At 40.3% G+C, this 288,358-nt stretch overlaps 4 protein-coding genes and 2 long non-coding RNA genes across 10 annotated transcripts; 5 read left to right on the plus strand and 1 right to left on the minus strand.

Moving 5' to 3' along the window:
- Positions 1-2,209: 2,209 nt before the first annotated feature.
- Positions 2,210-227,199, minus strand: ctnnd2b (catenin (cadherin-associated protein), delta 2b). 5 transcript variants are annotated; one of them, XM_040044969.1, is made up of 26 exons: positions 226,884-227,199; positions 206,741-206,872; positions 178,308-178,444; positions 138,250-138,362; positions 102,454-102,488; positions 101,047-101,163; positions 93,846-93,997; positions 93,459-93,632; positions 91,876-92,021; positions 86,410-86,660; positions 85,737-85,868; positions 82,814-83,057; positions 78,046-78,102; positions 60,441-60,573; positions 55,159-55,372; positions 36,004-36,190; positions 30,329-30,446; positions 26,818-27,000; positions 22,559-22,732; positions 21,103-21,253; positions 16,917-17,178; positions 14,254-14,347; positions 13,999-14,125; positions 8,907-9,035; positions 7,159-7,235; positions 2,210-4,906 (listed from the first exon to the last, which is right to left on the minus strand). In XM_040044969.1, exons 3-26 carry the CDS (start codon positions 178,437-178,439, stop codon positions 4,643-4,645), a joined length of 3,666 nt encoding a protein of 1,221 aa, XP_039900903.1. In that variant the 5' UTR covers positions 178,440-178,444; positions 206,741-206,872; positions 226,884-227,199; the 3' UTR covers positions 2,210-4,642. The 5 variants fall into 5 exon arrangements, with proteins under 5 accessions (XP_039900903.1, XP_039900902.1, XP_039900906.1 ...); XM_040044968.1 differs by lacking the exon at positions 206,741-206,872 and having other exon boundaries at positions 226,884-227,198; XM_040044972.1 differs by lacking the exons at positions 206,741-206,872; positions 226,884-227,199 and adding an exon at positions 181,348-181,708 and having other exon boundaries at positions 14,254-14,338; positions 86,416-86,660.
- LOC120741873 (zinc finger CCHC domain-containing protein 12-like) lies at positions 162,346-165,964 on the plus strand. The gene is made up of 2 exons (XM_040044973.1): positions 162,346-162,588; positions 162,979-165,964. Exon 2 carries the CDS (start codon positions 163,750-163,752, stop codon positions 165,508-165,510), a length of 1,761 nt encoding a protein of 586 aa, XP_039900907.1. The 5' UTR covers positions 162,346-162,588; positions 162,979-163,749; the 3' UTR covers positions 165,511-165,964.
- Positions 169,899-171,429, plus strand: LOC120741874. Its single transcript, XR_005697705.1, has 2 exons — positions 169,899-170,368; positions 170,759-171,429. It is a non-coding gene; the product is annotated as an uncharacterized LOC120741874 (long non-coding RNA).
- Positions 202,901-203,575, plus strand: LOC120741875. Its single transcript, XR_005697706.1, has 2 exons — positions 202,901-203,084; positions 203,468-203,575. It is a non-coding gene; the product is annotated as an uncharacterized LOC120741875 (long non-coding RNA).
- Positions 227,200-244,769: 17,570 nt separating the features above from the next.
- On the plus strand, positions 244,770-259,275 carry lyn (LYN proto-oncogene, Src family tyrosine kinase). Its single transcript, XM_040044906.1, has 13 exons — positions 244,770-244,966; positions 248,582-248,718; positions 249,149-249,191; positions 249,946-250,051; positions 251,345-251,443; positions 251,562-251,665; positions 251,799-251,948; positions 252,615-252,767; positions 254,648-254,830; positions 254,972-255,048; positions 255,353-255,506; positions 257,174-257,305; positions 258,149-259,275. Exons 2-13 carry the CDS (start codon positions 248,587-248,589, stop codon positions 258,349-258,351), a joined length of 1,536 nt encoding a protein of 511 aa, XP_039900840.1. The 5' UTR covers positions 244,770-244,966; positions 248,582-248,586; the 3' UTR covers positions 258,352-259,275.
- Positions 259,276-259,580: 305 nt separating this feature from the next.
- urod (uroporphyrinogen decarboxylase) lies at positions 259,581-275,850 on the plus strand. The gene is made up of 10 exons (XM_040044907.1): positions 259,581-259,783; positions 260,808-260,920; positions 261,175-261,254; positions 261,427-261,489; positions 267,152-267,349; positions 267,425-267,586; positions 272,393-272,527; positions 272,982-273,082; positions 273,392-273,458; positions 274,972-275,850. The coding sequence occupies exons 1-10, from the start codon at positions 259,758-259,760 to the stop codon at positions 275,134-275,136; spliced, it is 1,110 nt and encodes a 369-aa protein (XP_039900841.1). The 5' UTR covers positions 259,581-259,757; the 3' UTR covers positions 275,137-275,850.
- Positions 275,851-288,358: the final 12,508 nt, after the last annotated feature.

Consider the following 288,358-nt stretch of genomic DNA (forward strand, 5'->3'; position numbering starts at 1 on the left):
TGCAGTGGGCTGAGGGACCACTGAATGACTTGTATTCTATTGTTAGTTTCACATAAGAATGCTTTCTGGCAACTAACCATGAGTGTGCACTGTCCCAGGACCAGGAAATATGTAAAAATAGTCCTTCCTTGGAGCTTAATGTGGTTGAAAGAGTTTGAGCATGGGACAAGAGTCTAAGTTAGGATCTTTTCATAAGTGGAGAACAAAAACAAACTATGAAGGACACAAATATTATATGTGAATGCACATAAGCATTTATGTGCAATAACTTTTGTATACTTGTGTAATCCTTGTTAAATGTTAAAGCTCCTGCTCTTTGTGGCATTATTTAAGGGGGAATGTATCCACAGAGTGACACATTTCACTTTGACTCACACATTTCTTGTGAGACTCATGCCTGTTCTCTCTCTTTTTTAAATTTGAGCCAATCACACATCTGCTTTCCTAACTGCTTATTCACAGTGAGCTGGGGCCTATCCCAGCTGACACAGGGTGACAGGTGGGGTACACACTGGTCAGGTCACCAGTCAAACCACAGCTCGAGGCAGACAAACACACTCTCAAATCAATAAGTATGGCCAATTTAGAATCACCAGTTAATTGAACACGCACGTCCTTGGGAGGAGGCTGGACCCACACAGGAACAGATGCGTTGGAGAACTCTCAGTATAAGGGATAGGAGACAAGGGATAAAAATGCCATACAGTCCTGCAAAGTAGGACATCTGGTTGACTTAGCAACTATAGAAATGTGTTTCCTGTGATGTGAACAATGTCTGACTCTAGCAAACACATTTCCGTCCTGTACTAAAAGAAGGGTGGGTAAAACTCCCTGGAAAGTGGGATGCCAAACAATAAAACCTAAGCTGTTCTGCAGACACAGCACACTGGAAAAAACACAGAATACCTTTTTTCCACTGATGTGGTGCCACAGCTGCTGCTGGTGATGGTACATTGCCAGCTCTGTCAGAGTGCCTCATGCAATCAAGCCTACATTTCAACAGGTTGGAGAGTATGTGGTAAAAAGTTAGGATAATTGTGATGGCCAAACCCATGGCCACACTCTAAAGTCGGTAACTTTTGTATTTTCATTCTTCATTTGAACATAGTAATACATTTTAGTTGCCAATAACTTTATTGATTGGTTTGGATACATTTGTTCTATTTGTAAGCGCGCACATTTAGTTTACTTATGTATTCATACTACTTAATTTCTTTGCTTTCTGACTAACTTTTGTCTTTTTATTTCTTACCTGCCATCATCCCTGGGAGTTGCTGGAAAAAAGATGGTAGCCAGGGTTTGAAACCATTAAATACAAAGGAAGATAATTGGACCACACCACCACTTCCTGCTGAAGGGGGGAATGTGTGTTTTCTTTACTTTAAAAACAAAGTATTTGTATTTAATTAAATATTTGAGTTTAGGGTTTAATGGGGTTTTTGATTTTCTTCTTTAGTGTTTAGTTTATTAACAAACCAGATTGTACCGCATCGTTTGTGATTTATGATTGTGTTTTGTTTGTTACCCCTCATGTGTCACAATGGTCTGATCAGCCATTATATATACCCTTGTATGTCATTTCATGTTTAGGTCAATTATGTATGTTTGGGCAGTCATTTGGTTTGTTAAGGTTGCAGTCGTTGCCTGAGTTCAGGTTTGTTTCTTTGACCTCTTTTATGAGCTCAACATTTATTAGTCTTGTAAATATAATTTTTGGGGGTTAAATAAATGGAAACTATATTTTTCTAATAATTCCTGGGCTCCTCCTGTTTTTCAACTCGGTCCATCACAATAATATAATGAGTAAGACAAACATGGGAGAATAGCATAGCGTGCTATTGGATCACTGTGGTATTGTGTCACTTCCTGTTCTTGTTTTTCTGCAGGTTAATCTGTGCAGCTCATTCAATTACAAGCCTTTATCTCGACCAGTCGTGGCAGATGGCCGCCCCTCCCTGAGCCTGGTTCTGCTGGAGGCTTCTTCCTGTTAAAAGGGTTTTTTTCCTTCCCACTGCCACCGAGTGCTTGTTCACAGGGGGGTCATCTAATAGCTGGCTTTTTCTCTTTATATCACAGTCTTTACCTGCAATATGAATAAAACTGAATAGAATTGGAGAAAAGAGTCCTCAATTTTGCACCAGGAGTACTACTTCAGTCGTAAACAGCTTTGTTTTTGACACCAGAACAAACAAACTCTCAGAATCAGAGGTTCTTTGATGGTTCGTTTATATTTTTTGGAGCAGTTGCAGTCTGTTTGAGGCAATAGAAAGATTCACAATTTCTCTTTTTAAAACACGTTTGGTCTAGCAAAAAAAAGGTCACCGACGTTATATCTCCATACAGGTCTCATAGTAAGTTTTCTCTGCCTAAGGAACACAAGGACATACATAACGTTGTCAGTTTCCAGATGCTTACTAACAAAAATACAGCACGTCTGCTTTCCATCCAGTGTGTGTTTGTGGTGGTGGGGCTGCTGCATTACGAGTGGCTTTATCAAGCATTGGAAGATGACCTCTAGGACTTCTAAACAGCAGTGAGTAGGGAGAACCAGGGTCTGGTGTCACCTTTTGCAATTTAGCCTTCTTCACTTACAGAAAAAAACAGAAGAAAGAAAAGAAAAAAGATATTTCAGTTTGACAACAAAATGAGCATGCATTGACGGGTGCATGTTTTGGTATCTGAGACCAAATCATCTAAAAAGCAGAGGTGCACTGGTGACACACTCCAGTGCATCAGTGCAGCACGATGGGTGGAGTCTGAAAACATCTTGTGCACAGACAGAATACAGACGTGTCGGAAATACTTCTCACGGATGTAGCACCTTTGCTAGACTGCCTCAGTGACGACGTGGATCCCTGGGCCCTGGTCTACTCTACTCCACATAGCAACAACATTACTACACAAAGTCGACAATTTTAGTGTGCTGACCAGAAAATTAACTGTGAACAAAATTCCTACATGTAGCTGTTTTTTTTAAATTTTTTTTTTAAACAAGTCTTTTTTCCATAATGTTGCTGCTATAAGTGACATCCACATCTGCACATAAAAAGTATATATTTATATTTATATAATATATATCCGTACTCTATTAACAGTTGTTGTCTACCATGAAGTTAGAATTGCCAACCATCTCTCAGAAAAGTTTTTTCTTTTTTTGTACTTCAAACATGAATTAATTTACAACACAGAAATCAACTAATTTTGTACAGCTCTGGAGGAAGTGAGGCTCCACAGTCCCTCCGCGAGTTTCCTTTTTCTCTTCTTCTTCTTTTTTTTTTTCTTGTTACGTTTTTACTCGGGAGTTTCGGTGCAGTTCGACGGTTTTCATCCCAGTAAAACACAGTTTAGAAAAACCAAAGCATTTACAAAGTGGCATCGTTAGAATGGTGAGGATGTTCAGCTGAAAACCTTCAGCTCAACTTGGACCCTTGAATGCACCGTCAACACTCCCCTTTCAGCTGAGGGGAAGTATCCCTCGTTTGGCACGGTTATATACACGATGAACACAGGTCACTCAAAGGAGGGGGGTAAAAGCAGGGGAATGGTGTGGAGAAGATGTAATGCTAGCCTAAAAAAGCCCAAAAAACAACCTTTCTTTAGCAGTTCTGGCAGCTGTACTAACTGTAGGGCAGTGGAAAGGAGCACCGTGACCTTGCAATTCATATCCAGTGTTTCACATTAGCAACATCCATGATATGAGTTCTGAAAGTCTGTGTGTGTTTGGGTAAGGGGGCGTACTTGGTGAGGAGGTGAGTCGGAACCAGTGGCAAAAGGCCTGACATGACACAGAAAATAGTGCAATGTACAGTACGCAATGCATCTCCGTAAATGTACAGTGTACATCAAATACTATACAATCAGAATTAAAAAAGTAGAAACACAAAAAAAAGTGTTACAAATGACCAAAAGTCTTTCTTGCCCAGAGAATACGTCACGCTGAAGCCACAGACAGAAAGAAAAGTTTTGTGTGACAGACGTCCTATGTGTCCTACAGTTCTTGTGCTTCACTTTACTAAAACCCATGGATGCTATACCACATATTTACAGATTCCTCTTGGGGTATCTCTGACTCGCTGCAAAACATCTCATCCTCAAGTCCACCAATCCACGTTTATCTTTCATCGTCCTTCTTCATCGCAAAACCGTTTGCCAACTTTTGCTCTCCCACTTCCCTTTCATGTCCCGACTCTCTTCTCTCTCTCCGGGTTAGTCTCCGATTGACATTCTGTATCCAGAGGCCTACAAGAAGCGGGCGCTCTTTCTGTCTGGTGAACCTTCTCTACCACTTGTTGATCACAAACGAAACACAGAAAGAAAATGTGTCGGTCAGTTTGGTTGGTGGTGTGCATGCACATGCTTGGCCACTCCTCCATTTGCTTCTGGTCCTCTCCTTCCTCTCAGAGATGTCCCTGAAAGGAGTGAAATGTCTATCAAGCTTTCTGCCCGCGTCTCCTTTCATGCGCTCCATCCTCCCCCTTCATCATCCTGCTATCTATGATGCTACTCAGGAACTACAGGGGAGGATGGGGAGGGAGGAAGGGAACCTGTCCTTTCATCTTCTTTCACTCCACCTTTAAGCCACCCCCCCTTCACTTCCGGGTTTTCTTTTATCCGTACTCTCCTCCTCCTCCCTCATCTCCCCTTACACCCAGGAATCTGGTGAGGCTGGGTAGTGGCTGGTCTCGTAGTTGAGCTCGCTGTAGGGCCGTGAGGCTGAGTAGAAGTCTACATAGTTGCCGGTGGACTTGAGGCCCTGCAGGTGCATGTTAAGGTCACCCTGCGGGGGACGCCCTCCAGCATGAACCTGGTTCTCGTAGCAGGCCTGATCCTCGTAGTTGCTGCTGTCAGGTGGAGGAGGATTTTGGAAAGGGGGGTAGGGTTCTGATGGCAAGCCTTGAGAAGATACCTAGAAAGAAGGAGAGCACAATCATTACAAATGACCACTCATGATTGGTCCAAGTCACCAAGTGAGAGTGAGGGGAGTACTGGGAACCATGAGGTTTCTCATGTGACACTGCACATTGCTATAGAGTCGTCCACCATATTGGATGTGATACAATACAAAGCCTCCAAGCGATTGCTTTGGTTGCTAGCAGATGTCTACTACAAACTACTAGATGAGTAGCAGTAAAATCTGAAAAGGTGTGACACAAACAGGAAATGGAGATGTTCACCTTCAAGTTAAAAGCTGTGCCTTAGGGCTCACATTTCAAAAATTGGAACTTTAACTTTGAAGGCAAATTTCCAATTTGTGTTGCACTTTTTACAGTTTCACTCCAGCTCAGAGAGCAGCTGGCCAGTATTTATACACAAGTCCATCACTTCTATTCAAACTACCACCGCAACAATATGCTTGTGACCAAACCAACCACGAGGAGCTTTTTTTCCATAGCAACAGGTAGTTGACAGATGGTCATGCATCCGTCTTTAAGCGTTTGATTGGGACCCTGTTCACTTGATTCTACGTAGTCACTATTATTGTCAATGCCATGTCCAAATAAGGTAGCATCACATGGTTAGTGGTCACATGTCTGCAAAACCTCAATAAAACTGGGTTCTGACATTCCTTCATCAAAGTGGGTGATGGGTAGCGATTAGCTTTTACCGGCAACACCATCCAACCAAAGACTAGACTGTGAGAATAACTGGAATTCACGGGTGTATTGCCATAGTGCTTAAACAGCATTCTTTATAGGTTTACAGTGACCTTTTAGGACTTCATAGTGTCTTTATAGCATCACTATTAAAGGCTTTACGATTCAGTTTCACTGTGATATTTCCTATTCACCTAGAACTATACAGCAGATCTTCCTCTTAAAGGTGAGATGAGTCATAAAGAATTGAATAAAGCTGGCAGCGCAGCATGGAAATATTAATGCTTTCTAGTCTATCAGATGCTGAGTGTTGTGGGTTTTCAAACGTTTCCTCAGTGAACTCGGGGCATCTTAAACTATTGAGTTCAAATATCTAACCACTAACTGTCTTTGGTGTTTTTATTTTTTCCTCTCTCTTTACACTTTACTCTTTACATCTTATTTTTATTCACACCTGCTTCTTGTAGTGTTAGTAATTCATTTCATGAAGGAAGGAACCTTCTGAGTTTATAGTGGACATGTATAATGGCTAATTTACACTATGAAGCCCAAAAAATGGTAAAAATGGTAAATGGCCTGTATTTGTATAGCGCTTTACTAGTCCCTAAGGACCCCAAAGCGCTTCACACTACATTCAGTCATCCACCCATTCACGCACACATTCACACACTGGTGATGGCAAGCTACATTGTAGCCACAGCCACCCTGGGGCGCACTGACAGAGGGGAGGCTGCCGGACACTGGCGCCACCGGGCCCTCTGACCACCACCAGTAGGCAACGGGTGAAGTGTCTTGCCCAAGGACACAACGACCGAGACTGTCCAAGCCGGGCTCAAACCGGCAACCTTCCGATTACAAGGCGAACTCCCAACTCTTGAGCCACGATCGCCCCTGTAAAAATGACATAGATTTACCGCTGTGCCATCTTGTGCCAGTACAGAACGGGATTTCACTGGGTAGGGTGGTTGGTTGGTGATAAGAGATAGCATAAACAAATGTAAGTCTAAATAGTAACAATAACTCAGTGGAAAAAAAGTCCTCCACACTGTCTTCATTCATAAAAGCCTTACATTATTTTTCAGTTTCAGTGCAGCTGGCCAAACAACGAGAAACAACAGCAACAAACACTTACTGCTAAAGAGACAGAGTGACAATGGACGGTATATCCTTGCTTTTTCAACATAAAACTCATTTTTGCAGATAGGGGCAGTTCAAAGTGACCCCCTTATATTGCTTTTTAGTTTCAGTGCCCTTGTTTTCCACTGAGTTATCAATTGTGTCACTAGTTTGCTAACATAAACTAATGTAAGTCTATTAGCCGCAACCAGCCAACCAACCCAGTGATGATTACGCTAAACATGTTTTAAAAACGTTAAGCCGCACAGTGTTAAACCTATGTTAGTTTTTGAGAGCAGGGCTCCATGATGTAAATTAGCCTTTATATGTGCAGCGTTTTATGTCCCCTTTAATGCTGGTGTGTCAGCTAGAGGTAACAAGTCACCTTTAGCATGTACATGAAACCTGATTATGGAATGTGTTTCCTAAAGAAAGGGACTTGTCATACCTGATTATACTTCAGGTCATCAGTTGGGGACACATACGCTCCTCTGTGTAGTGTTGAAGACCCACCGGAGATTTGACCTGCAGACACAGTGAGGATGAGTTCATGCTCTAAATCGTTTACTCAGTTTTTATAATTAAAGTAATCAAATGGGAGTAGGCTGTCAGTGGTATCAGCTGGACACCTGCTGCATTAACATTAATGAAGAGGATGATGAATGGTGATTAAGGAGAGCTTGGATTTTTTTGTTTCCCATGTAACAACTGCTCTTGGTGTGAACTCTCTCCAAGGATAGACCGCATACAACAATGAAACCCTCGCTAAAACCCAGGATGTTGACAACAAGATTAAAGCTCTGTGCTGATGGTGATGTTGGAAGAAAAACGCTGTTGATAATGAAAAGTTCCTTATAAGATATGATGGTGCAACAGCCAATGGGAAGACTGGTGTTAGAGGCCAGAGGCCAGAATTGACTTAGCTCAATGGACCAGAGAGAAAACACAGACACAGCTTTCAGGTGTGCAAAGTGAGCAGACAGCAGAGGTCAGTGGTCTCAGATGCTAGTTGGGTAGTCATAAAAAGATTCATTGATAAGTGGCTGCTCATGTGAGTCTGCAGCGTCTCTAGGTTTCTCAGTCAAAGCCACCCTTCACCTGACACATCCAATTTCAAAGCACTAACATAGCACAGGTAGAAATACTAGCTTGAGGACTCATAAAGGGACTTCACTGACCAGTTGGTCATGTCACTGTGGCTACATCCATCTTTTATATACAGCCTATGCATATAATCAGGGGTGCACATAAGTGTGCACCCGCAGGTGTGCATTCGCTGTCAAAATAAAAGACGCACACCAGATAAGAAGTTGCAATGCGCGTTTGCGTACATATTAAAGGCAGTGTTTTTGTCCACTAGAGTGGGATTTTCACGGCATATTCTGCACCACATCTCTGTGCGTTCATCATTTGTTTGAAGCCAGCTCACCTCCTGCAATCACTTTTCTGAGAATACGTGCTTCTTTTGTGGTTCGGACTCCTTCTGACATTTCTTTGGAGGTGGAGGAACACCAAAGTAATTGCTTAAAGGAGCTTCTTTGACATCTTTAAGAGTTCTAAACAAATGTCTGTCCTCCTCCAGAAAATCTTATGTACGCAAACGCGCGTTGCAACTTCTTATCTGGTGTGCGTCTTTTATTTTGACAGCGAATGCACACCTGCGGACCACTTATGTGCATCCCTGCATATAAGAAGGTTTATGGTTGGAGTGGCTTAAAATGGAAAGATTTAGTCAAATTTATTGGTGTCTGTTTTTCCAGACAATTTTTATAGAGAAATTTGAAGCTGCTTCTAGCAGTCTGTTAGCTAACCAGCTAACTAACTAACCAGCATCTCTAAGACTCTCACACTAACTAGCTACATCTTGATTAAATGTATTTTGAGTCACCTGTGATGTTTTTGCACAATGTCAGCTTTAACACAATAACAACAACCTACTGAACAAAAAAGACATAACAAGTGTGATGTAATAAGCACTGACAGGTGGATTTATCTTTGGGCAAAGCTAAACTACAAAAATGAAAGTGGTTTTAATCTTTTCACTGCCATGATCTCTCTCGGGATAAAAATAAATAGTTTCCCATGAAACGATTCCTTTCATATCTTCATATCACGCTCCTTTATACTAAAACCATCACCTCTGCTGGAAACAGCTTTATGTGTGTTTGTGACAAATGTGCAGTTTGGAATTCCTACCCGCCATGGCGTCTTTCCGGGATGTGTGCTCGCCCTTGCTGCTATGGTAACTGGCATTGCCAGTTGACTCGTAGTCTGCCTTTCTCTCCTTCAATGCCATCATCTCCCTGGGGGACGCAGGAGCACTCGCTACATACACACACACACACACGTATGTTTAACATTAGATCAGTCAACACATTATCAATACAGATCAGGAAGAAACTACAAAAGGGAGGACAAGTGTTTGCAACACAGTCGAATCCTTTCAGAGCAACGTGGACTTGTTCAACACTCTGAGCTCTTGCATTTACCTGCCAATGAAAGCAGAGAAGTCTGTGGCTTCACTGTATGCATTACTTGCTCTAACCATCACTCTGGAATGAGTTAAAAACAGGGGTACTGGGAGCAGCTTTGACTGTGGCTCTGTGGGTTTGGACCATTTTCCACAAATCTTTAGCTTTTTGACCAGGCTGTGATTCAAAGAGGTAAATACTGAGTCATCCCTCCTCCCTATGTCGGCTTTAGTCTATCCTCTCTTTTCTTCTTCTTATCCTCTTGCTGCCTGACTGCAAGCCCCTCCTATATATTCTCACCATTTTAGACTCCCACTGGCTTATTAAGTTCTCTTGTTGTTGGTGACCTGAAAACCTTTTTGTACCCAACAGGCATCCTGGAAGTATCAGAAGAAATATAAACACCCACAGTCCGAAAAAAGAGAAGGGGATGATGGGATCAGTGACGGTGACAATAAGTTGGATCTGGTAAGCCATGTCGGCAATTGATTTGGTGCCATATGGTTTGCTCTGATCTACAAATCACATACAGCAGCCTCTCACATAGAAGCTGCTGGTTATGACTAGGGCGGGGTATCGTCACTGATTTCTAGAATCGATTCAATTCCGATTCACAAGGTCCCGAATCGATTCAATCCACGATTCGATTTAATTCGATTCGATTCGATTTGAATCTGGGAAATTTTGACAGTCAGAAATATTATAATTCAGATCAGTACATTTACATATTTTTGTATCTATTAAAAGGAAGCTGACACACGCAAGACTTTATCAAAGGTGTGAGCATCACAGCAGAGGCCTTTGTGTCAAAGTAGCTGAAGATAAAACACAGAAAAACATGAAGGTGATTTTCCTGGCCTGGGATTTTATAAAAATAATCTGCAGTACATCAAAAACGAAAGAAAACCATTAATCAACACATGAACATTACCTCTGAAGTTACAGGGGTTTTATTAGAGACACGGCTAAGCGTTTTGCATTTTGCTTAATTTTAAAAAGTTTAAATTTGTTCAATATTGAACGGCAGAAATTAGGTTTACTTTTCGGAAGTAAGTAAAAGGGAAAAAAAAACGTCGGCCGACAGCCTGTAAGCAACGGTAGACTTGTGCGTAACAAGCAAGCGAATAATGCAGAAAAGAGAGAGAGAGAGAGAGCTGTGCATGAAGTGTGATTTTTATCCTGAAAAGTCAGCAAAAGTCAGAGGGAATTCATGACGATGTTTATGTGAAGCGTAGTTTGGATCTTCTTTTGCTGCTGGTTCGGTCAATATTGTTTGGAGAGAGATAAAACTAACAGCCATATGATCAGCGCAAAAAAGGCGTAAACACACAGCGCGGACCCGCGGATCAGAATCAGCGAGCTGTCGGCTTTCAGCCCCAACCGTCAGCTGAGAAAGGCGACATCTCACTGATTCTGATCCGCGGGTCCGCCCTGTGTGTTTACGTCTTTCTGCAGAAGCCGTGTACCTGCTCTCATTTACTGTCTTAGCTGTTTGGTGGTTGTTGAAATTTTGTGATCTTTCACCTGAGATTCTGGCATTTCGGGCAAAATAAATTAATATTAAAAAATCGATTCAGGATTTTAATGAATCGATTTTACGTTATCCAAGCCAGAATCGATTTTAATCGATAAATCGATTATAAAAACCCACCCCTAGTTATGACGCCTGTTTGTGTTACTGTGCCTGTTTCTTTGCCTGTTATAATCCATTTAGTATTGATCTAGATGCTCATTACTGCTCTATTGGCACAACAAATCTGTTAGGTTTTGTATTGTTGATTGTCATTTATGCTTAGAAATATTTAACCATATATGCTTAGAGGTTTATAATCAATTGTGTCGTGACAGGATGTGTGATCTTTAGCAGGCTGCAAAGAGGTCGTACCTTGTTTTATTGTTTTACGGTAGGATTAACGTAGCTATGTCAGTTTTAGTCTAAGTGCTTTTTTACATATAGATGAACTGTTGGATTTTCCAGACCAGCAGGTTAAGGGAAGTCGTTTATGGGGCCACACTCTGACCCCCCACACACACACAAAGGCAAGGTACTCTTTGTGTGTATGTATACGTCGTATGTTAATGAACCTATGCATATTCATGTAACCTTAATAAAAGAGCAGTGTTACGGGGGAGCGGACGAGAGCAACTGGGGTCAAGCGAAGGAACGGCGTTTGTCCGGTTCTCTCCCGTGCACGAGAAACATGAAGAACTTTGCCTACTTCGTGTCTTGCTTGCTGTGTAATTATATTGTCTTCAACGTTCCAGCGAATAGGTTCAAGCTACAAACCTATCAAAATCCATTGTAATATCAGCATCTAAACACCCAATCATCGACTTTTATTGAAATGCATTTATTCCTATGGTTTTAAATACAAAGGAACTATTTCCTTTATGTGCATTTGAAAATGAAGAGTGAAATTAAAGAAAGGCTCAGTGGACAATCTGTGACTGCCTGCAAAATTTTACAAATGTGAAATGAGTCTTTATCATACTTATTTCTATTTTGCCGGTTTGTCAGCTGAAAGGCTCATAAATCCAGCCCTGGCTATTGTTTTTAAACGTAGATGGCTAATACGTGAAAAATGTTCAAATGCTCTTGCATGAAGTTGTTTGAAATTATTTTTGAATTATGCATTAGCTCACAGTTGGCAGCTGTAGCTGCCTGGCTCTGTGAATGACAATAGGACTATATTCTATATATTACAGGGTGGATTTCTATGAAACTTGGCAGTCAAGGTCATCATATAAACCTCACTGACTTTGTGATCACGGTCTCCATCAGCAGGTTCCCACTTTTGGCTTTCTGGGAAATCTTGCGAGACCTGATTGCCATTAAATTGGGCATTATATAAGAAACTTCTTAAAGGGTACATATTATCTTCATTTCCCCTCCTGTAAGAAACCTGTATTGTTCATTTAAGCTCATTAAATGCTAAAATATCATCTCATTTTTCATTTAAAATGTTTTGTCCCTGGCTGTGAGTAAAGGCTGTGCCCAAATTAGACTTGAAGGCAATATACTAATTGTGCATTTCTTGTGAACTGCTTTCACAGTTTTACATAAAAAAGTAATAAGGTGGTTTTAAATCAGCCAATACAAAATATATTTCCCGTTGAAAACAAAAACTCACAGTATCTCTAAACTTTAATTTATTTCTTGACATAATAAGATTTTTAAGCCACTGTCTGCCCAGCTCTGTTAATGGCATCCAGAATATTAATACAATGGGAAAATGACCCATGGGTACATCTGTGGTGGGAGGGGAAGTACTAAGTTTGAAAGTCCAACATGTCCAGTCCACTAGGACTAACTCACATCTACACAGTGGATGATAATTGAAACAACTGGTTAAAGGAGATTAAACAGATTTTATAACTGAACACCAATTTAAATGAGATCTTAATGACTGACTTTGTGATGCCTTTCTCCTCCATAAACAGCTTCACACATTTGGCTTTCTGTCAAATCTTGTGACACTGTTTCTATTAATTCCCATTAAATCGCTGGTGCAGACATTTAAAGACTATATGAGCAATTTAACGCTAAAAGCGCAACATAAATACATTGGGTGTTATTTTAAAATCATAATCACTGGAAATGGAGGAATTGAGGTTGCAGACGTGACATTGAGAGCTGTGAATATTGGCTGTGGTGATGATTCCTGCTGACCTACAGTTCCTTTAATTGCTCTTTGAGGCTGGCTCCAAATGATAGTTAATCCTCATAGACTGCCACATTATAGATGATATAAACATGTTTACAGCCAGATATGAAAAACTGCTTTAGTCATAGCAAATTTCACGCTTAATCTATAGGAAGGGTATTTTTTACTAATTGTACTATAAGCTTTAAAGCTGTGTATGAAGCATGTGGCCACTTTGGCAGGTTGAGTCTGATGCAGGCAGCTGCAGCTCAGCTTCACCTGCACTAATTAAAGCCATTAAACAGGATCTCCCAACAAGTGTTTTTGGTGTGCTGCCTTTTATAGTAACAGCTAGTCCACGAAGACTGTGCTCCAGTTGTGGAAAGTGACATTTTTGTACTTTATTTGTATGATGTGTGTGTCTGAGCGATGCATGTATATTATAACCAAACCTCCCAGCACTAATTATGCAACATTGGCCATAAAAAAGGAAAAAAAGAGCTAAGAGTGTTTTTGACTCCACTACTAAACACATCACTAATATATTCTCAAACACATCCACACTTCTGTGCACTTTAGGCACTTCTTGGATGAGATGAATTTAGTATCTTGTGAAAGGACACTTTGACAGCTGCCCCAGACAATCTATGCAAGCAGCAAACGGGCTTCACATGTTTTCAACCGCAATTCCACCACCCACGTAATTGCTGTCGCATTAATGTGAAAGCTAAGGCAGCACATGCACAGTGAGGAGATGCAAATGCATGTTATTAAGAGCATTATAATTTCTCAGTAAACAATTGATAGCTTAGATAAATAAGTAAATATGAGGCACTCCCATTTTACATTGTCACGGGATGAACTGTATCGATGAATGCTCTTCAAGGGTTGTGTGTCTTACACAACGTGATCACTGTCAAAGTGTCTCCATCAGCCCAGAAACACGGAGGCCTTGGAGATGCTCATTATTATTAGTCAAACCTTAACTTAACACAAGGGCGGGAAACTTTTTTAGTGCAAGGATTTTCCTTGACAGCGGAGTAATTTACCAGTGGTCACTGTAGTGTGAAGGTTGAAGCACAGTTGAGATAAATCGGAGCGCTGCTTGTTTGTACTGTACTGGTGGAAAGAGTGATGAATGGGAAGATGGGAGATGGGGATGTGTAGGCTCACCTGATCGATTGTTGGGCGAGGTCCGCACAGGAGAGATGGAGGGCGTACGAGAGGAAGAATAAGGTCGCTGTCTGTCTCTCTCTATCGTGGAGGAGGAGCCAACAAAATGGTACTGGGAATAGCCGTCCTGCGGGAGACCAAAGTGAAAGCAAATGAGGAGGAGAAGATTTGAGGCAGTGTTTAGTTACCTTGCAATGGTTTTACATGTAATTGCACAGATTCTGGATTTATATACCCAGAGTACAGAGGCTTTACCTTTTTATAGAGGCTGCGCAGGTCTCTGTATTGCCACATGCTGTTCAAGACTTGAGATGCAGCTTTCACCACTTTGGGACTATGTCTGGGAATTCAGCAGAGAGGAAAACAAAAAAACACAACGTAAAGCTCGACCGTCCTCTGCTCTGTTTGGGTAGACGCCGTTTTATAAAAACACCACAGTTCAGAATAAAAAAGAAAAAGACACAAAATGGAGACACTAAACGTGCATGTAAATCAGCATCTCATGCAGCCTTCGAGGAAAACGTCTTCTTCATCTTCTCTGATGTGCCACTTAAATGTTCGTAGGACAAATTGCATAATTGTTTTTCTGATTGATTTATTAGCCAATATTTCATTCTGTTTCCCCCAAGTGACTAATGACTGTGGGTTTAATTGGCTCATATGGCATTATCAGTGCGTAGGAAATGAAACTTTATTTCTTTGAGACATTTTGATAATGTTGTTGTTTTGGATTCTCAGATTGCAGGCTGTGTAATTTCAGCAACGCAAATAGGGAACACTGGAAAAATGTTCTTTGAGGAACAACACAACTGAACTGGTACCTGTAATTCTATCTAAATGTGAGTCTAATAATAAACACACTACTAATTCGTTTTAGCCTGTTATCTATCATGGAGAATTGAATGCCATGTTAGGATATAGACATAGACAAAACAGAAAAAGCACACAGCAGGTGCAACATTTTTTCTACATGACAAAAATTAGAAATGTATACGATATGCAGTTAGAACAAAAGTGAGCTAAAATTACAGCTGAAGTTATGCTACATCATATTATCTATATCCATATTCACTCGCTTTTATCTGTAATCTTTGTCTGCACTTTAGTCATTCCTCAGTGCCAAAATCTAATCATAACACAGCTGAGCTGCTGCTAAAACCAACTTAGCAGATGTCAGTAACTGTCATCTAGGAATTTTAACTTGGAGAACTCCCACTCTTTGAACTTCTGGTTTCCTAGGGACCGCTTTTAAATCATATATCTAATTGCATTAGGGATGTGCCTAACTATTTCACTAGATGTTTAAGCACTGCTTCCTCTCTTAGCTGGCAACAACTGATAAAAATAAGTCCCAAAAGGTTCTGTTCATCTGGATGTAGCGTTTTCAGTGGGAGAAACGTTCCGTCACTCATTCAAGTGACTTCTTCAGTCTCAGCTGACTGCAGGTTTCCCCAATCTTATAAACAGTACATTTTCACAATGACTGAAACTAAAAACCACTGAATGAACAATGGGCTGGGAGGTCAGTCTCTTGATCATTAATATGAAAATTCTGTACCATTCACAGAGTTGGGGAATGGCTGCAATCACAGCATTGTGAGATGGCGAAAGACGTACCGAAATGCAGATAAGTGATTAATGTTTCTCCCACTGAAAACGCTACGTCCACATGAACAAAATCAACCTTTTGGGATTTGCTTACCTGGATGATTAAGCATGCATCAAGACAGATAAAAATAAGATTTAATTCATTGCTGATTTTAAGATATTATGCAACCAATAGCCACTACGCACAGCTTCAGCCTTAGAAAATGAGACAAGAACATCAACGAGCAAATTCTTAAAAAAGCTTGTTGCACTTTTTCAAGTTTTGCTAACGCTTGACTATTTGTTAGCGAGTATTTGTAGACAGTAAGACAAAAAGCAGACACACAGACCAGCAGACTTCTTTAGTATTTTGAAAGAGAAAATGAAGAGCTGTATACTATTCTGCAACACAGTCTGCACAGGCCAGTGGCATGGAATGAAGGTTGCTAATGCTAACAAATCTAACAATAGCTATAATGCAAACAATGGGGCGATCGTGGCTCAAGAGTTAGGAGTTCGCCTTGTAATTGGACTGTCAGTGCGCCCCAGGGTGGCTGTGGCTACAATGTAGCTTGCCATCACCAGTGTGTGAATGGGTGGATGACTGGATATGTAAAGCGCTTTGGGGTCCTTAGGGACTATTAAAAGCGCTATATAAATACCATTTTACCATTTACCAAATCTGTGTAAATGCAATGAATGAATACCTTTAAATTAAATAATTTGTATTGCTTTAGTGCACAGTACTGTAATATAACAAACAAAAGCCTCACATAGAGCAAAGTAGTTACTACAGCACAAGCTGCAAGCACTGTAAGATGTGGACGGTAAATATGTTTCGTTGTAGCAAGTTAAACAAGTTAAAATTATACTCCTTGCTCTGCGCCTCTGTGTTCTCTCTCTTTATAGACTGTCCAATAAAAACAATGTAGGTGTGTGGGTAAACAGACTATGCAGGGAGCGCACAGGGTACAGACTGGCCAAACTTTAGCTGGATCTTATTTTCTGTTGCTTTGACTGGTGACTCACAGCACTAAGAAAAACAATCACACAGCCTCTGTAAACCTTCTCTCCTGTCTCAGCTCTGAGCCCCTTCACACCAATACACATCTATATTCCTACTCCTTTCTTATCCTTTTGATCAGTCCACCTGTTCGCATCTTGTGATTTAAAATGTGATCAGCGTATAAAAAACTATAAGACGATACAAAGTGTTGGTGCTTCCTCACAACCTTGACTAGTTAGATCATTTCTACCGTTTTTATCGTCACCTCCGCATCCTTTTAGTTTACCCCCTCATCAACATGGCATCGTCTTCCCATTCGGCTTACTTGTCTCCCTTGCTGCGGGCGATGCCAATGAGCTTCTCGATGCCGCCAGCGTCCCTCAGGGCTTTGGTGTTCTCCATGTTCTTGGTGATGACCTCATGCAGCGCGCAGCAGATAGCCGTGATGGTGTCATCCGACATGGTCTTCCCCACCAGCCCGCTGTTGCTGTTGGTGCCACCCCCTCCGCCTCCTCCCCCACCACTGCTGTTGTTGTTGTTGCTGCCTCCAGGCAAACGGTGCACCAGGTCCCTCATGGCATATTTACCTTTGGTGGGTAAGAGTGACAGGGAGAGTTCGGGTGAGGTGAATAATATATGAAGAAGATACAAAAAAATGTAGGAATGGGAGCGAAACAAACATTTTGTGGAGCTTCTGTGTGGAGTTTGTGTGTTCTTTGTGTGCTTGTGTGGATTTTCTCCAGGTACTCTGACTTCCTCCCACAGTCCAAAAACCTGCATTTTAGGTTAACTGATGATTCTACACTGTCTTTCTCTGTTAGCCCATTATTAGCTGAGATGAGCTCCAGTTCCCCAACAATAGGTGTTATGGATGGGTTGACTTAGGGAGTAATTAAAAATAAACTGACTTATGCCAGGCCTTGAATTGATCAAAACTTTACTTTTTATATGCAAGTTTGTAACCAAATAGTTAGCCAGTTACTGCCAGCCAGCCCTCTTCCTGCTAAAACTGGGTTTAAATCCTGCACTTAGTCAGAAGCAGGTATGGGGCCAGCTCTGTCCAGCTTCTAACAATGCAACGAACTTACAATATTGTTGTGTTGACTTTACAAAGTAAAGACTTTCACACAGGAGGGACAGAAAGCCTATAACTTATTAAGAGGATTCAATTCAATTTGTTGAAGTTGCACAGCTCCTTCACCTTAACCAATTCCTCCACAAGATCAACAATCCTGATGCTCTGCACTAAACTAATGTTGAAACTGCTTTCTTTGCTTTGCTTACATCAGAGCTGCTTTTATTTTTGCTATCAAGGTAGAATGCTCAAAGTTTTTGTCTCGACTGTACAAGTCTAACAATTTTCTTATTTCATTGTTTCTGAAATCACCTGTACCTGCTGCATATTAAAAAAAAATCAGCAAGACGATGCCTACTCCTAGGCAAAATACCTGCTTTGAGTGCATTCACATGAAGACACAAAGGTGTAACCAATGTAAAGGCCATTCTAAAGACTGGTTTTAATAAAGCAGTTAATATTAGGTTTGGTAAAGAAAACCAGACCCTGGTCCAGCATGCACATTACACAAGTTTGATGTGGAAAAGGGAAACAGTAGAAGACATTTGCATCTAAAAAATAAATGTAGTATTAATATGTATTCTGTTCTTCTAACATATTCATCAAACATTACGTGGGAACCTTCAGAATCCCAAACTTGCAGCAAAGACAGTTTTATTATATTCTACTAAATTTACCCAGTAGAACAATTACCAAAATGTGTTGAACTTTAATCATATGCATTATAAGCTAACAGTAGACTTAAATCTAGTGTAATTTCACATTACTTTCACTGTAATTTCTACTATAGTACAGCATATATTGTGGAAACAGCTGTAAGTCAGTTAAAAAAGCACAGGAAAAGAAAAAAGTCACAAATATCAAGATATTTTTCTTCCCTTGTTTCGTTTTTTAAAGAAAGAAGCTTCTGAAAGCTGGAGCTCACTACCACTGAGGTAAAATTGCAGCCTGGCAGGCCTGCTGTCAGACACTGATGGAAACATGACCACGTGATCTCACACAGACTGACTACATTTCCCATGACACCTGAGCACTGCTGTCAGGAAATCTTGTCCGCTCTGCTCTCTGGTCTCCATTCTGATTGGGTCATCACCCTGGGGTGGCGGCGGTGGTAATGGTGGTGGTGCTGGGGGTGTAGTTGCACGTCATGACTCACTGACAGTTTGCATGCAGACTACATGTGTTTTACTGCTGCTGTACATAATATATAAGAAGAAACTGTTACTAATTTACAATAAAACTTTACTATTTCTACGTCGTAGCAGGAGCGTTGAGGGACGGCCATGTGACCAGCAAGAATAAGCAAAACCTAACTGGACAAATTTTTGGAGCATGAGCAAAGGAAGAACTCTTTACATTTTTATCCACATCCAGATCAATTTCTTCAATACAGCAAAGCAAGTGATGATGCAGTGCTGCTCTAGGTGACTGCAGGGATACTAGCTACTTCTATGACTGCTGCAGAGAAATGATCTGAAGCATGATGTGCTGGAAGACATGGATAACTGTGAGCACAAAGCACTACTACTATTTTAAAATACACATTTAGTTTTAAGTGATAATTAAGTGAAAGCAATACAATGGCTCAGGTCAGATTTTTCTAACTGTTCCTATTTTACAAATCAAAAAATCAATTATCTCCAGATAATCGAAGCAATCGACAAATAAACTGGTATAACCAATTACTGAAGTTAAGGGTAGATAAGAACCACATAAACATACTGATTTAGCTACTGCCACAAAATTGCAGTACTGGAAAGATTCATCAGTCATTTTCACTGCTCAAATTATTGTTAAGAAAAAACGCTGAGATCAACAGAGAAAATACGAAAAAGGAGTTTCCTATGGTCACAGAATCATTTTAATTATATTTAATTGTTTTGGTTTTTTTTATTTTATGGCTCCATCAGCTGTGGCGACACCTTAGGAAACAAGGCTGCACCTGGAGGTACTGCAGGTATTGCAACTAAATATCACAGCTAGACAGAAACTCCCCAGAACACGGATGCTTTTCTGTTCTCCAATTTGACCAGGTAGAAAAAGACTAACACGAAAGACATGTCCTGTGTATTTATTTATTATACTTTATTTATTTTTAATTAATTCCTTTAATTCATTTTGGAGGGATAATCTTCAATAATCCAAACAGTGAAAAGAGAAGAAGAAAGAAGAAAATACTAGAGTAGAAATATCACTGAACATCTAAAAACAGATCATTAAACCGCAGCAATTCAACAAGGCCAGCTACAAACTTTAAAGTAAAACTAGACAAAGAAAAGAACAGCTGTGAGCCAATGCACAGGGCACAGAAAACAAATCACAATAAAATTAAACCCCCAACAGTTCACTGGTCCCCGGTGATTCAACACCGTAACTACGCCTGTGTCAGTGACTCACTAACTCAGTTTGTTTATTGTGCGAAGTGATTCTCTCATTGCGTGTGAGAAGAGCACCTGCAGAAGCAGAAGAGTGAATATTGTTAGTGCTAGTTATTGTACTCACCGCGCTCAGCTGTAAAATGCGTGGATAAGCTGATGCTGCAGTAAAGTGATAAGCTGTCATGAACTGTGTAACTGTACTGGCACTGGATTGGTTTAACATTCTGATGTGCGTGTCTCTGATTTTTTTTTAATTATCATGATTGATACCGCTATAATTACAAAGATATAAACACACTGGGAAGTGAACGTCTGCGTTAGTTGGCTCAGAGCAAACCTTTCACTGCAGATGCTATTAATATCTGCTGCTGACAGCTCTGAGGCCTCAGCTACACATGTGTTTACATGATAAACTGCATTAGAAGCACATCACACAACATGGCTGAGGGGAAAGCAATGTGTCCTATCACAATATACCTGCATGCCCCATGGCAGCACGGCAGAAAAGTTAACATTACAGCCTGCACACGGACGCTTGCATTCACACAGAGAAACATCACATCGACCATCGGACGCTCAGCATCAGGGAATAAGTGGAAGGAAACATGTGGTGGTTGCTATGGGGACCAGTAGAAAAGCAGAGTTATTATAGACATCACCTAGTCTCAAAGGGAACACGTAGCAGTAAACGATCAGTCCAAGAAACACTACCTTCTGCTTACAAAGTAGAAACAAATTTAAAGACCGATGATGCACTATGTAATATTTTTGCAACTTTTATAGATGCTAAACATGACATTTAAACATGTCTGCAAAAACCAATATCATAAGGATGTACTGAAGCAGGGGAGTAATTCTCTCAGTGCGTGAAGATAACTAGTCTACAGAGAAATTTATTTTTAATTACTCCCTAATATCCAGAAAAAGACCATAAAGATGTTATTCTTCTCCACTGTCAGAGTGTGTTTTTGCTCTCGAAGGTTTGTTTACCCCGTCATCTTTTTCAGACTGTGTAGATTTGTTTGTATGGACAGGTGGGGGCGAGTGTGGCTACTCACCAATTAGCTCCTTGTTCCTGATGTCCAGAGCCATGTTTCTCAGGGCTGTAGCCACAGCACAAACGACCCTATCATTGTCTATCCTCAGTAACTCCACCAGGATAGGGAGTCCTTTCTCTTTGCGCACTGCAGCTCGGATATAGACGGACCACTGGGCAGGACAGGGAGAGGTGGACAGAGATGTCAGAAGACATTCATTTGTATCATTTTTGCCAAATCCATTTTCATTTTGTCGGAACCACAAATTGCCATATTTGGATAAAAGTGCCAAGCTATCCGCTAATGCTAACAAGCTTGGTTAGCTTGCTGTATTCATAAACTGTACACATGTTCTGCACAGACACACATACAGCTAATTAGTGCTAAGAAACAAACTGATAAACAACCTGATAAGTTATATAAAAATTACCCATGAATTAAGGCTGCACCTTTCAATGACTTGCTTTTGAAACTCTTAGATGTCCATTGCAGGAACTGCATTTTTTTTAGGCTTCTGTTTCGTTGAGGTTGCTGCTTTGCCCTCATCCGTACCGCACAAAGAGAAAACAGGTAAATACGTCAACAGTGGAAGTCACAGTGTTCCCTTTCGCAAGGTGTAAACGACTTCGTTCTGTTGATGCCAAGAGGTTACATCCTGTTTTCTTTCGTCGTCCTCTCTAAGCAACTGATGGTATAACTGTGCCCTTTGACACGCTAGCAGAAGTGATGTGGGCAGTAACAAAATGTGAAAGCACATGATCAAGACACAGACACAAGCGTAAACTGGGGATGTGTCTGTGAAGGAGATGACGGGTCTGACTCTTTGCCATCAAGGCATGTTATACAACGCAAGGTTTTTAGAAGAAACACCTCTCCTGCCATGTGCTCTGTAAACCAGAGGATCACCAGATCATTAGGAGTCATCCTCTGGAAAGCTTTCATTGCACAGTTATAGGACCAAAGTATTGGTCAGATTGGCACATACAGTATAGAAAACATTCTTAATTCCCGGACAAGGTCCTCAGTACTCAGTACTGATTTTTCGGATAGAAGGCGCACAAGCATGGGGACAGCATATTTAAACCCAGGATTAGTGAGGCAACAGGTGCTGCACCATCATGCTGCTCATCAACGGTGTAATTAACAGCAAATTATACATTACAAATGCTCTTAACTTTGAATTAGTGCTTTAAAAGGCAATTTTCTTTCTTTTGCATTTATTTTTACCAAATGCTGATTTCAGACACAATGTACTGAAACTACTTGTTGCTCTCAGGTAAGAGGAAATCTTAAAGGGCTAGTTAAATGATAACATCATTCTTCATCACAAAATCAAAAGAATATCTGAAGTGGTTAAGCTTTTTATATTATTATATTATTACTTTCAGAGTGTTTTTGGCACCTACTGGAACTTGGAGAGCATCTTGCAGATGCCATTTAGTATCTGAATGATTCAGCCACTGCACTGCATTCTTACCTTCCAGCTGCCAGCAGCTAGATTCTGCAGAGCCCCAGCTGCTCCCTCCAGGGTGTCTGGGTTGGAGCACTCAGACAGCAGTGTGAGGTAGGGCTTAACGATGGTGGGGTGCCATAACATCTGGATGCCTTTCGGGGGCTCCGCCAAGTCTGGAAATGGGCCGACGCCGTCCCACTGCGGAAGATGACACATAATTCAGAAAAGAAAAGCATTCAGAATTCTGTGTGAGGTGAGGTTTGACAGTGGTGGAGTGCCAGCACGGTCTCCTCAGGCAATAACGGGAGAGAAGGACAAGATTCACTGTCACAAGCAACTTATGACCACTGGCAATTTTTTTTCCCACTCTCATCGGTGACTGAAATCTCACATCTACTCCTGCTTGGATGATGTTTTTTTTTTTTTTTTAAAACACACAGATACTGTATATCAATAATAAATGTGAAAAATCTTTCAGATGCAGGAGAGCTCACAGTAACGCTGCATTTCATTTTAAAACGATTAAATAATGCATAATTGCAGAATAAACACCACACCGCTGTCCTGCCCATAATTAATCGAGTATCCCGTGTTATAAATGCAGCTGCAGCTTGGGCTCATGAATGCCTGAATACCAGCTGTTTCAGTCTATCTCAGGCATGCAAGAAATACACATCCCATTGTCACTCACATGCTAACTTATAGTTAGCACGGAAGCTCTTCAGTACAAGTGAAGACACAATGTTAGTCAAAGTAAGCTGAGCGGCCACTACAAAAAGGCAGCAAACCTAATCAGACATTTAAATCAACACCACCTAGCTAAACATGGATATTTTAAAGAAGCTAACAAATTTAAGCGGCTTAAGCTAAAGCTAGCTAGAGCTCAGAGCCAGACAAACGGGCTTAGCAACAGTTATAGTTATAGTTATGTTGGTAATTGCTTAATATTTTTGTTTTTCATAACAAAGAATACAATTCTCCCATTCTCTTTGCATTTGTTATAGTCTGTGTTATAATGCTAACACATGGCACTGAAAATTTGGTCATTTTTCTTCCCGTATTTCTCTTTCCCCGTCTTCCATCGCTTCCTTTTGTCATTTCTAGCATCTCCTTATTCCTGTCTCTTCTCTAATTACCCAACAGTTGATAGAGTTTTTTTCCCTCTCCAACAAGCTCCCCAATCGCTCCTTCATGGTAATCATCCACAGCTGCACTGGAGTGGAGAAACACACATGGAGGGGAGAGAGAGGCCTGATATATTATTGTTTGGAGAGGTTATGATTTGTCTCTTTACGATCTGATCTCAGGGTTACTTTTAAAATCCTTCATCTCCCTGGTTCTGCCTGGTTTGCATGCGAGTTTGCATACGGTTAGCTCAACAAATCGAAGTTAAAGGCCATGGCTCATTGCTACCATTTATAAAAATCTCCTCTCTCTCTTTCTGCCTTTCCTAGAAATGACAGAGAGAAAAAATAGGAGCACGCAGGGCTAATGAGCAATTCACCCACCGGAAGTGCCAGAATTTCAATCCCTGCAGCTTCACTAGAAGTGGTAAAAGACATCTTCCACTCAACCAGAATGTGATGCTGATTGCTTATTAGCATGACAAGAGGTTAGAGCCTTCTCCAAGGCAGCCGTTTGGTTTGTGCCAACTAGAAGAGCTCTCACTTTTTAACTAAACAGAGGATGAAACAGATGGACAGAGCCTGGAAACTCAGAGACAAACCAGCATCTTTAAATCTGGAAACGGGTAGTAAAGACATAACGTCCTGATGCTGCTAATTAGCATGAGTCCCTACTTCACAGTGATACCTGTTCGTCTTAGAAAATCAAGAGCAATATTTTAACTGAGGGCAGCTGTTATAAATGTATGTTGGTGGTGAGTAATACCATTTTTATGAACTTTATTTCACTAGGAAATGTTACCCATAAAATGTAGTCTTTTCTGCGATAGGCCCAGGATACTGTTTTGCAACATCTTGTATCTTGGGACTTACATTTAACACAATGGTATTAAACACTAACCACTCTCCTATCTGTGCCAACACATTGTTACTTAGGTTTAATTAGTGTAGCATGGACCCCTGTCAGAGAATACCCACTGGTACAGCCCAAGCATTAAACAAACCATAAAAGAAATCCTCATAAAGGAAGGCTTTTATGAGGCCATTAAAATTCTATATGTGATATCTGTGTGGAATGAGCGGGGGAAGAACAACAGGCAGAGAAAGCGATAAAGTAACAGGAGGAAACCAAGACTGTAAGATAAACCAGTAATCAAAGTGCCAATTAAAAACACCAGGACAACACAAAGCTCACAGATACAAATGTGATTGTTCTATATTTCAATTATCAACAGATCAGATTTAATCCATTCACAAATAATTTGTTGTTTTTGTTTCACCAGTTCAACTTTAAAGTCCTTTTTGTCACATTTTTCTCTTTTTCTGTGTTTTCTGATCACTTAAACAGACCCTCTATTTAGAAAATCCAAATGTTGCCCCTAAACTGTTGCTCCTGGTAACCTAGCATTAGCATCATCACGTCAAACTGCACTCTATGTTGCAGGCGAATGAATTTGGAATCATCATAGTTTTTTATTGGTGAAATTAACACTACAAAAAAGCACAACACAGAAAACGTCTGACACTAAAGATAACAGCAACTTAAGCTAATGTAACTATCTAGCCATCTGTCACCTCTGCATGGTGGCTGCCATGCTCCATTTGTTGATGCTTCGTAGAGTTCACATGATGGGGACTCAAAGTCCTCTCCTCTGCAATGAGGCAGTAATTTGCATGCTTGACTTGGATTTTACAGTTACGTTCCAACACTTCCACTTAACTGAGATATAATAAATTGGGTAGTTTGTAATGAGAAACCTGTTTGCATGTGAACTAATGCGCTTCACCATTTGATTCTGGATGTCTGAACGGGGGCATCGGTTCTAGTGTCCCCAGTGCTTGGTTTGTGAAAATACTTATGCAGTTTACTTTATCTTCAATAAAAAAAGCACCTTCATCCATAGTTCATATATATATATATATATAAACTGAAAACACAAGCTGTAGATCAGCCACTATGACTTCAGATCCAAAAAAATGCTAGTCACTGGTATCTCAAGTCCCATTTTGAAGTCTTGATTTTAGCGTCTAAGGCCAGAATTACTAAACAGCACAGGTTCAGGGAGTTCATCTCAATATCAAGCACAAAAAATATGACTTTTTTGTAGTAAATACTGTCACAATTAGCAGTAATTAGCAGTACATTTTCCAAATGTAAATAAGTCATCATGTAAATATTCTCCCCCCCAAGAAAGAAACTCACAGAAATAAATATGCAACAGGGAAAACGTGCAAAAATCTTTAAGTTCCCACCTCTTACCTCTCTTCTCCCTGTAAATGCCAACAGTACTTTTTTTTTTTACAAAACCCAGTCTGCGCTGGTGGAATGCGTTAGTAAATCAAGCTGTTTGTTGGAGGTCAAAGGGACCACATTTAGACAAAAATGGTGGAATGCAAAAACTTTCTGCCAATTTATCTGGTTTTGAAAAGAAGCAGTCAAAGGGATCCCTCAAAAAATATTTCAAAGGGTTTTAATAGCTGTAAAATACAGTATAATGTAAATAATACATAAAATAAATAACGCATTAATCATATTAGCCATTGTGCAGACTTCACCAGGTTGATTTCACAGATCAAATGAGCAGCAGCAGAAACTTTTTAGCATAAGTCAACAGGTAACTGTCACCTTTGATTACTGCAGCTACTTCCTTCTTAACACACATGAAAGTTTCTAAAAGCACATGTAAATCTCCAATTTCTCTAGACAAAATTTGTGTCATTTGCATCAGTCATCTTCTTGCAGTTTGGAAGAGCTAAGGGTGCGGCTGGCTGAGTAGAGCACGTAAGAGGCAGGACACAGAAATATTCTCACATGGGTGCACTACGTACTTCAAAGCTTGAGTGTTTAATAATAAGGTTGCGATGCACCTTGGGAAAATGCCTTTTTGTTATAGACTAGCTTTTGGAGCCAGTCTTAAATGGTCACGTAAGGGACTGCAGTTATTTATTCAGAATTTTTAGCTCTCGTGGTCACTGCTCAGTGTGATACCTGTGTATGTTAGCATTATCCCCAGATTTGTCAGGTCACTCAGGTCTTTCCCTTTATCAGAATACTGTTCAGAGAAAACAGCCACCATGTATTTGTCACCACAGTCATAATCTACCAGATTGTTATATGACAATGAATGCTGACCAGTTTCTCCATTCTTCTGTTCTCACCTGGTCATGTCCCTTCTTTTTCTTCTTCTTCTTGCCCCAACATCCGGAACTCTCTGCGTCCTTCCCTCCAGTATCACATAACAAGCCGTCCAACTCTTCCGACCCCCCCTGCTGGCTATGAGAGGTCTCCGCAGCCAGACGGTACGACAAGTTCCTCAGGATGCACACACAGTTCTCTACAGTCTGATGGAGGGAGGTAATGAAAGAGACAGAGAGCAAAAGAGAAAGACACAGAGGTGACGGACAGAAAAATGGCCACCACTAAAACATCCCCAACCAAACTCTGGACCGGACTGTATACACAGCAAATAAACTCAGATAGACACACATGCAGCGCACATAATAAAAAGAGAGACACACACGCACGCTAATCCTATTGTTGTGAGTGTCTATGCAGTCAACAGTCACAGTCTTTGATCTTGTGAAGGATTTCTGCGGATTAAAAACTTCACATCTACTTGTGAAGGGCCTCCACTTGACGCACAAACTCACACACAAACACCCACACAGCTAGAAACACAAAAACACCATCAAACACACATGTATCTGTGGCACAGAAACATATACACATGGATGCAAATGTGCTCAAATAAAAGCGTGCTGAAAAACTCTCGCTAGAGATGTTTCTGTGTCACTGACCATCTGGATTGAGTAATACATGGTACACTCTAAAAAAAAGACTAGAAAACAAAGAAACAAAATGAAAGTTTATTTTTAAATCAAAAAGGCTTGAGATCGCTCCCTATTGCTGATGGTGAAATCCCCAAATTACACTAAATCGACAAAAATTTTCACTTAATTCAATTAAATTCTGGTGAATTCAGGCGTTCCAATTACTTTCATGGCCACAGATGTATAAAATCTGCACCGAAGCATGAAGACCAAAGACTCTACAAACATTTGTGAAAGATTGGGTCGCTCTCAGGAGCTCAATGACTTCCAGTGTGGTACACTGGAATGTGAAAGTGAAAGTCCTGAGTGTCCATATTACTCAGGACCTGTCATGGTCCTGGTCACATTAACACCCTGGTTAAGAAAGCCCGGCAGCGTCTCTTCTTCCTCAGAAGACTCAGGGACTTTCATCAGCCACTGAAGGTGCTTAAGAACTTTTACTCCTGCACCATCGAGAGCGTCCTGACGGGAAACATCTGGACCTGGCTTGGAAAACAACACCAAGCAGGACAGATGAGATCTGTAAAGAGTGGTGCGCTCGGCCAAACATATCATTTGATCAGAGCTTTCTGACCTGCTGTCCATCTGCACCAAGCAATGCAAGACCAAAGCCAGGAAGATCATGATGGACCTCTCCCATCCCAACAATGGACTCTTCTCACTTTTGAGGTCTAGGAAGCGCTTCCACTCCCTTAAGGCCAAAACACAGAGAATGGGGAGGAGCTTCTTCCCCCAGGCTATTCGGGTCCTGAACCAGGTGTAGGACTGCACGCACTCTGTTTATTTGCACACTTCTTATAATGTCTTTCATAAATTCTTATTTGCACATTTTACTTAGTTACTGCAAGTTAAAATCTGTAAATTTTGTAGTAATCTGTAAATCTGTAAATTTTACTGTGAATTCTTACTGTCATTTAATGGTCAGGCATTGCACAGCAATAAGCATTTCACCACGTCATACTGCATATGGTTGCTAGACTTGTAGTCAGACCGCCTAGACCAAGACCAAGACAATACCAAGACCAGAGGGTATCGAGACCAAGACAGACCGAGTCAAGACTAAGACAAAGTCGAGACGAGACCGAGACCAAAAAGTCTTTAAACTGCAGCCAGATTCTGCTTCGTTTACGAGTGCGATGCACTCGCACAGCCCTCCTCACCCGTTTCTACGGTCTCACAAGAACGAGGGATCCGAGACCAAGACAAAACCAAGACCAAAGTCCGTCGAGACCAAGACAAGACCAAGACCACGTAAAAGTGGTCTCGGGTCTCGAGACCACGACCAGTCTCGAGACATCCAACTCTAATGGTTGCGTGTGACAAATAAAATTTGAATGTGAATTTGATAGGATGCCACTAGTGCAACACATACCGTCGTGAAATTTCCTGCCTACTAAATATTCCACAGCCAATTGTTAATGGTATCATATTAAAGTGGAAGTAACCTTGTGGATGCTGAGGCACATAGTCGCCAACTTTCAGTTCAGAGTCAGTCACTACAACTTTCACATGGCCTTCACATTAACTCAACAACAGTGCGTAGAGAGTGCAGTATTGTTTTAAATTGTCAAATCATTTCCCCACATATTCACACTTATTGCTGAACGTCTTCCCATCTTCTTTTTGTTCCTTCTATATCCAATGAAGTGATTCATCTCTTGCCAATATATATATAATTAGTCCACACATTGAGCACTGTCATAGCTCAACTGACCTCAGCCATGATCCTGGCAGATCATCTCATCTAGACGCCAAATGACATTACCTCATTACTTAGCTTTCTATACATCCAATCGGCAAAATTCATGTAGGGTGCGTTATTTAAGCATCTTCAATTGATCACAGTTACAGAACATCTGCAAGCCGCTGTGCAACCCACCTCTACCTCTGCTCCTTATTTCATGCTGTATGTGACTTAATATCTGTTATTAATGCTTGCTGTGTTCTGTGTTGCATTTTACTGTTGCTGTCCAAAAACAGAACAGAGCCACACTGACAGATATGAATTACTGCAGACTGACATAACAGTCTTCCTCTCACTACACCTGACACTGAAAAGAATACACAAAAGATTTTTTAAAAACTTTTAAACTTCAGCTTTTCCAGTCATGGCTCAAAGTTTCCTGAATCCTGTTGTTGGCATTAAATTTAAAAAATGTTTTTTCACAACTATATTGAGTTAAATGTTTAAAAATAGTTCAAACTTCTTTGGACAGTGAGTTATGTTTATGTTATGTTTATGTCAATATTATCTTGGATTAGGGTAGGCACCAATTTTAACAGGTCTGAAACTGGTTCACAACAACTGAGGTCAGATCTTTGTACTGGTAAATGTTTTTTTTGGAGTATTTAAACAAATGAATGAATACAGAGATCAACTGGTTTGCAAATCATTAAATCTTACACGGTGTGTCAGCTTTTTGGAAACAGCTTGTGTGCTGTGAATGTAGCAACAAAAAAACTTTAACCTGTGCATTTTTTGCAGTGTATTTGTGGCCTGCAAGCTTTGAACATGATTGAGAGTGATTATGCATATACAGTGATCGCATACAGTCCGTGAGGGAAAAGATTAAACACATTTGCATTTTCCACATGCAGATTTATGCAAATCATAAATAGTACACATGTTTGGAAAGCAAAAGCACCACGTGCATTTGAGTTCTTGATGATACGTGTACAAACAAGAGGACACACACAAACACATTTGCAGGGCCCTTCCACATCATTCTCTTTTACTGTGTGCAGGTGTGTGTGTGTGTGTGTGTGTGAATGAACTAGAGGCTATGTGAGTTTGTATGCCTTGCAGATATTTGTGTTCATTTGTGTGTATGTGCATTACCTTGCTGTCAATCTCGCTGCTCCCCAGAGCGGTCTGGATGACATAGAGCAGAGCGTCAGTCAGACCCTCGCACTCCCTCATCCTCCTACGGGCTTCCTCACCTGCAGAGCTCACATTCCTGTAAAACAGACAAACAGAACAGCTTTTAGAAGATTCCACACACCAAATTGCCCATTAGTTTTTGTTTCCTCACAGGTTTTCTGAGTGCGAGCACATGTGCTTGTTGAAATGTATGGAAATGCTTGTCTGTGTGACAGAGAGGAGAGAGGCTGGATGTAATGTCCTTTAAATGTCAGGCTATTAGAGATGGCTAGGAAATGCTTGTGCCCTCAGTGTCAGTGAGAAATGGCACCAAGACAAAGCTCTGCATTTGATTTTTCTCAGAGAACAACAAATTAATTTAAAAAGGCATGGTGCTGTTTAGCTGCAAGACGACACCTCTAATTCATTTTGTCACACAAATAAACACCAAATGCAGAAATATGAATGGCAATTATGCATTTAATTAAGTTATGTAAACTCTGTTAACATCTGAATACTCCAATGCCTCTGAATTGGCTATTTATGATAGTGAAGGTTATTACAATGTGTGGTTAATGTGCAGATACAAAACTCAAAAATAGTGCACTATTAATGGCTTCACATATTTTACTACCGTTTTAAAATAAATGCTTTCAAAGTAGACAAAAAAAAAAACTTATCAGCCAATGGGCATCCAAAAATATGGAATTAAGATGATTATAATCAGGTATTACCAGTATGGCAATTTAAAAAGTTTTAGACTGTTTAACACACAATCATAGACTACCCTTTCCTTAGAAATTCAAGTGCTCTGTGTATCTTGACTTTTTCCTGGCCACAAAAATAGCATTTAGCTTAAAAGTAGCTATCAAGTCAATTCAGAGAAATTAAAACTGATGCTGGGGGCTTTCCAACGATGCACTGAGCATTTCTTTTGCACTGACCTCTTGTCAGTCTCAGTGTATTTAAACATCACTGTACATTTATTCATTAGTTATCATCAATCTCTGGCTCTCTTTCACATTGAGTCTTTTGCCCCGTCTCCCTCCCTGAGCCTAGGTCTGCCTCGATTTATTCCTGTTAAAAGGCAGTTTTTTGTTCCCACTGTCATCAAGTGCTTGTTCATAGGGGGTTGTCTGATTGTTGGGGTTTTCTCTCGTGTTATTGTTGGATTTTTACCTTACAATTTACAACTCTTACAACTGTTGTTTTATGCAGCACATGTAGCAGAGTAGCACCACAGCTGAACACAGTAAGTTGTGATTGTTGGAAAGTCAGTCAACAATATCTCCTGCCCTACTTTTGTGATGTAAATATAACTCTAACATACTGTGTGTAAACACATGTGTACATTAATAATTTTGGCCGATATAGACATACACCTCCTAAAAATAAATGTTGCTGGAAATCGATGTAACGGAAAAGGTGTTTCGCCTGCAGTGGGAGGATTAGAAGCCTCACATTTATCAACTCTTCTCAACAGTGAAATGAATAAGAGAGAAAAATGTAGAACATAAAACCCTCGATATTTAAACAAGCATATACAGTGCGGAAATTAGATATTATCCAGTCAGAACACAAAGAGAAACACTTGTACTGTTGGAGGCGTGGCTGAAGTATTTCTCTACCATAACCAGCATCAAAAAGCCTAACCAGTAAAAACAAAGGTGCATTCAGTAAGAAAAAAATATTTTATTGAGGGTTTATGGGAAGAAAAAAAAAAGACCTTAATGGAGTGTCACTGGACTTACAACGACAAAAACAAAACTCAACTGACAAAAATCACGAAGAAATGGTAGAACAGCAAAAGCTCTAACTGTTAGAGTTTCCAAACAGTGTATAAACTGAATGAGGTCCTGTACTGGTAAATGGTTAGATGTCTGATCCCAAGCTACTCGTCCTAAACAAAAAGGCAAAAGCCATTTTTATTCACTCCTAGGCTGTGTTTATAAAAGCTACCAGTTTTCAAAGCTTCATGGAATCACTCTGGATTTTTTTTAATAGCCAGTCATGTTTGTTTTAACACCCAAGTCTGTTGAGGTCGAGTAGTTCTGAATGTATTGGTGAGAGTTTGAGAGAGAGGCCTGACCTTAAATGTAATGCAAAAAAACCTCCAAACATGTAGCGGTGAAGTTACATGTTTAAGTAATGCAGCGGGCTGTTTAATTCTGACCCTCAGCGGAATGTCTCTCAGTTTTATTAAGTTATGAGAGCATTATATTTTCACTATACTGTCAAATAATTGCTTAAATATTTCAGGTTGTTGACAATCTGTGTGCTAGTCTGAATCTTTCTCTCTTTTTTTGTCTTGAGCCCAAACACACGGACACACTGACTAAAAGCACTGTGAGCCACACAGGGCACACGCCGATAAATGCCAAAGTAAAGAACACTTAAGAATATTTGTAAACCTCTTTATATACTTCTTTCTTGCAGACATTTGCCACATTTTGGCTACTACCTGCTAATAGATTCAGTTTAATTAACCACACTCAATTACAGATAATTAATCCCTCTGAAGCGTTCCCTTGCAAACCACTGCTACAGATTATCTCTCATTATGATCTTTCGGTGTGAAGAATCTAAATAAGGAGAGAATCACAATGCAGGACAAAGGTTACATGTCTATAAAGCAGGTTTTAAAACTGAGCACAATTGATTAACCCACAGCGTGCCGCTACAGCTGAGGGAAAATGTCCATCGACGAAAATGTCACTCTTTGAAGAGCCTATTTCTTTGTCTTTCTCTAATCTTTAATTCTCTAATCAAATGCAGGTTTATGAAGGATAAAAAACAAAGTCTCATTCGATATATTTATTTAGCTTTGCCCTTGTTTGTGTGCACATTTAGTTCTCTCTTTGACAGCCGGCAGGATGTATCTACAAGTACATGGAGCAATTTAATGTCCAAAACTGCATTATAATCCATCAGTAGTTCTCATTTTGCTCATTTAGGGACTACATAATGGACAATTTAGATTGTTGCTTTCAGATTTTAATGGCAAATGTTTTTTGTAACAAAGCAACAAAGCAAAAGAAAGTCCACAAAAAATCATTCTAAAGAAGGATTCTGCAAAAAGGCTATATCAAGTCAGTGATTATTACAGGCCTTCAATGTATTCTCTAACCCACACAGATCATTCGTTCTATGGACTGATGGTAGATCAGTTGAGAGCTAAAGAAAAGCCTGTTGCCTTATTATATAAGACTGCAAGAGTTGGTGCTGCATTTCTGTGTGTAGTTTCAGTGAGAAAGGTTCAAATGTCCCCTGATGAGAAGCATTTAAAAGAATCACATTCTTGCCTTCATTCACCCATATTGATACCAGATAGTGACGTAATTTGTCCCAGAAGCGTGGCAGAGGCATGTCTGCAAGTACAGTGAATAAATGGGCTAACTGTCTCTTCATTAGCTGCCATATTCAATGCACATAATTCACATTCAGCAGTCTGACAGCACAAGTTTTAGCTCTTCCCGTTAGCCGGTTCGACAGCATATGGCGTGAAGCAGCAAGTTAGCAGAGGGAGAAAATGTGCCTGTGTGAAAGTGAGAGACAGTGTGGCTGAGACGGCGTGAGACAGAAGAAGAAAGGCATAAAGGAGGGATAATATGATCGAGAGAGGAGAAACGGAGTAATAGGACGAGATGGAAATGGAGCGAGGGAGGAGAAAGTGACTAAAAGAGGGAGAGAGAGAAAATGAGAATGTGAGGCGGATAATGGGAGATGGAAGAGAGAGAGAGAGAGAGAGAGAGCAGGTGGCCGGCGATATACCAAACCCGCCATGAAATATTCAATCTTTAATCAGACTCCCAGCATTCCCTAACAAGGCGTGAGAAAGATGAATTAGCCCTTCGAGTTTAGGGAGCTGATCCACACAAAGCTATCTCCTGCAACACACTCACGCCAACTAGAATCAAAAAACACACACGCACCGCTGTATCAGATGTGTGCCTTCTCTCTCACACACACACACACACACACACACACACACACACACACACACACACACACACACACACACACACACACACACACACACACCAGCAGCTACAGAAGCCTCTGTAAGTAGCCAGTATGTGTAGCTTATTTTCACTGGGGGAGGATGAGGAGATATATCGCGGCTGAGATTAATGGCCCACACACCGAGTTAGGCAGAGGGACAAACAGACATGCGCGTGTCGACAGGAAGCAAGACATGGAAATACAGTCATGGCAGCGTTCCCACTCAGCTCCCGCTGCACCCTGTGCCACATCCTCGAGAGGAAATGTGTCGAAATAGCCCCCAGTCCAACTGTCAAAAAATTCAGTGAATGATGTGAGCTGCTGCATTATTAAAGCAAACTTATTTGTTCTGTTGTATAACGTGCTGTCAGTGTTCAGGGATATGGACAGATGCAGGGTCGATTCAACCAATAAGGTACGTACAGACTGTTTTAGGTGGACTTGTCATAATACTGCAAGCTATGTTTTCTGTTCGTATTTTGATGCAGAAGGCTGTGATGGATTCAAATGAATAGCACATCAAAAAATGTCTCGTAGACTGCTTACACGTCTGCATCAGAAAGATTTATGAGCTCAGAGTCAACCACAGAAATTTCATCATGAAGATTTTGTAATGCTGAAAGCCTCTCACTGATACAAAGATTATGAATCACTATTGTTTTGGATTGTGACCTCTGAAAATGCAAAACCGATCAAGTCTCCTCGTCCAGTTTCACATATGTGTTGTGTGAACCTCTCACATGGTTTCATTTAGGTCACTACTTAAGGCAGAAAGACATCAAATTATCCAATTTTGCACAAAAGTTGAGTATAAGAGAAAAACCTGGTGTTTTTGTACTCTTTCTTTCTTCCTTTGTAGCCTGACATTTGCCTGGAACCTGAAGAAGAAACTGGACGTGCTCCAGTGACGCTCTGTGGAATCATTTGTTTAGATTTGAGTCGCAAATTACATCACCAGCTGCTAATATATCCTTCTTTGTAGTCTGGTTGTACTCATCCCGGTGTTTTTGCCCCAAGTGGCAAAACCGGTTTGTTGTTTCCATCTTCTGCAGAAACAATTTTCTTGGATATTTTACAAAGTATTGTGTTTAGTTGGTGGTTGTTGACCCAAGGTTTCCCAGAAGAACATTACTCAAAGCATCACACTCTCTTGCTCTGCCAGCTTGCCTTCTTCCCATAATGCATCCTGGTGCCAGGTGTTGTTCAGGTAACAAATAGTGACATACTGTGTGTTATCAGAACCAGCTTTCACATTTTTTCATACGCAAAAGGTTTATTTTTAATCCAACGTGCTGGAGTAAAAGACCCAAAACAAAATGATAAAAGCACGTGTCACTACTGAACTGTAAGACTAGCACCACGTCTCCAGTGAGAAAAAGCAAAGCCACAGCAGCTCTGAAGCCAAACGATGACTCATCTTAAATGCAGCTAATTCTCTCAGTTCTCTCTGTGTATAGGGCGTTAAAAATAACACAACGTACAATTTAAAAATAACACTGTTTTAACTAACAGAGACTTTTTTAGATGTGGCCGGTAACAGTAGGACTGTGAACAGCACAACATCTTCAAAAAGAGACTTCTCCAGTTGTATGTTGGATTCTTGAAATGTGTGAATACTGTTTTTTTCCTAAGGAACAGGTAGAGACACCTACCGCAGACAGCCGGTGGCATTGCGGAGAACCTGGGAGGAGTGTAGGTGCAGTTTGCGGTCCTCTTGCGTGTGCGGGGAGGTGTCCCAGCCTGAGTGTGGGATGATCACAGCGTTGGTCAGAACGGCCAAAGCGTCCTGGATGATGGGCATCTTCAGGGCGTCACATGATGACAAGTTCCACAAAACACCTGAGGATGGCAAGGAGACGGAAGTTGAAAAACAAAGAAGAGTTCAGAGAAAAGAAAAGGAAAAGCAGGAAGGAGACAGAAAGAAAGGCAGACGCAGAAACATCTTCAGGCCAGAAACCACTAAAATATTTAGTAGGTTTTAGTGAGCTGCTTGATTCAGCAAACACTGCAACACAGACAGCTACTGGCTTTACAGCAATCTGAAGAGCCAGACACATGTTCTTAAAACTAGCATGACAGACATTTCCAGAGCTTGACATGTTACAGGAAGTAAAGCAGGTATGGATAATGAAATTAACAATGGCAGACGACGCCAGCGTTATTGTTCTATGCAGATGTCTGTGTATTCTCCATTGCATTGTAAGTATTCAGACGTGCCCTCAAAAACACTCCAAAATATCCTTCTGCCTTTCTGTCCTTTATGTAAATAAAAGCTTGCACAGAGCGAGTAAAACTGTGGCCTTATAGGCAGACGTAACTAGATTTAACCGATGATGCATACACCCATTCATGGGGCCAAGAGCATTACTGAGCTGTTTGAGTATAAATTTAGGATCTGGGCTTTGTGGTCATTAGTTATTATTGAAGATGTTGGAGGGACATGTTAGACTGCACTTATTAGTGTTCTAGTCCTTCAGCAGACACTTGTAGAATGAACGCCACGCTGTAGTGAAGCTGCTCTGGTATCACTCAAACGCTGTCAGGAAGCTACCACTGTGTTTTGTACTACCCAAAACATGTACATGTACTGTTTTGTACTGCCATGGATCAAATAAAGAAACAGACAAACAATTACTAGTGCAGAGATATCCATAACTATCCAACTATTAAGAGTTTTTACTTCCACAGGAGTAAAGTCTGCTACGCTAATGCCTTATAACTAACCTTAAAGTTTAGAGTTTCAAGTCACCGGTGGGCTGCTGTAATTAATGATGTACTAAAGGCAGTAAATCACTTAGACAAAATTCCACTGCACATTTCTCCTGTTCTTAATCCTCACCTGAATTGAACATACAGTGACCAACCAACCAAGAAACTGGAGTAACTTTCCTCTATCCTACCACTTAAGGTCCACTTCTCTAGCCAGTTGCCACACACACACATATAGTTCGCTGACTCGAGTGACTCACCCACAGAGACACACAAACACATACAGTGCACATATCAGGCTGAACCTATCAAGAAAAGGACAAAGAGGGTAAGAGGCAAATCACCATATTTCGACATTGAGCACTCCGATTTCTTGAGAGGTTTCACATATGTATAAGCGCACACTCGTGCACGCAAATTGTGATAACCTTGAAGTACTACAACGTCGTAATTCTTGTTGACCTTCATCTTACAAATTGCCTGCGCTCTAATCTATGTATTCCTGTAATTATATGTTAAAGCATTTGAGAGTGTCCACCCATAGTCATATCTGCACTTATCTAGCACTCTCTTTTATGGTAGTAATTATAGCCGTAGTAGTGGTAAAGCATCCTATCCTCAGATCTGTGTGGGAGTGTGTGCTTGGAATAAGGCGTCCTCTCTTCGGAGCTGTGTTGTTCACTCACGGCTGAGCAGCAACTCTGTAATTACAGCTTCTGTTATCTGTCTTTGTGAGTTTGTATGAATTTGTTCTCGTGTGCGTTTGTGTGCACGTCTTTGAGTGCCATCTAAGCCCCTTGACAAATCAGTCTTAACCCTGTCTGCTGTTTGGACCCTGTGTGTTTAAGACGGTGCAGTCCCGCTTTGTGGTCAGAAGGAGTTTCTAAATGATTAGCTTCTGGTTCTATGACAGCAATTAGCTGGGAGTGCCATGTTAGCAAAACAGACTAGTTGCCACTTCATTTTTTCTCCTGCTCAACAGGCCAAAGGCGGCATGCTGTTTCTTGTTTTCTTCAGTAACCTTGGCATTTAATATAATAATTGCAGCTGACTTTTGCATCTGTGAGTCAGCGAATTTTGGTGTCTTTAACTCTTTAAAGGTGCCATTTGCTAAGCGTACAGATTTTGCTGAATATTAGCTTAGCAATAGCAATACTGGCTACAGTAAAAAACTACATCTCATTAATTCTACTAAAAAATGCTTTCTTAACACTTCTCATCTTGTTAGCTAACAAAATACGCTGTTATATCAAAGGACAGCCTAACTAGGGTTTTGTTCAGAGATAATAAATGATAAACTCTGACTTTAGTACCTTAATATCTTTAGAGTAATCATCTCAAAGTATAACACCTCATTAATCATTATTTTCGGAGCAGACAGCTTTATCAAGCAATGTTCACAGTTAGTGCCTGCTTTTAACATATGACCTGCTAAATGGGATAGTAAGGGACAGTAGACAGCAGTAGTCCAGGAGGAGGGAAGCAAAAACAGCTGGCAACTGCAAAGGCTGAGTGAGTTGCATGTGGACAATAAGGAAGTAGAAAAGGACTTGTATCAGTGGGCTAGGCAGAGAGACTGAGCTAGAAAGGATGTGCAGCAGGTTAGGGTTATCAAGGGCAGGAATGGAAGTGTGCTAACAGGTGAGGAGAGTGTGTTAAGAAGATTGAAGGAGCAGGAGGTGCTCATGAGTGTAGAAAATTAGAGCGTGGAGAACAGATGTGAATCATGATGTCACAGACATATGACGTGCAGAGGATTAGCAAGAAGGAAGTGAAAAGAATGAGGGGTGGATAGGCAGTTGATCCAGATGCCATACATGAGGAGGTTTGGAGATTTCTATGGGAGAGGGCTGTTGAGTTTTACACCAGTTTGCTTATCAATTTGAGAATGAGGCCTGAGGAAGAAGTTTTCTAGTACTCGTTTTCAAGAACAAGAAGCAGAGCTGTAGCAGCTACAGAGAGACAAAATTCACGAGCCATACCATGAAGATATGAGAAAGAGCATTTATGTGAAAATGGAGCAGTTGTTCCATTTTCACATAAATGGCCTCCTTGACTCCTGACTCAAACCAGCGTTCCCCCCTAACCAGGATGTCTATAGTCTCATCACTGAAAGAGTGGCCATTGTGGAGTCTTGGCCTGATGAGGTAGCTCTTCTGCACTGAGCAATCTGCTTAACCAGGTTGTTTGGTTTCCCCGATGTATAATTCACAGCACTCCTCCTGTAGTGCCCAACTGTGTACAGTATATTACTCTGTGCCAGGGGAAGTGATCCTTGGGGTGGACTAGTTTTTTGGCGTAAAATGCCTTGGGGGTTGAAAGCCAAAGAGACACAGTGTTTCAAGAAAATGTAACTCATTTGTTCTCATAATTCTGACACATAAGGCATCATCAAAATCTTTCATTTAGACATACTGTATGAATGAACAACAGTGATCTGTAGTGAGGAGATGAAAGAGAGCCTGGAGAAGTGGAGGTATGCACTAGAGAGAAGAGGAACAAAAGTCAGTTGAAGCAAGACAGAATACATTTGTTTGTGAGAGGGAGACAAGTGAAAGGGTGGGAAAGTGAACATGGTAGAGACGGTGACAGTAGATGAGTTTAAATACCTGGATTCACCAGTCCAAAGCAACAGACAGTGCACAAGAGAGGTGGAGTGTCAGGAATGATTTATGAAAAGGAGCAAGAGTGAAAGGGAAGCTTTACAGGAGAGACCTTCTATAATGTATACTTGGAGATGGCAGCATGAAAAAAAGAGACAAGGCCAAACTGGAGATGGCCAAGTTGAAGATGTTAAGATTTTCATTGGGAGTGACCAGGATCAACTAGAATAGAAATGTATATATTTCAGATGGAGAACTAGGGTTGAGTGGTTTGAAGACAATGTTAGAAAGGTAATAGCTAGATGGTTTGGACATGTGCAGAGGAGAAATACTGGATATATTGGACAAAGGATGCTGAATATGGAGCTTGCATGCAGGCAGGAGAAAAAGAGACTACAAAGAGGATTAATGGGTGTAGTGAAGGAGGTAATGCAGAAGGCTGGTGGGACAGAAGAGGATGCTAGAGATCAGGTGTGATGAAGACAGATGATCTGCTATGGCGACCCCTAAAGGGAGCAGCTAAAAGAAGAAGAAGAATCAGCTAGGCACAAAGGTCTCGGATGTAATTTAAGTAAACAACACAATGCACCGATTATTTCTCTCTAGGACAGTAATGTTAAGTAGTAGTTGTTTTTTTTTAATGACACTAAAACTACAAGCAGTTTATATAAGGATAGTTTTGGTTATGTAGATTTTCAAAATTTCTGATGAAACCTTAATATGTTTTTTTTTAAATTCCACTTGTTGCTAGCAGCATCACTTTGAAGAATCAATGTCTTTATATCTCTGGATTCTCATACACACCTTATGAGACAGATATTTGTTACATTGTGACATTTGGGCCACACATACACCCACAGCATTCACACAATACTTGCCACAACCCATGTTAAGCATGCTACATGACTTCTGGGCAAGATGAGGCCCACACAACACTTGGCAGTGTGGTGACAGAGTTTTGCCAAAAGGCCCAAATGTGTCTGATATTTGGGCAAAGTAGCTCCTACATGCATGTTTATTTAAAAAATGATGGAAAGTCAAGAGGATTGCAAGAGCTTGTAATTTGCAATTAATCCATGCATGCATGCCTAAATTGTTACTAAAATCTTTTAAAGTGTTAGATGTTGTCTATCCCAGTAGCATTTCCTAATCTGTGAACAACACAGAGGCTGCTTATTGTGATGAAAATAGCAAATTAGCTCTACATTCTGCAAAATCTAAAAATAATGCATTTAATGTCCTGTGGCTAAACTGTTGGAGCACAGTGTGTAATTTCCCATTGTTATAGATCACACATTAGTTATAGCCTGTAACTTGATGTCATTTTTCATATTTCAAAATTTGATCATATAAATATCTATTTTCATCTCTTTTAACTTAGTGGTGTCTAAACAACTCTGACAGATCTGCTCTTCAGTATTAAATTTGGTCTGACGGATTTAACATGTCTGTAACTTGCAGTGTTCTAATGAAAAACAGTGACTCTCCCACAATGTGAATTTCCATTTTCAATGCATGCTAAATGAGTGGATAAGTAAGAAATAAACACATATTGCACATGTCAAAAATGCAATGAATGATGTCATGCTGCAGCTGCAAGACAAAGATGACTTTTCCCCATCCTGAGTAAAGTCAGCTGTTTGCCAGCATTGCTACTCGCTGTGCAGGGTATGACATCATCTCCCTGAGGTGAAAGGCAGTGGGATTTTATCTTTAAACACACGCTCTCTCTCACACACACGCGCGCAGTCTTGTGCACACATAATATTGCCTCGACGTACACTGGCTCATGTTATTGCTTGCTTACACACATGGATTCAGGCATGCACAAACACTTGCATCCAAGCTCTTAAAGACATGGGCGCACACGCGCGCACACACACACACACACACACACACACACACACACACACACACAGTCATGAGTGTGTGACAGATGAAGGAGGTTAATTGCCTCAGCCTTACATCATGAGTGGCAGCAGGAGGTTGTTATGTGGAGGGAGGGGAAATGAATATGTTGGCTATGTCTCTTTGTCTGTGAAGCCATTTCCCATCTTTCATTTGCAGCGTACTTTCATCCCACTGTCATATTTCTCTCTTCTGCAACAGGTTCCTTTGTCCCCCACTTGATCTTGCTCTCGTTTCATTTTTTATTCCTCAAGTCTCCCAGTGTATTTCAGTAAGTGCTTGCTTTTTGACACATCCTTGTTGTGGACCACTTTGAATCTGAGACTTCAGAGATTGCCATTCTGTTTGTGTGTCTACCTTTCCACAGGCATGAAGGTTAGGCTAGTCATCAGACTACAACTATATTAAAATACATCTGATTAGGACTGTAATTCTCCGACGTGAACCTTAACACTGCCGCAGCACAGCAAGAAGATTGTGGGTTCAAATCTGTTGATCGTCTGAGGCTGAATTTGTTTATTAAGATTCTCCTTTCACTTTTCAACCAAAGTTTGATGCAAAAATGTTTTTTCTAGACATCGTTTAACAGTCTGAGAAGACAGCTTGTCACTTTTCCTTTTAAACCAAATCTCAATGTTGGTCAGCCAACAAAGTCATCTTTTGGATGTCTATTCAACAACTATTATCAACTATTATCGAAGCCACATTTGAAGCTACTAGTACTTGAATGTTCACCCGTTTAAGAAAAAACTGCACACTCTACATCAGTGCAGTCAATTATCAGCTTTAGTTATTGTTTCCTTACGCACAAAAAGGGAGAAAAAAATAAAAGAGCACACTCCTATTACACAACATTTCATACTCTCAAGCATATGGTTAAACCATCCTGCCCACTGAGCAGTACGGTATATGCTCTATATCTGTTGAAATGCATCACTGCACCTAAACTCATTTATGAGAAAAGTCAAGTGAACACTGTGCAAAAAAAATACATAAACCAGCAAAGATGTTTGTTCTGTCTCACAGGGAAGCTCACCTCTGCTAATGTGCTTTTCTAGCTTTTTCATTTACTATAGGCCTACAATTGCTATAAGTTCCAACAAGAAATCCCCTTCAGGAGCTGCTTGCATTCAAGTTACGTACATAACATCTCTAGGGAGCCCACGCTAGTGGTATGACCTTGAGAACAGCAGGGGGGGTTTTATAGTAAGAGAGACCACCCTCCTCTGACAAACTGTGTACACCACCTGCCTTCTGAGTGGCTCCGCAGTCCTTTGAACAACTGAGGATAAATCAGTTGTCACCTTTACTAATTGCTGAAATTGTGCAGTAGAAACACAATGTAGATTACAGCTAAGGCAGCCCTGAAGATCACTGGCGACACGCTGAGCCAGCCGTCTTGCAGCTGAAAGTGACCAGGCTCACATTTTTATCCCTTACATCAGCGGTCCCCAACCCCCGGGCCTCGGACCGGTACCGGTCCGTGAGTCGTTTGGTACCGGGCCACGAGAGTTGAGGCTCAGGTGTGAAATGTATGGTTTTCAGGGTTTTTATCGGTTTTCAGCGTTATTTTGTTATCGTTTTTATCGTTACCTCGGTTTTCCTGGGTCTTTTCACGTGTGTTATGAATAAATCTTCTTTTTTCGGTACCGGTACTAGTTTTATTTTGTTGTATTTATCCGCGACACCTTAAAGGCCGGTCTGTGAAAATATTGTCGAGCATAAACTGGTCCATGGCGCAAAAAAGGTTGGGGACTGCTGCCTTACATGACACAGAAAGGAGATTTCTTAAAGCGGGGTCAACGGCAGCACAAAGATGCATCGTATGGATTTGACTCGAAAGAACAGCCTACGTGCAGCTTTTATACCGATCTTGACTGAATAAATTCACTGAATAAAAAGGTTATGAAATATATGTTAGATTGTGCTGATATCAGCAGACTTAATTACAATGGCTAGTTCACTGACTTTTTTGACTTTATATCAGTATTAGGGGTGTCATGATAACCTTGTATTGATGATATTTAAAGGTGAAATAGCAACACTGTGTGAATAATATGGTAACAACTGTGTAATACAGACTCAGTGTGATTGCATTTCTACTCAATTTGTCCAAAAAGGCTACACACAATCAATAAAGTTACGGTTGAATTCAACAGATTGCGATGATTATTCAAGCACTACAATCATGAAAATCTGATATTGTGGTTGAGTTTTAATCTGTTTGGCTTTATATTATTTTAACACCTTTCTTCAGGCGTCATATGTCATATCCTAAAGTTTTTAGAATAGGAGGAGAGCTGATGTTACCATGTTTGTCAGCGTTGCACTCTGCAGCTACTGATACTGGCACATAATCAGAGCAGCGCTTTGTTGGCCCAGAAGTGACACATTTATAACCTCAAATTAAAATCATAGGTGTCAGCTTTACTCTGTTGTCATAATGATTACTGTTTAATCACTTGGTCTACACTGGCCTATAGCTGTGTGCATTAATGAGCCTCAAAGTGAGTAATTATATTTACACAGTTTGGGTCCTTTAATGACTTTGTCACTGATCACTGGAAACACTGTGGGGAAGCATTTTATATAGTTTATGTCAAGGTCAACCAGAGTGCTTCTGCAATATGGCAGAAAGAAAGTAGGAAAGGAAGAAGACTTGTGGTAATATCCCATTCTTCATGAGATTCAATCTGGTTTTAATGAATGGACTTATTATTTACCTGTAATTATGAAAGAGGCTTGATATTTTCTTAACAGAGCAACTGCATTAAAAATCCTTTCAAATGGACTGAAAAGATAATGAGCACCGTAGAACTCAATGGAACAAAACTGCTGCATGTTTACATAATTAACTGTGGATGTGCGGCATGCACAAAAACATATTTTTGCATTATTTCCACTGATTTCAAGTCTTGTGCAGCTTTATGTTAATCTTTTTATATATTTTCATGCATTGGCCTATCAGGCGTCCTTAACTATTACATTCTGTTAATAATCAAGAATTGTTCTTTTAGTCCTCCCTTTTTTCATATGAGCCCCTCACTCTATCAAGCTGATGTCCTCTTTGCTCTGCTAAAGCTTGATGAGCACCATTGCTGGACTGCATCTAGACTGTGGAGCGTTCCCATCAGTACGACTCTGACAGCTTCCATATCTGCTTCTAACCAGCGTGAACAGTCTGGACCTGTCGCTTGCAGTGGTGTTTTCTCCCATGACTGACTAAAAAAAAAAAGTTGTATTGTAATGACAAGTGGAACCACAGCTACTGACAGAACGCAAATCTGTGAAGGGAATAAAGAAGTTAAAGAAAGCGCAGCAAGCTGTGAGTCAGAGGGGGCCGATGTCATGTTGTTAGCACTCCTCTGTAGCTCAGATTAGCTAATCATTTTCACCAACATATTCACAGCAGCAATAAATGGACCTCGTGTAGAATTAAAATGACTAAAACATAGACAGGTAAAGCTTGGGGTTAATAAAAAAACTGTTCGGTTTTCTCAACTGAATCCACCATGAGCTCCTAGTTCTTCCTGCTTCTCTGTGACTCTTCATATATCCTTTACACCACATGTGTCAAAGTCAAGGCCCGCGGGCCACATCCGGCCCGGCGTACATTTATATCCGGCCTGCGAGATCATTTTATATAGATGTATTATTATTGTTATGCATGGCCCAGCGATATGAGGCGCTAATAATATACAAACTACAGATCCCATAATGCAGTGCTGCATCCTCCTTGCTGAACACTAGGCTAACTGGGAACATTCCCTCGTCAATCGAGAAGCTCTTTGGGGGTGGCGTCAATCAGGTCAAACTTCTGTTATTGCGAAGCTAGCCGCTCACAATGGCGAAGAGAAAAGTTGATTCTGAAAGCAGAACCTTTCAGCGCCAGTGGGTGACTGACAGTGTTGGGAAGGTTATTTTTAAAATGTATTCCATTACAGATTACAGAATACATGCCCCAAAATGTATTCTGTAATGTATTCCGTTACGTTACTCAATGACAGTAACGTATTCTGAATACTTTGGATTACTTAATATATTATCATGCTTTGTACAACTACGCGAATGTACTATTGCTGTGTGATGTCGGCTCGTAGCTGAAAAATAGCTTTACTTTGTTGTGTGAGTCAACTTTTCTTGCAAGAGACAGAGAGAGGCGTTGAAAGGCTGCTCCAACGGAACTTCTTGTTTCGGAGGAAAACACGAACACAGTGTACAGTCGAGTCCTTACAACTGGGCTCGTCAGGCACTCTTCTTGGCTGCAGTGGTTATTATTATATTTACATGCTTCCAGCTCCCGTTTTTGCTCGATGACAGCTCAGACTTTTCCACTATCCTTTTTCTCCCTCCTATTGCTCACAGACACATAACGGGTATGGCAGTCCATTCTCAATGCAACACGGACTACACTGCCCATGAGGCTACATTCTTTAGAGCTATGCCTATAGCATTCTGCCTGGTAGCTTAGCACAACAACAACAACAACAAAAAGGCGCTCTCTCTCACCCAGGAAACACACAGTCGCAGAGAGAGAGAGAGCGTCGCCCTGTAACCATGGCAACCGTAACGCTGCCACCTGGAACAACAGAACATAGCTGTCAAACAAAACCCAAACAGTCCTGACCCACCACAATATGAACCAGGAAAGTACCGCAGTGTAATCCATTTATTTCAACAAAGTAACTGTATTCTAAATACCACCTTTTTAAACGGTACCTGTAACGGAATACAGTTACTCATATTTTGTATTTTAAATACGTGACGGCGGTACATGTATTCCATTACTCCCCAACACTGGTGACTGAATATATGTTTACAGACATTGCTGGTAAACCCTTGTGTCTTATCAGTGGAGCTAATGTGGCTGTAATTAAGGAATTTAATTTAAGACGGCACTACCAGACAAAACGTCAGGATAAGCTGAAAAACCTAAATGCAGAGCAGAAACTACAGAAAGTAGAAGCCTAAAGAAGAATCTGACATTTCAGCAGACTTTTTTCACCAGAGCAAAAATCACAAAGTGAAGCTGTTGTGAAAGCAAGTTTTATTGTAGCAGAGGAGACAGCCAAATCAGCCCTGGCACTCAGAAGAGCTGCATGATGAAGGTGTGCGACGTCTTGTGTCCAGACAAAACGCAGATTTGGGCAAATGTGAGCCTGAGGAGAAATACGATTGCTGATCGGGTTTGTGAGATGGCCACTGATTTAAGAACACAGTTGTGTGAAAGAAGCAAAAACTTTATTGCATACTCTCTTGCTGTGGATGAAAGTATAGACATGATGGACATTGCACAGCTGGCCATCTTCATCTGTGTAGAGGAAATATTGAACATTAAATCAATGCACGGGACAACTACAGGAAAAGACATTTTTTAAAACGTATGTCAAAGTGTAACCGACATGAAACTGCCCTGGGACAAACTTGTTGGACTTACAACAGATGAAGCGCCGGTGTTGTGCGGTGAAAAAAGTGAACTAGTCAGCAGGATGTGAGTAAAGATGCAGGAGGAGAACTGTACCGGTGAGTTAACAGCATATCACTGCATCATACACCAGGAAACGCTGTGTGGTAAAGTCCTAAAAATGGAGCATGTAATGATCACCGTAACGCAAACCATAAATTTTATCTGAGCTAAAAGTTTAAATCACCGTCAATTTCAGTCTTTTATGCGGGAAATAGATTCAGAGTTTGCCGACATTCCTTATCATACAGAGGTCCGTTGGCTGAGTTGGGATAAAAATTCTCAATAGAGTTTTTGAGCTCAGCAATGAAATCTGTCAGTTCATGGACATGGCATGTATGATGCGGTGATGGTATTTCAAGTGAAGCTGTCACAAATGCACCAGTGCAACTTGTCTCACTTTCTCTGTTGCCAAGTAATGTTGAACCAAGTCAGCGGACTTTGCTGATTTGCACCTGTGCAGATTCAGATGGAGCTGCAGTGTAATGATCAGTGTTGGTCAAGTTACTTGAAAAAAGTAATCAGTAACTAATTACTGATTACTTCCACAAAAAGTAATCCCGTTACTTTACTGATTACTTATTTTCAAAAGTAATTAATTACTTAGTTACTTTTTAAAAACACGATTTACAACCTGAAGAGGTGACAAAGCAATAGATCTTTCAGCCCAATTCTACTTTTTCTGCATAATCCATCATACAAAATGTAATCAAATGGAAAAGTCTCTTTTTTTTAACTTGTTTTATCAGTTTTAATCTTTTAACTTTATGCATCAAGCAAAAATTTAATTATATGCAACATTCTCTGACTTGAATAAATTAGTTTAACATTTAAACCTATTTTCTGCACATTCCAGCACATAAAATAAAATAGTTTTTGTGTTTACACTCACTCTTTCAAATAGATGCAAGTAAAACACAGCAGAAAATAAATAAATTCAACGACTCAGCGGTCCTGTTGCTCTATTTTCACCTGTAAAGCAGGACTGGGGGTAGGCGGAGGTTTACCCTGGTGCAGGTGTGCCGCGGTCAGTTGAAGAATCCGCGAGTTTCTCTGTGAGTTTCCCATTACGTCATAGCGCACTCGGTGCTTGCTTGGAAGTTTAGGGGTTTTTTTCGCTGTAAAAAGAAGTTAAGTTCCCAAGCACGATGGACGCTAATGTTTTTGTCACTTTTTATGGAATCAAACTCAAAGTAAGGTCAGTACTTCCACGCTTTAAACGCTGCACGCTCATACTCTCTCCCACAATCGATATGTGATCCATTGTTGATCTGCACACAGCTGTTGTCACTAACGGCGCACTCGCTTACGTCACTGTCATGAGACATTCTTGCAAAAAAATCATGGTTTTAGTAACGCAGTAACGCAGCGTTTCTACGGGAAAGTAACGGTAATCTAATTACCGATTTTGCAATAGTAATCCCTTACTTTACTCGTTACTTGAAAAAAGTAATCAGATTACAGTAACGCGTTACTGCCCATCTCTGGTAATGATACACTCAAGGGAAAGTACGACACTGAATGGCCCGCACAGTTTATTAGTTCCATTCCTGAAGCAATGCCCAGCTCCGTCTACATGCGGCTCCAACCTTGTGTATGCTTTCATTTATTTTTTCTGGGGTTTTTGGCAGCATGTTCATATTTCTAACTTGCATAATTTTGACAGGATATAGTTTTATTAAGAGCAAAATATTTAAAGTTAAAGTTTATTTTTTTTAATTTATTTAATCTGGAATAATATTCCTGTCTGTTTTTATTCATATTTATGTTTAAAAAATTTTTTTTTAGTGTGTTCAATAAATGTTTATCTTGTTTGGCCCGCAACCTAAAGTGTGCCTTGAGTTTTGGCCCCCTGTGCAATTGAATTTGACACCCCTGCTTTACACTATTTTGATAATTCTTCATAAATCTAACATTTGTATTCCATCCGTCAATATGTCCAACCATCCATCTTCTGCTGCTTGTCTGGATCCAGGGGCAGCAGTCTTTCCCTTTCAGCAAACCCAGAGTCCAACTATTGCCCGTCTCGCCTGGGTGCCCAGGGTCAGCTCCGGGCAAATTTAACGTACTGGAAACAGAATGGAGCACAACCTCACCTACTTCTGAGGTGCACAGAGAACAACAATAACATGAAGAACTAAAGATGTTGAACACACAATTATGCATCAGCAGTAATGCTGATATTTGGTGTTTTCAATCTGCTTTATTCCCCCCATATAACCTTTATTAGTTCTAAAGACAGAAGGTAAAAAAAAGGACCGTAGTTACTGAACTGAAAGAGACTGAAGAGCACAGAGCAACAAGCCTGCTTGTCACTTTTTGTGCCATGAAGCAAGCTGCACACGTGAATGAATGTGTGTGCTTGTGAACCAGCCCTTTGTGCATGTTTGCGTGTCTGTGCGAGTCTGTAGCTACCAAGGCAGGCAGCTTGACTTCCCACTGTGATCCTGATTCAAAAAGCTCACCAGAGAGCAAGCAAGAGCCAGAGAGGGCAGGCAATATAGAAAAAGATGGAAAAAAAAGGGAGATGGAGAAAGGCAAAGAGGACAGGAGAGAGACAGGAGAAAAGAGAGAGACCAATTACAAGAATCTGAGCGCAGAGGGATAAGAGAGGGAGTGAGAGAGGCTGGCAAACAGGGAGGGAGAGAGAGTTATTTCCTCTGGGTCTTTGAGAGACAGAAGAGAGGAGAGCATGGTCTGTCTACGTCCGGTCGGTCGTTCAGCTGATTAATTTGTGACAGGAGGGATTTCTGTGCTTCGTGCCTTGAATTGCTTCTCTAATTTATATGGTAATCTTCTTTAAGACTCTAGCAGCATACAAAACCCTTTTATTTCCATCTCTGCTAAGCCTAAAACCTTTTCTAGACTCACTACACACATATGCATATTCAGAAATGCACACGCGGGTCAAACTCAACACCATGTGGCTGTATGTTGGAGCTGACATGCTTCTTGGTTTAACTTTCCTAATAAGACTTTTCCATTACTATTCAGAACTGTGGGATATCAGCCCATATACTTCTTAAACTGTTTGTCTCTCACCAATATCTCACATCAGCCTGATGTGTGAAGTGCTGCTGTAAATAATTTGGAAAGTGGGCAAAGGCTCTGTGCAGCTTTTGTGTGAGGAGACACTTTGCTTTTGGACAGTTTGCAGAGAGGGAAAACAAGTTTTCACAGTTACAGGTAAGCTGGACTGAAACCTCTCCTAATGTCTCCAAGAATTTGTTAGCTGCTTGGAATACTGTCATGAAATGGTGTTAGACATCCTCGATAAAATAAGAATGCTGTTAAAAACCTGATTTCAGATTTGTGAAACAGAAAAAAAGGACTTTACTGTATTCCCCCAAATCTAGGTCGAGCCTAAATATCCCACGTAATTGTACCAAATGAAAAATCTACTTGGCACTGTATCATCAAAGTAATCGGCTGAGATTCGTCCACAGACTGTGGCTTCTCTTGGTGCTATCAACAATCAGACAGGACAATAAATACATTGTGGAAAAGAGCCAGAGATTAATCATGACTAATGAGTAGATGCAGAGCAGTAAGAGTGAAGAAGAAACAGCGCATGGGAAGTCCCCAGCAGCCTAGGCTTACTGCAGCATAACTAATGCCTCTTTTCCACTAGTACCTACTCGGCTCAGCTTGACTCAACGATACTCAGTTTGTGGGTAAGGTCCTTATAGCAAGGTGGCCTGAAAGCCCTGTGATGTCATTTGTATGCAATACATTCTTCTTTTGGAATCAAAATGCAGGGTCTTAAATAATCAGGCCCCATCCTATCTTAATGACCTTGTAGTACCATATCACCCCATTAGAGCACTTCACTCTCGCACTGCAGGCTTACTTGTTGTTCCTAGAGTATTTAAAAGTAGAATGGGAGGCAGAGCCTTCAGTTTTCAGGCCCCTCTTCTGTGGAACCAGCTTCCAGTTTGGATTCAGGAGACAGACACTATCTCTACTTTCAAGATTAGGCTTAAAACTTTCCTTTTTGCTAAAGCATATAGTTAGGGCTGGACCAGGTGACCCTGAATCCTCCCTTAGTTATGCTGCAATAGGTGTAGACTGCTGGGGGATTCCCATGATGCATTGAGTATTTCTTCTTCAGTCACCTTTCTCACTCAACATGTGTTAATAGACCTCTCTGCATTGAATCACACTTGTTATTAATCTCGGTCTCTCTTCCACAGCATGTCTTTATCCTGTTTCCTTCTTTCATCCCAACCGGTCGCAGCAGATGGCCCCGCCCCTCCCTGAGCCTGGTTCTGCCAGAGGTTTCTTCCTGTTAAAAGGGAGTTTTTCCTTCCCACTGTTGCCAAAGTGCTTGCTCATAGGGGGTCATATGATTGTTGGGTTTTTCTCTGAATTGAAACACTCTTGTTTGTGAACAACAATTCTGTGAATTGAATAGATATGGATTAGACTTCAGTTTCACACTCTTCCTGTTAATCTAGTCCAAATTTGGCATGGCTAAGTAATGGTTTCATGTGGTCTAGTACTAGATTAGACAATTACAGGAATCAGACGACAATGAAACAACCCACTTTCGCTGCCAAAATAGCTTTGAACCCATCAGGGCATAGATACATGGGAATGTCCTCTGATGTCTGGTTCTTTTGGGTCCTCTGGGTCGGAGGACAGTGCAACCATGCATTCTATATATGCTCGACCAGAATGGGCTATGTAAGCTTATCAACACCTTGTTTGTCATGTTCCTCAAGTCAATGCCTAGCATTTTTTCCATGTGCGAGTGGCACTGTCCTGCTGAGGGGAGGCCACTGCCAGTGGGAAGGGAACAAAGTTTGTTTAGGTCAGTACCGACCCATCAGTGGCAAAGATCAACCCAAGGATTCCCAGAGAATTAGATCTTTGTTACTATTTGGTTCATTTGTTAGTGGTATTAATGTCGTCACTGATTTGCTTACACGTCCTCACAGGCTGACTACGGCAATAAAAGGCATAAATCATAGGACAAATATCCATCTCTTTGCAGCTCCATAGCAAAGATGTTTTCATGAGTACTGGTGCTGGTAAGAGAAATCTATATTTCTCATTTGGCTCATGGACTGGAAACACCCCGCCCCACCCCTGGGAGTTTCTGGCTGTAGATCAGTTTGAAAATTAAGTAACATTCCTCTTCTGGCTCCATCATCTCTCCATCCCTCTCGAGAGGTAAGAGTGTGTGGCCGTCCATGTAAACTCTAATCAGAAAAGAGATTGCCAGGATACAGTAAATGCTGTAAAAAAGAGGCGTTGCTGGTAATCCTTTAATCTATCCGAGTTTACAAATGCTGACCTCCACGTGGATTATAGAACCTCAAATTAGTCCACCCTGAACACAATTTCTATGGAGATATTTGTGTTTACTCACAGAGGATACAATCATGCTGTGGATACAAGTGCAGTACAGACCTTTGCACAGAAATTCAGTTTGACAAGTCAACAGCACTTGATGAGTACGGGGAAGTAGGCAGGCAGTAAACAGTTGTCTCCTCTGTGTGAGTGTGTGTGTGCCTCTGTATTTGTGCTAAAGTGTAAATGGAAACATGCATAATGCGGCATGTTTTGTGTCTTGGACTGCTCTCTGTAAATATAGTCATATCTGTATTGTCCATGTGAAAGAAAATAACGTGTGTGAGGACTATATAGGGACTATAGTACGAAGGAGTACCCACAGGTAGAAAATCTAAGACTTTTTCTTGAATCACAGTTTTATAGTATTTGGTATATTAGCAACAGGACCTTTATGTCCTGTATGGGCACCCTGACTTCTCTGCAGCTATGCAATGATGCACTGTGTATTCTGACACCTTTCTAAGAGAACCAGCATTCCCTCTTTCAGTAATTTGAGCTTAAGTAGCTCATCTGTTGGATCGGACCACACAGGCCAGCCTTCGCTCAACATGTGAATCAGTGAGCCTTAGCTGCCATGACTCTGTTGATTCAATTTCAAGCCCTTTCCTCAGGCTGAAATGTCCAACAAGCCTAGTGCCAGTTGAGGTTCACATAATGTTCTACAAAAAAAGCCTCATTTGTCCAGGAGAAGGATACACATCTGGTTAGTTCCCAGGAATTATGGTGAGTATTCACTAATGATGGCAACTTCTTTTTTTTTTTTTTTTTTTTTTTTTTTGTGTCCCGTTTGGATCTATAGCCATCAGAATTGTTGTCTTAAGGCCAAGAAAGATGCCAAGCGGATTTATTTTACCAAGTGGATCGTCATGGCCTTGCCATATTGGTCCATTTGATTGACCTTTATTATAATTATGAATTTATTTTATTTTCAGTTGCTACAAACGGGACAGACATGACTGGAGGATAGGACAGGGAGAAAGAATGAAAGAAAGAGAGGGAGAGAAAGAAAACCAAATGGGAGAAGAGACGGTGAGAAGGGGGGGAAGAAAGAAAAAAAAAAAAAAAAAAAAGAACAAAACTCCTGGGTCACCTGTATGGAGAAAAAAAACAGAAGAGAAAGCAAACAACAAAGAGCAACATAATAAAAAAAAAAAAACGGCACCATCACAATAAACTAGCTAGCAGTAGATATCAGTAGATACTAAATAATAAACGATATTGTGCAGCACGCAAGATAGACAGCGCACAATGTGCTTTGAGGCAGCAGCCAAGAAAGCTGTAGTCCGCGTCTGTGAATACCCGTGTGTACACCTGTGTGCATACCTGTGTGGATCAGCATGCTTGCATTCCAAAGGTTTCTCCATGTAACGATCTGCTAGGGAGTGTGGGGAGCCACAGCCCCGTCCTCCAGGGCATGAAGCAGGTATGGAGGAGATCAAAACTCCAGACATCCAGAGGCCCCCAGAACACAAGAGACCAAGGAAGACCAACAGAGGGGCAGCTGCGCCACTGTCCCAGTAAGAGCTGAGGAGAGTCCCAGATGAGGGCTCACTCAGCAGCCGCGGAGCAGAAGCCAGGGGGAGTTGCAGTGACGCGCCCGTGAGCTCCGCCGGCAGCCAGCTGTGCCTGAGTGACTGAGCCCCAGGCCGAGAGGCCGGGGGCACCCCACCTCTGAAGTGGCCCGAGCGAGCCCCAGGCTCCAGGCCCCGATAAGCGGCCGCCAAGGAGTGAGCCGGTGTGTACCCGGACGCCCACCCCCAGACACAAAGAACCACCAACGCACCGACACCTGAGGGAGTCCGCCACTGGCAGGGGAAGTGGTGGTGGGTGGAGATAGGCTTCCAAACCTTGGAGGGCCTGAGATGTCCCCAGAGAGGTGGCGTCTGATACCCAACCTGACATATAGACACAGACATACAGGCACACACAGACACAAACATCCATTCCCACCCTCATGCTCTCATATGCACTTACTCCACACTCAACCAACATGGAGACAGACATAAAGAGACGCTGTACACACGGTCACACTCCCCAAGCGTACTCTACGAACCGGGTCTAGGTACCCTTGCCCCTGGAGGGGGGAACTGCACCCAGACCCAGGTGGTGTTACCCTTTTCCCTGCGGTGGGGAGAGGCAGACCGCCCCGACTCCGCAGCAGCAGGGAGGCCCCACACTCCAGACCACAGTCGGACGGCCAACTCCTCCTCCTAGCCCCCCCGCTCCAGCAGGCCGCAGAGAACGGGGGTGAGAGAAGACTCCAAACCTCCCTCCACCCGCTCATTGTAGTGTTGATGCATGTGTGTTCTAAGGTGCAATTAAAACCCAGGAGGGCATTCCACGGCATTCCATGATGGCAACTTCAAAATACACTATACGGACAAGTACTGGGCCACTTATAGATTACACCAACAGGAACTGCTCAGCCATTGTAGCACATGTAATGAAGCAGCCAGTTTTTAATCTAAAAGAGGTTTTGGAGCGATCTCGCTCTGTAATTTGTAACTATTGTCTGGCTTGGTATCTAAGTTGCTATGGTATGGAAGATCTAGGAGGGAAGAGAATTCACAAATTGACCTGTACTCGATTGTATGGTGCGACCACTTTAATGACCCATTCATTCATAAATGTTTTAAAAGGCAGGCTGCATGGCTAGGTGCTTGATTTTATACAACGTGACAATGAGACTGAAAACACCAGGATTCAAAGATAAAGAGGCGTGGTCCAAAACTTTTGTTTAGATAGCGTATGTGCATGTGTGTTACCTGTGAGCAGCTCTCGGATCTCCACGTCTGTGGTCTTCCGGAGCAGTCGCACTAGAGCGGGTATGCCTCCGCAGTTCTTCAGGGCGATCTTGTTGTCGTCGTTGGCTTTGCCATACACCAGGTTCCTCAGGGCTCCGCAGGCGCTGCGGTGCACGTCAGTCATCCTGTGGTCCAACAAGTCTACCAGCAGCTGGATTCCACCCTGCCGCCGAATCTGAGACCAGAGAGGAGGGACAGATATAAGGTGTGGATTATAATAAAACGAGGGGTGTTTTTATTTAGCCTGAAAGACATTGGAGCATCGTTTACCCCAATCTCCTCACAAAATGTTAACAGGTGAATTGTACTTTTTACCTTGTTAGTACTAAAATAAACAAACAGGCTATGCTGGTGCTCCTCTCACTGATGCGAGATTTATTGAAATGCCAGCCACTGCACTTTCTGTCCTATCAGCCCTCCCTGCTTTCCTCTGTCTAGACAAAGAGAAAATGTAGGGCAGACTGGCTCCTCTCCATAAAAACAAAAGCAGTGGAAGAGATTGTGCAGAGATATGGTAGGTGTGCTTGTCTAACATGACTTTTGTACCGCAGCATTAAGCCTTATTGCACAGATGTGTTTGAAAATGCCAGAGCCGATACTGGCTGTTTACAAAATCAGTCACTACATATTCCCTGTAACCTGGGGTGGTTAGGATAATATAAAGAACTTAATATTGTGTCAAAAAAACTGCAATTACAAGTGCATTTTAATAAACCAACACATAACCCCAAATAATACAACCAGCAGCAAAGTGATTGTAGATTTACCTATTTTTCTTTTAGATAGAGGGAACAAAAGTATGGAGATCTTTCTTACCAAGGGTGACGTGTAACTTGTTTTTTTTTAAGTTATTCAATTTTGTTTCGTTTTACAGTCATGCTGTGCAAACATTCAAACAACAAAAACTTAAAATGAAAGGCGCTAAGAGTATTTGGTAAGAGTACGTGGTTATTATTGTTAGCAACAAAACAGAACAGTTGTGGAATTGAAGTAAACATACGTATTAGTATGTATTACTCTACTTTCAAGGACCCTTTGAGACAAGACCAAAGATGAGATGTTTGGTCATAATGCAAAGCGCCACATTTGTCTAAAAACAAACACACAAACACAGAATATCAGCACAAATACCTCATCCCAACTATCAAACACGGTGGTGGAGGGGTGATGATTTGGGATTGATTTGCAGCTGCAGGACCTGGGCACGTACCAGTCACTGAGGCAACTATGAACTACTCTGTATACCAAAGTACTCCAGAGTCAAATATAGGCCAACTCTGACAGCTAAACTGGGTCTGTCAAGGTTCTGGGTCATTTGACATGGTATTTGTGGTTTTTGGGCTTTCAGGTTTTGTTTATTTAAATAATCTATTCGACTCATGGTTTGATTCATGTATTTTCAGTGTATTTAGTCTAATTCATAGATGCTTTAGAGTCTATTTCCTTCATCAGGGTTCCCATCCTCTTGTGTCGACCTCATTCACGTGTGTGTTTTCCCTGTCTAGTTATCTCACTTCCTGCTTTATTTTGATAGCTGTGCTTTGCTTTTGCTCTGTGATTTAGTTCAGCTGTCTTTATGTTTCCAATACTTTATAGTTTTCAGTTCCTTTTTGGACTTTTTGTTTCATCCCTTTTTTGTGGATTATCTGCCAACAGCCTTAATAAATGGTTCTCTTTTTGTTAATTCCTTCCTGCATTCTGAGTCTGAGTGTTTGGATCCACATTCTACAACTCGTGATGGGATCATGCATCAGGACAAAAGAATCTCAGTGTGGAAAAAGCCTGGACCTCAACTTGATTGAACTGCTGGGACCTTAAGAGAGCTGTGCATAAACAGATGTTCATAAATCGTAAGGAACTGAAACGATCTCGTACAGAAGAATGGGACGCAATTACTCAGCAATAATGTGAGAGACTGAGAAAGTCATGCAGAAAATGACTGCTAAACATGGTCCTGCAGGGTATTGAATCATGGGGTTCAGAAAGTCCTGTGAAAACTTTCCTTTTCACATGACTGAATGCACTGAAGTACTTGGTTACGTTAAGACCCTATAATGTTTTGGTAAGGTTTAGGAAAAAAACAAAAAAACCATCCAAACCACCCTGTGATTAAAGGACAGAGTGCTACAATAATTCTGCAAGTTGAAAAATGATGCTTAAAGGGCTTTTATTTCAAGGGGTCTCCCAGAAGTGTTACAATCAAGTGACAGATCAAACTTAATACTGTCTAGACTCGTTTCACGCACAAACACAAAACACATCTTATGCGTAATTTGGGGAATGCCAACAGCTCTGGAATAACAGCAGTATTTGACACCTTGAGAATGGGAACGGGCTGAGATCTCTCTGTCTATTATTTCACCAGTCAGGCATCTTTCTCAAGGACAAAAACAGCTTGGCCCCTGGGTTGTAGTTTTGGCAGTCCTGCGCTACATACTACCATACTTCATCAGTCATCTTACACACCCTCGTCTCTCCCTCACTCTATTTTTTAATGCCTGTTGGCTCATTGCTGTTTGAAGAACTTTGTTTGCCCTCGAATCCATTTCCTCCATGGGGATTAATAAAGTGAACAAAGCTGAACTGAGTTGACATTGAGGAGACAGATGAAACTGTTTTCTGCAAGACACTGAGCAGTGATGGCTCCAAAGGACAGGAGGAGCAAGTGTAAGCACGCAGTTATAAGCAAAACTGGGTTAAGTGCTCGTAATGAGGAGTTAATGCCATCTGATGAGCAGTGTGGCGGAGCTCCTGCAGGTGCGCACGACTGGGGCAGAGTTTATTGTGAACAAAGGCATGTCTTCAATCTTCATTTCTTGATGTAATGCATTACACTCAGCAACACCTTCACATATTGCAGTGCAGACACATACTTCATACTGCAGTTCTCTTCATTACTTGCCGCAACAAAGAGAACTAAATAATGCCGAGAAAAGCATAAAAGATTCCTATGAAGAAACTGGGCAGATTCACCGCCTTCCAGCTCAGCATCTGATTTCTCACAATGTGTGATGCTAATCAGGTGTTCTTTATCCTGAATGAAGAACACTGAGAGAAAGCCTTCTTCATCAATTCCAATTAGGGACTAAATAAGTTAACAAATTAACCAGATTTTTCAATGTGTAGATTTTTGTGCTTAAGCTTCATAAAACATTTATCATATAAAGTTATTTATTATGTGGCATGATTATGATCTGCACATTGGTCTCTGGTACTACATAGCTCCTCTCCTCCCTCTATGAAAACACACTAGCTAACTCATTCATATTAAAAAGCAAAAGAGGACTAAGGAGGAAGAAAACAGCAGCTGTAATTCTCATCTTCAGGAGGAGTTCAGCTAAAATTAACCCCCTGCTTGCTTTATCTTTGTTCTTGTGTTAGAGAGCAATGGCACCTGGTACAGTACATACAAATTACATAAGACTTTATTTTTTTACTCTTGGTTGAACTCACAAGCGCCAACATTACATTAGTGAACTCAACAAAGGCATCTATTTGCATGCAGGAAACATGAATACAAAAAAACACTGTGCGGGATGCGAGGACAGCCAGACCAGCCCTAAAGCATGATGGGCTTTCAGTTAATTAGATCAATTAGCAAACAGCTGTGGTGGAAAACAGCATCAATAGACATAAATCTGTTACAACAGCAAAACCTCTGTCTAAATACTGGGTAGGGCCCCCTTGTGCTGCAAACACAGCCATCTGGGGGTGTTCTGTGTTATCTTGCTCCACTTTGGACTCTTTGTCATGTTCCTCAAGTCGCTCCTAAGCATCCGCAAACAACGGCGACGGATCCTTTGGGTTTCCGAGCATCAGACCTATTCGGAATGAATGCTTTGATCGTTAGCATTTACTTTGTTTAGTGTTTTAATCTTCTGGTGTAACGGACAAAGAATATAGGGTGGCCCTGAGAGGTCAAACACACTGCGACTTAAGAAAACACCAGCAAACAGAAAAAAAGCTGGAAAATTACACAGAACAACTCTCACAGCAGGAGTGTTTTTGGGGGAAACAGCAGCGTGAGGGAATAGCCGTGGAAGTGACTGAAGGCAAAACACGGGAAAGACCGCATTGATTCACGCTTAAAAGAAGCAGAAGATTCTTCTGTGCTGGGAGGGAGAAAAAGATGCAGATAATGTATGTTTTGATTTAATATTAACCGTGCACTCTTACCTCATCACTTCCCAAGCTGGTTGCAGTGTGTTTGATCTTTCAGGGCCACCGTAAGAATAGTCAAAAACGATATATATTTGGCTTTAAAGACTCAAAACTTAGTTTTCTCTCATGGTGACCCATGATCAAAGATGATGGTGCTTGGGTGCATTTAGAACAACTCATTTACAGACAATCAGGACAAATCAGAGACTTGGGTTTGTCTTAAAAAAACTCTAGTGAAAAGCAGGCGTACTTATCTGCTACTTTGCCGTTTTGTTTTGTTTTGATGCATTCTGCATTCATTTGTTATTTCTGGGTTGCTTTTAACTGCTTTATTGATTATCCAGTTTTCACAATTTTATCTAAAATTAGTCACTTCTTATTTTAATTTTTTTTGCATACATTGTTGCAATATATAGTTGATTTTCTTTACTGTGTTCTTTTTAAAATGTTATGTTGCTGTAGATTGTTTTCAGAAAAAAGCACTTTGTGGAGGTGCCATGTAAATAAAGACTGCTGTTTGTTCCAAAATGTCAATATGTGTAATTTAAGTAAGGCCCGCTGGCAAGATAACTGATGCGCTGCAATGCTAGAATGACCACAGGCAGTCTGCTTCAGGAACATTATTGGTGAATCCACACAGAAAGCACCGTGGAGAAGTTGCAGTATTATTTCACCATTTGTCTGTTCCATAAGTATGAAAAACATTTTTAATGCGAGCACACACACACACACACACACACACACACACACACGCAGAGTCATAGAGCACCTAGCTCTGAAATCGTACTTGTGGCACAGAAAGCACTGACGAAAAAATGTTCAGCAAACCACAGAACATTACTCAAACTCTACCTTAATGTTCATCTGCACCAGAGGAAGCCCCGGGAAAGAATTTCAGTGGGTGTTCTGATTAAACTTACAGAGTTAAAGCATGCATGTGTGTGTGTAAGCAACATTATGTTGTAGCGCTATGACATCAATTAAATTAAATAATTTAATTTATGTCAATTAAATATGACACATTTAATTTCTCCGTGTGTGAGAATCTTGTGTCTGTGCAGGTTTCCCTCAGTGATTGATACCTCAGATTTGATCTTGTTGTCTCCAAAGCAGAGGTGCTGGAGGTAAGCAGCAGCATTGGATTGAACTGATGGGAACTGATGTTGCAACATCTGGATCACCTCTGGCAGCTCTGGATCCCTCCAGCCAAACTCCCTACAGAGCGACACACAGAGAGAGAGAAAATATAGTATGCTTTGATGAATGCAGAGATAGAGATGTGTGTGCGGAGCTGAACCTGTTAGCCTGCCTCCCTACTGTGACCCTGATTTAAAATGCTTACCGGAGAAGGAAGAAAGAAAGACAGAGAGACAGAAAGAGAAGCATAATAAGTTGGAATAAATCAAAAGAGAAAAAAAAAAAGGGGGGGGGGACGACGACACATTAAATAAACAGAGATTTCTGTTCTGTTTCAGTGATCTACAATAACTGTTTATTTAGGGTGAAATTATTCAGCACAATATTAAAAAAGATGCACGTCACCAGGTGACTGTTTCCAAGTGACAGTTCACTAAAGGCCTGCCAATTTAGGTTTGGGACATAAGCACAGGCTGAATGATTTGACCTTTACCACAACAAGTAAGGAACCTAAATGTCATACATAAATTAAATGCTTACCTCGGTTATGCAAATTAGTAAATATGAGATCATTAGTGTGTGAATGTAAAATGTAAACTATGTTTAAAGGTAAAATAGAGCACTGGTAAAAGGTGTTCTATTATTTTTGTCAACATATTCTTCACTTTTCCACACATGACTGTGACTTACAGAGTATTCTGTAGCGTCACAGTCAGACATGTAGGCCTCCTTTGTGGAACACGTGAAAAATCAAATGCTAAAAAAAACAAAGAACAAACCTCTACTGAGAACTGTGGAAGCCATCTGCAGTTTCAGGCATCTCCAGGTTTGTGGAATTATCTGATAAATAATTATTCCTTTGAGGCACAGCCCATCCAACAAATCTGTATGGTTTATGGATGCAGCTTGCTAATCAAGCTTGCTAGCATTAGCTAATGATTAAACACTCATCTAAATATCAGAACTGGCTCAAAAGAACCAAATAAAACGGTTATATGGCTGTTAATATCAGCATGCTGATAACCAAAACAAAAATTATTCCTGGCGTTTTTATTGATGTTTAGAATTGTACTGTGTAGAAAACACAACTAAAAATGAAGGTCTCATTCTTTTCTTATCAGAGCCGGATCAATAGAGGATTTTAAGACCTATATTGGAATTTCTTGATTTGAAAATCTCATATTTAAATATATTGGCCGATATTTTTAACATCACAACAGGCTCTATTCTAATATTTCTTATGTGTAGTTGTTTTTTTACTCATTCACGCTCTGGCCAAGTCAGCTTGGATCAGCTGGTTGTTGAGTTTATTACGTTCCAAGCACGTGCGTCACAAACTATATAACATCAACAGTCAGAACATGGTAAAAGGCTGTTCCTCTCCGATAAGGAAAGAAGTGCTTTTAAGAAAAAAGATATGAAATGAAAAAGAATATACAGCTTGATTTAATAGTTCTAGGTTGCTTTTTTGAAAACATAACCCTATCAAATAAGCCCAAGGACTTGCAGGCTGCGTTGCGTGCATGCATACATTTTTAATGTGACTTGCTGTCGTTTTCAGACAAAGAAGTCATTTTTTTTAACTCAATGCTTTAATTTGGCTGTAAAGAAATGTCTACGGTTTCTCCCTCCTCTAGAATCCAGGCCCTCACTAACAGCGAAGGCCGGGCACTGTTAGTTGTCTATAAAATCCATCTCAGTGAATGGAGTTGGCAAACTCACTGCAGTGAATGTGGTGCATTTTCTGGCTGCCCATTGTGCTAGATCAATATACATTTTATCCTGTGGACTCCAAAAGCACTGCTAAGGTCTAATGAACACAGTCAAACATTTAGAGATATGTCATAAAGCAAACACAGGGATACAAAAACCGCAGCCTAACAAATGCAAGATGTTACATTTAAGAACTTGTGCAAAACGCACCGTCTTTGCTTCTAAAGTAACCTGACGTTCTTCCTTTCATTTTGTGCATCTTCTCTGGGTATAACAAAGAGAAGCAAGTTAAGTCATAAATCAAAAACACATGAACTTCGAAACTTTCCAGTTTTTTTTATAGAATGTAAAACAGAAATTCCCAAAGAGCGTCCATTCGGTGTATTGTGGTACAATCCACTATGGCTTCTATTGTGCAATGAGAATACTGAGCAGCTACTGAGCCACTATAAAAGCTTCTTCCTTCTGTGGTGATAAGTCCTTACTTTAATTTCCCCCAGCTACCCTGGCTTTAGCGTCCAACCAGAGGTCTACTAGTGCTCTTGCCTAAAAGGCGTGCTTAAGGCATATACACACAGACAAACACACACACACACACACACACACACACACACACACACACACACACACACACACACACACACACACAGAAACACAATAAGCTCACTAACCCTACACATACATGTGAGGGGTGCCGGCACGAAAGTAGAAACACAGATTAACGTGAGAAAGATGTGATGTGAAAGAATAAAGCCGCGGCGAGGGAATCAGAGGACTGGATGGATTGTGGAGAGGGAGGCGTGGTTTATCGATGTAGGCCAACAAAAGCATCGCAGTTCCTTGACAGCAGCGGTTTCTTGGGACCAACTAAGGCAGGCGCCGGCTCTTTGTTTGGTGCAAACTTTTAGTCCCACAGCGGGATTTAATATTCTTGGGATTTGGGAGGAGGAGCCGATGCTTCCCGGATACTAATTTCTACCATCATCTTTCGCCATATGCTCTGCTGTGTTTGATAGAGTCCACCTGCTGTTTCTTCTTTTAAACCTGCACCTTTCTACTCTTTGATTTGAAGCTTTCTGACAGTCATGAGAAGTTTAAGGCTGCATGCAGACCTATTTCTCTTTGATGTATCTCTTTCTTGATGCTGCAACAACCCGCTGAGATAATTTCAGTTCTGGCTAATCTAATGTAAACATTTGCGCACAAACACTTGCAGGTTTACACACACATGCACTTATCGCCGGGTGCCGTGGGGTCAGCGTGCAGCTTAGGGCAGCATTAGTCAAGACACACAATGCAGTGCACAACTAATGCCGGCAAACGAACACACACGCATACACGCTCATTGACTTGCATGCACGCCCAACCATCAAAGGCAGTGCAGAAGAGCCAGGATTAGAAAGCTTTTGTCTCGAAGTTTCATAATGACCCAATGGGATAAACTCAGTGTTTGAAAAATGGGGAAAATGGAGAGAGAATCATTTCAAAGGTTATTTGTTTCCCTGCGCTCTTTAAATTCCAACAGTTTTCTCTCTTTCGTTTAAATCGATTGTGTGAATGGCTTTCTGTTTCTTTTATGGCTTCCCTCCACAAGAAGAATCCTGCTGTTACTAACATACGGTAGCAATAGATACGATTAAAGATTACATAACCTTGAGTAGGTTAACTGGCTGATAAGAAGCTCCTGTCATGTGTGTATGTTTATGTTTTTATGAGGTGGTGGGACGTCTGCACATATAAAGCTTCTAGAATAATCAGTAAAGATCGCTTCTTACATCAGACAGATTAGTTATGTAAACTGATGAAATGGCAAAAAACAATAACATAACTGCAATTGTCTGTGAAGGTTCTCAGTCATCCAGGTCATCGTAGTCAACTGCAATTGATTACAGAGACGATAAGAGAGCTGAGATTTAACTATAGAAGTACATTTACTGTAAATGTGCTGCACTATAGTTCTGTTTTACAGGACAACAATGTTATATTTACACTGATCAGACATAATATGATGATCACTGACAGGTGAAGTGAATAACACTGATTATCTCTTCATCTTGGTTAGTTTGAAATATTAGGAAGCAAGTGAACATTTTGAACATTCCCAAGGAACCAAATTGTGAAGGCAAGATGACTGGGTCGAAAGCTGCAGCTCTTGTGGGGTGATCTATCAGAAACCAAAGAAGGAACAGTGGTGAACCAGTGACATGGTCATGCATGGACAAGGATTACTGATGCACGAAGGCTGACCCGCGTAGTCCGATCCACCAGACGAGCTGCTGAAGCTCAAAATGCTGAAAACTTGAACGCTAATTCTGATAGAAAGGTGTCAGAATACACAAGACTTAAAGGATCTGTTGCTAACATCTTGGTGCAGATACCACAACACATCTACTGTCCACGCCTCGATGGGTCAGGGTGGTCAAAATGTTATGCCTGATCGGTGTACTTTAAAACTATAGTTCCTAGATGATAACCCTTAGACTCGGTCCTCTTGGTTTACTTGGTTTTTGATTCTTTTGTTAATTCTTAGATTTTTTTTCAAATTTTGCTGAAGTTTCTCTTCCACGTGACTGTTGCGTTTCTCCACTCTGTAACCAACTCGTGTTTGTGAATGTATTCTTGGTCCTTCTTTGAGTTACTCCCAGTTTGATTTGGAAGTTTAGTGCTTTATGTGGCTCTGTGTTTTTATTCCACTCTGTTGTTTTCCCTCCCCTCGCTAGTACCTGTCTGACTTTACCTGTTCCTTCCTTCCTAGTTTGTATTTAGTCTGTGGCCTTTTCTCATTTTCCTCCTCGTCTCCTTTGTCATCCTGTCTGTGACCTGGAAATCCATCACAAAATGTCTCAATTTCTAAAATAAATCTGGAGGAGAGAAGGTAGAGGAGTCTTTCAGGAGGAGCTATAATCAAGGATGGGCAAGTGTTGTTAAATCCAGCGTACCCAAGACTAGGGGAACGCAGCTAAAATATGAAACCATCCTTGTTATTCATATGTTTTTTCAGTTTTTTAAGATCATCAGATTTTCTGCCCTTCACTGTTTCTCTGTGTGCAATTTAAAAAGGGGATAACACCTTGTCACATTGTTATACAACAAAACTATCTATGATGCAGTTGTGTCAGATGTCATGTTTAACACTTTAAAATAATGGCTCAATGTCCCATTTGGCATCTTTTGCATTCTAAACGATATTTAGTCCAATAAAAAAATATATTTCCATGAGATAATCTGATGGGATCCTCTGATGCGATCGGATTAATAGAAAGTGGTGAATGTCTAAATAGAAGACAAGTTTTGAAAGTATGTCCCATGACTGTATACTGAATGTGTGTATGTATCCATTTTTCCTGCTCAACATTGAGGACAAAATGTTCCCTTGTTATCACAGTGTTATTCACTTCACCTGTCAGTGTCATAATGTCAAAACAAATTGTGGCAAAAGAAATTAGCATATAGCTGTTCCTATTCGCGGTGCACCTGTGGATGTATGAGCAGCTATCACTGAATTATTTGTAAACTTAAAAACATCTTCTTCCTCCGGCAAGTTCTGGATTTATAAGGAAAATCCTTTTCATGTAATATCTAACAGGATTTATAGGCTATTATCCTTCATTGAAATATGAGATAATAATGTCCTAACAAAATTACCGCTAAGCTAAATCTAAAAGTATGAGCATGCTTTGCCACTGTGTGAGCTGACTCAGTTGTGACACCAGAATCGGGTGCACTTTGTGATGGTAACTGCAAGAGTTGGGTGTTTTAATTGCCTCCAGGTGCTAACTTCCTGACATGCACCCAAATACATTCAGTGCTTTTCTCGATGTAGAGCAAAAAAGGTTATCCACTCAGCTCATACATTTTAACCATTTTAGTGACAACGAGAGCCGTGGATACCATAATAAGCTACACAAGAGGTCCGTCGGCACTGATGTTTGAAGGACTTAACATGTGCACCGGTGAAACAATTTCACTTATATTACTCCATCAAAACACATAGATGTTGCTTGCACATCAGTGGACGAACAATAAGCATTACCTGAAGGTAAAGTGGCACTCTACCACAATAACTCTAAATAGATTTTTTATCATGCTGTGATCTCTTAAATCCACGGTCTTCTTTTAAGTTTGTATCTTACATTATCTCCCTTTCTAAAATCCAGGTAGCAAGAATAGGCATGCCACTACTGACACACACAAATGTGACACAATAAACACTTATCCCTTAAACAAGGGGACAAGGTTCAGTGGGTGTAAGCCTGCAGGCTCAGAAAATGTGACACACACACACACACACACACACACACACACACACACACACACACACACACAGAAAGAAGACACAACTGTGTGAATACATTTTGACATAACAGGAATTGGCCAGAAATGTACATAAATACATCATAAAAAGAAAGGAATACACACACACACACACACACACCAGAGTCTAGAATAAGGCCAGAGAGACAAAAGTGGTGCATCCATCACAGCAGATCAAACTCAACCCAAGGCTAGAGGCGCGATGCTCTGCGGAGTTGTGCACACATACAGTGAAAAACAGCTGTACAATAAATATTCATCTTTGTTTCTCTAGTATAAAACTTTTACGAGACTTAAGTGACTCTTAGTATCATTTAGTATGAGTTCACAAGCAATGTAAGGGACACTTGATCTGGACTTATTTATTAGTATTATGTTGCAAGAGAAAAATGCAAGGAGCCACTGATAATAAACTATAGTGTGAGACACACGAGATGTATAGAAACACAAACATGCATTTATTCTATATGGGACTACAAGACAATCTCCCTAAGTGCAAACTGAAGCCATTGTGAAAGAACTACAATTCATTGGAGGCTTGCTGAGTCAGTCCTCTGAGACAAAATGAGCAAAAATAAATAATAAATGACAGAAAAAGAGCTAATATTTCCTTTTATAACAATGACACCAAGCAGCAGCCTCCAGGACTAAATAAATGTTATTCCTCAAATGACCACCTGAGGCTAAATCTAAAAGCCAGTCAATTCCCATAGACTCCCATGTAAAGAAAGCCCGACTTAACAGCATTAACAAGCATGTTCAAAATTTCTAAATATAGCTTTGGCCTAAATAGATAGTTTGTATCTTCATAAATCCTTCATCTGGATAATGGCAAAAGCTTAAAGTTAAGGGTGTGGTTACTCTGACTGACTCTTGTGCTGAAACAGGGAGCTGTAATTGGTGGCCATCTGCTAGGACTCACTTTCAGTAATTCAAGTCCCTGAACTAGCTTAAAGCACCTTAAAGGGACTGTTGTTGTGATTTGGAGTTATATAAATACAACTGAACTGAACTGGAGCTATCCTCAGTGTTTCAGCTGTTGGAGCCCTTTGGATCATTTTAATTACAATTATCTGACAAATTCTGTGATTTGCTATTTGCTACAATATGTCCAGTTCGTGCTTCAGTTTTGGTATTTTATTAGTCTGTAACTTAGGACTAATTAGCAGACATCCATGTCAAGTTGATGGATGCTTGCTTAAGCTTGCTAGTGTTAGCTGATAATGATAATTTAGCACTCCTCCTTGCTAGTCAAATGTGGGAACTCTAGCACAAATAATAATAATAATCCGGTTGTTCAGTCTGACGTCACTAGCCGTGTCTGGACCTAAACTCCGCTGCAGGTCCATATATCAAACGATCACTATTGCATTACTGAGAGTTGAAAAACTGTCTAAAGGCTTTCATCTTTAATAAAATGATCAGCGTTCTGCTCTACCAGGTGTAACAATTGAGTTTAACATCCAGGCATCCATGAAAACGGAATTTATGACATTTAATGGAGTTAGAAGTTAGCAGGGAGTTAGCTCGCTAGCTTCTATCTAAATACAATATAGCATGTCCTGACTGCGGGGTTTTGGAAACAAATTAAAACGTACAGCTCTGTTATCACTTCCAACATAAATGAAGACAGAAAACTAAACAGCAGTGACGTTTGTAGGGTTACTGAAGTTGGGCTAGCTGGTATATTAAAATGATGTGCTACGTGACCGCTAGCGACACAGCTATGTTAGCATAATATAAACAAGCTAACTTTTTTTCCACTCGATAAAAGTTAACGTGAGTGTTCTCGGTGGTCAGGAACAAATGTAATCGCATGGCAGGATGCTGTAAAAGGACCAAACTTCAGCCAGGAGAACAACTGAGATAATCCATCCACAGTACGAGGTTAGTCATTCATATACTGCTGCATGGGCTGGGCTGTAGTTACATCCTAAGGTTTTAAAAACTGAGCTTAAATAAATGATTTGCGGTAATAAAAGCCGAGGGAGGTCAACAGGGATCACTGACTGTTTTAGGAGCTTTTTGAGATTAAATAGAAGAAAATACATAACATTAAACATGTTAACAACACAAAAGCTATATTAAACGCAGACTACTTTAGGCCCGGAAGTAGGATTCGTCACATCATCACTTAACAATCGGATAATAATAATAATAATAATAATAATAATAATAATAATAATAATAATAATAATAATAACAACAACAACAACAACAACAACAATATTAATAATAAAGAAACATGTTTTTGGCCAAAATCCTAAGGCTAAAGCTTCAAAATGTGGAATGCAAAGTGATGTCACACTGCCACTTTCCATCTTTTATTTACAGTCTATACAGTAGCATGGGGTTTTATACAGCATCTTTTTAAACTGTATTAAAGTTTTAAGTTATGATTCAACTCTCTAAACTGAACACTATGTCTGACAGATAAAAGGGTTTACTGTGTGATTCACTGTATCAACAGCCATCCAAGAATTCTGAGCAGCAGTTTTATGAACGAAATTCAAGTTTGTTTGTTTTTTCCGATTGCTTAGCACTAATTAGTAGGAATGCATCTATGCAAGGCTCAAAAATGGGCATTTATAAACCACTGGATGATGTCCCTTTTATAAATAGTCTATGTACTGTATGGGGCATGGGTGTCCCGTACAACATAAAGATGATAAAAGATGTCATTAAATGTGCGCCGAAAGAAGCCGACACTAAAATACTCTACCTACAGTTGCAGAAAAACTCGAGTCAGGCCCGTCTCCTGTGGGAGGGTTTTCTGCCCCAGAAAGCTGTACTATTATGGTTCATTCATTCACTAACTTTAGCCCAGAGCTGTACAAGTTTTTACTCCCTCTCGCTTTCATTCTGTGTGTGTTTCTTCCGAAAAGAGAACACAAGAGAATATGGTGCTCCCAGTCCCAAACACTGTGTGACAACATCACAGCGGGGTGAGCAAATACTACTGAGCCATCTGTGAACTTCAGGCAAAAGTGTTCATGCAGGGAATGTTTGCACTGTTTTAATGTTAGAGTTAAGAAAAGAATATAGAACATATTTGGAGACGAATGCTTTTGTGGAAGACACGAAATTCTGCCAGAACTGAAAAGTGAACTGAGTGACGTGAGTTTAAAAGTAGGCTCTTATAAATATGTGGAATTCTGCCTTAGCTTTTACCGATTCTCAAGTATATCAATAATAAAGATAGGTAATGAAAGCACTATGCACTGTAATTCAAAAATTTTATTGAATAATGAAGAAGCAAAAGAAAGACTCCTGATTGTCTGGAGCTCTTCCTACAAGGACAGATTTGACCCAGCAGATTCCACAAATCCAAAGATTTGTCTAAAAACTAGTAGTATACACAGTATATATTGTGAAAATTCATCTTATGCACATATGTAGATACATCTGTGTAAATGGACCTGCGCCTGCATCTGTGCACATGTGCCTGACTCCCGAGAGCCTAACATTTCATTTGGCGACTCAGTGGACTGGGACAAAGTACCGTCGAACCATCAATCCCCTCTTTGTTCCTAACCATCCAGGTGGGCTATCTTGAATCAGCACTTGCGTAGGTATGTGTGCGAGTGTGTGTGGCTCTGTGCGTGATCATGTCACCCACAGCCAAAACATTTACACCACAATACGAGATGTCAGGCTGCAGGCAACCCAACAATTAAACTCGGTAAATAAATAAGCTATCTATGAATTATGTATTCAGATAGCGGGGCGAGGCGCTGTGATGTGAGGGCTGCAGGCAGATGATGCTCCCTGCCATATCGGGCTGAAAGGATTTCCTGTGAGTCAGGATTTTTGAGGAATAGAGTGATTTGAAAGCAGAGAGTGAACTATGTGATTTGTGTCGGTATGTTTGTGTGTGCACTCCTACTGAGGATTGTCAGTGGGGGAAATGGAGATTCGTCTGATGACTCAACCCCCGAAAGACAAACAGAAATACAGGCAGACACGGAGCGACAGGTAGAAACCTGCAGAGTAAACTGATAGAAAAGGAAGAAAGGAGGAAAAGAAGAAAGAGAATTTGAAACACACTGACAACGGCGCTGATTCACTGCATTAACTTTTCAGCAGGGCATCGCACAACTTCAGGCGGCTGATTAACAGCAAAACATTACAGTGTATTTATAGAAAAAGGGAATTCAGCAGCGCAAGCTCCAGTGTTGTACTGGTTAGCACCAGAGAAAAAAACCCAGAAACACATGCGGAGCTGCCCACATCAAATTCAGCTGATGGGTGTAGCTCTTTGTATAGTAAATGATCAAGAATGTTTAAACACAGCAAACCGGGATGATGTTTGTCTCTTTAAAACATTTAATGTCATCTGTTCTTTATGAAAGAGCAAACAATGAAGATGGAATCATGTCTCACACTACTGCGGTGTGGTAAAAAGAGCCTAGCATTAAATGCTCTATAAAAGTTATCATTTGTTCTGTTAAAACCATAAACTGTATATAATAAATGGTGTCATTGTCTACTACATGACACCGATTGGTCATTTAATGCAGCGGTCCCCAACCGCCGGGCCTCGGACCGGTATCGGTCCGTGAGTCGTTTGGTACCGGGCCGTAAGAGTTGAGGCTCAGGTGTGAAATGTATGGTTTTCAGGGTTTTTATCGGCTTTCAGCGTTATTTTGTTATCGTTAACTCGGTTTTCCTGGGTCTTTTCACGTGTGTTATGAATAAATCTTCATTTTTTCGGTACCGGTACTAGTTTTATTTTGTTGTATTTATCCACGACACCTTAAAGGCCGATCTGTGAAAATATCGTCGGGCATTAACCGGTCCGTGGCGCAAAAAGGGTTGGGGACCGCTGATTTAATGGCGTCATGACAGCGACTCCTTCACAAAAAAACAAACCTTGGTGTTTTGAAGACAGGCGTGGATCTGACTGTGGAACCAATTTAAAAAGGCAATGGCAAAATCCTATGACCCCAAAAGTTGTTGATCCTCACCGACGTGCTTTTACCCCAAGGGCCATCTCCAGGGTTCTGGCCCCAGTGACCCCTAGGACGAGGTATGGTTTTTCCTCTATAATGGTACTGTGAATTGCATTTGGTCTAAGACTTTGGTGAGAGGCTGTGAGCAGGAATGGATATACTTGTATCCCCCAGGTTTGCCTTTGGATAAGGAAACAGATCCTGAGGGTCTTGACTGTTGACTGTGCTTACTTGCCAAATGACAGTTCAGAGTGCTCAGATTTCCTGGCAGCTTTGCTTTCCTGAGTTGGGTGCCTGAAATTGAGCCATTTGGTTATCCCATTGTCCTACTGGGGGACTTTAATATGCACAATGATAGCCTGACCTGGAGGAGTCTGATTGTGAGAAATGACCCGCCTCACCTGAGCCCAAATTCTGTTTTGTTGTTGGATTTCTGTGCTAACCACTGTTTGCCCATAAGAAACACCGTGTTCAAACGTAAGGATGTTTATAAGGGGGCTCACGCCATCACTGGGGATAAGGTCACTAATGTAGTTAACCCTCTAAAGCCTAACCTTTAAGACAGGTGTTTTGCAGAGTTTGTTTTTTTTCAACATCTGTCACTCCGGAACCTCCTGAACCATTTGCTTAATTGAAAAAATTCCAACATTTCCTGAAAGCAGCGACTCTGCGTTTTTCAGTGATATTAGGGTCATTACAATAATCACACAGCAGTCCTGCTGGTTGGTTGAGAGAAGACAGAGTGAGTGAGTGTTATGGAGCTCTACAGAAAACAGACATTTTATTACATTTGGGTTCTTTTAAACTTTTAAAAGTTTGACCTAAAAGTGGCAGGACCATTTGTGCTAACATTGGTTTTAACGGTTTAAACTCCTGCAACAATGTGTGGAAATCAGTAACTGTGGCTTTGGACAGGGTGGTGTTTCCCCCATTAAGAAGATGGAATGGAGAGAGTGTTCCAGTGTGTTTAGGTGGATCACACTTCTCAGCCTCCACAGGAAGGTCCATGCAGTTAGTTGGACATTGAATTCTACAGAAACAATGCATTTTTTCATCCTCGCTGTGGAATACTGGATCGGCTCCTCATCCTTTTGAGGATATTTGAGCGTGTGTGGGAGTTTGACCAACCAGTTTAAATGTGGTCTGTGGATTTTGGTCATGGTCCTCAGTCGACGAGTGCCTACTCTGGGTTGGGAACAAGTTACTGCACCAAGTATCTTGGGGGTTTGTTCATGAGTGAGGGAAGAGTGGAGCAGGAGACTTACAGATGGACTGGTGCAGCTTCAGCAGTGATGTAGACACTGCACCAGTCTGTACAGACTCCTACAGGCTCCTGTGACCTAGATAAGTGGCAGAAACTGGATCGATGAGTGGAAAAAGACAACAGACACAAGAGCTGCTACAAGAGAGATGTGTACTCTGGAGTAAAATGAAAGTGAGAGAAGACAGTGGTGCTGCAAGAATTCAAATCTAGTGATTTGACTCAGTGTGCTCTCAGTGCTCCTGTTTATTTCTAACATGACAGCTCCACATTAGAGCTCTCACACTTTAAACTGCATGCACAAAACATTAAAGATTGCTCAGTGTGTTCAGCTCTGACTCTGTCCCCTAGCCTAAAAAAATGAGGTGTGGAAATTGTTTTAGTTTGTCACCAGATAAAAGTGCAACTAATTTTACTGACTGAATAGGTATTCTTGATCATACATGTGCTACAAATGTAACTGATTAGTTTTCTCATCTCATTCCAGACCAAGTTATGTGTTGAGCATAAGTTATGGGGATCTACTCTTGCAACAGAAAAAGCACCTTTGTGACATCGATAATTCTGATTTTAAGGCCAACATACCTCACTAACCCCTTTATCTCACTTTGTGGTAGACTACCACTCAGGACAGTACCATGGTAACCAAAACACTGCAATAGTTAGAGGAGACATTTATGTCTATATGATGCATCCATAGAGTTTGGATTCATCTTGACAATCTGGTCTAAAAAGTTATCGGTCCACTCTAAATCCAGATATGGAAACATCTAGCTTCAAACAAGAAAAACATGCCGAAGGCCAAAACAATAACATCAAGGCTATGTCTATCCTTTATATATCATTTATGGTTGAGAAGAAATCTATTGTATTTGATGAATGAGTTTTTTTGTGGCACAAACCCACTTACACATTAAAGCAGTTGCAAGTTAAATCTATGTGTGCTTGTTTATGTCTGGGTGACATCTTTGTAGTTTCAGTATAGGAAAAAAGTTAGAAGTTGAATTGATGGGAAGGAGAACAGAAACTGAGGCAGGGAGAAAATTTGAGAAAAAGTGTGTGTGTGTGTGTGTGTGTGTGTGTGTGTGTGTGTGTGTGTGTGTGTGTGTGTGTGTAAGTTTGGGTTACAAAGATACTGTTGGTGTGCGTGAGGGTGTGATAGCATGGCTGACTGACTGGCCTATTGAAGCTGGACGAGATGAACGAAAGGTCAGGAGATGTCAGGCAAAGCTGAGAAGCACACATACAAACACACAGAGTCCATCTTATCCATGTAACTGAGTATGGATCAGAGATTCTCAGTGTGCAGGAGAGCATGAAATAAAATCAGGCACTTTTAGGATCGGGTCAGATCCTGTCTCTTACAAATCTGTCTTCGTGTTAGCATGAATGTTTCCATAAATTACCAGAAGCCTAAGGGAGGAAGTGCGTTGGAGTACATAAGATGCTGTCTCTACAGTAACATGTCTTGATTTGCCAGATTACGCTGGCGAACGGCTTGAAAAATCAGGTAAATGAAATTTGTTTGAATCTTTTAGAGTATTAAGATAGTTTAATGAGCGTTTCCTCATTTATGTCACTACAGATAGCATCAGTGCAACAAATTATTTGATCTCTTTTTCATTTTCATGTAAATTCTATTTTCATGCCTTCAAAAATCAAATAGTTTTCATTACTGAAGCTGATTTTGTAGAAGACGAGAAGGAAAGTATTAACTCTGAAAATTATGATGAAAAATCTTAATGATGACTTTATATGGTCAGGCGAAAAGGAAACTTTTGACTGGAGTCTATCCAGTATGTGAAAACTAATTACACCACATGAGTCAGTCATTTGTAGGACCATCTTTAGTGCCAATAATTTGAAATCAGTGTTTTCTATCTGATTTTATTTGTCTCTCTAACCTTAACACTGTAGAAGAGGATTGTGGGTATTTGTTTATGGACAATATTTCAATCAGGTTGTGATATAGATTTTGACTGGACCATTGCAACACCTTGATTAGCTGCTGTATTTTGGATCATTGTCCTGTTGGTCTAATGGACCACTGCAAGGTCATCACGTCCTGTGGCTGCAAAACAAGCCAAATTCTTACCCCTCCACCACTGTGCTGTTTGTGTTTGAGGAGTTTGTGTTGATATGGTGCTTGGTGTTGGCCAAACATGCAACACCAAGCACCATATGAACAAATTTGACCAATTTGGTCTTGTCTGCCCAAAGGACATGTTCTGTTCCAGAAGTTGTGTGTTCAGGTGCAAATAAGCCTGCCTGATGTGTTTTTATAAGAGCAGAGGCTTTCTTTGGCAGCTGTAACATTACATCACTAACTACCAATTATTCAATTTAATTCAGTTATATTTACAACAACAGTTGCCTCAAGGCCATTTGGATTGTAAGGTAAAGACCCTACTGTTAAGAATACAGTTAATATTTGTTCCTTAATGATAACTGAATGGACTACAGTGCCACACACCAACACAATTCTTCATCCTAATGAGGACACACAAGATCTTTGTTTTAATTTTTAATTCTGAAAACAAAGCAGACAAAATAAATTAAAACCAGCCCTAAAAGACTTCAAAGTGATAAGACTAAACATCTACAGGTAGAAATGATGCTTCAAAGCTACGAGCCTGACCGCTCATCACTGCCTTTGTTACTAGTTAGGCTCTGGCTGCTGGGCTGGGGTTCAGCATACTGTCAGCGTTAACATCACTCTCGGCTCTTTGCTAGCTTTGTGTTAGCATGCTGTCTGTGTATGCAGAGAGTTAAAAATTCTGTTAGCAGTATGATACAGTTATCCAGTTTGCACTTTACCATCGTGCTCTTGTCCTTTTGTACTTCAAAAACATTTTCCATACCTTCAACCCTCAAAAGTTGTAAACTGCCCTTTCCTTCTCCCAGCATATAAACTCATATCTGCTGATTGTAGTGTAGCTGACGTGTGCAGGAAGAAAAGGGCACGTTTATTTTTTTCTTTTTATACTCTATTATTATTATTATTATTATGTTCCTACTATGACTGCTGGATGTTTGCCTACCAGCTAGAAAGAAAGAAAGATTCAAGATCTTTTATTTCTCAAGATCTTCTATTGGTCACGTGCATAGTTATACAAGTATAACATGCAGTGGCATACAGTTGTCACAAACTGTGGTAAATGGATTCGTGTTTATGACAGTTTCAGTTTCAGTTTTAATGTTTGAAAACCTGAGGCTTCCAAAGTCTCAAACCAAAGAATTGACATTTAATTTAACATTTAACCTTTTTCAAAATTAATAGTTATACATTGCTGTGAAAAAGTAATTGCTCCCTAAACCTAATTACCAGCTGTGCCACGCTTGGCAACATGAACTGCAATCAAGTGATCAATAACTGTCAATAAGTCTTTCACATCACTGTGGAAGAATTTTGATCCACTCTTCCTTGCAGAATTGTTTTATTTCAGCCATCCTGGATGGTTTTTGAGCATTTTGAGCATTTGCCAAATCTCTTTCTCATTCTTGAATCATGAACACTGTGGCGAGTCAGGCCTGCAGTTCGATAGATGTTGTTCTGGGTTCTTTTGTAACCTCCTGGAGGAAGGAATGTGCTCTTTAAGGTATTTTTGGTAGGATGGCCACTGCTGGAAACGGAGTCTTCTCCCTTGTGGATAATGGCTCTTACTGGAGTCCCAAACATCTGGAGATTCTTATGATTGTGGGATGATGCTGTTTTTTTTTAAGATCTTTACTACTTTACGTTGACAGTTTTTATTTAAATGATTTCTTGATTTAACAGGTCTGGCAGTTATTAGACCTAGAAGTGGCTAATAAATTAAACTCAACTTTCCAAAAAAGTTTGGTTAATTACAATTCATTCATAATTTAAGGGGATATATTTTTTTACGCTGCAAACATACAAGTGTGACAAATATGCAACTTTTCACAGCACAGTATACACATTATAAACTGCTCCAACTTTTGAGTTCAGCTTAGAGTGAGATTTGTGTCGGGTTCACTTCGTATCCTGTTCAAAACACAATATTTCTGCTACATTGTATGCATTTAAATTAGAAACCTTAATTTTTTGCTTATGTGCAGCCAGTGATGTTTACTGATCCAGTCTTTTCTGTTTTCACTGACAGAAGCCTATGGACTCATGTTCTCAATTCCATTGGTTCATTAATTCACTGGGCTCATTTCATTTTGACATGATTCAACATAACACAATAAAACTACTAATCTGTTGATTCATCTCCTCAAACATATACAGTAAATAAAGTCTAGTCTAGTTCAGTGAGCTTAGCTTGTGAATTTGAATCCTTTATAAGGGATTTTCCAAGAGCAGCATTAAATTCTTGTATTGGTTTGGACAATAACACCCTGACTGGCACTGATAAGAAAATCACTGGCATTTCACATTCTGAAGAGTGAGCTAATGTTGTCTGTGTCAGTACTGTTAGTTGATTTTACATATCTGGTTAGTAGTTTATGAAATATGTTCTTAAGTGAAACATAGTGGCACATTATTAAATGGATCGACAGCCCTCTTTAAAAGGAGACATGTGAAAAAACAAAAGTGCTTGGACAACTCATAAAACCACACAGGCTAGCAGGGATATTTATAAGCACTTGTTGGAAATTGAATATTTTTGGCTTTTGGCTTCACTGAGTTCAAGATTAATGGTGGTGCTTCAGTAATTTTCAGGAATAAAGGAAAACTCATGTATTCAGGAAAACAGATCTGTTTGCATTCCAGAGATGAAAAGATCAGCACCATTAAAACAAAATACAAAAACAGGTGCGAAAATGAAAACCGGGCAAGCCACGTGAATACACTTGACACAAAGTCAGTTCAGAGATGATTCAGACAGACAATGGAGACAAATGAACGGCCAAATAAACTAACAGATAGATAAACTCATGAAGGTATGGATGGAGACATGAAAAGCCAATGGAGAGAATGAGGAATGTTGACAATGTAAAAGAGGCTCTGATAGCCAAATACCTACAAATTGCACGCAAAGCAATCGATATTTGGTTAGCGATATCATTTTCTTGTCTTTCTTTGCTCATGTTATGTGATGACGTGATTAAATCCTGATCTGCTCTCCAATTTAGAACCCAAGTAACACTAAGAATAAAAGCGATTCCTGCTTAACGCAGTGCTAAATGGGTGACAATGCATATATGAAATGTTGTCATGCTGCCATTAACATTAACATCTGTTTCTGATAGTGGTGCCATATAGAGAGGATGGAAAGATTCAGTGAATGAGACAAAGGTAAGATAGACAGAATGTACAATAGTATAAATAAATAGTTGGATTACTTTGTCATTCTTTGCTCGGCTTGATTTTGATTCCACACAAGGAATTCGGGGTCGTACCTATCGAGGGGGGACAGGCAGAGAGAAACAAGAGAGAGGTATATGTCGACTGTCTGGTAACAAATTATTCAATACCTGTTATAATAGCGATAATTAATAGTAATCAATAGAAATCAAAATTGTAGCCAGTAGACTCATCTTTCTCTCTTAACATTTTGTTATCAGGATGTGGGCAGGGTGGAGAACATGCACTTGGAGCAGATGGTTGGGAAATGGCGAGTATGTCAGATAAAGAGAGGGTCTCCGGACAAAAGAAACAAGGTAAGCCCTTGTTGCTTTCAGAAATTTAGCTATTGGTGGTTGCATAAATACCATATAGCTTAAGGGTTTAAATAATTTTTAGGTCAACTTAGCTGTTGAATGATGGCAGATTCATTAAAGCTAAGCAGGACTGGTTACACAGTAGCTAACGAGTGAGAAAATGACAAGCATTCCGGAGCCTGTTCCGTGTAAGCTGGGTTTATTTAGTTAGATTTAAATGAGACGTTAAACATATGCTTTGTATTTTGGGTAACTATGTCAGCTTATGGAAGTGCTACATATTTTACTTTTGAAGGCTACTGCTCATGAAAATCAGAAATACAGTTAGAATATTTCCAACGATTAATCCAAAAAAAAACGATTTACAATACAGAAATGTCAAACTTCTTAAAAGCATCTTTATTTCTTTAGTCAATACTTGGTTTTGGCTCCTTTCCCATGAATTACTTTATCAGTGTGGCGTAGCATGGATGTAAGCTTGTGGCACTGCTGAGGGACTGTTGAAGCTCAGGTTGCTTTGGCAGTGGCCTTCTGCTCATCTGTAGCATCTCCATAAAGCTTGTCAACAGATGAAAGAACAAAGTGCTCCGAAATCTCCTGGTAGATGGCTATGTTGACTTTGGACTTGATAAAACACAGTGGACCAACCCAACCGTAGCACCGGCAGATGACATGGCATCCCAGATGATCACAGACTGCCGAAACTTCACACTGGACTTCAAACACCACTCTTTCTCCAGACTCTAGGACCTCAACAGATCTAGAATCCAGTTCTTTTTCTGCATAGCTCTGGTAGCTTGCAGATGTCTTTCCATGTTGCCTCTTGATGCGCTGAAACCTGTTGAATTGACTCCTTGTGAAGTTCTTCAAATTTCTTGAATCTTTGAAGCTCTTTTCTTGACAATCCTCTTATAGCTGCAGGCATCTCTGCTGATTGTGCATTGTGCAGCTAGTCCTAACACACTTTCCACTCCCAGTCAGCTTTCCATTAATACACTTCAATACAGCACTCTGAACAGCCAGCCTTTTCAGCAATGACCTTCTGCAGTGTACCCTCCAAGTCGAGGTTGTCGATCATTAGAACAACTGTTAAGTCAGCAGTTTCCCCGGTGAACGTAATTGTCTTTACTGAAGTAGAACGAGACATACACAGTATTTATACTGTTTGAATTATGTACTCAGCTCAAAGTAGTCTTAGAATTTGAGGTACTGAATTTCTGGTTTTCATGAGCTATAACCTTCAGTGCTGGAACTTTAAAGACAAAGGGTTTACCAGTCAAAGTTTGGACACACCTTCTCATTTAATGTTTGTTTTGTTGTTGTTTTTTTACATTTTCATAACTATTTACAACATCCTCACTGAAAGCATCAAAACTATGAATGAACATATATGGATTTATGTAGTAAACAAAAAAGTGTGAAAGTTTAAAACATGTTTTATATTTTAGATTCTTCAAATTAGCCACCCTTTGCTTTGATTACTGCTCTGCACACTCTTGGCCTTCTCTTGATGCAGCACTCCATCACTTTCCTTATTGGTCAAACAGCCCTTACACAACCTGTTGAAGAAACAATGGTCCAACTAAATGCAAAAAGGATGGGATGGCATGTTCCTGCAGGATGCTGTGTTAACCATGCTGGCTCAGTGTGCCCTCAATTTTGAATAAATCCCCAAAAGTGTCACCAGCAAAAAATCCCCACACCATCACAACTCCTCCTGCATCACCTCCTGCATCACTGCTTCACAGTGGGAACCATGCATGTAGAAACTGTCCGTTCACCTTTTCTGCATCGCACAAAGACACAGCGGGCGGAACCAAAGATCAGACCAAAGCACAGATTTCCACTGGTCTAACTGTCCATTCCTTGTTTTTCTTGGCCCAAACAAATCTCTTCTGCTTGCTGCTTTTCCTTAGTAGTGTTCTCTTAGCAACTATTTGACCATAAAGGCCTGATTCGCGCAGTCTCCTCTGAACAGTTGATGTAGAGATGTGTCTGCTACTGGAACTCTGTGCTGCATTTATCTCGGTTCTAATCCTAGGTGATGCCAACTTGTGATTTTTGAAGCTGATGACTTGGATGAATTTATCCTCAGAAGCAGAAGCAACTCTTGGCCGGTCTTTCTTGTGCATGGTCCTCATGTGAGCCAGTTTCGTCATAGTGCTTGATGGTTTTTGCAACTGAACTTGGACACACTGAAAATTTTAGCAATTTTCCAGACTGACTGACCTTCAGTTCTTAATGTAATGATGGACTGTCGTTTCTCTTTACTTAGCTGACAAGGCATTGAAAACCATTTCAGGTGACTACATCTTGAAGCTCAATGACAGAAGGGCAAGGGTTTGCAGTGCAACGCAAAGGGTGGCTACTTTTAAGAATCTACAATATAAGACAGTTTTTTTTATCAATTTTTTCTTTGCTACATAATTCCATATATCTTGGTTCATATGTTTGATGTCATCAGTTATGGATCTACAATACAGAAAGTAGTAAAAATAAAGAAAAACCATTAATTGAGAAGGTGTGCCCAAACTTTTGAATGGTACTAAATGTATATATACATACATTTACACAGTATTTTAAAGTTTACCTTTTTGAAATAAATAACAAAATAATTTTTTTTCACAATATTTTTGAGACATCAGTAGATGCATAAACTCTGTGTTCGCAAAACATGTAGGAACAATCCAGCATGTATGACTGTAGCGTGTGTGCACTTATAGGCTGTGCTGACCAATGGACCAATCTCCCAGAACCTGGACAGGTTAAATGAATAAGTCTGCTTCTACTCAATATTTCCCTCACTGCCAATGAATCCCACACAAAAGGCAAAAAGCAGAAAACCTATGCTCTGGTATATCTTCTTTTTGGCCACAATGAGATTTTTTTTCTGTTTGATAGGGTGTTCTCCAAGACCTATTAAAAACCTCGGACCTATTGTCCTTCATGACTTAGGGTCTGTATTGGGCACTATCCTTCAGTGTTCTAAATACTTCTGCACGTATTAATAGAAAATACTGCTTACTAGAAGCTACAGTCCCTAGCTGCTTCAAGAAAAATAGTGGGCCTCAATTTGTTTTATCTTCAAAGATCTGAAAGTCTTTATTGTGTTCAGCTGCTGAGCGTGTCAAAGAAAATGTAGAGAAGTCAGACGGTACAAACAAAGAGTTTGAGCCTTTTTGAATGGGATTTTTTGAGAGTAAGAAAGATGTAGCATAACACCGGACCCTCCCTTTAACAAGCTACTCGTATGACTTTAGATGCCGCTTACATCGGCATGTCGTGTGCATGTCGTGAGCGTAAAGCAAAATGCCATGCATCAAAAGTCCGCCCTTTAAATGTAGCAGTGCAGATGTGTTGAAGGTACACAACGATGATGCCAGAGCTAAAGAGTGACCAAACAAATGACGTGAGTGCAATGTGCACACAGAAATAAACACTTGGATAATGGGTGAATGTAAGAGCAATGACGACAACAACAGCAAAGAGAGCTAATGAAACAAAAGATAGTTTTGAGTTTCTAAATTTCACAATAAGCAATTCAAGAGAAAGTGAGCTCCTGATTAGAGAAATCAAATTTGTGGAAAAATAAACATATCCGCTGCCTGTACCTGAACTAACATATCCCAAACAGACAGTTCAGCTTTAATTAGGCTACTTCTATTTCTGACAGCTAGTCTGTGCAGCCATTACAAAGAAGAGGCTAAAAAATAAAAGAGAAATCCAAGACAGTATTGGAATAGTATTTCAAACTTCATTTTAACTAGGACAAAAGAGTGATAAAAACAGCTATTACACTGTCTCTTTATGTCTCTCTAACTCTTTTTTTTTTAATGTGTCACTCTCTCTCTCTCAGACATCCACACTCATACAGAGATATCTCCTGGTCTAGAAGACGACTTCATGCAGACTTTCCGCATTAACTTTGTCTACCTGCTGCACAGAACGTGACTGATTGCCACTGACAGAGAGCCACTCCACTCCTAACAGCAACAGCAAACTCTTAAATTGGACCTAGAGGTGTGCACAGGCATTGGTACAACAGTGTGAACACGCCCCAACACCAGGCAAACTAGAGAGGACAGTGAAAGATGCGGCGTGATGTGTGCCTCATACTAAAGCCCAGATTCAGCCAGTCTTTTTCTGCACTCCACTGTCAAATCCTGACAGTCAATTATGTGCTGATGTGCTGCAAACTGTGGGTGTCGCCATGTCGCACTTCCAGCTCTGACACCACGTTTGCGGTTTTCAATCAAACTCTTTTCTTCATTAAAAAAAGCTCAATGTTGCTCAGGTTAATGATACTATTGATATTTCCTTTAATAATTCATGTTTCACTTGGTGAATCTGGCCCTCAGTAAGTTTAGTGAAAAGTGGAAAGGGAGCAGAACAAAGGGTCTCATTAATAAGCCAGAGCTGATTCGAAGTGAAAATGGCCGTCTTTTCTCACCTTGGGTCCTTCTGGATGCTGTCCACTGATGGGGATCGGCCCAGCGCCGCCTCAGGGGGGAGGGCGGGGCCTGACTTGCTGTAAGGCGACTCGGTCGACGGACAGAACTGCAGAGTGCGGTACGGATTGGCGTAGTCGGCCGCCCCGCCTCCCGTGGCAAAGCTGCCTCTCTGGAAGGTGGCGGTGGCGCTCTGGCTTCCCGTTCGCTGTAAGGGGATTGGGTCGACACCGGGGGAGGGTGGGGCTAAAGTGGAAAGAGGAGTGTAGGGACAGAGCAGATAATTGAGGACCTCTTGGTACAACTGGTTCACCACTGGGATTTGATGTAGACGAGGAGGGCAAGGAGCAGGGGATCGCAACCAAACATGAGCACCAACACAAGGATGTACAAACACACATACGCACACAAGACCAGCACCAATGGAAGAAAGTGACACAGAAAAATAAGTGGAAAGAAAAGAATAAAAAAAGCAAAAGTCATTAAAAAAATAAAGAAAACAAACAGAAATAATGAAGCAGATAAGAAAATCGGAAACACACGTGAAACATGCATGCACCAGACCTCCCTCCTTCACTTTAAAGCATAGCCAGATTGCACCAGTCATTAGATAACTATTCTGTCACCATGTCCTGCAGTGCACTCACCCACCAACCACAGCAATATTGGCCACCAGGTGATAAACGGTCCCCTTTTAGAGATCTACAAAGTCTGTGTGGCTTAGAAGGAAAAGGGTGGTTGCATCCTGTTGGAAACTCAATATTTTACACTTCTTTGTTAAGATTTAGGCACTCAAAATTTACTATGGACACGGTACTGAAATTAGCTCCTAATGTTTAAGAAAGCCTATATTCATAAGGCTAATCTGCTTGTTGAAAATGATTAGTTGCACAGCAGCAAGAAAACTATAAATGCACACATATTAGATTCTTAGCTTTCTTTGTCTTTTGTTTAAAAAATATGTTAGTTTTACAATTTTTAGCTTTAGAAGTGCTGGTATAGGAGTTTGTTAGCTTTGGGGAGATCCAAGCTAGCTGTTTTCCAATGCGTCAAGAACAGCTTTGAGCTAATTTGAAGCTAATTTGATGCTTGCTGTAGCTTCATATTTATTGTATGGAAGGCAGAGTGGCAAGAAAGACAGTTTGGCTGTTCATACTATTGAATACATTTGCAGTTTGTCAGACTAGCTCTAATAAATTCTCCATAGCGAGGGTCTGTAGCCTCAGGGCTGTTGCACACTTTGTGCAAAAACATCAAAACACTTTAACGCAGACCAGCGAAGGCCATTTGCCATGTTTTACACACACACATGAATTATCTTCTCGTTAAACAGCAGTTTGGGAACCATTTGGGCATGACAGTCTTGAGCCTGCCCTGAGGGAGGTGTGCTGGGTCATTTCTTTGTGTGCGTGTGTGCGCAACTTGATAACTACAGGGACCTTGTCAAGCCCTGAGGAAATTCACCTGTGATGTGAAATTTCCAAGTCTGCTCATCATATTGATGCTCTTTGAATTGACCTTGAAACATAGTCAGGCTTCAACAGAAGAAAAAAAACAGGTATCTGAAAAACAGTGTGGCGTTTGGCTGCTGTCGGGACTCTCATTCATACGCGCGCAGCTGGAGATGATGACCGAGCTATTTCGATGCATCAAAGCAGTTTATGCGTGTGTACGGGGAGCCAGCGTGACAGAAGTGACCTCGGATCTTTTAATTAGCAGAGTGAAACTATATTTTGGAAGGAAACTGACAGTAATTTTTCCTCTTTTTGCTGTGCACATCTCTTTATGGAAACGTTCACAGTTGAGACGACCGAACTGGCAGCACAGTATCAACAACATTTTAGGACATGGTTGATTTGCTTTGATTTCAAAGCACCCAAGCTAACGCCCATGGGATTAATTGAGATTAATTTTCAGCCTTGAAACTAATTAGTTAACAGACTGTGACTGAGAGACAAATTGCCATTGAGACCCCAATTGGATTTGCCTACCTGATCTGGGAAAAAAGCGCTGCACGATCAGATGGAACCAGGAAATCTCTTATGTACATCAGCCTTTAATATAACAGCACACCATTACAAAACACCTGCCTTCTGAGAGGCACCAGGCTGTGCCTTTTTCCTGCTCTCTTTGTGAGGATTTTACAGACCTGTTCCTTTATAAAAGATATTTTCTCTCATAGTTACTCACTGATTTTTAAATCTAGATGATTCCCTGGGTGATTTACACACTGCAGTTATTTATGGTCATGGACTTGTTTGAAGACGTTTTGGTGGCCGTCTTCGCAGCCACGGTATAATCAAGCCCAAGTGTTACTGCAGGTTCAAATAAGTCATTTACTAATTGCCGGTTGTTACTACAGGCTAAAAGAAACGAAGTCTCAGCTCACAGTGGGTGCTGCAGTTATTCAGCACTACAATTACTCCAAGTTAGAACAATTGGAAGAGACGCACAGCTGAAATCAAAGCATCACAAGCAGAGTGTTATTCTTCTATTCTGGGTCAATCTTGCACTAAATGCTAGATCCTACATTTCCCACAATTCATCTCTTCCATATTCTTTACCTGACTGCTACTGTACATGTTTGTAACACACACTTCCCATTCACTATATATGTAACCAATGCAATGTATTCTGGTAGTGTCACCTTTTGAGAGGTTAGGCCCTCTTTAGTTGGACCTATTTTATAACACAGTGTGTTGTAAGTGAACCACTATGTTGGTTTTCTTTTGAACTGATTGTCCACATAAGGGTTTCGTCCAGTCAGTGTTTGCACTCCTGCCAGTCATCTCTTATCCCTGTCTAGTGGCTTGCTCATCAAAATTGGGGTAGATGCGTCACATGAAAACTCTGAAGCATCTCCCCCATCTTCTACAGGCACACTCCAAACACTGAACCGTCGTATTTCCCTTCTCCAGATCTCACCTTGTCCTCTAATGTTAGGTTTGGTGTAGACTCTGTCTTCATAGATGGGGTCGATGTGGTGTTCAGGGGACTGCAGGGGTCGCAGTTCGGAGCCCAGGTGACTGTGCTGGCTACTGTAGGAACCTCTGGACCCTGGAGAACGCAAGGCGGTGGAAGTGACAGATGGATGCATGTGTAGATTTATAAAAATATTCTCGTGGGATAACACTGAATGACAAATTCGACTACAAATGAAAATAAATGATGAAATGCATTAATAGATATGCTTTCATGTACTGGACTGCTTCTGCTCTAGTCATAAATAAAAAAATAGCCATTTACCCATTAGCCTGAAAGCAAAAGAATACACAATAAATTAGGGATACTGTATGCTGGGGAAATGTTTAAAAAAAACAAATAAAGCAAACTTTATTTTGAATTTGAGGGTCTTATCTCATTTATTATAAAGAACATCTAATACATTTGAAATAAAATCTTGACAAACTTTAGTCATTTGTTAACATTTGTTTACAAAGCTACAGGGGGAAAAAGGCCACAAATGTAGAAAATGTTTCTACTCTGTAGAAAATGTTTCTACATGTTCAGGAAAAAAGTAGAAAATGAATGACTTGACAAGACTCAATGGCATTTGACAGAAACACACATAGAAAAGTAATCATAAAGGTGTCTTGACCTCTACCTGCCAGGCTACCAGGCCTTTGCAGGGTTGCGTTAGCGTACAGCTCGTGGGAAATCTTGTAGGTATCTGCTCCGATGTGATGCAGCATGCGCTTGGTGGGCGACAGGGTGGCATAGCTCCCCACCGCAGAGCTAAGCTGGTGTATGGGTGACGAGGAGTGATTTCCCCCTGGAGAGGCTACCATGGGGAGCGGTGAGGACGAGCCGCCAGCACCTGATGCTACCATGTTGATGGGGGATGAGGTGCTGAGAGAGGAGGAGACACGGAAACTGTTGGACTTTTTGCGTGAACATATTGTGTTTTGTCTAGAATGAAATTTACATTCGCAAACATAATAGAAATGAAAGAGAGCAAACATCAACCTAGATTAAGAGACAAAGATGAATAGCACAGTGTAAAACACAGATGCATCGATAACGGTGCAGCAGACATGCATATCCGAGTTCTAATCTCACACAGAGTTTTGTGTACCCATCTAGTGTTGCGCCAAACAGAAGCATTCAGGCCTTTTTCAGACCTCACCTAAATAGTGAAACTTCACCAAACAGTAGTCAACAAAAAACAGAAAAAGAAGAATAAAATCTGGCAATCAAAGTGTCTGTAACTACAGCTACAGAGATCCATCATCCATGTATTTCCTTAATTGTTTCTCTACCATCTTAGGTGAGAGGTGTGGTGCACACTAGGCCGGTCGCCATCTGAGGGCTGACACAGACAGACAGGCACCCACTCACACTCACACCAATTTAGAATCACCAGTTAAACTAACGAGCATGTCTTTGGAAATGGACTGAAAAGGGTCAAATACAGCTCACTGGACAGTTTTTCAAAAATGTGTCCTGATCTAGTCTGAAACTAGATAAGGACACGTTATTAACCTTTTTTACTGCTATTCCTGGTGTGGTGACGTCAGTGTTAGCCTAAACTACACAGCAGTTGAAAGTCAGGCTGTCGATGATCTTTTTTTTTTCTTCTCAAGTTCTTTAAAGGAAAAAGTAGGCAATTGGGTTTAAAGGTAAATGCATTTAAAGGGAGGTTTTTCTTCATGGTTTTACCCACATCAAACTGCGCTTTATTTCACACCTCTGCTTTAATCCTTAAAGTCATGTTTATTTGTTCAGTAGCTGCCAAAACTAATCTTTTCTGAATATTAAACAAGCACTATGAGTCCCTTGTGTATTAAATAGTATTCACTTAATTATATTAGTGGATACTTGTATCAATTATTGGAAAATCAATGAGTAAATGAATACTCTGTTCCCTTTAATCACATTTTATTTACCTTCAAATGGAGGTGAAATTTGATTTTAGCTTTTTTAATCATCAGTATTTTCTACTGTTCTACATTTGCATCACACATATCATATTGCTAATCCATGGTTATTGGCATATAATATACTATTCTAATAAGGGATTTGCTGTATACATTTCCCCCAAATGTATCATATTTTTTGGAAAGCATCTCTACTTGAATTTAAAATAAAATTCTGTGGGTTTGAACAACATTTGGCTCCACAGCATGAGCTTGTAAAGACTGGCCCACCAACAGTCTGCTACTTCATTAGGGGAGTTTTACTTTTAAATCTTTACTTTTCAGTAAAGATTTCCTGATCACGCGTGGAGTGCTGAACCCTTCAATCGATCCGTCGAACGTTAAAGACAGGATGATGTAGCACCTTTATTTGTTTCCATTATAGAAAACATTCTATGCAAATCGTGACATTCCTGGATAAAAATAAAAAAGTCTGATATTAAACTTTTTCTTGTTGCCAAACTAACACGACTTAAAAACGATTCAGATGTGAAACAGAGGAGAGGTCTCGTGTGTTTTTTAAACCTGAAATGTGAAGTCGTTGTTTAGTCAATGTCATACGGATAACTAACGATTAAGAGCTCTTGCACGCCTCTGGAAGCCTTAGCTGTGGTGCATCATTTTCTGGCACCTTCCCACAATGCACTGCAGTGATTTAAATAATTTTCCATCTCCCCACTGTTTTTTTTAATAGCAGTCAGTGAAAACTGGTTATCTGCAACAATTTTTCCTCACCAACAGCCACAGACATGCTCTCTACTTTTAAGGTTAGACTCAAAACTTCCCATTTTGATAAGGTTATAGTCAGGCCCGGATCAGGTGACCCCGAAGCATCCGTTAATTATGCTGCTATGTGATTCCCTGTGACACACTGAGCATTCTCTCGCTCACCTTTTTTCGTTCCCCGGGTGTTTATATACTACTGCTGCATGTCATTACATTTTGTCTTCTTTCTCCAATAGTGTATGTTCTGTCCTGTCTCTGGTGCTCTCTTCTTTTGGCTGTTCAAATGGAGTTTTTCCTTCCATTGCTCAAAGTGTTTGCTCATAGGGGATTGTCTGTTGGGGTTTTCTCCATAGCATCTTTACCTTACAGTATTAACAGTGTTGGTAGTAATGGAATACATGTAGTAATGGAATACATGTACCGCCTTTACGTATTTAAAATACAAAATATGAGTAACTGTATTCCATTACAGTTACCGTTTAAAAAGGTGATATTCAGAATACAGTTACTGTGTTGAAATAAATGGATTACACGGCGGTCTTTTCTTATTTCATATGTTAGGTTATGCCCTCTTTATTTTTGGTAATTCCACGCCGGTGGAAACCCAAACAAAACACGCAGTAAGAGGCTCTAATGTCTGTGTCTCAATCTCACAGCCCATGTCACCCGTACTTGACGTGAAGAAATATTTTTAAAAATTATTATTCAAAAAAATTATTTAATATCAAGGCAGAGTGTTAGTGTTTTATATACGCGTGGAATAATTTTCTATGCAAGATCGCAACAAAAAGTGCAGCCGTACCTAATGTCCACCCTACTGTTACTCATTTTAAGATTTAAAACTCTAGTTGGTATGGCGAGTATTCTTCAGTAATGGTAATAAATCACACAGCAATAGTACATTCATGTAGTTGTAAAAAGCATGATAATATATTAAGTAATCCAAAGTATTCAGAATACGTTACTGTCATTGAGTAACGTAACGGAATACGTTTCAAATACATTTTGGGGCATGTAATCTATAATCTGTAGTGGGATACATTTAAAAAGTAACCTTCCCAACACTGAGTATAAAACGCAAATGTTGTTGTGATTTGGCACCATATAAAAAAAAAACCCCAACAAACTTGAATTGAACTGAACTGTTTATGATTTTACTCCAGCGTGTACATGGCTGCTAATTCAGCCCTTTTCCCATTGCAGCAGGCCACCTAGAACTCGATTTTCCAGTGCAAGTCAGAGCACAGACATGCAAATTCACATATTCTAAATGTCCCTTGCATAAAGGCAGAACTGTACAGCAGAGAGAGCCCTTGCTGCGTGCTTGGCTCGGTCAAACACCTTTCGTGACAAGGAATTAATAAAGCCTACCAACAGTACACAGAGTATTCTGTCATCTGTGTGTCACCATTCTCAGTCCAAGCTGTACAGAGGAAATGCCTTAACCTGCTGTGATCATCTACAGTAAGATCATTTACAATTTGGTAAATTAACAGCAGTGAGCATGTTTGTACCCATTTGTACCTCTGTTGTAGCTTTTGTCAGTTGCTGTGGCAGGATATGGGAATCTGTTAATGTTCATCTTGGTGCCGGTACATTACCTCTGATGATGCACGGTGCAGTGAAAAAGTATCTGCCCCATGATTTCTTAGATTTTTTGCATATTTATCACATTTACTTGTTTCAGGTCATAACACAATTTTTAACATTAGACAGAAATAACTCGAGTAAATACAAAAAACTGTTTTTTTTAATTGATTTAACCTATTCAGGGGTAAAAAAAACTATCCAGTTCTAAATGACCCTGTGTGGAAAACTGACTGTCCCTCCTTGTTAAATTAAAACATTTTCTGGAAATCTGAGTTCAGCTTCACTGGCCACACTCAGGTCTGATAACTGCTGGACCTGTTAAATCAAGAAATGACTTAAAAAGAAAGTGAAGTAGGCTAAAAGATCTCAAAAAGCAACACATCATCCCACAATCTTAAAGAAGCAGCTGAAAAACAAAGTTAATTGACATCTGTCACCTTGTAAAGAGTTACAAAATTCTTCAGCAAACCACAGTGAGAGCCATTACCTACAAATGAAGAACACTTGAAACATTGGTGAACCTTCCCAGGTCTACCAAAATTACTCCAAGAGCATATTGATGACTCATCCAGGAGGTCACCCCAGGCCCGGAACAACATCTATAGAACCACAGGCCTCAGTTAAGGTTCATGATTCAACAGAAATGGCATCCATGGAAGAGTTCCAAGGAGCAAGAACACAAAGGCTCATTCCACATTTGCCAAAAAACTTTGTGATGAGTTTCAAGACTTTTGGGAAAATATTCTGTTGACTAACAAGACAAAAGGTTTGAGTCCTGTTACATCGGCTGTAAAACTAACGCAGCATTTCGTAAAAACAGCATCATACCAACAGTCAAACATGGTGGAGGTAGCTACAAAACCTGGACGACTTACTGTAACAAAATAAGTAACAAATACTGTATAACACTTAAAGTGTACAGGGCCTATTTTGTGACCATGGGATAGGCCAAGCCTATTGAGTTTCTCTGTGCCCCTCCACTTTGGGATTTTACTTCTCAGGTAGGTCCCCAAGATGCCCCCACAGCATAAACTGGTAAGTTAGTAAGTAAAGTAAGCCACGGGGCGATCGTTGCTCAAGAGTTGGCAGTTTGTCTTGTAATCAGAAGGTTGCCAGTTCGAGCCCCTCTGGTGGTCAGAGGGCCCGGTGGCGCCAGTGTCCGGCAGCCTCGCCTCTGTCAGTGCGCCCCAGGGGACCCGTGGCTACAATGTGGCTTGCCATCACCAGTGTGTGAATAGGTGGATGCGCTTTGGGGTCCTTAGGGACTAAGTAAAGCGTTATAGAAATCCAGGCCATTTACCATTTAAAATTTTATTTACATAGCACCTTTCTAGACAAAAGGTCACAAAGTGCTTCACACAGAGATAACAAGGTATAAAACAAAAACAGACAAAAAGTTGAGGAAATGCAATACTAAAATGATGTGTTTTTAGTTGTTTTTAAAATAGACTACTGAGTCCACAGATCTTTAGCTCAATGGGAGAGGGAGAGAGTTCCACAGTCTGGGGGCCACAGTGGCAAAAGCTCCGTCTTCCTTAGTTCTCAGCCTTGTATGCTGTATAACAGGTAGGCCCTGATCACGTGACCTCAGGGACCTGCTAGGGACATAGGGCTATAGAAGTTCAGTGATGCAGGCTGGTGCTTGTCCATGAAGAGCTCTGAATGTCAGAACCAGAATCTTAAAATGGACTCTGAATTCAATGGGGAGCCAATGGAGCTGTATTAGCAATGGTGCCACATGTGAGTACTTCGAGGATTTGGTCAGAAGCCTTCGGTTAGTAAAGATATATTCTTCAAATCGATGTATAATTTGTGTATAGAGTCAGACCAACCTGTAGGATTTGGCGAGTCGGCTGGGTGATTGCTTGGGTGAGGACACTCTCTGTAGCGTGGCGTAGCTGGGCATGTCAGCAGAGGCTGATCCCAGCCGCTGCAGCTTGGTAGGAGATCCCACCGCCTGCAGAGGGGAGCTTACGCGCTGCAATGCAAGATTTGTAATTCATTAATTGGGAATGTCACTCACATTAAATATTCATCCTCTCTTCTTATTCCTATCATTACTTCCATAGAGATGAACAACTCCCCCCCCGGAGCTGGAAAACCAGAGAGCAGAAACTCTAATCCGTGATAACATCCTGATGAAGAGCTCTGGGTTATCAGACCAAAGACCATGAAGTCACGACTGTAAACTTTTACAACCAAATGAACTTGAAATGCAGCCGTGAGCAACGGGCGGCCAAATGAAGTTCCCTCAGAATTGAATTGGTTGAACAAATATTTCCAATGCCTTTCAGGCACAGAGCTAAAGGGACAATTTAAAACACTGTTAATTTGGATGAGCGTGGTCAAGTTGTGATACACCGGAAAAGTGAAGGTAAATCAGTTTAAATGTTCAACGGAGTTACAATAAAGAATTATGAAAAATGAACTAATGAGTGAACAGTAGTGTAAATCGCCACCTGTTACAGCACGTGTTAGTGTAAGTTTGATGTTTTTTGGTTTTTCCCTGTGGCAGCCAACAACCAGAAGGCTGCACACTTTCTAATAATCACTGTTAAATGAATAAAAAAATCAGAATCATGGGTAATAAATCCTAAAGTTAATTAAATTGTTATTTGACTGTTTCCAAAGCAATGAAACGATATTGATAACCTCTAACTATAGTGATGATAGCATATGTATGTATTAATGTCTTTATGCACACATTCTCTTCCTTAATGGGAATCTGAACAAAGCTTTGCATGAACATCGTCACACAAGCAGTGATCATGTAACTGCGAATGCAATGTTACGTTCTCACGTGTCACGTTTAACGTAATGACTTTATAGTTACCAAAATTACAGAAATAAAGTCAACTAAACGGGACTTTGTAGTAACAGTTCCTGCAAGAATAACGATAATGTATATAAAAGAAAGAGCGGGCTCAGTTTGGATACCTTTGCAACAGACACTGACACCATCCAGTGAATATGTAAGACACATTCTGCTTCACAGGTTTTTCTCCACAAACATGTTGAGCAACATAAGGTCGAATGTTGAATTTGTTCAGTGGTTCTGAGATTTTAACATTTGTTAACAAAAGCTTTTTCTGTCTCTCTTTTGTGGGTTTGTCAGCGGGATGTGTGAAAAATAGACACGTAATTTGGCAGAGATTTGGTGGCCTTTGCCACAACGATTACCCGAACAATGCTTGCTGACTCTGTGTTGAAAACGTGTGAAAATACTACAGCTTGTATCTTTTGAGATCAATGGAAGCAGCTTGAATTTGACTTCAGTATTAGTGCATTAGAAATTATCCAATCGCTACATGAAGCCCTTCAATACACTTTGGTTGCAGTGTGCACAGGAGCAGTGGAGAACGCATCAGTCACACAACAACTGAAGCATCATAGTAATACCTTTAGGGATATGTACCTGTGCAGGCAAAGTGGCACACGAGTAATACATGGATGGTCCAGCAGGTGCAGGTCCGCCCTCTGTGGACATGTGGAAAGCGCTGCCAAAGGCCTGCTGGGCAAATGAGTCTCTCTGGGACTGTGAAGGAGAGTCTGTGCCTGCTAACTGGGCAGCTGCACGGCTGGATGTCACCTGAAGATGGGTGGAGGGAAGAAACATAAGACAGATGAGGGGAAGAAGGGGTCACACAGAGAGGGAGAAAGGAAGGGGGAGACAGATGTGAATGAAGATGTAAGAGGACAAGAAAGGAGGGTGAAGAAGAGCGCACAGGTTAGGAGGACACGGGACAGGAGACACGAAGAAGACAGAGGGCATTTGGAGAAGGTAAATCAGAGGAACAAGCACCTGGTTGTAGCTGTGGACTGCTCCTCCGATTTGCCCACTGCGGCCTGGGACTGATTCTCCAAGTGTCAGCCCTTGATTACTATGGTAACCAGCTGCTGCATAGGCATCTTGATTGTTAAGCTGTAAAGCGCTTTGGGACAGGAGTCCTTGTCCTGATGGGAAAAATGAAAAAGAGTCGAATTAATAAGGGTGATGAGCACTGGCCAAGGATGTGGTTACTGAGCCTGCACAATGTGCAAATTTTTTAAGGAGAAAAATCCTGTTCATTAAATTCATCAAAATGATCTTTAAAAAAGAAGAATCTGGGTTAGCAGTCTGAAGAAAGCTAAAATGATTTACAAGAAATTTGTTGACCAGTGTCAAAAGCCACCTTACAAACAGACTTTATTTCTGTCAAGCTGCTTTTATGTAACTGTTTTCAAATGACTCTTACTTTCTACAACAGTCAGTCTTTGTGTAAAGACTTCGTCTGTTCGTGGCCTTGAAGGCATTCTGTAACCTACTTTACATCCCACGTGTTATACAATGTATTTCTTTTTTATGGGAGAAAGACTAAACGTGAATACAACAAGCAGGACTGTGTTGGTCTGTAACAGACCTTGAAATGAAGAATAGAGAAAGGAAGAAGCACACTGAAGGCTGAAATGGGATGAAACAGATTTACTTATCGTCCTGTTTTAAGGCATCCACTTGCTTTTTACCCACTATGTTATTCTGGCCTCTCTCCACTCTCTTCCAGTCATGCTCCATGACCCTTAAATCTCACTCTATTCCTGACCTCCATTTAAAACACACTCTTTTCCTGCCTCTATCAGTTCCTTTATTGCTCTCGACTACCTGAGTGTCTCCCCCTCTCTCTCTCCATTCCATCTGCCTGTATAATTCAGCAGGGATAGCGACACAAAAGTGTTAGAATGAGGCCAACAATGAAACTTTCACAAACTCACTCAAGGATGCACTGAAATAATCCATTTTCATTTGCTGTGAAAAAGTAAAACTTGTGGCTTCATAAATAAAAAATGAAGTGTAGTTAGTGAAAAGTTCTTTTTTTATTTTTTAAAAAAGACTGGTAGCTCTCTTAACTACTAGTTGAATATGAAGCTAGTGGGTGGAGTGGGTTAAGGCGGCATTAAGGGAGCATTCACGTGTAAGGACTGTTTCAACATTCGACGGTGGGTGTGGCAGATTTTCAGCAGGGTATTTTTACTGATGCTACTTTTGCAGAGATAACCAGTGTGGTGGTGGTCAACAGGTTTGCCTTTCAAAAGGCAATCATCATCTCAACATAAGAATAATAATCATACCATCAAGGACTCACAAATGTAAGCGCATTCCTGGAAAGGGACTGACGAAACTGCCGGAATGGGTGTAAGGGGGATGTACAAAGAAGTGGGAAAACTTGAAGGACAAAATATGGTTGCCCCAGAGAAAACAAGAAAGGTCCCCATTTTGGTAATTAGAGGAAACACGAACCCAGCCTACAGGGACTCACGAGCTAGAATACTCCTCATGTCAGTCGCATGTCTGGAAAAATGGGAGCATTGCATCGGGAATGGAGCCTGGCGTTAAAAAATAATCAAATATAAGATCCCATCTGCTGCAGCCCCTTTATGGAAATTAGGGAGTAGGCAAAAGAAGGCACAGCAGTGCCGTAACAATAGTCATTTATGGCAAGGACACAACACCTTCATTAGCAATTAGCACGAGCCAAGCTATCTGCCTAACTGCCAACAACAAAGTCAGGAAGGTACTGCACAAGCACCTCCCTCATTCTCTCCGAATAGTTTCATAATGTGATTTGATCGAATAGAAGGATGACTGTGATTTTATTGCTGGCATTGGCTTGAAAAGTTTAGCTAAACTTTTCAGCACAAGCAGAACGATTCAAGTTTGCAAGACATCGCTCACCTCTATTAGTCTATTAGCGCCTGTGTAATTAACAACAGAGTGCTGGTTTTAGGGTTTTTTTCCCTCTTTAAGACCAGCACTTTTCCACAGGTCCTGGTTGATTTTTTAAAGATACCAAGACAGTTTAATTCTGCAACATTTTGGATATTGAAATGAATTACCTTCACTAAGCACCATGGGGAGTGAATTTTCAAAGCACAACTACTTCATAAATGCTGCTTTGTGATGCCAGTTTACTGAATGCTGACTTTTACAGGGTCAGAAAACCAGCAGCTCCAAGCTAACTGAAGGTAAGATAATAAAAAATTGCTTAAACGTCAGGCTTAGCTAACCCTCCGCTGGCTGTGTGAACTAACTGGTAAGAGAATGGAAGTTGCTTTCAGTCTTCAGGGAGAAAAAAAATAATAGTGGTTTGACTAGATCCAGCCATCATCAACAACACTAAAACATCATCTCATGACAATGTGCAAAGGATCCACTGCCAACACTCTGGACTCAGACACTACAGAACAACCCCAAATACTGAACTACAAAATATAATCTTGTGATTGACTAGTGCTTCTTCCTCTCAGCTGTTACAAGGCGAGCTTATACAGGTATTTGGACACTTTTATAAATAGTAAATGCGCTAAATGACCTTTAACCTCATAAGATAATAGTCTAGTCTTAACAGCCTTTGAACTGACACGAAAGCATACATAACAGGTTCTAGATTTACATTTAAAGGGTTGATTCAATCTCTCAAGAGTTTATCCATCATGATTAGAAATAATAAAAAACAAATTTAAGACCTTTTACTTTGTTGTATTTTTTATTAAGGCTCTACAAACACAAAGTAGCATCGCAGTGATAATTAAATCAGTTTTACACATTACCAGTCTTAACACGTCGTTCCACATCATAACACTTTATTTTTTATGACAGCAGCCAATTTGTGAACATAAAAGTTTTAGACCAGTATTTCAAATAATACAAAAATGGAGCAAGTGACGCAAAAAGTCATAATCCTTATTGGCCAAGACATGTTTAGGTGTCTGGAACAACATTTAAAATGCATCTACATGGATGCTATTTTTATGTCTCCATGTTTAATAGGGAATGGCATAGCGAGTCAGAAAGAGAGGCAGGGTTAACTAGCTGATGACTGCGTTAGAGCAGAGTTAAATAGGTTAACAGCAGGTTTACGCTATCTTACAGCCAAAGCATAATGACATTAAATGCTTCACTGCTAATTTTACATGCAGCCTCATTAGGGCTTCTAAAGCGTTTGCAGTCTTGTGATTTGCACATGGACCATTTCATTTCCAGTGTAAACATGCAAACATGCGTAGACTGTGACACATAACACAGACTCACGCGGCACGGAGGCATGAACCATAATCACAAAAGCATCTAGAAAGCATCAAATGAGAATGTTAAGGGAATAATTTGGGAAGAGGAGGGCGGGAGCTGCTTGTACAACAGCCAAAACCCTCCCATCTCTCTTATTAAAGTGCTGTTTCATTTTTGATGCAACCTTGATTAATTCACTTTGGTGATGATAGCAATAATGTTCCTAATAAACAGCTTTAATTACAGAAATTAAACTTTTTTTAGCCAACAAGGTATTTTAAAAAAATGGTGTCCCGTTGTAGCTGCAGCATTGCATGCATGTATCAGCAGATATACTAGATTACGTTCCCTTTATCCTGGCAAAATAACTGACTGCACCCATGTTTATTAAATTTTTAGCACTCAGTACTCTCAAAGGAGTTCTTGAGCTGTCCTCTGTCAGCAGTGGCTGTTCCTTTAATCTCTGCTTGTGTCACTTTTTTTGCCAGCAGTCTAAGAATCAAACCAAGAACGGCGCACGAGACAAAACCAAGAAACGTTGCTTGTTTGTGATTATTAAAGAAGAGAGAAATCTTAGTGCCGGCGGTCCATAAACACTGCACGAGGCAGATAAGGCCAGCAGCTAACGGCAAAAGGAGTCACTCTGGATAAAAGGGTTGCAAAATAAAGCACGACCAAAGTGAAAAGTCACATTAAAGTACAGAGAATGGCTGCAGGCGGAGTAGCTGGTGATTCTGCATAATTTAAAATGTGATATCAAGCTAAGGGTGCTGGCTGAGTTTACTGGGTCGAGGCCTCAGTGTCCAATATGCTCATCTTCCGAGAGTACACACGTATATGCATACACAGGCTTAAAACACACACGCACACGCGCGCGCGCACACACACACACACACACACACACATAGTGAAATGAAGGAATTTGTACTCCAGGCCTGTTTGAGATCAATTCACACACTCTCATGCACACAAGAGTCAAATGTGTGTGTGCAAAGCCAGTGGATATTTTCCACAGTTTTTCTTTGCCACTTTAGGTGTGTTTCATATGGCTAGTGGAGCCTTTAAGGAAACAAAGGGCCTCATAAATACATTATTACTCATATGGCATGACACTAAAGGCTCCACTCATTCCGTCTGATGTAAGTGAGTGTGTGTAGGAAAAGATAGGGGTGTATTAGTGTAGTAGCAGGAAAGTAATGGGGTCCTGTAAGAAGGTCTCTGCTTGTACATTTTAATATCTATTCAGAGCTGAGTGAACAGACACACGCACACTTGGATCCCACCTGCCCCGTGATCTCATGCATGAACACTGAGCACATTTGCATATACCTGCATCTACGGAGTCGTGCACATTCTGACCTCTTTTCTCTTTTCTGTCACGCACGCAGACCCAAAGAGCTTTTCTTCGTGACCAGACTTCTCGATTGACATGTTTTAATATTTCATGAGGTGGTCTATATTTAGATGCCCATTAGAGGCACGTCGAGTCTGCAACACAAATGAAACTGCATGCACGGTCCCAAATAGCTGCTCGCAACACAGCCGCAAACACCAGCATGAAGCAGCGTGAAGACACTTGGTGTACTCTGCTGCTGTGTCACATTAATCTGCTCAGCAGCTCGAGTAAAAGGCATGGATTCTGCTGCTCCAGTGGGCATGGGTTACAGGTGTGTGTGGGCGTATGTAAACATCTCTTCATTTGTCATACAGGTATTATATTTCCTATGCATGCATGTGCTTGGCTGTGTGCTAAGTAGTGTGTACTTTTAACTAAACGAGACAAAATAAACATGTAAGTGCAACCGGCAAACAGCCCTTTGTGGTTAGTTTAGTTTTATGAGTGAGTTAAAAAAGCTGTTCTGGTTTTCTAAAAAAGGGCAGAGTCAGTTCGTTTCAATATCAAGAGCAAAAACACAACAGGCTTTTTTTCAGCGTTAAATATTGGAGCAGCTAGCAGTAAATCACACGTCACAAACCTTGGTAAATCAGTTTGCGCGCTTGATTTAAATATTCTCCTCGCTATCTTTTGTACCTTAAAAAACAAGCTCCCAGAAATACATATGCAAAAGGGTCAGTCACAAAAATCTCTGAGTTCCGACCTCTTAAATTCAATCTTTTCATTGCGCTCTATCATAGCGCAACACACTAGTAAATTTGGTGCATTTTAAATCATGCTAATAAACAGTGTTTTCTTAACACAAGCAAACAATTATTTGCCACGATTAGAGTAATTTCCCACGTAATTGGTGATTGATTTCAGAGAGTTACCATTTCTAGACAGCAACTCTAAATCAATTGCAGCTTTTATCATCAGAGCTAGCTAGCAAGTTGAGCTAACATTGAATGAGTTGGCTTAAAGTCTCCGCCTGAATAAAAAAAATACAATAAAATAATTATGATAGAGGTATCAAGGCTAGCTATGCAGCTTGCATATTAAAGACATGGACAATGTCAGTATATACATTCTAAGACTGACATTAAGAATGATTTCCCAGATATACTCAATTCTTTTCAGTTCTGTTAGCCGATAACATCCATTAGCATATATGCAAGTTTCTTAACAGGATTCATATACTACACACTAGATGCGCTAGTAATGATATATGTGCGTGTGTGTGTGTGTGTTACTAACACTAACACACCAATATGAGTTCATTAATGCTGTATGTTTGACTACATCATTGCTTCTGTTGTTCCTCTACTCACCCTCTTGTTGTCCGCACTGCCTTTATCCTGTCTGTGGCTGACCTGCCATTCACTCTCTCTCTCTCTCTCTCTTGATTAGCCAGTGAGTGACACATTGCATAACTGATATTTTACATTTGAAAAATGAACATTCCTGTTTGTGTTGTGTCGCATCCGTCTGTGAATGTTAACGCACAATACTGTGCATGCACACCTCTACAACTTTTCCGTGTTTTCATTCAGCACTCAGTGTGTGGATATATGTAGCTTAATGTGTCTGTGCTGTTTAGCTGCATGTTGGTGTGTGTGCCTCACCTCTCTGTACTGTGAACAGCAGGCCAGCTGACACCTCAGCAAGGATGGATTAGCATATCAAACTACTGGCAACACTGCATGTCTCCTGACAGCTACCGCTCTCGCATGGGGTAGAATATAGAGTAACACCCAGTAGCATCCCTGGGACCAAGTATAGAAGGTTGAGAGCGGTTTCACTGAGTGCTCTGACAAACTACTTTAAACTTCACATTAAAAAGCAGCACAACCTCTTCTTCTAGCAATTGTTTCTAAGTTATCAAGGAACTTAGCAGATAAAGAGACAAATAAGTCCTTCTATGGACCAAATCAGAGCTAAGAAGAGAATAAATAGAAGTAGCAACTTAAATCCAGTCTTAAAATGAATCTGTTTTCACTTTAATTGCCAATGTTAATCAACTTCTTAATGTTCAAAGGCTAAAAGGTATATGGGTCATACAAGAACAGAAAGGCAACTTGTCATCAACAAAAAATTCAATGAAAGCTGCATTCATCTTTGGCACACTAACATACTATTGCAACAGATTCTGTGGATTAAAACTTTTATGTTTGAAAGAAGCCGTATTTTGACCGCAGCAGTCACGGTAATGAAAGAAAACATGTTTTGCATTTAGGTGAGGAGACAATAATCAGCCTGAGTACAGATCATCATGTAACAGGCTTCATTAAAAAGGTTGCTGTTAATTCAAAGGAGGACTAAACATACTGCTGCACTGCCATGCTTCCTCACTAGTGGAGGAGGCTGTTTTTGTGAAGCGCACTTTCTTTGTGAACTCAAACACATTCAACAGGTTAATCAACCAAAACCTGGAGACTACGGCTCTCTGGGAATAACCATCCTCGCTGGTTTTGATTAGATTGTACCTTTCCTCTTCCAAGATATGCTTCTTTTGCCGTCTCAGGAAAGAAAAAGGAGGAAGAATCGTTTCTCGTTCTACTCTCATCATCACAACATTGATCTTACTGTCTCCTGTAGAAGTGTCCTGTGAGTCCAAGATGCCCGATTCCTGGAGCGATCGGATGCAGGAGTCCACCAGCTCTAGGCCTGTTGTCAGCTCCTCCTCTATGTCCTTCTGTCCATCTACACGTGCAGGAAGAACAGGAGACAAACATGAGCAGAAATTCATACACTTACACATAATGTGACTACACTATTTCTTACAGTTAGCAAATGAAGAGCCACATGCAGACTCCCAATGACTCTCATTGTCTCTGCTTTCTGTCTATTGTGTTTGTAACCTTTCATTTTCAACTCATCCTTTAACCAGAAACCCACCTTTGAATATAAGCAACTGGATCTTAGACTATAACACAATTCTAGACAAGTTTCAACAAAAATATATTCAAAATCATTGTCATTTAACTGCAGATTAGTTACCCAAGAAGTGGCTTTACACAGTGACACAGAGCAGCATGCAATGGCGATCAATGGGCCAAGGGTAAAGGCCTAACTGATAATCCAGCAACAAATCTTGAGGTCCACCTTGTACTTAGATACCAGCCGTTTGTCTGTCAGAAAGAGGCTGATAACATGCCCAGTGTTTTCAAGTTAAAGTGGGCTGCCAAGGGGGATAACAGCTTACAAATGAGTCTTAGGAGCAGCATTAATCTCTTATCAAGACAGAAGAGAAACGGTAATAGTAGAGGACTTAGTCAGTGGATTTAGGAGGCAGATTTTATTGACTTCAACTGACACAATTCTAGACTGATGATGTTGATGCTGTTGGTGAAGCATTTCCAGGGGTATCTGAAGCATTCCACTAGAATTACTCTTACCCTCACTAACAAAAGCTAAAAGTCATTTTTAAATCTGCCCCCCCGCATAGCGGGATGGATAAAGACCGTGGCAGACATTGAAAACTTTCACTGTGGAGGGTTTAAACCACAAAACCTCCGCGCTTCCTATACAACTCAGCGTGACTGACAATGAGGCAGAGAGAGGGAGACCTAAGTGTCACGCATGGGAGGTATTTCTTCAGCTAATAAATGCCGTCAAAGAAGTTGTCAAGCCTGGAGAAGTGTCTTAATTTGACTTTCAAATTGCCTAAAAGCTCATTGATTCTCATTGTCCTTTATGGAAAGCACATCCCATCTGGCACCCTGAACAGGTTAAACTAAATACTCAGAATTATTTGCAAATGCTGCTTTACTCAGTTGTCAGATGGTTTGAGGTGTGGTGAGAGAATCTCACCCTTTTATTGTTAACTAACCTTTATTGGGGTGGTTTAAGACCACCGCAGTACTTTCTAAAGAACTACATCAATATATATAATATTATATAGGACGAGATTACAGTGGATAACAATGCAATAAGCACAACCAGCAAAGCACAGCGCTACAGTACAAACAGTGAATAAGACAGTCACATTACCTTGGTTATTCCAGCGAAACTTCTCATCTGCTGAACTGCAAGAGACAAACGAGAGAAAGAAAAAAAAGTGTTAATATACTGTGAAATGTTGTTCTTTGGAGGAGCACCATCGGGATACTTTTAGATTGACGGTAGTCCATTAAGCCACACATGCCTTAAACTGTGTTTCCCATCCATGTCCACTGCGTAGGTTTGCGATAAAAACAGGAATACCACACAAAATGCTGCTTTCTACGGTTTGAACTCTTATTTTTTCGCTGAAGGATGAAAACATACAGACTTCAGATTCTTCAGTACCTTGGGAACAGAGACCCTTCTCAAAACCAATAACATACACTCCAAAATGCCTTATTATCAAAGTGAAAACAAGGTTGCTTTTGAATTTCTCTTTTTGTGAACTTGTTTGGGGTATTTGTTTATCCCTCTACAGTGTTATCTTGTCATGGGAATGATTTCAGAAGGGTAAGCACAAAGGGATTGGAGATAAGAAATATTACTAAAAGGGTGGTGAGAAAACATCAGTTCAAATAGGACTAGAGAAGTCTGCCTGTTTTTCTGCACCAGTGAAACACAATAATAAAAAAATATAAGATTCCATACACATCTGCACTGATTTGGTACGCAGTAGTGCCGACAGATAAAGCACGGAGCACCAATGCTGCTCACAAGTGTCGGCGTTGCTCCTGAAATTCCCTGTGCATTTACTGTGTTTACAGACCGTCTTCAGCTTTGTCTTGGCAGCCAATAACGTATCTTCACACAGACTCCCATTTAGTGTTTCAACACAGCCATAATGTTACATATAACAAACAATGCTGACAGGCCTACGCATTTCTGTTTCAGTTGTCATACAACTGCGTGGTTATAAGTCTCACGCAAACTCATTTCCTCTTCTCTCCTGTTATTTCCCCTCTCGTTCTGTCCTACCAGGTAGCAGAGAAGTAATATTTGCTCCTTGAATTTCATTACATAGCATGTACACAACCATGTCAGCTCCTTTTACGCACTTAATTTGTTGATTTGTTTGCTAGTTCATTCAGGATATTTGATGGCTATGTAAAGGCGGTTCTGCCTGTGATTTTTGTGTGGATTGGCACCCTGAAACAAACATATGAGAAACTATATTGCTGTTTTTTAGTGTTTACTTACAGTGGTATTCTTGTTGTGACACACACACACACACACACACATACACACACACACACACACACACACACACACACACAGTAATTCTATACAGCTTTCGACTCTAGCAACGTCCAATAAATCTTTGAAGACTCCTCTTGTATATTCTCTCTGTAACTCCCCAACCAGTGATATTTGTCAGAAGACATTAAACACCAGAGCACGTAAATTCCTATTAATCTTACAAATTCAGAAAACCTCCATTGTATTATGATCGCCAAGATGTTCAGTGTAAATCAATATCAACAAGATTTAAACCTTTGTAATCCACACACACTAAATAACCCTTGTGTTTGTGTCAATACGTGACATAACACCAAAATAATAACATTCACCCGTGTAAGTAGGCTACAGGCTCAGTAGAGCAAACAAGTGGAGTGACTACACATCATGTACTATATTAAGTACAGTGTTACTGTTTTATTACTCTGAGTATAAGTATCATTTCCAAGTTGTTTTTCCTGCTCAAGGATTAAAGGCTCTCGGTAATTCCGATTTCCTGTATTCTCCTTTGAGGCCTGTTTGCTGAAACGAGCTCGAGGGCTTCAAGTTCTACTTTTGGAAAAGTTCCTTATCCACCTCAATTCCTGGATGACCAACCACCTGTTGATAAGACTGACATTCCCAAAGGTTACTCTGTGCCTCTGAGCCTGAAAATTAAAATTACTATGATCTCCTTCTTTCAGCTGCTCCCTTTAGGGTACTCCATAGTGGATCATCTGCCTCTAATCCTAACTCTAGTATTCAAACCCTCTACATGAGCTCTCTCACTACATGCACAAAGCTTCTCTGTGGTCTCTCTTTGGCGCCTGCCTGGCAGCTCCATATTCCACATCCTTTGTCCAGTACATCCACTGTCCCTCCAGTGCACACGCCCAAGTATGTCAGATTTGCCTCACTAACCAAACTACTCAACCTTAGTTGTCCATTTGATATACTCATTTCTAAACCTGCCCTTCCTAATTACTTCTAACAAGGAAGGTAAAACGGTAAAATAATGACACTATAATATAGTGTACACTAACAATATGTAAAAACATACAAAGAGATATGACTTTTCACAATTTTTTCTTATGAATATGGACTTTCATGTCTTTGTGGTGAAGTTAGAAGCAGTAAGTGACTAATTTAGCTCAAAGGCTGGAAGGAGCCTAAAACAGTTGCCCACTGGCCTCAGCTAATTGCTCAGCAAATAATCTGCTGGTTTTACTTTTCTTGTTAGCATACAGAATTCAAAGCGGTATCAATCTCCCCATCAAACCTCATACCCTTATAGCCACAGTGTACCCATGAGAATATGGGATAACACACGCCTTCACAAGCACAGATGATTTCAACCAGGTTTGTTGAGCATGACACTGAGCTCACTGTACTCAGATGGCCTCCACAGTCACCACATTTCAATTCAAGAGCACCTTTGGGACGTGGTGAAATGAGAGAGTTCCATCACAAATGTGCAGCTGACTAATCTGCAGTAACTGGGTGACGCTGTTGAAGCTCATGAAGAGTTAAAGGCAGCCCAACCCAGTAGTTGGGCTGCAAGTGCATGTTCTTACTCACTTCTTCTGCTCATTGAGCTGGGAACCCGAATGGTGTTAACACCGAAAGGGCACGTTTGAACCCAAACCATGACCTATTTGTCTTGTGGTGGCTACACCTAACCAGTGAATGAAAACTGAATTTAAAAGTGAAAATGTCAGATAAAACTAATTAAAAACAGAGGATGGTTCCACTTGGTAGCTGAACCTTAGATAATCTACAACACTGTTATGTTTAAATAGTGCTTGTAGAGCTTTTACATTGTATTTTATTGGCGAGACAATACTTTTACTTTAAACCGTAATTGGGAATACAGTCTAGCTGCATGGGAACGTAATTTTTAGGAGACAGGCTGGTATTAAATCTTCCCATTGATTACCTGCATTTTCTGTGGGTGTATGTGGTGTATGACGGATTGCGAGAGGGAGCCAAGCGGTATATGTTAATGGGGCCTTTTGTCAGCATAGCAGACTCCTCATCCATCAGACGTTATTATCCCAAAAAAACACAGCCATGCACTTGCACAAACACTCCTCCACAGACACAAGTCTTGGAAGCACGCAAAGCACACAAATGCATTACACAAAGCAGGGAAGCAGAGAGAGACTAAAGCCCCATGTCTGGGAGGATGGAGTGTGTTTATATCAGACAAACACCTTTGACGGGGCAGGATGATGAGGATTATTATGACCGGTCTGGGCTCCGACAGGCAGTACTGATGACACAGACTGAGTCAATGTTTTCTTAAGAGTAGAGCAGGCTGGTCCTCACATACTTTTCCTACATTTGTTGGTGTCAAAATGATGCCTCACTGCTCTTGAATATGCCTGAGTGGAGATGAATGTGTGTTATTTACCAATGGCCAAGATGTGATGCAAGTAAAAGTCAATGCAAGCTGAGCGCTCATGTAGACACCTTGCTGGAAACTGAGGGAAGAGGCCAAGTGGTGTTAGCTTCAAGTGGTTATATCAACACGGGGCTGAAGCTGGAATATAAAATAGTCCAGAGGGTGTTGGATTTTTGTCAGAATTGGGTGAAATGTAGAACTTTATTCTTCATTATCAGGACAGGAGCAGAGATAAGTAATGAGTTAAACGAAGGAATCGGAATCAAAGCTCACTCTTGGAGTACAATATGCACAATGAGACTAGCATCTAAAAATCCTTAATCTAACACACGATCATGAATCAGGGTCGAAATGTGATTGTAAATAACTCACGGCAGACCCGTCCACACATTAAGACTTTTCAGCATATACTTTATTCACTCGGTTGCTGTTTCAACACTACTTGGCTTTAGCTTTGTGGCTCCCAGCCACACACACCAACAACAACCCAATCTCAGGACCCAGTACAGATTTTAAAGCCGGCTAGGCGTGATTGCGGATGCCATGCAGGTGAGTCCACATCCCCAGCAGTGGAATTGCAGACCACGCCGAGGAAGGGTGACGCGTAGATTATTCGAACCTAAGGCTGTGTAAGCAAGACTCTCACAGCCACGCTAGGCTACAGAGATAGCTTTTACTTCTAGTCATGTGATGAAGAAAGTTTTTTAACCCTTTCATGCATGAATTATGCCAACCTTAATCAGGATTTTTCTCTTGCATCTTTTTATTCATCTTTAGGCATGAAAAAAAGATTTTTGAACTTCTTTTTTAAACATGTACTTTTCAAAGACTTTTTTACATGTCCGCTCAGGTGGACAACAACACCTTTGGAGTGGGTGGCAGGGTATGGGGTGACACATCAGTGTCCAATGTAGTGGTTTATGTGCAAATATACCATTGACACTGTCACAAATACAAGAAAACAGCCTTTGAATAGCTGTCCACTGTAGTGAACACTATGCGTGAAAGGCTTAAAGACTAATAAACTAGTTAATAAACACCTCATCATTAAGTAGCTCATAGAACCACTTCAGCAGCAAAAACAGCATAAATATTGAAGCTTTATCAGTGTTCCGCATCGTTGTGCAAGAATTTTGGCCCACTGTTCTTTACAAAGTTGCTCCAGTTCATTAAGATTAGTGGGCATTCATTTATTCATTTGACTAGGCCATTGCAGCATTTATATTTCAGCCATTCTGTTCCATTAGATTTGCTGGCTACTTGAGATCATAGTGCTGTTACATGACTCAATTTCAGCTGTCAGACAAATGGACTCACATTTGACTCTAGAATACTTTGGTATACAGAGAAGTTCATGGCTGACTCAATGACTGCAGGGCGCCCAGTTCATTTGGCTGATAAAAAAGCCCAAATCATCACTCCTCCAGCACCGTGCTGACAGTTGGTAGAGGCGTTTGTGCTGCGTTTATGCTTTGTTTTTCCTAAACAGGAAGTTGTGCATGAGGGCTAAACATCTTCAGTTTGGTCTCATCTGTGCAGAGGACATTGTTGGATATATAAGTCTTGTGGTTTGATTGATGCAGATTTGCAAATTTTATCCATGCTGCCATGTTCTTTGTAGAGAGAAGAGGCTTCCTCTCGGAAATAACTCCAAACAAGCCATACCTGTTCAGTCTTTTTCTAATTGTAACATCACGAAATGTAACATTTAACATGGTAAATGAGTCTAGATGTACCATTACCTTAACCCGAATAGTCCAGACCAGACAAATGGCAAAACATCTGCTTTTATAGAAGTAACCACACGTGTCGATGACCAGTTAATCAGCTGCTTTTGATTATCGGTACCTGGCTGCTACTTTTAATTCCTATGGAAATAGTGAGGGTGTATTTAGTGTTTCACAGGAATGTGAAAGACAGCTTTCCTGTGATTTTTTTTCTTCACATGACTGTAAATGCTAACATCACAGTGACATTGTTAAGATGTTGATGTGTGACTATAACAGCCCCCTGGAAATTTGCCTGTGGTGTGATTTTAATGGAAAATGACATGGTGCACCTGAGCTGCAACTATCCTTCATCTCTCCCTCTGCAGTTCTTTCTGCTGCTTGCCACCAGCTATATCTAGTCAGTGTTCACTACCTGAAACAGTTCATGTGCCTTCTGGCCCAGGAAACAGAGAGAACTGGTGCTTGTCTCCCATTGAATCTCTATTGTGCATCAATGAAATTTGACAGTATAATTAGTGGAGCAAAAGAAGACTAATTGACAGCGTGATCATCTTACCTGCTGCGGGTCATGTCACTGCATAGTACTTCATCAGTGCTAATGATACAGTGCGTGTGTGCATGTGTGAGTGTGGCTCGTTTTGTGTTACATACAGAGCTTAAATACTACAAACTTAAACATTAGCCTTAGAGATATATATACTGTGGGTGTAGAAAAAGCACAAGACTATACATGTCAATGAAAAAGCAACAATTTTGCTGCGTGAGCACAAAAAACAATGATATTACAGAATCTGATATGAAATGATCTGAAGTTAAGGACAATGTTGTTTACTGCAAAAGTGCTCAGCTACAATACCGGATTATCTCAAAATTCCCCCCAGGCTATTTTTAGAAGCAAGAACAACTGACCTTGTAAAATTAGGATTATAACATGAGACAAACCTCCCCTCTAGTGTGAAAGTCAAATGCAGAGAGGCTCCATTCTCATTCCCAACAAGCTTGGCTAAAACCTGACTGGAAAGATTGGATACACTAATTAGTTAGAAGTAATTACCAGGCCATTTATTTCCAAAACCAGGACAAATACACACTGTTACCTGTCGAGTTAATACTTACTGAGTGTATTGTGGATAGCTCCAACAAGCCACATAAAGGGGACAACATCTTGAGAGACTCTTGCTACTTTAGACCAGAGACAACAGACTACTTTTTATACTGCCCGTTTTTCAAAAGGACATGGATTTACTCCTTATTTTCTTAAAATGCAACTTAACAAACTCAATTTTAAGCCTGTGAATGTTTACCTTTTGGAAAACTGTTTTAAGGGTGACAGGTAGATTACTAGAACAGAGTTTTGGACCAGTGAGGCCAGTGCCCGAGTAATCACTGCTACCTCATAACCAGTGGGCTAGGTAGGACTTGAAAAGCACCATATCTGTAATGCAACAACCCAACTGCTGTTTAAACCATTTGTTTATGGGGGACAGCCAATTAGAAGAAAGTTGGCTTAAAGTAAAGGTGGCCTTACAAGAAGAGAAGCTAAAACTTTGTGGAAAAAATACAAATATTGATCTGGAAATAAGCAAAAATTCTTTAAGAATTCTAAATGTACTCATGTGAAGTAAGAGATGAGATGTTGAGGGTTCACATTATACTGTATGGAAGCATATTAACAATGCATTCTTCAAAACCAGTACAAAACCACCATAAAATGTCTGAATTTTGAAGGATTGTAGAAGTTCTAGTTAACTTTAAAACGAGTCTATTAGGCTGTATTCCACAGTACCTGTCACAGCTGCTTCCATTTTAGGCCTATAATTCAAATCTTACAATAAGTGGGAACGTAGGCCCGTGTGTGTCAAAATAAGAGGACAATTTGAGCTATAATTCAAATCAAGCAAATAGCAAGTTAGGTAAAAGCTCTCTATTCCAACACTTGAGCCTAGCTATGACAATTTTAGTTAAAAGCCCCACTTGGAACTTTCGCTTGGATGAAAGAACAGATGGGAAGTGTACCACTCTGTCATTTTGTAATTTTAAATAATGATCAACTCTCGTTGTACAATGTGACCTGATATTTTCAGATGCTTTAAAGGATGCATTTTGGCTATTTGGGTCTAAAAAACAACAGGTAATGTCATAAATCCACTGCTCTCTAACCATCTAATCTCTCTGACTGACTGGACTGCTGCATTAAGAAAGAACAGAGGACGACTGAGAGAAGCAATATGATACATAAACAGCGAGAGAAAACATGAAAGAGATACACAGAGAGGCAGAAAATGAAGGGTGTAATATAATGCAATACAAAGATCTGAAGAGGAAAGACAGAAGATGATGGACACAGGCAGAGAAAGAGGAGAGAGCTCTGTTAAATCCAATGAGAGGGGCTTAAAAGAGCGAATGCCAAGATAGCAATGAAAATCCCATCATTTTATCCACCCAATAAACACATTCTAAACCCTGTCCATATAATCCATCTATTTCCATGCGTTCCATATTATCTGTTATCTGTGCTGACCACAATGCCGGTCCTCTTGTAGACAGAGCAGTTAGATAATAGAGCCACCCATAAAGGAAAGCAAAGGCCTTTTTCACTCTTGGAAACCATCAAACAATAGTGCAGCTTGTGTCAGCGCTGATTTAGATTCAAAAGCTGAAGCCACACTGTGGTTATTAATTTACTCAGGGCCATTTTACAGACATTACTTAAAAAACAAACAAAAACAAAGTGAAAGGCTTTTATAATAAAAACAAAGGGGATGGCTTTTACAAATGTAGATTACTTTTGCATAAATTTCATTCGACATTAATCATGGGTTGTCATCCGTGAGATTCATAGTTACCTTTAACTGCTTTGTTTAAATCTTGTGCAATTTGATTTACAATCTCCACAGCTATGATGCAGCACTTTTGCAAAGCTTATGGTCATTGAAAGAAAGTGAGAATTTGCATCAAAATGTGTCAAAGTTTTCCCTTAATCATCAAGAGAAGAAAAGAGCGGACTTGCTTTGTTATTACCGAAAACCTCATCGATATTCATTCTCTTTATTCGTATGGCCATCAGTCACTGCTACTTGACTGTGCTTTACACATATTGATATATTTTTGGCAGTGATGTGTACTTTTTCTGTCAAAACCTCCCCCCCCACACTGATACTAATATTAACCGATGGCGCGATATGGCAGCCTCGCTTCTGTCAGTCTGCCCCAGGGCAGCTGTGGCTACAACTGTAGCTTGCCTCCACCAGTGTGTGAATGTGAGAGTGAATGAATAGTGGAATTGTACAGCACTTTGAGGACCCCGAAAAGCACTATATAAATGCAATCCATTATTATTATTATTATTATTAATTTGTGCCACAAAATGAGGTAAAAATCATTTCAAACATTTCAGAATGGTGTAAGCGATCAAATGAAGGAGAATAAATCAGTAAAGAGACTTGATGTATATACGGCATTCGCTGAAACGTGTGGACTCAGCAGTCACTTTAATGTGATGGCAAGTAAAGCTATTCTGGATTACTATGTTGGACCTGGCTATCGCGGTTGAGTATGGTGTTTAGATTTCTATATTTCACCCAGTCACACATAAGGTAGCTTTTGCAAAATCTCAGCAATCAAAAAAAAAAAAAAGTGACTGAATACTAAAACTACTACAGCCAATTTGTTTATGCTGTATATGTGTAAAAGAAAAAAAATGAGAGGTGATATATCAAATTTTTTAAATCACCAAATATCTGTATTCATCTTAAAAATTCTGTATTGGTGTACACCAATTAACTCTGGCAAAAATTACAAATTTAATCTACATACATATTCACATTCATAAGAACTAATTATATTCAGAGTCCAGCCAGAACCTCATAGTTATATTTCTCGAAATATAGTGGTGTATATAGGAATATAACATGAACACAACCAGTTGGCAACAAATTGAGTCAAGTTTCCTAATGCAAACAACCACTGACTTTTCCTAGTTGCAAAGAGGTTGCCATCCTATTTTTACTGCAATGTAAATGATCCAAAAAGCAGCTTTTCTAGATGCTATAAAGCCAACAATTTTAAAGTTAATACAAAATTATATTTTCAAGTGAACATATTGCATCTATATGACAAAAGAATGGTTTAGGGTATATATGTTTTAAACTGATTTTATATAGTAAATGGCAACAATGGCTGACAATACATCAGCAAAAATATTTATAGTAAGTTACTCCATAATGGAAATGATAAATGATGATAAAACGGGCCATCAAAGCTACACCAAGCTGCCTGGGATTGTAGAGCTGTGTGATCATTCTCTATGGAGTCGTAACTACAGCTTTGAAGATACAGTCTGCAATCCAGATAAAACTTTATGTAATCAGTAGCTTTTAATTAAATGTTAAAAAAGAAACCCATTTTGAAGTAAATTATTTATAGTGACTTCTGACTATTAAATCCTGTTCTTGTCCATTTGTCACTTTTGGGGATTAGATGAATTAGCTCACTATGAGTCTGTGTAGTTGACATGCTTTATGTACTGTACTTTAAATAACAATGACCTTCTGTATTGACCCAACATCAAACAACCCATAATTCATCAACCAACTGTTTTACTGGTGACTCTTCATTTTAGGCTATTATACAATAAGACATTTGCAATAAGCCAGATAAGCCAAATGCTACTTATGAAGAAACTGGGTATGACTGGAGGATAACAGCAGGAGCCATGAGACATGAAAAACATCTGTAAACTGTTTTCCTTGTGATAACAGCATTCTGTTTCTGCTGTAGGACCTTGGGTTTAACTTACCCTTTTCAAGAATACATAGCCAGCACTGCAAAATAACAAGTTAGAAAACTCTGAGTGACTCTTTTCACATTTCCACGTTCTTTCCATAATGTCATTTTATACATTTATTATAGGCATATTGACTGTGGCCACTTTGGTCCAATCCACTCTATTACTGAAGCTATTAGGTAAAATTTGATTAGAAAGATAGCAGGAGCTTTCAGTGGTACAGGTCACTGATGGAATTAAATATAGCTGATAGTCTCAGTGGAGCTGCACCGTGATAATGCTTGTTTTTTTAAGATAATGCAAAGATGAAGAACATCCTTTTTATAAGGAGTAAAACAATCCAACAGAAAGGGGGAGGTCGGTCAATGTGCAAGGCTTTTGTAAGTGTTAATCTGAGTACACATGTTATGTTTGATACATGAACATGTGATACTTTGTTTCAACAGAATACATTAAATAGCATTTCATCATATTGAGATTTGTTAAGAAAATGAACAGATAAGCACACAGAGCCATGCTGAATTCAGCGATGGATCTTCTTGAACTGAACTTTTAGCATAAATTTCCAGTTACCCTTGGTGGCATTCAGGCAGCCCATCAGCCAGCCAGGGGAAAAGACCAAGCACATCCCAGAATGGCTATTGTAGCCCTTTAATTACAGTCTGAGCTCAAAGATGGAGGACCCCAGTGTGCTTTGTAACTACGTGCTTTATCTTGCCCAGTCACATGAGTTTGACTTAATTACGCATTATGCTGGAACAATAGCTAACTGTTGCTGCTTTGTCCAGGTACTATCTAACTTGGCTGTATCTCATATCTCAAGAGAGGAGAGAAATGAACGGGTTGAAAATGTCAACAGCCTTGGGATAATGCTGAACACTGTGACTTATACAGAGGCTATGTACTGCATAATGCGGGCCAGAATCAGGTAATGAGATGACAGGGAATTCTTCAACCCAGGGTCTCAGCATCTCTGCAAGTCAGAGACCATCCTGTTGGGGGTGATTTAAGCAAGGCAGTTAATCCAAATCCTAACCTTTGACGACTTTGGAGAAGCACAAGGAGTTGATCGCAGTGATAGACCTACTAGGCGATAAACTTACCTGTATGTGGAGCTCTCTTTGGCGTTAAATAAGCTCCAGTCTTATTAGCTGCAAAACGAAGCTAATGAGGAGGTGCAAAAAAAACTGCAGTTCCTCTAATGGCCACTTGAGGCTGGCTCCATAAGCAGGTCAATCCCCTCAAGACTCCAGTGTTAAAATGTCCAACTTCACAGCACGAACATGTACAGTCTGGTCTCAAAACTTTTTTTAAACACAACTCACCCATTTAAACCACAATAAGGATAGCATTGTGTATGATTAGGGGCACAGTCACAACATCGGATTGTACAAAAACACATCTGTTCATTTTTTCCAGTAAGTATGTTTTATTCTAAGGCTTGGCAAGCTCTATCACATTTAATATCACAGATATCTAAGAATAAACCTATCCCAAGAACCTAGCTCATCAGTGCTAATCTTAGATTACAATTCCCAAGGTCTGTCCTCTCATTCAAATATGGCCTAAATTGCTAAGTTTTGTGCTTCAAACTGATAGTCCACAAGCTCATTAGAGCTCCTGTCTTGGGGCACTTTCAATCTTCCAGGTAAGTAAATCCCAAAAGGTTGATTCTGTTCATCTGGACGTAGTTTTCAGTGGGAGAAACGTTTCATCACACATCCAAGTGACTTCTTCAGTCTCATTAAAGTTCCTCTTTAATGTAAAGTTGATAGTTTTTCAGTGGTTTGAAGTTATCTAAGCTTGTGGTTTATCTTTCTGTGCCACAGGTGTACTCCATCTAGTTGTTGGGACATCACAAACAGAAATAACACAGTCTATTGGACATTACCCAGCTGGCCAGAAACATGATCTTAATAGTGAACAGATTTGCCACCTACAGAACGGGTACGTAAATTGTTTGCCAACCAGGTTCACCATATTAAGTTAAATGTGTTTATAGCTTGCTTTCTCGGCCCACAAGAGAACACATATTTAAACAGGAGGTTTTTGCCCTGCCAAGTTAACCAAACTTGATCAAGATGAGAAAAGTGCTCACTTTTGTAATGGTCACTTGTTGTTGCCAAATCTATTTCCTCATTTACGCCGGAGGATATTAGAGGTCTGGTGATTTCATCCTTAAACAAAAAGGAAACACGTACAATGTGAGGTGTCTGTGTGTGTGTGTGTGTGTGTGTGTTAGCACTTAGGTCACAAAGTCGGATTTCTTGGCTCTCTGTCAGAGCATGCGCGTTCTTACGGAGAAGAAGAAGGAGAAAAAAAATCAACTTTTTGCAGTTGCAAACAAAATAACGCTGCTTTCCGGCAGTGCTACACCAGATTGCGATCGGCAAGGAAAATAACACTAACAGGAAGCAGGGCTCTACGTCTGGCTAAGAGCGATAATATTTTTTAGTGAAATTCTGCTCTTTTTTTAAATGAAAAAAGCACAGCGTGAGATGCCAAACTGGAGCTAGGACAGTGAAGGTGACGGGAGATATCGTCTTGTCTGGTTCTGATGTACAGGAATTCAGGCAAGGTAGAGCAGAGCTTCATTTTCCTCCCTTCTGCCATCAAGAGGGAAAGAAACACGAGACCCTTTGAAGCGAGTGATTAAAGCACAGCAGGATGAGGAGCAGCTCGCCATTTCTGTTACCCCGTCCACATGCTCCAAACAAATGGTCGGAGAGGGGGGAGGAGGAGGAGGGAGGGAGAAGCAGAAGTCTCCTGTGACCCACTAAATTGGTCAGATTGACTCTCTAGTCTGCCAGTATGGGAGACGGCCATTTTGACTTGGGGCCAAAAGTTAAATGAGAGGCGAGGAGGAAGACATGTTGGTTCTCTGTGTGAGACCAGCCAGTCTTTCCAGAGCACTTTGTGAAATGCCCACAGACAGATAACATCACTACAAGTATCTATATGTATATGTATGTGTATTGCTCTTGGCAGATAGCTAATACGCCCGCTAAAACTCTCCAACTATTCCGATCATTTGGGATTTCTCGCAAACAGACGTAGATTGAAATGTTTCTCGACAAACACGATGTCACAAATGCCTGGCTGTGATACATCTCTCTTCTAGTGCTGTAGGGGCATTTGAACCTTCCTTCGAGCAGAATAAAAGTCCTTTACATGACTATAAAGAGCCTGAGAGAGCAGCTCTTCAGTCGTAATCAGTCATCTGTTTCTGCCGAGCACCAAGCAAGCTTCTCCGGATATCAAGGGCCGAAATATTGAGCCTGTCAAGAGCTATAAATAAGTGCGGCTGTCAATAGACAAAACCTCCCTATGGGATAGCTGTTCAGAGGCCATTTATAAAAAAAGACTGCAGAGCCTTTCTCTCTGCAGGAATTGAGGTTTTGTCTTATAATGGACTGAGTACTTCAACTTTGTTACAAATCATTCACGTAACCCGTGCTGGCATGCTCTCTCATCTGCTGGTTATAGAAGCAAAAAGAGGATACTTTAAGGGAAAATGCTTCCCAAGCTGCTGCACTGAAGCACGACGTTTTATTTCCATCATTTCCACAGGGAATTTGTGTCCCTGATGCTGCTGTCCAGACAAGTTCTCTTCGAAAACCGATATATAACACAACCCTGCTGTCAAAACACTGTGTTTAGCCCGAGTGTTGGAGCTCTATCCGCAGTGCTGTACTGTGTTTTTCTCTCTTTCCAGATTGACAAGGCAAAGCTGTGGCCATCTACTCTCAAGCTAGCAAGGTGTCAGATCAATTTTGCTGGCTCTGGATTTGGCCTGTTGCACACACACACACACACACACACACACACACACACACACACACACTTGCTACTGTATATCAGACACCGTGTGCCAGGTCTCCTTATCAGGATCGATCAAGTTCAGCCAAGCCACTTTAATGGATGGCAGACCTCCAAAGCTAAATTAAGGAAAACATCAGTTTGTAGCCAAAATGCCCAGCAATGGGTTCCACGTCTCAGTGTACTGCTGCAGCTCACTCCCCTGTGTGTCAGGCTTTGAAACTATCATGACTCCATTTAAGACATTAAGTTAATTAGGTTTTGCTGTCAGCAGATCATCCCACAGAAGGGTGTAGGAGTGTTTAAGCATGTGTTTGTTACACTGTTGTTGTTGTTTTTTTAATGTATACATACAGAATGTATGTATGTATGTATATATTGGTGTGAAGGATCACAAAGTTAATGAAATTAAATAAGTAAAATCAAGTGTAATGCTTTTTAACTAAGTGAAAATGGCTCTGGCTTTATAGCTGGATGCCAAATTCCATTAAAGCTGCTTTTGCAGTCTAAGTAGTGCTAACATCTACTTAGGATTTCTGAAAGCTTTTACAAATGTATGTGGTCCTATACAATCTTACTACTTCAACAAGTAGCCTTCAACAAATGCTTATTAATAGAAAATGTGATATTTTGTTTAAAGGGGCCATCGAGCCCCACCCTCAACAGAGCAATTAAAGTCACATTGCCCAGCCTCGCCCCCCTTAGTTCCTCCTTACCACCTTCACGCCCTGTCTCCACAGTCTGATGTGTGAAGGGTCCGGGCTGCGAGGATTATGGCAGTGGTGACTTTTCCCAGGAGAAGCTGGGACCCTGTTTACTAGAAGGTTTTAAAATTTCTGTACTTTTAGGTGACAGAAGGAGACATGTGGCCTGGTCAAAACACAGAGAGCTGCACTCTAACAGATCTTTAAACATAGTGAACATACCTTGTGTGCCACAGACTGCTCCCAAACACGAGGGGACAAGTAATACCTCTAAAACACTTAAGTTGGCTTTATTAAACGTTAGATCTTTAGCTGGGAAAACATTTTTAATTAATGATTTAATCACTGAGCACAGCCTTGATTTTATGTTTTTAACTGAAACTTGGTTGGACCAAAGTAACAGTGGAGCTGTTCTCATCGAGACGACCCCTCCTAACTACAGTTTTATCAGTGAGGCCAGGGTGAGCAGGAGAGGAGGAGGGGTTGCTGTCTTATTTAATGAATCATTTCAATGTAAGCAGCTATCTCCTGGAAGTTTTCAGTCTTTTGAATATGTGGCTTTACAGCTGAAGGCCCCATCCAAAGTTGTGTTTCTTAATGTTTACAGGCCTCCCAAATACTGCACAGACTTTTTTAATGACCTCAGTGAACTGCTGTCTGTGATCTGTGTTGATTTCGACTGTGTAATTATTGTTGGGGATTTTAACATCCATGTGGACAACCCTCAGGACAAAGGGACTAAAGACCTGAGTAACACTCTGGGCAACTTTGGGCTGACTCAGCATGTAACAGAGGCCACACATAATAGAGGACACACTCTTGACCTACTGATCTCCAAGAGCCTGAGCATTTCAAACATTACTGTGTCTGATGTGGGCGTGTCTGATCATTACTGTGTTTTCTTTGAAAGTAAAATCTCAGCCCACACAAATATATCAACAACAGTGATCACAAAACGGTGTATAACTGAACACAGTAGTGCAATTTTTAACCAGGTCTTCCCATTAACACCTGACCTGTCCAGAGGTTCAGTCAATGAGCTCGTCAATAGCTTCAATGCTAAAATGTTAAATGTAATGGACACTATTGCTCCCATTAAGGTGAAGGTTATCTCTGGAAGGAAAACGTCTCCATGGAGAAACTCCACACTAGTGAAAAATGAAAAAAGAGAGTGTAGGAAAGCTGAGCGCAGATGGAGAAAAACAAACCTCCAGGTTCATTATGACATCTATAAAGAGAAACTTCACAATTATAATTTACAACTGAGGAGTGCAAGAAGGTCCTACTTCTCTGACATCATCACTAAAAACAGTCATAATGCTCAGGTCTTATTTTCTACAGTTGACAGGCTAACAAACCCTCTTGTGTCAGTGGCAGCTGAACTTCATTCGACCATGGCCTGCAATGACTTTGCCAAATTCTTCACAGAAAAAATCCAAAAGATTAGACAAGCAATTGGTACATCAACAGCAGATCCAGAATATGTACTGTGTCCACCAAAAAACTGTTTAAACACCATCAAACAGTTTCACCCTATTAACAGCAAAGACCTGGAGGACATCTTAGGTCAGCTGAACTCCTCCTGCTGTTTAGATGTCCTGCCAACACGTTTTTTCAAAAAGGTCTCAAAGACTTTGGAGTCAGACCTGTTACAGATCGTCAACTTTTCTTTAATGTCAGCTGTGTTTCCAGAATCACTAAAAACTGCTGTAATAAAACCTATACTGAAAAAGGACAATCTTGACAAGACACAAATGAACAACTACAGGCCGATCTCAAATCTCCCATTTTTAAGTAAGATCATTGAAAAAGCAGTTTCTCAACAGCTCAATTACTTCTTAACACAGAATAACTGCTATGATGCCTTCCAGTCAGGTTTCAGACAGAACCACAGCAATGAAACTGCTCTGACCAAAGTGTTCAATGACATATGTCTGAATACGGACAGTGGAAAAATGTCAGTCTTAGTTTTACTGGATCTCAGTGCAGCATTTGATACAGTTGACCACAACATATTACTCAAACGACTGGAGAACTGGGCAGGTCTTTCAGGAACTGTACTAAACTGGTTCAAAACATACTTAGAAAACAGGAAATACTTTGTATCAATAGGTAACTTCACATCTGAGCAGACAAGTATCACATGTGGAGTTCCCCAAGGTTCCATCTTGGGACCCTTTCTGTTTAACATTTACATGCTCCCACTGGCACAGATTATAAATAACAACAAAATAAACTATCATAGCTATGCAGATGACACACAAATATATATCACAATGTCACCAGGAGACCGAGGCCCTGTACAGGCTCTTGGTAAATGCATCGAGGAAATTAATGACTGGTTGTGCCACAATTTTCTCCAGCTAAACAAAAACAAAACTGAGGTAATAGTCTTTGGCGCCAAAGAAAAACGATTACAGGTCACCAGAGAACTTCAATCTATACACCTAAAAACCACAAACCAGGCGAGAAATTTGGGTGTAGTGATGGATGCAGACCTAAACTTAGAAAAACACATTAAGACAATAAAAAAATCAGCTTACTATCACCTCAAGAATATTTCAAGGATAAAAGATCTGATGTCTCAACAGGACCTGGAAAAACTAGTCCATGCATTCATCTTTAGTAGGCTTGACTACTGTAACAGCATCTTTACAGGTCTACCTAAAAAATCAGTCAGACAACTACAGCTCATTCAGAACTCTGCTGCTCGAGTCCTCACTAAGACCAAAAAAGTGGACCACATCAGTCCAGCTCTGAGGTCTTTACACTGGCTGCCTGTCCGTCAGAGGATAGACTTTAAAGTTCTGATGCTGGTCTATAAAGCTCTGAATGGATTAGGACCAAAATACATCAGTGACCTCCTGACCCAGTATGAACCTTTCAGATCCCTCAGGTCATCTGGAACCGATCTTTTATCAGTTCCCAGAGTCAGAACCAGACATGGAGAAGCTGCATTCAGCTTTTATGCTCCTTATATCTGGAACAAACTCCCAGAAAGCGTCAGATCAGCTGAAACACTCAGTTTATTTAAATCCATGTTGAAGACTCACCTATTCTCAGCTGCATTTGAATAAAGCACCAAATCCACACTTTTAAGCTTAAATTTCAAAACTTACATTTAACTACTGATTTTATCTACTGTTCTGATTTTATCTGTTTTGATTTCATATACTGTTTTGTTTGTTTGTTTGTTTGTTAATTAGTTTGTTTGTTTGTTTGCTTATTTTAATCAATTTTAAATCATGCTTTTTATTTGTTTTTGTTTCTAATGTCTCTGTAAAGCACTTTGAATCACCTTGTTGTTGAATTGTGCTATACAAATAAACTTGCCTTGCCTTGCCTACTTTTTCCTATTCTCTATCAAAGATATAGAGTTAAAACTGTGGATGTTTATGTTAAACGCAGACATAATTTCACATATTGTGCTCAATATGTGTGCAAGTAATCACTTTGGGCTAAAAGCTCGGGCTTCAAACTGCTCTAAATGGGCAATCTAGGCATTTTTTGTCTTTCCACTCTTGGCTCTGTATGACGTCAGTGAGAGAGGATATGCCTAATAAGGTCACTTTAGCTTCATGAACTGTGAGAAAGCTCCTCCCACCCTCCTGCTGTACAAAACAGCCAATCAGAAAAAGGCAGGACTTTTTTGTTTCGTATATCATGCAAAGCTACTTTAAAAGTGTTGCAAATTTGGAAATGAGTATAATAGGTTTCATCAATTTCTGTGGGCATTTCCATATACAGCATTAACTGTGTGTGTATGGTTGAACTGTGGCCTTTCACTAAGCAACACCTTTTGGTTGCATCTCCTCCTGCTTGAGGCTAGCAAAACTGGTAAGATTTTACATAAGTCATAGCAGCTGTGTGCACATGCTTAGAAACCTCAGGCTTCTGAAAACAAAAACAAAAAAATCAATAATACTGCAATCCAGAAAGGACCAGGAGTAGACTGGAAACAAAGCTCCTTTTAATTTTATAAGCAACGTTTAGCAACTACAAATCTTACTCAGGCAAAAACCCATGGGAAGGAAACAAGGATATAAACCTTGACTCAATAGGTCTCCAAACAAGCATTGAAAGAAATCAAACACTCATTTCATCTAAGTAATAATGGGGGGTGATGGGCTCTCCAATTTTCTGCTCCTCTTACAGTCCCAACATTCTATGCTAGTGTTTGTACCTTTTCTTCCTGAAGCACATAGATACACAAATACTGACGACAGTGTCTGCTAGAAACGGAGGTGCTGTGTTTATGATGCATTAATGCTTTTTCAGCATTAAGTACACTCAGATTCTGAGCAGAAAGTAATTCCTGTTGGGACGCTGCAACAACTGCTTTTTAGATGCCAAGTCAATGCAAAAATCTTGAAAACATGACATGTTTCTCTGTTGTACACCTAAAGTACCAAAACAACCCAAAAGTACTGGGATATTTTGCATTACATGATAAGGGATGTGATAAACAGCCAAAATTTAGAATGCAAAGAATTTCAGAAAAATTCTGAATGAAAGGAGAAAAAAACCTGAAACACCTGCTGGAGATTTCTTCCACTGAAAGGGAGTTTTTGCTTTCCACTGTTACCAAGGTGAGTAGGGTGTAAAACCATACAACACACTTATGACTTTCAATTCCTTTACCAACGCTACTTTATGATACGCTACTCTAAACCTTGTGATTGTATTGTATTTGATTTTGGAGAAATGCCCCCTGACTGTGTGGTGACTGGGCAATCTGAGTAAAGTGGAAAGAAATTTTATGATTTGTTTAACTGTAGGCAATTTGAACAAAAAGAAAGTTACAAATCAGGTCACTAAAATGCACTCACCAAAATGAGCTTAATTAACACTTCTCTGATAGAACGCTAAGTGCGATTAGCCTTTATTAAGCCATAAACAAAGACCACATTTTCAGACTGTGTGACTGACTTACAGGCACATAATGCAACTGCAAGCAGTATTGATGTAATGCATTATTAAATATATAAAAAATAACATCAAAAGGAAAAGAAAGTCTATAAAAATCAATATTTTAAAAAAAAGATATTAGCAGTTTTGCATTACTTTTTTCACTCTGTACAGACACTGTTTTTAAGTTTGCACATTTCAAAACCGCCTGCTTTCAAGTCAGCATGAATATGTATTTGGGTGTTTGAGGGCATATTTGTGTGTCTGTGTGCAAACCTCCCAGTGTGCGTGTGTTTGTGGACTAAGAAGGTTTTCATTGGAGCTTAACTGTGACAGTCTTGTCTCCATTCTGCTGGCAGATCAATACTATAGTCGCAGATGACTGTGCTGTTACTGGGAGCCAGTTAGCACACACACACACCCCCTCACCCACAGGCGTGTGTGACAGACAGAGCCTGTCTGTGATGGTGGAGGATATTAGTCTTATTACGAGTGTCTGGGTCTCTGAGTGACTCATGCTAACTCTGTGTGTTTGCAAGGCGGCAGGTTAAAAGGGCTTAACATGAGAATATACTCTCCACCACCACCACCCACCTCCAGCATGTCTTGCCTCCTGGCTCATCTTGTTATTCTCCCCCCCTCCGTTTCCTCGTTCCCCCTCCTCTACTACTTTGCATCCAAGCTGGCTCCTCCCCCCCCCCTCTCTGTCCTCTTTACAACCCTTTGTCCTCTTTTTTCTGTCTTTACCTTTAAAGCTCCTGTTTTGCTTCAGGAAGCCAGACTCCATTTTCAAGTTTGTGACTGATTCTTCTAGTTCCTGTGCTTATTTGAATAGCCAAGGTGATAATTATGCCTCCCTAAATGACAAACAACAAAAAGTTCAAATACCATGTCCCACTACAGTTAGTAAACTCCACTACCACTTTTTAAAATGGATTTTTCATTTTAATAAGACTAAATGTTTTAGATAAGAGAAAAGTGACAGAAAATGTGTTGTTAGCTTGATTTTACTTATGAGGAAATCACATTGAAATGAACATCTCTGTTACATGACAGACAGGGCCAAAGCAGCACCTGTCCAAAGCAGCACATTAACATTCAACAAACACAACATAAATCAATTAAGTCAATTAATATAAATATAAAGTGGTCTTAAAATGGAACCCTGTGGGATGCCTTAAATTAGCTCATAAAAATCAGCCTTATCTAAGACGAATCTACAGGATAAAAAAAATAGTTTAAAGACATGGACACAGTAACAACACAAAATGAATATCAACTATTTGAACTATTTGATCTGATGATTTAAAATTTGGTCAAATTGCACAGCACCGGGGTGTTTAGCAGAGTTGCCTCACAGCAAGAATATCCTAAGTTTCCTCCATCTGGTCCGGGCCAGAGGTTAGGTTAATTGATGATTTTAAACTACCCATGTGAATGTGAGTGCGAATGGTAGGCTGTCTCGTCATCTTAGCCCTGCGACAGACTGGCGACCTGTCCAGGGTGAGCTATGACAGCTGGGATAGACTCCTATCCTAGGATCATGAATCGGATAAGCAACAGGATTTAAAATGAAAATACATTACACTCCAATATGGCATGATTTATGAACACTTTGCAGTTGTAACAGATGCCTCTGAAAAACTAAGTACGCCCTTACTGGTTACACAAGAATCAAGAAGTAGCAGCCAGGTGATGTTACTCAAATAACCTTAATTAATTCATCAGTAAGTGTGACCATCTCTATAAATGCCTTTTATAGAAGTTTAGGCACTTGTGTGTTAACACAATGTCCCAAAATTCCCAGGAGTGGATGTCCTCGTAGATTCAGAGGAATTGCAAAAAAACAAGTATATCTCGGGTATGTCTCAATCTACAGGTGTTATTTAGCATGTTAAAGGTTAAAGTTCATGAAAGCACAATTTTAAAGAAAACTGAACGAGTGTGTCATGTTTGGACAAGAACAAACACTTCATACCAACTGTCAAGCACAGTGGTAGAGGGGTGAGGATTTAGGCTTGTTTTCCAGCCACTTCAGTCAGTGCAGATAATGAATCAATCATTACTCTGTATACCAAAGTATTCTGGAGAAAGATGTGAGGCCATCTGTCCAACAACTAAAGCTTGGCCCAAACAGGGTCATGCCATATAACAATGATTCCAAGCACACCAATAAATCTACAACACAATGACTAAAGAACAGAATCAACGGGTTGCAGTTGCCAAGTCAAAGTCCAGAACTCACTCCGATTGTGGGGGGACCTTAAGAGAACTGCATAAAGTCAGACGGAAAACTGATTACATCATGTTAATGTTGCTAGACATGGTTTTACAAGCTACTGAATCATAGGGTGTACTTAGTTTTTCACAGGACAGAGTCCTATGAAAACCTTTATTCGCACAACTTCTCATGTTTTCAGTGATAAGTCACATAGCTTGTAGCCCAAGACACAGTACTGCAGTTACTGCAAGTAACAAAACAAGATACAAGTACCGCTGTAAGAAATCATGTAAGAAATAACTCCTGAGGTCAAGACTTGGGTTAAGTTAAAGTCTGAGAGCCTTTGTTGTGATGCCTACAATAACACACCTTGTTAAGTCTGTGTTAAGTCCCCATTTCAAGGTTTGTGACTCGATTGCATCATCTTTGCTCCCACCATCAAAGAATGATGTAATTTAAACCTAAACACAGTGTCTTGGGACATTTGCTGACCTGTTATTGTTTGGCATGACTTTAACAATTCAACAATATAATAAAACTGTCCCTTGTAATAAAGCTAAAACATGTCCCTGTTGCCACAGTGTCCAAAATTGTATTGAGTTATAGCTAAATAAAAGCTAATGTTGCATTCAATATGTACAAATTTCAAACCAACTTCAATATTCCTTCCATTCTCCCCTACCGTCTATCCATTCATCACATCAAGAGGGAGAGCCCTCAATAGATCACACCCTGATGACCTTCTCCTTCCTCCCTTTTCTCCTCCCCTTCCCTCTACAGTCACTCCATCAGATCAATATGTAGAGTTCAGCATGGATCACACCAAACGTTAGTGTTTAAAATGTAACCAGCACCACTCCTTCCCATTTCCTCTGCCTCCCAGATCGATAGCAAGAACGCCGAGATGAATTCACCGCCTTCATCATCATGCAGTCAGTCTTGTCCGGATCGATAAAGGTTTGAAAATTAAAATCCTCATCACCTACATCATCATCTAGCCTGTCAACGATATAATTGTCAATATATTACCATATTTCTGAGCAGAAACAAGCATGGACACGAATACAAATCCAGATGGTGTAAAAAGCAGGAGATGAAGTGCTGAATGCACTGACATAATTCAATATCAAAGCTCTCTGTTAAAGAAATAAAGAAAGATGTTCACCTCTCAGTTTTTACACAGGGATTTTTATTTTAATTCAGTGGAAACTTTTAGAGTCATAGCAAACCTTTGAAAATACCAGATGTTTTAGGTGAGCTGTGCTCAACATTTGGGGAATCTGACTGAAAGGTGGTGGCCTTTAAATAAAACTCTGAATTTCGCTGACAAGATACCCACTCAGTGCAGTGACATTTTTATGGGCTCAAATTGTGGTCATAAATATTTTGTACTTGTAAATCAGGATTTGTATGTGTAAAAAGAATTTGTGTGTGCGTAAAAAAGATTTGTGTGTGGACTTAGCCAAAAAAATACGTGGGAAACTCTGTACTCAAGTTTCAAGTTACAAGTACGAATTTTGACCCTGTTTTTCTTCCTTTCATCTGATTGGCCAATGTCATGTCAATCACAAATGTAACTATCCAATCAGAGAACAGATGGGTTTGGCTGTCGGAGGGGCGCTTTTTTGAACTGCAGGTCCTTGAAGGGTAATACAGTTTGTAGCTGGAGGATCTCTATGTAAATATCCGATAGAAGCTAGGTCCCCTAACTTTCAGTAGCTGTTGAAAGGATAAAGTTGTGGTATATCAGTGGTTAGATTAGATTATTACTTTAGGCTTAGTTTAACACAAGGTCAGGGCTGACCCGGGACCATGGCTGTGAGTCACAGTGCGCAGCATAAAGGTCCTTTCACATCGGACGCAGCATGTGCTGCTAATGCTAACTGCTAACTAAAAGCCAAGGATCCAGAATTTGTTGCACTGGCTGCTGAGCTCTGTGGGTTTTTGCAGCAGCTCTACCTGTAATAGATGCACCTGCTCCTTGTCGGCTCTATCTCTGACTTTATGTCCTCTACAAGAGTTTGGTTTTTTTGCTGGTTCTTCAAATATTCAATAAAAACATGTATGCTCATTCATAACGAAGAAAGCTTTGTAACTATCCCCACTAGTGAACACTGTCATTTCCACAACACTGCCCCCCACCCTAGGTCCGCAGCGCTGTTGAAAAGGTTCCTGTATTAAGCATGTAAACCCGTGACACAAAAATCACCAAACTGAGACACCACAGACTGTTTTCCTTCGTGGTGATGAAGGAAAACGCTGGGCTGGCATGTAAAAGGGCATTTATTCCCTTCAAGGACCTGAAGCTCCATAAAGCACCCTTCAATAGCCAAATCCAGCTGTTCTCTGATTGGAAAGTTAAATTTGTGATTGACATGACATTGGCCAATCAGATGAAAGGAAGAAAAACAGGGTCAAATTTCGTACTTGTAACTTGAAACTTGAGTGCAGAGTTTCCCACGTATTTTTTAACTAAGTCCACACACAAATCTGTTTTACACACACACAAATTCTTTTTACACATACAAATCCTGATTTACAAGTACAAAACTGATTTACAAGTACAAAATATTTATGACCACAATTTGAGCCCATACATTTAGAGAACAACATGTAAAGTGATTTCAGATGATGGAATTCATGGGCACGATCGAGAAGCCCGAGATGTCCGTACAAATGAAGAAAAGGTTACAAAATAAAACTTGGAGTAAAAAGAAGTAATTTCAATATTCACTTTGTTTTTTCAAACACAATGGCAAATGCGCTGCCGCAAAAACATTTACCTTTGTTTTTATACCAAACATATTTTGCATCCTGTGAATGAACAAATATGCAATGTGCTCAGTCAGGCCTTATGAGCTACCCTGAGCTTGTTCTAACCTTCAGCACAACATACTGGCAAATCTCAGATGTCGTGTGCTATTTAACCTGCTTCAGTCTGTGTACAGTTGCTGCAAGCCACTTTGCAACCTGCCTTGCCCAATTCTTTAATGCTATTCAAGCAATTTCTGACTTACTCGGTAGTCTGTGATGCCCGCTCCGTTCTGTGTGTCTACCTGCTGCTTTCCTTTTGGTTTTCCACGTATGCATGAAAAGGTGAGGAGGTCACAGAACAACCGTACCACCAAATATAAATAACTTAGATGGAATCACAATCCAACTTTGACTTAAGTGATCCTGCCAGAACTACAGTTTTACCCAATGAACTTTGGTAATGGTACAGTGCTACTGAACTACAGCTGTGTTGGCTATATTAAAAGACTATAATACAAAGCTATATTAGCAATAGTGCACGTGTTACATGTTTAAAGTGAATTAGAAAGGAAATCCAGTCAGTCTGCTCTTGTGTGTGAATGTGTGTTTAAAGCACTTTGGATAATAGCTCCATATAAATGCAGCCATTTTCCATTTATTCTGATCATTATGTAAGAGGTGCAGCAGCCCCTCACAAAAGCCAAATAGCTAGCAATAACATGTAATATAATAATATGCATTTTAAAAAAAAGAAAAAAAGAGAAAATAAAATAAAAAGGAAGTAAATAATAAAATGCCCAACCCAGTTCATCTGTGTGTTAAGTACAACAAAAAAATATACTGGTTTCAATATTCCCTGGAGGTTTTTGAATGTAATTTGTAACAGGAATACAGTGCAGTGGGTGCAGAGCTGCTGAAAGCTGAGTCTGAGAAGCCTTATTGTGCCATTTGTAAAAATGTCTCATTTCTCCATATCCTGCACTGATGCAAAGATGACAAGCTCCCCATGAAGCACATTGTGTTTATAATTACAGTTAGAACTGGAACTCCTTGTCACGGCAAAGCTACGTTTACAGCAGAGTCTGCAGATTGGCTCTTTCCCCTCATCCTTCTGAGTGTGTCACCTTCTTCCTTCTTTATCACTTTTTTTCCTGATCATCTGTCCCCAAAATCCTTTTAATGCTTCGCAAATCCAACTCCCAATGATCTAAAAGTTTGAAAGCATATAGTTAGGTCTGTAGCTGCAGCAGTGCCTACGGCGCGGTGTGACAATGAAAAAGACATTAACTCTGCTTCTTAAGTACACGCAGCAACTACAGTATACATCTGTTCAGTCAGCCTCAGCAAAGTGCAGATTTGCCAATCGGACTCTGAGAATATAATATGTGCAAAATCGGCTGCAAATGAATCAGCCTAATTAATAAATGCATGCACTATGCTGTGAGGGAAGACTACATATGTCATCCGTATGCACATATAGAGTTAAATAGCTGGGTGCACACAGCTATTACTGTTTGGACAGTCTGAATTAATAAATGAATACACAAGAGTAGGCACAGAAGTGCAGAATTTGAATACAAATTTCCACAACACGGTATGTCCAGTACTGATGAATCATCGATGATTCAAAAAAACTACAGGCTTTGATTTATTTTTTTATTTTTTTTAAAAGGAAAATCAAATATTATTTCATTCTCACATCTGATTGTTTGATAGGAACCATGTTCAGGCAGGCTGTAGAAAAAACAGACTGCAGTCACTGACAGGTATAAGCAGAATAACAGCTTTTAGTTCCCTATTTGATTTTTCTTCTTACCTAGCTTAAGCCCAACAATCTAAGCTAAACCAAGCTTACTTACCTTACAGTCATAACCCTCAAGCCTCGCATTCTGACCCTCATCACTGTGCTGTTTTAAAACCGGATTCATCTGAATGAATTACACTGAACACTCGTTATAACTGACATCTCATATACAGGTGAGGCCTGCTTTATTGTCCTTTTGGGTCTAATGTGGACCATAACTTAAAAAAAATCATGTTATATTGATTAAAATTTGAAAGTTTGATGCCATTTACTGAGATCATGGATCAATTTTCCATCTTGCTGGACATTAGGAAAAAAATGCTGTTTTTTTCTGCATTTTTAGACATAGAAGCTGTGTCCATCTTTTATATACAGTAAACATCAGAGCACTAAATACTGCCTCCGGCGTCTCTTTCTGCTTCCTCTTGATGAGATCTTTTGATGTTGAAAAGATGCATTTCTATCACACAGTTAGCATATCAAAGCAAACCAAATAACAGTTTACTCAGTAAATCCATGTTGTGCAACAACAAGAGGTGACTCCAGGACTTGAAAGTTTACTAAGGTAACTAGACTGAGAAAAAAATCAAACAGGCACTCTGGGAATTAATTGCCACCTAGTTCCATCCAAGCTTTGGGGAAATGTTTTTCTGTGATATAATCTGTTCATGATGTGATAAGGCCACTTTGTATTAATATTGTTTGTTTGAATTTGCTTTTGATTCTAAATGCACCTCATTTGTTTGATTTTAGTTTGGTTTTACCACAATTTGATTCCGGTCAGCTCAATTTTCAACACTTCTTGGAGTCACTTAGCCTGACTAATGACCAGAGAAATTCTGCAGCTTTCCATCACTGTAGACAGCTAATGCATGTCTACTCTTAAAAAGATTTAATAGCTCACTGTAGCTTTAACAAAATCTGATTTGCCAGTAGAACTATTAAGCTGAGGCTGTTTGATGAGAACAACCGTCTATTATAGCTGTTATTTTTGTAGTTTCTACTTTCAGACTCATCGGTTCACTTCCTAATGAAACTGTGTGTGTAAGCCTCCTTGTTTGACAAGGCTGATATTTACCTCTTAGACTTTCTGTAATGCTCTGTATAGCCAAAGTCCATTCTTCCGATTACCTCAAAGAGGAAAGACTTTTTCCCTCCTTCGGGTCTATTAGGGACCTTTCCTAGAAAGCAGTTTTTGAATGTAATAAAAACAGGCAGTAGCTCTTAGTGAAGCCTCTCCTCTTTGCAAACATCTCTGTTAGTGGATTTGTGCTGAGGGAGAGAGAGTCACACTGCTGTGAGTCTAAGCTGGCAGAGCCTTGACAGCTTCTGGGTAATGGGCGATCACTGGGCTCGCCAGACAGGTCACATTTTCCCACCAGACGAGTGACAGTGGGTCTCACTGGGTGCTCTGGTTACAGCCAATACTTACACACACACGCGCGCACATACATACACAAAAAAATGAACATGCACATGCGCGACACACATGCAGTTACCATTTAGCAGCCAAAAAAGCAAGTGGCCGTGCATGTGATTACCTGACAAATGTTGCAAATGAAACAGCCAAAAGCAAGTAGCCTGACATGGGAGGCGGCGATCCATAGTGGTGCCACCAGAGAGATGGTATCTGTAGCTACTGAGGGTATTCTCGCTGTCATAGGTCCACTTCGATGATTAGATAGAAAGATGGTGGCCAGGGAACAGTGGGATAAATATAAAGAGGCCACTCTTGTATCCTAGAGTTTGTCCTACTTTACTATATTTCAAGTTACAAGCTAAAGGATTCTTAAGATTAAGTAGCTGGGTAAGATACGATTCAAGCAGCCAGTCCAGTGTTGATTTTAAAATGCACAAACACTCGGCCCTAAGCTAGTCCAGATCTGGCCGGTGACTTTGTTTTCATTTTGTACAACCAAGCCAAAGTAAAAACCGCTACAGGACACAAAATAATAATGCTGAAATGTACTGCTTGAGCAACAAAGTGCTGTTTGTATAGATCAGACAGCTGACAGCATGTCTGTGTAGGTTCTCAGTCATCCAGGACACGTTAGTCTTGAGGGCTTGAAAAGACAGTAACTGGACTTATTTAGGTTTGTGAAGATATTTTTCCTTCGTCCAGGAGGATTCTTCAGATGTGAAACAACTGATGGAGAGTCCCACGGAATTAAGGGTTAAATACACACCTAAAGAAGTTCAGGCGCCTTCTTTCCAAGCCCTCAAGACAGCTGACAGGTTGAAAAGAGCTGGAAAAGATGATGAGCGAAATGTAGACAGAACTAAAAAAAATATGGAAGGACATAAACTGACATCAAAAACGGAGGTCAGAGGAGAAGAGATGATAAAAGTGAACACGAGGGAAAACATAATAGCAAGAGAAGATGAAGAACGAGAAGAGCAGCTCTCTCTAGAGCCAAAAATCGTGGGGAAAAACAGGGACCGAAGCTTTTTAAGTGCTGTGTATTCAATATTGAATATCTGCAACCAGAATTGCACTGAACGCTTCTACTGATTAGTTTTATCTACTCTAACTGTGGTCAAAAGAACTCTTTGCACAGACAAAAACACTGTCTCGGTTTGAGTGAAAGAGTAACACACACACACTGTGGATTTGTACTTTTTGAAGCGATAAAGCAGCAGCATGTGTCGCAGCAGACACTGTGACCTGTGGTGACTGATTAAGACCGGAAAGAAAGGCAGAGCAGTAGAACTCATTAGCACCTCTGAAAGTCTTTATTTTCTGCAACACAACAGGAGCAGATTCCTGAACTGCCAGCCCTCCACAGCCATGTGGTCATTCTTAACACTCACTTTGATTTGAAGTTTTCTTTAGCGACTGTCTGCAAACAGAACTTCATCATACTGCAGCTTCCTGTTAGACATATCAAAGCCAAACATTCAAGACAAAGAGATTCAGGTGAAAAGACATCTGATATGATCTATAAGATTAACAAAGAAATTTGTGACAAAAAACCTTTATTATTCTAGTATAGTTACATTTTTCTTTCATAATGTGTTGTTAACACAGGGTAAGCCCAAGAAAGGCCACGCTGAACACAGCCCCATCCTCTATTGTTCTGCTGCTTTCTATCTTTCACCGCCATCAGCAAGATGTGTCTGAAAATTCTACACAGCTATTGTATTATCTTTGGTCATATCATATCTACTGTGCCTCGATCTATAAACTTGTGGTTTATCTGGGTGTAGAAACTAGAGCTGCTGCTGCTTTGGGAAAGACAATAAGATGGTCCGTGATGGATTTGTCCAACAAACTAATAGAAAGAGAGTAGCTCCACACATCTTGATGATATTACAGATTAGCTGGCTTCAGATAGAATTATCCTACAAATAACACATTTTATTTTCCGCATAATTAGTTTCTAAGAGAGCGAGAGAGAGAGGGGGGGTGGGGGGGTGGGTGGGGGGTAATTGAGTTGATCTTCGTTATTTGGATAATTAAGAGTTGAAAAGATATGACTAATCTAAAAAGCCTTAACTGTTTCTTTTTAATGCCCCTGATCATGAAGAAATTGTATAGCAGAAGGTTCTTTGTTTTTTTTTCACACAAGTATCAAATCAAGAATTAAACTTTAGAGTTGTACAGAGTTTGTAAAACTTAGTATGACCACTTTTACTCTTCAGCAAAGCTTAAACACTCTCAGGCAAGCTTTCCTGAAATCTCTTTAGGTGTTCCTCAGGAATATTTCTCCAGGCTTCTTAAAGGAGATTCAAAGATCTTCTTTGGATGTTTTTGCCTTTTGTTCTGTTCTCTGTAAAGATGATCCTACACTGCTTTAATAATATTGAGGTCTGAGCTCTGGGGAGGCCAATCCATGACTGATAGAGTTCCACTGTGTGTTTTTCTATGTAGGTATGCTTTTACTGCATATCATGCTGAAAAATAAATACTTAGCCAATCAGATGCTTTCCTAAAAGTACTGTATTGTGAATCAAATCACTTTTCTGAATTTATAATTCAATCAACTTTGACAAGATCCCCCAGTAGCACTGGCTAAAATATCCAATATCCAAAGAAGAACTTCAAAAGTCTTTCAGAAAGCTATTCCTCAAAACTAGCTTAAAAAATACAAGAAAGTCTGGTTTACTGGGAGCAAAAAAATAAATAAATGAGGTGTGACTCAAGATTTCTGCACAGTGCTGATCATCTGTACCAGACACTTGTCACACTTTATGCTACACAACTGAGAACAGTGGCTAGCTAATCTGGAACATGCAAAGTAAGAAAAGCTGAGACTGTTGCTAATATATAATATGACTTCTATACTGGGTGCTGTTTTAGCAACACATTGGTTTAGAACACACTGACTGTTAACAGCTACATTTTTCTTTAGCTATAATTACATATTCTAACTTGCCAAATGAGGCAAAGCAATCTGTGTCATGCTAACGTTAATCTAGCTAAACGAACAAATAGAAGAACAAAAGAACAAATAGAAGAAAGAAACAAAAAGTCAACAAGAACAAACGTTATGGATCAAAATGACAAACAATTAACGGCAAACGCTGCAACAGTTTGCATTTTTACGTCGTCTGCGCTGCTGATGTTAAATTAAAGTTTGTAGCTTACATACAGTTTCAATATGTTTCACCACAAATGCTACCAAGATGAATTTCTGTCCGTGTATTGTAGCTGCCGATTATATTTTGACCCCTCTGTTCTCTGGGACAAGCAGTGATGAATAAAACTATTTGGAACAGCAGCAATACTAATGTTTCAGAGGTAATTGAACAATAAATCCAACACGCTTTAGGCACTACAAACCTCCAGCATATTGCCGTGCTGGACTTGTGTGTTTTGCCAAACCATTTGTCCATTTAGTAATTACCCCGCAAGTCAAACAAAGTGGATGGCCTATAAAATGGAAGACAGTGTAATCCGGAGGACGCTCTGCCCCTCACTAAATAATAAACCCATCTAATCGAGTTTGCAAGACTGCAGCATTTATATCTGCACGCGGCTGTGTGATGAAGTGGAAGACACGTCTTTCCGGACTCTGCACCTTTTCCCATCCCACGTTGCCGCCGTTGCAAATGCGGCCCTGTGACAGCGCCGAAGAGCTATACGTACATCAGTTAATTAGACTTGTGAATGAGTCAGTTTTAGACCATCTTCCTGCTCTTTGTTGGTCCACCCCTTAAATTGAAATGAGAATTACAATACGGGCAGATGAGTAATTAGTCTGAGCCGGACGGAATCCCCACTCGCTTAACGGAATCAAAGAGAAGAAAAGATGATGGATTGTGCACGTCTATTTATGTGTGTGTGGGGGAGACAGAGTGAGAAAGAGAAATGAAGACGGAGGCTTTAATCGTGTTCCACTGTCCTGAGAGGAGGGCTAAGTGCATTATCACTATTGTGTCAGCAGTGCAGTTTTCACGTTGGGACCAGTATGGAATGTGTAGAATGTGTTCTTCAGGCTCAGAGCAGATATTGAAGCTGCCGTCTAAACTCAATCAGAGGCAGATAATATAACAATGCTTTATGTTTTTGCCCGTGTTATCAAAAAATATATAAATAAATAAAGGAACAAGACGGCCCCGCACAGCACAGTGGACTCTGACAGTGGAACATCCTTTAGAAAGACCAAAAATAAATAATGCTGCAAAATGATTTTGCTGTCTCGGGTGCAGTGAGGAATTATTAAAAATATCAGGTTTATAAGCAATGTTACCTCTAAGCCAGCGGTCCCCAACCTTTTTTGCGCCACGGACCGGTTTATGCCCGACATTATTTTCACGGACCGGCCTAAATACAACAAAACAAAACTAGTACCGGTACCGAAAAAAAGAAGATTTATTCATAACACACGTGAAAAGACCCAGGAAAACCGAGTTAACGATAAAAACGATAACAAAATAACGCTGAAAACCGATAAAAACCCTGAAAAAAATACATTTCACACCTGAGCCTCAACTCTCGCGGCCCGGTACCAAACGACTCACGGACCGGTACCGGTCCGAGGCCCGGGGGTTGGGGACCGCTGCTCTAAGCTGCGCGCGTGCGCAATTGTGCACTGCTGGCACGGTCTCTGCGCACAGAAAATCTGCGTTGCACACACAAAAAAAATCTAACCTGAATTGAAATTAAAATTAATACTTTAACAATTCTGTTTTTTAGTGTTAGTCAGTAAGTGACTGGCTGCTCCCGTATGGGATTAGAACGATGCTGCCTTATCCCATTGTCCAGCCAATAATGCGATTCACGTTCGTATATACGCAGCTAATCAACGTTGTCGGCAGGCTGTTTTAGCTAGCAAAGCGGCGTTGCTGATGTGGAGTGAAGCCACGTTTCCTATTGGTTGAAAAATGTACTATGTGGACCAATCAAAAAATGATATGGCAACATGGCATTTAGTTGTTTAGGAAGGCGGGGAGTTTTAGGTGACGGCGGTGTTTTGAGATTTGAGAGATTTGGGACATTTAGCGCAAACCTTGTGTAGTTAGTGTGTAGTGTAGTCAATAGTTTTGTTGTGTGTGTCAGAACACTGAGGCGACTGCTGAATGTTACAGGTGTTACAGGAGTCACACATCTCCTGTTGTCAGGCCTGCAGGTATCAGGCTGTTGTTCTCCTTTATCTCATAGTGGACAGAAATTATTTTTTGGAGCGGCACAAATAATTTGTGTGGCATCAAATCTGCAGAACAGCTGATTGTTCTGTAAATAGTTTGAAATGTTTATTTGAAAAAACGCCTTGGCTGCATTTTTAGGTAAACAGCTGCAAAAACTTTGTTGTTTGCATAACTCAGTTACTTTTTTGAAGAAGTAAATATATAATTCATTTCCTTTAGAGCTTTATTTAAAAAAAAAAAGAAAGAAAGAAAGTTGTGTTTTCAAAATTGGAGTTCAAGTTTCAAGTTTCAATAGTGTTAACATACTACACAGGTCATGAACAAGACTTTTTTAAATTTTCATTGAAAGTGGGCTAAAGCACTTAATTAAAAGTAGTCTAACATAAATGTAAATGCTGTAATTTGATTATTTTAATAAACCATGTAACTTGGATGGATTCGATGCTGGCGTGACCACAGTGCACACGTCTGATGTCGCTCACAGTGGTCCAAAGGATCGCTCAGAGAGTTTGTGTGTTCGCTCAGACACATGAAAAATTAGAGGGAACATTGTTTATAAGGGTTACAAAATTCTTCATATTCGAGCGTCCATTATAACGCCTTTGAACGTTAGTCAGGTCACATAATCGCATGGCGTCTACATTACCTCTCTTGAAATGATGTGTCAATTTGGCATTAGATTTCTTTCAAATTCAAATCCTTCCAGGGAAATGATATCGTTTCTCACGCATAACTCTCAGCATCAAGGCACAGCGAGTAGTTAATGTGCAGTTAAAAGCTTCAGGAATGCAACTCGAGCCCGTCAATAAACGTTAAGCCTGCCAGTAAGGTTTTGACAGCACGTCTAGAGTTAGGTTCATTAATGGTCTCAAGCTTTTTTTTATATACTTCTCCTTAAAATGACTCTGAACTGAGCAACATGTGTTTTACACCATCACAGCCTAATTGCTCCCTGTCTTTGTCACCTCCCTGTTGTTATTCTGTGCACTTAATATGAACAGCTGAAAAAGACTAAGAGGCGACAATGGTGAACATGTGTTCTTTACGTGGGTTCAGCTAAGGGGATCGTAATTACTAAACGTGTAAAAACCTGATAGCAATTCTCGTGTTGTTAAATAACACAAGCAAGCAAAGCTATCATTTCCTATAAAAGGTGTTCAGGAGGCAAAAGGGAAAAATTGTTTAAACTAAATTTTAATTAGTAGAGCATCAGGAACATTTCCTAGTCAAAATATAGTGCATTTAAAAACCCAATGATTTTTTTCACTAATAAATGAGCCTAGCCTAGTTGATTGCCTTGAGTTGTGCTGTTTTAAAGCTGTACTAATCAATATTTTCATAATACAAACAGGTGAAATATCCAAGTGTAGTTGGGAAGGGATTGTGAATATGGATCCGCAGTAAATTACTGACAGTGTGCACTCAGCATCTTAGTCTGTTTGGTTTTGATGTCTACGGTTCTGCAGCACCTCAATAAAAGCTGAACCCTTGTTGGTTTGCTGGTCTGAAGCAGTCAGGGGTGTGTTAACACAATGCCAAGGAGGAAAGACATCTGCATTATTGCTACCCATCAATCTGGGAAACATTACAAAGTCATTTCCATACAAAAAGTTCAAGTCAACTGGAAAACATTCAAGACTGTTGCCAGTCTTCCCAGAAGTGGACGTCACAGCAAACTCCAAGGTCAGACCGTGCAACGCTCCGAGAAAGTGGAAAAAAGCCCAAGAGCTACACCGTAGACTCTACAGGCCTCAGTTAGCAAGTTAAATGTTAAAGTTTATGATAGAAAATTAAAAAAAGAGTGAACAAGTATGACTTGTTTGGAGGGGTTGCTGAGTTCTACATGCTACTGAATCACAAGGTACACTTAATTTTACACAGGACTGCTTCTCGAACTGGAAGGTTGTTTTTTTTTTTTCTTCTTTACCCTCATAAATAAAACCTTAGAACTGAGAGAGGGTGCACAAGTATGACTTAAATGGTTTTGATGCATTCTCAATCATCCAGGTAAGTAAACCTCCAAGAGGTTATTCTGTTCATCTGGACGTAGCATTTTCAGTGGGAGAAACGTTTCGTCACTCATCCAAGTGACTTCTTCAGTCTCCTTCTTCAGAGACTCAAGAAGTCACTTGGATTAGTGACAAACAATACAATGAGTGCTACATACAACAGCATTTATGAAATATTAGCAACAATCGCTTAAGCTAAGATGCATGGAGATAATAAGAGTAATATATTAAAGAGCAATTTATAGAGTAAATTATTAATGTTTACTGGCAAGTTAGGTATAAAAAAATCCAGATAAATGCTAATGTTTCTTAGCGACTAGCTGAAGTATAATTAGTTATTTTCAAGCTATCATTTTGGCTATAGTCAATATGTAAACACTGATTTTTACTGTCTGTTCTGCTCCTTCTAATGGTGCCTTAAATATAAATGTCAGCTAGAATGTAACTATCTATCTAGGTACTGTAATAATGCTCCCTGCATTATTTAAATGCTATAATCTAATGAGATACAAGCTCACTTAAAGTGAGCTTTTAAAAATAATAATAATATGTAATCTAATTACTGCTGCACTGTGCACACTACTCGACTGCACTATAACAAACCAGGTTCCTGAAACATCACATCAGCACATCAGCACATCTCTGTGTATGTTTAAACTGGGTAAAAGAAAGCAAGCAACATTGGGTGCAGCGCTGCTCTCTCCGAGTTCAAAAGCAAATCACTACAGCGCGGTTACCAGCACACCGATGAATTTTGGACACGAATCAAGGAGTGTTTCTCTAATGCGAGCAGCTGTATAGCTAGTCACCTGCGAGAGTACAGCTGACACACACAGGTAGAGTGTACAGAAGATAACCTGACAGGTGTTGGACACACAAACACGTTCACACGCACACACCTGATGCTAGTCATGCTTCCAGTCTCAGAGCCAAGCTTGCATCTCTCCAGCTGACTGGCGACAATCTGTCGTTCGGCTTCCAGCTCCCTGGTCAGACGTTCAAACTGCAGCTCCTAGAAAGAGAAAGAGAGACGGGGAGGGAGAGCAAGAATGTGTCAAAACAATCTGTCTATTTATTTACTGTCACATTTACAGTCATCCTGAGCATTAGTTTGGCTGCGTTCTCGCTGACACATTTTTAATTGTTGTGAAATGGACTCCGCAGTCTGTGGTGGGAAAACAGGCCAGATATCGCTGCGTCTGCCAAGTTTCACACTGCCAGATATTCACAGAGAAGAGTTTGACATGTTGCAAAACTGTGACACCAAACTCAAACCATCACAAATGTGACATTTGCTATTGTGCCACTGAGGAAAGTCATGGAACAGCAGAAGGTTTTGGGGGAGAAGAATTCTGCTATTTTTGACGTATAGTGTCAAAAAAGTTGTAAGCATTACTCTAATACTTGGCTCATCTATGCACTGACACCCGATGGATTTATACCCTGCTGGTAGGCATATGCTGGTTGATATTAATGGAGTGGTGGGAAAAAAGTTGTCAGTCACATCTCACAAAAAAACCATTCATTCCCCCCTCCCCACCCCCAATTGTTCTAGGATAACAGACAAGAAGGACAACAGCCCTAACTGTGCAGCCAGTGTGACGAAGAACTTCAGCTGCAAGAACATCCCTGGGGAAATGCATGTACCATGTTAAAGCTCTGCACATATGTATCTACGAGGAAATTGTGAATTCCCGCATACTCTAAAAATATGAATATGAAGAAATGGGCCCATTGAGATAAACAGCTGGTGGCACCAATTCTCCAGTGGAGTGACATTACACCACTGCAGAAGAGATTGCAGCAAAATGATTCAGTCCAAAGAGCCACAAAGAGGATGTGGAAAACATGATGGACATAATTTAGTATGTTTTATGTATTTAATTGGATGGTTTTCTATCTTTCCGGCAGACCAGGAGGTTCAATGGGTTTTTTTTAAAGGCCGTGCTTAATGGTTATTTCCACGGCAATTGCGTCACATTAGCTACGTTCACACTGCAGGTCTTAATGCTTAATTCAGATTTTTTGATCAAATCCGATTTTTTGTCTGCTCGTTCACACTACAAATAAAATGCGACAGTAAACGCGCTCTACTGTGAACCCTCAAAGCGGCCCGCATGCGCAAAAGAAGACGTCACACACAATGCGCTCTGTTTAGACCCAGAGTAAACAATGGCTGTATCCCAATTCAGGGTCTGCAGCCTTAAAGTACACAGCCTCAACGATCCTTAAGGGCCGCGTACTCAAAGACCGCTAAGGCCGGAAGTGCGAGGCTTGTGAAATGGGATGGTCTAGCCTCCGTCGCGCTGCCCAGGTTGCCTAGCAACCATGATACTAACAGCTGGAAACGTGTCATACAGCTTTGTTTGACAGACATGAAGGAGAAAATCTTTTGTTCACTTGTTTGTTTCTTTCTACATGAGCTTTGATCATTCTCTGTAAGATTAAGGTCAGCTATTGGACGGCGTATATTTTAAAGTAAAGACCTTAAAACCAAGTTAGTACAAACGTCACTAATGTCACATAACTTTGCCGACATATTGCCAACAGTAATGTTTTAATGTTCTTCGTTATTAAACATTTGCACATAAATAAGTGACATAATATTCAGTACTTAATTAAAGTTTACTCTTCAGCCGCCCCTCATCCGCCGTTTTTTTTCGGCAAAATTATTCACACCCACCGCCGCGCTATGCATTCTGGGATATGTTGGGCCACGAAGTCTACACTGCCACAGCCTTAAAATTCAGGGAAATGAAGGACGCATTTCAGGGCCGCATTTCGAGCAGCCTTTGAATTGGGACAGGCTTCGGCGCGCCGCTGTGACGTAATCGGCCTTGAAATGCGTACTTTAAGGCTGCAGACCCTGAATTGGGATACAGCCCCTATTGTTTGACTGATGGCCCTTAATATAAAGACTTCGGACTTTACATTTCCCAATTTTTGCTTATTTTGTTATTTACATAATAATATAAATAATCTAATAACTATCCTTATTGCTGTTTTAGAGAGGAGCGGTGCTTCAAAGGATAGTAGCAGATTTCTGTCAGAATCTGCAGATTATACAGTATAAATAAAATGTTCACGTTTCTCCAACGTTGTCTTCCCAACAGTTTCACTGACATCTACGCTGGATGGCCAGGAAGCGTTCGCAATGTCTTATCGGGTGCTTCTCCGGAGCTGATAATTGGCGTCTGTCTTGTGTCAGTGACGTAAAAGACAGATTTAATGCGACTTGACCATTCAAACAGCAGTCGCTTTCTAAAACATCGGATATGTATCGGATTCAGTACAACATACGAAAGTGACCCAGATCGGATTTGAAAATATCGGATTTGTGCCGTTCACACTGTCACACCATGAACGGATATGGGTCGCATAGGGTAAAAAAAATGGATTTGATGCGCAGTGTGAACGTAGCCATTTTGCTATTACTGTTTTTATTCTGATGTTGCCACAAGTAACACACATACACACTTACATGCATTAGTTGTGTGCAAGCTAGCCTCATAATGGATGTATCACATATTATATCATCTGAACTGACTAGTAGGTCTTTGGTCATTAGCATGCAAGCCTCTCTTGAAGGGGGACCTAGTAATGCTAATTTGTCAGCTAATGCTAGCTAGCTTGGTTAGCAAGCAGCAACATACACACATGTCAGCTAATTAGCTAACTGTCTAAGAAAATACCAGAATTTCGCTCACCAAAATTGAAGCACAAGCTTTTTGGACAGTCTGTACCACACAGCAAGCCATTGAACTAGTCAGATAACCTTTTAAAAATGACAAGCGTTTGCGGTTTGCTGAGTTTCAAGTCTGTATTTGTATTTTTGGCTTCTACAACAGTAGCTTTGTGTCATTCAGCCTTGAAACCCATTTTATTTTCTTTGTCCTCGCTTAAGGTAAAGTTTCTTTTCATCGGCTTACACCAGGTTTAAACAGCAACTGGGTGGGGTGTCTGTCCTGACATGGTGATATTAGAGACAGCTCCAAATCCAGGAGCAGAAATATTGTTTAATATTTATAGGACTCTGAAGTGTGAGCCTTGGCTCACAGAGAGTCCAGCATTCTAAGAGTATATGTGTCACAAAATAAGGAAAAATGTAATAAATTGTACTTTTCGCTGTTCCCTTATTTGACAAGGGATCGCCACAGCAGATACTTTGGTATATCTGATATGGCGGATATCCTTTCTGATGCCTCCTCAACCTCTATAATGAGAGTAAAAAGAGGAACGTCACCACACAAAGTCAAAGCTGGAGCTGTTTAAAACTGTCCAGTAGAGGTGTCAGTAGTATGCTTGTACACTGGTGTTTTAAAATATTTGGTTATTATGACTTTCAGCATTGAGAACCAGAACACTACAGTCCTGTGCAGAAAGAAAATATCTTGCTAGTTAAGCAGACTTGACAGCCATGGCACGGATCATGAAGTATACTCTATTAGGGTAATATTTCACTGCCTGGTTTTATAACGCATGGATATTGACTGGTAATAGTAGCAACTAAAATATACAATACAAATTGTCAAAAAATGAACTTGAGTTATATTTTATATCTAAACTCAATGTATATGTTTGGTTTAGGACGCTGGTATCTGTTCAAGGCTTGGATGGCAGCTTAGTGAAACCTATAAGCTCCATTTTAAAAAGTCAAAAAGTTTTCATAAATCACTCGTACGTGCCATTTAAGAGCAAATCTTTTCATTTGGGTGGCTCTTGATAGAGACCTTTTCTTAGGCTTAATTTATGCGTGATGAATAACCACTAATTAGCTGATGTGCCAACAAGCAAGCAGCTGATTAGGATATTTGTGTCTGCTGCTGTGATCATTATAGCTGATTAAATAAACAAAATTTACCAATTTGTGCGAAAGGAAAAAAAAATAAAACAAGAAAGATCAAATTGTTTTGCTGAATCACTCAAATCAAGTGGAGAAGGCACATCAGCGCTCAGCCACTGCAGTGCTGGTTTCAAAGGTATGGTTTGGATCTTTAAATGGCTTTCTGACAGTCCTTTGGCTGGTTCGAGATAATAAAAGTGACATAATTACAATAAGTCATGCCAGACCACAGGATACAATCAATCACTGTTTCCAAGGCAGCGTTTAAATAAAGACGAGCTATTATGAAAGAAATATGCACTCATCAACAAAGGAAGGAAGTGAAGAGAGTGATACAAGCGCACGTACAGAGCCTATTTCTCAGATCCTTTAAGGTTTACAAGTTTTCCATCACCATCATTAACCTTAATTAATTCCCCCCCCCCCCATTTTTTTTTTGGTCAGGCTGTGAACCTGGCGGCTGTTGCCTGATGACTAAGACCCTGTGCAGGTAACGACCAACGTTCTGTGCAAAGGTCGTTGTTTGCAGCCCGACTACAAATGCAGATGAATGCAGCTAATAAAAAGCTTAATCATCATCAGACGATAGCTGATTGTTTTCAGATTGCAGTTTGGGAAATGCATTCCTCTTGTGGTTTCCACACTCAGTGTTTGGCTGCACATAACCAAACTCACTCAAATGTGACTGATCAGCACTCCGACTGTGCAAACTGAAACCTGAAAGCTTCCGGGACCAAAATGTTCAGCCCTTGTCAGCAAATCCATCATATTCATATGCAAATATCTGTTTACAGGGATTTTTTTTCCATCAGTCACCACACAGTACTATAGGAATACGTGACTCCTTGATTAAATCCACCTATACTTAATTAAATTTAGACAATGCATTTAGTAAAGGCGCACACTTCTTTACATACAGTCTTATAGTTGATGGTGCATGTCAGAGTGGATCAGTCTGTCTCAGGGCACAAATGTAGTGAAGGTGACAGTGCCCAAGAGTATAGGTTCATCATTCTCAAATGGAAGAACTTCCTAAATCTGGCAGTCAAACTGAGTAATAGCAGAGGATAACTGTTAGTGCAGCACTCCTCCAATCAGGCTTTGAAGGAAGAGTGGCCGGAGGGAAGCAATTCCTCACTAACAGGTACAAGACAGCCCACTGGTGGTTTGTCAAAAGGCAGCTGATTGGGCTCTTGGGCTATAACAAGAAAAATCCTCTGCCCTGATGAAATAAAAATTGAACTGTTCCACCATAGCTCCCATTGCCATGTGTGGAGAGAGCCGGGTAGTGAGAATCACCTTATTAATGCCATCGATACAGTCGCTCAAAGTGGTGGTTAGGCAGCATCGTGCTGTAGGGATGTTTTTCCTGTGACAGAGACTGCAAGAGACCCTTCGGAATAAATACAGAATAATCCCGAGTGAAAACCGTTTTCAGAGGGTTCAGGATACCAGGCTAAGCAGAAGGTTTATATTTCAAGAAGACATTGAAACAAAGCACATCACAGAGAAAACACAAGAGTTGCTTTGGATAACACTGTGAAAATCCTGGAGTTTTGCAGGCACAATCCAGACCTGATGCCAGGAGCAGCTCGGGAGACCTGAAAGCGGCCGAGCACCAACACTCTCATTCCAACCCGGCTGAGCTTAAAGGATTCTGCTGAGAAGAATGGCAGAAACCCCTGAAAGAAAGGATCATTCCCAAGAAAACTTGAGGCTGTTATTGCTTCCAAAGGGGCCTTAACCAAGACAAGGGCCTGAATACTTATAAAAACTGCACATCTCAGACTTAACACACTCCAAAAACCTGTTTTTTGTTTTGTCGTTGTTTAGTACGTGTGTATGATGCCTCAAAAAAAATCCATCTTAAGATGAGTGTGAATCATAACAAAACTCAAAAAAAACAATCCTATAAGGGGGAAGAAAGAAAAATAGCACCCTCTAAAAACTCAATAAGTTTCATTTTGCTCACACAATAACTCAAAAAAAGACCCAGGTGGAGTGCCCAGCAAAATTAAGTTATACAGATTCAGAAAACAAATGCATATCATTAAAAGAGAATAAAAACCAGTCTGCACCCAATGCAGCTTAATATTAGCGTTACCATTTTTAATGACCTAAAAAAAAGCTTGAAAAGGAACATTAATGCTATTTATAGTGCTAACACAATGTGTATTTTATGGCTAAGAGTAGTGATGGAGAACATAGTGCTGGACTGTGGGAGCGTAAATGCCTAAGATGCCTGAGGCAACTCTAGGCTTCCCACCATAATGATACAATTTGATTATAATGAATCATTAATGTAATAACTTAACAAATCAAATTGCAAATTTCACAGTAATTATGCAACATCTTATTATTAATGGCAACTGGCCAGACATACAGGCGCACACACCAGCATAGAGAAACATATGTGACACAGACATACACACAGGCATACAATGATAATTAAATACATCTGTAAGGATTCTGCAAGTGAGGACACAAACGTTGCACACATCAGTGGGGACATGCTGCTGTGCCTTTGTGCTGGTATCAAGACAAACCAGGCTCAGGGAGGGACAGCCATCTGAGTGATGAGAGGACAAAAAAAACAAAACAAAAATAAAATGAAACAAAAAAAACAAACAAACAAACAAAAAAACACACTGTGGAAGAAAGACAGATAAATAAATATTAACTAATCAACATTACACCATTTTAATACCATTCAAACTATTCAATGAAACCTTGTGCATGGTGGATGGGGCCGTGGGATTAATGTTGATCGCTATATGTATTTGCAGTGACCCTTCCCTTCAAGAGGACAAGCAAGGTCCAGTAAAATCCCCCAAACTCAGCCCCTCCACAAAGCCATGAATTTTCTTCTCTTAACTTTGTCACCCGTGTCCGTGTTCTGCAGTCAAACCAGAAGACGTGACAAAATGCAGCTTCTGAAAGCATTTTGCGAAGCAGAAAGTCTGGATGTTAACATCCACAGTGTGAGAACAGTTCGACATGCTTCACTGTTTGCACACTTTCAACATTTTCACACAGCACTCGAGATAAAAATATAGCTGCTCAACAGAACCCAATTAATCAGTCATATTTGAGAGAAAACTAAGAAGCCACACATGCACGTAATTTTAGCCCTTTAGCCTAAAATCAATCATCATAGTATCTATTGAAGTTTTAGCAAGCAGCCAATCCCCCACCAGAAGCACACTGATGCTTTCAGCGTCTGTGATCTCATGATCCCATTGAAGATAAAAAGCTATAGTCTTCTGATGCCAGTTAGCTGCATTTCTTATTTACATCTCAAACACCACTCCACACATGGAAACTGCATGTTTCTCCCTGTGCGATCTGACTTTTTACGCAGCCAAATCAATCTAAACCCCCATAATCAGCTGATGCAACGAAAGGAACAGCAAGAGAGAGAGAAAGAAAAAAAACACAACCTACTTTGAGGCAAAGTCTCTGTAGCAGATGAGGAAAAAAGTGTTTTTTGTTGTTTTGCACAGAGTACACACCGGCAGACTAACAGGCTGACTAACCAGCTCCATTGTGAGCTGTGAGAATTCAGATGCAAGTCTTCTCAGAAACAGCCAAACAAAAGCGATCACTCCCTCCTTTTTCTACCCCCCCTCCACTCCTCGCCCCCTCCGATCTCTGCTCCCTCCAATTCAGGGCTGAAGGGCAGACACCTGTTACTGCAGAGCAAGAGGAAGGGACTGTGATGGAATTTAATGCTGGAAAGAAGTACTGGTGAAGGAGTTGCATAAAAAAATAAGCAACGCAGACACGTACCTTCACATGGACCATACTTCACAAAGAGACAAAATCACAGAATATCCCGCTTTGCTTTGCTCCTGTCTAGTCGAAAAGCGACAACAGTGCTCCCTCTCCCTCCTCCAAACACTCATCTGTCCTGGGTCAAACCAAGTGATAGAGAGACAAATAGAAAGACATAGAGCGAGAGCGTGCGCGTGAGAGAGAGAGAGAGAGAGAGACCACAAGTGTCACTTGAGCTGCCTGCACCTCGGCCCCTTGTCTGTCTCTCGCTCTCTCTTTGCTTCTGTGTCTGTGTCTCTTTTTCTCCCTCCTCCGGGGCCATGAAGCACACACTCACACACATACACACACTGTGTTCACTGAGGCACAAAGGTCCCCATGGCAACGGAGCATTTAGAAGCCCCGTGGCATTATTTATGCAACGTTGCATCACAATGGGCCCTCCCACCGGCACAGCATGCCAAAAAAGCCCGCCGCTCGCCAGTCACTCTCTGTGACTCTCACTCTCCCTCTCTTTCTCTCTGAGCAGACCATCTGCACCCCCTCCCTCCCTCATCCACCATCACTGAAAAGCAAGGAGGGATTTTGGGAGGAGGAGAGCAAAGGAGCCTGAAGATGGAGAGGAAGTGGGATGGAGGAAGGCACTCTCACTCACAAACACACACACACACACACACACACACACACTCTCTCTCTCTCTCTCTCTCTCTCTCTCTCTCTCTCTCTCTCTCTCTGTTCTGCCTCAGTGAAATCCTATGGGCTGAGACGGGATGTAAGGAGTGTATGGGGCCAAAAAAGTGCATTAGGTGTGTTATAACTCACCCAAACACAAAACCACATGTAGATTACACACGGCTGTAGTACGATGTAGTTATTATCTGCAAAGACCCGATCACATCACCATTTTATAAAAGTGTACAATCAGGTCATTTCAACTGAACCAACATTTGTCTCAGTGGAATCTAAAGCAGTATGACTGAGCCTTTCTGAACTCTAACATGAGGAAGCGCCAAGCCTCCAGGGAATGGAGAGTCACACTATCCAAACTACACACCGAGGCGGAGTGTAGGTGTCTTTGCTTAAGTGCTCCACGAACAGGGGTGGTTTGTATCGTGCTCGAAATCTATTGTTCTTTTAGTGACTGTGCAAGCTTGGTGGCAAAGTGTCAGCGTTATCATATCCCAGAATACGGTAAGATAAATATATTCATACATAACTTCCCTTAGCTGCTAACATGTTAGGGTAGGATTGACACAGGAGAAGTGAAACGCTGATGTTCTTTCCTGGTTTTCACACACAGGTGCACTGGCTGCTTTTCACCTCATTCATTTAAAGGTAGACTTCTTTTGTACACTTATAGCAATAATTATAAACTTCAGTCCAACTAAAATTTGAAATGAGCCATCTTGTCATCAAGTGACATTGTTGCCCTCTGCAGGACTGAACTATTAGGAGTGGTAATAGATAGCCCTGTATGACATTAGGCCTAACTTATTACAATTAGACTGAAACAGGACTAAACTTAGTTGTAGAATTTGAGGTTTCTTTCATAAAACAAGTCAATGGAAGTCTGAAGTAGTTTTCACTGACTGCTGATTGACTCCCTATTGTCTGTTGGTTCTACTATTTCATACTAGCAGATTATTAAGATTGTTGATTCTGAATTAAGCTTTGTGGTTGGTGGTGTGGGGCTGGAAGTCCGCACAACTGGTCTTCCAAAATGGAGGATGCTATCATATAAACTGCATTTACAGTATACAGTTTTACAGTGGCTGATTACTGCTGGCATGTCTATGTACAGCTAGTACCACAGACTACAAGTTAACTCGTCACAGTGTTAACTTACAGTGAAATGAAATATTGTCAAATAATTATACCCAGGTGAGCATCACATGAAACACACACATGCATAACCATGTCTTACCCAGAAGCAATCTGACTGGAAACCTGAATCCATGATTTCGCAGCAGGTGTTTCTCTGATTGTTACTTTCCATCGTGCCAAGAAGCCCTGTGAACGTATCTTCAGACTGTTTTAGTTTTGTTTTACGCTCTCTGACTCGCCCACCTCCTCTCTCTGTCCAAACAACACTAAAGCAGTCACTGCAACCCAATAAAAACATTGCGTGCATGCAAAGCTCCAGCGTCCGATCATTTCCTTATTCAAATTTGAACTGGCTCAGTTTACGTGGCTGTTCAGCTTCAGGCAGGTTAAATCACAGAGGTAAGATGAGTGTTTGGGTGAAACAGATGGATCAGTTTGATCAACTCTTTGTTTCGGTGTGAAAGTTGGATAACAGCAAATGATTTGAACACGCCCTGAACATGTGTGTATTTGTTTTTTCAGGCTAAAGAAATGTGTCTTAGTAGTTGTATCTACACAGTAAATTGTATGGCCAGCAACAAAAGATTGTTTTTTTCCCCCCAATCGATTTCCATTAATTTCAGAAAGTACTTATCAAATGGTGAAACATGTTGTGTTACTCTATCACAAAGAACATTAGGCCTAAGCGATACTGCGTCACTGTTCTACATCTAAAGAGTTTGGAGACGCCTTTACAAAGACTGGTGAGAGCGATGCAGAGGCAGAGACATCCTGCCTTTGTAATCACATCAAGAGTGTTTCATTAGACCCTCCTTCCCTCATGAACATAAATGTCTTCTAACTTCAAAACATCAAGTGTGAGGGCAGAAAGCTTTGACAGAAAGATGCAGATTAAATGAATCAGCTATTCACTAGCAGATAATGATTCTTTTTGTCTCGTTATGTGCAAACACCAAACATCCTGCTGGGTCAGGACTCCATGGAGGTATGGCTCCTGCTAGATGTTGGACTTTAAGGTGCTATGTGGCATGGTAGTATCCATTGATAGAAGGTGAATTATGGCCATAAAAAGATGCACATGGTCAGCAAATACATTTGAGATAGGCTGCACTATTCAAAGGATGACTGATCAGTAGGAGGTTGATTCCTGTTGTTCAATGGTTTTGTAATGATATACAGCAGCACTTTTCTACTCCCAGTAAATGGCCTGTATTTATATAGCGCTTTACTAGTCCCTAAGGACCCCAAAGCGCTTTACATATCCAGTCATCCACCCATTCACACACAGGTGATGGCAAGCTACATTGTAGCCAAAACCAACCCTGGGGCGTACTGACAGAGGCGAGGCTGCCAGACACTGGCGCCACCAGGCCCTCTGACCACCACCAGTAGGCAACGGGTGAAGTGTCTTGCCCAAGGACACAACGACCAAGACTGTCCAAGCCGGGGCTCGAACCGGCAACCTTCCGATTACAAGGCGAACTCCCAACTCTTGAGCCACAATCGCCCAATCACAGGGGGGCAAATTCGAGGTTCAATATCGTCCCCAATGACACTAGGAAATGCGGATCGGAGGAGCCGGGGCTCAAACGAATGACCTTCCCGTTAGTAGACAACCCATTGCATCTGCTGAGCTGCAGCTGCTGCCATTGAAACCATCTCTAGCAGGCTAAGATGCCAGCGTCTGTCCTGTTAGGATATTTTTGGTGCAGAACCTGACAGTCATCCACCTCAAGATTACATGTGCTGTATATTCTAAGATTCTTGTCTGCTTAGTTGGAAAGAATAGCTATCTGAGGTACCACAGCCTCTCTGCCAGCTCCAACCAGTCTGGTATTCTCCTCTGACCTTTCTCACCAACAAGCGGTTTCTGTCTGCAGAACTGCCACTCACTGGATGTTTTTTGTTTTTCACACCATTCTGAGTAAATTGTAGCAACAGCTGTGGTGAAAATCCCAGAAGATCAGATGCTTCAGAAATACCCATAACACCTGGCCTACCACCAACAATCATACCACAGTTAGTTAGCTAGTAAAAACCAGCTGGATTATCAAATTTGCTAATTTTTTAGAAATGTTCAAAACTAGATATCGGCTGTATAAATGTTTTAAGACCTAAAACTGAATCTCCTAATTACTACTTCTCTTAGTTGTAAAAGTAGTTATAGACCTGGTTTGAACTCTGGGCTTAAAAAATGGCCCACAGTTCAAACCAGGTAATCAATTGATGGTTTAATTTCCATCAATTGAGTTATTAATTGCAGTTAATAAGGGAGGAAAATGAGGAAAATTGGAGTCCCTTTTGCATCTGCTTTTTCTGTGTGTGACAAAGTGGGTGCATTTGTAATGCCCTCCCTTTGTCCCAGATGTGTTGACCTTTTTTTGCACATTATTCTGTCTCTGTATTTATTTGCTATGATTTGCTATTTGTCAAAGTAACATTGCTGCACTCACTATCCCAGGTTTGTTTGTGTAAGCGTTCTGTTGCCAGCAAATCAAACATACTGCAAATTAAGGAAAATACTCAGTTACATGTTTGTTTGTTTTTTATTATGTTACAGATTAAGTCATTTATTCATACTTACTTTGTTCTTTCTTTTCAGTCTTCATGTAGGTCTGGTGTGGGGAAAGGCCCGCCTAGCAATTCCTCATTTTAAAGTGCTGATGATGTCAAACATGTCATCAGCATATTGAACGAAGAGGAGGGGTTTCTTTTACCACAGAAATGCTTCCTTTGGTTTGTTTCCAGGTCTGAAGGGATTTGTTGAATCTTTTTTTTTGTTAATACATTTAGTTGTGTAAATGTGCTAATTAGAAGTGTGAGGAGGTTTTTGTCATTTTTAGTCAACTATCTAGAGTTTTAGATCACTCAGCTCAAGTGAGTGGTACTGGCCGGACTAATTGAAGGGCGATTAATGGCCCTATATATAGTCAGTCTCTGCCAGACTCAGATGAGAGAGGAGAGGTGAGCTGTGTTACCAAATACAGGTACTTTTGAGTTTTGTTAATGAAGTTACTTTGGGGGTAAGTTTTGTTTGGAAGTTTCATGCAGGATGAGGTCCACTGTAAATAAATTGCTCACCTCTGAAAACCCCAAATGTCTCCTGAGTCTGCTTCCCTACCACCTTCTTTGACGTTCAAGTCTGACTACTTCACACTGTGAAAAACAGTGTTGTTCTCCATAGACCGTAAATGCAGCTAATGTTACACAATATAATAATAAGCACCAAAAACTAATGGAAAACAATACATTTTGAAATTTTGCTAAATTTCCTTCCCTTCATTTGATTCACACTGGGTTCGTCTGCTGCTAACTATTCGTGGACGTATAACATTTTCTTTATATTTACCACTCAGGCTAAAAGTTGAATATGTACTGTCCATCATGTCATGGTTAAAAACTTTATGTCCACTGAGGCAGCCACGTCTCCTAATGCATGTTTACAGAGGCAGGAGTTCGGTCCATAATTCAAATCATTATTACGTGCTGGATTTTCAATCAGTTTTCAAGTGCTTTAACATTTATATCTCATACAACTTTCTGATTTCCCAATGGCCCCACCCCACCTGTTTCTAAGTCCCGCCCTTGTACCACTTCATTTAAAAAAAAAAAAAACAACCCTGCAAACACGCCTGTTGTCTGGGGAAATAAGTGGCTTAATAAAAGGAGCCTAACATTTTTTTGCCTTTGGGCAAAGAGGTTAATCCAGCCATGAGCCTCACTGATTGCATGGGTGTCATTTTCCTTCAAACTCAAAAAACTAACATAATAGAAACTGACTATTATTAAAGCTTTTGGTCCTTTAATCAATAGACTACACAGCCTTAACTTTCTTGAAAAAAAGACACACACACACACACTCTGGTGGCAGGAACTCTGAATGTGTGCATGTGTGTGCATGTGAGCGAGTAATCATAGCTTGATAAGCAATTGAGAGAAAAGGACAACAATTAACTATGTCTTAATGAGCAGGTTCCACAATCAAGTGCTTGTCAGCTGATTGCATTACTAAAGATTCAGCTCCAATCTGAGCTTCTTAATGGAGACAGAAGGAGGATGGAAAGAGAGTTAGTGTGCAGCCACTAGCTCATAAGACCACGCTGGCCCCTGAAAACCCCATTAAAGCAATTAGTAAAGTAAGATAAATGACTGTAGGACAGTGGTGGGCTGCATGGGGAGCAAAGTTAGAGTGTGCGTGTGTCCTAGCTGAAGCCGTCCCTCTCTCTTTCTCTCTCTCCCCAGTGTAAAGCGGTCTAATTGTGCCCCTTGGTGTCCGACTGGCATTTAGATGTTTTAGATGGGGGGTGGTACTGTTCGATGCGAAAATGTCACAGTGGCTGTGTAAGCTAAGCCCGCTGCTATCTGGAGTTAGTGTTTCAGGATAGACAATTATTAGGTACATCCAGCTGGTAACAAAGTTGTCCTGTAGGTGGAGGGAAAAAGGCCAACATGAGAAGGTGGGGCCTGATAAAAAGATTCTGTAGGGCAGCGGTCCCCAACCCTTTTTGCACCACGGACCGGTTTATGTCCGACAATATTTTCACGGACCGGCCTTTAAGGTGTCGCGGAATAATACAACAAAATAAAACCAGTACTGGTACTAAAAAAAAAAAGATTTATTCATAACACATGGGAAAAGACCCATGGAAACTGAGTTAACGATAAAAAAATAATAATGCTAAAACCCCTGAAAACCATGAATTTCACACCCGAGCCTCAACTCTCTCGGCCTGGTACCAAACGACTCGTGGCCCGGGGGTTGGGGACCGCTGGTTTAGGGAGCCATATAAGTGTGATAAAGAAAAAGCAGAGATTGGGGGGGGGGGGGAATTTAACTCTCCTCAGATACTACTTAAGCGTTCATCCCAAACCAGACAGATTCGTCTTGTTGTTCCCCTGTAGCTGGTCTAATTCCTCTCCTCATCCCTGCTTCTCTTTTCAACTGGCTTCAAAGATGTTGGTAGGTACATAAATTATGAGCAACGGTAAAATATTCAGAGTGCTGTGTCTTTGTTGAGCTTACAGTGCTGCTAAATAGGAACGCTACTCAGCTGCCATCAAGGTAAAATTGTTTATTCAAACTGCGGGCCAAATCAAAATCTCAAGGATGTTGAAAGCTCAAGGCCAAGTCATGAGGTAAACATCTAAAGGCTAAGAGTTCTCTCGGGCTTTCTTGACATTGTTGCTTTAATCGCACTGAAACACCTTGTGGCCTTTTGATTTCTGTCTCGTTTATTGCCCGTTGCTGGGAGCTTTGCCAGTCAGGCATTTTGTTTCTCCCCTCGAAAAATAAAAAATAACAAACGCTATCTTCAGGTGCAAAAGAGGACGCATAAGCACCTTTACCTAATAAAAGCTTGGCTGTTTGAATCCAAAATGGATTCAAAAACAAAACAAAATACAAAGACTTGCATGAGATCACAATAGATCTCTCTTTTTAAACATTTTAATCTTCTCTGAACTCATGTAATCACAACCCACGCATTGTTCCTCTTCAAAAGTCCAATTGTACTCAACTAAAGTGCAAACCAAGTGTCTTGCCACGCTGGTTTTTAATCAAGGATGTGTTAGTAGTCGACTTATGTGGGCTGGACTCCATGCAGAGCAGAAAGGATTAGTCAAGTAAACAATTAGCTGATTAGGGGAGCTATTTTGGTGAACTGTTTCATTTTGCTGAAAGGGGAAACATTTGTTGGTTTTACTTTCCCAAATTTTAGGATTTCCTTATGTTTTTCTTTAACATTATTGTTAGTTGTTACTCCCCAGGAACTGAACAGATGCATAGACTGTAACTAAACGATGGAATAGCCACTATGCCGTCACCAGTTAGATTGTTAGTCCTCCTTTCTGTTTTTGTTGTTTTTGGTCATTTTGTTTTGGTTTTGTTTGTTTTTGGGTTTAGAAGGGACTATATTTGGATGAAATGCTAAGTTAGTAGATAATGCTAACAAGCTTTGTTATAAAGAATGACTTGACTAGTCATTACAGGAATTGTAGTTTTGGCATTTCTACAATGATCTGATTTTTTCCAGAATGTGCCACTTGGACAAAAGTAGGCATCTAAATATGTGAGTTTCCTTCCTGAGGCAGTGTAAATGCAGAATAGCATGGTGCATGGAAAATTTACAGTGAGGATACTGCAGCCAACGTTCAAGTTGCACTTCAACTTTTGATCCCAAAACAAACTAGAGGCCAACCTTTTTTAAAAATTTGATTTATGTTTAAAGCCAACAAAAAATATAGCTTTGGGCCAAGAAAGTATCAGTTAAAAAACAGCAAATTATTCATTGCTGGAACTTTGTGCGCATCCATCTTTGTCGATGACGTCAAAGAAAGAAGCAGCAGCAGCTAGACTTTGATCAGGGACATTAATATGCACATTCTATAAATGTATGAATGATAAGCTTTTGCTTTAGACAATGTGAGATCAGAGAGAAGACTGAGAGCAACTGGAGACCGCTGTTTTCATTCAGAAGAATTTCTGTAGTCTTTCTCTGCAGACAGTTCCCCTTGTGGTCTTCTTCACTTTGGTTTTACCTCACATACTCTGTTCTGTTGCTGCAGCTATTCCCACTGAGCTTATTCCACTTGTATAACTGGCTGTCTGAAGAAGTGCTCCAGCGTGAGACATCGCTCAATACAGTCAACATCAAGACAGTTTTGCCACTTTCCATTTTGTTTTAGCTTTACTGTGCAAATGTGTTCAGTCTTTAAAAATGTGCCATGTTCCAACTGTGGACATTTTTTCCACATCTCATTCAGCTCTGCTTTTATTTGATGAAGGTGTGAATAGCAGAAATGACATGGAATCTCCATCTATCCGTGCGTCTACCACTCCGTTTTCTACCACTTATCTGTGTTCTGTTTGTGTGGGCAGCAGTTGGTAACAATGCCCAGACTTTATCTCCTCCAGCTCTTCTATGGGGATATCAAAAAGTTCCCAAGCCAGCACAGTGTCTCCTCCGGGGTCTCCTCCGGTTTGATGCATGAAGAACATCTCACCTATTACGTGTCCAGAAAGCATAAACCACCTCAAATGGTTCTTTTCAAGCAGCTCTACTCTAAGCTTCACTCTTCTGATGAACACTGGCACACTTTAGAAGGAGCTTCTTGCTGCTACTGACTCAGCCTTGGATCAAACCACGTGCCAGGTCCCGACGGAACTAAGGGGGTAGGCTCAATCACCAGGTGCTTTTCTGATCCCCTCCCCCAGTGTGGGGCCCTCATCTTACTGTTCCAGGCCTGTGCCTGGTTGTAACCTTCATAGGGGTCTTTTGAATTGCATTTTTTTGTCACATAGTGTCCCTCCACCCAGAGATCATATGCAATCTGATCTTTTCAGTTCTTATTCGGACCACTTCCATATTTGGTCCTAAATCAGGTACAGCTAAAAAAAGAAAAAAAAAAAGAAAAAGTGCACTATCACACTGAAGAGTCAAATCAGAATTCATGTGGACTTAACATCGCTCACCTGATGGTCTAGCTTCAAGTGTTACAAATGTGGAGGGACACTGACAGATGGGGTTAAAAGTAACCGTCCTCCCAACATCCGGAAATTTTTGCAGAAATCTGCTTCAGTGAGGTAATTCATCTCGCACGTCAAAGACACCTGTCTCCAACTCGGTATTTACACAGAATCAGCAACCGTAATTAAAGAAATGTCTCTGTTCTTATCCTCACCATCATGCCATGTTTTCTGTATGACAGCGTGTTTTGTCTTTGGTATTCTTCATTTTTTGCTTGCAGACGAGTTTAGGTAAAAAAAAAAACAGAGCAGCAAACCTGATCTGAGCACTGCGATGTGAATACAGCATTTTAGATTTAAATGAATGTGATTTTACTAGGTTAACCACACATCACCACTGACACTTATCAACCTTTAATGTATCAGTAATATTTTATAATATTGATGAACATTTTCAGCACTGTCAGTAAAGAAATCCACCCTTCAATTTTTAAAATACATTTTCATTTTTCATTAAAGAAAATGAAAATATAACAAATACAGACTTTTTTATTTTCCTGAATATAAATGTAGAAGAGAAGATGGTCCAAAATATGAGGCAAAACTTTGTAAATACTTTTAATTTAAAGCTGAATCCAACTCTATAAGCCTGAATTTAAGACTTTTTCAGTTGTATTTCACTGTTGTAGCAAACCTAAAAAAGCGTCTGGACGTTTCACCTCTCATCCAAGAAGCTTCTTCAGTATGTTGGAGATGAATGTGTATATATATAATCGCACATGCATACATATATATACATATATATATATATATATATATATATATATATATATATATATATATATATATATACACATATACATATATATACATATATATGTATATGTATATATATGTATATATATGTATGCATGTGTATATGTGTGTATATATGTATAAAACCAACATGAAGAAGAAGCTTCTCGGATGAGAGGTGAAACATCTTCAAGTCCAGACGCTTTTCTTTCCAAGCTCCTTAGACTACGATGACCTGCATGACTGAGAACCTTCACAGACAAACCTAGAAAAATTTACTCCACGTGCATTTTTCTAGGTAGTAATTTTCAGAGTGCACTCTATGGCAGGAGAAACATTCTGCTTAACTGGAAAGATTATATGTTCAGTGGGGGGAGATAATTATTTGATCCCATGCTGTATTTGTAATTTTAGAAATGAGCAGTCTGTTTTTTTTAATGGTAGCTTCATTTTAATAGAGACAGAATCAACCAAACATTACATAAAAATTAATTTGCATATCATTGAGTGAAATAAGTATTTGACCGTGTATAAATCAGCCAGAATTCTGGCTCCTCAAAACTGTCTGGGATCCCATGTGGCACACAGATTACAATCAATTGCAGATATCCCTTATCTGAGAAAATGACAACTATATTTGCAACATTTAGGAAAAACAAAATGACTCAATAATTCAGTTCATCCAATGATGTACATATCAATGTAGAACTTTTACATAATGTGTTTTTTTTTCTGGATTTTTGGTTGATATTATGTTTCCTTCCATTAAAATTAAACTACCATTAAAATTAGAGACTCTTCATTTCTTTCTAAGTGAGCAAAATTCAGCCGGGGATCAAATAACTATTCCCCCACTGTCTACAGTAGAGAACATTAAATCAAAATGATCATGCAATGTGGAGAGAAATGCTCTGTGCTCTTTAATGCATGAGCTAAATCCCAGCACATGTTACACTGCTGCATGTAATCAGCATCTACTGCTAGACTTATGCTCATCAAATATCAAGTGTAGTATCTTTTACTTTGCAGTTTCAACCATCTGGCCTTCCTTTTGCATAATACAGCACACCACAAGTCACGTCTAAAGTGCCGGACTGCGTGCGCGCACACACAAAACCCAAGCCTATCAGTCCCTTGTCACAAACTTTCTCTTTCTGTGGCAGGTAGCGGTGAGAAAGTTGGCAAAGACATGAGCTGCCAAATGCAAAAGCCCCTTGGCCATTCCTGTCTACCCACAATGCACCGCTCTGCCTCTGTTCTCATCGTTTTCTACTTTAAGCCAGAGACAGCTAACAGCCACAGGCGAAAAGCGCGCATACGTGCAAAAATACTTTATATGCCTTCAATTGCCCACAAATTAACGGCTCACTAAATTCCTCTTGCAGACAGCGATTATGCAACTGTGAGCACACACAGCAAGCTCTATGAACTAAAGCAGGGTACATAGAGCTGGAGTAAGAGTGATGCTCTCAAGCTAAACTCTTTGTATGAAATGTGTAAGTAAACAGAATTACAGTGGGCTTATTTGCATGTCTATGTTAATAATTAATCTATGTAATTACTTTGTTAGTTTGTGAGGTTAACTTGAATTGGATGTCCTCATTGTTTCCTCCGTTTTCTTCCCTTTCAAGGAGCTCTGCTAATCCGTCTAATAGCACGTTACATGTGGTCTGTACCTTTAACAAGAACTGAACTGCTTCTTGACTCTTAAGTCAAGTGGATTAATACTTTTACTGTTAGGAATTTTAATCCACTGAGTTTGGGGCTGAGGTGGAGTGGGCAGGACCAGAGGAGAGGAAAACAATGCACAGGTTCACTGGGTCACAGAAATCTGAGCTCTGAGTCAAAACCAGAACTCTCTTGTGTGGATGTACCTGTTCAACTGCTCGGTAACGCACACATAGCAGGAATTCAGTGCGTTTAGACATGTAGACACCCATATGGAAAAGAAATAGTAAAAACTTATATGTGATTACTCATGAAAGTGACCACTTTCATGAGTAAATCATATAAGGCTTACATGATTTACTCATGAAAGTGGCCACTTTCTCATTACTTTCATACATTGTTTTAGTAAGTATCCAAAACATACAAGTTTCATTATATAATTTTTCAAGGGATCTTATATCTGTTTTCACTCTTATATGCTTTTCATACAAGTTTCACACAAGACAGATACAAACTTTATAAGATTTATATATATCTTTTCCATATGGGCATGGTCAAGATGACCTCATAAAGTTCAAACTGAGGACCAGAACGGGGAAGAGAGATGATTTTGGAGATTTTGTGCCATACAGGCTGATCTGAGAATTTCAGAAACTGCTGACAGTTTACAGAGAAATGTCTGAAAACCAGAAAATATCCAGCGGCTGTTCGCCTGGTGAAATCACCTTGTTGATGCCAGAGGTCGGAGGAGAATGTTCAGACTGCTTCGAGGTGAAAAAAAATGCAACAATACCTCAAATGTCCACTTGTTACAACCAAAGTATGTGAAAAAGAAAAAAAAATCTCCGAACTGGATTAAAGCTGGGTGTTTGTAATCTATTTAATAAGCTGTCTAGGTGCTGATGGAAAAATCTTGATTTCTAATTCTAAAGAATTCTTCTTATCAAAAATGAAGCAGCTGATGTTAAAACTGATGGTAGATCTTCCAACAGAATCACCAGAAAGCTCAACTTGGTCCACCATAGGCTGCAGGGGGCGATGTTTTGCAGGAAGTTTATTCAGTATGGATGCACATATACAAGGTAACTGCACTGCACAGCAGAAGCGAGACTGCTCCTATTTATACTATGATGCTGTGGCCTGGAGTCTTCCTTCAGCTGGAAATAGGACTAGATAGAAGACTTTCTCATGTGCCAACACTTTGCCCAGGGTGGTGGTGACAGTAGTGGTAGTGGGAGCACATACAAATTCCTCTCCTCCCTCCTCAGCCCTTAAATATTCTGCTTTCCCCTTTTCTCCGTGCCTCCTTACATAAGAAGTAAAATAAAATAAATATTTGATCCACTTTGAAACCGCTTCTTATGAATATCTAACTCTGCTGCGAACTTTGAAGAGAACTATATTTGGTAACTTAATGAGTTAGCCGGTGCTAAACAAATCTTAATTAATCCTTAATAAACAAATGAAAAGAGCAGCAGTGGGATGGGGAGGGGGAGGACAGGCCCATTATTATCACAAGGCTGCTATGCAAAAACACCGATAACAGAACCGGCAGAATTAACACACTGTAGGGCCGATTGTTTTCAAAAAGCTATTAATCCTCAGGGGGGGGGGTTTTCTCATGACATTATATCAATCAGAAGTGGAGTGAGAGTTTGAAACTGAGCATGTTAAAAGTGGATTTTGCCAAACGCAGAAGCAACATGATCAAGTAAAAGTACAACGGGGGTAATATTTCAATATTTGTCATAAGGACATGCTTGTGTGTGAAGAGAGGGAAATGGACCGGGTTTAATTAGCCATACGGAGAAAATAACGGTATACCTTTAATTACCTGCAGCTTAAACTGTTTTTAATTTGGATTCATACGAGTTGTAGGTCAGACCTGAGAAAATCTGTTTTCTGCTGCGCTGCCAATTAGAGAGAATAATTCCACTGAGCACCATGATACACATTAATTATCCAGTGACTGAGAAGCTGCAGAAACACCACAATTTGCCTAAAAGAAAGAAAATATCGAGTTGGATAACAGTTATAATGCCAGGGTGATGCATTTTCTTTTCATTTATTTTTGTATCCCCTAGAAACGAAGCAGAAATGTAGCCAGGTGAGGAAAATCTGGCTACATTTCTACTTCTTTTCACTGCTTCTGTTTTTGTATCCTTGAACGCATTGTCATGTTTTCTTCTCTGAATAGGCGGGAAGTGCAACAACATGTGAACTCTGCTTCAGCGATGTAGCGGCTTGTAAAAACACAGCAGGAGGTCATGTTGCCACCGTAATGGAAACGAAGGTTATAGCTGTGATGTACTCCAGTTCAGGACTAAACAGAGCAAAAGCATGCAGTCGTGGTCTCTAACAAGATAAGCTGTTAGCTTCATTGTGTTTTCATACGTGAATGTAATTGTGTGTCAGCTCAGTGAGACTGCCATCTTGGATTTGTCAAGGCAAATGCATTAGAAATCTCGCTCACCTAATGCGAATGATCACAGGGCGATAAAAATTTGGCATTCTAACAACACCCTGATTCAGTGGGTATTTACTACGATGACATGCGGCCAGCTGCAAAGCATCTGATTTGTATGTGCCGCTGATGTGATGTGGGCTGTCCCTGAGGACTGCTAAAGGAATGAAAACATAGCACATTTAAATTAACCATCATAGTACATTTCTTTTTATCCAAAGCACAATCGTTTGTGTATAACAATCTCATATTTTGAATCCTTTCTTTTTTGCATGACTTTAAACATTATTATTTTGCTCATAAGAAAGACAAGAAACATGTAAACTGGACACTTTTGTCAATATCTATTTTTACAGCTATCAGCTATAAAACACAGTAACATATTGTAATTACAAGTTTTCTGAAATTGTGTGTTTAAAATGTGAAAATTAAGTATAATCTCATTCAAATTTTAAAAAATATTGTATAATATAATGGCGGTTAGCACTGTTGCCACTTGGATATGATGCAACTGATGTAACAAGTCAGATTGTGAAATTTTTTCCCTCCTGGATATTCCTTGATCCACTCCGAGAGGTTTTACTGCAAAGAGGAAGTGTTTAAGAATCACAGCCACAAACTAGCACAGTACATAAGCTACAGCGCAGCATCGCTGAGTGCCGAGTATCATAGTGTGTAAAAAGTCACTCTGCTGACTCAGTAACCTCCTCTGGCATTAACAGCACAAAAACTGTGTACCATACAGTATATATGAACACTGACTTGTTCTGGATTTGGTCCCAGGATTTGTCTTTTTTGTTTTAGGATTTGTTGTGAATATATTTGAATTTGGGGGCCTGTCTGGGTTCAATTTACTCCAGTGATTGAAGTTTTGGATTCTTGCTTTGATTTAATAATCTCATAGTGACTTTTGTTCCTTTTGAGTCTTTGCTTTCTGTCTTTACTACATTGGAGGGTTTTTCCTTTGAGTTTCTGTTTTGGGATCCTGTGTTTTTGGGTTATGTCGATTTTATTTTTGTCACAATGTGTTGTTTGGGGACAATTTTTCTGCAAAAACAAAACTTTTGATTTGGATCTGAAAATGCCTGAATTTTGTATAGTTTTTTCACAACTTTCTGGGGAATTAAGGCCTTTACACTTGATGTTGTTTGATTTTGTTGACATATTAGAATCCCAATATACTGTAAGTCATGACACCTGTGATGGCCAAACCCATGGCCACACTCTAAAAGTTGGTAACTCTTATGTACGTATGAATGAAACTATATGTATTTTCAGAGCCAAGTAGTTACAGTATGAGGGATCCTGAGGAAGTTCTAGACCAGCATATTGAATAAGTCTTGTGTCTTTAAAGAGAGCATAGTGTAAATCAATCCAATCAATCAATCAATCCCTTGTTAAAAAATGCTATCAGTAGAAAAAATATTACGCTTCCCATAGTAGAGTGCTAAGTTTATAAGCTAGCACTGCTACACACTGCACACTGGCACAAAACCTTGTGTGGCCTTCTTGCTGTTGTAGATCCATGACTGCTGAATGCACATTCACAACTTGATATTTCAGAACCGACTGGATTGTCAGATGCTACCAAGCTGTAAGCAAAAGACAGCTAATCAATACCCTGAGCTACTTTCACTTGATCTGTCATTCAATAAGACAATATGTCAGCTTTCTCAAATAGGCCATGTCTCACAGTAGAATCAAACTCTTTCAGACTTCACACTGTGCTTTCCCCAGTAGCAGATGTGGTGACAGCAAAGAGATGATGAACGATACAAGGACAAAAGCTGACAGATGTGATAAATACAACGTCGAATGGCTAATCAATCTCACGCGGGGAGAAGGAAACGAAGGAAAAACAGCAGCAGGGATCTCCTGGTGTGAGTCAGCAGAGGCAAAAGAGTTTGATTGGCAGTGTGTAAACGCATGTGTTTGTGGGTTGTTGGTTTTTTTTTTGCAGACTGCATGTCCGTGTGTGAGAGTGTGGGTGAAGCTTTTTCTCATGCCTGACCCTGTCTTTATGAACCAAACAGGAAGTTTGGGCACCCACACTGTTTCAAAAAATACGTGGGTTTTTTAGTGCCTGGTAACAAACACTGGCATCGGCCCAAACGTAGTGAAAAATGGCACAATGCAAAAACAAGTTTGAAAGGAAGTGACAAATGACTGTGTAACCCATGGTTATTTTATTGCCAATTGTATTCTGTTTTTATTCTAATTTGAAGTGTTACTGTTTTGTTAAATGCTGAGTTTTCCCATGTACCATGAATGCACCATAGCGCGTGCGTGGTGACTTTCTTTCACTGCATCCGCCTGCACGGAGCTAGATGCGCAAAGCTGTGTGGATATTCAGTCCTGTAACGTGTTGCGCTACGGAATTAATGTTTTCTATGAAGAATATCCTGGTGAGTCTCACAGTTGCAGTTGCAGTTGTGATTCATAGTCTAGTTTCTGAGCATAAAACCAGTCAGGATACAATGCTTGTCGGAAATGTGATATTTGTCTTAGAACCTGCTAACGATTGCTTAGCTGTGTTAGCCTGTGGAGAGTATGCTAGCGTACCCACATGTGCTCCCTGGGCTAATGCGCTTACATGTGAAGTTTTAGCTAACACACCACGGAGACACTTTTCATGCTTCATGATTTGCAGTGGAATGTATTTTTGTTGTTGATAAATTGTTATTGGCCAATAAGAACTGTATAGATGTGTGATGTGTGAGGAAAAAAAAGGATAACACTAGAGAAACACATGTTTTATTTTACAAGTGAGTGATTGCACTGCACGTTGTGTGCAGGCTGGTTTTTTTTTTACGTGGTAGAAATCTGCTGCAAGGACCGAGCGGTGCCATCTAAGGACTGGATGCCACTGGAGGTGCCTAGAAAGGACGTTCTCAATCTGAAGGCCACCTGTTTCCTTGGAGGGTGGTAGGATACAACGATTGCAAATTTTTTTTTGGATTAACGTTTTTTCTGAGATCTCAGGACACTTTATGTTGTTACTTTTTTTCTTTTTTTGGGGGTCAGATCTGATTCCACTTAACACAAAAAACTGATGCATCAAAAAAGCAAAAACTGTGACTAAAGACAATTAACACTTACTAAGAACACTGAATACTAAGTGCACTGAACTGAAATGGACAGCCTACCTGATACATTTATGGACACTTTAAGTGATATATTGTACATTGTTGAGATTTATATGTTTGAAAAGGTCTAAATGTATTGTTCATGTCTATGTTTTGGAGCATTTAAATGTTGAATACACTCAAATCACTTTTCTCCCTTTAAGTTGTTGTCAGTGTCTCATTCTGAGTGGAGGGATATTCCTTCTTTAAGTTGAGTTACCACTGCCAGTCTCCTTACGATCCTAACTGAACCCAACAAGAGTAGATTCTCAAATATTGTTTTTTTCCTTGACTTTGTATGACAGATTACTGTGGATTTGACTGATTTTGGACTACTCAGTTAAAAAGGGTGACAACTAGTGGCGAGCCAGCCAGGAGATTGGCATAGTGGTTTTACCTCCAACTCATATGACACACTGAGTAATACGTTTATTTTCGAAAATGGCACTTGACCTTTGTGAACGCTTTAGAGTTGATAGCCAGAAAACCCTGCTTATTACAGGTATTGAAAGACATCGTAGTGAACATGATATAACTAATGTTTTTGAAGTCAATGGTAAGATCTCTAACATTGTCAGGGTCCCTGATGAGCCACATCAGCCCGAAGGCAGAACACTTATAGTGTATGAGTCTGAACAGGCTATCTTAAAGATAGACCCTTCCACCTTAGGGGAAGTTGTCAGCCCTTTAGACCCTACAGTGAAATGGGTTTCCAAAACCGTCAGAGATATCACCCAAGAAGAAATGGGCAAGGAAGTGGCCCGTAGATACCTGAAGGAACTTGAGTTTATGGGGGGCAGTGGGAGGGCAGGCTTCCTCAGTATTTTCCAAGGCGAATTGCAGGCCAGCCCTACCCCCCAGACTGAGACACGATCACCCGTTGACCATAACGTTAATACGACAGCTGACATCATTCCCAATACTGATTCAAGTGAACCCGTAGAACCCACAAGTGCTTTCAGCCCACATACTGACACTTTTGCTGGTCCAGTACATGTAGACGAGAGCATCTACAACCCTTCGCATATTCAGAAAGTAGTGGTTGAACATGTTATTCGTAATGAGCCAAGTCACGCACCCCTTGCTCATGCTAAGATACGTACCTTCTCAGGCCGACTTCCACGGCCCAACGGTGAAGTCGACTATGAGACATGGCGTACCCAAGTCGATCTTCTACTCAGTGACCCTTTTCTGACTGATGCCCTCAAAGTGAGGAAGATACTTGAGAGCTTGCTTAGCCCTGCATCTGAAATTGTAAAGCCTCTGGGGGTCACTGCGACACCAAGCACTTATGTCACTCAGCTTGATTCAGCCTATGGAGTTGTTGAGGACGGTGAAGAACTTTACACTGCCTTTCTTGGCTCGAATCAAAACAGCGGAGAAAACCCATCTGCCTTCTTGAACCGTCTTCACAGCCTTCTCACACGAGTCATTTCTAGAGGGGGAGCCCCTCCTACAAATGTAAATGAACTGCTTCTTAAGCAATTCATTAGAGGTTGCTGGGACCAAAGCTTGATAATAAGTCTCCAGCTTGAAGCAAAAAAGAGCTTTCCACCCTCATTTTCGGAGCTTCTCCTCATGTTAAGGACTGAGGAAGAGCGTCGTTTCGCCAAGTTGGACCGCATGAAGAAACATTTGGGTGCAACAAAAGCTGCTGCACATGCACACTCAGTTTTTAGTATGCCCACCTTTGGCCAAGCGCCACTTGCGACTCCTACTCCAACCGACAGTGAAGCTGTGAAACTCGAACAAAAAGTCAATGAACTCACAAAGCAAGTTGAACAGTTAACTTTAACTCAAAGGCCAAGGAGCACCACCCCAAGTACTGAACCTCTTGTAAGCACTAAATCCAAATCTGTGAACCCAAAACCAAATGAAACTGCCAAGCTTGAAAGTCAAATAGCCGAGTTGACCAAACAAGTCCAAATGCTTGTCCAAAGCCAAAGACATTCAACCAAACCTGAGAAATATGAGCCCAAAAATTCTCTAGCTGTCAACACCAGAAACTCACAGACATTTGCTAAAGTCCCTGGCACACCTAGGGCATGGTTTTGCTTTAAGTGTGGGGAAGACAATCATATTGCAGTAAGCTGCACAAATGACGCTAATCCTACACTTGTCCGAGAAAAGCATGCAGAGTTGAGAAAGAAACAGGCTGATTTTGCTGCACGACAGGCCACAGCCCCGTTTGCTTTAAACTAGTGGCAGCTCCTGTCGTGGGACACCCAGGAGCTGAAACCCTTGATTCCCCCAGTCCCGAGACATTAGCTTGTGGTCCTGAAGTGCAAATCACAGAACCCATTCATCCCATAGACAGCCTAGATCCTAACTTCCTCTTCCCTCAAGGTCTCATAGGCCCACGCTGTGCAGCCTCAGTACTTGTGAATCCGTAATGGACTCAGGCTCACAGGTTACGACCATTTCTGAGTCTTTTCACAAGATGCACCTTTCCCACCTTCCCATCCAGCCAATACATGCTCTTCTTGAAATTGAAGGAGCAGGAGGGCACAACGTGCCATACTTGGGTTATGTTCAGACTTGCATTACATTTCCCGAAAACATTGCAGGCAAAGAACAACAATTAACTGTCTTGGCCCTTGTTGTTCCTGAGTGTCACTTTAACAGTAGAATTCCGCTGTTGATAGGGACAAATGTGCTTTTATGGGTTTATGGACAGTTAGTACATCAAGATGGTCCCAAGTTCATTCGTAAGCTACACTCTAAGCAGTTTGCAACGATCCTTCAACATGTTGCCCAAGTACAAAGAAATGATACTCATTCCTGCCCTGTCATGTTGCATAGCAAAGGGGCAGTGACAATCCCTGCAAGACACAAACAATGCCTAATGGGAAATGTGAGGTTAAGAAAGAACAACCGGAACACAAGTTTTGTTCTTGAGCCGCATGAGCAATACAAGTTACCAGGTGGATTGCTTCTTGAATCAGCTTTAGTAGACATTCCCTTTAATTCCAGCAGTAAAGTACCTGTCATTGTACACAATGTTAGTGAACATGCCGTTACGTTGCAGTCAAATAGCATTGTTGCTCAAGCTTGTGCAGCCCAACACGTTTCCCCACTAGCATCAAGTCAAACTCGGAATCCTCCAAGTCAAAATGAACCAGACAGCGACAACCTCACATTCAACCTTGATGATTCTCCCATCCCAGAGCAATGGAAAGAGCGAATTCTGGGAAAACTGAGATCCATCCCTGAAGTTTTTGCTCTCAATGACATGTCCCATGGCCACACCACAGCTGTGAAGCACCGAATCAAATTGAACAATGAAACACCTTTCAAAGAGTGGCCAAGGCCCATACACCCAAGTGACAGAGAAGCTGTCAAACAACATTTAAGAGAATTACTGGATGCAGGCATCATTCGAGAGTCACAAAGTCCTTTTGCCTCACCAATTGTTTTGGTAAGGAAAAAGAATGGCTCGATAAGGCTATGCATAGATTACCGTAAACTAAATCTAAGAACTATTCGAGATGCATATGCCCTGCCAAATATTGAGGAGACATTCACAGCTCTGAGTGGAGCTAAATGGTTTTCGGTCATGGACCTTAAGTCCGGTTACTATCAGGTGGAGGTAGCCGAGGAGGACAAGCCTAAGACAGCCTTTGTGTGTCCTCTTGGCTTCTATGAATTTAATAGGATGCCACAGGGTGTTACAAATGCCCCAAGCACCTTCCAACGCCTGATGGAGAAGTGTGTGGGTGACCTCCACCTCACCGAAGTGCTTGTCTTTTTAGACGACCTGATTGTGTTCTCAGACACATTAGAAGAGCACGAATCCAGGCTAATGAAAGTTCTTACTCGCTTGAGAGACTACGGTCTTAAATTATCCCCAGAAAAATGCCACTTCTTCAAAACATCTGTGAAGTACTTAGGGCATGTTGTGGATGCTCACGGAGTCCACACCGATCCCGAAAAGATCTCTGCTCTGAAATGTTGGCCACGCCCATCTAATTTCAAAGAGCTTAAATGTTTTTTAGGCTTCGCTGGATACTATAGGCGTTTCGTTGAAGGGTACTCCAAGATAGCCAAACCGTTGAATCGTCTCACTGCCGGTTACCGGCCACCGAAGAAGAGAGGCAAGATTTACAAGAGAGAACCACCCAGACTTTCCTACAGTCCCACTCAGCCTCTCGGGGAGCAATGGACTCATGAGTGTGAAACCTCCTTCCGAACAATAATCGAAAAGCTGACTTCTGCACCAATTCTTGCTTTTGCCAACCCACAACTCCCCTATGTATTGCACACGGATGCTTGTCGGGATGGGTTGGGAGCTGCGCTCTATCAGGAGCAAGAGGGGAGGCTGAGAGCAGTTGCTTACGCTAGCAGGGGGCTTTCTAAGAGTGAACAGAACTATCCCACACACAAACTTGAATTCTTAGCCCTCAAGTGGGCTGTGTGTGAAAAGTTCAATGACTACCTTTACGGTTCTAGCTTCACAGTCCTGACCGACAATAACCCGCTAACTTATGTTTTGACAACTGCGAAATTAGATGCGGCAGGACACAGGTGGCTGGCTGCCTTGTCTACTTACAATTTCCATATTAAGTACAGGGCAGGTCAAGCAAACAAAGATGCTGATGGGTTGTCACGGCGGCCTCAAGAGCCTCCTCATGAAGATGAGGCATTTGTCAAAGAAAAAGCTCGTATTGATGACATGAAAGAACGTCTCATTAACATGCCAAACAATCTTGACCATGAAACGTTTTCTGCCTTGTGTCAGCGTCACTCAGTGTCATGCCATTCAGAAACCCTCTCAGTTGTCGAGAGTCTTGCTATTGACCCCAGCTCAGTCACTGAGGCTTATGGAGAAGACATCTTACCCTCAATGACAGATGCTGATTGGTGCGCTGCACAAAAGGATGATCCTTCTCTCGCTCGTGTTATAGCCCTGTTGAGAAGAGGCTTGAAACCCAGCCCCAAAGAAGCAAATCTTGAATCGTCAGATGTTAAACTCCTTCTGAAACAATGGAACAAACTCGAGCTCAGTAATGGCGTGCTTTACAGGAAATTCAATGACAGAGATTCCCTTGTGTACCAGTTAGTACTGCCCCAAAAGTACCGCGACAGAGCCCTGAAAGGTGTACATGACAAGGTTGGTCACCTCGGGGTTGAGCGTGCCTTACATCTCGCTCGGGCAAGGTTCTACTGGCCACGAATGGCTCAGTCCATTGAAGAGAAGTGTAAGAAATGCTCACGTTGTCTCATGAGGAAGGCCCTTCCCCAAAAGGCTGCTCCACTACAGAATATCCAGGCAACTTACCCTCTTGAGCTAGTGTGCATTGATTACTTGTGTATTGAGCCCGATAGTCGAGACACCAGAAATGTGTTAGTATTGACGGACCATTTCACAAAATTTGCAGTCGCGGTCCCGACAAAAGATCAAAAGGCTAAGACAATAGCCAGGGCTCTTTGGGATCACCTTATCATCCCCTATGGTATCCCTAGCCGTCTGCTTAGTGACCAAGGCAGAGATTTTGAATCTAAGCTTGTTAAAGAGCTCTGCACATTGATTGGGACAAGCAAAATTCGCACAACGCCCTATCATCCACGAGGAAACCCGGTGGAAAGGTACAATAGGACTCTCTTAGACATGTTAGGCACACTGGAGGACAAAGACAAGTACCATTGGAGAGACTTTGTTAGGCCATTAACACATGCCTACAACTGTACACGAAATGACACAACAGGGTACTGTCCATACGAACTTATGTTCGGCAGACAGCCGAGGTTGCCTATTGATCTTGTCCTTGGTACTCACCCAGACAAAACCAGTCCGAAGTCTTACTCTGACTATGTTAAAGGCCTTCGCCAAAACCTCCAAGAGAGTTACACCCTTGCCAGCGAACATTCACAAAAGATGGGTGAGAAGAATAAAATGAGGTTTGATAAAAAGATCAAAGCTGCAGAACTGTTTCCAGGTGACAGAGTTTTAGTAAGGAACGTGAATGTTAGAGGGAAGCACAAACTTGCTAACCGTTGGGAACAAAATATTCACATTGTTGTCAAACGGGTCAAAGACAGCCCAGTGTATGTTGTCAAACCGGAAAACAGAGACGGCCCCCAGCGTACATTGCACAGGGATTTGCTTCTCCCTTGCGGGTTCTTACCTGTTGAAGATCAGGTTGGATCGGACTCTCAAAATGGGAATCAGAGGAAAATGAGGACCAGGAGTAAACCAAACTGCACAAAAGGCAACGACAAGGATAATGGAGGAGAGTACAGTGATGAGATGAGTGATGAAGAGGAATTATGTATTGGCACATGGAATCCACAAATCATCACAAAAGCCCCTTACATTCAAACTGAGTCAGCTCATCCTAAAGCCCAACAGCAATTGGACAGTCATCCCCCTGTATCATCCCCTGACACTGCTGTACCGGAAACGTCCTTACCTGATATTGGAAAACCTGCCTTGACACAACCTGAAGTCTCTAACACAAGTCATGTGGACTATGTTCCTTCCGATGCTAGGTCTTCAGACCATGTTGTGATTGACATTCCCGAACCCAACTTGACACCTACAATGACTGATGAAGATCTCACTCCACCAGATCCTGCAGTCATTAATGATGCTGTTAGTACTGATGCTGGTGCTACAGAACCAGTGAGATTGAGGCGCTCTGACAGAGAAAGACGCCCACCTCAGAAGTTCACTTATGATGAGTTAGGAGAGCCGCTGACCTTGGCTATTAGCTCCTTTTTTCAAACCTTAGGTGTTGCATTCTCCAAAACTGTCATGTCACCTTTATCAGGCCCCAGTTGGTCAACGATGCATGAAGGGACTCATGCCGTTTAGAGGGGGAGAGTGTAACCCATGGTTATTTTATTGCCAATTGTATTCTGTTTTTATTCTAATTTGAAGTGTTACTGTTTTGTTAAATGCTGAGTTTTCCCATGTACCATGAATGCACCATAGCGCGTGCGTGGTGACTTTCTTTCACTGCATCCGCCTGCACGGAGCTAGATGCGCAAAGCTGTGTGGATATTCAGTCCTGTAACGTGTTGCGCTACGGAATTAATGTTTTCTATGAAGAATATCCTGGTGAGTCTCACAGTTGCAGTTGCAGTTGTGATTCATAGTCTAGTTTCTGAGCATAAAACCAGTCAGGATACAATGCTTGTCGGAAATGTGATATTTGTCTTAGAACCTGCTAACGATTGCTTAGCTGTGTTAGCCTGTGGAGAGTATGCTAGCGTACCCACATGTGCTCCCTGGGCTAATGCGCTTACATGTGAAGTTTTAGCTAACACACCACGGAGACACTTTTCATGCTTCATGATTTGCAGTGGAATGTATTTTTGTTGTTGATAAATTGTTATTGGCCAATAAGAACTGTATAGATGTGTGATGTGTGAGGAAAAAAAAGGATAACACTAGAGAAACACATGTTTTATTTTACAAGTGAGTGATTGCACTGCACGTTGTGTGCAGGCTGGTTTTTTTTTTACGTGGTAGAAATCTGCTGCAAGGACCGAGCGGTGCCATCTAAGGACTGGATGCCACTGGAGGTGCCTAGAAAGGACGTTCTCAATCTGAAGGCCACCTGTTTCCTTGGAGGGTGGTAGGATACAACGATTGCAAATTTTTTTTTGGATTAACGTTTTTTCTGAGATCTCAGGACACTTTATGTTGTTACTTTTTTTCTTTTTTTGGGGGTCAGATCTGATTCCACTTAACACAAAAAACTGATGCATCAAAAAAGCAAAAACTGTGACTAAAGACAATTAACACTTACTAAGAACACTGAATACTAAGTGCACTGAACTGAAATGGACAGCCTACCTGATACATTTATGGACACTTTAAGTGATATATTGTACATTGTTGAGATTTATATGTTTGAAAAGGTCTAAATGTATTGTTCATGTCTATGTTTTGGAGCATTTAAATGTTGAATACACTCAAATCACTTTTCTCCCTTTAAGTTGTTGTCAGTGTCTCATTCTGAGTGGAGGGATATTCCTTCTTTAAGTTGAGTTACCACTGCCAGTCTCCTTACGATCCTAACTGAACCCAACAAGAGTAGATTCTCAAATATTGTTTTTTTCCTTGACTTTGTATGACAGATTACTGTGGATTTGACTGATTTTGGACTACTCAGTTAAAAAGGGTGACAACTGGCTTAAGGAATAACGAACCTTCACCGTGGTGCAGTCGGATGAAGAGGAGTGAGTGAGCAACTATTTGTTTGTCTTCACTTTCTTCGGACAGCTGACACGTCCTTCTCTTCTGCCTTTTTCTTTCACACCTTCTCATCAGAAGGCCATTACCATGCCCTAGATGATGTGGAAGTTTGTGTGTAGGTGTGTGTACACGACCTACGTGTGTGTGACCGTCCAAGTCTACGTGACCTACTTAGATTCAGGAATGGATCTCGGGACGTTGTAGTAACTCACAGAAATCACTGAGCGAAAAACATGAACAATCCATTATCTTAGCCTGCTTTCAGCATTTTTAACAGCTATCTTTGGCTTCTTCACATTTCCTCTGTTCAGCTCCATGCAGAGTAAACATCCCCACTTTGGATGTTTACAGTTGAGTTGATATACACTTGTCATAGGCATGAATGTCATGGTAATTTGGGGGCTTTTAATGATTTCTTTGAAGACTTTTTTTAAGGATTTTATTCTAATCCACACACTCAAAATTATACATACAGCGTCAATATACAGGGAGTGCAGAATTATTAGGCAAATGAGTATTTTGTCCACATCATCCTCTTCATGCATGTTGTCTTACTCCAAGCTGTATAGGCTCGAAAGCCTACTACCAATTAAGCATATTAGGTGATGTGCATCTCTGTAATGAGAAGGGGTGTGGTCTAATGACATCAACACCCTATATCAGGTGTGCATAATTATTAGGCAACGTCCTTTCCTTTGGCAAAATGGGTCAAAAGAAGGACTTGACAGGCTCAGAAAAGTCAAAAATAGTGAGATATCTTGCAGAGGGATGCAGCAGTCTCAAAATTGCAAAGCTTTTGAAGCGTGATCATCGAACAATCAAGCGTTTCATTCAAAATAGTCAACAGGGTCGCAGGAAGCGTGTGGAAAAACCAAGGCGCCAAATAACTGCCCATGAACTGAGAAAAGTCAAGCGTGCAGCTGCCAAGATGCCACTTGCCACCAGTTTGGCCATATTTCAGAGCTGCAACATCACTGGAGTGCCCAAAAGCACAAGGTGTGCAATACTCAGAGACATGGCCAAGGTAAGAAAGGCTGAAAGACGACCACCACTGAACAAGACACACACGCTGAAACGTCAAGACTGGGCCAAGAAATATCTCAAGACTGGTTTTTCTAAGGTTTTATGGACTGATGAAATGAGAGTGAGTCTTGATGGGCCAGATGGATGGGCCCGTGGCTGGATTGGTAAAGGGCAGAGAGCTCCAGTCCGACTCAGACGCCAGCAAGGTGGAGGTGGAGTACTGGTTTGGGCTGGTATCATCAAAGATGAGCTTGTGGGGCCTTTTCGGGTTGAGGATGGAGTCAAGCTCAACTCCCAGTCCTACTGCCAGTTTCTGGAAGACACTTTCTTCAAGCAGTGGTACAGGAAGAAGTCTGCATCCTTCAAGAAAAACATGATTTTCATGCAGGACAATGCTCCATCACACGCGTCCAAGTACTCCACAGCGTGGCTGGCAAGAAAGGGTATAAAAGAAGAAAAACTAATGACATGGCCTCCTTGTTCACCTGATCTGAACCCCATTGAGAACCTGTGGTCCATCATCAAATGTGAGATTTACAAGGAGGGAAAACAGTACACCTCTCTGAACAGTGTCTGGGAGGCTGTGGTTGCTGCTGCACGCAATGTTGATGGTGAACAGATCAAAACACTGACATAACCCATGGATGGCAGGCTTTTGAGTGTCCTTGCAAAGAAAGGTGGCTATATTGGTCGCTGATTTGTTTTTGTTTTGTTTTTGAATGTCAGAAATGTATATTTGTGAATGTGGAGATGTTATATTGGTTTCACTGGTAAAAATAAATAATTGAAATGGGTATATATTTGTTTTTTGTTAAGTTGCCTAATAATTATGCACATTAATAGTCACCTGCACACACAGATATCCCCCTAAAATAGCTAAAACTAAAAACAAACTAAAAACTACTTCCAAAAACATTCAGCTTTGATATTAATGAGTTTTTTGGGTTCATTAAGAACATGGTTGTTGTTCAATAATAAAATTATTCCTCAAAAATACAACTTGCCTAATAATTCTGCACTCCCTGTACTGTACACCAGTGGTCGCCAACCTTTTTTGCACCTCGGACCGGTTTATGTCCGACAATATTTTCACGGACCTTTAAGGTGTCATGGAGACCGGCCCACCAAGTATTATAGGAAAAGCCATAAAGCCTTTAAATGAAAACAAACGCTGTTGTGACAGTGATGTACACTATCTTGTTGGTATTTATCTATGATTTCTATACATTTTACATCTGATGACCACTTTGGTTGTAAGATTCAGATAATTATTTATTAAAAGCTAGACATTTTAAATGAGAATAAGAAAGAAAAGTATTTATTTGCCCCCCTTTCCCTGTTAATGCCCTACCTGGCCCCCTGGCATAACTTCACTAGACCCGCCCCTGCACAGTTACCAGCTGTCAGCTACCTAAAAAAGGATCCTGGTGTTATTTGTCTCTCAGAAACAGTTCATAACTTCCCTTCAACTCATTCATGTCACCTTAAAGGTAAACCTGTTTCTCCATCACCTGTTCAGCTCTGATGATTCAGTAAGGACATCTCCTGGTTTCATCTTCATGTTTCCCTTTCACCACATATCCAAACCGACATCATGACCAGCAGCTTTACAGCTGTGGCTCCAACAAACATCAGCTGATACTAGAAATTAATATTAAGCTTGTAGCTTCCCATTGCCAGTGTGTGAATGTGTGTGTGAATGGGTGAATGACTGAATGTAGTGTAAAGCGCTTTGGGGTCCTTAGGGACTAAGTAAAGCGCTATAGAAATGCAGGCCATTTACCATTTAAATAAATTCTAACAACAGCTTACTAATCTTAAATGTGCTGCTGTTTTTTAGCGCAACATCAGCTGGTTTCGTCTTTCTGGCGCAAAGTGAACGATAAACAAAAGAGAAAAGCCGATCAGCCGATCAGCCGATCAGTTTCATGATTGAAGTAGCAACAAGAGAGGGAGGGGGAGGGAATGAGAGAAGAAGAGGCAGCTGACAGCGTAAAGACACAGAATAGCTCTTTCAGAGCTATTGCCCAAGCAAGGGGGCGGGGTCTCCATCCAACCTCCTCGGCCGTAATTGGTCAAGCCCAGAGTTGATCATGACACATTAGCCAATCCCCACCTTTCATTGTTTATACCATTACAAAAAAACAAACAAAAAAACATCGGCCCATAAAATTGAAAACTCACCATCAGCCCACCGGGCAAATGGCCAGTCCAGCTATGCCAGTGCCGAACAACTCACGGACCGGTACGTGGCCCAGAGGTTGGTTGCTGCTGCTGTACAAAGAATATATACATACAACCCAAATAATATTTGGTTAAATGTACCCATTTGGCAGTCATCTAATTACATAACATAATTTTGACTGGATAGTTGACGACCCTTCTTCAGAATTGGTACAGTCCATTTGAATTGGTTGGTTTCCTTGTACAGACCCACATTTTAAGCAGAATCCACAAACTTTCAGTAGAGTTGAGTTTGGGGCTTTGAGATGACCAAGCTTAATGTTAGCCTGCTTTCTTTTTATCTTTTAAGCATTGATTTGTGTAAAATTGTGTGAACTTGTGTAAATCTTCAGTTCTTCTTCTTAGATCATCACTGAGTCCCCTGAACTTTTCCATTGTTCTGGCTATTTGTTAATCGGCAAAGAAAAATTAACAGTTGTAGTTAATCATGATCACTAACAAGAAGTTAATAGGTCTTGGCCTTGTCAAGTTAAAAGACATTGGAGAACAGCGCCACTTATTAAAATATTTAAATGAGTGTATGTCTATATTTGAGGCTGTATGCATAATTTTGACCCTGCATGGATTAGAAATATCCCAACATGAATTCAAACGTGTAAATGGGCTGAGTCATATAGTGCTTTTCTACTTAGCACTCTACTGCTTTATACATCTTGTTGTATGAACTTGCCATCATGAGCATTATAACTAATAGAAAGGGTTTTTTTCCTTCAACTCTTCTGTTTCTTGTCTCATTCTTTAGGATCCCAACACTCCTGTGTTGATGCATATGCTGTATGTAACATAATGTACTATAAGCTGCAATAATGAGCATCGAATCTGAAATGCACCAAGTGTTTGTTTTGACAGTTCAAAGCAGATTAGAGCTGAAGAATTAACTTTGTTTAGTGTAGTATTTACTAGAGATGGACCGATCCGATATTACGTATCGGTATCGGTCCGATACTGACCTAAATTACTGGATCGGATATCGGAGAAAAATAAAAAATGTAATCCGATCCATTAAATATCACGAAAGCACCTCACAAAACTTGCAACACGCCGTAACTCACCTCAGAACGTTAGCACGTCGGAGCAGTATGCATCACGTGATAGAGCGGCTGTGGCATGCGGGACCTGTCGGTGGTCTGGATAGCATTTGGAGCTTCGCTAGCAACCCGGCATTTCATCTCCGACAAAGTTATCCCGAGAGAAGTAAAGCAAGTGTGTAAGTCCATCTCTGAATGTTTGTAAAGCATTCCTGCGTTAAGCTTAACAAGCGACTGCTTCTTCTCGCTGCTACTTCAATCATGAAACTGCTTAATGATCAGCTGATCGGCTTTTCTGTCGAGAGTCCGTGTCTCTAGTTTGCTTTTGGCCCACTTTGCACCAGAAAGAGGAAACCAGCGGCTGAACAACAGCAGCACGTTTAAGCTTTAAGCTTTAAGTAGAAAGTAATATTAAATACATTCTAACAACAGCTGATCAAGCTGTTGTTAGAATGTATTTAATATTACTTTCTACTCGAGGATCTTTTTCTACGTAGCTGATGCTGGTAACTGTGCAGGGGCGGATCTAGCAAAGTTTAGCCAGGGGGGCCGATAGGGCATTAACAGGGAAAAGGGGGCACAAAGACATACTTTTCTTTCTTATTCTCATTTAAAATGTCTAGCTTTTAATAAATAATTATCCAAATCTTACACCCAAAGTTTTAATTTGATGTAAAATGAATAGAAGTCAATTACTGTATATAGTGACTATTAAGTCTAATATATATACCCTAGTAAGCTATAGTACTTTTTCCTTTGGGAAGGTACCATCTGTGCAGTCTGCAATTTTGTTGAAGAAAGATGTTGAATCTATTTAATATTTCTTGAAAAATAATTGATTTCTGTGCATTTTTTTTCACACTGCATCAAATTAAGGTTGATTACGTCGATTAAGCATCATGAGGTGGAGCGTGAGGGGTGGTTCCCTATTTTTTATTTATTTATTTTTGTTGTTGCTGGGAGTTGGAACCCTATTAGTTAGGTTGCTTAATATTTACGCTAAGTACTCTTTAAAATACCAGAATAGGGAGGATGGTGTAGGTTTAAGTTTATTAGATTGATCAGTATTGCTGAACTATGAAATATTTTTTTTTGCATACAGGTATAACAGAATAGCTTTAGTGTAGTTGTTGTTTTAAACTTGAGTATGAACTTATACAAAATGCAGCAAGATATTTAAAAAACAGTTTTGTTGATTAAAAAACACTATATCGGATTCATATCGGTATCGGCAGATATCCAAATTTATGATATCGGTATCGGTATCGGACATAAAAAAGTGGTATCGTGCCATCTCTAGTATTTACCCAGCTTTTGTTGCACGATTCCAAATAAATCCAGTGCTATTGGCCTTTTCAACAGTTGGGGAAACAATAAATCCAAACAAAGCCTCTATGTGTAGAACTTTGTGGCACCGTGCTTCCCTCAAGACATTTCATTTCTTACCTTAGTCAAAATTATGATATAGATATTCACGGGTCTGACCAGTTCTTTGAAACCTGCTTATTAAGGTGTTATCACATTTATCTTTGGTTATGGGTTGGTTGATTACATACAGTGGTCCTGAAAGGTCAAATGCACTGCAAGTTTAAAAAAAGGGCAGTAAATAGAAAAAGACTGCAAAATCTCACAAAACCCCCCCAACAAAAACAAAACAAAACTCACAAACCACAAAGGAAGTGTTTTTGGAGAGACAATAACGCAGTAGCTACCAGTAAATGGCTAATAACATCTGTCACTTCTGCATCTGTTCTATCATGTCTCCCTAAAAAAAACTTGTTTTGTGAATATCTTGGTCCACTTTCATTGTATCTCTGTATCATTGTATATAACTCTGGTTATATTTTTTCTATTTCCATGTGTTTTATTCAAATTCATTGTCTTTTGCAGTATTTTTTTTTTTTACCACAAGCTCATGTATTAAAAGCCTGATAATTATAACACAACATTACACGACTTACTGTTATATATACAACTAAATCAGTACAATTTAAAATTAGCATACCTGAGTTAAGTGTATTCAAAAAAGGGGTTTTAAATAAAAAATCATTAAAGTCTTTAGCCTTCATTAATGCATAACCAACACAAAACACAGTCCAGCTGTGTTGCCCAATCTTGACTGTACTGTAAAAAAATCTGCTGGATGCTTAGTCACACATAGAATTTAAAACAAAGCTGCTCAGACTTTGACAAAATGTGGGCGAATGATGCGTCCTACTGCATTAGGGTATTTTCAAAAATAATACTGAGCATCTGTAGCCCAAGGCTCTCTCCTAACAGATCAAAATGTGGTGACATATTTGTGACACATTAGCTCAGATGGGCATTCCATCATTTGTGTTTACTGTTTACCGTCAGCTTGTTTCGCCCCGAAAGGATGGGGAATTATCCTCACTACATTCTGGTGATCATATTTCATTAATTGTGACAGCCCTCCATTTACGTCGCACGCACACTCGCAAGAATGCTCACACGCACATTCACACACACGGACTTCTAACCTGTTCCTTGACTGAGGCGAGGATGGCGGAGGTGGTTTCAGACTCGGAGCCGTCTCCGTTGGAGGCATTGAGGACGGGGCTCAACATGGTAGCAGCGCTGGCAGTGTCAGACGCCACCTCAGGCACTGGCATACCTCCTGGAAAACAAGGGAACATGCAAGTCTTTTACTATTAGACACTCACATCCCAACATTTAGAGTGGGACATAATTTTTACACTCGTCATGCACACATGAGTGGAGGTTGGATGTGGAGCTGTGTAACGAATCCATTTGGAAAAAAATCTATTTGGTCACTGACAAAACCTGCTAAAAGACTACTGCTCCGCTCTTTATTTGCATTTTCTTTCTGACTTTTTCAGATTCAGGTTATAGGTAGCTAGAGCTTATTGTAGCATGCATTTAAAAAAGGGCAGTGACGCATCAAGGACAGGTGCACGGGAGCAAAACAAATGTAGGCCAGCGAGAAGAGGGAGCATACTCTACAGAGATAATGGAGAATCAAATTTTGTAGACACACATTTTAAAAAATTGTGTGTTTACAACGCATTGTGTTCAGCGTCCTGCTTGGTTGTAGACAATTTCCAATCAATCTCGTGCTGTGTCTCCTGTACAGCACAGAATGCGTTCAGCTTGTCAAATTTACATAAATCTTCGCTAGCAGAAGACAGCAAACACAACAGTGTCAATGTCAAAGGATTATAAGGTGCATTAAGCAAAACAAAACAGTCAGGTAAGTCAAACTTTATTCAACTCAATCTTCTTGCTTCTTCTACTTCTGCACCATTGATTCTCTCGCAGCTGCTCTATTTCCATGTTCTGGACCTGAAAACAGGTTTTGATCTTTGGTTTCATTCTATAATACTGGACTTATTTTTCTAAGAAGGTTTGAACTTTGAGAGTGTTTAAACAAGAGAGAAAAGTGTGAAAATGTTCATGCCTGTCTGAGAAAAGTGTATAAAGTGTGGAGTGATGGGTTTTACAGCCTTAAAACATCTATAATAATAAAAAATAAAGTTGGCTACTTCGCAGATTTCACCTATCGCGGGTTATTTTTAGAACGTAACACCCGCAATAAACGAGGGACCACTGTACTCAAATTTACTTACGGTATAATTATTTCTTTGTTTCCTTTAAAAACCTGATTTGTTACCTTTTTATTATAGCATACCTACCATTTATATTGTATATATTTACACTGTAATTTCAAATAAAATGCATAAAACTTCCACTTATTTAGAGGGGAGTTTTATCCTTAGTCACAGGTCGTGCTATAATGTGTTGCTAAGAGTGCTATAATATTTTGTTCCTCACAAAATAAAAAGAAGATATAGATTTAGTAACAATGAAGCAGATCGAACATAACATGTCTACTGTAGAGCTAATCTGCACAGGTAACACTTCATAATATGCATCCATCCATGTTCTGCCTCTTATCTGGGTCGCAGGTTCAACAGTCTAAGCAGAGGTGAGAACACCTTTCTCTTCCTAACCAGCTCCTCCAGCTTTTCTTGGGGTTACACTGAGGTTTTCCCATGTCTTTGGTCTTCCCCAGGGCCAGAACACCTCACCTAAGAGGTGTCAGATGCCTGAGTCACCTCACCTACTGCTTTGATGTGGATGTGCACCATTCTGAGCCTCTGCTGTATGAACAAGAGAGCCCAGCTACCTTTCAGAGCAAGCTCATTTCCAGTGCATGTATCCACATATTGTTTCCGATGCTACACACAGCTCATGGTCCTTGCTGAGAGAAGGAATGTAGACTTATCAGTAAATTAGCAGCTTCACTTTCATCCTTTATTTTAACCATTTGTAGTTATTTTATTGTTAAGAAAAAAGCTGTAAAGTTGCGTCTGGCTTTTAAAAAAGTTTGTAACTGCCTCTTAGATAAGGTCTGAACACATATTTGGGCGGCTATTTTGGTATCACAAGTCTAACTTCCAGAGTTCCAGCATCAGAGGGACTGGCACACACACACACACACACACACACACACACACACACACACACACACACACACACAAACACACTCAAATTCCATGCTTGATGCCATGTGTCATCCTGTATTTGACCAAGCGTAGGAGGACACGGGCTTCACATGTGCCATGTAATCCTGATGCAGCACAGAGCTGGTGTAACGGCTGCATCAGCCAGATTTATACACTGGGGAAAGGATTGGAATGAGGAATGCGCACACATACAGACACACACACACACACACACACACGTGCACACACGTAAAACTGTGCTGCTGGCATGAGGCAGCACAAGCCTAATGCCGAGGTAAGAAAAGTGGAGCCTATGAGCGGAGAGGAGGGGGGGTGAAGGGAAAAATGAATGAGAGTGAGGATGACAGCCCAGAGAAGACAGCAGAGAGATGGAGGCGAGGTGAGGAGAAAAGAGGAGGAGGTTGATGGGATATGAAGAAAAGACATGACAAGAGGAGAAAACTATTCTTGCATGCTGCTAGGCAACAATCTCTGGTCACTGAAGGCTGCTAATATGGCTGACCTGGCTTTACGTGTCTTCCATTTTGGAGTGTTTCTTTTGCTCTCCGTTTCCCAAATCACTGTTTGTAAACCGAAACCTTTCACTTCCACCCACTTTGCTGCTTACGCGTAATCTCTCTCACTCCTTCTTTCCTCCTCGTGCCTCCCCACTATTGTGTTCTCCTCCCTCACTTCTCTTCACTTGACCTGTTTCAGTGCGTGCTCATCTTTTTCAGCACATTTCTGCTTTATTAGGCAGCACCCAGAGGAGGGTGACAGAAGGAGGATGACCCACAAGGTTGTGGGTTGAATTTGAACCTGCAATGCTACAATGCACCTGAGCTCTCTCAGCCTCACCTTCTCCGAGGATGCACTGTACCTCATAAACATGCTGCTTATCTGGCTCTGTGACACCGTTACATGCTTCACATTCTTCCTGTCAGCTCAATTTTCTGAAATCTGTACTCTCTGCGTCTGCCGGCACAACTGTAAAGCATGAGCTGTACTGTCCATTTAAAAGGAAACTCAACCCTGCCTATTCTGCTTCTCTTACCACTCTTTGCTCTTTCAGTAGTCATCATCACAGAGTGTCATCCCTCCACTTTTCATGATTTGTCTCATCCCCTCTGGAAATCTCGCTCCTGTGTTCTATGTTTTTGTTTCTGTAAGCAGAGTTGGGTCCTGGTTCATGGCAGCTGTCGCTGAGGCCTTCTCAGTCAGATGAATGTTTGCTTCCATCTTTAAGCTTTCAAGAAGAAACCTGTAACATTTGCTAGACAGCAGCCCCTGTGGCCACCATGTTACGCTGGCCCTGGGAGGCCAAACGGACTGCAACTTAAGAAAACACCAGCAATAAGAAAAATGCTGCAAAAGCACCCAAAACACAACGGAAATAGGAAAAAAGAAAACAGAAATAGAAAAAACGAAAACTGAAATGCGAAAAAACAGATTTCCAAAGCACAAAGGAAGTGTTTCTGGGGAGACAATAACCCGACGGACCAGTTGCAGGAACCAAAATATGCTAAGAATTGCGCTGGGAGACACTTAAAGGAAGTGGAGGATGTATCGGTTTTGCGAGGAAAGAAAAGATGAGAGGTAAGTGTGTTAGCCTAACTATTAGCCTAAAAATCCGTCATCAGTATTATATGAATCATGAGATTACAACACGCTTACCTAGCATATTTTGGTTCCTGCAAGTGGTCCGTCGGGTTATTGTCTCCCCAGAAACACTTCCTTTGTGCTTTGGAAATCTGTTCTTTCCTATTTCTCTTTTCATTTTTCCTATTTGTGTTTTGTTTTTTCCTATTTCCATTGTGTTTTGTGTGCTTTTGCAGCATTTTTCTTATTGCTGGTGTTTTCTTAAATTGATGTCCATTTGGCCTCTCAGGGCCACCGTACCATGTTGGTGAAAAATGAAGCCAATGAGGAAAGCTTACAATGGCTGGTGCTGCTTAGAGAATAAAAGCAGGTGCATAGTGAGGACGTTATACTGTGAGATGGTGCAAAGTTTTTATGTATACAACAGTATACAACAAACAAAGAAAATAAAACATAAAAATGATTTTAAGTTAAATAAGACCAAGATTGTATAAGAGAGTAGTGCAAATTGCTTTAATAAATAATATGTGTACTATAAAAAAAGCAACTGCAAGAAAGCACAATACCGAAATATTTGTGTGAAATCTGGTGCCTGACAAGTGTTGTTCACCTGTCACAGAAGGAAGAGTTACTGTACACTTGAGATGGGTTGAGTATGATGGAGAGCACTTTGTTCAGTGACAAACCAATGAGTGACATCTGTTTCTTACAGTCTATGGTGGACATATTTTTTTGCCACACCGAGTACCACATTGTGCCTAAACACAGATTATTAACACAGCGAATTTCCTTGTGGGGACAATAAAACCTGACCCTTGAGTTTAGAAAACTGTTTTGTAAAAATCTCCGCACTGAATAAAATGATATACAATTCTTAAAATATGACGGAAATGAAACTAGGCCAGCGAATAAAAAAGAAAAAAGGCAGAAAAGAAATTAGAACTCCTTTTGGAAGTATCGGAACACAAGAATAAGATCCTGCAGTTTCAGTGACTTGGTAGTTCAACAGAGAAGACAGATAATTCAAGTCACTTCAGTAGAATCACGCTATCAAACGTTGTCTTTGATCCACCATCCACTGTATGCCACGCTGAGTCACGCATGCAGTGCATACTTGGGAAATAGGCCTTTTTTCACACCAGCAGCATGACTGGTACAAATGAACATTTTAACAGTGAGGCAATGTTCGCTTAACAGAGCCTTTTTAACTACTGGAAATTTCTAGATCTGAGCAATGACCTGCAGCTGTTCTTCATACCGCATTATGACTTTACCGCATATGCCTGTTTATGAGTTGTATCCCATTACTACCGCTGTTAAGCCCATTCATCCATTAGCCTACCTAATCTATTTGCTTAGTCTTGATTGCACAGCCATGATGTACTCATCATGTTTGCACATCTCTTACATCATCACCCCACATCTCTGCTTTTTATCGTTGTCTTGCTTAGTGCACATTTCTGTTTTCTCCATGGGGAATACTTCTGAAATGATTTATGCAGGGCATACAAAATGAGTTGAAGTCTGGTTGGGTATTTTTTCTATTAAAAACTAAGAGTGTTTGAAAATAAATTTGGGAAATATGGTACTGTGGAAAAAACTCTTGAGCCACACCTCATTTCTTTTTATGTTGCTAGGAAAATGGGAAATAGGTGCAGTGATTTATTGAAATGTGCAAACATAAATCAAAATACAGAGTTTCTACAATTCTAAAAAGCTTGAGTCATTATTTGCTACAACTACCATTTATTCTTCATCACAAACTAAACTTTTGCAGGTAGCTTTTTTGTCATTTCAGGAACTTCAGGAATAGTTCTCAATGCTTCTTGAAGGACATTCAAAGCTCTTATTTGGAGGTTTTTTTTTTCCTTTTGTAAGGTTCTTTGTCAAGATGACTCCTCACTGCTTCAATAAGTTAGAGATCCGGGCTTTGGGGACGCCAATCCATGACTGATGGTGTTCCAGTGTTCGCTTTTTCGATCCAGGTATGCATTGGTACTGCATGGGGGATCAAAATCTGACAATAATTTTATGTGTTCATAATTCCATTAATTTTAACACCATCCTCTACACCAGTGGCTGAAATGTTGCCCCAAACTATGACGGACCCTGTTTGCAGGCATATGAAGCAAAACCACCATCTTAAGTGTGTCAGAATTCCTCCATAGATTCAGGACCTGTATGACAGACAAGCTGTTTAAAAAGCCCCAGAAGTCCTACAGACTTTGGTGATTCTAGATTTTTCATGTACTACCACTAATTTATGCAATGAAGCACTTACTGTATGGACTGAAACTATATTACCAGAAACTAGGATGGTGACAAACATTGTGCGTTCTAGATGTCATAATTTCAGACTTCAGCCTCAGTTCTAAAGACATGACCAACACCCTAGCAACCTAGGTTCAATAGGGAAAGATGCGTATTTCTCAACCAGCTGGAGAATCGTTGCTGGCTTTTGCTGGGTAACATTAGTAGGAATGAACGTTCTACATCAAAGCCTCCTAGTTGTTTTCGTTGTTTGCAAATTGCTGGGGTTGCCTGTAGTTTGCATAGAAGATGAAGATTTGTCTGCAAACACACACCAACCACTGAGTGGGAGTAAAACTCGAAAAAGTGCATCACAAACCAAAATGTTGTGCCTTACCAACCAACCACTTCACTTCCGTGCACTTCACATTCACATTTTCACTACTGCTTAAGCCAGTAGTTGGCAAGTGGTTGAAGACCAGTTGGCATCTTCCAGAGAAACTATGTGCTACTGCAGCAATCTACTGGCAACCAAAGTAATCCAATGGAGGTTTTTTTTTTGTGCAGTACCATATACTTCTTTGCGACCAAGCACGCCAGTGACACCAATGCACATTTTTCTCTGGCGATCAGCCAACTGGTCCCTAGGTCTGTGTGAGTAGAGCTTAGCATTGTCAGTGGGGCTACCTCAGCATGGTGGTGTTAGCATTAATCCCTCCCCCCAAAAATCACCATGCATACTAATACATTGCTGCACCAACACTAGAAATTTCTACATTGATGGTGAAGGATGTCCTGATCCTGCACTGTGTTCAGTCTCTCCTTAATTTGGCTTGATTAAGCATTAAAAATTTAACCTGACAGTACATCCAAGCTTGATCAGAGAATTGAAACCGAAAGTGGAGAAGGCCCAATTTGCCTATAGAATATAACGCAAGGGAAGATCTGTTTTTTAATTTTGCAGACAGGGCAGGCAGCCAAATATAGGTCAACTCGACAGACCATGTCCAAACCCTCATCACACAACTGACCAGTACAAAGCAGCTTTCCCCAATAACAGCCATCAGAACTAGGTTACAGAGGCCAACAGCCCAGCTAGAGACAAGACTTTGAATATGGATTAGGCCTAAAGGCTTTATTTCACTGAAGTATAATCTTGGATTTTTAGGTCTATATTTCAGCGGTGTAATGCAGGGGTATTTAGGCCTGCATTTCACAGCGTAATCTCTGATATTGCTGTAACATTGTAAATGCAGCTCACCACGCTATGATTGACATGTCTGACATGGGGAATATTGGGCTTAATCTTTTGACCCATTAAGCTCATCAGTCGGGTCTGAGACAGGCATGTTTTGGTGAAGACAGAATTCATCAGAGGTGCAGCAAATCAGCTAAACCTCTGTATGGCAAGGTTCTTTGTGGGTGTTGCATATTGCACTCACGACTATATTTCCTGTTGTGTACATATGTGTGTGCATAGTGCACTAAAGCGTGTGTGCATATGTGGGTATTTGTACTTTCTATCTGAGATATGAGTGTTTGATGGGCAGTCCCCCGTTGCCTCATTAAAACTTGCAGCAGTGTTTTGTTTTGTCTTCACCAGTCATCTGTCCCTTTGTCTAGACCCTGCACCCACGACTCTGCTTCCAAATTAACAACATTTACCAATGCAATTAGTACTGTCTGTGTATCACTTTGTATTTATTTAAACCCAGTGTCAACCGTGAATGTATGGCTTTAACTTTTCTGTGTTACCTCTGAGAGTTTTGTGATATTTGATTTACTCTTTTGTTGTCTAATGGACATGTCAAAAGAAATGAAACAGTAATGATAGTAGTACAAGACACATTAAAAACCCCAACCGACACCTATCTAATTAAAATCCTGTCTTGGACATTTGAGCAGTCCCTTTTAGCTTTATAGAGCATTTTGGCAACTTTTAAAACATTGATTGATTTCACAGTCCTCAGTTTGATGGGTTTGCTCTTATTTTCCTATATATACATATTTACACTCAGTTGGTGGAGAACAGAATTAATATGTGAGTTAATTGTGTTTTTTGTAAGGTGACCTTGGGTTTCTGAAAGGCGCCCTCAAATAAAATGTATTATTATTATTATTATTATTAATGTTGGATTTAACAGTACATGAGCATACCGGCTTTATAGTATACAGATCCTCCCACTGTACTATATGAACAACAACATGTCTTTTGTCCTGTTTTCCTTCTCTCACCCCAACCAGTCGCAGCAGATGGCCCCGCCCCTCCCTGAGCCTGGTTCTCCCAGAGGTTTCTTCCTGTTAAAAGGGAGTTTTTTCTTCCCACTTTTCCTTCGCCAAAGTGCTTGCTCATAGGGGGTCATATGAATGTTGGGTTATTCTCTGTATGTATTACTGAAGGGTCTACCTTACAATACAAAGCACCTTGAGGCAGCTGTTGTTGTGATTTGGCGCTGTACAAATAAAATTGAATTAAATTGAATTACTATATGTGAGTATGTGAGTTTACATCAAGGTGTCATCATTTATAAAAGGCCTTATCCCAGACATTATTTTGTACTTCTGACTGCTGACTTCTGAAGACAACGCAAGCAATATTATTAATATTTTTTAATGAAAATGGATTTTTTGCTGAAAAGGTTTGCATCTATATTAAGACCAACATTACACACAACTTTCTCACACAAGGCTGTCCCTTGAACAGCTTGATAAACATAGCAGTGTTACATAAACTCATAAACTGCATAGACTGCAGTGATTTGCAAACCTATATACCAATTTTTGCTCATAACCAAGCATAGATATCATGTCATTTCTTTAAACTGAGACATTTTACTATTTAGGTGATACATATCAGCTTTTCCAACACATCTGTCACAGCCACCCTCTATATGTCTTCCTTCATGACATTCATGAACCTCCTCTGAAGTCTTTTTCTTTTCCTCCTGGCTGGCAGCTCCATCTTCAACATCCTTTGTTCAGTATATCCTCTATGGTTCCTGTGTACATGTCTCAACCATCTCAGCTACCAACTTTGCTACCTCCAGCTCAGATTCCTGTCTTTTTTTCACCTCCAGCTCAGATTCCTGTCTTTTTTTCACTGCAGCTGTCTCAAACCATACGAGCTTGTAAACCTTCCCCTTCATTCTTGCTGCTATCCTTCTGTCATAAATCACTCCTCACACTCATCTCCACCCACTCCAACCTGGCTGTCTTACCTACTGTCCGTTGCTTTGAATGATTGACCTCAGGTATTTTGAAATTTTCTACCTTCACAATGTCTACTCTTTGCATTTTAACTTTTCCACCCATTCCTCCACTTCCTCTCATTTACACAAATATTTTAGTCTTGCTTCTATTGCCTTTCTTCTGTCCAGTGTATGCCTCCACCTCTCCAGGCACTCTTCCACCTGTTCCCTACTCTCACTACAGATCAAAGTGTCATCTGCAAACATCAAACTCCAGCAGCCTGCCAGGCTGTCCATCACCACTGCAAACAAGAAGGGGCTCAGAGCGGATTCCTGTTATAATTCCACTAGGAGTGACAGATGGGCTGTGGGGGTGTGATTGGTAGCTTAAACATCTGGAATTGGGAGCATCCATATTTGGAAAAGCACCCACAGTGCTGAAAGGTTCCCATATGGAAAAGATATATATAAATCTTATAAAGTTTGTATCTGTCTTGTGTGAAACTTGTATGAAAAGCATATAAGAGTGAAAACAGATATAAGATCCCTTGAAAAATTATATAATGAAACTTGTATGTTTTGGATACTTACTAAAACAATGTATGAAAGTAATGAGAAAGTGGCCACTTTCATGAGTAAATCATGTAAACCTTATATGATTTACTCATGAAAGTGGTCACTTTCACACATATAAGTTTCTACTATTTCTTTTCCATATGGGTTACCCCATCTATCCATGCACATTTTTCTATCCTTAAGTGGTAAAGGGTAAATGGCCTGTATTTATATAGCGCTTTACTAGTCCCTAAGGACCCCAAAGCGCTTTACTTATCCAGTCATCCACCCATTCACACACACATTCACACACTGGTGATGGCAAGCTACATTGTAGCCACAGCCACCCTGGGGCGCACTGACAGAGGCGAGTGCTTTCTATCTATCATTCACATGGATAGCAATTAGGGGTTAGTATCTTGCCCAAAGATATTTGGCATTGAGACTGGAGCAACCAGGGCTCCAACCACCCAAGTGGCTATATGATAGCCCGTCGGGTTATCATATACAGTGGGGCAAAAAAGTATTTAGTCAGCCACCGATTGTGCAAGTTCCCCCACCTAAAATGATGACAGAGGTCAGTAATTTGCACCAGAGGTACACTTCAACTGTGAGAGACAGAATGTGAAAACAAAATCCATGAATCCACATGGTAGGATTTGTAAAGAATTTATTCGTAAATCAGGGTGGAAAATAAGTATTTGGTCAATAACAAAAATACAACTCAATACTTTGTAACATAACCTTTGTTGGCAATAACAGAGGTCAAACGTCTACTATAGGTCTTTACCAGGTTTGCACACACAGTAGCTGGTATTTTGGCCCATTCCTCCATGCAGATCTTCTCGAGAGCAGTGATGTTTTGGGGCTGTCGCCGAGCAACACGGACTTTCAACTCCCGCCACAGATTTTCTATGGGGTTGAGGTCTGGAGACTGGCTAGGCCACTCCAGGACTTTCAAATGCTTCTTACGGAGCCACTCCTTTGTTGCCCGGGCGGTGTGTTTTGGATCATTGTCATGTTGGAAGACCCAGCCTCGTTTCATCTTCAAAGTTCTCACTGATGGAAGGAGGTTTTGGCTCAAAATCTCACGATACATGGCCCCATTCATTCTGTCCTTAACACAGATCAGTCGTCCTGTCCCCTTGGCAGAAAAACAGCCCCATAGCATGATGTTTCCACCCCCATGCTTCACAGTAGGTATGGTGTTCTTGGGATGCAACTCAGTATTCGTCTTCCTCCAAACACGACCAGTTGAGTTTATACCAAAAAGTTCTACTTTGGTTTCATCTGACCACATGACATTCTCCCAATCCTCTGCTGTATCATCCATGTGCTCTCTGGCAAACTTCAGACGGGCCTGGACATGCACTGGCTTCAGCAGCGGAACACGTCTGGCACTGCGGGATTTGATTCCCTGCCGTTGTAGTGTGTTACTGATGGTGACCTTTGTTACTTTGGTCCCAGCTCTCTGCAGGTCATTCACCAGGTCCCCCCGTGTGGTTTTGGGATCTTTGCTCACCGTTCTCATGATCATTTTGACCCCACGGGATGAGATCTTGCATGGAGCCCCAGATCGAGGGAGATTATCAGTGGTCTTATATGTCTTCCATTTTCTGATGATTGCTCCCACAGTTGATTTTTTCACACCAAGCTGCTTGCCTATTGTAGATTCACTCTTCCCAGTCTGGTGCAGGTCTACAATACTTTTCCTGGTGTCCTTCGAAAGCTCTTTGGTCTTGGCCATGGCGGAGTTTGGAGTCTGACTGTTTGAGGCTGTGGACAGGTGTCTTTTATACAGATGATGAGTTCAAACAGGTGCCATTCATACAGGTAACGAGTGGGGGACAGAAAAGCTTCTTACAGAAGACGTTACAGGTCTGTGAGAGCCAGAGATTTTCCTTGTTTGAGGTGACCAAATACTTATTTTCCACCCTAATTTACGAATAAATTCTTTACAAATCCTACCATGTGAATTCATGGATTTTTTTTTCACATTCTGTCTCTCACAGTTGAAGTGTACCTCTGGTGCAAATTACTGACCTCTGTCATCATTTTAAGTGGGGGAACTTGCACAATTGGTGGCTGACTAAATACTTTTTTGCCCCACTGTAGCCCGACGGGCGGGGCTGAGATAGATTTTGGTCGCCCGACCGGAGATATCGCTAGCTCCGGGACGTCGGGCTAGTGATTTTGCAAGCCCTGAATCCTGACTATGACCTTTCCCCAGCCTCATTTAAATGATTAAGTTGCCTAAGGATAAACATAAATGCGTTAATCATTCTTTACCTGGGGCAGCTACAAGTCTTTTAACAAAGGATGTTTGGGAAATCACAGGTTTGAAGACAGAGCAAGAGGGAGAGGACTAAACCCAATTTAGCTGTTTCAGTTTCAAGCTCCTCTGAATGAAGTTATGACTGTGACTTTTAGGTTGCTGTTAATTGATTAGTACCACCTGTGCTTTTCCTGTAGAACAAGTCTAAACGTCTGCTAAATAAACAAATAAATAAATAAACAAGACAAGTAGAGAGAGGAGTGAGCACTTATGTTCACCTTAAAAAGGTGCAGCAGCAGCAGCATTTACAGGTCCTGCAGATTAGGACTGTTTTCCCAGTTAAAGTCCACATGAACCAAATGGGGAATAACAAGGTGCCTGCATTGAACGTATGGCGTGTCAGTACTTCCTCCCACTATACCAGTATCTTGGAAATGGATGCTGCCATCTTGTGCTAGTATCATAATCTGCAACCTGCAAAGAAGTGTGGATGTGAAATTAAGGTCCTGAAGGTTGGATGGCATTTCAGAGATAAAGGCCTCTTTCACTGCAGCGACTTTGAACTGACTGACAGGTAAATATATATGTTACTAATGGCATTAATGTTTTATTTAGGTAAACAGCCATTATTAATTTGATAAGTAACATGTGTTAGCCTAATATTCTGTATGATAGCGTTCATGTCATCTATCCTCACACAGAACATATGGAACTCTAATCAGCCAAAATAAGTGACAGTATCCATGTGGACAGGCCGTGATGGTATCACTGATCATTTGACTTTTCACCACAGAGTTGTTGCTGGAAGACAATAGCAGATGGCTTTATGAGCATCATTCAGGGTTAATTACCCACCAACTAAATCTATCTGTGGGAAAAGTGCAGATGCTAATGGGCATTTATATTAAGTGGGTACACAAGCTGACACTGTACCTACAGCAGTGCTGTAAAATACAGCGTGCATCGCTCAGAATATCGCTTAAGGATAGCAGCTCAGAACAGACCATTATGAGGCATTTGGCCACAATAAAAATCCATTATTTAATAAATATGTATTATTAAAAGCATGAATGCAGAAAGCCAGTTACATGACAATAAAAACCCTTGCCAAGCTACTTCAGAGGGCGTCTGCTGTGTTGTTATTTTGCTGCCTGGCTCGCTGAATATGGATCGCAATTAAGTTCGCTCTGATTGTTTTCATTTCATTTATATATTTTAAGCACAAATGCTAATGGCGCTTACTGATATTTGTTGGTGTTTGCTAGAAAGCACTCTTGATTATATAATCAGAATTCACCTAGCAAAGTTCCAAGGACATAGGAGAGCTTACAGGAACATTTTCTTTTTTTTTCTTTTTTCCCATCGCACTCATGTTTCACATGGATGTGGATAATTACCCAGAAGAAGGTTCAACAGTCAGCCAACACACTGTAAATATTATATTCTAAGGAACAACAGCACTAAGAACCATAGCCTTAAAGCAGTGTGATGGCAGGTGTTGAGGGATGACAGACGTTTGATGGTGTCCATTAAGGTCTAACGAAGTTTTGCACACACTAGAGCTAATGATGCTGATTAAACTCGGTGACAGCTCCACATTATTTGCCCATAATGACACAGAATGGGACTATATTTAATGTAAAATAATGGTGCGGAACAGAAATGCAGAAAACTTAATTAAGGGGAATATTGCAGAAAATTTGCAAATACAAGGGGGAACCTGTCTTTGTAGTCAACTTATGGGTTGCCAAAGGAAATTCAATTTCATTTACACTTATAGGAGGCAGTTTCTCATATTTCGAGCACAGACATTATTACTTTTGGAAGGCATGGTGGGTAATCAGGACAGCTCCCTCAGCACCATTACAGCCCACTCTAACCTGATTTCAGACCTCAGAAAATAAAATCTTAAACAAATGGAATAGAGCTGGTGTTCAGCATTGTTAAAAAGAAAAAATAAATCCACCAATCCACCAAGCTTTGGGATATCCCCCCTCATATAAAGGTAACTAATAAGCGACTCCCATGAAAGCAATCAACAAACATCCACACGAGAGGATGGGATTGATGAGGTTGTTCTAAGTTCTCTTCTATCATGGTCTGATTATGAGAGCAATTTAGACCAACGCTTTAACAAATTATGACAATGTTTATCATATGAAAATCACAACATTTGGGGCTATTTGTAGCATTGCTGTGCTGCTTAACATTTAGGACCAGCTGTAATCCCATCACTAAAGGAAGCAAGCAGAAAGTAGGATATGATGTGCGAGGGAAAACAAGCAAATAAATCTTTTTATTTGTAGGTATTAGTGGTCCCCTGAGGATGATTCATTAGAAAAACAGAACTCCTCTTTGGGAGCTTTACTGCTACTTGGTTAGAGTCATATAAGAACTCCTAGTTGTACAAAATGAGTGTCTCCCTCAAAGCACTTTTATGCTTCTCAGTGGAAGAAGTCTCTCCTTTTGTCCCACCCTTAGGCCAAATGTTAACTTTATACACAGGAAACAGTATCTCATGACTGAACTGATGTGAAATTTGATGAGCATGCCCTTGTTAGTTGGCTGAAGACATTCCCTGGTGCCACATTGAAGGCAGACTGTATTTTCTGAATGCCCAAAAGCCTCTACAAATTGTCAGTATGTTGTCCTGTCCAAAACTTTCATAAAATGGGATGTGAACTAGTATACATTGCTGTATGTTCATTTCTGTATTTTATGTATATAAGTTTAGATTCGTTATTTATAGTTGGTTTACACAGCTTTGTGTATGTATGTGTAATGTGTATATATAGACACGTATGTGTGTGTGTGTGTGTGTGTGTGTGTGTGTGTGTGTGTGTGTGTGTGTGTGTGTGTGTGTGTGATTTACATTGCTGTGCTTGAGAGCCACCATCTACCGGAACCAAATTCCCTGTATGTGTCTGCACATATACTTGGCCAATAAACACGATTCTGATTCTGATAAACTTTCAGCTAGTTAACATGTCCACTGTGCAGTTGAGCTCACTTTCTGTTTCCTATTTAACAAAACTGATATCAGTTAACAACAATAAAGCGGTTAGCACAGGAAAGAAGCCAAAGCTGCAAGCTATGGCGTCATTAAAATGTGGAAAATGGATGAGGGCTACATAAGAGAACTGAATTTCACATTTTCCTGTTTATTTTTAAAAGACAACTGTATGATTCCAAGGGAATTTATAAATTCAGTTCAATCCGGCCTGTATGTCTGACATCATTAGCCGTTTCCGTGTCCAAACTCCGCTCCAGGTCCCAATATCAAACGAACACTGTGGCATCACTAAGAGATAGAAACTGTCTAAATTCCTTCATCTTTAATAAAATGATCAGTGTTGCTGCTATACCAGGTGAAACAATTAAGTTTAACATCCAGGCATCCATGAAAACAGAATTTATTACATTTAATGGAGTTAGAAGTTAGCAGAAAGTTAGCTTGCTAGTTTCCCCCTAAACACCATATACCATGTTCTGACTGAGAGATTTATGATACAAATTAAAACGCATAGCTCCGCTATCACTTCCAACATAAATGAAGACAGAAAACTAAACAGCAGTGACGTTTGTAGGGTTACTGAAGTTGGGCTAGCTGGTATATAATGAGGTGCTACGTGATCGCTAGGCTAGCATAACATAAACACAGAGAAGGTGGAGGATGAATGCTAACTTTTTTCCACTCGATAAAAGTTAACACAAGGGTTTCCGATGGTTAGGGACAAATGCAATCGCATGGCAGGATGATGTAAACGGACCAAACGTCAGTTAGGAGAACAACTGAGATAATCCATCCACAATACGAGGTTAGTCATTAATATACTGCTGCATGGGCTGGGCTGTAGTTACATCGTAAGGTTTTAAAAACTGAGCTTTAAATCGAACAGTGGTAATAAAACCTGAGAGAGGCCGATAGTGACCATTGCCCTTTTTTAGGGGCTTGTTCAGATTAAATAGAACAAGATACAAAACATGTTAAGAACACAACAGCCTTAATAAATGCAGATTAGTTTGGACCTGGAATCAGCATTCATATGTCATCACTTAAAGACCGGATATGTATATAGTGCCAAATCACAACAACACTCACCTCAAGCCATTTTATACTGTAAGGTAAAGACCCTACAATAATGGAAAGAAAATTAACAATCAGACATCCTCGTATGAGCAAGCACTTGGAGACAGCGGGAAAGAAAAATCCTTTTATCAGGAAGCAACTTCCAGCAGAGTCCGACCTGGGGAGGAGCAGCCATGTGCCATGAGTGGTTGGGCGTGTGGGGAGCCAGAGAAGTGAGCCAGAGATTAATAATAACTAATACAGCACTAGACATCGCAGCTTTGAGAACTCCCAGAAATGCTAACAAGGCTACAACAAAGCAGAGAAAGCAGAGACCGCACCCCCTGTGGTTTAAGAGGTTTTCTGCTCACTTTGCAGGAGCTGACCAGCGCTACAAAGAAAAACCAATTTTTTTCAGTCAGAGGATTTAGCATGTGTATACATACAGAAGAAAGTCTTTCGATAGAAAACATGTTTTTTAATGTTTTAAAATGACTCAACGTAATAAACACTCACTAATGATTTGGTTGGACTTTACAATTCACACTTTTTTCGCCTTCCGAGTTCTCTTGTTGAAGGCCCCAGTTTATTTGTTCTAAAATTAAACTTCACACGGGCTAAAATAAACATCCAACAATGGAATTCAATTAGCAGACTTCCTCTGTGATCCAAGTTGACTGTTTTGATTAGAGATGCCAGTGAAGGCGCCAGGGCGCAGGCATCCCCAGAGGCTTGGAACCGCCTCTCCTTTTTCATCTCTACCTGTTCACACCAACAGTACATATGGAGTGGCCAAGGCATGGATATGACATCATGAAGTTGGGTTTGCAAATAGTTAAAGATGACTGCATAGCAGACAGACAGAAAGATTCATCCCAGTGTCACAGCAATTTATGCATTTCACAGTTGGTTATAATTAATCTATTTCTGCCTCCAGGCTTCAGGACTTTTAGTTCCATGGCAAGTTCAGAAAGGTCTAAAGCCCCATAAAGACATGACATTCAAAAAAGACGAAGTGATCTGACTATGTTGGTTTGGCCAGCAGTCATACAAAGTAACGGTGGCCTCAACAGAATCTGAAGGTCCTGTTTTTTACATTTTTATTTCTGTTTCTGTTGCACAAATCCTTAACAACATCTGAACTTTATCAACAATCTATCTGTCACAGGATTTCTTGCCTTACCTCTCTTCAAAATATTGAGGTAAAGGTTAGTGTTCGAGCATTTGGTGGCAATCACAACTGAAAAACTTTATTAGGATCTTGGTCCCTCCAGGTAAACACAGAGAGCTCGGAGTTCAACTTGCTGAAATGCATATGTACACTGGCATTTCAAAAACATTCTTTGTCTTTGCTATTTATCATGTTAACTACCACAGCACACCGATGATGTTAGCATAAAAAATCTTCCGATTACATTAGCAGCTAGCATGAATGAAACTAAGTATGAAAACCGTAAGTTCGGATTCAATAACAGAACACGCATCATTAATGTTAACAATAAAAGACATGAGTGACTACAGGGCATCCCAGCAGGGCTAAACTTCCAAGAAACAATATCAAAGAATCTAATCATTCTGCTGCTTATTTTCTCCTCACATTCATATAAAAAACAACTACTTTTGAATAACTAAGCTGATTTTTGCCACTTTGTATATTAAAGGAGACCAATTGTGTTCATTTCTAAGTTCATGTTGTTATTTTAGGACTTATCTTGTAGAGTAGCTTCCCAAGCTGACTCTCTTTTGATTGGCTACCTCTCACAAACAGATGCTTTGAACAGCAGTGAGTTTCAAAGCCGTGTAGCTGAGATGAAACTATTACAGTTACCTGCTCAGTGTGAGTAGGCATATGCTCCCATATAGAAAGAGACATACTTATTCTAATGAACACCATTCTATATACACTCACACTTTAACTCTTTAACCTCTCTCATTATCACTTTTTCTTCAGCTGGGAGCAAGCAATATGCTTAAATAAGAGTTTTCACACACACACACACACACCATATGTCACTCTGTGATAGTGACTGTGTCATTACAGCTTAACCTCGGCACATTGAGTCAGTCTGTTGGGGACTGACTCAAGGGAAGGCAGCAAACATCTTGCTGCAACAGCACAAGCCTGATCTGTTCGCAGCAGTGTAACGTTTTAAGAGTGCACACTAAATCATCTTCCTTGCTGATGGTGACAGTATAGAGTTAAAGGATGTTCTCGACAGGCGGCACTGTCTCAGTCTTAGATAAGACAGGAAATACATATATCTGACCGAGGTGGAGTTAAATCCCTGTGACAGCCAGCAGTTGGCTTAAGTTTTTATATGTTCATTGATTAACTGTGATTTTTTTCTCTTTTTATTACAGCTGTTTCATTCTTTTGACAGCCGGCAGTGATAACATGTTTCATTTTCCTGATGGCTTCTAAAATAATCAGGAATCTTTCCATATCCGGATAGAGCAAAAGGCAATAAAAAAAAGACATATTTACAGTAATACTAATATTGTCTGGCTGACTCAACACAGCAGTTTAATGAATGACCCCAAATCTGAATTGGCAGGAAAATTGCTGCCTCTGTTCTCCTGGAAAAAGCCTCACAGATAATATGGGATTTATTCTAAAGCTGTCCAATAAAGATTTATATCTTCCAAAGGGCAAAATGCCTATGCCTGATGTGATAAATGTCACCCATACTGACACACCTGTAGAGAATTATCACCTAACATTATAGCACTCTCTCAGCTTGACCAACCTTTATAGCATCTTTCAGCTCATTGTTTCTGGTTTCCAAAGACGCAGTTGGTTTCAGTCTCATTGCTCTCATCAGCCTGCCTTTCAGCAGCAGCAGGCATCTGTTTTTCACAGGAAAAAGCTCTGATGAAACCCTTCACAGCTTGCTCAGAACCAAATGTCAGGGAAAGGTAGCAACAAGATGGTGAACGCAGTGCAGAGTTTGGCAGCTAAAGAGCCAGAAAACCAAAGTGGAGCTAAAAAAGGAGTGAACATCACTGAGGATGAATGCTAATGTTGCTTCATGTTTAACATTCCAAACAGTTTGGTCAGATTATACGGTGACAATATCTTAATATTGTATGTGTCTGGCTAACAGTTCATATAAAAGATATGGGGTTTAGGAATAATAAAAAGATGAGACATTTAAGATCCTTACTATAACTATATTGTCATAAAAATAGGGTCACAAATTCATAACCAACCTTTCATGAACTTTGTGCTAAGAAAGAAGAGGAAGTGCCAGGGTTCAACTACTTTTTGTTTTTGTCTTAATCTTGCCATTCCTACTAACATAAATATATTGTAGACCATGCATTCTAATTCCCAACTCATCACAAGGACCAATTTTTCCACAAAATTCAATTTTATTTATACAGCACCAAATCACAACAACTGTCGCCTCAAGGCGCTTTATATTGTAAGGTAGACCCTACAATAATACATACAGAGAAAAAACCAACAATCATATGACCCCCTATGAGCAAGCACTTTGGCGACAGTGGGAAGGAAAAAAGGCAGGTGGGATGGTAGCTGCCTAAGCTGATGGGGCGGGAGGTATAGTCCCTTCTCCCCCATCACCAAGAGCTATTTTTAGAAGCCTTGGGTCCTGCTTCCACCTACCTGAACATTGTTGCAGACCTTATACACCGTTTCATGGAAATAATATTCAGCGGAATAATGCGCCTGCCACAAAGTAAAAATGGTTCAGGAACGATTTGAGGAGCACAACAATGAGTTCGAGGTGTTGATTTGGTCTCCATATTCCACAGATCTCAAACCAATCAAGCACCTGTGGGATGTGCTGGACAAACAAGTTGATCCATGAAGGCCCCACCAGGCAACTTACGAGACTTAAGGATCTGTTACTAACATCTTGGTGCGGATGTTAGTAACACCTTCAGGCGTCTAGTCCATGCCTGGATGGGATAGAACTGTTTTGGAAGCAAAACGGGGGCCGACAGATTATTATGTAGTTGTTTATGGGGTGATTGTAAAAGCGCTCAGTAAACCACTAAGTTAAAAATGTAGTACAGTATACTATACAAATGCAAATGCAACAATACAACATAAAAAGAAGGTATACAGTGGAAGGTGTTCTTGTGCTCCTGTCTGGTTTCTGCACTGCTACATTCACTACTAATGTGACCAGTTGACTTTATATAACACACTGCTGACTGCGCATAGATTGCTTAGGATACCACCCAGAATGAGCAAATGCTCAAACGGCTAAAATACTTTCCTTACATTGATTCCATACATCTGGCCACAAAACAGCAATAAGGAGTAAGATGTCAGTCATGTCATTTTCAGAAGAAACCTGCTGGGTGCAGAGGTCATAACTTTGGAGCAACTGGGAATGAAAAACTGTAAATGCGCATTTTCACGTGGGAGTTACACTGTGATTCTGACGTACAACGCTCAGCACAAAAACAAGTTCAAGCAACCAAGGACTGAGGCTCAGTGAGATTAGAGAGACTACATCCTTGTATCTGTATGCTTGAAGTGCACACAGTGCTATACTGTAAAACTTCACTTAGAGAGTCTATACCAGCAGCTGTTCGGCTAAGTATGATAGATTTACAAATAGAGATGTCTCCGTCAGTCCCCTGGAAATTTTTTTTATCCCATCTGAACAATTTTATTTGTTTCCTCTTTCTCTGAACATGGAAATAAAGCAGAAATAAATCCCCAAGTAATTTCCTCTCTTCTTATTTTCTCTCAGAATGTCTCTTAATCTCCAAATCTATTGCTTTTCACATACAGCGAGCTTGTGTTTGTGTTGTTATACTCGCGGGGACATTCTTTTGCTGAAAAGGGTTTGCATTCAGAGCCAAATTGAAATTAGAATGCTTTTAACGATCTTATTAAGTCATAATCCTACACGAGAGTCTGCATTTTTGAAGTTAAGACACCAAAACTGTTCAAAAATTAAGATCACACAGGCCTCATCTTTACTCATTATCTTGTCAAGTGAAGAAATCTTGAGGAAATCATTTCAAAACTACTCCCATATCAATGCAAATCTTCTTCACGGGGTATCCTGGAGGCGTGTGCTGATCCCAGGCTGGAGAGAGTCGAGGCTTATTGACAAATAAGAGTGTAATATTTCAGGAAAGTTCCGCCAAGGTTACCCTGTGAGTGTGAAAACCTGCTCATTTATTAGGAACTTGCTTATTTGAGTGATTTAATGCCAAAAGACTGAACGACTGTGAAACCCCCTGCAGTTCATCTAATCATCACTCACTAACTGGACTGCGCTCACTGAAGTGAGAGACAAATCATGTTGCAGAACCGCGAGGCATGACGCATCAGGAGCAGACTGACACAAATGAAATGAGCTTGAAACATCAATCCAGTCAACAGCACAAGCTTTCAAATGGTCAAAAGTATATTGACAGACCTCCTCCTTACGCCATTTAGTTCAAGATCGGCAACAGGACTCGATCCCATCCAGCACCACTAGCGTGAATTGTAACGCTCGTAATGATCAGCCTTGCTCAGCCGTGTTCCTCAATCTTGTGGAAGGATAAGTGGTTACGGTCACATCAGCAGATTATCATAGTGCGGGGGAAGGGGTTGGGGCGGCTTTGGAGGCGGAGGTTGATGGTGGTGGTGGTGGGAGACGGGGTCTGAGCGATCAGATTTAGGGGTAATGCCTTGCTGTTGGCACACTGTCTTTGTTGGAAAAACTTATGCAAAGACAGAAACAATACAAGCTGCTTTTTTATTTTTTCCCCAAATAATATCAAATAAAGGACAGTTTTTATTTGCATCAAAAATTCAGCGGTCCTGCTTTATGTGACACATCCTTTGCCTAAACTCTTAGTTTAGGAGGCAAGTCATAAACTGCTTTAAAATTATTGGCTGCCAGCGTTGTCACTGGCAAGGTTACGGGACAGCAGCAGGGATCCACCTCAGGATAGCCTCAGGCAGGAGAGAGTGAGAGACCTGAAACCATGTGGGCAGCAAAGCTGACCTAAACACACACACAGACACACACAAACACACAGACACACACACACACAAATCGCTAATGTGCTCTTATTGACAAACACACATACTCGCACAGGGAGTATGCCAGCTTTCCCAGTACGTTCAATAAAATGCTGGAGTCACATTTAGAAACGCAAGCAGCCATGTTTCCACTGTAAAGTACATGACAGTGATTATATTCACTTTATGGAGATTTTCATACAAGGTTTTTTTAACAGGTAAAAAAAACAAAAAACAAAAACCAAGGCAAAAGACATAACATAACATGATCGTGTTATATTCCCAGTCCATCCACTAATGTCATTTAACTGATGCTCTCCCACTGGTATCAGTATACAGTGTGCCTTCATGCTGTGGGTGGTAAATAAGTGGATGTCTCTCCTGTCTCAGCGTCTTTCCTCCTGCATGCAGAGTTTCACACATGCAGCCTGGTTATTGTCTGTGGCACACAGAGTGACCCAGCAAACTAAGTCTGGTAATTGTGTGGATGCTGCAGGCATTTGAATGGTAAAAATGCTATTTTTACCATTCAAATTTTACAATATTCTGCTATTTCTGCTCTTTCCTGCTATGACTTTTGGTGCTTATAACTTCTATACTTTTTGAGATATTAAATTTTTTATGCAATTTTATGTCCCATTGAAATAAATGGACCGCATTATCAGTGTGGTCACTGATTTTGCTAGCCGGGGTGAGCTGTGTTTTAGCTTAATGAGATCAGCAGCCGTTCTCAGAGCGGGAGGTCAGGGTTCGAATCCCGCTTATGGCAACATTTTTTTTTCAGTAAACAGTTAAACTCTTTTCAACACAAATTTCAGCTTCTTTACCCCTTTTCAGCAGAGTTTTTGGCTTTTCACCTCTTTTCAGCAAAAATTTCTGCTTCTTCACCTGTTTTCAGCAGAATTTTCAGTTTCTTCACCTCCTTTCAGCACATAGTTTTACTTCTTCACCTGTTTTCAGCAGATTACACAACAGGGCATTCACACAGCATTTTCACAGGAAATGCAACTTTTACTAGGTTAAAATATTTCAGCTAAGTACTATTTTTCCTCTACGTTATTGCAGTTCTGCTAAGTAATTACATTTTTGCTAAGTTCTTATGCTTCTGCAAAGCTATTACAATTTTTGCAACTTTTCATCTTTTTCATCTATTTTCAGCAGACAACTTCAGCGTTACAGCATCCACACAGCATTTTCACAGGAAATGCACATTTTTCTAGTTATCTTTGTGTTTCTGTAACGATCCATCCAATCCAATTGGGGCATTTTTTTAAGCCACACCTTTCTTGTGATATATTTCACATAGGACAACTGGAGAGGCGAGAATCCGCTTCTTGTTATAGCTGGTGAATAGTGCTGTATGAACCAAATACACTCAAGCAATTTTCTAACAACTTTCCTGGTGGAACACTTCTTGCCTAACACTAACTTTTCCCTTAATGCACTTTCAACCAAATCTTCACCCTCTGATTTAACGATTACTTTAGAAGGACTTGCTTGTCAGAATCATTTGGTATGTACTGAGCACACTTCTTAGTAGTGCTCATGAAGACTTGCTTCTCATGACTCCAACATCATGTAGTCAGTTGTCTCCCTATAAATTATGCTACTCTAACGAACAGGCAAATGTGGGCAATTCAGAGCTTAAGACATTTAAACTTTTATGTACTCTAATGGTACTCTGCAAGGGCACAGCTTTGAATGTGCTACAGAGCTGAGAGTGTTTTAGCTTGAAAGAAAAAAAGAATATAGAATCACATTAATTTGAGTGGGGATGTTGATCTTTTTGCCAGTTGTGAATACAGGAGGAGACTGAAAGAAATTAAAAAAAAAAAAAAACACCAAAGTTTCCACCTCTTTCTGCACAGCTTCACCCCCCAGGCGGTGGCCAAAAACTTAAAAAAGAACGGAAACAAACTGTTCACTGAAGGAGCAGCTCCGCATCTTCATAACAAAGTAGCCCTTGTTTAATGCTACATCTCTGTCTCCAAACAACAAGCCAGAGCAACTATAAATACAATCAACACCATGAATTATACATAATTTCCACAGATCCTCAGGGTGAGCTATGTTCACGAGAGGCTCCATCACATGGTGTAATTACAGAGGTTACAACAGTGGTGATAAACATATTGCGAAAACAAATTAAAACTTGTGCTACCCTGTTCGCCACAAAAGAATCCAAAGCTGCCTGTGAAGGAGAATTCAGAAATGAAAGTTACTGACTGAGAGAGCCTTCAAAGCGAGCAGTGCTGGTCAACTGCAGCGTTTTGTAGAACCTGCCAGAGGCTTGTTACAACTAATCTTCAGAGGGTTTAGTCAGTACTGCAAGGTTATATTTGCAGAGTGGGGTCTACCGATCGTAAAACCACAGGTTCGGTTCCTGGGATGTTTCTCAGGCAACATTCCCAAGACACATCCCAGCAATAAAACAGACAGACTCTATCAAAATATGCCCGAGGAGCTCATCCAAACCTTTAATTCCAGCAAAGGGAAATCTTAAAACTATACCTTTCTATGCTTCCAACTCTGTGGGAAAGGTCAGCCCGTTCTCACTCCCGACGCGTAATATACGAACAATTTGTCACGTCTCGAGGCGTTCCATGGGAACGCGAAAGGTGACCTTCCTATGCTACGCGTCGGATTTTGGATGAAATCGAATAGAATGATGCTTGTTGGAAAGGCTGTCAGCTGTGTGGGGGGGCCCCCTTGTGGCGAGAGAGCACAGTTGCACTATTGAGCACATGTTCCAGTGATCAGAGTTGGAGCTAGCACATAGCAAGAGCCGCCTGGCAGACTGACTCTGCAGGGGATGTCTACACACGGTGTGAGTTGTGTGCGTCGCTAAAGAACTGTGAGTAGACGTGGAGCCATGCCTGAAAAGGACAGTTTTAGTCTTTTATGCCAATTAGACATTTAGTGGATGTAGAAGTGCAATGTGTATCGACCTGTTCGCTATGTGGCTAGTTCATGCTACTAATGCTACCTGTTATGCTACATACCTGCTAGCTGTAAGCTAAACGATTTGGTGTTTGTGATATATTGTTGTTGGGTGTATTGGCAATCAATGTCATGTACTGTAAGGGTTTGGGAGTAGTGTATGAAACTCGTGCATGTAGATGTTCATATAGGAATTCCCATTTGTAGTTCTGGTTAGATTCGAAGAACGCTAATGCATCATAATTCATGACTTAGATGTTTATTACATTCAGTATTCTGTATATGTTCTGTTCACAGACCACACACACCCACACCCCTCACCACTCTGTAAGCCTGCGGTTGCATTACTGTGTTGCTGTACTGTGCTGTTAAGCTGAGGAATCACAGTAAAGACGGTATAACCTTTATCTGTGCGTCCTGTGTGTTCTGACCGACACCCCAAGGTGAACACCACTGCTATTCAGCCAACGCCTATACAGTCCTGGGTTCAACCCAAATTAACAACGCTCCTGCAGTAACACACATTCCAGCCGTGTATTCCGGCCCTAACCCTAACCATAACCTTATCCCTAATCTTAACCACCAGCTTAAATGCTTTCCAAAGTGATTTAAGTAGAATAAACGTACATGTGTAGATCATTCCAAACGGTTCTCATATTTCCTCATTGTCAACTCGTAATATAGGGACATGTTGGATGGCCGAAAGCGCAATATACCGACGATTTGTCACCTAGCATAAAATGTTACGCTGTGGGAGTGACAACGTGTTGGAAAGGTTTGGTCAAAGTCTTTTCTTTGACAGCATGACTGTGCCCCAGTGCACAAAGCAAGCTGAATGAGGTTGGGTTGGAAGAACTCAGCTGGCCTGACCTCAACCCTATAAAACACTTCTGGGAAGAACTAGAACGGACACTGCAAGCCAGACCCTTTGGTCCAACATCCAAATGCTCTTCTGGATGAATGGGAAACAATTCTCAGCACATTCCAAAATCTTGTAGAGAGCCTTGCCAAAAGAGTGGAAGCTACTATAGCTGCAAAGAGGAGACCAACTTTTTTTTAAATACCTTGTGATCTAGAAAAGAATGTCATGAAAGCTCCTGTAGGTCTGATGTGTAGGTTGCCAAATATTTTTGTTCATATGGCGTATTAATATCTGCAAGTGTCTTGCATATTTGTTTCATCTAGTGGCCCTTTACATGCTGTTTTATGCTAAATTTAATTCTCAGAATCTCTTTAGTGAAGTGAGAGAATGCAAATCAACAATATCAACATTACCATTTGCACTAGATGAAAGGTAAGAGTATTAATAGTCAACAGTTAACTCTTGGAAACATAAATGTCTGCACAAAAATGCTTGGCCATTGCTGTGATATTTAATGTATAATTCCAGTATGTACACCAACGGATGAACCAAATAAAGGATTTAATGACTTACTGATCCACAGCCTTCTGGTACCATTGAAATGACCTATTTCATCTGCCATAATTGTGTAGAAGTGCAGCAACATATCACCATAAATGATCTTTTTTTTAATGATGTCCAAGAAAATATTACTAATATTACTAAATTATTACTAAATTATATTTTGCCAACATTTAGGCAACAGAAGACAAGGGGATAAATTATTTACTGTTCCTTTAACTAATATAGTTAATGTTTTTTTTGGATGGGGAGCTCAAAAATAAATAAATGCATAATTTATCAAAATAGTTAATTTTTAAATAATGGCATGATTTGCTATAATCTGTCATTTAAAAAATAGAAAAAGTAGTTCTTGCATTAAGTGAAAAATAAGCTTCATTTTTAAGAACAACTAGTCATTATCCAATCTAACAAAAAAGTCAGATTTTCTCACCTTAACATTTCTCTTAACAATATTTTCTTTAATGTTATAACACAATTCAAGTTGACCTTGAAGACCTTTGTGAATGTAAGCCAAATGACCCCACTGCAAAGGGTCATTTATCACACTTCATTCAAAACTTTATCACGTTCACAGAATGACACCGGTGCATGCAAACACTACCATAAACCTAACCTGCTTGGCAGAGGTAAAAAAAAGGGTTATGAAAATGAAAAAGCTCAAACAAGGACACAAGTTGTCTGCTAAAGTTGTGAATTTCTACAGTATGCATTAGCATTCAAAGCATAAAGCACAATCCACTGCTACGCCTGCACGGTGTCTGCATACATAGAACATACATCTGAGGAAAGATAAGCTGACCATAGAGGAATTCATCCTTGGCAAAAGCATTCAGTACAAAGGCTTCCCATTGCTATTCTCAGCACTGCAAGCATCACCATTACCACCCCGGAGCACTACTAGCACACTGGCTAGTTACTATAGTGCCATGCATAATACATCAGCCTGACTTTGAAGGGCTTTTCTCTACAGATATGACATCACTGAAGAAATCGCTTATGGAAGGCAGCATCAAAGTTCCGCGGCCGCCTTCGGCTTCTGCCTCGGACCGTGGCTAAAGCTCAAGCCCAAGCGTGAGAGCGTTGGCATCAAACAGCCGAGATGACGATTTAATGCGAGTTGGGGCACCTTGTGAAACACTGAAATGTCAAGAAGCAAATACCTCTTCAAAAACACTCGCAAGTATCATTTTAAGCTGCAAATGTGACCATTCTGGACAATTTTGAAGAGATAAGAATACTTGCTGCTTTCCTAATGGGTCATGCTTTCTGAGCATGACAAATCAAAGTCTTCCGGTTACTTTTATGGGATGCTCTGATGCCTCTTTGGCCTGACAGCACAGACATGTTATGCAATTTGAGGACAGAGCTATCGAAATCATCTTACATCAGGACCAACACAGCAGATGATGTCAAATGATGAGTCTTCATCCATTCAGCCATCCATTCATATTTACAGCTGGCCTTATGACCCCCATTAAATTAGCATTAGCGGCGGTTTGCCACGGTTATTTTTAGTGCTTATCACCCACTACAAGAACTGAACCAATTCCGCTTTCTTTTGATTCTTGCTTGCGAGTCTTCATCTAAACATAAAATAACATAAATGGAGAGATTCCCTAAGCTGCATGCCCACTTTCAGTGGGCTTCGTTTTGGCTTCTTTTCATCATTATCTCCAGCAGAACAGGACATGCTGTTGCATTCCCAGTAGCACTGATACATTTTTAGCAGTTTGTACAAAACAGTGCTGAGCTGCAGATGGGTTTGAATCGCCACAAAGCAACAACACAAAGCCACAACCGGCACTTCCCCCAAGCATCTGTTTAGCTTTGTGAGCTAAAAAAGAAAAGTGGATGCAGAGGCTTATTAAGCCACCTCTCACTACTGAGATGACACACGCGTTTCTGCTTCAGACTGGCCTGTCGTAGTCACTGCAGTGACATATGTGCCTTCTCAGTACTGGCTGGGATTCCTCTTTTTCCTCTTTAGCGAATGAAAAAATGATGCCACCTCTGCCCTGGAGTGTATATGGTGTGGCCAGTTTCTTCTCTTTCTCTCTTGCAGTACTATAAATAGTGGAGAGTGCTGCTGTCTCTCATATTTCATGTGTCACTGGCTCCCACAGTCACAAGTGAAGAATGCTCACCACATATATAAAGCCTCTTCTTGCCTCCCTCTTCACTCGCTTGCACTACTTCACTCTCCTGATAATCATTCTCCTCGTTCCTCTCCGTGCTCAAAGACCAGGTCTGACTCACCTTTTTTCAAACAGCAAGGACTGCAAGAAAAAGTAAAGCATTTTGAATCACATTAAGCTTCCCATGATTTTTAAAAGAAAAGAATAATAGCAGTGACTTTACACTTTGTGTTTTAATTTGAATTTGTAAAACGAACACTTGCAAATGCTCAAAAGTCAGGGTAGTGCAGCACTCGCATGGAAACCCAAGGCAGCAGTGCTACAATTAAAGGCTGTATTGGAGGGTATGCACATACATAGTTTGCTACCAATCAAAAGTTGGTGGTAATTTCAAAATGCCTTTTACTAGAAGGAAAACCTTAGATACAATTATGTTGTTTGCCAACCAGGGTGGTTTACCATAAGACTTGGATATTGTAACTTGTGGATACTGCCTGAACCGTGGTGCAAGTGGAGCACAGGCGAAGTTTGTTGTACCTGAGCTTTTTGTCGTTTTAATTTGTAGGGTTCTCATTTTGTTCATTCTGCTATTTTCAGCAACTGACAAACAAAATCTGTTAAAGGTGAGAAGCATGCCGTCTAGCTCTACTCCCATCAGTGACTAAAAAAAGAACAGAGGAAAAGATAAGCTAGTATATGTTGATTGTACCCACTTGACCCTCTAACTTCAATCAACCTTTAAGCTAGCTAAAAATAGGACTGTACTGTTGTTGAGATGCTGAAAAAGCTTGCCCACAAAAGGCTTTTTCACATCGGAGGCTACGATAAGGTTGCGTGAATTACCTAAAAGTTTTGTTGAGCTGGCCGTTGATGACATTTTTGGCAGGCGCTCATAGTCATCAGGTGTACGCCTGTGTGCCTGTTGCTTCTCATTCTACAGTTCTACAGGTTGTGTGAATATGTGTCACACTGTGCTGATGTCAAAGTTCAGCTGTGTTGAAGTTTGACTGGGGCACCTGTGAGTGCTCCCTGGTCAGCGGGCTTGTGCTCTGGTTTGTTCAACGCAGCGGGAAACCATCATTGTGCAGCATAAACCATAGAAAAGAATGGGTTTTAGAGTGCAGTGCAGTGTATGCTGCTTCCTATATGAAAGGCAGCAGTCTTAAACCAACTTTAAAGTAAATATATCCATGTTGACTGCTAAAAAATGGTTTTGGTCATAGCTAATTTCCTCATTCATGAGTATTGTATGGAGGGGGAATTTTTAGATAACGTAACCCATAAAGTTGTGTTAAAACTAGCAGCTTTGAGTAACAGGAAATTATCGTTGTTTTTGCCTTGATCAGCTTTTGATTATGGTTGGGGTTGTTTCACGCATCTTTTAATGCATAGCATGTAATTTAATATTGTACAGCTGTACCTTGCTAGTAGAGAAGGAAGCTAGCAACTTCCCAGTGTTAGCTAGTAACTTCCCAGCTTTACCCATTCACTGTTTTTTTTGTTTGTTTGCTTTGTTTGGGGTTTTTTTTGGTAAAGCGGGTGATAGCTAAAGGGCCAAACCCCAGGCTGCAAACAATCGTATCAGTTGCTATGGCTACATTTTTTTTTAATCAATGATGCTTTAGCTGTGGTGATTTGAAAAATGGAACCAAATCTGAATCTGCGAGTGTATTAACTCGCATACGCTGACCACAAAACTCACACTTTTCACACATTTTTATGCCACATGTGCATTCCACACACACATACACGCACAGCTAAAAAGAATTCCATATCTGAGGTGGGGCCATTTTAATAAACCAGAGTGTTGCATCTGATGGGCTTTTCCTAAGGTTTATTATTTAAAAACACTTTATGGTTGAAATCATATTCTGATGTATTACAAGGCTATTGCATTTCATTTCCTTCCACTTACTTTAAATCAACATCTTTTAGTTGTTTGTCCTAGTGTGACGTTCATCAAGACCTAATAGCAAGCTCTTTCCTTTTCAGTGTACCTATTTTTCTACTCTTCTAATAATAATTTCCTGTCCTGATTCACATATTATTTACTGCTTCTGAAGCATTTGTTGTGCTCATAGTTCTCATGGTAGAGTAAGTGCACGAGGGTGTTTTTCAGCCTAATTATAATGGTCATGTGGTGCAAGAAATTCGTATTAATTACATTTTTTCTAGGCACAGAGTAGCCAGATGCCCCCACTTCATCTTGAACACAACAATCGACTCAAACAGCCCTGTGGAAGTTGCTGCTCAATGTAGAGAAAACACTGAATTATCTTTTAACCTCTCCTAAATGGGAAAACAATAATGTAGCTCTCTTTTTTTTAACCTCGAGTGAGTGTTTGGCTTCAAAAGTAGGTTTTTATTAGGCTACTTTTTGTCACTGAAATCTGGCAACAGATGTACAAAATTCTGGCAACAGATGTGCTCAAATCTGGCAGCAGATTTAACAGAGCTCAGAGGGTGGACATATGAAATTATCTGCAACATGCTTTAATAATCTGTCAACAAAAGACCACTAAGCTCTAAACCAAGGCTAAGGTTTTAGTTTTTACAATAATATTAAATATCCATTTTATCCAGCCAGCTGCTCTGTCGTGGCTTACAAACTACAGGGAGTGCAGAATTATTAGGCAAATGAGTATTTTGTCCACATCATCCTCTTCATGCATGTTGTCCTACTCCAAGCTGTATAGGCTCGAAAGCCTACTACCAATTAAGCATATTAGGTGATGTGCATCTCTGTAATGAGAAGGGGTGTGGTCTAATGACATCAACACCCTATATCAGGTGTGCATAATTATTAGGCAACTTCCTTTCCTTTGGCAAAATGGGTCAAAAGAAGGACTTGACAGGCTCAGAAAAGTCAAAAATAGTGAGATATCTTGCAGAGGGATGCAGCAGTCTCAAAATTGCAAAGCTTCTGAAGCGTGATCATCGAACAATCAAGTGTTTCATTCAAAATAGTCAACAGGGTCGCAAGAAGCGTGTGGAAAAACCAAGGCGCAAAATAACTGCCCATGAACTGAGAAAAGTCAAGCGTGCAGCTGCCAAGATGCCACTTGCCACCAGTTTGGCCATATTTCAGAGCTGCAACATCACTGGAGTGCCCAAAAGCACAAGGTGTGCAATACTCAGAGACATGGCCAAGGTAAGAAAGGCTGAAAGACGACCACCACTGAACAAGACACACAAGCTGAAACGTCAAGACTGGGCCAAGAAATATCTCAAGACTGGTTTTTCTAAGGTTTTATGGACTGATGAAATGAGAGTGAGTCTTGATGGGCCAGATGGATGGGCCCGTGGCTGGATTGGTAAAGGGCAGAGAGCTCCAGTCCGACTCAGACGCCAGCAAAGTGGAGGTGGAGTACTGGTTTGGGCTGGTATCATCAAAGATGAGCTTGTGGGGCCTTTCCGGGTTGAGGATGGAGTCAAGCTCAACTCCCAGTCCTACTGCCAGTTTCTGGAAGACACCTTCTTCAAGCAGTGGTACAGGAAGAAGTCTGCATCCTTCAAGAAAAACATGATTTTCATGCAGGACAATGCTCCATCACACGCGTCCAAGTACTCCACAGCGTGGCTGGCAAGAAAGGGTATAAAAGAAGAAAAACTAATGACATGGCCTCCTTGTTCACCTGATCTGAACCCCATTGAGAACCTGTGGTCCATCATCAAATGTGAGATTTACAAGGAGGGAAAACAGTACACCTCTCTGAACAGTGTCTGGGAGGCTGTGGTTGCTGCTGCACGCAATGTTGATGGTGAACAGATCAAAACACTGACAGAATCCATGGATGGCAGGCTTTTGAGTGTCCTTGCAAAGAAAGGTGGCTATATTGGTCGCTGATTTGTTTTTGTTTTGTTCTTGAATGTCAGAAATGTATATTTGTGAATGTGGAGATGTTATATTGGTTTCACTGGTAAAAATAAATAATTGAAATGGGTATATATATGTTTTTTGTTAAGTTGCCTAATAATTATGCACAGTAATAGTCACCTGCACACACAGATATCCCCCTAAAATAGCTAAAACTAAAAACAAACTAAAAACTACTTCCACAAACATTCAGCTTTGATATTAATGAGTTTTTTGGGTTCATTGAGAACATGGTTGTTGTTCAATAATAAAATTATTCCTCAAAAATACAACTTGCCTAATAATTCTGCACTCCCTGTATAATCACATCATCTAAACTATTATGATGGTTTAAACTAGCAGTGAACCCCAAACATTTTCTATTCTCAGGAGAAATTCCATAATGTTGTAATCTACAACAGAATTACAAAAACTTCTATAATCCCAATGCCACTACAGGAGCATCTCCTCAATTATCTATCTATTTTCTTCCAGAGATAGAAAACCATTCACACCTTTGGTCTATTTAGAATCGCCATTATCCTAACCACAAGCATGCCTTTGGACTATGGGAGGAAGCTCGAGTACCTGTAGAGAACCTACACAGAGAACACGCAAACTCCACACAGAAAGGCCTCACATATGATTTCAACCCAAGGACCATCTTGTTGTGAGGCTACATTGCTATCCACCACACCACCACGCCGTCCCTCTCAGTGAATCTTTTTGGTTGTAATAACTTAGTTAGCTTTAGGGACGGATCATGACATAACGAACATGTGCTTAAAGTTATAATGTAACTTGGAGATTCTAACCCATCCAAGCATCCATATCTATTTATTCTGGAAGAGGCTATAAAAACTGAAAGAATCTGACAAGGGTCAGTCAGTTTGAGGATATATTAAACTTTTCTGTTGGTAAGACTGATGCTTTTACCACTGTTAGTCGGTGTTAGCTGTTATTAGCCATTTTTGGTGAAATGGTCTTTGAATATAACTTTGTTGGACTCTGACTGTGATGCTTTTTGAATAAACTCTCACGTGATGTGAGACTGTGAGAGTGTAATCAAACTTTTTTTTAGAGGGAAAATGTGATTTTTAAGATGCTAAGTCCTAACATTAGCTAGCTCATTGTTAGCTTATAACCAACTATTGGTTGTTTAGCTAGTTCTTGTCAGCTGTCTGGACATGGACATGTCTGATCTACTGACGATAAGTAGTTGTGTCAATATCGGGAATAATATGTAAATGTGTTAGAACCGCGACTTCAGTTCAGTAGATGAGAAGGAAGAGGACTGACACGTTCCCAGATACTGTAGGGGATCACAATAGGAGGGGCTTCTAAAAACCTTAAACTTGACATTAAGTGGCCTGTTGCTCTATAACTTAATTTCCTCCTTACCTCCCATCATAATTGTTGCTCATGAACAGAAGGTGGCACAAAAAATATGAGTCTTACAAAACTGCGTAAAGGGAGTACAACTTCATGCTCCAACTCTGTTTGGACACTGCACTGTTAGATCTTCGAAACTGAGGCTTTTTGAAGTTAGAGCTGGGAAAATTAATGCAAAAATATATACATATATATGTATAAATAAAATAAACACAGGGTTTAATAGTGGAAGCAGATAAACATGCAAAATGAAAGACCATGCAAACCTTTCAAGATTTAAAGGAAAACATTTTAAAAAAAGATCGAGTGAAACCGACTTTGAAGCCGCCCTGCTGTAGAACTAGAAGATGGAGACGTGTAAATTTTGAGAGGCCACAAAAACTGTTAAGCTCAAAATTATAGCTGTGTCAAGATGAATGCCTCCTCTGTGAAACATTTCAAAACGCAATATATTTTGATTAACAAGTTGACTGAAATAAGTGGAGGGCATACATAGCCAGCAAAATAGGTGACGTCAGTCAAACGACCAGGGTCGGACGTGGCTCTAATGTTCTAGTGCACCATGACTCCTTTTGGAAGTAATTCTTTGACAATCAAATGTAATGAGTGTTTATATAAATGTAATGAAGAGGTCATTGTTGTCTGATCAGTGTCTTAACTGTTAAGAGAAGTTAATGGTGGATACTGCATTATTTCCCTGCCACAAATCAATGGAATTCATCAATTTTGCTCAAAGGCTAAGATAAGTAAGGACGCACTGTCTTTTTGTTACTATAGCAGCCGAGAGGAGTACAAACACGGAATTCCCAGCTCTAACTCACATATTGAAGCACATGGTGTGCAGTATGTTAGCCAGCTGAGCGAAAATCTCGGTGGGAATTGACCCTTAGCCAATAAACTGCAAAGTCTCTTCGTCTCTCAGTCAGACACAATACTTAGTCATTAGTGAGACGCTTAGCTCAACCTGACTAATCCCTATTAGTCAAACTTAAAAGGTCTGAGAAAAAATATTTCCTTGGAGTTGCAGTCAGGAGCACATTCTGGGTAGTAAGGAGCATAATGGTCTTATTTATTTTGTCTAGCAAACAGAGTGTCTGATAGCTGATTCACTTCATTTACATCTGTTTCCCAGTTGCAAATGTCCTGTTTATTCTCTGTCTTCAAAGCTGTTTAAAATACTTCAGTCTCTGCTTTGTCTCAGATGTGCCGATGAAAATCTTTAAAAAGTCTGATCTGCATTCTAATCAGTTTCCAAATTCCCAAAGAGTCGGGGTTAAATATAACCTCGAACGTAAAAATATGATGATGGAAAAACATTACTGTTATTAAAATGTGAATTGGATTTTAGCTTACATATAGCCGGCTCATTCACTAAATGGTTGGCTAAGGTGGTCCTCTATTGATTGCTCCTGTGTGCTTCTCTGGCCAGGCTGATCAATGACAACACTCATTTCAGCCAATCCCAAATCCAGAGCACTGCACTAACAGCGCGGGTGTGGCCACGTGAGCTGGAGGGGTGGGGAGGGACGACTTTCACGGGCACTGACTGGAAACAGCATTCTCATTATTTGCACTGCTTGTTTTGCATCTAAACCTCCCATAACAAGACCTTTACAGCTAATTACCCCTCTTAATGTTTCCAGCAAAATAAAAATAATATCCAGAGGGGGGAAAAACACAATTGTATTACAATTTTGTCTTCATTCTGGTTGTTCGGTGTGAGCGTACCAAGCCATTCATTAATGGCAATGACTGATAGATCAGTAAACCTGATGACTCACGTTATGTTCAATTGTCAGCTGTCTGGAGACATGAGGGTCAGGCCTCTAATCTGCTGACAATAAGTTATATCTAGCGTATGTGGTTGCTCTCTTATGACATAAGATAAGATAAGATAAGATAAGACTTTATTGATCCCACAACGGGGAAATTTTTGCGTCACCTCAGCTCAGGTACAGATATCAGAAGGAAATACAAAAATACAAATACAGGGAGTGCAGAATTATTAGGCAAATGAGTATTTTCATCCTCTTCATGCATGTTGTCTTACTCCAAGCTGTATAGGCTCGAAAGCCTACTACCAATTAAGCATATTAGGTGATGTGCATCTCTGTAATGAGAAGGGGTGTGGTCTAATGACATCAACACCCTATATCAGGTGTGCATAATTATTAGGCAACTTCCTTTCCTTTGGCAAAATGGGTCAAAAGAAGGACTTGACAGGCTCAGAAAAGTCAAAAATAGTGAGATATCTTGCAGAGGGATGCAGCAGTCTCAAAATTGCAAAGCTTCTGAAGCGTGATCATCGAACAATCAAGCGTTTCATTCAAAATAGTCAACAGGGTCGCAAGAAGCGTGTGGAAAAATCAAGGCGCAAAATAACTGCCCATGAACTGAGAAAAGTCAAGCATGCAGCTGCCAAGATGCCACTTGCCATCAGTTTGGCCATATTTCAGAGCTGCAACATCACTGGAGTGCCCAAAAGCACAAGGTGTGCAATACTCAGAGACATGGCCAAGGTAAGAAAGGCTGAAAGACGACCACCACTGAACAAGACACACAAGCTGAAATGTCAAGACTGGGCCAAGAAATATCTCAAGACTGATTTTTCTAAGGTTTTATGGACTGATGAAATGAGAGTGAGTCTTGATGGGCCAGATGGATGGGCCCGTGGCTGGATTGGTAAAGGGCAGAGAGCTCCAGTCCGACTCAGACGCCAGCAAGGTGGAGGTGTAGTACTGGTTTGTGCTGGTATCATCAAAGATGAGCTTGTGGGGCCTTTTCGGGTTGAGGATGGAGTCAAGCTCAACTCCCAGTCCTACTGCCAGTTTCTGGAAGACACCTTCTTCAAGCAGTGGTACAGGAAGAAGTCTGCATCCTTCAAGAAAAACATGATTTTCATGCAGGACAATGCTCCATCACACGCGTCCAAGTACTCCACAGCGTGGCTGGCAAGAAAGGGTATAAAAGAAGAAAAACTAATGACATGGCCTCCTTGTTCACCTGATCTGAACCCCATTGAGAACCTGTGGTCCATCATCAAATGTGAGATTTACAAGGAGGGAAAACAGTACACCTCTCTGAACAGTGTCTGGGAGGCTGTGGTTGCTGCTGCACGCAATGTTGATGGTGAACAGATCAAAACACTGACAGAATCCATGGATGGCAGGCTTTTGAGTGTCCTTGCAAAGAAAGGTGGCTATATTGGTCGCTGATTTGTTTGTTTTGTTTTTGAATGTCAGAAACGTATATTTGTGAATGTGGAGATGTTATATTGGTTTCACTGGTGAAAATAAATAATTGAAATGGGTATATATATGTTTTTTGTTAAGTTGCCTAATAATTATGCACAGTAATAGTCACCTGCACACACAGATATCCCCCTAAAATAGCTAAAACTAAAAACAAACTAAAAACTACTTCCAAAAACATTCAGCTTTGATATTAATGAGTTTTTTGGGTTCATTGAGAACATGGTTGTTGTTCAATAATAAAATTATTCCTCAAAAATACAACTTGCCTAATAATTCTGCACTCCCTGTAAGTACGATCAATGAAAAAAAGTAAGATAATACACTATATACAATGGTAGCATACACAGTATGTGATTATGGATATAGTTGGAAATATGGAAGACATAAACTATATAGCTTGATATAGCTATTGTATCACTACTATTCCATACATAAACATGATGCCATCTTGGGCACTATAATAAAGATGGCAGGGCAACATGGCGGCTTCCACAAACCAATACATGCTTTTATGTATTTGTAATGGATTAACTCTTAAGTTTATGAGTATTAGAATCTGTGTATATTTAAGAGTTCAATGTGCTTATTCTGTTAAACAACCGCATGCACACACAAAATAAACTTGTTGCACTGTTGTACATGGGTTGTAGATGGACATGCGGAGTGGTCTCAGTGGCACTGGACTCGTGCACTTTGGAAGACCTGCGCAGAGACTGACAACTCGGTGACGTCGAAGCGCAGAGGTGGGCAGTCAAGTCTTGCACGTTGACCTAAGGAACCCTTGCTACAGTTTTGCCTGTCTGCTAAAGGAAAGCAGCATTGCAAAGAGTAACCAGTTTTTCTCAGTAATCATGTTTTCAAAACTGCTGAAAGCTGAAACAGTAACTGACAATAATAACATTACATTAACACAATGCAGCTTGACAGCCAAAAACTTATTATGCCAGCCTCCAGGTGCTTGCTTGAAGCAGAGGTGAGGTAACTTTACTCTTTTCTACTTCACATCCACATTTCAAACTTGTAATCACAAAAACGATGACTCAAGTGACATCCCTTTGGGCAATTTATCAGTCTTTGTGCTTCCCAAGGGCTTCACCGTAGACAGTAGATACATAGCCCTTAAGCAACAATGAACATTTTCTGAAATAGTTCAGTGTTTGGGAACAACTGGGAGTAGCAGTAGCAAATATACTGGGAATGCATGTAACAATTGCAAGTCGGCTCACAGAGAGAACACGGTTGCAACAGCAACCTGTGCAATGCTGTTGTGTCTTTGTAAAATACTATTTTTAGATATAGTTTGGGACAAACTGGTGGCTGTCTGACCGTGCATTTAAGCATTGTCAGTCCACCACCCATCCTCTCCAAATAGCTGTGCACTGCATTATCTGAGCTACCCCACAACTGTTCATTATGGATGCACTTGTGTGTGAATAAAATGGCTTTTGCCTATGAGCATAAGCCACAGGTACGAGCCACACACATCACAAAGATACCCAGACTTTCTAGAACGCGATGAGGGTTCAGCTGAAGTGTGGCCTACATATGCAGTTTTCTTTGTGCTACATTTGGCCTTGCCTAACAGTGTTGGGTCAGCCTGCAACTCAACCACATGTCCGTTTCATAAAGGCCAGATGGGCATTGTGACATTTGAGGTCATGTCTGGCCTACAGAACATTTGCCAATACCGTGCCTGTCATGGTAAAAGTAGCCCAGATTAGGCCCAAATGTATCCACTATCTGGGATTAACTCTGGATACAGAGAAAAACGCTACTACGGCTAGGTTGGAGCTTTTCCAACCTCACTACTTTAAAGAACAGAGTAGATCTATCAACATGGAGGTCCACACTGCTGCCTCAAATCTTTGGTTTGCTGCCTGAATGGGACGCCGAAGTGCTGAGCAAACCTTTAAGATAAAGAGGAGATTAGTGACTGTCAGGGCGCTGGCTGGATGTGAGTACAGTGAATGAAGAGGCATTAAAGCCAGACAAAGCAGCACCCAACTGGCCAGACGCCACTTCCTCTACCACACGTGTACACACACACAGACACACACACACACACACACTCTTAGAAAACTGCAGGCAAGCAACTGCTGGCAAAGGGTTCGAAATTAATGAGCACTCGGGGCACCAAAATGCCCTTTAAAGTTTAAAAAATGCTTAGGACATAAAAACTGTCAGAAAGAGAACAGATAACACTGCCCTCCATTTTTGAAGAACTCCTTTGCTTTTCATCCTCGGCGCATTTAATTGGTGGTGTGGTCATTTTTTTTATGGCATTTAATAGCCACTTAAGGGGATTTTTTTTTTCCTTTGCAGCACATCGAAAGCGTTATCGGTCACAAAATAATCAAGGACACAGCCTGAAGCGAGAGCATGCACTGACACCGTGCAGTCTGTAACAGACCCCACACAAACCACACTGTCAGCAAAAAATGAAACTAAGCAATGGAGGAGTGGAAGGTGGAGTGGTTGGGACAACCTACAGTGTTTATTCACCAACAAAAGCCATTAGGAGCACACAAAAAAAGTAACAATAAGAAAAAAGGGGGGGGGGGCAGGAACATCCTCTGTAACAGCACTGATTTAACACGTGAAAAGTCAGTATGCATATATCCTCTGCCGCTTCCAAAGAACCCAGGTGGTGGAGTAAAGCAGAGTGAGAACTGCTCTCAACAGGGTGATAAGTGTTGAATGGGTGTTTGACCACAATGTGTCATTTTTTTAATTATTAATATTTTTAGCTTTACAGCTCCAAAAGCTTTGCATGCTTTCTCCCGGCAGCATTAAAGATAGAAAGCTCATTCGTAATTATGTAAGGCCCACTTACTCGTAAGAGTGAGAACAAAGAGCGCCTGTCAGGCTGCAGTCGACGGTCCTTCAACGCCCACCGAGTCAAAAAAACACAACAACACACACATGCAAAGAAGTGAGGGCACGCAATCTAAATCTAAATTACATGTGGGTAAACACGAGACAAGAGCTGCTTCCTTTGTTGGGACAATAGAGCATCACTGCCTTTATGTGTGTGAGTGTGCAGTGGAGGGTAAACAGAGGGCAGAATATGAGCATGCAATAATTTAACCCCCCCCCCCCCCCCTCCCGCCCCGAAGAAAAAATTGAAATGAAATGGACATCGACTGGGAAGACAAGTTTACTTCTCTTGTTTTCTGCAGTCAGAAACCCTGACGCCCGGTTCAAAATCAAGTGATGATGCGTTATTTACTAAATCTTCCATGCAATATAACGTAATAGCATTTTTCTGTGATGCAGCAAATTCAAACTAGAACAAACTATGATAATTTCTTTAAATAGGTTGACTGTAAATGTGGAATATCACTTGTTAGCTGTTGTGCATTTGGTTGGGACTTGAATTAGCACAAAAATGAGCCTGATATCAGACAGAATTCTCAATCTTTTTCTCAGCTAGTTACACACTGACTCCAGCCTAACCAGGGAGGGGAATCAGAATCAGAATCAGAAAGACTCGGGCATTAGGTTCTCCCTAAACAATGATTAGATGCTAATATTTCTTTCTGAATACTGTCCACACTGATGCATCCCATTATCTTTTGGGGTATTTTTCCATAAGGGGGAGCAGAGCAGTGGAAAACCAGGTCCTGTTCTTTCATCTGTTGTTCATTAGGCTTGGTGGTGTCAAAAACAAGTGAACACTCATAACTATTGGGTCTCTATATTTAATACCTTTTCAGAGATACATAACGTTACATTTGATCCTTCTGCTCTAATGGCTATCTTTGGAGTGATACCTCAAAACGTCACTTTCTCAAAATACGATTCGAGTTCTATTGCCTTTGCTTCACTCATTAAGGCACCTTGTACTTTTAGGATGGAAACAGGAAGCTCCTCCCACACATGAACAGTGGCTTGCTCATGAGGTTTTTGCATTTGGTAAAGATGAGATATACACTGGCAGGTTCAACCACCAAATTTCTTAAGGCGTGGCAGCCATTTCTAACATACATGGAAATATTTAAAATGTTTTTAAAATTTAAAAACCACCTTATCTGATACCAAATCTCTATATCACTGTTGTGGTTAACTGTACACTGAGTGTCCCTTATACATTTTATTTTTATATTTGTGTTTTGCTTTGTTTTGTTTTTTGTTTGTTTTTCTTCTCCTCTCTTTCTGTTATCTTTTGGGGTATTGTAAATACTGAACAGCAAAGTATTGTATATTCAAAGTTTTGTATTAACATGCTGTTGTAACTTAAAATAATTTTTTTATTTAAAAAAAAAGAAAAAAAAATTGAACACTACCCTGTCACGGTCACAAATTAAGGATGCTTGAAGGCAGGTTAACAATACCATTAATCCCACCTGTGGTGCTCATTGGACTGCGTTTTACTTCAAATGTATTGGAACTAACTATGAATGAACTAACAAGGTAAGAGCCTTCTGTTCACTCTACTACAGGCTGAACAGAAGTCTTTTCTAATCTCACTGTTAAAACAACCATTTCAAAGCCCACAACCATTATGATAAATATTTTTTAGCATTGTTAAACATATTGCCAAAAAGTACATTTCACACGCAACATAAAACAGCAAAGTCCAGGGGGGCAACTCTCCCACCCACCTACTCACTGTCTCCCTCACACACTCCAAGCTAATTGGGAGTCGCCCCTCGCTGACCTCCCCTCACGCACAAAAAGAGTCATCGCCATGACAGCAGAGTCTTGCTCATTATCCCCAACAAGGGTCTGCCTTGTTAGAGCACAAACTGCCACGCAGTACCTGGCTGACATCACAGAAAAACCCGAGTCCATGTTGCCACAGCAACCACAACTCGGCAACCACGATTTGCCGGCGTTTTACTCCGTGGGGGATTGATTGGGTGAGCAATGCAGTGAAAGGTGGATTAGGAGTATTATTGTTTCCCTCGGTGCAGAGGGAAATACAAGGTCTGAGCTTTGCCAGACACAAAGAGAACGGTGGACTCGTTGAAACAATGATGAGAGCACTGGCCCCAACTTGGCTTAACACAGAGATGAAAGATGCCTCTCATTTATCCATTACTCATTAATTTGCTAATGTGCTGCAGTGATTAAAAAGTAGTGCGATGGCCTTCTGGCTGAGCAGGCTGCGGCTTGCTCCATGTGGTTACTAAATTGAACTAAATGTCATTGTTTAACTGAGCACATATTCACAGCCATGGTTGCTTTTTCTCTAAAATGTCTTTTCAGTTCACAACCAGATGGGAGCCACAGCAAATGTAGGTGCAAAGCAATTTTGCTAGGAGACTTTTGCAGCTGAAACACTCGACCATCAGGTAAAATGAACAAAACTCAGGTGAAAGAATGACGCATTTGACAAACAGCCATTACCCTCTTCATGTAGCGACTGTTCTGCTCCTCTCCCCTCTTAAAGCAGAGGAGAAGAGAAAACCACTCAGTACCTAAGACAGGAGAGCAAAGTGCAGCTGTTATTTGCCATCATCCATTAGCGAACCAGTCCAACCCATGAGTGAAAGCTGCAAAGAGAGGATATGGTTGGTAGTCGTTCAGTTAAACGCCCAAGCTGTGCTGCAGGTGCTCACACGGGTGTCCAAACAGCAAATGTCAACAGCGGCACTGCAAATTTCCGTGAGTGTTTCCATTTAGATACACTCAAAGTTGAGTTCTTCACTCACTAATCTGGGTTCTCGTCCTTGTAAATACAGGTAAATTCAAAGGAGACCTTCACAATGTCGCATTTTTAAACCTCAGCCTTAACACTTTGGTCAGTGGGATGTTGTGTGTGTTCAAATATTTGAATTAAATAAAAAAAAGCTGAAAGCATTAACTTAAATGTGGGCTGTGAAATACTTAAATCGAAAACCCTAAGAGTGATTCCCAGGCATGAGTGATAGTATAAAAGTCTGGACAGAAGATTTTTTTTAGAAATATTTCACTGTCTTGTGAAAGTTCACTAAAATGCGTGGGTGTGAATGAGATTTCTGAGAACTTAATGACTTATCCAGTACTGGAAACTGGTAATAAATACATAATAGATAGATAGATAAATGAGCTGAATATTTGGAAAAGTTAAGGCAAAGGACTGGCACAAGAGAAGCCTATCACCTGCAAATGTGTGTGGATATGAGAATTTAACTGACGAGATGTCATTAAATATCTCTGTAAAGAAGATCAGGTCAGTATTAAAGGTCATGCTAAAAACAACCAAAAAACTACAAAGAGACATATAATTTGTAACATTTTCTTGAAGGATTTTTCAATTTCAAATCAATTTTATTTCTACAGCGCCTACAGACTCTACAGACCCTACAATAATACATACAGAGAAAAACCAAACAATCATATGACCCCCTATGAGCGAAGAACTTTAGGGACAGCGGGGAGGAAAAACTCCCTTTTAACAGGAAGAAACCTCCGGCAGAACCAGGCTCAGGGAGGGGCGGGGCCATCTGCTGCGACCGGTTGGGGTGAGAGGGGTTTTTATCTCACTGTACATGAATTTCTTTCACTTTCCCCTGAGAACACAAAGTCATAGTGGCAATCGTTGATGTTTGATATATTTGTTAACTTTGTTAAATAATTCTTCGTTTCTTTTTTTTTTTTTTTATTGCTTTAGTTTCATTTGTTCTTTAACCAGGTTTTACAAAATGCTGCCCATGGTGTTGGCACCTTGTCCTGCTTCTTGCATCTCCTGCTGTGTTTCTGCTCTGAGTGGTTCACACAATAAAGAGGTTGTTGACCAGGCAACCTATCTCTCCATCTACACACTGATGGTGGGAGGGGGAGCCTGCTGTGTGATATGAATCAGATACTGCCATGATTGGAATACAATGACCTGGCAACACAATCTCTCTCTCTCTTCTCTCTCTCTGTGTCCATGTCTCTCTCTTTTTCAGAACAAGGTTATCAACAGAGATTATCTGGTTAGGACAATGGATGTAGATAGTGAAGACTTTACCTACAATTCATAGCTCAGTTTTCCCTGTATGCCAATTTTACATCATGTTATTACTGTAATGATGGCTATGAAATTAATAGCCAGAGGAAGAGAGCTGCCCTGTGGTATGGACATGATAATGCACAAGTGAGATATTTTGCCTTTGTTGACAATTAGTCACTATAATAATTACATAATAATGTCAAGAATCTGAAGAGGACATTAGTATTTTATCTGTAAATCTTACATAATATCACTATAGAGGCAAGAGAAATGATAATATAGTAATGCACCTGCAAAAGTAGGTCATACGATGTTTTATTCTAATGAATTATTTGTCAAAACCCTATATGCTATTATATAGTGTATGTATAATATGTCTAATAAAAATTGAAGACCTTTTTTTCTCTGTAATTTCATCACTGAAGGGGCAGCTGTGGCTCTGGTGGTAGAGCGGGTCCTTTTCCATTTGGAAGGTCGGTGGATTGATCCCTGAGCCTCCCAGCCCACATGCCTTCTTGCACAAGTGCGTATGCAACTGTGAGAAAGCGTTTAGGCATAGATAAAAACACTGTGTGATTTGCGGTAGAAAGTGCTTTGAGTGCTCAATTGAGTAGAAAGGCACTATATAAGAACCAATCCACATCCCATACTTTATGTTGAGCTCTGGACAAGTCAAATTTTGAATGAACTGCCTCAGAATGCTGTGAATACTCACACTTTAAAGTGCTGAGTGTCACCGAATAAGGACCAGTCTAATAAGTCTATTTAGGTTACGCAATGTTTTAACTTAGATCTCGCTTTTGTGACTGTCACCACCTATAACAGCATGTAAATTTGCTAATACCTGGGAACATTACATTTAGGCTCGCACAGATCCCACCGGGGTGACAGACAGCCTGGTTCACCTGTGCCCGACAGATACAGCCACTTAAAACGGCTGGCTGGTCTTTGACAGGCCCATGGCCGATCCTCGGCCTTTCCCCAGCCAGTGCTGAACCTTTCCGTAAAACATTGATACAGATATTTGTCTGAAGCAAATATTAACTCGAGTTTGTTCAGACTGAACGAGCAAGCCACAAGGCCGAAAGTGACACATACAGGCTACGGTTATTGCTGACTACTGCTGCTGAATATAAAAAAAGAAAAAGATTCTTTAATGGCACTGAAAATGTTTTTATACGAAAAAACAAAACCTAAATTCAAATGCCCCTTGATTATTACTATTAGCTCAAATACATTTTGTAAAAACAGTATTTTGCACAATCGGAACAAATCTCTGAGGAATACTTACCAAATCATGTTTGGTAAGTATTCAAATCATATTCATAAATCTGTAACTTGAGCTCAGTTAGGGAAATCGTTTGATTTTGAGTCTTGCACAGGAAGCAGTAATTCGTGTGTTGGATCGGTCAGTATGAGGTTATTAAAAGTTTGTCCACATCACATGCATCATCATCTGAATATAAAACCTTAAAGAAGCCTGTTGAGGCTGCAGTAGCCGAGGACGATAACGGGCTCTTACTTTTCTGAGCCGTGGCAGAGTCAATCACTTTACAGACTTTACGGCTTGACTATCCACCATGAATCTTTAGCAATTAGGCAGAGAAACGACGGGGGGGGGGGGGTTAGGGGCACTGAAGGGGAAGGCGTGGTGTGTTGGAGGTATGCTATTATATCTCAGAGTGGCAGGTGAATGCACTCGGAAGACTGTAATGTCGCTCAGCGTGTTCAGGAAATAGAACATTTTGGAAAAAGAAGCTCTTTGATCAGTTAAATGTTGTGTGACGAGAACAGTGGCTGGCAGGTTCACCTGAGAGTGTTAAATCTGGCTTGTAGCAGTCAGTAAACACAAGCTGTTTGTGTGAGCACTCTGCCGGACCAAATGAATACTGGAGACAAGGAGCTGAAACTGTAATCATGCTCATACCAGAGCTGCAACATGATAATGATATCTATAAAGCTTTACGAGGTCACTTCTGGTAAGTCACTGGTTCCAAACCTGGATGTTGGGACCCCCCGAGGGGTCATGAGATCAGTATGAAATGTTGCTAGATGTTTGAAATGGAACTTTTTTATCATCTTGGCTCCCTGCAGCTGGTGACCTGGCCAGGTTGTACTCTTGCAGGAGATGCAAGGTGCAAGACAATTTTTTGCAAATATTTTTGCAAAGTACTTTCTGACAGTCAATACATAAGCAATACAATCTTTAGCAAGTCTCTCATTCTGCAGATGACCTCGCACTCCACCATTACAAACTGCAGCTCTCGATATTAATCCTTGTTCTCTGTAGCTTTGATTAAAAACCACTAAATAACTACTACAGTACAAACTCAGATAAGAACTTCTTAGACACCAGTCTAAGAAGTTGGAAGGTTGGATGGAGTAGGTTGGACCATAGGGAAGAAGTACTTCACAGCAAGTGAACTTTCAAAATAAAAGTGCTTGAGGTTTCTTCCTTTTAAAAGGGAGTTTTTCCTTCCCACTGTTGCCAAGTGTTTGGTCAAAGGAGAATCAACTGATTAATGGGATTTTCTCTTTGTTTTTATTGGGTCTTTACCTTACAATTAAAAGTTCCTTGAGGCAACTGTTGTTGTGATCAGGTGCTGTATAACTAAAACTGAACTGACCCCAATAGTCACTGCAGCTGGCCATTAAAAAATTCCCCCCAAAAGGCTGCTTAAACCTCAGTTTTTTACAAGGTTAATTTAAGGGTTTTCAGTGCACAGGTGAGGCAGATCATGTTAGATTTGCATAATCCAGCCAGCAGTTTCCCCCCTTTTCCAGTCTTTCAACTATTTGAAGTTTACTAATTACTAGTTGTGGCTTCTGGTTACGGTTAGAAAACTGTTATTATTAGAATGGACTTGTGTATTGGTGGACTGGGCCCACTGAGAGGTAACAGGTCATCAGAAAATGCACTTCTTTTCCAAACCAAAAATGGTTTCCAAACAAAGTTTGTTTCCCTTTAAAGTACTTCCCACAGACATGTGCTACTCTACATTTTTATTTTTTATGAAGCGCCTTGAGGCGACTTTTGTTGTGATTTGGCGCTATATAAATAAAATTGAATTGAATTGAATTTTTACTGTCATAACTCCAGCAATTAATCTTGTAACTTAGCATAATCTTAAAGGTAAATGCAGCTGCAGACAACACGTTGTTCTGTTTGATGCAGCTGAAAACACACTCTATAGTGTATCATAAAAATGCTCATTTAAAAATCTAAATTTCACAAATAATTATTTTTATTTTTCAATGGGTAATGACGTCAGACCTGCAAACAAAAACTGGATGATGTAAGTGTATTTTTGTCATGTATTTTTTGCCACACCCTTTGCAGTCCCTATTTAGAAAAAAGTAACATTATTGCTGTTCTCAAATCATCCAAATGTAACTCAAAGATGACATACTCCTCTGGTTTACAGTCATTAACATGCTAACATTAACAGAAACATTGGCTAAATAACTTCACTTGGTACAAGTGCCAACAGTGTCAGCCTTTCCATTCGTTCGGTGTCATGATGAATAGTTCACTGACAGGAAACATAACTGTTACTAACTAATGGTGATTTTTTTCCCTTGCACCTTCTCAATATCTCACTTCCTCATCATGAACCAATGACTGCCAAAATGATATAAGCCTGCTGACAACAAGTTACATTTCCCTGTCCTACATTATCTGCTCTGCCGGTTAACCCCCTAATGTCCATCACATTAAACTTCTTATATTGAGGCTAGCCAGCTTCTCAGTTTCAAGGGGGATCAGTGAGCGAAAGCCCTATAGTCCATAAGAGAAAACACAGGAATTAGCCCTAGATTAGGGATCTAAACGGCTATGCAGCCGTTGGTGGCTGGAGATGTACTGGTAGGCTGTGTGGGGGCTAATTCAGCCGGCAGTGGGAAACCCCACTTTCTGCCAGGTCATAGAGCAGAAATCCACAGACAACTGACAGGAGCAAACATTATGATGTTAGCTGGTGAAACACATTGATTTTTTTTTTTTTTTGGGGGGGGGGGCAACGTGATGAATGACATTAATTACTCCACAGTTGAGAGCTGGAGAAACAGCCTGGGGCTGATCGAGAAAACACACTGTGGTGGTGGTGCTTTTAGTGCTCAACATGGAGCACGCAGGCAGCAAGGTGCTCTTCATCCGTCCACATGCCTCAGTGATGGCTGGGGGAAACTACAATACGGAGCGTCCACACGCATCGCTCTGCAAAGACAACACAAAGACGGTGCAGCCGGCGCACGATGTGCCGCTGACACCCGTGATAATCACGAGAACATCGCTCATATTTAGGTCAGCCTGAAAGTAGCTTAATACCATTTTCACATCAGCCAGCCCCCTCCCTCCTCCGACCCCCACACTCCCCGGCCTGATGGATGGACGGCGAGTGAAGCTGAAATATGGGGGTTCCATTTTCACTCCACGATCAATGCAAGCGCACCACAGCCCTTTATCGCATCATGCCAAAAGCAAAACAGACACACACACGCGCGCGCGATCCACACCACGCCTCGGAATAAACTGACACAAAAAAGCAAAAAAACAAACAAACATCTGGCACACACTTCGACACACACACACACAATACAACATGCAGCCATATTCCCAGCACGCTGCCATGCTCTAGCAACAAACAAAAAAAATTCTAGGCATTTGCACAAATGGGAGGTGTGAGACGAGCGGAAAGAGGACTCTGGAATGACATTGCGCCTGCTTACTGTAAAATAAATTCCCTCGGGGAGGATGGAGAGCCTCCTTTTTTCCCTCTTGACTCCCCTCCTTTCCGACGTGCGAATTTCCCGAAATTCAGACCATGCAAAACAGGTAGTCAGTCATTCCACCCCTCCGAAGTATTTGGTCCTGCTCGGCGGTAGTGCGAAAGGAGAAGGCACAACCAGCATCCGAGAGAGGAGACAGCCAGCTGTGGGGAGGAAATGAGGAAGGAAGGAAGGAGCGGCCGGGCCGGAGCACTGCGCACAGGAGAGAAGGCAAGGAGAGCGGCAGAGGTGCTCTCTCTCTCTCTCGCTCTCTCTCTCTCAGTTCACAATACAACATCACCCTATCCTTGCTAGACAGACAGACAGACGGCTTGAGTACCAGAGTCCGCAGCGACACCCACTGGTGATGAGAGGAACTACAACATGGAGATGATAAGTTCCACGGAAAGGCAGCAGCAGCTGGAAGAGACAAGCATGTCTCACTTATGTTACTGCAGGTACTTTTATCTTTTAACAGTATATTTCACTAGAAAAGGTCACTTTTTTTTCTGTTAAATAGGCCGAAGACACTTATTACACATTTGTGTCTTGATTTAAAGAGTTGGCTATTTTGGGAGTAGAAGACAGCCCTAGAGACTGCCATGTATTTCACACTGGCTTTTATTTTTCTATGCATTTCCATAAATGTCTTTAAACAATCTTTCCACTGGCACCCTGAAGCCTGAAAGTTATTAGTCCCAACAAGCTGCAACTGTAGAAAAGTTTAACTGTTTTCATTAAAGTAAACAAAACATATTTTCCATAACTGAAGAACTTCCAGTGTAAAACAACAAGGTCAATGCTGCCTTGGTTATAGAAAAATTGGAAAGATGATTAAATTATAGATGGTAAAAGCTGCAGCACAACAAAGTAAGGGTTTATAAAGTATATTTTGGTTTCCTAATCTGTAAAATTGTACCTTCATATTGTTCAGTTGTTTACACAGATACCATTGTAGGAACAACAAGGAAGCCTGCAGTGCGAGAGCACTAATGGGGCCACTGAGATAAGATGGGGCCTGATTATTTAAGACCTTGTATGTGAGGAGCAGGATTTTGAATTCAATTCTGGATTTAACAGGAAGCCAATGAAGGGAAGCCCAAACAGGAGAAATATGCTCTCTCTTTCTAGTCCCTGTCAGCACTCTTGCTGCAGCATTTTGGATTAGCTGAAGGCTTTTCAGGGAGTTTTTAGGACATCCTGATAATAATGAATTACAGTAGTCCAGCCTGGAAGTAATAAATGCATGAACTAGTTTTTCAGCGTCACTCTGAGACAGGATATTTCTAATTTTAGAGATGTTTCACAAAGAAGAAAGCTGTCTTACATATTTATTTAATATGTGCATTGAAGGACACGTCTTGGTCAAAAATCACACCAAGGTTCCTGACAGTGTTACTGGAGGCCAAGGTAATGCCATCCAGAGTAAGAATCTGGTTAGATACTATATTTCTAAGATTTTCAGGGCAGAGTACAATAACCTCAGTTTGATCTGAATTAAGAAGCAGAAAGTTAGCGGCCATCCAGGTCTTTGTGTCTTTAAGACATTCCTGCAGTTTAACTAATTGGTGTGTGTTATCTGGCTTCATGGATAGATAGAGTTGGGTGTTATCTGCATAGCAGTGAAAATGTATGCTATGCCTTCTGATGATACTGCCTAGGGGAAGCATGTATAATGTAAACAGAATTGGTCCTAGCACTGAACCCTGTGGAACACCATAGTTGACCTTAGTGTGTGAAGAGGACTCTCCATTTACATGAACAAATTGGAGTCAATTAGATAGATATGATACAAACCACTGCAGCACAGTACCTGTAATACCTACAGCGTGCTCTAATCGATGTAATAGGATATTATGGTCAACAGTATAGAACGCTGCATTGAGGTTTAGCAGGACAAGCACAGAGATGAGTCCACTGTCAGAGGCCACAAGAAGATCATTTGTAACCTTCACTAAAGCTGTTTCTGTGCTGGGATGAGCTCTGAAACATGACTGAAACTCTTCAAATCATTTTTTTGATATGAAAGGAAGGTTGGAGATTGACCCGTAATTAGCTAAAACCGCTGGGTCAAGAGATGGCTTTTTAAGTAATGGCTAACTACAGCCAGCTTGCAGACCTGTGGTACATGGCCGATTATGTGGGTCCATTTAAGGGAAAATAAACTGGCTTTCTGACTGTATTAAAACCACTTGCCCCACATTGTGTAGGTCACAGACCTAATAAATAAATTCATTAATTAACAAACAATACATTTTTAAAAATACTTCAAAGTTACAGAGAGAGACTAAAATGGATTATTTCCATTGTTTTCCATGTTTTCCATGGTTTGGTCCTTTGACCTAATCATTAACAACAAAGTCTTTTGTGAAAGCATAATAAACCAATATGGCTCCCATGGATTCTGCATGATTGCATAATTTCTAGAATAAACCTTTGCCCACAGTGCTCTTAAAATATATTCTCCTGTATTAGATTTTATACAGTAAGCGTATGTCTCAAATGTAAACTGAGGTGTGCTAATAAGCCAGCTTTAAAATGCCAATAGTTAATACTGAAGGGATCGTTCACTCACAGTATTGGAAAACAAGAAGAGAACATCTCTAAAAGGCAAGTGAATTGCAGAGAGCTGTCTCATATCAATAAGCTCCTCATTTGCTGGTGCAGCTGTTTTGCACGGCTACGTTTTCCTGGGGAGAAGTCTAATTAGCCAAACTTCATACACCTGTGTGAGCTGGAGTGTAAAAACAGAGCACTATCAAAAACAGCTTTCAGTCAGAGTCAGGAAACATTTTTAATAAGCTGTTTGTTTAAACTGTCTCGACCTGGCTCAGAAACCGTGGCGAAAAAGAGTGAGATGCAGGGAAAAGGTCAAAAAAATACTTGAAATACTTCAAAAACATGAAAGCAACATAAAACAAAGAAAAAGTCAGTGTTATTAGTAGTGAGGATGTGTGAGTGGATGGGTTAATAGTGTGGTGTTGGAGATGCTAAGTGGTACAAACTAAAAAAAGATGCACGTGAGACAAGAGCTTCACTTGAAAACCGCTTATTCTAATATTGACTCTTGTTTGGTGGGGTTTGTTGGATTGGATGATTGAAATGAAATGGCAATTTTACTATTAATTCATTAACAAACAGAGGGCACAGTGGTATGTTGAAGAACCACACAGGGCCACAAAAGCCTGGCACCTGCTCCTCACTGGTCACCAGCGTTTGTTGCACACTGCTGTGGGATGACATCCCAGTCTTCAATCAGTATTTGTCGCCAATGTCATGACAAGTCAGCCAATGTGGATGTGTTGGTCACTCTTGCATGAACATCATGCCCAAGCTGATTCCACAAGTGTTCAGTGAAGTTGAGGTCCGTGCTAAGTTTACATGGCTAGCATCTACATGGCCTTTGGAATGAAAATGTGTGGCAGCCTGGGCCGGTTCTAGACAGGCAGAGAGAAATGTAAATATTAACAAAACTTTAAAAAGTAGGCCAAGTTACAAAGAAAAAGGCAATAAACCAAGTCTTGAAAAATAAAACTGAAAAATAGAAATACAGAATAAAAAAAAAATCTCCATCCGGATCTTTACAACCAAAAACATAAAATCTATCTTAATTAAATGGCCTAATTCTCAAATAAATTTGCAAAATAAAGTATGAATAAAATAAGACATTCATTTCATGGAAGCTCAAATTAACAGAGTCACATTAAATGCACATCATTGCCTGTTACACTGCACCTTAAAGATAGGTTAATAAATTGAATTTAACTTAACCACAATACTTTCACATGGGTTCTTTCCAGTTTGAAGGCGGTGGCAAGATGAGTCAAAACCCGCGGTCAACCCACTTCGTTTGATTGTTGTCAAATGGCACCATATAAATGAAATTCACTTGACCTGAATGATCTGTATGGGTGCATATGTTAGAAAAAGGCAGCACAATAATAATATTACAGCAGTAATTAGTGCTATATGACAAACTAATAAAATACTAGAATTTTATCTACCAAAAGTGTCGCAAAGACTTCTTGGTTAGGTTAAACTGCACTATAATTATTAGTTATTTGCCACATAATTCCACGATTCCAAAAGGCACCAACACTACAAACATGGCTGAGCGGTTCAGTTCCGTGACTCTGATTCATAAACGTGCAGCCTAAAAGACAATGACCAGCTACAACTGCTGGTGCTGACACACTTGTCAGCCTTATGATGTGCTGGTATACCCCATATGTGTTTTTTTTATGAAAAGGAGAAATATCCATAGAAATCAAAATGGCTTTTTGTGTCAGCTGTAAAGTTTTTGTGTGTGTTTATGGGGATTGACAAACTTTTGAAGCCACTGTCAGTGGCTAAAGAGAGCTTAGTTTTGCTGTAGTTTTTCAGTTTCAGAGGTTGTAGCTTGGACTGAAGCAACCAAAGAGGCAGAGGAAACTGTTTCTTTTAGTGGTTCATACAAGGCACTGCTCTACGTCCGTCTTGTTCGCTCACACACTCATAGTTTTCAAGCTTGAACCACCAAATCAGTGAACAGCTACAGGTTTAAGGTGAGCATCCCAACTGAAGAGCCTTGCATGTCACCAATGACCTGTTCAGTGAGACAACGAAACGTAGCAGGTGCCTTCCTCAGCCTGTAAGCTACTGGTTAGATAAGGGTGGAAAGCAGAATGGTAAAAACTCTGTGCAAACACTGACAGACCAGGGTTCAAATTCTTGCTGGAGCAGAGAGGTTTCACCTTCAACTCAGAAATCAATCAACAGCCCAGGCAGCGATGGCACTACATCCCGCTCGGTTTCGCTCACCATGAAGCAAAAACTCACATCATAAAAGGCCTCACTGATGCCTCCTTAACATATTTCACCCCACTCTGCATCCCAGCCAGCAGAGACCAACCCCAGCCGCTTTGTTAAATTATCTGTAAAGACTATAATACATGCACAGAGACACATGCCAAATCAGGACAAAGCCTTTCCTAGAGGGAGTTTGAACACAAAAGGAGACTGGAAAAAGTTTGTAACCCAGTTGAATTGAGTGCTGTACATCCCTTCCATCTCTGGGTCTGTCTATATTCGTCTGCCTTTCATTCAGTCTGTCTCTTTATTTTTTGCTTCTGTTCCTCTTTGTCTAGCATTTCTTTGTTCAGTCAACTGTAAGCCATTTCTAAATGCCACAGTCAGCGGCATCAGCAGCAAACTAAATCTCGCACACATTGTTCTCATATGCATCGTTTGCTTCATTGAACAAGAAATTACTTTGGATGTTCAGATTATCTACACGTCACAACCAAAATGTCAGACCACGACGCTTGAAGAAGCAGAAGCACAAAATATCACTAAATAGAATCAATTTAATAATGCATTTATGTTGCCACGATGTTATTTTTCCTGCAATGCACGTTTCCCTTGTAAGTATGTATTTATTCATGTGTTTGCTGTATCACCGCAAGTATGCAATCTATTTCTGCACTACACTCCATCTGAGCTATTCTTATCTGTAGCCCAGCCTCTGCTGCTCTAATGAACTGACATCTCCACAGGGATCATTAAAGTTTCATCTGACCTAATCTAAAAATTGAAGTCCCCTTAAGCAAGGCACTTGTCTGCTCCAGTGGAGCTGCTCGGTGTCCATCAGCGGGAGAATGTGCTGGTACTGAGAAGCCTCTCGCAGGTGTCAGGATAAGCATGTATGCGCGTGTAAAGCACGATGCTGAAGGAGGGAGCATACAGACACACACACACACACACACACAGACTAAATATATGAACCCATGTGACTTGGACTGAAAGCACAGGATGGTGGTAAGACTTGTGATTATGTAGCCGTGCGGTTTTCTGAGAGGCTTTTGAAAATGGCATCCAAAGTGAACACAGAGTGTGTCCAACACACTGACACACAGTCACATGACAGGGAGACAGAAACTGATACAAAGATACAGATACAAACACAACAATAACAAAAAGATTTATTGTAGCTAAACATTCGTCGCCATAAAGGCCCATTCAGGAACTTACAGATGCACACGTATATGTGTTTTGAAGATTTGATCTACAGACCGCATTTGCATGGCTGTGATACAGACTGACCACATTTGATCACAGGCTTTTGCATTTATGTGGTAGTGATGAGCATGTGCATCATCATCATCCTCATAAGACCCACAAACTCTCCAGTTATCCATTTTAGGTTTGTTGAAAACTAAACAAGCACATTTTTAGACACTTCTTATACGTGCATTTTGACCTCACACTTTTTCTTTGCCAAGTAGGAATAACACATAGTGGGTTCTCTGTTACATAGTGGAAGACACGTGATGCATTTTAGCCAAATTGTGCTATCAGTATGCAGAGCAGGTAAGCAGAGCTGGTGCTGGTGTAGCAGTGTGCAGGTGTGCGAGTCCGCTGTGTGGGCTTTACTTTTTGTCCCTGTTTGAAGCCATGCTACAAACGTGGCTGTACGCCTCTTTGATCCAAACTCAAATCTCTCAACAACAACTAGCTCAATCTTTTGACTTTGACAACTACTTTTCCTCTAGCGCCACCTTGAGTCCTTTTTTTTTAAACATTTTGAATAAAATGTCTCAGCAGCTGTTGGATGGATTGCCATGAATTAAGCAACCCCACCCTCCACTACCACAGGGTAACATTTCAGCTAGCATTTGTCCAATAGCTGGTTTAAGTCCAAATCCCTGCAAAGCTAATGTCATTCTCATCAGCCTCAATTTATAATGTATTTTTGTGTTACTGCCATAGTAACACATGTCTAAGATAACCATGATCATTATTTCATGACTATGCCAAAATTATAGGTTTGAACTTTACAAAAAGCAAATATATCTTTTGTACTGCACAGTTCAATAGATATATTTCCAATTTATTTTGGAATGAAAGCTACAACAAATTTTTTTTAAAAGTGCTATGAAGCAAAATGTGCCTTTCGAAAGGAATTACATCACATGTCAAAAGGGTATGGAGAACTCACAACCATTCCCAAAGGGCTTGCCAAGATGAGACTGTCCTCTAGCTGCCAAGGTGGCCAGCTGGTGTTACCCAGCCAGCCTCTTCACATCTAGTTAGGAAAATGATGACAGCTTTTAGCCTAACTCAAAATCTCTGCCATGGCTGCTGGATGGTACCTTCTGGGAACAGGGAGCAAAAAACACTTTATTTAGACTGGCTGTGGACTATAGTGCAGTTGAAACACTGCATGGGCAGTGTCAAGGTGTCATGAGTTCAGCCAGTAATGCACATTTCCAAAACTATTACACATTCTTAACATTAGCTTGTTAGCACTGAGATTTTTGACCTAAATTTTTGATTATATTATATTAATGATAATAATAAATGATGATTTAATAGCCCATCAGTCCATTTGACAGTTTTCGGTTAGATAACATGTCTTGGATTGAATTACAGAATGCACCTTTAATTTCTAAGCCAACTAGTGCACTGTATTTGATTCTAATACAATTTGATGATGTTATTTTTCAAACAGGTTTTAATTTAATTCAGTTTTATTTATATAGCCTAGTGCCTGAAAACCCAATCAGACGATCCCTTATGAGCAGGATTTGGCGAAAGCGGGAAGGAAAAAATCCCTTTTAAAAGGAAGAACCCACTGTCAGAGCCAGGCTCAGGGAGATTCAGCCATCTGTCACAAAGATAAAAGGAGAGTAACTTAATGCCTTTATCAAAATATCTGATTTTAAATAAACACTTATATCAGACACCTTTAATCTCCTCCCTTGCAGCAACACCAAACAGCAGCACACTTATAACTGCACTACATCTTTCCATATATAAATATGTATTCTTCCAATTCATTGTAGTGTGAAGAAATATTTTTAAAAAACCCAAACAAACATATAAATACAATATTCATCTGCAATAATAATGTCTTTTACTTGGATCTATTATCTTTTTTAACCTGTTCCATCTGTGTCATTAAAAATTCACAGAAAACTGAGATACCATAAAACAGTAGAGCTCCTGGTTGCAATTAAAATGTAATAGACAAAACTGGAGAGATGAATGTTTAGATTATTTTTTATCAGCAGAGCTGCTCCTCCTCTGATAAATTCCTGTGCAGGTTCGCAGGTCTACTCAGATCATCGCCAACCTCGTCTTCTGTAGTGAATAAAACATGCCACTGCTTTCACTGAGGTCTGAATTGTGTCCTTTTCTGCGGAAGCAGCTTGTAAAGAAGGTTAACCTCAATGTAAAAAGAAAAGAAAAGGAAGAAGCTCGTGGAAGAAGGTCGCATCAGGAGAGGCTGAACTGCTATCTTATTAAAGATACAGCAAGAAGATAATGCAGGTTTTATTGATCCACTCCAAACTAACACAAATCATACACAGTTGTTGAGATGTGCAAGACAGCAAGCACAGGGACCAGACGTCACTCTTTGTTTCAGGTAACCCGTACAGATTTGGCATTGCAGTTGTCGGGTATGCTTGTTTTTGCAAGGTTTTGACTCTAGTAGTAGTAGTAGAGCAGTATCCATGCAGATTACTTACAACAAAAATCAACTACCACAGAGATGTAATGAACCTTTAGATGGGTTTTGTTACATGTGGTATAAAACTAACACAGAATTCCATAAAAAGAACATCATACCAGCAGTAAAACACAGTGGTGGCCGTGTGACGGTCTGGGGCTGCTTTGTTGTTTCAGGGCCTGGCCGACTCTCTGTAACTGATGGAAACATGAATTTTGCTGTCTACCAGAAAACTCTGAAGGAGAATGTCTGGTCATCAGTTCATGCCCTGAAGCTCAAGCACACATGGATTATGTAGCAGGACAATGATCTGAAACACACCCAAAAGTCAATGGAATGGCTTGAAAAAACAAAAAGGTTTTGGAACGGCCTAGTCAAAGTCCAGACTTAAGTCCAGTTGAGATGCTTTGACATGACTTTAACCTCCTAGGACCTGGCGTCCACATATGTGGACATCACATTTTCGGATGTCTAGACCAAAATACTCAATTTTGCTCTACAAGGGCCTGATATCCACTTACGAGGACATTATACTGCCACTTTTCTATCGAAATTTTAAATAAATATCCTCATATGTGGATCTAATTTTTGTCAGAAAAAAAATCAGGTAAAAAATCTGGAAATTCTTTGTTTTTACATTCATCGGGTCCCAATATGCCCAAATATCAAAGGGAAATTAAAAATGCATGCCATGGAAGAGTTTGGGTCTTAGGAGGAAAGGTCGTTCATTCTTGAAAACACTCCAGTGTGGTGGGCCAAAATTCCTCCACAGTGACATGAAAGACTGAGGGTGGGTTTAGTGATACTTTTTCACATAGGCTAAGGTAGGTTTGGCTTTCTTCCCCGTAGTAATTGAAATATTAATTTAAAAACTTTTGTATTTACTCAGTTTATATTGGTCTAATATTAAACTTTGTTTGATGATCTGAAACATACATGTGTGAAAAATATGCAAAAAACTAAGAAATCAAGAAGGTGACAAATACTTTCCCACAGATATGTAGCGATGTACTTTAAGTATTCTTAAGATTATTAAAGCCGTGCCACAAGACTCTTTTAGGAGGAGGACACTGTCACATCTCATCCAAATCTAGTCAAACATACAATACAGTTGCTTAGTTCAGATGAGGGATTGTTAAAGGTGCTAGACCAGAGAAGAGAGCCCTACATTCTTACATGGTGCTTATGTTCACACCCTTCAGTAAAACCTTTACTAGGCAAACAGCTGTACCATTCTTTCAAATAAAGTCACATAATGCTTGAGATTTTTAAACCTCCCCTTTCTTTTGAGAATTTGTAAACATACTCAGGAATGTAACTTGCAATTGTTTTTTATTATGTGCAGTCGCTTTTCACTGTATATACAAAATGTGCATTTGCCGTGTCTATTTGTGAAATTCCCTGTAGGTCCAACATTAAGAGTCCACATGAAAACCCTTGTAGTTGATGTGGTATGAGTTCAGCTTGGCACTACACATTAACAGAGAGAATTTTTAACATGCTCCTCTGAGAATTGTTCCTTGAGCTGGAAGCCCCTGAAGAAAGGTAAAGCGCAGCAGTGCAGACTGTCAGTGAATAAGTGAGCTGAGCCTCTCTTTGCCATCACACAGAAGAAAAAGAGGACCCGCACAGCCTGTGAAACTGGTGGGAGTGATTTGATGTCATCTCTTTGCCAGTAATCAGATTCCTTTTCAAAACTTTCCAAATGCGCCCCGCTGAAACCCTCAGCCACATATACAAAGAGCAGAGGGCGTTTCTACGGCAACAAAGTCTAAGCTACTGACATTGGTGTCTGAGTGCCAGAACAAACATCGCACCTGATGCATTTGTATGATTTTTAATTTGTATTTATTTATTGCCAAATTATAGATAAAAGCTGATGTGGCATTAAATGTATTTGCTCCCCCAAAGGCAATGAATGCTCCACGTCACTGGTTACATGTTGTATGCTATATGGTCTGTATTTCCACACAGCCTGTTACTCACTGCTGAAATTACTATAGAATTTTAAGAATTCTTTATCTGTTTCATAATGAAGGACTCTTTACTCCCCACTGACACAGTATCAAAGGAATACCTGATGCACATTTGGCTGATTGTAAGGAATCGCTTCTTATTCTCTCTGACAACAGCGCCATCCTGTGGTTTGAACCAAGCATTATCTCCTGGCCTTGTCATGTTTAAAGAGCACCTTTCAACAGGAATTACAAAAGTAAAGTTACATCTAATGACATTAAGCTTACTTCCCATCATGTTCTCTGCACTGAGATCTACTGAATCCAAACTCCATTGTTAGGATTTCATATGGACTTGTTTTTCATCTTAGTGTGGCAGCACCTGTCCAGTGCACATGCATCAGTAGTCGCACACTAGCAAACCTCCTTTTGAAATGATTCATTTAAAAATGGAGAAATATAGCCTGCACTGGAGCATCTTATTTCTCTAAAAGTTCTATGACTCACACGGCATTAAGACTAACTAATGAGTCAGTGACAAGAAATCCAGGGAACATGTTTCACAGGTAAAATATGTATCTATCATTTTAAAAAATGTTTTTAAAAAAAAAAAAAAAAACCCATCAGTTTTGATCATTTTATTACACTACACGATCCTAAAATCTTAAACTAATTTCTAAAGTCTTACATAATCTGGCCCCTAAGGCGCTCAGTGATCTTGTGGTTCCCCTTAAAAGCTTTGGATTCAGTAACGAATGGAGCACCTAATGGAAACTGCAAGATTGCATTACACAAATCCTCATTTGGACAGATAGCATTTTCTATTTAGGGAATTGGCCTGATACAGGACCCTGACTGGGATCCTTTTTTAAAATTAAACTTCTTGAAAGAGGAATCTGTCATGCAGTCATGAATAATCTCTGTATCTTGTTTTATGCTACTTCACTATACTGTTTGTCCCCTGTGCTGCCCTATGCAGTATTTATTTTGCAGATTGTAGATCTTATTTAGTTTTGTCTGCATGTGTTTTGAGGACAGGGATTGCAAACTAGATTAAACCCACAACACGTGTAATTTAAATCAGCTTTCTTCCCCATTTTGATGCTCAGATTGAAATTCAGCAGGTTTTCTTGTCCACGTTCACGTCTACATGCGATAGATATTTACATTAACAAGAAGTTGGACAGGTGTAACTAATAAAGTGGCAAGTGAGTGTATATTTTCAGTATATTTTCTTTCTAGTTTTCACTGTTTAAAATGAAAAAAGAGTGCTTTATGTCTGGAAATATTGGATAAATAATATAGGCCATTTACCTTAATAAAAAACAAAAAATTGGACTGCAGCTAACTTTTCTTTTCAGTAAATAATTAATTATTTCCATGAATCAATTAATCTTTTTTTTTTTTTGTCCATAAAGTCTCAGAAAATATTGTCATTTTTATCTCGGATATGTAAAAGCCTTTCACAACAAAAAGCTTGAGGCATTCAATGTTGCATGACAAACGAAAGTCCTTTCATAAATGTTATTATTCTTTTTTTTATTAAGAATAAAAAATAAAATAATAATTTAAATAACAATAAAAAAAATTTATAAAGAACTAACACTGAATAAATTTCGAATTAACCTACATTATAGTGTGTTTATTTTATATGTTAAATAATGGATATATTTGAGTTTAGTGTTTTGGTTGTCATTTTTACGAGGTGACGTGAAACACATCATAAGCATCGGTGCTGCTCAGAGCTCTCTCCTCTCATCCTTTTGTGCCCGCTGTCCAATGAGCGATCAGATACGGATTGCCGTCTGCTCATTGGTCGCGAAGGAGGAAGATGCGGCGGCCATGGAGAATAGATTAAGGACTTTTCAAACCGTCCTGCTGGTGTGATTGATATTCGGTGATTTCAAGCCCGGGCACATCGCGCTATGTAGCGGAATCTCACTGTGTTGGTACCGAAGTCTCGTTGCTTGGCTTCGGTGGTTTTTTGGCCACATATACTTGTAGTTTATTCCTTTGGTTTTGTGTTGTTTGTTCTGTTTGGTCGTTTGATATGATGTCGGGCCCGTTGTGCTGCTTTGAGTGAAGTCCCTCCCTCCCTACACAATGTAGCGCCGAGTTCTTCCAACAGATACGTCATCACTGAAGGTAAGGAAATACTGAGAACAGGACTTAAACGGAACGAAATCCTGTCACGTGTTTTTGTGGTAGACGGACTTCACCTGGTTCTTGACTTGAGGACTTGAAGGCCTGCTTTATGGCCGGATTACCAAAGGACCGAATAGCTGTGCAAATGAATGACACGCAGGATTGTTCAGGCTTAAGACAGAGAACACTGACACACGTGCCTCCCTGCGCAGGTACAGATATTTAATGGTTGAATTAACTTATTAAAACAACACATGGTATCTTTATTGCCTCTTTTCGTGTCGTTTGTAAAGTAGCACTATCATAATATCACAAGACCTTTCAAGCAACCCTGCATTACACAACGAGTTGCAAAAGTACACACTGTGGTGTGTGTAGGTGAACCACTGAGAGTAAATGTACAGCTGCTCTTCTTGTAGGTGTTGCTGTGTGAACAATGCGTGAGCGATGTCTGATGTTGAGGCCACATACGCAGACTTCATCGCTTCTGGCAGGACGGGCCGGAGGAACGCCCTGCATGACATCCTGCAGAGTCCCACCGACCCTGAGGGAAGAGAGATGCCCCTCACCCTGTCTCTGTCCCAGCTGCACATCAACGCAGGAGGAGGAGGTAATACGCTGCACTGATTTGTTTGGGGTTTACCACCCCTGGGATCGGAATCAGAATTTAACTGTCTGGTCGCACAAAATCCTGTATATAAATTCCACTCGGTTTTATTTATATAGGGCCAATTTACAACAAGGTAAAGATGCTACTGTACTACTACTGTAATCAAACAATCCTCTGTGAGCAAACACTTGGCAACAGTGAGAAGAAAGAAGTTCTTTTAAACAGGAAGAGACCTGGCAGAATCAGGTTCAGGGAGGAGAAGCCATCTACCATCTACGCAGGAGTTTGAGATGGTTATCAGAATAATTTTTATTTGGCCTAGTTTGTGCACATAAACAAGGAATTTGACTCTGGTTCACTTTAGTCTCTGTATCCAAAAAAGTTTTTAAATAGGCAATAGATAAATAGGCATATATCTATATATATATACAAGGAGAACATACATATGAGGACATGATTTAAAAAAAAGTAAGGAAAATAGAAGTTACAGAACATCTTAAGAACTTATACAAACTATAACAAATTTAACACCTTTCAATTTCAACGGAAAGCTGAAAAGTAATGCTGCCTTAACACATCTAAAGCCATGCACCATCCGGAGGAAGTCCAGAGGATCTGAAAAGGTAATGCTTAGTCTTCACTGTGAAAATGAGAGCCAAACTTCTGAGGTGGTCTGTACCAAATAGCAAACCATAATAGTGATCAGATAAATGCTCCAAAAGGATACAACAACACACACAGTGAGGAGGTCCAGTCTAAGGACTCAGAGCAGTGGACGTGTCCTAGCAGGCAGCGATCAGCTGCAGCTGCCTGTGTTGGGGCACAATGCCCCTAACTCAGTTATGCAGGTGGATGAGTTATAAAATATGGGAAAACTACACATGGAGATCAAAGCCGTCTTTGAGTGTACTCACTTTTAGAGTCAACCTCATCTAGTGCCACCTGGAGGAACTGCAGTTTTTGCCACTCCCTTGTTGGCTTCATTTTTCAGCTCTGGAGGGTGCTCCTTGCACCGACCTACACTAAAAACTTTAAAATCATTATTTTTGTACTTTAACTAACCCAAACAAAGGTAGAAATGAGCCCTGCTATACTTCCTACCACCAGGAGAAGTAATTATCTTTTGGTTATATAAAGAGGGCGAGGACAAATGAAGTGGTTGTTCCAGTTGAAGAACACATCTAGCAGAAGAGATATAAGTTATTGCAAACAGTGGATGTTATGGTGTATTTTACTCTTTTTTTTTTTTTTTAAAGCAACAATTACACAGCTGATAGCATCCAGAAAGTTTTTAATGTGGTGTTCTAACCTGCTTTTTTTTTTTTTTTGTAGATGGAGACGACACTGAGGACAGCCAGAGCTCCTCCTCTTCGGCTCAGAGGGAGGCGGAGCAGAGGAACAGCTAACCTGCAGCACACTCCAGCCCGCAGACAGAGATTTGCAGGATGGAGTGAGGCTCCCACCATGATGAACCTGTTTGTCCAAAGTGGGCTGGTGGCTGGAGGGTAGTACCGTCACTGCTGATATGCCTTCAAGCAGGGCACAGTCTTCCAAATTCAACTCGAGAAGTGCTGTAATGTGAACACCCAGTGTGGCTCTGCTGTGCACTAGAATAACAGATTGATTGCAGGGTGCTTTTCAGAATCGGCGGTAAGCAGAGAGGCCAATTCGTAGCTCTTGTAAAGCTAATTTTATTTTCAGTCTTAGTTACTAAACAATATAGGTTGGGGGACTGAAATACAGGAAGAAAATAGACGTGGCTCCTTTGTGAGTTTTATAGTAGTTGAAGCAATTTGTAAGACCACTGACATGTGCTGAAGTAATGGCTCACAGTGGGAGTAGCATGTCTGTAGAAGTAGTGGTGCTGATAGATTGTACTGCCAGTTAATGGCTTTATGCTAATGCTAAGTTGATAATATTGCAGAGGAAAATGGATTGGGCTGAAGTAAACCTGAGAGGACAATGCTGCGGTTTGACTTCTTGTTTATATGCTGAAGAGTGTGTTCACTGTTCTGTACTGTAGAAAGCAGCAGGATGCAACAGAGCAGTAGCCTTGTGGTCTGTTGACACCAATATTACTTAATATTGCACTTTCACTCAGTTTAAATGTCAGTCGCTCAGTGATTAAAGATTGATAATATACATGTTTTAAAAAAAAAGTTTATACTTACAAAAGGGTTTTTTGGTTTTTTTTAACAATTTCATTATCACGACCTTTGAGGAATGGTTTGACATTTTTGTAAATGCATTTCTTCACTTTCTTGCTAATGAAATGATAAAATGTCTATGTGCTATATAATGCATGTAGCTAGAGTTTGTCTTAATAGCCACCAGGGGGCAATAGATGTGGTTGCAAGATCTCAATCTGATGTCTCTGTGCTGTGTTGTATGTACATCATAATAATATTGTTGGTCCAGGATTAACATAGCAACTGAGCATTCAGTTAGCACTTGCTAAGAAGCTAGTGAATGCTGTTAAAAACTGTCACTAGTAAACCACGAGTCATTTGGCTAACAGCAAACCTAACTTGATAATACAGTTATTATTATTATTATTATTATTTAATATATTATATATATATATTATTTAATATATGGTATTAAATAATAAGTAAAGCACTTGAAAATTTTACCATTTGATCCAAAAGTTGTTTTTTTCTTGACATTGTAAAGCTATGACATCACAAGAACATGACTGGTCAGTTGCAATGTTGATCCCAGATGATGCAGGAACAACACCGACACGAAGTTATGAGATACCCCTGTTCCAAGACGATTTCTAGTCCTATTGAGGTCTAAGGGAAAATGACCCCCAGACATGGCCTCTACAAACTTTCCTGCTGTGTTTATGGGCTCAGCCCCTCATATCAGGTCATACCAGATAAAACACTGAGTCAGTTTTGTAAATTATGGCCATTTTAAGTCTCGGAAGGATTATTAGGATCTACTCATTGACTAATAACTCGTTAACCACTGAGTGTTTGCTTTCACACTGACATCCAATCCTCTCTCTTAACCTCCAGTTTCAAAAGACCAAGACAGTGATGACAGAAATGCTTAAAGTAGGAATTCAGACACATATGGGTGATGTTGTCTGGTCTATGGTTAGCGCTGAGGTGGCCTGCAGATGGACATATTGACTAATATGAAGTAAACAAATGAATTAGATAACAGGAACGTCCTTAGAGGTTACAATTAAAAGATTAGCATAAAAAAAATTCACCCAAATCTTACATTTTGCTAACTGTCTGATATGCACGTTTACACAGGTCACTGATAAAACCTGTTGCATTTGAATCACGTTAAAATAGTATAATGTAATATCATATATGGCATTGATGAGTTGTTTTGTCACATAATGTTGCTTGGATCAGAGCTGTTGGCTTCACATTATAATACACTGGCCCCACATTACCTTCACTTTTTAGCGTGCAGGGGGTTGAGAGGTGACGTGATCTCCAGGGAGTGCGTAACCAACTCTATGAGATAATTAAGGATTCTAAAAATCATAAATCTTGCAACACTACTCTAGTGTACTAGTGAGCTGCAAATTAGCATAATAAACACTCTTTATACTTGACAGCTAAGCTAATTATCTGCAGGCTCCAGCTACATTATTAAGAGATTGATCTTGTCATCTGTCATCAGTTCACTAAGAAAGTGCATTGCCCAAAATGTCAAACTGTTCCTTAAATGTAGATATGCAATACACCGCGGAGCTTCCAGGATTTATAACATTGTTTGTTTGTTTGTTTTCTGACACTGAGCCTGAGCTATGTTCCTGCTACTGTGTGTAATAGCTAGCTGATGTTATCATCTGTACAGACCACCACGCATGCACAAAACTCTGTGTTGTCATTTTCTTCACCATTTTTGCGAACTATAACCTTCCTGTAATCCTCCAGCTTGACAGTAAGTCAATCATACTGAAGATAATGTAGCTATAACTGTTTATTTTGTAATCCTCACTCAATCAGGTGTTTAGATTGTAAACTGCCATGTAACTGTTTCGGGGCTCACTCTGGTTTCAAAGTAGACTGTGTAAATGCAGCTGTTCAGCATGTTGGATTTTGGCAGGTGCATGATTCTGTGAAATTTGTAGCTGTTTGTCTGAATGTGCATAACCGTATTTTCTACTCTCCGTGTCAAACAAAGTGAAATAAACTGGACAAGAGGGAAAATGCAAGTCTTCTGTGCTGCTGTACGCCTGCGGTTTGACCAGCAGGTAGCACTGTGGGAGAATTTATGAAACGTGCATTAGACTTCAACTGTGAACAACTAATGTATATATATATGTGTATAGAATGACTTATTTAATTATTGTTTTTTCTAAAAAGGACATGAGAGGAATTTTTAAAAATATTTTTTAAGAGGATTACATTAAATTAAAGGGATTCTATGACACACTGGAAAATTCTCCTTCACTTCAGGTTAAACGTATAGTATTTCCATATGTGTAGCGCTGAAAGGCCATCTGTCTGCTGTGTCTTTCAGTCTCTTTCACTCTGTGTGTGTGTGTGTGTGTGTGTGTGTGTGTGTGTGTGTGTGTGTGTGTGTGTGTGTGTGTGTGTGTGTGTGCAGTGCTGATTATGCAAATAATCATTAGACAATTGTACCAGGAAGTTTCACTAAGAAAGAAAAATCCCCAACCAGTTCCTCATTCACTCATTGGTATAACAGTCCAGGTCGGCCAGCTGACCCACTTGTCAAACCGCCTCAACACCAACGCACTGCATGTGTCACCCACTTCCATGTCAAGCACAGAGAGGACGTAGCTGAGGAGTGAAACGGTTCTACATTTTGGATTAACCGTTTTCTTAACCAAGGATACAGACTGAGACAGGTAAGCTGTAATGTCCAAGTGACATCAGGCAGACGCATGCTTGCTTTACACAGACGCATTAGGAGAGGTAAAAGTGTATGTAACTTTTTTTTATTAGTAGGAAAAAAGTAAATGTAAAAAGTTTTATTAAATTGGGTTTTTTTTGTTCTGTGTTTTTGTGGACGCTTTATTCATTAAGCACAATCATAACTCACATTAAGTATAATTAGTTTAAGGAAAATTCTCTACAGTGCAACATGTTTAAAATCAGTGCTTTATTTTCTATTATAAAAGTTTTATTCCTATGGTTTCATGTATGGTATAGCGACGGATTAAACATTAAAATTCACTGCATTTATTGACGTATCCAGACTTTTCCTCAGTCTATTGCAAAAGGAGGAAGTGTGTGTCTGTATGTGTGTGTGTGTGTGTGTGTCATAGTCCAATATATCATGCGTGTGTGCCCTTAAGCCTTTCAGACCCCTAGTTTCCGGCTGTTTGCTGACAAGTTAAAAATATAACAGAGGCACTGAACCAACAAAGTGCAAAACAAGCCTGTACAAACCTGCCAAACCGCTGGCTTGATGGCAAATCACTGACCTTTTTCTACCAAGAAAAATATGGTTTTACCATTTTCTTTACATTTACTCCCTGCCATCTCAGTTCACAAATGTGTTGTAGGCTGGTTTTCAGGTGTGCTTGTTTTCTATTTGCATTAGGTTAATGGTGTGTGTCCCCCCCTCTACTCAAACAACTCAATTCAGGCCAGCTAGGTCCAGCAACTTTATTCAGCACTCAGTCTTTCCACATGAATATAAGATATTAACTATTTTTAACGTTATATGGTAGGATAGCAGTGCTTTGCTATCACCGGCAGCCTAGAAGCAACAGAAGTAAATGCTTTTAGCATGCAGAATGCAAGGTTTTGATGTTGGTAAAGAAAAACTTTGGTATCAGATCAAATATTTCCAGATGAACCCTATTGTTGGGATTTATCATATTTTCTTCCCTAAAATGTACTACCTTACTATTACTGATAATAATGTTATCAAGTCAAAATTTCATTTAAGCTGTTTGGCTTGGTCGAAAACCTAATATGCCTCAATATAATAACCTAATAATATTTCTGCCAGCCTAAGCAGTGCTTTCTCCAATTAGCAAACGTACATTAGCATGCTACCATATGCTAAAGGTGACTAAAAATCAACATGTTAGCGCCAGTATGAAGAGCATGTTAGCTAGCACTAAAAAAACAAAAAACAAACAAAAAAAACCCCAAAACAACCCACGCTAATTCATTTTTTGTGGGGGTTTTCTTTCTTGTTTTGTCCTGTTTTATTTTCTGACTGCCCTAACACAATTCATCAAAGAATATCTCATCTCCTTAGAACTTCTGTTCTAGCTTTTTAAAAATTTTAAAAGGCTATTTGCTGACCTACAGGACTAGTTGAATATGTTCCCCTTTTCTCTGCGGTTCAGCTGTGCACTTTAGTTTCCTGGAGAAGGACAGAAGCTTTTTATTTATTTATTTTTCCGTTGTACTTTGAATAACAGATGTTAAAAACCAACGTGCACTTCTGCTCTACAGCAACATGCTTTGTTCTTTTCCCCCCTTTTTTTCCCTGTAGGGAAGCACACAAAGTTTATTTGACCTGGTTTAATTTTAGTGCTTTATATTTTTGTGCTTTTAAGCCACATTGCTTGACAATCTAAGTATAAATGGTTTTAAAGGTGGTGTTTCTCACGCTCATAGGAAGTTTAGTTTTAATTTAGACAGTTACTCATATATAAAAATACTTTTTATGTTCACACATTACCTTTGTAAAATATTTTCATTGTTAAACTCAAGGTACAAATATCACTTTGTTTGTCCTTAAAACTACAATATAGGAGATACATACTTTTAATGTTTTTGACTTTTATACATAACACCTCTCTCTCATAAAAACCAACATCACCAGTTAAAAAGATGTTGTTTTTTCTTTGCGACTTTGTCATCTTTGTGGGCATGTGGTCAGTATGTGTGCATGTAGAAAGCAAGTGCACATTGGTGGCGGTGGGCTTCATGCTGGTTAGCTACCCACACAAAAGTCAAAAGAAGAAAAAACAATGCAGCAAACTGCAGCAATACATGTTTGATTTCCCTGAACAGAAACCACCATTGGATAAATTGCAGCCATGTCAGAATACAGGGAAGCAGCAGTGACATTGTGACATATTTTTTTCTAAAGAACTACTTTGAGACATTCACATTTTTATTGAATTTTTGTTGAGTTTACAGCAGTAACGCAACAAAGTTACTCAACTCAACAAACGTAGAATTTTTCACCTGAAATATTAGAGTTTGTGTAAGAAGTGCCATGGCTAATGACATTTAGACTACTGGAAACATTGGTTACCATGGTGTTGGTGAAAGTTAGATTAAAAGACTGTTACCAGTTGTAATCTTGTTAAATATATACTAGTTGAATCCAGCAAGTCATTAGTCTAGCTTAGCATAAGCTTTAATAGTGAGAGAGCTAGCTTGGCTCTGCCAGAAGCTTGAAGGTGGCATTCAAAACTCACAAATGAAGATATGCATTTTGGACTTATATGTATTTTAAACCCACCCAGGTCTGATATAAATGATACAAAGCGTGTGCTCAGTCCAGAACCTGTGCATGTAAAACCTCATCAGGTCTTGTAAGACGCTAATGCTATGGATATAGAGGCAGAAGTAGCAGAATGTCTCATTCAAGTCTATTTTGGCTACACTGCATCATCAAATCCTCCCTGTTCTGCTTCTCGTTTTTACTGAAAGCTCTTTTCCTGAAAGTGGCAAAGACAGCAGCAGCTTACTTGGTCACTGAAACATCCCTAAAAACAGAGCAAGAAATTAAAACGCAATGTAGACAGAACAATCTGTGTTTTGAGCAAAATGGTGAAAAAAAACACCCATCGTACTGGACATACTTCCCCATATAAATATGATAAAAGTTGGGGTTTTTTGTTTACACCTTTTGATGTATGATTGAAAGAGTATTACTCAGCAATGCCTTTGCACCCCTATTATGTTAACAATCCAGTTAGAGGTCGACATCATTATTTTTATATATCTGGTGCTAAGTGGTGCTGCACCTTTCCTGTGACATTCCCATAAGATGTAAATCAGAGTGCAGTATAAAAGTCAGTACAGTCAGTGGTGCGGCTGCGAGGGAGGCAGCTGGACAGCATGAGAAATCACGCCACATTCACTTATAGGTCCTGATGTGGTTGGTGTTAGTGTGTGTGACTGCGAACTGCAAAGCTGCAGCTGCGTGCAAGGACAGCAACGGTGATAATAAAGATGCTGAAAAGCATGGAACCGAGGACAGGTCTGCCGTGGAGTTATTACAGTTACATTTGCACATGTGCAGCAGTTTGTTTTTGTGAAACAACTTATTATTATCACTTCTTGTTATCTTCCCCTTTATGTTGAACTTATAAATAACACTGGAAACTTGACACCAGTTTGAATCTTTATTTTCACATGTAAGAACTGAAGAGTCACAGGTGTCTGCTGCCACACTTTATACGCATTGTGTTTTTTCAGCAGGTGTAAATGGTATATTTGTAACAGCTTTTTTCAATCTTTCTTTTTCTCACTTCCTCGTGCAGACAGAATGGGCTGCATGAAATCCACGCTAAATCAAGGTCTGAGCGGAGGTGTGGACCAAAAAATGGGCCAACGTGCTGTCCATTCTGAACAGTCACGCTATGTTAGAGACCCCACCTTTAATCCAAAAGTCAACACGGTAAGTAGTAAGACTTGGGTGGACCTTACACTCAATCTCAAGTGTGGTTGAGTGTTAACAGCAACAAAATTGTTAGATAACAAAAAGTCAAATCATAAATGGAAAGCATGCTATTGTTTTCATTCAATCAAAAATTGACTTATAATCGTCATTTGGTTTTTTCGTCATTATTGTATTGTATGAAGAACAGAATGATTCAGTTTTCTTTACATATTGCATCAAAGATATGACCTTTCTTTTTGTTTTTGAAAAAAGTTGCTCAATGTTTCCTGCCTAATAGAATTTCCCATTTGCAAAAGATGACATCTATTACAAGGAAATGACAAAAGTCTGTGCAAAAATCTCTATGTAAATAATGTCTGCCTTAAAATAATGGAAGTAATGATGACAGAATGACACTGTGTAACTTTAATATTGTTTCCTTTTGCAGAATAACTCACTGTTACCGGGTCAGGTGTTCCAAAAAATGGAGGGTATGACCCTTTCTTCCTTGTTTTTTGTTTATTTATCTGCTGTCTGTTCATTGTTTCGTACTACTATACCGTACTTCTGGTAACACCTGTATGTGGTAGCTTCTAAGGTAATAGGGAATTCACTCACCTCAAATTATGTATAGTGAAACAGTTAGGCCCCAGAAGTCCTCATAGTCATGAAAGACAAAATCTTCATCTTCTTTTGTTAGTTTTTTAACTTTGACCCATTTTGAGATTTCACCAGCAAATTTTGACTGATTCAAGGTTTATTTACTAATTTAGCAAATTCACTAAGAAAATTATTCTAAAGCTAAACTTTAGAATAAATAAACCAGTCAAATATATGAGTATAGGTTAAAATAGAAAGTAATCTTAGTTATGATAGTTTTTATTTAGAAAAGAGATCCTTATAGGAAGGCTAGTCACTACATTTGACCGTGTAATTTTCCGCATTATATTAAAACTCTTTTATCTTAGCAATGTACACAAAGGCGTTTAAGTACATCCAACGAAGTTGCAATTTAAACATAAAATTATCATTAGTCATTACTGATTGAGACTACAGCTACTTATAAGTAGGTTGAGTAAACTGATAAGCTAGGTGCATGCCCTATAATTGCTTCTGTCTGACGTTTCTGTACATGTTGTCCCCCGTGTCTTTACATAGTTTAAACAGAATAGAACAACCTTTGTATTGATCTATGAGCCTATTTGCATGTGTTAAATGATGACAATTTTCTCTTTCCTATTTCAGAACAAAAGGGGGTGGGTAAAATAGTGATTGCCCTTTTCCCATATGAAGCTGCACATCCCGATGACTTAGGATTCAAGAAGGGAGAAAAGATGAAAATTCTAGAAGAGTGAGTGTCTGGTATTTATGGTACACTGATTCATTCTCAGAAAATGTATCATCATTTCTACAAATGGCAAGAATCACTTCCACTGTTATATATAGCCCCCCAGTTTTAGATAGACAAACTGACATCCTTTTACATATAAAGATTATTTTTTACTATTTGAATAAAAATTCTTTGTAGTCTGGATTTTTAATCAGGGGCTAGAAAGTGAGAGCGTATTTCTCCCATATTGGCTTCTCTTCACTGGCTCTCTGTTTAATGCCGATCTAAAATTCTTCTCCTCACATAGAAAGTGCTGGACGATCAGGTCCTGTCTTATGTTAAAGACCTCGTCGTACCACATCATCCCAGTAAAGCACTTTATTGTGGTTCTTAGAATATTTAAAAGCCTTCAGCTTTCAACCCCCCCGTCTCCCTGTCCTCTCCCCCAGTCAGTCAGATGGCTTCTCTCTTCACTAACTCAAAAAATTCAAAGCAAAAAATCCCCAAATGTCTTTTTATTCTTTTTAATCATGGCCTGGTTCCTTCCTTCTCTATATTTTGTTTCATCTGTCCAAATTTTGTTTAGCTTTTGTGGCAAGCTTAATCTAGCCCACCAGTGACACTCCCTGAGTGTTCTGAACCCTCTATATTTTCATTTAGAAAGCCATTTCTCAATTGCAGACTATGGCAGTTATACAAATATCCTCACTGCGTGTTCTTCTTGACTTGGTTGTGAAGCTATTTTTCTCAACCATGGGAACAATCTTTTCAGCATGCGCTTAATTTGGGATTTAGCCATTGCTAAAGTTTTGTGCCATCTCTCGGATAGGCTTATTATGTTTTTTCAGACTAATGATGGTCTCCTTCATTTGCAAAGACATCTCTTTTGGCTTCATAGTTGAAATTACAGTGACAAAATATAAAAGTTTAACTTGGTGAATCAATTTCAGGTATTATGTCTTCTTCCTCTGTGATGTCCAGTAACTTTTGAGCCTCTGAAAATGAGGCTGAGGCTGAGGATGTATGAAAATGACTGTAAACTAAACAGTTAATGCAAAATTTTTGTTATAAAAATATCATATAAGTTTTATAAAAGATTTCTGCAATGTGTGAATGTATTTTAGGCTAAATTACTTGCCCATGAGACAAAATAGCATTTCAGTTCAGAAATAATATTTCTCTGAATATAGGAATTACACTAAGTTAAACGATGGAATTTAATTTTAAAAAATCATCTTTCAAGACCTTTTCAGAACATCTCTGTCAATGCAAATGATTGTTCTAAAATGTATATGTATATTTATGAACTGACAGACATGGTGAGTGGTGGAAAGCGAAGTCTCTGGTAAACGACAAAGAGGGATTCATCCCGTCCAACTATGTGGCCCAAGCTGACACCATGGAGACAGAGGAGTATGTACTTGTTTCCCAATATTACTTCATGTTATTCAGATTACATTATTCATTTTTGCATTCAGCATCAACGTTATGTATGTTACCAAATATTTATTATGTTTTTTGTTCCGTGCAGTTGGTTTTTCAAGGACATCACAAGGAAGGATGCAGAGAGGCAGCTGCTGGCACCAGCGAACAAGCCAGGCGCTTATCTAATCAGAGAAAGTGAAACATCAAAAGGTATGGCTACCATGGTAGCTCTGAGATACCGACATACATTCAGCAGCATTCTCCACTTTGGACACGTGGAGTTGTGACATTGTGTGTGCTTGATTTGAATGATCATGAATCACCAGTCACGATTTTTCCACAGGGAGTTACTCGTTGTCCATCAGAGATGTGGACGCCCAGGGAACAGACTCAGTGAAACATTACAAGATCAGGATGCTGGATAATGGCGGCTGCTACATCTCTCCTAAAATCTCCTTTCGGGATATTAGCAGCATGATTAAACACTATCACAGTGAGTACAGTGCAGCCAAAAGTCTGTTTTCACACTAAAATGTTGTATCTGTGAAATATTATTTTATATGGGAAAATAAAATATTAATTTCTACTGCAAATCCATTTACAGTACTGACTATTTATTACTGCAAATAAAAATAAAGTAATAATAATGTAAATTAAGCAACCTAATAATGCTATAAATGTAAAAAAAAAAACTGTAAATAAAAAATAATCTATTGTTAAAAGTAATACTGAATACTGTAGAGGAAAAACAGCAACACTGTAGCCACTTTTACAGTAACTTCCTTAACAACCTTTTCACGGGGTAGCGTGCTCATACCTCTTCTAATAAATCTCATATATTCTGTTTGTCCACATAAACAGGTTTTAGAAACATACAAGCTGTGGCCTTATGTAGAATTATGCTTTGTATGTAAATGACTGTATGATTTCTCTGGGTGCTTCCTGTTTGCCTAATAATGTGAAACAAGTGACAAAAAGAGCCAGCTTTGCTCCCTCCACCTGCTTCCTATGTTTGTGCAAAGCAAAGCTAGTTGGTTTCCAGCTTTTGCTCCACACTTGCTGATCAGAGAACAATGTTGATCTTCTCATTACAAAAAGATTACACATGCTATGTTATTGATTAGGAAGACTGAGCACTGTCTGTGTGTGTGCCTTCCAGACAAACCGGATGGCCTGTGCCGTAAACTTGAGCGTCCTTGTGCAAAACCCAAAGCTCAGAAACCTTGGGATAAGGATGCCTGGGAGATATCCAAAGACTCTATAAAGATGGTGAAGAAACTTGGAGCAGGCCAGTTTGGAGAAGTCTGGATGGGTGAGTAGAAATGACTTTTATGTCCAAGAGTTGAGAAGGGAAGTAATTGCCAAAGAAAGGGAACGCACAATGATTTTTACCACTCTAGCCCTTCAAATAAAGACCACAACGAGGTCCCTTTAAGATACACGAGAGTATTGTTTCACAAAGAGCACAAGAGGTAGGGCACGTGGCCTTTTATCACTGGTAAATTATTACCTCATGAATTCTATGACATTCCCAGCGTTATTTCCGAGAAGGCAGCCGGCCTGTAAGTGGCAGCTAACACGGATTTGGCACTTGACAAGAGAAAATCAAAGACTGGGAGACAGCAGATAAGTAACAAGGGAGCATATCTTTTTATGAGCTCCTTTATGAAGGAACAAGATTTCTAATCCCCTTCTATCATTTACAGTAAACACAGACGCAGGGAAGTGAGTGGTACAAGGAAGTTCCATTTCCCTCTAATTAAAACAAAAATGACTTCCTACTTTTGTTGTCCATGAGGTACAGGACCGCGCTCTGTTGCAAAAACAACCCCAAACCTCGACCGCCTGCATGTCTGCCTCTGCTCAGACCATCTCATTGATGTGTCGATGAGTGCTGTCGTCTGTGGAGGAAATGTTTGAGTCCGCGGGGTGATTTGCGTGTGAGGTTTCAGAGGAATGATCACAAACAAATATATGCATATCATTTGTAAAAAGCGCTACCGCAGAGAAGGTTTTATTGCACAGTTTCATGAACAAACCGAAGCTGACTTTGTTTTACGGCTTTTAAGTGCTTTTTTCAAAGATTTTTTGTTTTTTGTGGCTTCTGACTTACACAACTTGCTTTTTCACTTCGTTAAATATAAGGGGAAGTATGTGAGAACAAGTGTGTTGCCATTTGTGCCGTCTCTGTTAGTGGGAAATTATGTGATAGTTACGTCAATACTTCGAGGTATAATTTTCACTTCAACGACGACAACTGTGTCTGACATCACTAACAGCATCTTTACAATTAGATTCAAAAAGCTACACGTGATGAATTTATGCATTTATGCAGTTTCCACGCTACAATGTGACATTCAATCAACCCATAAATCATATTATTATTATCATTATGTAAGGCAACAACTTTTCCTTTGTTCTTGAACCAAAGTCACAAAAATGAGGTTTTTGTCAGGATCTTATAACTCGAAGGGAACAAAGCTAACACAACCTGACCCAAGGGTGGCCCAAAGGATCTTTAGAATAGCTCTGCCAACAAGTCATGAATAAATAATGAATGCAATGGAATTTGCACAGCAGTTGCATTATCTAATGCAGATATGTTACTGCACCTGCCAGGATCTGAATAAAAGTTATGCAACTTTCAATCTGGGTGACAGATAATATTCACACCTACCTGAATTACCAATAACAGGGTGTTTAACGGATGGAAAGGGTGTCATGCCTGACTTCATAATGACACTGAGTGTTATGAGTAGCAGCAAATTCCAACATTTGTTCCGTGGATTCTTGTTTCCTTTATGCAGTTTTGTGGAATATTCATTTACAGATATGCTGCATTACATCATAACTGAAACCAGCTTAAAATGGAAACAAAAATCCACCTTTACAAACACTGTAACATGCAAACAAATGTGTCCAGTCATCCATCAGTGGTCAGCTTTTGACAACATGGCATATTTTTCTCACCTGTCACTGAACGTTAAACAGTAAACACAGTGTTTTCCTTCCCGTTCTTTCCTTTAATTTGCATTTGTTTGGTGTAGTTGTTTCAGTTTCCTCAAAACTGTTTGTGGAAACGTATTTGTTTCCACAGGGAAACATTGAAAACAGTCCAAAGCCATGTAGCAGAGAATATCATGCTTTAAAGTTCTTCTTTCCCCGTGCTTACTCTTCACGTTCTCCACTCAGCATACTACAACAACACAACCAAAGTGGCAGTGAAGACGCTGAAGCCGGGAACCATGACGGTTGAAGCTTTTTTGGATGAAGCCAACGTGATGAAGACTCTGCAGCACGACAGGCTGGTGCGGCTCTACGCTGTTGTCACCAAGACAGAACCCATCTACATCATCACTGAATTCATGGCAAACGGTAAATGCCAAAAGTCTTTAGAAAAACCAAACTGGTTATTATGAAATTTTGTGGCCTAATCACAGAGTCAACACTCCAGTATAGGCATAGATGCAGACATGCAAAGTACTGACGCTGTTTTCTGTTCTGTCTCATCTTTAGGGAGCCTGCTAGACTTTTTAAAGAGTGACACAGGATGCAGACTGCAGCTGCCCAAGCTCATTGATTTCTCTGCACAGGTGATTACACCAATATGCTTCTTTGTGACCTCGCTGCTCACTTGTCTCACTACTGTGAACCCTGCATACTTTCACTTTCAAACATGAGGTTGTTCTGTCCCAGCATCACACTGGCAGTGTCCATCCATCCATCCATCCATCCATCCACATAGTCTAATAACAGATTGTTATTATTTGCTTGTAATTGCTTGTAACGGGGGTGATTATTTTTCTTTCACATTTCTTCTGTTTTATGTAGGTTTTGATTGTTTTCCCTTTCACTCTTATGCTTAAGACTACACACCTTCCTCTTGCTCTGTTACAGATAGCAGAGGGCATGGCCTACATTGAGAAGAAGAATTATATTCACAGAGACCTCAGGGCGGCTAATGTCCTGGTGTCTGAGAGCCTGCTTTGTAAAATAGCAGATTTTGGCTTGGCGAGAATCATTGAGGATAACGAGTACTCTGCCAGAGAGGGTAAGTGTGTATGTGTGTATGTATGGGTATGTGTGTTTGCGCATATATGTGTATGTGCGTGTATGTTTGTGTCTATGTGTATGTGTGTGCGTGCATATGAGAATTTGAACACGTCTCCACTTTTTCTGTGGAAGGGGGCTTTCCCAGCACAAATGAGACACTACCCTGGCTTGATGCTTGTGACATAGTGAAACAAAAAGCCCCTTTTGAGAAGTGGAAGCACCCACAAAGATTTATGTTGAATCAGACACTTTTTGTTTCATGTACCAGTCGCTCCACTTTTGTCTCACTGAAATCACACCACAGTGACCAATACCTCTGATGCCCCCAAACTACACTACCTCCTTTCACACTCCCACAAGGTTAAAATGAAGCAGGGAGTCCTTTTGGTACAGCCAACATTTCCCCATCATTCGATTAGAAAAAATAAATAAATAAAATGTCAAAAATTAAACATAGTTTTAGAACTATTTTCAGTCAAATTTTGGAAAACTGAATTGTCTTTTCATAAAGTTTATACCTACGCAGTATGGTTTTGATTTCACACTTGTAACATGCCACAAACTGGAGGACAGCGGAGGACAGGAACCGAGCTAGGAGACTGATGTGTGGGGTTAACCACCATTTCCAAAACATTGACCATTTAGTGATTGTGACATTTCAAACATTTGGAATGAACAGGGTTCATGCTCAAATTGTGTACTTCAGCAATAAAGTCTCAGTCTTAGGCGTGGTCAGGGAGGTGACCGAGAACTGGGCTGCTTCTGCAGCTGAGCTTTAGAAATCGTTTTCATAGATAAGCGGAACCGTATGGCAGAGCAGCTAGACAGAAGCCAGAGTGAGTTAAAGACAGCCCACACCCTGCCTTTTTTCATACAGTGCATTTCAAGAATTACAAAAGGATGAGATAAAGATTCTGTCGTCAGCTGAAACAGAGTGAAGTGTTTAGGCAGCAAAAACAAAAAGTGTGGTAAACAGCAGACATTCTGAAGAAACATCCTGCAGAGTTCAGAAACCTGAGACTTGGATGTCAGTTTGCCATTTAGCACGGTGATGACCATTTCACTATAGCCAAGACAAGAGTGAAATGGAGTAGAATTTTTGTGGAAAGATGGCAGATGCTTGTTGTGTGCATTGTATTGGGTGAATCCCTTCTAATATAATGAAGAAAGGATTTACCAAAAGAGTCTGTGCAATGTAATCAATGAAACACTGAGGACGTGGAGTTCTTTTTTTATGAAAGGAGAATCAGGCAACAATGCTAACCACTCTATCACCATGTCATCGATGACCGCTTTCATTACTTAACTTTTAACTTATATGGTGGGAATTTTTCAAAAACCTGTTTTGGCCTTTTTAATTGTGGGGGAAAAAAATCATTCATAGTTCATATTTTTCAAATTAAAGTAACTGTGCAGTAAAGTGCACGAGGAAGTGTCTGAATGCTATTTCTCAAGTGACTCATGAAACCTTATGAAACCCGTGTGATCACTGGTCTGGACCCAGGATGCTGAAACTATTTGCAATTGACGTTTTGAAATAAATCCAGCTACACGGATAGAATCTAAAACCTCATTTACAAAAACAGAACAGGTGATCTTTGGGATTGTGTGAGGGAATAATAGAATTATAATTTCACAGTGTCTGTTTGTGTGTGCATTCCACAGGAGCCAAATTCCCCATCAAGTGGACTGCTCCAGAGGCTATTAACTATGGCACCTTCACCATCAAATCTGACATGTGGTCATTCGGAGTCCTGCTCTATGAGATTATCACCTACGGGAAAATCCCTTACCCAGGTAAATATTAACCGCAGCACTGTTGATAACTGCTTGTGCATTTTAGTTTTTGGTAAATAAATAATGACATGGTGTCATGCTTTGCTGTTCTTCTGCACTTAAGTTTACCTAACTTTAAGACCTGCTGATAACCAGGTTAATTTTTATTATGTCCTGCCATGTCTTTTTATCATGACTATATAAAATGTAATGCATTGTCATGGATTAAAGGGCCTTGACCTATTAAATTAAAATATTGGGTTCAATAATATGATGGAAATTCTAACAATACAGAGTTCAGATGGAGAACCGTTTGTATTAGGTATGTTTTACAAGTAATATTTATTCATTTATGGTTATTACAGATGACTGAAGCTAAACTAAAAGCTGATACTACTTGTAAAAAAAAGCACTTTAAATAACTAAAAATAATGCAAACTCAGAAAAAAAAGAAAGCTAATTTAAATCATTGTGCACTTATAAAATGTATTCAGGAAATCATTTAAATGTAGTCCCTTTTTTGAACCCTGTAAACACATAGGCATCACAAGCCAATGTTTATTGAGACTCTGGTATATGTTTGTCGAGACTCAGGTCTCTACATGACTGAGTGAAGTGTTTGTGTTGATATTTTTATTGTATTATACTGGTCTGAACTTCATAAACCTCTCCCCTGACACAGCTAACTGTAACCATAACTTTTATGACCCAGCCTCACTGAGCAGTAAGGCGTTATGCTGAGAAAGACTGCCCTCTGCTGGTGACTTTTGTGTTCTACTTCGGGTTGAGAATGTGACTGCGAGTACAAAAAGGTTCTCATTGGAAGCCTTTCCAGCAGTATTTACACTAATTTGGTGTCTGCAGGTATGACTAAAGGAGAGGTGATGTCCTCGATACAGCGCGGCTACAGGATGCCTCGGCCCGACAACTGTCCCACTGAGCTGTACGATATCATGATGTCCTGTTGGAAGAACAGACCTGAAGACAGGCCTACATTTGACTACCTACAGAGTGTCCTGGATGACTTCTACACCGCCACAGAGGGACAGTACCAGCAACAGCCATAGATGGAGACAAAACTGGAGAGACTTTTGGCACATAATGCAAGCAGCTTGTAAATAGCTTTATGTTTGGACCTACTGGAGATATGTGATTGTATTTTCTATGTTTATATTCATGTATATATGATACATTCTGCAGTAAGCTGTGTGATATATTCACAGTGGACAAAATATAGTTTGCATGTTCCAGAATATAGTTTACTGCAGATTTTCAGGGTGTGTAAATATGAGGTTTTGTGCAGTTAAGCCTCGGTGATCTGGAGGAATTTTACAGAAGTAAAATTGTACCATATTATTTTTACTTTTGACACTGGAGTCTTGTTAATAAGTGTTTCAATAATTAGGGTGTTTGTGAGAGTTACTGAACAAACAGCAGGCATTATACAAAGAATTTGTGAAGCAATGATATGTAGGTTAAGAACACACTTTGCACGCAGTGCAAATTTTAAGTGGTGATATTTTGGGTTTACAAGCGATGGGGATGAGTTTCTATGAGTTTTTGAGCATTGATTTTTCATAAATTTTAATTACTTTACAAGAAGAAATGGTAAATGAATATACACATTTTTACTCAGCCATACCACTCTCTTCAAAAAGATTTACATGACGATTATGATTACTCTGCATTTTTATTTTGGCATGAGAACTTACTTCTTCACAAGCTGCTCTTACTAAAATTAAAACAACGGTTTTCTTGTTTTTGTTGCTTACTGTTTCAGAGACTTGTTGATGCCCCACTTCATATTGAAGTGCTCTAGCTCTTGCTTGTTTTTTTCTTCATCACATCATCATTTCAAGTAGGCTTTGTTATTAAAAGGAGATTTATGTTTCTTTTTAAAAAAAAATAAAGTGCAGTAATTGTTATGCTGTATTGAATGCCTTTGTACAAATGTGAAAAGAGCTTTAATAAATGCAGCAGGTAGCATTGTTTCCTTGGTGGCAAATTTATACACTCTAATGAATTTATAAAATTAGAGATAATTAATATATTCAATTATAATTCAGTTAATTAATTCTATATGTGCTTGTCAAACGTAAGTACTGTACCTCGATAAGTTTTTTTTTCTTTCCTTAAGTAACACAAAGATGAAAAGAAGGAGAATTACTACTACTACTACTAATGATGATAATAATGATGATGATACAAACTGTACTGAAGTTTAAGGGAACAAAATGTAGATAACGACTAAATATGGAAAACGACTATTATTTTGAAGCGTCATCTCGTTTCCTGCTATGGTCACGTGGTTTTTCAAGATGGCCGCGCCCACAGCGCTGTAGCAGCTGATAGAAGATTGTGTCCATGCGAGCGGGGTTTAAATGACAGTTGAGAAGCAGCAGGTTACAACTGACATCCCTGCAGAGAGACAGAGGAGTTTCTGAAAGGCTGTCCCATCCTCAGCACCGCCAACATGAGCAAGCAAGAAAATCTAATTCTGTGAGTACTTCCTTCTTTGTTTCTCGAAACAAACTGCCGCTTGTTACATTGTTACATTTAAGGTTAGCATTTTGGCTGTTTAGCCGTCTAAAAAGTGACCTTATGAAACCCCCGCGTTGTCATTGTTATGAAACATTTCTTCCTATTATGGGTCAGTTATAGAAACACAGGCCTCATTCCTTAAAGCTACGTAATCCAATGCCAGAGCGAAGTCGCTTCCTCTTACAAAAAAAACAAAAAAAAAACAAGCCTCATTCAGAAATCCAGCAGTCTAATAATCTCTTGTTCATATTTAGAGATGAACTTATTTTGCAACATGAATTAGTGCTTTAAGCAAATTCTGTGGATCGTCTGATAAATTCGGCAGAGCTAATAATGTAAAAGTCTTATTAATCTTTTTGGTTTGTTCTATTTAACTAGCTTCAACTCCGAGAAAGCCAGGGTTTCCTAAATGATCTCATACAGAATCCATGACAAACTCTGATAGTGTGTTTTTATAACCCACACGTTTAATTCTTAAGAGTCTAACAGCAGACTTGCATCTTTTAAAGTTAAGTGTAGCAAGCTAAACATAATTGGCTATCTGTGAAATGTTTTTGTGGTCCGTCTAACAGTTTCATGTCAGAGTCTGAATTAGATTAAGGTTGTGATACATTACTGATCCATCCTAAGCACTCCTGTATTTAACTGTCATTTCTCCTGCTGGGAGAAGATAAGAGAGCAGAGGACTGTTATCTCCCAGAATCACTCTTTTGGTGAATGCCCTTCAGCTGGATGCCCAGAGTGATTGCAGGGGAAAGGGAAGGGTGGGCCTTTATTTTTAGATAACACAAGTTTGCGGCTGTATTGTAAAGAGGTTATGACACTATCAGCTAAGCTCCATTCCCTCAACTATGTAATATAAATTGAAATTGCAAGTGTGCGTTGGCCATGCCACAAATATCTTAAAATTCTGTCTAAATTTGTATTATTTTATTTTTATTTTTCTATTTTTCGATTCTAACATGAAGTGCTTTCTACCCAGCCCCAAAGACTTTCCTCAGCTAAAGAACGACACATTCCTGAGAGCGGCACGAGGAGAGGAAACCGAACATGTCCCAGTCTGGTGTATGAGACAGGCTGGCAGATATCTACCAGGTACAGGCTTCAGATCAGTTCTTTCGTCTCTTGTTTCTGACATGAATAGTAGCACTGTACTATCAAACGTGCTACACTGATTACCCTTAATATTCGTGATCATGTTTTCAGGTTTCATATTGTAGTATTTCACTTTCTGCATGACCATAAGCATGAGATTCACATCCCTGATAACCACTAACTCCCTGTTATTGAGTCTTAATGCTGATCTGTAGTGTTTTGTTTTTTTTTGTTTTTTTTACTCTAATCTGCAGAGTTCCGTGAGTCCAGAGCAGGGAAGGACTTTTTTGAGACATGTCAGTCACCAGAGGCTTGCTGTGAGCTCACTCTGCAGGTACAGACTTGGATTCACAGGGGGGAGAAAAAAAATCTAATTTCACAGTGTTAACATCAAGTCAGCAACACCATTATTTGGTGTGAGATGATGGAGTGGTTGTTACACCACCCACAGGGTACCAACAAGAATAACTTATCCCAATTTTTTTTTCTCCCCCTCCCACTTCCAGCCTCTGAGACGTTTTCCCTTTGATGCTGCCATAATCTTCTCTGATATCCTAGTTGTCCCACAGGTAAGTCTGTTCAGACCAGGCTCAATTGCTAGCATGTATAAAATGTTTACAGCTAGTCTTTTGCTATATTTTTGCCAGATGTACAGTAAAAGAGGTTTTCTGTAATCAGAAAAATATACATTTTGTGAGTAGAAAGTGTGTTTAGGGTTTTGACGTTTATTAATATTTAAATAACCTCTGACATACAGTACAACCAGTGTCTGCTATGTCTTGAGGAATGAGAAGAATTTTCATGTGTGGTAACAAATGGCTATGTATTGATGTAATACATGTATGTGATGTCCACATGTTTTAATTGTTAATTTAACAAATTACCATTAGTCAAGTATTAAGTATTAATTTTTCAGTTTGGTTCAAAACCCCCAACAATCAGATTACCCCCCCTATGACCAGCACTTGGTGACAGTGGGAAAGAAAAACTCCCTTTTTAACAGAACAAAACTTCCAGCAGAACCAGGCTCAGACTGGTTGGGGGTGAGGGGAGGGTGACTGTACAAAAGACATTCTGTGGAAGAAATAGAGAAACTGTGTTCCTCCACAGTGGATGCAGTGTCTCAAAATGTTTTTGACAAAATAACTCTTTTGATGACACTATTAATTAATTAAATAACAAGATATATTTTTCATCTATTCAGGTGTCCTGAATCTGTTTTCCACTCATTCTCTGTACAGCTGTGACCCTCCCTGATCCTTCCTTTATACTCAAAGCCTTCTTCCTGTTAGCTGGGAGTTCTTCCTCCCCACGCTTGCTATTATTTTTTTCTTTTTCTTTTTTTCTTACCCTCTTTAATATGTCTTACAATATAAAGAGCCTTTGGATGGCTTATGTTGTGAACAGAGATGGGCAGTAACACGTTACTGTAATCTGATTACTTTTTTCAAGTAACGAGTAAAGTAAGGGATTACTATTGCAAAAACGGTAATTAGATTACCGTTACTTTCCCGTAGGAACGCTGCGTTACTGCGTTACTAAAACCATGATTTTTTTTTTTTGCAAGAATGTCTCATGACAGTGACGTAAGCGAGTGCGACGTTTGTGACAACAGCTGTCTGCAGATCAACAATGGATCATATATCGAGTGCAGGAGAGAGTATGAGCATCAGAGGCGGAGCCAGACATTTGAAACACCCGGGGCATGTGGGATTTTTTTTTTTTTTTTTTTTTTTTGGGGGGGGGGTTAGAAATGACTGAAAGATTAATAGGCTCTGTTTTGAGTTTTGTTCAAAAAAGAATGACTTCATATAGGGAAAAATATATATCACATGTGCAGGACACCTTAAACTAGTTTTTTAATTAAGCAGCAAGGCAGAACAAAGTCGGGGCTGTATCAAGACACGAGGACTAAACCCCAATTCAACCAGACCCAGAACTGATCCGGAATTAAAACAGGACTACAACAGTTCAAAATCAGGACTACTTAGGATTTAACCAAGACAGAACCAGAATCAGAACTAGATGATAGTAGCACTACAAATCATCATAGACCTGCACTACACTTATTTTTTTAATTCTACCAAAGTACACTATTTAGATTGAGAAAAGTTTATATAATTATTTAGCCTTGTTGTGCAAACAAGCCTGCATAACTTAATAAATATAGAATTTGAAAAATAGCAAACCTAAAAAGAAACACTAGGTACGAGATACATGAGGACCTATGATACGGTGATACTTTTGGTAAACAACCATTTGACTAACATGTGTGTCTCACCTGCTCTTGTTCCATCTCTGTTCTGTCCTCATTCTCCATCTCCCTCTCTGTTCCTCTCTCTCCCTCTTTGTGCTGACAATCATCAAATATACAGTTGAAACCAGATATTTACAAACTCTTCAGATCAAAACACAAACACTTTTTTAATTGTAACATCAAATCAGACCAAATGTTTATTTTTTTTTAGATTGATAAATATAAAAAACATATTTGTTAACTTTAAGAGTAAAGAGAGAAACTGTCTGTATTTCTTAATTGCAAATGGCACCAAATTGTATTCAAACTTGAGCCACACTTATGGAGCTCCACAGTTCTTTTCCTGGTGTTTTGGTTGATATCTCTTAATTTTCCCATTTCAAAAAAAAAGGCTCTGTGTTTTGCCTTATATGCATCCACAGCTGTGCCACCAGTTTACTCACATGGACTCTACTAACCTATCAGAAGCTTCTTCAGCTCAGAATGGAATCGTCTGGAGTTTCTTATTAATTAACAAACTTAGTGTATATGTACTCCTAATTTTGATCAAAGTGATAATAAATAGACAGCTCTGTCTCTCTTTATTCTGACATTTAACTAATTCAAAAGATATTTCAATATTTATCTAAAACAAAAGTTTACTCTAAATTGATGTTGTACAGTAAAAATGTTTTATGTTTTCTCCCTAAAGTGTATGTAAATATCTGGTTACAAATGTGAATATCCTGCTGTGTACTGAAATCCCTCTTGTTTTGCATAGAAATATACTGAACAACATACAAAGCATAATATATAAAATAACATTTACCTGAGTTTTTTCTTTGAAAGAACCCTCTAATGTCCATTCTTATATTTCAGTACATAACTGAAACAGATTTAGTCGGGGAGGGTAAGAACTGAAAATATGAAATAAACACACGTAAGCTAAGACTCTCTAAAAAAATAGCATTTGTTCGGCTTTTCATTTCGCCATTTGTTGATTCACTTGAAGAGCAAGTAACGTAATATTGGTCAAGTGATCAGTTTGATATCAATCTTTCGTGATTCACCGTCATATTTACATTATTTGTACGGTATGAATGATTTGCTTTGGTACCTGGTCAAACTTAAGCTCTCCTTAGTATGGCTGGCTCCGTTTCTCCAACAGCGCACTCACAGGCGGCAGCTGCCCCGCCCCCTCGCTCAGTCGCTTAGTGCCTGAGCTCGGATCATACCAATATCAGGGGGGATTCACGCACAGTCGTAAATTCCCACAGTGTGCACTACGTGCTTCGAATATTGTGTGTACTTTTTGTTTTATACAGTTGTCAGCCAGGCATCTAACTATGGAAAAAATTACGCTCCAAAAGACCCACGCTCCGCCCCTGATGAGCATGCAGCATTTAAAGCTTGGAAGTACTGACCTTACTTTGAGTTTGATTCCATAAAAAGTGACAAAAACATTAGCATCCGTTGTGCGTGGGAAGAAAACTTCTTTTTACTCCGAAAAAAAACCCTAAACAAGCTCCGAGTGCGCAACGACGTAATGGGAAATTCACAGAGAAACTCGCGGATTCTTCCACTGACTGCTGCGCCACACCTGCACTAGAGCACACCTCCGCCTACCCCACTCCTGCTTTACAAGTGAAAATAGAGCAACAGGACTGCTAGTCTTTGATTTTATTTACTTTCTGCCAGAGGTGTGGACTCGAGTCACATGACTTGGACTCGAGTCAGACTCGAGTCATTAATTTTATGACTTTAGACTTGACTTGAAAAAATGTTCTAAGACTTGTGACTTGACTTGGACTTTTACACCAATGACTTGGGACTTGAATTGGACTTGAACCGGTTTACTTGAAAAGACTTGATATTTTACCCCAAATATAAAATTGAACATGCATATTATATAGAGATTGAAAATGTGACGTCATTCACGGGTAGAACCGCAAAGGATTCTGGGAACTCGTGGCAAGCGGTACTAGCGCACGCAGGCTTTCAATTAAAATCAGTTATACAGCGATAAAAAGAAACACAAAAATGTCAAGAAGCCGTTGTATTATTAACTGCAATAGCCGGTCGCATGACAGCCACGGGAAGCCGACGGGTAAAGAGATCGGTTGTTATCGGATTATGTCGTTGAAGAGAAATTGTTCGAGCCATGTTTCCGAAGTAACAAAGAGCCGACGGGTGGCCTGGATTGCAGCCATTCAAAGACCAAATATAACGTCCCAGAACACTCCAGCTCACAGGTTAGTCTGCTCCAAGCATTTACACAAAGGTCAGTCTGCTGTTATAGTTAATGCGTCATTTTTCTTAACATAATTGGTGATATAGGTTACAAGCAAGTCTGGCACTGAACAGAAATTGTCGCGCTATGCTCCTTTATTTATTGTGTTTATTGTGCATAAATAGTGAATTGTCCTGACACAATATTGCGTTTCGCTTCTGTTATTACCATGGTACATTGACAAAAACATATACTTTTATTCACAGGGTAAAACAGTTGTTTTGTATCACTAATTGTCCAGTGCGATTACAGCATACAATATTATTGTCACTGCTACATTTCTGTAATGCTACCAGAAATTATTTCCACTGCTAATTAATTACCATTGAGCTCAAAGGTTATATTAATAAACTGTTAACGAATGTGTATTTATGACGACGATTTGTGAGACTGGTAAACTTATGATACGTACGATGGTCTTTACTTTCTGCACGGTGCATTTCAAGGTCCTGCACCCATCCGTCGGTAAACTGTACCTGGGCTTGTTGCAGTGACCTGAAGTTACTAAACTTCACGAGTGTATGCGCTCACTCCAAGAACCGTATAATTATAAATATGCATATAAATATGCTACGATGAGATAGCTGACTTCATCTAACTAGCAAATGTTGTCCAGGCTACGTTGGTGATGCAGTTTTTTTTTTTTTTTAATGATATTTTTAAAAAAAATATCATTTATTTATGTATGATATTTTTGTCATGCGATTTTAAAGCCGGTCCTACAACCGCATCCAAGAATAACATGCAGCTTATCTCAGAACTGTCGGTGAAAATTATTCTTGGAGCTAGGTTTAATTGAGCTGCATTTTAAAGAGGTGCAATTTCACAATTTGTGTATATTTTCTAAGTTCACTATTTTGTCATGTGTTGAGAAAAACACAGATTTTAAAATTACATGGTCTAATATTTACATTTAGCATATAACTTCAACATGCTTTTTTTTCGGGGGGTTTTAAAGACTCGAAAGGACTTGAAATTCAAAGTTTCAGACTTGTGACTTTACTTGGACTTTTACACCAGTGACTTGAGACTTGACTCTGACTTGCCTGACATTACTTGAGACTTGACTTGAGACTTGAGGATAAAGACTTGAGACTTACTTGAGACTTGCAAAACAATGACTTGGTCCCACCTCTGCTTTCTGCTGTGTTTTACTTGCATCTATTTGAAAGACTGAGTGTAAACACACAAAATATTTTATTTTATGTGCTGGAATGTGCAGAAAATAGGTTTAAATGTTAAACTAATTTCTTCAAGCCAGAGAATGGTGCATATAATTTAATTTTTGCTTGATGCATAAAGTTAAAAGATTAAAACTGATAAAACAAGTTAAAAAAAAAAAAAAAAGAGACTTTTCCATTTGATTACATTTTGTATGATGGATTATGCAGAAAAAGTAGAATTGGGTTGACAGATCTATTGCTTTATCATCTATTCAGGTTGTAAATCGTGTTTTTAAAAGTAACTATGTAACTAAGTAATTAATTACTTTTGAAAATAAGTAATCAGTAAAGTAACGGGATTACTTTTTTGGGGAAGTAATCAGTAATTAGTTACTGATTACTTTTTTCAAGTAACTTGACCAACACTGGTTGTGAACACATCATAAATAAAATGAGGCCCTGTAATGGACTGGACACTGCATGACTGAAAGCAGATATATTAACTTGTTTGGTTTGTCTTTGTTTCTTCTTCCTCCCTCCAGGCCATGGGTATGGATGTCCAGATGGTTGCAGGTAAAGGTCCAACATTTCCAGAGCCTCTGAAGGAGCCAGAGGACCTGCAGCGGCTGCAGGTCAAAGTGGACACTGACAAAGAACTGGGCTACGTCTTCAGAGCCATCACACTGACCCGACACAAAATTGAGGGCAAAGTGCCACTAATAGGATTCAGCGGGGCTCCGGTTAGGCGCGCACATGTTTAAACATTTATAGAAAATAATGCTTCCATATTCTAACAGCTCTCTGTTCATCCACAGTGGACGCTCATGTCCTACATGATAGAAGGTGGAGGCTCCAACACTCACTCTAAGGCAAAGCGCTGGCTGTATCAGCACCCCGAAGCCAGCCACATGCTGCTGAAGATGCTGACAGATGTGATTGTGGAGTATCTGCTAGGACAAGTGGCAGCTGGAGCTCAGGTCAGAATTCCTTGCTTTCTGTGTCTAAACAGGCTTCCTCCATTATGTCACTTGATATAAATCTTTTTATCTTTAGCTTATTTTAGTTTCCCTTGGAAAAAAAGAAAAGATGTAATAAATAAATAAATAAAAAAAATTCACAGGACAGAGTCAGTGTAAGTCATATATGTTTGAGTCAAGGACATAAATAAATGCTGACAGTAGAACACGGAAGTGATGGAAGTGAACTAATCTCTATGTCAGTGCAAAATACAGCTGAGGCAGCACAAATTATTCCAGTAAGTTTACCCAATCCTGCAATTTTCAGTATTTGTACAGTACATAAACAATGGTGTGGGTGTGTGGTCCTCTCTCCCCATGCTCCCTTATTTCCTCTTTCCCGTCACCTAGCCGATCGATCGTAGCAGATGGCTGCCCCTCCCCGGTGCCTTCGTTCTGCAAGAGGTTTCTTCCCGTTAAAAGGGAGTTCTTCCTCTCCACTTTCAACAAGTATTGGTCATAGCCAGTGTTGGGACTAACGCATTATTAAGTAACGCGTTACAGTAACTACGTTATTATTGTGGTAATGAGCACGGTAACTAGTTATTATGCCAAAATCAGGAACTCGTTACTGGGATTTAGATAGCCACTGCAAGGAATAACGAGCCTATCGCGGAGCTTCCACAGATTCAGTAACATTAGCAAGTGGTGGAGGCCAGCAGGTGGATGAGAGAAAGGGGAGGCAAGAGGAGAGACCCGAAGCGGCCGCCCGTCCGAGTGTCAGGTGAACTGAACTTCAGGTAAGAAGTTATGACCTGCGGTCTATCTGGGTCAGATATAAACCAAGTTTAGGTGGAGTTTATTTTCGTTGTGCTGACTTTTTCATACTGCGTGCTAGCTAGCATGACGGGGTTTCTATACAGCTGGGTGGTGCTATGATGTTACTGATGTTGAACTTTATTTTGTTCATATGGTTAATTATTAGAGTTGCCAACCGTCCAGTAAAAAACGGAATCGTCTCGTATTCAGAGAAATTATTACGGGTTTCATATTGAGGTGAAAAGGAACAGTTTGTCCCAGACTTCAGCTACAATGAAAAAGACACAAAGCTGGAGTTATTCTGTCTTTGCTGCACAGCTGCATCTTCTCCTTTCATTCTCTCCCCCTCCCTCTCCTGTTGCTACTTTAATCATGAAACTGATCAATGATCAGCTGATCGGCTTTTCCCTCTTGTTTATTTATCGCCCACTTTGCGCCAGAAAGAGGAAACCAGCAGATGTCGCGTTAAACAACAGCAACACGTTTGATCAGCTGTTGTTAGAATTTATTTAATATTACTTTCTAGTATCAACTGATGTTTGCTGGAGCTACAGCTGTAAAGCTGCTGGTCAGGATGTCGGTTTGGATATGTGGTGAGAGGGAAACATGAAGATGAAACCAGGAGATGTCCTTACTGAATCATCAGAGCTGAACAGGTGATGGAGAAACAGGTTTACGTTTTAGGTGACATGAATGAGTTGAAGGGAAGTTATGAACTGTTTCTGAGAGACAAATAACACCAGGATCCTTTTTTAGGTAGCTGACAGCTGGTAACTGTGCAGGGGCGGGTCTAGCAAAGTGTTGCCAGGGGGCCAGGTAGGGCATTAACAGGGAAAGGGGGGCACAAAGAAATACTTTCTTATTCTCATTTCAAATGTCTAGCTTTTAATAAATAATTATCTGAGTCTTACAACAAACGATTGATCGATTGATACATATATATTAGGGGTGCAACGATATTCGTATCGATATCGAACCGTTCGATACAGTGCTTTCGGTTCGGTACGCATATGTATCGAACAATACAACATTTGTAATTTATTTTATCAACTTTCCTTCTGACGATGCTGTCTGTGTTGAGCGCTCAGTGAATCTGCGTTCGACTACTCCGCCTAGGCTGCACTGTCGAGCCTAGGCGGAGTAGTCGAACGCAGATTCACTGAGCGCTCAACACAGACAGCATCGTCAGAAGGAAGAGCGCAGGGCAAGCTAGCCAGACAGAAGTTAAGCTCTCCTTTTAACATGGACCTCCCCCACCCTCATTCAGATCTGGCGTTTGGAATTATTTTGGTTTTCATGTGACGTATGACCCTGAAGGTAAGCGAGTCATGGACTAAAGTAAAACAGTATGTTGGATGTGCCATGCAATGCTCAATTACATGGGTGGGAACTAGTGTGTTAGCGCAGTTAGCTCGTTAACGTGTTGGCCGTCTAGCCCCATGCACGGGGCGATCGGCGGTAGCTCGTTAACGGAGATTTGCCGTGTTGTGGTGTTAAGGTCATTTCAACGAGATTAACCTGAAAGCACTAGTGGGAACACAACGAATATGACTGCACATTTACGCCGACATCATCCTAGTGCAAAGACAAGTGGAAGCAGAAAAAAAACAAGCAAGCATGCTACTAACTTTAGCCGAGTCATTTAGACAGCTGTTAGCACATGATTCTCCTTATATGTTTAATATGGTGCTGAGAATATAGCCCAGAAGAAGCGGATAGTATAGCTTTTATTTTGGAAAGAGACATTTCTCTTTAATAAACTCTCTTTTCCAAAGATGAGTGATTCCTCAATCAGATACAGGGCTCGCAATATTGCTAGCCCAACGTCCCGGGGCTAGCGGTTTTTTCAGTCGGGCTACCAAAATCTATCTCTGCCCTGCCCGTCGGGCTATTGTAGGAAAAATATATGTCAATGCTTTTGCATTCTTTCAGAAATGTAGCTGGGTAATTATGTCATTGGCATCGGTGAGCCACTGTCAATATGTGACATATTGAAATCGCGTTTGAATTCGCGCTTGTTTTTTTGCTTTCACTTTGCAATCGCGCGAACTGTGTATAGAGAGCGACAGCACTGATTGGCGAGTGATGATAATTTGTGCACCAATTCCTCTGACATCGTCTTATTAATCGTTAGCTTACTATGCAAACATGACAAGTGAAATCTCCCGCAGCTTAAACATGTGAGAGGTTAATCGCGCAGAGAATCGCTGAGCTTATGTGAGTGCGTGTGTAAAACCAGCAGCATATATATTTTAGTTCTGCTGAGCCAAATAAGACAGGTCAGGGTGAAGAAGTGACAGCCAAAGAAAAGCTTACCACAAAACGGAGAAGTTATGACAAATCAGACTATAAGGCAAAAAGAAAGTGCAGCTTTATGGTTTCATGGACAAAATAATTTCTGTGGTTGCAATATGATGAGCTAAATAACCAGGGCTGCACATAAGTGGTCCGCAGGTGCACATTCGCTGTCAAAATAAAAAACACGCACAAGGGTTAGGGTTAAATTTAAAAACTGTACCTTTGAGTTAAAATATATATTTATAATTTTAATAAATGACAAATTAAAAAGGCATGAACATTTTTTTTGTATCGAAAAAATATCGAACCTGTGACACCAAAGTATCGAACCGAACCGTGAATTTTGTGTATCGTTGCACCCCTAATATATACCATCAAGACAGTATACATCACTGTCACAACAGTGTTTGTTTTCATTCAAAGGCTTTATGATTTTTGCTATAATGGCGGGCTCTAGTCAAAATGCCCGGGCTGATTTTTTTTTTTTTTTTTTTTTTTTGTCCCAGTCCAGCCCTGTATGCAGCTCATCTGCAGTCTGGTGTTACCTACATCTTCCTATTCGGAAGGCAGAATTTCTGAGTTCTGAGTACAATCAAAAGCAGCACGACTGCAGTTTTTGTGTTGGATGCAAAAAGCGCACATGACGCTGTAACGTAGGCTAGAATCATGGCGGCGGTCAACGACGGTCCAGGCGTGGGATTTCTCTCGTGGAAATATGCACATTATTTTTTTCCTTTGGTAGGTGGCACAGTGCACTTGTGGCAAGTAAGCAAGCTAGAAGACTGGCAGTCTTGCTGGGTATCCAGTTAGCAACACATTAACAAGAGAAGTCTGAGTAAAACCAAAGTTACTTTCCCTAGTAACTAGTTACTTTGAAAGTAACGAGTAACTTGAAGTAACTGAGTTACTTTTGATGGAAGTAACTAGTAATGTAACTAAGTTACTATTTTAAAGTAACTTACCCAACACTGGTCATAGCAGATCATATGATGGTTAATATTGCACAATCTTTGTCTTAAAATACCTTGACGGGATTTTTTTTTTTTTTTTCTTGAGAACTGGTGCTGCATGAATAAAACCGGACTGAACTGACGTAACAGCACCATCTTTTAACTGTCTCATTAATCAGTATGTGTCAGCGTAATGCAGACTTGAACAAATGTGTCCAATCTGAGACAGCGACAGAGCTCCGTGTCTGTGTGCTTTCTTGAACGAAGTGCTTTTTTTTTTTTTTTTTTTTTTCTTACAAAAGAAGAGAAAGTACTGAAGAAGTATGACAAGTCTGTGAATGTAGCAACAAAGTCAGTTAACTGGCAACAGTGACGTAAATTGAAGTGTTGTCATCACTGCTGTGAGTGGGAGGGATGTCAGTCAGACACGCTGAGACAGAAAATGTTTCCAAGTGAAAAAAGAAAAGTGGTCAGCACGGTCGCCTTTCAGGTTTCAGGTTATTTTAATTCATATATTCTACATAATACAGCAGAAAAATACTCAAGTTGAAGGGATTTGAAGTTGTAAGTGAAATGTTAACACAAAGACAGCCCTTTTAAAGTGTTATATTTCCTTTTTTCTTTGTTTTTTATTTTTTATTTTTTTAACCCCACTGCTGGGCGCTGCACCTGTGAAATCCCAGTGTTTATAACAGTGGCGTCTTGGGTCACTCTCAAAGTGTCACTGTCACCATTCACACAATTCTTGTGTGTTTTTCAGGCACTGCAGGTGTTTGAGTCCCACGCCGGCATTCTGGGACCTGCAGAGTTTAAAGAGTTCTCGCTGCCTTACCTCCGAGACATCGCTCGCCGCGTCAAAGATAAACTGAAGGAGGCAGGACAGGATGTCCCCATGGTGAGAGGGACACCAAACAGATTCACACACAGACATTTGTCCCTCAGTGTATAATCAGAAACACATTTCCTCCATCCACACATGCGTAACACACGTGGACTTCTACACTTATACATCAGCATGAATGCACTGCAAAGAGAGTCACCTGACATGCATATCAGATGCTAAGCTTCAAACAACTAGTAGTAAAAAAAATTATGTTCATGGTTTTGTTTGTTGGGTCATTAGTAGCTGCTATATTTGTGTCAGCACTCGGCTCTATTCTTATTAGCACTGTGTTGCCTCCCTGGAGGGATCATTAAGGATTCATGCAGTGTAAGGAGAACCACTGTTCTGTTGGATCTACCTGCAGGTGGCAGCATTTCACCAACAATGGTTCCTGAAGAAGTTGATTTGAAAATCTGGTGTGTGTGTGTGTGTGTGTGTGTGTGTGTGTGTGTGTGTGTGTATTTAGATTGTATTTGCAAAGGATGCTCACTACGCCTTAGAGGAACTGTCTCAGTCTAATTATGAAGTGGTTGGCCTGGACTGGACCATTGACCCACTATCCGCACGGTAACACAAAACGCACACTGGTTTGTCTTTGCATGCAGCACCAGACTCTGTGTTTTAATTGTAAGATTTAAACCAGCCAAACATTTTTGAACGTGAGCCTGAATAGAGAAGTAGCATACAGTGAAAAGCCCACACAGAACCTACAAATACTTGAAGCAAATGTAGGCGGTCATAGCAGTGATGTTGGGTGTGATGTTGGGCATTGCTGACCTCTCTCTTGTTGCTGGGCTGATCTATTCATCAAATGCTTAAACCACTGGTTGAAGGATTAACTCATGTGTCCTCTGATGTGTATGTTTGTGAATTCAGGGAACGCACAGGAGGGAAGGTCAGCCTGCAAGGAAACATGGACCCCTGTGCTCTGTATGCTCCAAAGGTAACTTCCAATTTCACTGTGCTTTAAACCGACACATAGAAATCTGAAACTCATACTTAGGTAATTCTCATAAAAGTGACTTTCATAGTTTTTCATATTTAAGAAAACTTCATTTTGACCTTTGATTTTTGCCATTTGCTGTTAATGACTTTAACCTGCTAATCTGGAAAGATTTTGTCTTTGAAGTTTTCCACCTTTGTGTTTTTTAAATGATACAACTTTAGCCTGACCCCAGACTAACATCCCCGGGTTGTTGGCTGTGGTGCTATCCACGTCAGCTGCTGTGGTCACAGAAACATCAGACTGCTTTGGCAACTGGATTATTGTCATCCCTGCAAACATCTGATTTTCTGCTCAGTGTGGTGCACAAGATGACACCAAACAGCACAATGAAGACTTTTCTAATAATCAGTCACCATCTGCGGTGGTGATTAAAGAAAATAATCAGCTTGAAATATCCCTGTTAATTTAGCAGATCATCGTCGAATGTGTGATTTAAGAGCTTTTAATCACTATTTATATATAAAAAATAAAAAAAAAAAAAAAAACTTGGAGGAGTATGAGCTGTTTCATTGAAGTCTATGGGTAACAACACAAACCTGTAATCTGCAGTGATAATCATAGGAACAAATTTTAATTGACTTATTTATACTTTGTTAAATAAGCACAGAAACTCCAAATGTATCAACATTATAGCTGCTAATTTTTTAATGTTTGTTTGAACAAACTGAAAAAAAGCCAAATTAATTGCAACCCTGAAAAGTCCAGACTCCTGCACCCTGTATCGTTACACCTGCCAAACATTTAAATGGTTATCTTCTGTTTTTTTTCCCTTCTAAACTGTAAATAAGGAGGCTCAAACTTTGGCTGGTCTGACCCACTCAAGCTCAAAGTGGGCTCTATGTGGCCAACAATACAAAGTCCCGTTTCTGTCATTGTAGAGACGTTTGACTACACATTGACTCTGTCAGATATCCTAATATTAAAAAAAGAACAAGTCTATAAACACAGATGTTCTCTAAATGAACTTATAGGATATGATCGCTGGAAGAAAAGCTCTCCAGTCTCCTGGCAAAGCGATGACCTGAAACGTCTTTCTCTTGATTGTGGTGGCCACAGACAATCTGCTGAGATTAGCTTGCACTCCTTGTCCTGATTCCCTCATTATCATTCAGTGAGCATGTTCCCTCACATTTGCGCTAATTTCATCTAAAATGACACTGCACCACCTCTCTCACACACTCTGCCTCTCACACGGCTTCACCCTTCAGCTCACCTGTGCACTGTGATCTGGCGTATGTGTCACGTCGTGTCGCTGATGGCGAGCACAAACAGTTTTGCCTTCATTGTAGGAGATGATGTCTGCATTTAACTTCAGCCACCTGCTGTTGCCGTTGAGCATCCCAGTTAAAATCAGTTTTCCTGCGTGAGAATGCGTTTTGCCGAAAGAGCGTTATGTTTGATCATTTCTTTGTGATGGTGACTGACGTGAACCTGCTCTCTTTCTCTTCAGGAGCGCATTTCAGACATCGTGAAGAAGATGTTGGAGGGTTTCGGCACAAGGGGCTACATCGCCAACCTCGGCCACGGCGTTTACCCCGACATGGAGCCGGAGAACATAGGTGCCTTCGTCGAAGCTGTGCACCAGCACTCGAAACAGATGATCAAACAGATATGAAGATAAATGTGTATGAAGAACCAAACCTGGCCTTATGATGGTGATGCAAGAAAAATGTATAATGAGGCATTATTTTATTAAAAGCTCTAAACAGTAGTAAATGTGTCCATTTGAATATAAACAGAAAAATCCTAAAACAAATTACTTGTTTTTCAACACATGAAACGCAGAGAATGCTTTTCCTGTTATTTTCAGAATGAGGCTGATTTTCAACAAAGGAGGAGAAAAAATAACGTGAGGATATTAATTTAAGATGGAAAACATCCAGATCAGCATGTACTGTACATTCTCATCTGCCACAGCTCTCCACAACAAACATGTTCATTTTTTTTTTTGTTATTATTTTGAAGACCAGATTTTCTCTTCAGCTGTAATATGTTTTTTTTTTTGAGCAGGACTGGATTATGTGTTTGGACTGAAAAGGACAGTACATGTACGCTGCAGTTTAACTGAATGAGATTGTGTTTGTATTAATATTAGATCTAAAAGGTCTAAAGAGCTTTGACTAGTGGTGTGTACTATGAAGCGTTTTGATGTTTTTATTCTTTAAATCCAATCACAATCCTGTAAAATATCCCTGTGGCACTTTCAAAAAAAGGAGACGCATTTCTGCATCTGTAAACATCTTTAGTCCAAGCAGAGCTCTTCATCAGTACAAGGAGTTTCATTCTCAAAGGCTGCCAAAGTAAAAAAAAAAAACATAAAAGATCCAAACTGCTGTAAAAACAAAAACGGGTGATTTGGCAGAGAGTTTCAGCAAGGGACACTCTGCTGCAGTTATAAAATCAATTTTTAAAGGAAAAATGTCAGCACCCAGCAGTTGATCATTCCTCCATCTAACATCTTAACTGTGAACAAATCTCCTGCTGGATCTCAGCAGGAAGAGTTTTATTTTTACTCCTGCTGATAGAAGATCTTTTAACAAATGCGCGCTGTACATGAAGACGCTGCTTTGCTCTGATTTTCACCCTAAATCTGAATTTTGTGTAGAAAATCTGGTTTATTAGGAGAAGCAGTCTCTTTTTCCTCCCATTCATCATTAGATAAAGATTTAATCTGAATTTATATTCTATTATGTTTTTAGATTTCCGTTACACGAGAAATATCCAACCCATAGCCACTCAGCCTGTCTTTGACAACCACTACATGCCCATCTCAAGATGAATTGTACTTACTTTGATGAGCCCTTAAAAACGGTACTCCTGACCAAATGAATATAAATATGTTTTGCACACAGCAGTCTGTGTTGAGGGCTTTCTCTTGCACTGGCAGGATGTTGTTACAGTTTTTCTTGAGAATGTAGCACCAGTCAAGTCTAGGTATAGTCAGCTGATCATGGGTCAGCAACTCAAAGCTTTTATGCAAGAAGACATGGTCATGACAGCCTGCTGAACTTCAAACTGAGGATCAGAATGGGGAAGAAAGATGACTGAATGTGGGATAGTTGATGCAGAATAGGCTGGTTTGTGGTTTTCTCTGTATTAGTGTAGGATCTTTACCTTACAATATAAACTGCCTCGGGGCAACTGCTGATGGGATTTGGTGCTATATAAATTGAACTGAACTGAATGATCTTAGAAAATACTGAAATATTTCATTTTCTGTGTAATGTACAGGGTGGGCCATTTATATGGCAACACCGTTATAACATGGGAATGGTTGGTGATATTAAAGTCCTGTTTGTGGCACATTAGTATATGTGAGGGGACAAACTCCTCAAGATGGGTGGTGACCATGGTGGCCATTTAGAAGTCGGCCATCTTGGATACAGCCTTTGTTTTTTCAATAGGAAGAGGGCCATGTGACACATCAAACTTATTGGTAATGTCACAAGAAAAACAATGGTGTGCTTGGTTTCAACCTAACTTTATTCTTTCATGAGTTATTTCCAAGTTTCTGACCACTTATAAAATGTGTTCAATGTGCTGCCCATTGTGTTGGATTGTCAATGCAACCCTCTTCTCCCACTCTTCACACACTGATAGCAACACCGCAGGAGAAATGCCAGCACAGGCATCCAGTATCCGTAGTGTCAGGTGCTGCACATCTCGTATCTTCACACCATAGACAATTGCCTTCAGATGACCCCAAAGATAAAAGTCTAAGGGGGTCAGATCGGGAGACCTTGGGGGCCATTCAACTGGCCCACGACGACCAATCCACTTTCCAAGAAACTGTTCATCTAGGAATGCTCGTACCTGGCACCCATAATGTGGTGGTGCACCATCTTGCCGGAAAAACTCAGGGAACGTGCCAGCTTCAGTGCATAAAGAGGGAAACACATCATCATGTAGCAATTTCAAATATCCAGTGGCCTTGAGGTTTCCATTGACGAAGAATGGACCCACTATCGTTGTACCCCATATACCACACCAAACCATCACTTTTGTTGGTCCAACAGTCTTGGAGGGATCCATCCAATGTGGGTTAGTGTCAGACCAATAGTGGTGGTTTTGTTTGTTAACTTCACCATTCACATAAAAGTTTGCCTCATCACTGAACAAAATCTTCTGCGTGAACTGAGGGTCCTGTTCCAATTTTTGTTTTGCCCATTCTGCAAATTCTGTGCGCCGATCTGGGTCATCCTCGTTGAGATGCTGCAGTAGCTGGAGTTTGTAAGGATGCCATTTGTGAGTAGCTAATATCCGCCGAAGGGATGTTCGACTAATGCCACTCTCCAGTGACATGCGGCGAGTGCTACGCTGTGGGCTCTTGCTGAATGAAGCTAGGACAGCCACTGATGTTTCTTTATTAGTGACCGTTTTCTTGCGTCCACATTTTGGCAAATCCAACACTGAACCAGTTTCATGAAACTTAGCAAGCAGTTTGCTAACTGTAGCATGGGAGATGGGTGGTCTCACATTGAAATCTGCTGCAATGACCCGGTTACTGCGTTCACCAGATATCAACACAATTTCGATCCGTTCCTCACGTGTTAACCTGTTCGACATGTCAATGGCTGTGAACAAAGAGAAACTTGTAAATAACTCATGAAAGAATAAAGTTACATTGAAACCAAGCACACCATTGTTTTTCTTGTGACATTACCAATAAGTTTGATGTGTCACATGGCCCTCTTCCTGTTGAAAAAACAAAAGTTGTATCCAAGATGGCCGACTTCTAAATGGCCACCATGGTCGCCACCCATCTTGAGGAGTTTGCCCCCTCACATATACTAATGTGCCACAAACAGGACTTTAGTATCACCAACCATTCCCATGTTATTACGGTGTATCCATATAAATGGCCCACCCTGTAGATAGAATATATGAGCACTTCGTTTTTAAAATTAAATCATTAAAAGATAAAAACCTTTTTTTCAGATGCACAAGTACACACACACACACACACACACACACAAACAGCATCATATAGCCTATTGCTCTATTGTCATCAAAATCAAAACTGGCCATTCAGTTGTCTAAGAATATTTCAACAACCACTTATACACCTTGTGTTTGCAGTGATGACGTACACAGACAGCGATTCAAGGCTGAGGTCTGAGTTGGAAAATGGGACAAAGACGTCCCAGTGACTGGTTCTTTAACTGGGACAAAAGTGAGACAGTGTCCTGCCTGAAGGTGTGGAAACAAGTTTTTATGACAGTCAGGAGTCCTTTGAGAAAAGCTTTGTAATGAACATCTTTATAAATAAACAGCTTAAGCAGTACAGAACAGTGTGGCCTCTAGAACACAGTAAACTGAATTAGTGAGCTTCTAAAGAAAAAAAGTTCCACTCAACACATCGTGAGTTTTGACCTGTCTGAGTTTTCCACTCAGTTCCAGTGGGCCCGGTTAACAGCTTGACCCTGATGAAATCTTCTGACAGTGTTCTGACAACATGTTACAGTTTCTCAGACTTGGCGTCTTTTGGAGTTTCTGCAATTTGTGAAGTTAAATCCAAGTGATAACCAGCACAGCTGAGTGTTGTTTTTCAAAAGGCCCGAGACAAGTCCAGCTGCCTGTGTCTGCTCTCCAAATGTGACCTAAATGTCTGCTCATCTTAGACTGCAAATGAGCGATGGAAGGAAAACCATCAAAATAAATATGCCGAGTGTCATAAAGGGAAAACCTCTCAGATGGCCACGGTGTTCAGCTGGCAGGAATGTGTGCCCATGTGTTGTGCCCTTATACCTTATAGATGCAGCGTGCTAACCAACCTTGTTAACATTAGCAAATAACTTAGCACTCCACAGCCACTGGTCTCAGTCACTTCTGGCTAGGGATGTTTGATTTGTCTAAATGTCCCTTAGCAAGTTGCACCTTCACTAGATGCTTTTGGTAGTTCTCAAAAAGCTTATGGCATAATTCTCACTGAGTTTTTGACCACTCTTCTTGTAAAAATTAGTAGAGTTCATTTAAAAATAGCTTAGTTTTCTGGCACATACCTGGCTTTAAAGCATACTCAATAAAGTAGGGGCAATGTCAGGGCTTTAGTAAGGCGTAACGTTAGCCTGCTTTGTCCATTTCAAAACCAGTTTGATGTGTGTTTTGGATTATTTAGCTGCTGGATCACCTGGGTCTAAACTAAACTGTAACTGTTGATTTGAAGTTAAAGAGTTTGGTGGTAGTCCTCTGTAATTGTTCTAGCTATTTTACACCACAACCACTGGAAGCACAAAAACCCCAGAGCATGATGCTACCACCACCATGCTTGATAGCTGGTACAGTGATTTGAACGGCTCACTTTTACTCCTCCAAACCAAATAGATGACCAAATGCTGGATTTCTCTGTCATGAAGTTGACTACAATTTTACAGAAAAAACACTGCCATGAAAAATTACATCTCTCAACAGTTAACGATCATACCTTTAATGAAGGTTCACCCTCTGTTAATAGAACTACAGGAAGTCCAGAGAACTGTTAGGAATTTTTTAGCTGAACCGGCTTAGGCTTATTTCATTCCAGGTTCAAATGTCACCCAGCGACAGGCAGTGGTGTTAAAGCCAAGCGTTATCTCCACCAATCAGGTGTCATCCCTCCGAACGGTTTTCAGCTCAGCTGCCAAACAGGCGCTTTACTAAAAAAAAAAAAAAAAAAAAAAAAAAAAAAGCTAAGCATTTCCTAGTATCCAATCACAGTCTTCAAGGTATTTACTCTCTTAGAATTTAACAATTTAGTAAATGCGGGCTAAATTAAAAGCTACATTTTATTACACAGAAATCACAGGCATCATTATTTAATCATAACAGGAGCTCAAAGGAGAGATCAGTTAATCCAAAATTGTGTTTTTGTCCAGGAGGCAGCTAAGAACGTCCGATAAGCAGATTCTAGTAAATCCATTTGTTGTTGCTGATGCTGATGTTGTTGTTGTGAAGGATTCCAGCAAACATCACGTGACCTGACTGAGCGGTTTAATGGTGCTGACTTCTGGGGTTTCCTTCAATCCCATGTCTGGTTCACAGACGGGACACCAGGTTGTTGTTACTGGGATTGTGGACAATCCCAGTAACAACCATTTTAGATGGTATTGGTTTGATAAAATTCAAATTTTATTATGAAAAGATTTCTGGTACACCCTTTAATGGTGTATTTGAAAACCACCATTTAAAAGCAACTCTGACCTTTTCAACAAATTTCCTTTGTTTGTCAATAAAAAATATTGCAATTTGCCTGTTTTTTTTTATTAGTAATATATCAAAAATATTTAGGTGTATGCATGCTTTATTCTAAGAGCCAAGGATGCAAGGGATTTGATCATTCAGAGGGACAGATTCCTTGCATTTTGGGGAATTTGATCAAATAAATGATTGTTAGTGCTTAAAACACCCTTTAACTGTACATTTAAAGCATTTAAGACAAAATCTGTTAATTTGTCCATTAATAAATTTTACATTTGGGCTGCACTTTAAATAGATATTAATTTTCCCAGAAAACACATTTTAAAACATCCACTCATGTAATTGTTAAATGTAAGTTTGCTCCCTTACATAACCCAAAGTGACCTAACCATAATAACAGAAATTGATGACAAATTAACCGTTAATATTTCAGACGAACTTCCAAACTAAAGGTCTGGAAAGTTATGCTGACATTTATATTATTTATTAGTTAAAAGATTCCCATTGGGTCAAATCAAAAAGATGAAAAATTATTTAGCCATCAAACACTTATATGTTTGAGATCATTTTGATGAAAAACAGTCACAGTTTGTTAAAAATTACAAATGTTACTTCAGCAGCAGCTAAAGAATTTTAACTGTCGAATAATACAAATTTGTTGAGCCTGGGAGCATTTACAGCAGTACAATGGTGCGCGAGAGGCTGGCTGAAAACATGCAGAAACATGTCATCCAGTACAGAGCGCCAGTGTGGACGTGCAGCAGCGAAGCAGCGCCTTTGTTGTTAAAATGGAAGCTGAATGAAAAGTAGAAATCCAGCTTCCAGATAATTAAGACTGTTCAGCAGTGAGTGTTATTAATATGTACAAAAATACACAGAGCTCAAAGCAGCTGATGAGAGGGGGAATAGCAGCAGGCTTTCATTCATCTCACTCCTTTGTGTGGGTGTAACACACTCTCTCTCCCTCTCTGGCTCTCTCTCTCTCTCTCTCACACACACACACACACACACACACGGAGGCTTTTGTTGTGGCCCCCGTATTGCGTAAACAGTGAAGACAAATGAACAAAAATCACCGCTGATTGTCGACAGGTAAGACTAAAGAGGCTTGGGCTGTGTGTCAGTGGGCCATCTGGGAATAAAGTGACAGGCTGAGAGAGAGAGAAAGAGAGAGAGAGAGAGAGAGAGAGAGTGTTTGTGTGTGTGTGTGTGTGTGTGTGTGTGTGTGTGTGTGTGTGTGTGTGTGTGTGTGTGTGTGTGTGTGTGTGAGAGAGAGAGAGAGAGGGAAAAATAGAGAAATAGACAAAGAGAAAAGGTAACAATGAATCAGTGCTCTTTAGAAATGGAGATCAATTTCCACATGGTCGCTTTAAAGGCTTTGGCAGGAGAATAATATATAAGTGTGTGCGCTTCTGTGTTCATGTTTGTGTGTCCGTGAATCATTTCATCGTGCATTTGTGTGTGTTTTATGTGCTTATTTTGTGCACAGAGATTGAACAGGTGTGTGTGTGTGTGTGTGTGTGTGTGTGTGTGTGTGTGTGTGTGTGTGTGTGTGTGTGTGTGTGTGTGTGTGTGTGAGTGAGTGAGTGAGTGAGAGAGGGTGCCTTTGAAGGAGGTCCCGGCTCCATCTCTCAGCAAATCAGCAGGCCAGAAAATCCAATCTGCCTGGAGAGACAGCAGGCTGTACATCATCTGCCATGGATGGACACTATCAGCGCTTTATCAGTGACCACCCCCTTACAAACACACACACACACACACACACACACACACACACACACACACACACACACACACACACACACACACACACACAATTTTTCAATAAAGCACATGCATGAAAGAACACACACAGCCTACTGTGACAGAGACTGATGGGCGTTATTACCATAGTGGTTGTGTGGAGGGATGGAGGGAGGTGGAGGCAGGAAGTGAAACTCTGGCTTTAGTCCGAGGACCTTGAGACGCTAATGCAGATGCTGACAGCTGTGACAGTCTCTCTTTGCCGGTGATACCTTAGTATTCCAGCATGTACGCCATGTTGATATTAACCTCTGCTGTCACTTAGTTACTCGCAAATGATCCTGTGTCATAGCGTCACACTCATTTGAATAAGAGTGGATGGGTCCCCAAGGACCTTGCACCATTGATGGAATTGAAGAACGGCGGGTGTGGGAGGAGGGGCTTTCCAAAGCTATGTGACCATTAAAGAAACCGCTCTGATGGTATGACTTTAAATTGTGTCATTAGGACTGAATAAAATCCCCCCCAGAATGGAGAAAAATAAATAAGCTGAAGGTAAAAAACAGAAAGAAAGAAAAAAATGAGCCAAAAGGAAAAACTTTCAATGTTCAGGTCCTCAGTGTGCTCACTATAGTGCTAACATGTTTTTCTGTTTACACTCAAAAGCTGTCATGTGCTCTTGCTTTGTCACAATTCAAGTTATGTTTGGACAAGTCAGAGGACCACCAGTGTATATGTGGCACTGCCATATACTGTATATAAAAGATGGACATCATTTCTGACTCTGAAGTCTAATTAAAATACATTTTTCTTATATATTACCAAATCACAACAACAGTTGCCTCAGGACATTTTGTATTGTACAATAAAGATGTACAATATTACAGAAAAAAAACAACAACAATTTTAAAATAAAATAAAATTGAAGAAAAACAATTATTAAAGTAAGTTTGTGGTCTAAAAAGCTAACTTCATATCTCACAGAAGGTGGTTGCTGAAAATCTTGGCTGTTCAGAGTGCTGTATGTGTGTATTAATGGAAAGTTCACAAGGAGTCAGTTTAGGCTGGTTTCAGTCTGAGCTAAAAAGAACAACTGTTGCTCAGTGGTCCAAACTGTTGCAGATGAAAGCGAGTTTTGCATTCCTTTTGGGAACTAATTTCCCAGAGCCTGGAGGAAGACTGGAGAAACATACAATCCACAGTGAAGTCCAGTGCAAGATTTCTGCAGTCTGTCGGGTGCCACGTCATCTGCTGGGGATGCAGGTTGGTCCGTTCTGTTTTATCAAGTCCAAAGTGAATGCAGCAGTCTACCTCATGCCTCCATCTGCTTTATGGAGATGCCGATTTCCTTACTTAGCACCAGCCCACAGTGCCAAAACTGCTACCAAACAGTTTCCTGACTGATCAGACAACTCGACTGGCCTGAACTCCACAGAGAATATTCAACAAGAGAAAAATGAGCTTAAGGTTGCTATTAAAGCAATCTGGGCTTCAGTAACAGCTCAGCAGTGCCACAGCTGATATCCTGCATGAAACCATGTCACACTGATGTAATAGTTCACGGTAAAGGAGTCACATCCAAGTAGTGACTGTAGAAGCTTGCACAGACAGGTCTTGCTGTTGTGCTCGGGACAGGACGCACACTTAGTTTAGTTATCCAACAGGATAAGTGTATGCAAAGGGAAAAGTACACCAGAGAAAACGTGTGATTGGTTAAAACGCAGCTCGTTTGCTCATGTGTTTAGTGTTTCTGTGTCTGAGTAAATATAAGTATGAGCAGGAGGGGCAGAGCGAGACAGGCTGGGTGGGGTAGGGTGGGGGGCAGTGGAAAGTGAGGCGAAAAAAAGATTGGGCTTATAGCAATCACTCCTCCATCTATCTGTCTGGATAATTAATATAAATCTGCTCATTTATCTTCAGCCAATCGATCTAGATTTACACTTGCACATGCACACACAGGGACGTGCACACACATACATGGAGTTACGAGCACACTTAAATGCTTCTTGATGCCCTGATTGTCTGCTTATATGGCTCTGCAGAAATCTGTAATGAGAGAGAATGAAGCAGTGAAGGCAGGATAGAAGAAAAATATTCTGATTAGAGAAAAATGAGTGAAATATTGATGGAACTCTATCAGTCTCCGTGTGCTTCATTTGCCACTCAGGCAGATTGGTTGGATGGGTGAAATTGTAAGGACTGCACCACAGCAGCTGGGAAGAATGCAGGCTTTTAGCCACTTTGGATCACTTGCTGTCACGGAGTTTGAGATTTGTTAAATGTAATTCAAGTTTCTTACAAGTTGGGCATTATATATTCACAGTTTTGCTCATTATCTGTGTATTTCAAGTTTGAAATGAGTTAAGGGAACACAAAAGTCTAACTGGAAAGAAAGGAGAGATGCTTAAAAGAGTAGTTAAATCACATTGCATGAGAGGTAAAAAAAATAGAAGGAGAAGTTGGTGGGGGAAATACTGAAGTCTTACCACTTGTTTCACTTCCGGTCCATAATATCCACCCACGAGAGCTTTGCTTTGGAACTGAAATGAAAAAACATGATGAAGCAAAACTGGAAAGAATCAGCACAGAAGTAGAACAAAGATAAATAATCAAATGTAGCCTGTTTGTATGACTTACCTTTTTCTTTTTGCCTTATTGTTATTTTTTTATTCTGCTGTTTTTGATGATTACGACATATTCTGTCCCATGTTGATCAACCTTTTTGAGTTCAGGTCAGACCAGTTTGAATGGAACCTGGTGTTTGGGGGGGAAATACATGAACATAATGGGATTTCTCTTAGGAATAACCTCCAAAAACAATTTTGTGCAATTTCCAACCGGTAAGACGATATTAGTACTGAATTGAAAATATTAATTAACCTGGGCATGTATTGGTAACAGTTCCAGGTATAAACAATTTAAGATGGTTGGAGGGTTTTTAAATATCACCAAGTAATAATTTAGGATCAAATAATACACTTTGTACAACTAAATACATCGATCTAGCTTCATCATAGGTGTAGTAGGCAGTAATTGATTTGTTGCTAGACGAGTACATTATCGAACTGGTTAACTTTCACTGAGACGCCGCCATAAAGGTTTCCATGATTGTGTTGACGATGTCCTGAGGTCAGTGAAGGGGATTTTCCACTAACAGGGCAACCTTTAAAGATGGCTGCGCTATGCCGAGCTTTTCAATCTTTTGTGATGTATTAAATAATTCAAGAGTGTCCGCCGGCAAACTTTAAACTAATGTATGTTGGCTCAACAAACAACATCCTGGTAATGTGTTTCACACTTTATTCATAGAAAAGCACTGAGATTCCAACACAAATCAATATAAAATGGTAGTAGCGTTACATAAATAGTAATAAATTCTCGCTTTATAGACAGTAGCTCAAGAAGTCGCACAAAAAAAAAATTACAAAAAAAGAAAAGGTGTTGATGATAAGCTATGATACTTCTGTGGCAACAAATACTGGAGATACCTTTTCTTAATCAGTAGCACAAAGAGGCAACAAACACTTTCAAATATCCCTTAAAGTTGGAAAGAATTCAAAAACAAAAACTGGGAAAACAGTAGGTGAACTAGATCTCTACCAGCAAACAGTACTTCTCCTACAAACCAAAGACAGACGGGGACAACAAAGAAAAACGCCCAGGAACTGGCTGAGTTAGTTAATAAAGAAGGAAAAGAAAAGCAAGGAAAACTTTGCTGCAATGCTGTCAGTGAATGCATCACATAAAGGCAGCCGACTGGAGCTCCCCGGCAAAATTATTTTCCTAATATATTATCAAAAAAAAATCATTTCATTATCCTCATTATGTAGAAACCTCGCAGCTTTATTTCGTTTTCTGCAAGCTACTGTAGCGCACTGATGTCAACGTGTTTCAGGATAGTCGCACTTAAACGCAACTGGCTTTAAATCCAACGTCCTCCTTGTGCGAGAGGGATCGAGGTGTTCAAGAACATCAGGGGAAAACAAAACTATAGAAGACCTGAACTCAGCCAGTTTAATGAGGTGAAGAGGAACTGAGAAAGCATTTTTTTTAAAAAGTTAGAAGGAATGAGCACGAGGTCATCCACAAGCCGTCTCTTTTTTTGTTCATACAGTTGCCGTTTCTAGACATTTGCGTATCGTTTCGTCTCACCACAGTGTTGCCGCACAATGCGACACCTCTGAGAAGACACTGAAGGCTTTAGTCCTGATTAAAGAAAACCAACAAACAAACAAAACAAATAAAAAATTAACAACTTTTGTACATTGATCGACCAGAAAGGCATTTTCCACCGTCTTTCGCTTTTTCGTCCCCTCTAAACGTTGCAGCGGAAACAGGCCGGCCACTGTGCACTGTCCAAATACAAGCGTGATGGGTCTCCTTTTCGTCCGCAACACCCCCGTCCTCATTAATAGTGGTTCAACCCACTGGGTCTCTGCACTCAGTTTTAAGGGGGTATATTAAAGAGGGGACAACACCATCGAAGTGGTTCTGCATAGTCAGGTTTAGTAAGAATCCGTTTACAAATGAATGCCTTCCTCATTTTACTCAACTTCAAATAACATGCTCACTTTTGGAAAACACCCCCCATCCCCCATCTTCTATAAAATACAAATAATAATAGCTATTATTGCAAAAAAAAAAAGAAAAAAGAAAAAAAAAAAAAGCCAAAAAACAAAAACTGAAAGAAATGTACACAGGAGCACCTGAGAAATGCCTTGAAGTCTTTGCTCTTACAAGAAAAAAAGGAAGAAAAAAAAAAGCTGTCAAACACCCCTGTCCAAAACAATTCAAGTACACCCCGTCAAAATCATAAAAACAAAGAACAAAACCATAACATACATCATAAATAATTATAACTTTACAATTTTTTGAATTGACACTTTAGTATTTACAATATCTTAAATGCTAAATGCTACTACTTTTTGTTTTGTTTCTTTAAGTGGTGTCCCTGAGAACTGAGTTTAGCCTCTCTTCTTTTTGCTCAGTTTTCCTTTTTTCATTCCCATTCTTCTATCTGCATTTCTTCAGATCCAAAAAAACAAAAACAAAACAAAAAAAGACAGAGAGAAAGAAAGTAAAGGCCCAGAGTTGTGACTGACTACCCAGGTTTTGGGTGAAGGTAGCTCTTGTGGAATGTAAAAGCAGACAGGAAAATGTTCCTCCATTCAAAAAGTGTTCTACCAATAAATAAATGCTGAAGCAGGCAGGAACGCACTGAAGAGGTATTCGTGTGAAGTGCTTTAAACGATGACATTAAGTCTGACCAGTAAAAGATTCAAGCTCTTTCTGTACTGCATTACTGCTGGTAACAACAACACTTTGCCACTGGGTAAGAAAAAGGGGGTGTGGAGATCCCCCATAAAGAGAAAACGGCTTCCTGTGCCAAGATATGTGGTCTCAAATACATACAATGAAGTCATCAAGTAAACTCTAGTCTTTGAGTTTGCACTGCAGCCCTGTGAGAAAGTCAAGGAGGACTCATCTTCACTGTCGATGATGATCATGACCAGCAGCTTTCACAGGTGACTTTGCGTCTTTTCCATCACAAGACCGAGAAACTGAAGGAAAGATGACGGGGCTAGTCTATTTACTGCTGTTCACCTGATATTTAGGGCCCGAGCACTGACAGTGCGAAGGCCCTATTGTATCTGCTCTGTTTATTATTATTATTATTAGGGCCCGAGCACTGACAGTGCGAAGGCCCTATTGTAATTGCTCTGTTTATTAGGGCCCGAGCACCGAGAGTGCGAAGGCCCTATTGTATCTGCTCTGTTTCTTATTATTATTATTATTATTATTATTATTATTATTATTATTCAGGCAAAACAAGGGCCTTTTTGAGGGCCTAAACATGCTCAAAAACTCATGAAATTTTGCACACATGCCAGGTCTGGTGAAAAATTTTGTATTTTAAT

This window comes from Simochromis diagramma, unplaced genomic scaffold (assembly GCF_900408965.1).
Source record: "Simochromis diagramma unplaced genomic scaffold, fSimDia1.1 OVJJ01000663.1, whole genome shotgun sequence".
Taxonomy (NCBI): Eukaryota; Metazoa; Chordata; class Actinopteri; order Cichliformes; family Cichlidae; genus Simochromis; species Simochromis diagramma.

Bases quoted from the DNA above. Each gene is read 5' to 3' on its own strand.
- LOC120741873 (XM_040044973.1), top strand. From the start codon at position 163,750: ATGGCACTTGACCTTTGTGAACGCTTTAGAGTTGATAGCCAGAAAACC.
- ctnnd2b (XM_040044972.1), bottom strand. From the start codon at position 181,375: ATGATGACTACTGAAAGAGCAAAGAGTG. The intron at 85,869-86,415 runs GTAGAGGTCAAG...TGCGTTCTCCAG, and splicing joins AAGGCCTGGTAGCCTGGCAG to GGTCCAGAGGTTCCTACAGT. The intron at 14,126-14,253 runs GTAAAGCCTCTG...GGTCTCCCGCAG, and splicing joins TGCGCAGCCTCTATAAAAAG to GACGGCTATTCCCAGTACCA.
- lyn (XM_040044906.1), top strand. From the start codon at position 248,587: ATGGGCTGCATGAAATCCACGCTAAATCAAGGTCTGAGCGGAGGTGTG. The intron at 255,507-257,173 runs GTAAGTGTGTAT...TGCATTCCACAG, and splicing joins CGAGTACTCTGCCAGAGAGG to GAGCCAAATTCCCCATCAAG. The intron at 257,306-258,148 runs GTAAATATTAAC...TGGTGTCTGCAG, and splicing joins CGGGAAAATCCCTTACCCAG to GTATGACTAAAGGAGAGGTG.
- urod (XM_040044907.1), top strand. From the start codon at position 259,758: ATGAGCAAGCAAGAAAATCTAATTCT. The intron at 267,350-267,424 runs GTTAGGCGCGCA...GTTCATCCACAG, and splicing joins TAGGATTCAGCGGGGCTCCG to TGGACGCTCATGTCCTACAT. The intron at 273,083-273,391 runs GTAACACAAAAC...TTGTGAATTCAG, and splicing joins ATTGACCCACTATCCGCACG to GGAACGCACAGGAGGGAAGG.